Raw genomic sequence first — 288,358 nt, 5'->3', positions numbered from 1 at the left:
CAGTGAATAATGAGACTTTATAGATTATAAAACCAAAATTGTTTATATGCCATCTGTTCATTGGTATATGAGGAATTCACAGAAGGCACTCCCCACCACTGCTTACTGCTTGCTTTATCCTAAGTCACATAGGATACAGTCCCATTAGTTACGCAGCAATGAATCACAAACTTAAAATAGATACTGAAACAAAAATATAGCCCGTTGATTCTCCTAGATTTGCTTTTCAACAAAGTGTAGCTTTGAAAAAAACACGCCTCCTCAATAAATGGAACTCAATTACGGAAAGGATTCATAAGATTTAAGTGTTGAGAAAGCACTGCCTGGAAATTTGCAGTCTATTTATATACAAGATCAAGTTAAATAATCAAAAAAGTGTCTTTTCGCTTTAGAATCCTTTTAAGAATTCTTTTTAAATATTGTTGAAGATCTATAATACAACCTTGAAACTTTCCTCTCTTGTGCATTTTAGAAACATGTAGAAAAGTTCTTTTTGATGGTTTCCTATGTATTTTGCTGAGAATCCTTGGAAGAAAAGACAGAATTTCATTTCCATTACTCAAAAGAGCACCATAATTTATTGATTGGAGCAAATTGAGCAATATTTTCAATGGATCCCCAAAAGATAATCTCACTCATCTTTCCACATACATTTTAAATTACTCTGCCTAGTGCAATACTGGCTTCAGTAGGGTCCTTCTTGATTTAGAATACCAACAGTAAGCTCAGAGTCAGACCCTTTATTTCACATATGGCCCAGTAAATGCCTGGTAGGATGATTGCTAAGTGTAAGACTGAGAGCAAAAGAAAACAACAGTTTCTAGTCACTTGTTTAGAAAGCTCAAAAGCCAGGGGAATTTGAAAATTCTCCTTTATAGTGTTGCCATGATACCTGTCAGTATTTCCATTTGCAAAATGACAACTCGGCTTTCCCTTTTTGAACTGGCATATTAAAGGAGTGAATCTGTTCCCCTGTTAGTACTTTTCCTCCTTTGCTATGGGAATCTGCATCCCTAAAGGCAATGAGGGGAAAGGTCTCTGCATAAGGATATGAGAATTGCTGCTTGGCTGACATATAACTGCCTATTGTCCTTCAATGGCTCTGGATTTTTAAAAGCAACCCACCCCAACACCAGTGGACCTTGAGAGAAATTTGCTGATGTTATGTTTCCTTTTGGCACTCTTTGACACTGCTTTCCCAGTTTTCCATGAGTGATATCCTGTCTCACTAAGGCATGCTGTTCTGGTTTTTTTAGTGAGGGGGGGCCTAAGGTGGTAGCTTCTGTAGGAAACTGCTAGAAGTCGCTCCCCTTTGTTTAGTGGACTCGGCCGGGCCTAGGGCGGACCCACTGCTGGCCAAGGCCGAGCCAATTGGTAGCAGAATGTTCTGCGATAACGTATTTAAGAAGGGGAAAACAGAAAAAAAAAAAAAGAGAAGATGTGAAGCAGCTGAGTGGGGGGCAGAGAGGGGGAAGCGTGAGCCTCGTGGGCCTTGCAGGCCTCACCCTCTGGCCACCCGCCGGGCAGCCAACTGGGCCCAACTCGGCCCAGCCCGGCTGCAAGAAGTGGAGAGGAGATGAGAAGTGAACAAGATGTAAAAAGGATCCTGAGAAGGGTCTGCCAGCCTGTTGTGACGAACAGCTGCAGACGCCAAGGTCAGTGAAGAAGGAGGGGGAGGAGTAACGCGGCTCCTGGCCAAGATTCCTCTGCAACTCGTGGTGAAGACCATGGTGGAGCAGGTTGTCCTCCTGCAGCCCATGGAGGTCCACGGAGGAGCAGAGATCCACCTGCAGCCCATGGAGGACCCCACGCCAGAGCAGGTGGAGGCCTGAAGGAGGCTGTGGCCCGTGGAGGGCCCGCTGGGACAGCTGTTCTAGAGGGACTACACCCTGTGGAAGAGATGACCCATGCCGGAGCAGTTTCATGAAGGACTGTGGCCCGTGGGAGGGACCCCATGCTGGAGCAGAGGAGGAATGTGAGGAGTTCTTCCCCCGATGATGATACAGCGGCGTAAAACAACGCGTGATGAACTGACCGCGACCCCCATTCCCTTTCCCCACCCCGTGCCGCTCGGGAGGGGAAGGTAGTAGAGATAATGTTAAGCCCGGGAAGAGGGAGGGGTGGGGGGAGGTTATCTTGTTTTCTGTCTCATTCTCCTGCTAATTTTAGAAATAAATGAATAGTTTTCCTCAAGTCGAGTCTGTTTTGCCTGTGACGGTAACTTTAAGGATTTCTCCCCGTCCTTATCTCAAACCTTGAGCCGTTTTTCTTATATCATCTCCCCCTATTCTCTCGGAGGGTGGGGGGAGCGAGAGAGAGACTGCGTAGTCTGGTCCCGATCGGGGCTGAACTACGACACATGCATTAACAATAAAATGTTTCCTCTTTCTGCTGTTTCATGTCAAAAGAAATAACATCTTAGTGGACATCCAATCTCTGATCCATTGTTTTCCCCTTCTTTTTGCATTTTTGTTTCTAAACTGTAGGGTGTGCGTCTTCTATGTTGCTACTACATTTTTTTTTCTTTTGTTGGCTTCTTACACATAATGCTTTTTAAAAATTTTGGTCCAATTCCATCTATGGGGTTTCATTCTACAGTTTGGTAGTCACCATTCAGAAAAATCTCAGAATCTCAGCTTAATGAGTGGGAGCTTTTATATTAAATATTCACTCGGTAAGTCATATACCGGACATTTTAGATGTTGAGAGACGCTTTTATTGGTTTTGAGGTTGGGGGGTGGGTTTTTGTTTGGTTTTTTTTTTTTTAACAAACCTACAACAACAACAACAAAACTCTTTAAAATCAGGACATAGGTAGGATTCAAACAAATTTGCCTAAAAACCAAATAGAATTTCCCTGATCTCAAAGTTTTTTCTGTGTGGTGCAATGCAGCACTAAGCGAAGATGCCTGAAGACACTTCTATCTACATCCAGCAGTAAATTCACATTAGCACAGTGTTCTCCTGGGGTCAGCATATCCCTCTCTCAGAAATCCTTGCTCAGGAAGGGAGTTCCTCTCATTTAGCTGTACCAAAGATAACTCACCCATGCATACAGCAGTCATCTTGGTACAACCCACTGCTGTACCCAAAACACATCCCTGTATTGTCAGGCACTGACAAATAGTGTTGCTGTGCATGGCTGGAACTGACCCCAACCTGACATGTATCCAGAATGTGTGCACCCCATGCAGGGCTTACTTTCTTGTACCACACCTAAAGGATTTATTCCCTGCCCCCAGAGACAGCTGTGAACAAAACTCTATCCCTTCATGCGCCTGCAGGTGGAAAAGCTGATATCCTTCATGCTTTTTTTCCATTACAGCCTACTATTTGGAGCGCTCTTTGAGGAACTGAGAGACCAGGCTGAACTTCTGCAAAGTCTACAGTGCCTACAGCCATCAGACACAGGCACAGCTTATCCCAGGACCAGCTCTCTCAGACCTAAAAAACCAGTAAAGTTCTTGCATGAGAAGAGTATCTGTGATCTGAGTCTTAATTGTACAGGCAGGCATAAGCTTACTTGACCGCCAGTAGCCAGGTGGGACACCACTCTGAAGCTGTTATCCATCAATTTTTAGAGTGGTGTACTGGCAAAATAACACTGATTTGAAATTTAATGGAGCCACACTGCTGATCTTACTTACTAAAAGTAAGTGAAGTTATTTAGAAATGCCAAATAAGTTTTTAAACAAACCGGTATTAGTAGAAGGTTGTAATTGTTTTACTTGAGCCACAGAATTTGGCCTCTCACAAGTGTTTGAGTCATGAACAGAGTAGCTACCTAATAATTTTCAAAGTACTTGAATGTGTCCAGAGGAGGGCAAATCTGGCAACAGGGCTAGAAGGCATGTCCTCTGAGGAGCGGCTGAGGTCTCTGGGTTTGTCTAGTTTGGAGAAAAGGAGGCTGAGGGGCGACCTCATTGCTCTCTACAGCTTCCTGAGGAGGGGAAGCGGTGAGGGAGGTGCTGATGTCTTCTCTCCGGTATCCAGCGATAGGAAGCACAGGAATGGTTCAAGGCTGCGCCATGGGATGTTTAGACTGGACATTAGGAAGCATTTATTTGCTGAGAAGGTGGTCAAACACTGGAACAGGCTTCCTAGAGAGGTCGTCGATGCCCCCAGCCTGTCAGTGTTTAAGAGGCATTTGGACAATGACCTTAAATAACATGCTTCAACTTTTGTTCAGCCATGAAGTGGTTGATTGGACTACACAATCATCATAGGATCCTTCCAACTGAAGTATTCTGTTCTAGTATTCTGTAAAAGAAAAGAAGACAGTATACTTTGGGATCTACTGTCTATTGGTTTGGTTTGGGTTTTTTTTTTTCCATCTTTTAATTTATGTAAACACTACCATAAGAATTTCAAGAAGTCTGAGAATAAATATGTTGGACATAAAAAAAAAAAAGAAATAATAATAATTTCAGACTCGGTAGAAGACTGCAATTTCCACCCTCAGTGAGAAACTTGAGACTTTCTGTATATTGCCAAGTGTGACAAAAGTGGAATGGGAGGCAAGCTTCTTCAGAAAAATGTTGACTGTAAGGAGCACGACTAAGTAGAAACATCTTGGTAAATTATCATGAAACAGGCAAAACAGCATAAGGGCAACAAAGCCACATGCTACAGTTCAGAATTAACTAAAAATAAATCATATCCCCAGCACAACAAATTATCAGCAAGACAGATGGCCAAGAAGAGGAAAACCATAATTGTTTCCTCTGGGGCTGCATTTCTGAAAGTAAACACTCAATCTACTCCCGAATTTGTAATGGAAAATAGAATTCAATAGCATGGAAGAAACCCTGGAGGATCATACAATAGCAGTGTAGTATTTAAAGCCCAGCTATATGAGGGAAGGAACTGATGATGACAATTGTTGTTCTTTAAGTCAGTGCTTAGACCAGACTTGAGAGGAAGTTTGGTCTGCCAGAGAGGCAACAGTCTGGGTGCTGGGAGACCTTGGCCTCCACTGGCTTTCGCGCTTACTTGTGATCTCTGAACCAGACATCAAATCCCCTTGTTTATACAGTACATCCCAAGTGATATCTCTGTCTGGGAGGGAGAGACAATCAAGGTTTTCATCACACTCTAAACCAGAAGAGAGCTGGCAAACATTTTTTTCAAATACCATTACAAGAAGTCAACATAATGGTGTAATAAATAGCTCCAAGAGATCACTCTATGGTGATGGTACAGATTGTGGCTATCAAAGAACATAGGACACCTGCCAGTTTCATTTTAAATGCACCAATAACACTTAATGAATTCTATACTTTCATTAAAAGGCTGTCATTTGTTTTTTTCACCAAATTTCCCGGAAAGTCTCTGCTTAAGTTCCCCATGCTTGTACAGTCGACCTTTGACCAAGTTAAGTAAGGGTCTGTTCAAATTAAGAGAATATTTTGATGGTATAGATGAGATTATTGTTCTGGGAAAGTCTCCAGCCCAAGCTATTTTGAGCATGCCTAATTATACGGATGGAACTGCCCAAATGATTAGTTAAGTTCCTGCCTAATTTGGAGAAGTTTCTAGGCCTTCCCATGTAGAAACAAGTTGATCTATGAAACCAGAGATGCAAACACATTTTCTTAGGAACAGAGTTTGGATACATATGGATCCCTAATACTCTGATCCCAAAACCGAAAAGCTTGCTACAAAATTCAGATGCATGCTGGTACTTCTCCATTGTTTCCAGTGCAACTTCTGATGCTAATAAAATCCGTTTGGCTTTGCTGAACAATCATTTAGCTCATTAATAAACTGCTAGCCAAAAGAAGGGATTTGGCTAGACTACCAGCTGATTAAATTGGCCAAGTACTGCGTCACATCTGCTGACAAATTCTGCCGGCTGTAAATAGCTCAAAAGCAAGAGGTCTTATCCTCCGTGCTAAACCTGGGCAAGGAAGAAGGAAAGGAGCTGGATACTGCAACTACATACCATCAAAATGGTCTCCTCTATCACGAAAATTCTCAACAGAGCAAATCCAACTATTCTCCAGCATCATCCTCCTCTTCCCAGATAACACAGGGAAGGGAAAATACACAGCAGTATGACCCTATGCCACAGCCACATTCACAATCACATTATTTCAGCAATAAGAGAAGAGAGTTTTGTCTCATCAGCACTACCAGTTGCACCAGCATGGTACAGACACAACACGTGCATCACAGCCAACTTTATCCCCGAGATCCATTGCTGACAAGATGGAACAACAGCCTGGATCAGAGAAGGAGTAAGAGGAGCAGGACTGCCCAGGCACATGGCCACCACCATATCACACAACCAGGAGAAGACGTCCTCAGCTACACACAGAAAATGCGTGGGTCAGCCCTTCTGGTGTGCAAACCAAAATCCTCGTAAGCATGGCCACTGACAGTACCCATTGTGCCTGTTTTGTGCAAGTTTTAGACACCTCTGACTCTCAATAGCATAAATACAGGTATCATTTCTTTTAAAATAATAAAAAAAAATTATTACTATCTCTTTGGGTTTTTTTTTAATTAGAAATCACAATTAAAGAAATTTATGAAAAAGAATGTCATTTGCAGTGCTATTCACAGCTAAATGTAACTTACTCCAAATACTATACGCAGGAAGTTATTAGGTTAGTGCTGCCTTTTTCTCACATGTAAAGGATGACCTACAACTCCCTGGTATTTCGTTGCTTTGTCGAAACAGCTACTGCATAGCATCACTGGGAGATGGTGACACTACTGCGTCTGCCTCATCGCACCAACCAGCACATCACCACACCTGCTCTAGGTCTCATCCCTGTGCCTGCCAGAGAGAGTGACAAACACTCCTCTCCTGCTACAACACCTCTTTTTCCAGAGGAAGTGCCCTGGGGCCATATCAGGATTTGGAAAGACGGGAGGTGGGTCAGTTGTTTCCTCCTCTCCGTGTATGGTACCACTTGTAACCAAGTTCCAATATTTCCTGTCAGCAAGGAGAGATCTGGACTGCATCACGCTTAATGAAACCTTGAGTGTTCACTTCAGTGATAAATAACATTCAGAGTACTTGAAAATAGGAGCTGGTGAAATACCAAAACTCATTAAAATACAAGGCCACTTTGGGGGAAATAGGTTTTGTACACTTCTTTACATTTCCATAAATACCTCAAGGCTCCTGAGGTCCTGGACAAGAGGAGGGGAAGCGTTTACCTTTCTCACAATCGTACATTCCTTGGTTCACCATGCGATGAAACATCCTTCCCGCCGAGCTGTTTGCAGCAGTAGTTGGAATTTATCCCATGCTTTTAATCTAACCATAAACAACGGCATTGCATTTGTCTCTCCCATCTCTGAATGCTGTTTATACTCAGTTGGCTGTAGAGAAGACTCACTAGTCCAACTGGATTTCTTCCCCTGCTGCTTTCCAGGCTAATTAATAGCCTCTGTCCTGTTTACTGGTAACACTATGCACCCCCAGAAACAGGGAGTTCTGGTAGTTCACATTGGTTGGTTTTAATTTAGGGAGGGGAAAAAAAAAATTACCTGCATACCAGTACTTTCTAAAGAGGTATAAAATGGCAGTGGCTACCAAAAGGAGTCAGCACCATTTCTCTGTGAATGCAGCAAGGCCAATACAGCAGGGAAATGCACCCATAGCAATTAACAATATGTAGGAAACTGAAGACAGCTCAGATCACATCTGGGCGTTTGCAGATCTCAGCAATTCCAATAGAAACATTTTCATCTAAATATTTGAAAGCTCTTCATGTCCAGCAAGCTGTCATTGCAAAAACCTGGCCAAATGTCTCTGAGCACGTGGCAAAAGCACACAAGGGCCTTTTCTAATAGGAAGCCTGTATGAGCACCTGTGTATACACAAATGCACGTGCCAGGAACTGCTGCAAACACACAAATTATGATACTTCTGAGGTTTATTGTAAGCTTTGTAAATAGAAACAGAATTCAGAGTGCAAAACACTGCATTAGGCTAAAATCTTGGTCCTGGATGCCAGTGGTTGCTGCAAGGCATAGAATCATAGAACAGCTTGGATTGGAAGGGACCTTCAAAGGTCTTCTAGTCCAAGCCCCCTGCAAGAAGCAGGGACGTCTTCAACCAGATCAGGTTGCTCAGAGCCCTGTCCCACCTGGCCTTGAATGTTTCCAGGGATGGGGCATCAACCACCTCTCTGGGCAACCTGCTCCAGTGTTCCACCACCCTTATTGTAAAAAATTTTTTCCTGATGTCTAATCTGAATCTACCTCCCTTTATTTTAAAACCATTACCCCTAGTCCTTTCACAACAGGCCCTGCTAAAGAGTTTTTCCCTGTGTTTCCTGTAGGCCCTGTTTAGGTACTGGAAAGCCGCTATAAGGTCTCCCCGGAGCCTCCTCTTCTCCAGGCTGAACAGCCCCAACTCTCTCAGCCTGTCAGGCACGCCTGCCTCAACTTACTTTTATAGTAAAACTGTCCTGTGAAATAGTGTTCTTGACTAGAGGCTATGAAGAAATAACTGTAGTTTTCTAAGCTAGAGGAAGTAGAAGAGTGGGCTGGTTACTCTCCTAATTTCCTAGGAGAAATTCCTAGGCAGAGAGCTCTCTGTCCACTGTTACTGGGAATGGCCAGTTTTCTGGGTAATTTTATATGTCAGAAACTCACCCTAGCCCAGTTTATACATACTCAAGAACGGTCACAAAGAGTACTGCAGGCTAATTCATCCCAACAGTCTCTCCAAAAGAGGCTGCTATGGACCTCCAGACCATCCAGTCACATCTGTGCTGCACGTTACAGGGGTGCCGTCAGGAACAAGCCACTGCTAATTCCAAAAACACCCTTTGAAAACTTATCTGTAATATACCTTAATCTAGCACAACAGCACGGCATTTATTAACTGTGATTATTGTTGTCACAGGAACCTGCAAGATCATACATTGCATGGATCTATGTGCTTTCCTGCCCAGTGTCCATTAGAGAGACCGAATGGAAACCATACTGCTTCCAGGCCTAGGCTCTACCAGACCATCAACATCCAGTGGGAGCACACTGACCCATGTCATGCCAGAGTAATCTCCAGTTACACAGATTTATGGTCTTTGTTCTATAGCATGAAGGCAAAAGAGGAAGCTTTCAGATGGGGATTAGGTGGCCTGATGGGACACGATCTGGTTAGCAGTCTGCTCTGGGGTCAACAATACGTGACATCATCACAAGTCTCTTCGTTCTCTAGCGCCAATTATGTGTTAACTCCTCAGCAAACAGCAAGGGAGAAAAAAAAAGCCTTGGACCCAGATACACGCAGCACACAACTTCTTGTTCTCATTTGAAATGGAAAATTTAAGCACGGATGTTTAGAGATACACTCCTCTAGAAGCTTCTTGCCTGCTGCTCACTTTCACAAGAGCCTTTTATAACTTAAAACATACTTGAGGCTACTGATTACTCAGGAATGCTTTCCATTACAGCTGTCCTCAAGCTCCGTCCCTCTGAACGTCCTCAGTAACCCTACGTGGGCTGTGGTTCTCATCCGTACTGTTCTTCTTCTCTAGCAGAGGCTTTTCTTCCCAATCTGACTACACACATTGCAGAATAAAATGTTTAGCAAAATAAAAAATGTTTCTGCTGTAAACATTGTTTGCAGGAATTGTAATTAAAAGGAAAAAACAACCCCAAACCCCTCTAAACACTCCTTAGAAATAAATTTAAGTCACAAACATTTGTATGGCTTGTGTATGATTATTCTCCCCCAGTGTGTACACTAGAAATATTTATGAAGACAGATTTATTTGAAACTGCTTGGTAAGATTATACAGCTACAGAGTAAGGTTTAGAAAATCCTAAAACTGCTGAAGTTGGAAAGAATTTTCCTCATATTTACTGTTCGTATTTTTTTTCTCTAAGTTAACACCATCAGCCACTGCTGTGAACAGAATAAATATCTAGACAGACTTCTGATCTGAAGCTGCACAAACTTCTTGTGCCCCTGAGTGCATCCCCTGCTCTCGCTGCTCCTCAGCCCTCCCAAACTATGCCGGTTCTGCGGGCACGTAGCACCAGCCCTCACTTCTCAGGAGACATCAGCAGTACCGTCAGGTACACACACTGCTTCTGGGTGTTGGCAAGATTAATTTCACAGTGGTGTGGAAAAACCGAGCTGTACGTGCATACAGTTCAACAGCTCGATCAGATGGCTTTATTAGACTGTCTCTCAAGGTAGAGCCCTGTTTATTTTTTTCTAAGAGGCAACTATTGTTAAACTCCATACCATAGGTTCTTCTTACCCAGAGTAAGCTCAGCTTTCCACTAATTTATACTGAGCTGATCACCAATTGCCTCACTAGAACCTTCTGGTAGCCGCAGACAGTCAGTCAGGAGGTGCCCTGCCTCAAATTTTCTTTACTGCACATAAGTTCCTGGGTGCAGCCTGAAAGGGCACACCATACCAAGCAGATCCCATAGGTTTTCTGGGGATTTTTCCCAAATCCACCAGGGTAGATAAAGTACCTGTCCCTTTCTTACAGACACAGAGTAACATGCAAGGGTGGATATCAAAAGTATTTTAAAAAAACTCAAGTGGCCAAGAACCATCTCCAGTTTTCAACAGTGTGAGGGAGGAGTGAGCAACATTCAGTCGCAAAATGTGAAATCTGCCCTCATGACCAGCCATATCTGAAGTAAAACAAGATTAAGCTGCAAGTAAATAATTATTTCATTCCAATAGTCCTGGGGAAAAAATATTCTGCTTGGATGGAAACACAAAGGGTGGAAGTATGGATCAGTAAAATGAACTAGGGGAATAAGGGGGCAGAGAAAAGACAACTCCTGGAAAAGGGAACAGAAAGAAATTACAGATATTTTAGCACTTTAGATACTTTATCTTCTCTCCCTGGAGGGGCAACCCCTAGCTCCAGGTGCTGAAGTTGGGAGCATGGTTGCCCTGGGTTTCTCATTTTGTCAGGGTGGGAGATAGATAAGGTTGATGCGTAATGTCTCTCAGCTAACAGCAACACTGAGGTGATGCTCTGAAATTACACATTAAGAGGCCTGCAGTCAAGGGCCATCATCTTTTCAATCTAGATCTCCAAATCTTCAAAGGAACATAGGCTTTGTCATATGAATATTTGTGCACTTAGCATAGAATAAATGTACACCTCCGCTTACTGGGCAAACAAACACAAAATAACATTTTTTAAAAGTACAAAAATTCAAATCAGAAATCCTAATTTTGGAGGAAGGCCTAGTGGAAGGAAAGACGTATTTATTTTCTGATTGTTCTTACTAAGACAAGAACAGTGCTAGGGAAAGGTTATTTCCATGATCAGCAAAGGCACAAGTGGAGATGCAGCTATAGTGGTAAAAATGCTTTTGCTACAAGAATTTAATTTATTCAGACAAAATGGTATCATGAAAAAGAAACAATCTAACATGCTCTTTTACTTCTATGAAAAAAATTCAGGAAATTAAGAGGGAATGTTGGCACAGACCTACCAACCAGTCTTTTTTTATCAGGCATTCAGTTGTAGATGTAACACAGATTTCCCTTTAGCTGCAAAGCATTTACAATCTACTTGTAATCAGATTTTCCTTCAAAGAAAGAAATGAGTAAGTAACAAACAAAAGTTCATGAACTCAAAGCAGTGGTGCAAATTTAAAATCAAAACCATTTTAACTTTGCTGAACTTCCAAATCTGAAGTTTAATGTGTGATTACAGGCTAAGAGAGTTGGGGCTGTTCAGCCTGGAGAAGAAAAGGCTCCAGGGAGACCTTATAGCAGCCTTCCAGTACCTCAAGGGGGCCTACAGGTAAGACAGGGAGAAACTTTTCAGCAGGGCCTGTTGTGACAGGACTAGGGGTAATAGTTTCAAAACAGAGGGAGGTAGATTCAGATTAGACATCAGGAAAAAAAATTTACAATGAGGATGGTGGAACACTGGAGCAGGTTGCCCAGAGAGGTGGTTGATGCCCCATCCCTGGAAACATTCAAGACCAGGTGGATGAGGCTCTGAGCAACCTGATCTGGTTGGAGATGTCCCTGCTCCTTGTGGGGGGGGTTTTGACTAGATGAGCTTTGAAGGTCCCTTCCAACCCAATCAATTCTATGATTCTATGATTCTATGATTTATAGTGCTGCTGAGCACAGACATGACACTGACACGAACCAGAGCCAGACACAGCTTAAGGATTAGCACTGATGGTTACCAATGCATCCAGCCTATGGCTGCACACAAAGCACTGTTTGGGAGAGCAGAAATAGTTCTCTAGCAACTGTGATAAATAAAGCTTTACTTTATTTTTTTTTTTTTTTTTACTTTTGAGATCATTTACTGTCTATTCACCAGGGCATTTTCTCATTGTGAAGGTTAGATGCATATTGGTCAAATCCCAAAGGTGAGAGAAGCATTGCGTTGGCTAGTCCTATGGAGTCTGACTCAGTGTTGCAGGCTTTACAAGCAGGCTCCCAAGGGTATCTGAAGTTTGCACATCAAAGAAGTCCTTCATTTTGCATTCCATAGTGACAAAAATCCTACATGTGTCCAGCCCAAATGCAGCAGATTTAAATACAAATAGTAGATAGGAAAACAACTTTCAATGAGTTGTAACAGGCTCAGGTGCATCACATTTATCCAATACTGAAGTTTCTGAAAAACACTATTTTGAGCTGAAGGATAGATTGAAAATGGGAGGTCAACAACTAGCTAGACTATAAGAGAATTTCCTTGTCCTTAGGCTCAGCTCTAGTATATCAACAACTATTATCAACTTTCAGGCTCTTACATGTTTCTGACGGGAACAGCCAAAGATTAATGATTTCATAGCTATCATTCTAATGTAGCATGATAAATTGTTTCAACAGGATTTTGTGTCAGTGTTTTGCTTAGGTAAATACAAATTAATTTTATCTGAAGGCAAATGATATCCTGGAAACCAATTCTTATCATTTCTTATGAGAGTGGAAATGAAGAGAAAATTTGTTTAAATTATCTCTAGAACAAGCGTCAGTCTTCACCCTTCTTAGGTAGGACAAGCATTACATGGGAGTGGTATGGCTTATTATCTCTAGCACCACTTTTAAGCAAACTGCTGCACAATTTAAGGGGCAGAACATGCTGGTGATCCACCTTGTAATAAAGCAGAGAAGCATTTGCGTGCCCACCCCAGAGAGATTCACAGCAAGACACCTCTCTGTCCCTGTAGGCTCTGCAGTTGCTATTAAAAATATTTACTGGGACCCTTCATGAGCAAAATGGATACATTTCTACACCAAAAAGGACAGCTCAGGTGCCGCATGCTATCACTCGCCCTTCAGTAACACAGCCCAAGCAAAAGCAATCTCAGAAGGAGAAATTACTTTTAATAGAAAAGCAACTCAAAGGAGTAATAGTCACAGATACGACTATATACTCAGGGTATAATAAAATACCATACCCATTGCAAAGTTCCCCACTGATAATCTACAACAACAACAACAACAAAAAACCCCTAACACTATACAGCAAGCAAAAATGATCAAATCAACTTATTAAACTTTAATCTCTGGGGTTTTTTTGTACTGGGAAGTAGTTTTTTTTCCAGGATAATCTTTCATTTTTGCTGCTCACTTTGGCACACCTAACTTCTTCCTTGCTACCTGCACGACCTGGTTTTGCTTGCACACTTGGACTGCATGAAATCACCCAGCTTTTAGGCCCTGACCTTGCTGACAGGTAAATGCAAATTCAGCTGGAGCTGTAAACCTGCCCCAGCGTGTCCGTGGGACTGTTCATGTGACGGATGCTGAGCACGTGCTGTGGAAGGGGCAACGGGAACTTGTATCTGCCCATTGCACGCTGGTCACTCCCATTACAGTATAAAGATTTCCAACCCAAACTATTCTATGATTCTGTAAATATTATCAACTAAACCGTTATTGCTGAGCACTATCAACAATGCATGACATGGCACTGTTTCAATTACAGAGATTTTTTTCAAGCACCACATGACTTAATGTTTTACCATATGGAAGCTGCATAAGGAATGTACAGAGCACCAAGGAAAGCCGAACACACAATTTGCTACCAATTACAGATAATGTAAATTTTCAGGATCTAACTTTTCCCTATAGCTATACTATATGCACTTGAAAATAATCCCCCAATTAATTCTTATAGAAGTCACAAGTAAGACTGAAATAATCTCACCAGAATCTGAGGGTGTCTTTAAACAAGACAGTATGACCAATTCTCCAGGGCTGGTGCCAAGATTTGGCCTTCATTAGCACAGATTAAACCAAGCATCACAAATCCAGTTCTTGGAGTATGGAAATTTTGTTATTGTAGTGCTGAATTTACGTAAAGCGCAATGAAGCAACATATACAACAAGTTATTTTAGAAGCTAATGAAACTGCAAGCACTGGAAATACACGTAATGGGTAAAAAATGTTTCTGTTTTAACTCTTGCTGATAGGAGTAACCGTGCCCTGCAGAAGAACTCCTTGGTGCAAGGCACAAAGGAATCTTCAGCACTAAATCTGACAAAAAATAATTTCATAAACATTTTTCTTGTTCACATGGGAGATTGTTGCTTGAAAAACCTCTGTCATAAAGACTGCATGTTTGCAAGTTAATACTGAACCTGCAGAAATAATGAGTCACTGGGTAGCTATTCTATGGGTTTCATTTTAACAGAAAGCACTAGAAGAGAACCACAGTTGGTTTTGCAGTTGGCGTAAGTCACAAGGGCAGCACCAGTCTGGATGAGTCTGTTCTTATCTACACGTCGTCTTGTCTTCATCACCTGTTTATTCTACACAAAATCCTGACACTAAGTGTAAAAAAGAAAAAAAAAAATCAATAGCATACTCATTAAAATTTATGGATTGAGATAATTTTTTCTCATCAGCAGCACTAGGACTGAGCAAAATTCTTTGGCAACATCAAAAAAACAAAGCAAATAAAAAACCTAGCCAAAGTGAGGTTGAAGACAGGATCCATTTTAGTTTTATCTGGCAAGGAAACAAAATATTCGGAGAAAAAGGGAAAAAAGAATTTTGCCCCTAGGAGTAGTGGGCAGGGCTAATGAGACAAGTTTTAACTGTTTATAACTTTAACTTCTCAGCTGTAACTTTCAACTGTTTTCTGAGATGATAAATTCCGCGCAAGTAAGCATAAATGCTTTGACATTGAAGTGACTGATCCAGATCAAATAGAACATGTAGACAGCAAGTTTAAATTTATATGTTGGGGTTATCATTTACTCAGGTTGTTAAAGGCCACCTTAAATAACAGGTTTTCTAAAAGAAAAATAAATAAATAAGAAAAATCTCAAATTCCAGCTATCCTGAGGGAATATAATTTTAGATAAATATTTTTTTAAAAATTTTGTTTGAAATTTTAAAAATTCAAAACATTTTTAATCTAAGTAGTAGTTTGAAACAGGATGTTTTAGCATTTTTGAAAATTTCCCCTTTTATATTTTTTTCTCTTTTTTCAAAGCAATAAATTCCTCAAAGATCAGGTTCTGATTTGTTTTTATTTCTTGTAACTTTTTTTTTGCCTTTAAAAATTAAATGCATAGCACAACAGCTGGAGTGTAATGATCTAATCCTTCTTGGGGAAAAAAAAAAACAGGAGTCCACCAGATAACAGCAAATGATCATTTTAGTTTTAAATAATAAAATTAATTAAATGCACATTGACACTATGTGTGCTAAGAAAGTAGTTCGTGTTTAATAGCTTTAAACAAATTAAGTTTAAAGTATCAATATCCTCTTTTAAAGAGTCCTTGTTCTTTCCTCATAAATGGCTCAAAACTGAGGAAGCTGACATGAACTGATCATTGCTCAGGCTCTTTCTTGAAAGGTACGCCAACTTGCTGATCCTCCTAAGACTTCTCCCTTAGAGATTACTTTCTAGAAGTATATTACAAAACCTCATCCCAGATAAAACCTGATAATTTGCTGAATGCAAAAAATGGAAATTAATAGTTTATTATTGCATGTGGATGCACCTCCACTCAGCTGGAGATGCTGTCTGGTGCCCTGGGGTGGGGCACCTCAATCCTACATAAGTTTGATGTTCAGAGCTCAGAACACTTCCATAACAGCATCCCCGACATTAAAGAGAGTTTTGCTCTATATGTGGATCAAGTTTGGTCCTCACCCTTCGTAGCTACAAAATCTTTTGTTACTTTTATGATACACTATTGAAAAATTTCAGGTTCACAGCTCCATGCAGCTGTGCTGGACATGCAGATATATGCATGGAAACTTAAAAGTTTAATCAAGGTCACCGTTCCCCTCCTAAAACAACAGCAAAAAGCCTCAGCAATGAAACTAACCTGTGGCCAATGGGGATTTTGAGATGTGCATCATAAAAAGGACTATTACTGATTTCAATCTCTTGAGGAAAAGCAGAGGACAGCTTCATAGGAAAATTCAGAATTTCAATTACATTTTCTGAATTTATTTCCCCATTAAGACAGAGAGCATTTTTTATGCACTGCTTTTAAAATGTACTTGCAAATATGGAAGAGATACTAGATAATATTAAGCTTTTATTTCCAGAGCATTCTAGATGTGCTTTCAGTGATGATTTGCTCTGGTCATCTGTTATTAAAATAATCACTTGTGCTGCTTAACCTTTAAATGTCATCAGTAAGGAACAGTTTGTAACTGGCATATGCCATTACAGACCTTCCTCACTATACATCATGTTTCTTCCTTTCCTTATCAGGTGATTAGCTTCAACTGTTTGTAGTGCATTTTCCAAGCAAGACGAAACACTGCAGTCAAATCTCTTACAACAAATCACCAGCTTGGTGGAATCATCAATGAATCCTCCATGTGGCTTCACACACTGTCCCATCTCTTCTGCTAGAAGTGGTTGACAAACTGTTATGCAAGAGTATTGCTGCAGTGGGACTTTCCAACAACATTTTTCCACAATTTTTGAGTGACAAAATGTTTTGAAGAAAATAAGTGAGCAACTGTTCCATTCCACATACACATGCTCCCTATTTATTACTCCCATTTGAAGCCTTTCCCATCTTTCTATAAATTACTATATGGCAAGCTGCAGATATTTTTTCTAAATCCATTCCCATTTTTTCCAAAGATGAAGAAACACTGGAGAATTAGGAGATTAGGGTAAATAGGTGGTATGCAACACATTTGTTTTCACTCAGCTGTAGCCCTACAGGGTTAATGTGCTCCACTGACCTCTGGGAAACCACAGCACTGCGGTGTACAGTGGCAAATGAGAAGTCAGGCATGAGTTTTGTATGCCAGCATAGTTGCCAAAGACCTCTTAATGTGAAACCACAATTTGAAACAAAGAAAAATAAAGGAATTAAAAGAACGGGAAACCAGACAAAAGGATTGCCAGTCTTTGCCAACAGTCTTACAACAGTAAGCTGGAAAAGTCTCATTAGTTCCACACAATAGAAACAGGCAAAATCAGAGAAACAAGTGGGATGTATTCTTCATGGTATACAGTGAACCAAAGCCAAATTATCTGTAATGTGGTCTGCTGCTTTATCTCATAGAACTATGATGTGCCAAGACACACAGCCTTTGGGAATAATAATTAAAACCCAACATTTTAAAGACTGATCAATTTGCTCCTTATCAGCTGTTCTTCAATGCCATAGAGAATCTCCACCCAGTAAAGGACTGCAGAATCTGACATACTGTGGAAATTGAGTTTACAAGTTGCTTCACATTTTTTTTCCGGTGCTGCTGATGGTTGTGATGTCTCTTCTAAGAGCAGAGTCATACAATTTGTATCACCACGTCAACCCGCTGTACTGCTAGGTCAGCCCTCAGGTCCTTTTTAGTGTCACTTCTGCTACGAAAAACTCAAGCTCAACATACAGGAGGAAAGCGACACATTTCAAAGCAAGTGGAAGGTTTGTCTGTCCCTCACAGGGACACAGGCAGCCCTCATCAGTACTCATAAAATACAACTGGACTCCAACTTGAAGTTTGTGGCCTTATTTCTGTTGCTGAGAAGAAAAACCCTAACAGCACATGCTATTGAAGGAGAAACTGGTCTGCAGAATCCCTTCTTATTCACCACTGATCAGATCAAGACCAGCTCTAGACACAGGCAAAGTAGGCAGTTGCCTAAGGCAGCAGAGCAGCAATGCCTCTGATGTTCATTTGCCTCCACAGCTGATTTGCGAGGCTAGACTTTGCTTTTAGCAACTGAAAGTTCCAGGATTGTAAGAAGGATACTACTAGCAGATCCAGCTCCTTCTGTAAAAATCACCAGCTGCCACCCTCTCCTGCCCCAACCACAGTCTTTAGTACGGTGAAACTCAGTTCTGTGTATGCTGCTGAGACAGTTCTGGGGTTTGACGCTCTGATTCAGATACTAACCTGCGGATAATAATGCCCAAGCATCCGATGGCAGGATCTGATCAGCAATGCCTGCTATAAACACCGGTGTTTGCTATGGAGCTGAAGAATGATGTTACTAAAAGAGAAGTGTAACAAAAGCCCTGAAAATTCCACCAGAGTGGCATGATTTCTAGTCTAGCTGTAAAAACAACCCAGTAACAAGAGAGGGAATTCAGCTTTAGTACTGAAAATGTCTCTTTTAAGAAAACAAAACAAAACAATAAAACCTAGGGGTGAGGGGGAAACCAGCAGTAAAGTTGCTGCTGGATCTCTTTCAACTTGCCTCAGTTACCACCTTTGTTCTGGCTTCTCTGCAATTCAAAGCAGCACTCCCTGCCCAGCCTTAGAGCAGCAGCCAGCTGGGCTGTTAGCATCCGGGGTGATGGAGATTGCAGAGAAACAGGACCCAGAAGGTTTGCAAAGGCTGCTTTCTTCAAATCTGGCCCTGCATTATAATTTCTTCATGTGTGAGATAGAGACAATACTTAACCACTGCACACATAAATGAGAAGGTTAAATGAAATGTGTTTACATAGCTCCCTGGAGTGGAAGGTGAGAGACTGCATACAAGTTAAAGTATTACATAGCATTTGTTATTATTTCTACACCATATTAATTCCTTTTACGCATCTTTCATAAACACTCCCTTAAACCACACCAAGATAATAAAAGAAATGCCACCTCATCCTGTCTCACAGTTTCTAGATTCTGCTCTTTGTGGCTATGAAGCTTTTTTTTCTTCCTTCTTACTGAGAATGTTTTTGTTTGGATATTTGCATTAAGTCAAAATGAAAGATTTGGCCACAACTGCTGCTTATTCCTCACTTACTACAATCTTTTTTTTTTCCTTTGCGATACGGAAGCCAGCCACACTTTAATACAAGGACAGTGGGAGCAGTAAACAACAAGCAAAAGCAGGCAAGCTCTCTACAGGAAAGAGACCACTCATCAGGAATGACAGAGGCAGACAGGGAATAGCCAACAGGCTGAAAATGCATTGAATTAAACAATGAGCAGCAGTCCTCAGCCTCTTTTTGTTCTCACGCATCAGGCACTCAACTGTTTTCACTGCCTGCATCTAGGATCTTACCATGTAGTAACCAGCAGGGACAAACTCCCCAAACCCTGATCCTCAGCACATTTCTGAACCGTTTATCATTTTTCCATATAGAGAGAAAAGAAGAAATTGTAAAAGGGATATCACAGTCCACAGGGACTCTGATTTGCTTTGCAGCAACCGCATCACATTGCCTGGTACCCATTTCTTGGGAAGCTGAGCCCTGGGAGTCCATTGCCTTGTGCTCAACAGGTATTTGCAGAGCACACTGTTGTGGTTTTGTTTGGTGAGGGGGGACCTAAGGTGGCAGCTTCTCTAGGAAACTGCTAGAAGTTGCTCCCCTTTGTTCAGTGGACTCAGCCAGTCCTAAGGCGGACCCAGTGCTGGCCAAGGCCCAGCCGACTGGTAGCAGAATGTTCCATGATAACGCCTTTGCAATAATGTATTTAAGAAGGGGAAAACAGGAAAAAAAAAAAAAGAGAAGATGTGAAGCAGCTGAGGGGGGCAGAGGTGGAGACAGGGAGGTGCAGGCCTCATGGGCCTTGCAGGCCTCACCCTCTGCCCTCTTGCCAGGTGGCTGACTGAGTCCGACTCAGCCAAGCCCAGCCCAGCCCAGCCCAGCCCAGCTGCAAGAAGTGGGGAGGAGATGAGATGGATGATGTGAAGAGATCCTGAAAGGCATCTGCCTGCCTGCCTGTTGTGAAGAACTTTACTTGTGAGAGAAACAGCTGCAGATGCCACGGTCAGTGAAGAAGGAGGGGGAGGAGTAATGTGGCTTCTGGCCAAGAGTCCCCTGCAGCCTGTGGTGACGACCATGCTGGAGCAGGTTGTCCCCCTGCAGCCCATGGAGGTCCACGGAGGGGAAGAAATCCACCTGCAGCCCGTGGAGGACCCCACACTGGAGCAGGTGGAGGCCTGAAGGAGGCTGTGGCCCGTGGAGGTCCCGCTGGGGCAGCTGTTCTGGAGGGACTGCACCCCATGGAAGAGATGACCCACGCCAGAGCAGTTTCACGAAGGACTGTGGCCCATGGGAGGGACCCCACGAAGGAGCAGGGGAGGAATGCGAGGAGTTCTTTCCCCGACAATGAAGCAGCGGCATGAAACAACGCGTGATGAACTGACCATGACCCCCATTCCCTCTTTCCCCCTGTGCCGCTCAGGGGGGGAAGGTAGTAGAGATAATGTTAAGCCTGGGAAGAGGGAGGGGTGGAGGGAAGTTATCTTGTTTTCTGTCTCATTCTCCTGCCAGTTTTAGAAATAAATGAATAGTTTTACCCAAGTCGAGTCTGTTTTGCCTGTGACGGTAACTTTAAGGATTTCTCCCCGTCCTTATCTCAAACCTCGAGCCATTTTTTTTCCTTATATTATGTCCCCCTATTCTCTCGGAGGGTGGGGGGAGCGAGAGAGAGACTGCGTAGTCTGGTCCCGATCGGGGCTGAACTACAACACACACCCAGTGTAAGAGGTACTCCAGCACACCCTCAGCAGTTACTGAAGTGGCTTGCCTTATAACTCACAGTTCAGCCTGTTCAGGACTTCGTGGCCTGACTGGTATCCAGTTCCACACACATCAGAAGCCGATGTGCAAATTTGTCTGGTTTCAAGCTCCAGTATCACAGCAAGCTGGATGACCACCAAGGACAGAAGTTTATCATCAGTGGAAGATAAGTCTGGTTTATATTGATGAAACACTGATCCTTCCCTCAGGAGACATCTCAGGTTAGATGACTTGATGTTGACCACTGCTGTCCTGGTTATCAGCTGGGAACCTGACATGGATCAGAGCACTTGCTAATTCAAACTTTACGCAGTCACAAGCAGCAAAGGTAGCTCCTGCCCTGAGGTTGCACAAGACATCAGTGGGATCAGCACAGATCCTGGAGTGGTCCTTTTCCAGAACCAGCCACATGCAACTTAGGAGTTAAAAATTCGCAGACATTGCTATTTCAGTTCTAAGGTGCATGTAGCTAAACATTATCCTTACTGCAGCAAAAAGACTCCAGGTTAGGCAGCTGCCATTCCTAAATGTGGGCAACAAGATACAGATGATTAAGAAAAGCTTTGACAAGTGGGGACAGACTACTTTCTGTGCACTGCCTTCACTTTGTCACAGCTTCCCTTTCCTAGTCATTCAAGTATTCTAATACACCAGTGTCATCAACATTGCTCCATGTGGGAGCAGCATATCCATCAATTTAAATTGTTTTGAACAAAACTGCCTTGTCTCAACACTATACACTTAATGTAGCACGTCCCAGAATTCGACTAAGAACTGTGTGGCTGAAAAACATTTTTAATCTTCCCATTTTTCATGCCCTTGGGACACCTCTCCAAAACCAGATGTAAGCATTTCATCAAGCCCTATTAAATAGCCTGAAGAAATCTCACATCAACATTTCCCTCTGAACCACAAATTTATATTGTTTGTATAGCCATTTGGTTGAGCTTTAGGGATACTGAGACTCTCACCCCTGGTATTCAAGATGGACCATCTCCACAGGTGAATCAATTTCATGCAAGCTCTTCTCTGTGCTGTGAACACCATGAAGTTCATCTTATATATCCTGATTAAGCATATGTGTGTATACAGGTGTGCATGCACACTCTTGAAGGTCTGGCAGTCTGTGTGTGTGCACATGTATTGGGGCAGGGGCTGCTAAGCTGGAGAACGTCACAGGCTTCTGGGATCTGTGCTCGTGATGCAAGGCAGAACACCCAGACTGCCATGAACCCAGCCTGCTAAGAGGCAAGAGACAGTGATGACACAGGTCATGAGGTTCCTGGAATGCGTGGATGACAACTTCCTCCTGCAGGCAATAGAGGAGCCGACAAGGGGGGGTGCCGTGCTTGACCTTGTGCTCGCGAACAGGGAGGGGCTGGTGGGGGATGTGAAACTAAAGGACAGCCTTGGCTGCAGCGACCATGACATGGTGGTGTTCAAGATCCATGGGGCAGCAAGGAAACTACATGGCAAGCTCTCTGCCCTAGACTTCAGGAAGGCGGACATTGGCCTCTTCAGGGACCTGATGGGCCAAGTGCCATGGGAAGTGGCCCTGGAGGGAAGAAGGGCCCAGGAAAGTTGGTCTATATTCAAGGAGCACCTCCTCCAAGCTCAGCAGAGGTGCATCCCGATGAAAAACAAGTCCGGCAAAAAGGCCAGGAGGCCGGCGTGGATAAGCAAGGAGCTCCTGGACCAACTGAAAGTGAAAAAGGAAGCCTATAGAGGGTGGAAGTGGGGACAGGTAGCCTGGGAGGACTTCAAAGAGGCTGTGCGAGTGGCCAGGGATAAGGTAAGGAAGGCCAAAGCCCTGGCAGAACTGAATCTGGCCAGGGGTATAAAATGCAACAAGAAGAGCTTTTATAGGTACGTAGGGGACAAAAGAAAGTCCAGGGAAAATGTAGGCCCCCTCCAGAAGGAAACTGGTGTCCTGGTTACCCAGGACATGGAGAAGGCTGAGGTTCTCAATTACTTTTTTGCCTCAGTCTTCACCAACAAGAGTTCCTGTCCCACCACCCAAGCTGTAGAAGGTGCAAGCAGGGACTGCGAGAATGAAGAACCGCCCGTTGTACTCTAAGAGTAGGTTCGGGATCATCTGAGGAACCTAAAGGTTCACAAGTCCACGGGACCTGATGAGATCCATCCGTGGGTCCTGAGGGAACTGGCGGATGAAGTTGCCAAGCCACTGGCTATCGTATTTGAGAAGTCGTGGCGGTCTGGTAAGGTCCCCGATGACTGGAAGAGAAGGAACATAACCCCCATTTTTAAAAAGGGGAATAAGGAAGACCCGGGCAACTACAGGCCGGTCAGCCTCACCTCTGTGCCTGGCAAGGCCATGGAGCAGATTCTCCTGGAAACCATGCTAAGGCACATGGAGAGCAAGGAGGTGGTTGGTGACAGCCAACACGGCTTCACCAAGGGCAGATCATGCCTGACCAATTTGGTGGCCTTCTATGACGGGGTGACAGCATCGGTGGACAAGGGATGAGCAACTGACATCATCTACCTGGACTTGTGCAAAGCTTTTGACACTGTCCCGCACGACATCCTTCTCTCTAAACTAGAGAGACATGGGTTTGATAGACAGACCACTCGGTGGATAAGGAGTTGGCTGGATGGCCGCACTCAGAGAGTGGTGGTCAACGGCTCAGTGTCCATGTGGAGACCGGTCACGAGTGGCGTCCCTCAGGGGTCCGTGCTGGGCCCGGCCCTGTTCAACATCTTTGTCGGCGACATGGACAGTGGGATAGAGTGCACCCTCAGCAAGTTCGCCGACGACACCAAGTTGTGTGGTGCCGTCGACACGCTGGAAGGGTGGGATGCCATCCAGAGGGACCTTGACAGGCTGGAGAGGTGGGCCCGTGCTAACCTCATGAAGTTCAACCAGGCCAAGTGCAAGGTCCTGCACCTGGGTCATGGCAATCCCAGGCACAAATACAGGCTGGGCGGGGAATGGATTGAGAGCAGCCCTGAGGAGAAGGACTTGGGAGTGCTGGTGGATGAGAAGCTTAACATGAGCAGGCAATGCGCCCTTGTGGCCCAGAAGGCCAACTGCATCCTGGGCTGCATCAAGAGGAGCGTGGTCAGCAGGTCGAGGGAGGTGATTCTCCCCCTCTACTCTGCCCTGGTCAGACCCCACCTGGAGTACTGTGTCCAGTTCTGGAGCCCCCAACATAAGAAGGACGTGGACCAGTTGGAGAAGGTCCAGAGGAGGGCCACAAAGATGATAAAAGGGCTGGAGCACCTCTCTTATGAGGACAGGCTGAGAGAGTTGGGGCTGTTCAGCCTGCAGAAGAGGAGGCTCCGGGGAGACCTGATAGCGGTCTTCCAGTACCTCAAGGGGGCCTACAAGAAAGATGGGGAAAGGCTGTTTAGTAGGGCCTGTTGCAATAGGACGAGGGGTAATGGTTTTAAAATAGAGAGGGGTAGATTTAGATTGTAAATTAGGAAAAAATTTTTTACGATGCGAGTTATAGAACACTGGAACAGGTTGCCCAGAAAGGTGGTGGAGGCCCCATCCCTGGAAATGTTCAAGGCCAGGCTGGATGAGGCTCCGAGCAACCTGACCTAGTCAGGGATGTCCCTGCTCCTTGCAGGGGGGTTGGACTAGATGACCTTTGAAGGTCCCTTCCAACCCTAACCATTCTATGATTCTATGATTCTATGATTCTATGATGTCTTCACAGATTTTGACTTGTAGTTGAGATACTACTTCAGTATGACGTGAAATTTTGGAAATCCAATTGTGGTTTTTTGGTTTAGGGTCCATGTTCTGGTTTTGTTTGGTGAGGGGTGGCTACAGTGGCAGCTGCTGTAGGAAACTGCTAGAAGTTGCTCCCCTTTGTTTAGTGAACTCAGCTGGGCCTAGGGTGGACCCACTGCTGGCCAAGGCCGACCCGATTGGTAGCACAATGTTCCGTGATAACACCTCTGCGATAACGTATTTAAGAAGGGGAAAACAGAAAAAAAAAAAAAAAGCGAGAAGATGTGAAGCAGCTGAGCGGGGGCAGAGAGGGGGAGGCGTGAGCCTTGTCGGCCTTGCAGGCCTCGCCCTCTGGCTTCTCGCTGAGCAGCTGACTGGGCCCAACTAGGCCCAGTCTGTCCACAAGAAGTGGAGAGGACATGAGAAGTGAATAAGATGTAAAAAGGATCCTGAGAGGCGTCTGCCAGCCTGTTGTGAGGAACAGCTGCAGACGCCAAGGTCAGTGAAGAAGGAGGGGGAAGAGTAATGTGGCTCCTGGCCAAGAGTCCCCTGCAGCCCATGGTGCCACCCATGGTGAAGCAGGTTGTCCCCCTGCAGCCCATGGAGGTCCACGGAGGAGCAGAGATCCACCTGCAGCCCGTGGAGGACCCCACACCGCAGCAGGTGGAGGCCTGAAGGAGGCTGTGGCCCATGGAGGACCTGCTGGGGCAGCTGTTCTAGAGGGACTACACCCTGTGGAAGAGATGACCCACGCCGGAGCAGTTTCATGAAGGACTGTGGCCCATGGGAGGGACCCCATGCTGGAGCAGGGGAGGAATGTGAGGAGTTCTTTCCCCGACAATGATGCAGTGGCATGAAACAACGCGTGATGAACTGACCGTGACCTCCATTCCCTCTTCTCCCCTGTGCCGCTCGGGGCTGGTAAGGTGGTAGAGATAATGTTAAGCCCGGGAAGAGGGAGGGGTGGGGGGAGGTTATCTTGTTCCCTGTCACATTCTCCTGCTAGTTTTAGAAATAAATGAATAGTTTTCCCCAAATCAAGTCTGTTTTGCCTGTGACGGTAACTTTAAGGATCTCTCCCCATCCTTATCTCAAACCTCGAGCCATTTTTCCTTGTATCATTTCCCCCTATTCTCTCGGAGTGCGGGGGGAGTGAGAGAGAGACTGTGTGGTCTGGTCCCAATCAGGGCTGAACTACGACAGTCTGGTTTGTTTGTTTGTTTTCTAATGGGATTTGATGCCTTCCAGATAAATCTACAGGGTTTTCTGAATAAGTAAGGTCTGGTGAAAAAGAAACAAACAAAAAAAAAATCTCCCTCTGAATTTGCAGATAGCTCATGGGTGAAACATATGCTGATGCTGCCCTAAGAGCAGCCTTACTCATTAATCCTTAGACCACGTAATAAAATTGAGACATGAAGGGATTTCCAGTGTTTAGAAATATCCCAATTCTTTTGCCAAAGCAAGGACAAAAATGATGGAACAAAATGTCTAGCATGTGTAATAAGCCTTAACTTTGCCAAGATCCATGATTTAACAAGAAAATCCTGACAAGAAGATCAGTAAGGCATATATCAGGCTTTCCTTAAGAAAATTAATAAAGATCTTTGTTTACATCAGAATTCGGCAATGGAATTTGGATATGAACTGGACCATTTCCAGACTGTGAGGGAACATACTGCTTTAGTGGTTGCTTCACCTCACCAGATATGACTTGCTGTAAATCAGAAATCAGAATCCAAACTTCAGGCCACTTCCAAACAATAATTTATTGAACCAGGCTAATGGGATAGTTAGCATTCCCAGATTTATCATGTTATGCTAATTATCTTCACTGCTAGACATTACTTTCTTCATTTAGTTTTCTTGCCAGTGAAAGATGTCTGATGATAATTTAATGCAGCCTTCGGGTTCATCACAAGAATTTCTTCATGGCCTATTGTATGCAAATGCAAACCAAAACCAGGAGCAAAGTAAGAGACACACCTAGAAAAGGCATGTTCAACACTCTATAACATTAAATCATTTGCGATATAACCAGCAATTCTAGTGAGATACATATATATGATATATATACATGCATGTATATTTTACAGTTAACAGAGTCAGTAGCCAAGTGGTAGGGTAATATGTTTATATTTGGGCATCAGAAGACATAATACGATATCAAAAAAATCTAGGTTTTCAAGTAGTTTATTTGATTGTAATTCCCAAAGGCTCCTATTCTACAGACCAGGATGGTCACTCATCTCCAGCCATTGAATCCCTCTGAAACACCCCAAGAGTATGCTCTAAGTACAGCTACTCTTCTCTAAGAGCTTTTGCTTCTGTCTTTACACGGCATCAAGCCAAAGCCTCTATTTTTTACTACTGAGGACTTTTTACCTAGTCTCTCCCAGTTTCCTTAAAACCATTAAAACCTTAAACCTATTTCTTCTTCCTCATCATTTACTGTAAACATTTTGGACAACAAATAGAGTCTGCTAGGAGCGATCTTGTTTATCTGGATTACATAAATCATAGAATTATATAATAAATCAGCTTCAAAGTCACCTCTAGAGATAATCTAACTCTATTACATTGCTCAGGGCTTTGTCCTGCTTAGTTTTTTAATTTCTTGTCATCACCGTGTGCTCCAGGCCCCTAACCAACTTATTGGCCCTCCATTGAGCTCTCTTAAGTTTGTCAGTGTCTGACAGTGTCTGTGGGGCCCAAAACTGTACAAAGCACTCCAGATGCAGCTTTGCAAGTGCTAGGATAAAGAGGATACTCAGGTTCCTGGTGACTGTGTTGCACACACCCTGATCCTGCTTTGTCACATCCTCTCCTTTCTGGTCTCTCTCAATTGTTTGGTACAATCACTTGAGACTTGATTTTTTACAGGAAAGGCTTATTAAATAAAAACTTCTTTAAAAATTGTACAATAAAAAGTGTATAAATAAGAATGCTGTCTGATCTGGGCCCCAAATGCAGGAAAAGAAGGATGCTAAAAATAAAAATACGATAGATTAGAAAAAATAAGCAGACTTACCCAGAAGTTAATGAAAGCAGACAAGATTAATGCAGAAGTGCAGATATATTTCCATTTAGACTGTGGACTAGAGATCACCCTGCTATTAGCATGGTAGAGATTGCTATTATTTATTACATTTATTACATTATTACATTTATTACATTTATTTATTACATTTATTACATTATTTATTATTTATTACATTCTACTTGAAGAAAAGAAAATTGGCAACAAAAAAAATCCCCATAAAGCAGAGGAGAATAAGACTTTAAATCCATTCAGTATACTTTCAGGTCTCTCAAGAGGGATTCTGTGCCTGAAGAAATTAAATTTGCCTTCACAACAGCAAAGTACCTCCAGACCTTCCATGGCACTCCAAGTGTCATGCAGATTCAATTGTTCCATAAATAAACATGGGAAGGGAAGAAGAAGAAAAACAAAGTGAATACAGAAACTTAAATTCCTCATGAGACCTTTTGCTCAGTCACTAGTAGATCCATGATATAATACTTTTCCTAAAACAAGTTCATCAGATACAACAGCTAGACAGATATGGTCCCCCCGTAAGAAAGTTAATATAAGAAGAAGTTAGTATAGCCTGAGCATCAATAACATTTATTATGTTACTGGTGCTTCCAGTAACATTTATTATGAGCTAAAGCCCAGTTCTGTTTGGCTCCTTTGTTTTCACAGGGCTCTGAATAATTTTTTCTTGTTGATCTGTGCTTTGAAGGCTTCAGCCTTTGCTGAACCATCATCCTGTAGTGGTTGGTACTGGAGACAAAAATTCCTTCACTCTTCATAGGATCATAGAATGGTTAGGGTTGGAAGGGACCTTTAAAGATCATCTAGTCCAACCCCCCTGCAAGGAGCAGGGACATCTCCAGCCAGATCAGGTTGCTCAGAGACCTGTCCAAAACTCTTGTGCATGTCAGTTCTCTTTCTATTATGGGACTTTAGATCACCTAGCTCATCCTAAGACAAGCAAGAGAGAGGGATAAGGAAAAACAGAAACAAAGCTGTCAGAGAAAGCTCATTTCCACCTTGCAACATATAGCTACTGTATAAACTCTAGAAAATTGTATTCTTTACCCATAATTTAATGTAATGTAAGTAATGTTCTCATTACTACATATTTACATGTAGTAATGGGAACAGAGATCCAGTGATGGCGTCAGACTACCTCAGACTTGCACAGCAGAGGAAAAGGAGATATGTGCACTGGTTTGGAAATGACTGTTTCACTGATTTAGCTGCACAAGTAACCCTCTTGACACTGATGTAACTGTTTGTGTGAGAAAAGCAAGGAAGACAGGGCTCAGGAACAAAGAGTAGGTGACTCTCCAGATGCTTCCTGATACGAGTTTTGTTTTCACTACTGCTATTGATTTCCTAAGTTGTATTAATTGTCACTTTGAAAAATATCTCAGACAATTTTAATATGTTAAAATAAAGTATATTCAGCTGCTATTTATGCACCTTCTTTAGACAGTACTGAAATAGCTGAGAAATTACAACACTGATTTATCACTTGTTCTCATTTGTTATAGTCAGGGCATTTATTTATCTTGGTCACTAAGAATCAAGTTTTTCTAGGTCTTGTTGTTGTCCAAATTGAAGTAAGAAGCTTCTAGGAACTTGCAGAACTGTGAGGCAGAGCTGCCTGTTAACCTGCTCTCACTAAAATAAGATCAGCCTTCCAAAAGCAGTGATTAATAGGCTGCTAAAAATTAGCATAACCCACAAGTTGTTTTACAGCAAAAAGGATGTACCCTCGTACACTCAGAGACAGCACATGGACCCAGGAACCCTTGCCCAACCTTCCTGTCTGAGTGACTATAGGACCATGCTTATGACCAAGTTTAAAGCTTTTCTTTTAAGTTTTCACAGTGAGTGGAGAAATTGACTGGGATTAACATCCCAAGTGCTAATCCAGGAGATGATAGGCTAAGTGTAATTGCATGATTGTTCCCAAACATGGGAACAATTCTTTTCTTCTCTTCTCATTTTGTGAAGGTCTTCAAAAGGGAAGACAATTCCTTAGCCAAATGCTTTCCATGGGTAAGTTTACAGTATACAAATATTTGCCCAAGAAATTTTTATTTGCAAGATCCAGGCTTTTATGAAGTTATAGCCATTGCTGCAGAGTGCACCTTTCTAAACAGAAATTCCAACAAGGTCAAACTTTTTCATAAGCACTGTGTTCCCTGTTTAGGGTTCAAATGTGAATGGAAGATTCCACCTTGTTCACTTCCTCTCTGCACATTAAAAATGATATTCCACCACCACCACCACCTCCCCAAGGGCAGTATCCTTACTTGTTGTTCTATGTAAGAAGTCAAGAAAAAAGGCTACATCCTATAAACCTACACTTCTCCCCATAAACAAAGGCCGGAGCTGATGTGCCTTCTACCAGCCTAGGAACTTTTGCATTATACCTTAGGGATCCATTTGCCATTACTTCTATGATACATCTTGGATCCAATGCTCTCTGCCAATATACTAACATTTCCATTACGGTGGTTTGTAAACATAAGACAAGTAATTAACTGTAAAAAAATCCAAGGAGATCCATTAATACTAATCTCTTGTTTTCTGTTCTCTAGAGCATTTTCAAAACAATTTGTCTTTTTACCGTATTTCCCTCTTGGCCAAGGTCCATGTGAAAAAGCATTGGGACAATGTGTTCTCTTTCATGCTGGCAAAGAGAAAAGCTTGTAATGTTGGGTTTTTTTTTATTTATATGGTAAATGGATTTCCATTTTGCCTTCAGCAAACAAGTTGCTTCCCTAATAGAAATAAGCAAACATTTGTTGAGATTTTGAATACATTTGAAAAGAGTTCATTGCATATGTGTTTTTAGAGGAAAGTTAATGGACATAAATACATTTCTGATTTCAATCTCTAGCAAGTTTCATGTTTTAGAGCTTAAGGTAGATGGTCTGAAATCCTTTCTAGTTCACCTCAATGAGCTAAATATTCATATTGCTCAGTCTTGTGCTCAGTGACAAAAGTGAAGTTTTACAGTAGCTCTTCATATCTGATAATGCTTAGATACACACAAGTCTACAGGACCAGATGGCATCCACCCAAGGGTATTGAGGAAGCTTGTGGAAATGCTCACCGAGCTGCTTTCCATCATTCACCAGCAGTCCTGAGTAACTGGGGAGGTCCCAGTTCACTGGAATTTAGCAAATGTGATGCCCATCTACAAGAAGTGCCAGAAGGAGGATCCGAGGAACTACAGATTTGTCAGTCTCACATCGGTGCCGGGGAAGGCTATGGAGCCAATCATCTGGAGTGCCATCACATGGCATGTACAGGACAACCAGGTGATCAGGCCCAGTCAGAATACGTTTATAAAAGACAAGTCCTTTTTGTCTAACCTGATGTCCTTCTGGACAAGGTGACCTGTTTAGTGGATGAGGGAAAGGCTGTGGATGTTCTCTACCTAGACTTTAGTAAAGCCTTTGACAGTGTCTCCCACAGAATTCTCCTAGAGAAACTGTCTGCTCGTGACTTCAATGGATGTACTCATTGCTGGGTAAAAAATGTCTGGATGGCCAGGACCAAAGACTTGTGGTGAATGGAGTTAAATCCAGTTGGCATTGGGTCACAAGTGGGGTGTTGACTAACTACTAAAAATAAGGTTATGTTCTGTGTTCCTATAGTGTTGTTTTCTGCACAGCATCGAACATTACCACTTCCACCATTTCACTCAATGGCAGAACCAAACACAGTGATGGCAATTATCTAACCTTCAGCTTTAAACAACTGAGGTACCTTTGAGTTCTGGTTATGATCTAGCACATGCTGTTGTCACATTTTTGCTTCCACAGCTCTACAGACAGCATCTTATCTGAAGATTTTATTGCAGCCCTAATGAAACTTTAATTTACAGGCTTTTCTGCTGTAGATCATTCCGTCTCTATTACTTATCATCCAGTTACTTACTCTACTAAATTCATTGGTTGAAATATGGAGTATAAACTTAAGCAGTCATAAATTCACTGCTTAATTTCCAGATCAGGGCTTTAGCTTACAAATACACTGTAGTATAACAGTATTTTACTGAGTATCATGTACCACCAAAGCACTGCTAAAAGCCAGTTTTTTAAAGCCTTTTTAATAATTTGCCTCATTATTACACGCAAATTGGTGAGGTCAAATCACATCTTCAAACACAAGTATCAAACTAAAGATCATATTTTGAGAGGAGGAGGCTAAAAGACTCACACAGTCTAGTGGCCAACCTGGTACACAAGTTACTTTAAGCAGAGTGTCATATGGATTTTTATTTTACATATGAGAATAAGTCAGGGCCAAACTGTGTCCCCTCAGGTTACAACAGCTTCAAAGAGCCTATAGGCTGAGGGAATGCAAGTGTTGCATAAGGGAGGAAATTAATAAAAGAATCAAGACTTCCAAATGCATCCATTTATCAATATTTACAATGTTAGCAATGCCAGACAAGTACCTTTTTTTTCCCAGGTAAAGTACAGTCTTAACTCATTTCCCCACCTTCCCAATGAATTCAGCATCAATAAATTAAGACAGTTACATCTTTCTAGAAGGAAATGTTCTAATATGTTTTGTGTATGAACAAAGAATTCACACTGGACTTGCGCTTTCTAACAAAGAACTTTAGAACATGCTTTATTCAAAGTCTGAAAACAGTTTCCCTGATGTGTTTCTCCATCCTTCCACTCTTCACAAGAGAGAGCAGAGAGATAGCCTTGTAGTAAGTTTTAACACACACAGAGTCTAGCTCTGGATGTAAACAAATGTGTTTTTCTAACATGACTATGTGATTTCAACTGTTATTTACTGAAACTTTAAACACAAGTCCAGAAAAGAAAGAGACATAGAAGAGGAGTTTTAAAATTACTCACTGCAAGAGAAGCCTGAATGAGGAAAGCATATGTCTTCTTCAGAACTCCCACATGTAGACCCTTAAACTATAGTTACAAATACTAACAAGCATCTTTGAGCAATCCTGGGTAGGAGGAAGTTTTGCATTCATTTGATAAGTTTGTTATGAACTGTTTCCACCTCATGCTTCAAACAAGTAATCTGGTATGACAGAGTCAAAAAAAAAAGAACAAAAAAATCCAGAACAAAAAAATAAAACCAACCAAACAAGAAAAAAATCCACCCACCCCCCACCACACACTGACACTCTTCCCAGTCTCATAGTCTTTCCTCTCATGGCCTGCCTTCTAAAACCAGTTTCAAGAAAGACAGCCCTCTTACCTTAGAATAGTTTGGGCTGGAGGGGAACTTTAAAGGTCATCTAGCCAAATCCCCCTGCAAGGAGTACGGACATCTTCAACTAGCTCAACCTTCCTGCCTACCTTGCACTCACAACCTCCCAAATTAGTTAAGTGGGGTATAGTCTAGTTCCACTCCTCATCTCAAGAGTATGTAGAACAAAACTAGAACTTACTGCTATTTCGGTCTGCAGGTTCTACCTCTTCTTGTACAATACTTCACTCATCTCTAGTCCTTGAGCTCTGTGGGGTGGGTATTGTGTTAGTCCCTGCTCATATTGGATCAATCACCCAGGTGCCCTGCTCGTGACCCTGTCTTTGGCAGTCTTGTGATTAATGAGGTTTTTTTCCCACAAAGTAGGGTGATACGCATACATGCAGTCCTTTTAGATTTAAGAAGGACAAGGGCTCCTCAGAGCTGCCTGTATATAAAATCTGCTCAGTACTGAAGGGATGGTATCTGAAGAAATAAAATGTGGACGTCAACATAATTTAAACAGCTGTCTAATCTGACACTTGACAAAAAAATACTTGCTTTATTCAATCTAAGTCATTTGTGTGGATGCTTGCCTTCTGCAGCACCATTCACAAGTTGACCCTATCAGTTATTTGGAACCAACACCATCACTGTAACTCGTCATTTCCCAAAGGAAACTCCTCACCAACTCTAACAGAGCACTTCATTTCCTACTCACATACACCTTCGCCATTTGTACTAAGCATCTCTGATACTTGCAGCAGTTTTTTTTTCAAACTCTAAGTGTTCTAAGAATTTTATCCATTTTAACCTACCATCTCAGATAATCTCCTGATCAAGGTTATCAGTGGTTTTTTGACAATCTAGCTACTGTTCCTGTAATTTCAATGTTTCCCAAGCTGAGCAAAGTAACATGTCTGTTGTTCTCAATAGCTGGATTTTTAGCAGCCGAAGCCCCAGGGGAACCCTGACACAAGTATCACTCTACTTGTTTCTTTCTTTGACCAGAAATGTGCCTCAAAACAACAGCCATTTCTTCAACCACTTACCTTTCTGTGGGCCAATATTTTTTCCAATATTACTTCCGCTTAAATATAACACAACATATTAGGTGATGGCTACTAACTACTGCAAACGGTAACAGTTTTCCTGTGGGTGAGAGATCATGACCATTTCCCTTGACAGAAAAAAAATATGTTAAGTAGTGCTGGCAAAGGCTCCAAGATCCACTTCTTTTATCCATTTTCAAGTTGACCCTGTCAGATTGTGGCATGACCACAAAAAGCAGTTTCATGCTGTGGATATAGAGTATAGCTTCCTCCATTTATTTATTTATTTGAAGCTGCTCATGTTTGTGAGCACTGGATAAAACAGTATGTTTCTCAGCAAACCCTAAGTAAAGCTTTAGCTTGGAACCAGTGGCAATTTGGATGAAGTTCAAGAACACAGAGGCATCTGATGAGAAACTTATTCAGTGAGCACCTGGGACTTTCCCTATTCATCTTTCAGTTCACTCTAGTTAGCTAATTGCAACTAATTGTCCATCCTGATCCTCCATGCCATTACACTGACTATGGATGCAACTCCACAGAATTTAGCAGTTTTAACACATCCTGTTTGAAAACACTAAAGAAAGACATATATCTTTAGACAGTCCGCACATTCATTTGCAATCAGGAAAACCAGTAGGAAGCTCAGCTATCCTAGCACAGTAGCACTCACTCCAGCATTCAGAACTGCTTCTTCTAGTAGCCCACAAGGGACTCATACAAGTCAAGGCTTGGGAGGCCTTAAAGTTGTTGTTATGATTCCATCAAGACATTAGATGCAGGGCTCGGAAAGCTTTTCTGACCTTTCAATCATCACACTGGGTTTGCAGTGGACACCCAGTTCATAGGTGTGAATAAATTCTTCTTTTGTATCCCGCTATACCAGTGAAGCAAATGCAACAAAAGTATTCACTGTATAAGTGACTTTCAAATCACTGCAAGTCCAAAGATAAATATTAACTTATTTTACTGCCATGATACTACTTCCTGCACTCCTTGCTCTATAATTTAAAACAGCCACCCTCCACTCCTTAATCAGACATCAGAACATTACCCCGTTACAAAACCGCGTTTAGTCTGTAAGGGTCTATTCACCTGCCTTCCACCCACCAGTTGTTCTCAATGACTGCCAACTTTATGGTTGTGCCTTCATTCTATTTTCAGAGGCATTCAGCTGTCCTCTCCCTCTTCCCTTTAGCAAAAAGACAACAACAAATTCCAAGACACCATGTAAAATTTTAGTCACCAATTTCCAATACTAGGTCTTATGTTCAAATGAATGCCAAGGAAAATTAGACTGGCTAACTACTCAATTAAACTCACTTTGGTCTGATTAACTGCAATTATATTTCACATTTACTTTGTGCTCTCTGTTAACCTCCATTTTCAGTCCTGTGTCTCTGCTCAGCGTGATGAGAATTTCACTCCACTGACTCCATTAAGAGCAGCTCTCTTTTACCCTCGAGGCCTAATATTATTCAGTGCCCTTTCAAATTTGACTAGTTCAACCACAATCATATTTCTTGCTTATCCCTAAGTAACACTAACTTCTCATCTTGTCAAGTTTGCCCATCGCAGCATTTTCAACTCCAGCACTTATAATGTGATAGGACATCTGAAGCTTCCCTTATTTAATAACTAGTTTCCACACAAGAAGGAAAAGAGGCAAACAATGGGAGACAGGAATTTACCCTCACAGTTCAGCTGGCTCTCCCTGAGCACAGAAGCTGCTCAATGACTTCTCTTTTCAGAAGAAGTTGAGCACAAGAATCAGCAGAGTACAGCAAACAGTCATGCTTTCAGTCTTTCTGGTTAAAATAACCTTACAACATCACCATTTGTGACTGCTAAGGGTCCATCCAGGAGCTCCGTTAAAGACTTTGTGATTTTGGCAGCTGGTATTAAGAACAATTATGTAGCTACAGTATCTTAATGCAGCAACGCAGTTATGTATTAATGAGTGTTTAATAGCCACAGTTCCAAGATCTTAAAAGGTTAATACTGAGTATTTGGCTTGACCTTTATTTTTAATCTCAGTCACTCTAGTCTTGATAAAATTAATAAAGTCATGCAAAGCCACTGTTCTCAGTTGACACAAAACCAGATTTTCATTTTTACCATCATAGAGACACTATCTACTTAAATGATCCCTTTGTTCACTGGAAAACCAGCAAACCCATCTGAAAGTAATTCAATTATGGTCTGCAAGAGGAACTCTAGATTGGCTGTGTATGGTCAGCACAAGTCCCATGGGCTACAGCTGGCACGAAAGGCAGCTCAGCTAGCCTCCAGGAGCACAAAACAGAAGGCTTGCTGCTTAGTCTGCTCTGCATAAATGGAAGAGGGGAGAAGTCAGGCCAACTGCAGAAAATCAGCTGTATGAAGTCTCCTGACCGTATTATGGCTTCAGCTCTTGACTACCAGGGAAATGGACCTGCAGCATAGAGAATTTTGCCAGCTCTTTAATTTAGATTAATATGATCCCAAAGAAATTGCTAGTGAGTCTCAGACATCTTCCAGATCCAGCATTATATCAGATGAGAGGTTTGTGATTAGTTTCTTTGTTTGGGTGAGCACATCTAGTTAATTTATGTTGCGTCCCCTGTTTATAGCCATTGCATTCTTTAAAGCTCCAAGATTTATGGAGAAGTCTGAAATATCTGTGGCAGAAAGAAGATGTAACACAAATTCTTCATTCCATACGTATTTGCATTCTTCTTCATTTTTTAACTTCTCACTCACCTTTTCATCTGGCAAATAAGAAAGATGGTAATACTAACTCCCCAAATATTCTCCTCTTTTTTTTTTTCTACAGGAAATAACAGATATGTAAGACTACAGAAAGATGAAATATTATCACGGCAAGATAAAGCAGTTTATTTTTATACATAAATTTATTGCCTTAGCTACCTCAGGGTTATTATCTTCTCATCAGATGTTCAAAGGAAAAATGATGCATTTAAACTATTTTCCTGGTGGCACCATAAGAGCTCTGAGGTAAGAGAGGCATTTGAGGTGTGAAGGATATTTACACAGTTGTCTGTTTTCAACATGCACGCACATGTGAGCCATGGTACTTGATCTGAGCAGAACTTTGGAAGCCAGAGTATTACACTTAAGTTTCACACTAATCTGGACGTCAGTTTTCACAACTAACCTGTGAACACCAAAATGGTCACACTCTGCCCACTGATGCTGAGGGTGCAGCTGGAGTTCCAGGAAGGCACCATCCGTTCCTCACCTGCCAGCAGCCAGAGCTCAGAGAAAGCACCAGTGTTTGTGAGAAAGAATTAAGCTCAGCTCAGGTCATCTTAATTATTTCCTTTTTACTGTGCCAGGGTGAAGATTTCTTGCTTGCAGCACTGGAAAATTTTCTATATTTTACATTGAAGCTATGATTAAGTTAAAAATAATAGTAGTGATTCTGGAAACATTTTCCTTTTATCAAAGTGAGTGCTGTAGATGCCAACTATAATGCATGGTCATGTTCTCTTTTCTTGGTTTCATAAACATTTTATTTAGGAAAACTTCTTTCACAGGAAGCACGACAAGTGCATCCAAATACTGATGTCTGGGAATCTCATAGGAAGAGGCAGTCATAGCTTTTAATTTCTGAGTGGGAGAACTACACTTTGGAAGCCTGCTCATTTCCTAGAGCAGTACTTCAGAAGCAAGTCCTTCTTAAAAAGTCCCTCGTGTCCTGGTAGTATCACTCTAAGAGTAAAAGTTCCTCAGTTGTATTTTGTCAGGAGTCTCTACGCTAGGAGGATGTGAAAACACCCAGTTGAAGTCTACCATGACAATGACCCCCCAAGATCATAGAACCTCCTTTCATTCATTGCCTTCCACAAGTTTCCAGGAGCTGGGATCCTACTTTTACAATGTGTAATCAGATATGGTTTGACTTGGAAACCAGCAAATTTATTTGAAATGGTGTTTAGAGGGGAAGGGAATAATCTAAATTATCTAATCAGAATTGAAAAGGAAGTTAAACATTCTACTTTTCAGCTCTGATTTCAGAAGGCAGAGAGTGTATTCAGCTCCCATGTCTAATGGCTCCTGCACAGCATCATCGAGCTCAGAGTTTTTTTAGCAAAATCTTGTACCCCTGGAAGAGAATGAGGTCTCTCCTTCTGGTCTTCAGGACTTAGAATTTCATCCACTTCTTTTGTTGAGTTACAGTGGATTAGTCCTGTGGGGAAAGTTCCTTGCTTGAAAAAAAACAAAACACAAACCACATTTCTACAAAGCCTGAAACTATGGCACCAACAGTAGAAAAGAGAAAGAGGAGATTCTCCTCCCCACTTTTGCTAGTAAACTATGTCTTTGAAATTCTCGTCGAAACTTAGGGTACTCCTTTCCCAACCTGCTGCGTCCAGCCTGAAGCATGTGCAGCCACTGAAGTGAGAAATAATGGGCTATTCTATTAAAAAACTTTAGGCTGATGGGAGTGATTTTGACCTCTCGGAAAGCAATTCACTCATTCCCTAAGTTTACTTCTCTCAGATGCACCTAAACAATATTAAGATGGCATCAGGGATCTGGCTTACATAACTGTCTCTCAGCCATTTCATCACTACAATTGCACTGTTCATGAAGCAACATACAGATTCAAGAAATTCCAGCCTGGCTCTGACTCATTTTAACTAGCTTTTTTTTTGTCATTGTTGTTTTGCTTTTGGACTTTTTTTTTGGGGGGAGAGGGGAAGCAAGAGGGGAGATAGTGGGGTTCAAGGTTCAAGTTTTTTTAATTTGCACAGATTGTCTTCTTAACTACAAACATCTTAGGCTCCAGGCAGCTTTAAGAATAGAGAGCAAACTAATGAAGAAAAGAAGCCTAAATAAGGAAACATGTGTGGTTCACCAATATGACCACAAGCGAATCAACATGAGAGGGAAAAAAATAATAAAAATCAGCCGGCCTGTTTATGCACCATAAATTAAGTAGGAGATTCCACTTGGCCCCTCCCTAAGGGCTTTAAGTGAGTCATGTTGAGCAACTTACCATGAAGTAGGCTGACATTTTATGTCATTCTAGGTTTGTTTGTTTTTGTTTTGTTTTTTTTCCAGTTCAAAGATTTCTTTATTGGTTTGCATGAATATAAGGCTAACTTTGTACTTCCTTGGCATATTGAGCTCTGTCTGCCTTGGTATCCTGATCCTCAAAGCAGTTGTGGTGCTTACTCACTTTACCAAGACTTATTTGAAAGAGCTACTGCACTAAATCCATGATATTGATTAATTAATTCATTTAACTTAGAATTTACCAGCTTACAGTCGCATGTTCTGACTGCTGCTTAAGGCAGTGAGAAGAGATAAGATATCCAAAGTAGAGGCAGAGACAATCCCAACGTAAAATGGTCATGCTGATGATCTGTCCTCCTCCCTATGGCACAGAGGCATGGGTCTGTGATGGCATAACCTCACACAAAAATGGTGCTACCAAATCCAAGTGTCACACACCTGGCTTAAAATAAATAGCTATATCTTTTCTGTTTGTCTCCAGATTTTTGAACTCTCAAGGTTAAAAATCATAAAATATGGCCTAGATATAATGTCTCTCCATAGGAGCTCATGAAATTTAATGTTTGTGTATATTTTCCCCTTATCTCCAGGACAACACTAGTAATCATGAACCTAGGGAAAGAGTTGGCAACACTAAAACAATTAAAAACTATTCCATGTTTCTCTCTCTCTCCCAGCTTAATTCCATCCATATGCCACCTTGGACAACTGCTCTACATCCTTCCAGTCTTGACAATTGCAGGAAAGTAGAAAATGTTAATTCACCTTACGCTAAACTATTTTGTTATTTGCTGTTCTTTGCGTTCAAATCTGCTTTTATATACATGTGTTCATACTAAGTGCACAAGCAATAGGTCTTTCATGAAAGTGAAATAATGAAGAAGAGCCTTCAGTTCTTTGAGCTGGAGACACCAGCTGTGACACCTATCTGGCCCTCAAGAGCTAGACTTTGCCGCGGATACATTAGAAAGATAACTGCGAGGTTACTGAAGTTTGTTGGTCTCCATCCCAAGAGGGCAGTGGAAAGAATTTGCTACTAAGCAGACAGCACTACCAGCTGCTAAACAGGACACAAAGTCAGCTCTCAGTTGGAAAGAGACCTCAGGGCACGTATCTTCTTTGTAAAGCGATGATAAAATCTGATGACTGGGATGACAGAGCAACCCAAGACTGAAAATAACAAAGCCTAGGTTATACACCAACTTTAGAGAAACCTTAGAGAAAGGTTTTATTTTGAAATCTACTGTAAGGTGTTGATACATTTTTAGCTTCTATAAAACTCTTTCCTTCAAACGCAATTGGGAAATAAATATAACTGATCTGGAAGTGTCATCAAAAATGTCACTTCATTGTTTGTGGGAAGTTTAAAGCAGGTGTATTTTCTTTTTCTCTGTTGGAAGCAGAATTTGTGGAAGGCAGTGCATGTCTACCACAAAAACAGATTATAAAATACAAATACACATCTATCCAAAGTAATTATTTTCCCATGTTCCACTATTACTTTTTTATACAGATCCCTCTCAGCTATTTTCCCCTCCCTCCCTTTAGCAACTAAACCAGACAGGAGAAGGACCTCAGCACCTGGCTCTTATTTGCCAGCCATGCAATTCCACCTCCCCTACTGACAGCACCCACAGTAAAGATATATACACTTACAGTGGGAGCAGTGCTCAAGACAAGTATGGCAAGGAGAGCCCTATGGGGAAAAGCAAAACAAAAAAAAATAGCAGATATATTAGTTTAAAAGGAGGTGATACCGAGTCTCCTGGTCTTTTCTGTGCAATCACATAAGAGAGAGTTAAAAATTGCCTGCTATTGTAAGTACTGTCAACAGGAAGAAAACTGAAGCAGCTAAAACTGTGTCAACAGAGCACTCATTAATTTAAATGCAGTTTCCACCTTTCCCCTTCTCCTTGCCTTACCAAGCAATTTCCTCGAGGCCCTGCCTTAGGAGAGGCATTCACCAGTTGGAGGACAAAGCCATAAAGGCAAGGTGGCCATTCACAGCCCCTACATCACCTTGAGCTGGCATTGGCATTGCCTTTGCACTGCCTCAGCCAGCACAACTGCCCCAAGAAGGCAATCCCATTTAACTGCTGCTATTTTGATTTACTGCATGAGAAGGTAGCCACTGCTGCATCACTTTAGCTTTAAATTGTCACATACTTTTTATTCAAGTTAACTAATTTCTACTGTTACCTGTATAATTTATCTGACACATCATATATCCACATTCAACTCTAAGCCGTGATACAGACATGTTATATAGTCTTGGTCGGATTTCCTAATTGGAGTTTTATTTCCCTTACCTGCAAAGTCCAAACAGTAAGATTTTTCTAGCAACTTTTGGCTACCCTGTTTATATAGATTATAAATCCTCTGAACACGGATAATAAAAAATGCACATACTTTATAATAAATGTCCCTTGAAGTCTACTGTCCCTAAATGCTACCAGTGTGAAAGGAATATTACCACAAGTCTCATTTCATTAGCATAAGTGCTAATGAAAGGCTAGTATGTTTCATTACTGTACATTGCCAATATGTCTCTGAAGATAGGAATTTATATATTAGTATTTTAAATTATATTCAAATGTATGACCAAATGTACACTTCCATCTGTGCCGTAGAGTTAAGCAGGCAAACATTGTTTCAGTCATGAAGGAGATAATTACGATCCCTCATAAAATCTACCTTCTGTTTATCCTGTAATATACAAGTAATAGTTTCCGAGATAAATATTTTCGTACAACTGGGTGCCTCAGAGTTTTAGCCTGAGAAACAACAGCTGTGATACAGAATTTATTGCTTTGATTTATGACAGTTTGTAACTACTCGCATGGAGGTCAGATAGAAAAGGCCAAATTACGAAAGCCAAGTCCCCAGTATGTTTGAAGAGCACAGAACACAAGCTGCCTTACTGCTGCTACACTGGTGGGCAGCAACCAACATGGGCACTATTGCAGATTTCATTTGGGATTAGATTTCAATAAGAACATGCCACTAGATTACACTCTGTGTAAGGAATGTAATTGTGTTACATATACCTATGTTGGACATATCTCATTCTACAGGGAGATGACTACCCTTTGGCTTCTCTTAATCCTTTGTATTTTCTTCAGTACAATATCTCCATACTCACCCTGGTTTGTTCCCACATGTGAAGTTTCCAAGTACAAATTTTAAATGAGACCAAAGGGTTAAACATGCATATCTAAAAAAATTTATTCTCAAAAAAAAAGGAGATGAAATAATTCAATGGACTTCCGATAATCATGTTTTATTCTTTGATATCCTAAGCTGCCTTTTGTGATGGGAGAGATGCAAGAGAACCAATTAAATGCCCTTTTCCTATTGGCATTGTTCAGACCTTTGGCGGACATAAAAATTACTTTAGCAGAGCTCTCTCAACAGAGCCATCACTGGCCAGAATATCAAAAGATTGTTACATTAGCATTTTGTTGTCCTCAATTCAAAGGATCACTTATTCTGAAGCAGAACACGCCATTATTTTGCCACAGAAAAACATATTCAAAATACTAAATTAAAATTTAACTTAATAATAAGAGTAGAGGTGAAATATTCTACTCAATAATTTCCACAGCAATTTTGATCCAAAACAAATCAGAGCCATCTCAAGAGTTTGTTTAAAATACAAATTCAAGTAACTTCAAATATGCCCACTCTGACAGTTCTCTGATATTAGTGCTTTGACAAGTCATACCCACTGTTATCTTCTCCCTCAAATATTTCACATTAGCAATTCACATCACTGAACTTTTCCTTAGGTAGAATATGTGCACAACTGCTTTGTGTGCTTCAGGATATAACCAAAAGAGAAGATAAGGATTTGGGAAAATTAACAAGTTTACCACATCAGCTCTCTGCCCCTGCTGCACAGACATACGTGCTTCTCGGCCTTTACAGCCCCATGTTGCCAGACAAAGCCACCACTGATTTTGTTTTGCTTCACCTCCGGAGCTGTGAGCTGCAGCAGTTCCAGCTGTGACTGACAAGCAGCTGGGATATCCCTGCAGGATAGGCAGGTCAGAGCCGGCACACAACATCATCTTCCCATCTCTCTCTTCTTTTCCTTAACCCCATCTCTTGATAGAGAAGAGGTAAGGTTTTTTATTCATTGTTGAATTTGTTCTCTTTGCCCTTTGTATAATTTTCAAATAGAAGCCAGAAAGGAAAATTATCTAGTTGTCTATGCAAAAAAAAATTAAAATATATTCCCAGGAGAAGATCCCATTAATTTAAAAAAAATATATATAGTGATAACATTTTAGTTAATGCTTGCTTTCATTTTGAAACTCGCAGACTCACTCTGAGGAAAGTTTGAGTAACTGCCTCTGCCAAGGGACAAGAAGAAGCTCTTACTGCAATTCACTGTCTATGAGAGACAAAAATGGTTGTGGTACTTTGTTCATGCAAAAGCTGGTTAGAAAGCCACCCCCTCACATTCAGGAGTTAAACTAGAACCTTTAGTGACCAACTAGCGCTCTTCAGAGTGAGGATACCAGCTCCTATTTTCTGCAAACCTCGTATTCCCATTACACTAGAGCATCTGTACTGGATTAAAGTTTAGAGATAGCTGAAAACCTTTATACACATACACAAGTCACTTTAATGCTTTCTTTGGTTTTCTAGAGAAAGTTATGTCATCTGTATAAACATGAGCACTACAAATACAAACAAAATAAATCTCTTTCAGTCCTTCCCACTCAAACATTAACCTTCACCCACCTCTGACCCCCTTCTCAAGAAAATTACAAGGAAGCCGACGGGTGTCACTACTCTCAGAGAAAGCTTAGGCAAACGCTCCTCACCTCGTAGCCTTGACCTAACAAAACCACACAGCTTGATAAAGACACAGGCAGACAATTCAGTAGTGCAGATGTGGTTGCTTTGTTAGCATTTGGAGGTAGTACTTGAACCAGTTTAAACATTTTTGCTGGGCTGAGAGTTGGGTTAGCAAGTACAGATTCAGCTTAGGTCTCTGCAGCTGTTCTTTAGACTTACCACCAGACCAAAGGGGGTTTCCAAATCAAGAGCAAAAATATTATTTTCCCTGCAAACTCGGAGTTTAAAGTCTGATTTGGTTCTTAAAGATGTTTAAGATAATTTTCTAGATTTTGTGCTTCAAGTCCAAGTTGGGGAGGACAGGAATAGGATCAGACTAATGGTCATAGCATCACAGTGTTAGGAGGAAAAAAATCAGGGCATGCATACGTTTCTGGTAAAACCAGAAAGACCCAACTCCGTATTTAATCTACAGAGAAGACTGCAGAGATATTTCTGCCTATAAATATACATAGATACAGATATATATGTATGTACTTGCACACAGATGTCTGCATATGTAAACACACATGCTTTTCTTTAAAGTACATTAAAAAGTACCATTGCCACTAAATCACAAATTGCTTATTTTAACAACAGTTCATACACAATAGCAACACAGAGATTCAGACTATCAAATTTTCAGAGTAATACTTGCTATGTTAAAAAGTACTTCTTGTAGTTTGAGAGCAAGTACTTTCATGAGGTGAATAAATTCAACCCAGATTTGCTTAAAAGTAGCATTTACAGATTGTCATTGTGTCATTGTTTAATACTGTTGGCTCAACCAACAGAAAAGCATTCAGCTAATTAGTTACCAGTAAGTCAATTAGTTTGTTTTGAGGTCTTCTAGGAAGCATTTTTACTGCTTTTACAGGCCTGATGTACACTTGCAATCATGACTTAGAATTAGTTAAGCAGTCCTTGCTGACTGGAGCAGAGGGCAGTGTCTTCATGGTTCAACAGTCCCAGGAAAATCTTTTCTTTCCTAAGCTTGTCAGAGTCCCTCAGAAACTGTCTGCAGGGCTCTAGTCACAGATCTTCTATTCAGGTTGGTCTGACTTGAAACTACACCAGTTTCTTCACTTCACAAAGAAAACATTTGTTTTCCACCCAGCTGATGCAACCTCAGATGCAAAGTAAAACTCAAGTCTTGCAGTGTTTGCTGAGAGCGTGGTGGCACTACCACCTCAAAATCCAGCTTCCTTTCCCATTCCTGTTGCCCTACACCACAGCACCGAGGCAGCCAAGGGGATGGCAAATACTGTTTGGATGGTTCACGCTGTGATGGAGAGAGGGAATTCAAATAATGTATCTATGTATGTTTTGTGGGGCCGTTCAACCAGACCAGTTCTAAAAAAAAAAAAAAAAAAAAAAAAATTCAGCCAGACTTGCTGCAAAAAGTTGCGCCTGAGCAACTGAAGGCAGCACTATCTGTTGTAGGGACAGCAACAAGCAGGAGGAGGTTTGGAGGAGCTGATAGGCAATGTCTTTAAGTGGTGGGATGTCAAACCTCAGCCTCAGGGCAGACCTGTCCCAGCCAGCCAGATCCAGGGTCTGATCATCACAAGGCTTGGATTAGGATTCAGTTTCTGCACTTCCCTCCTTGGTAAGGGATTTTGCTTTAAAATGGGAGCCATGAACATATTGTGCTTTTTGTTCCCACAACATGCAGGGCCTCAGGCATAAAATGGTAACCTGAAAGATCCAAAATTTAATTACCTCCATTAACACATGGCTAAAATTATGATAATACAGAACAGGGCACTTTAGGTCTCTCATATTCCTTAATAAGCCAACAAAAACAGTAGCAGTTAAAGGAAGTTATTATACACAGGATAATTAAATCCATTTCCAAACGCCATTCACTTTTCCTGCCACTGTTATTTCTCTGTCCTTATTCTACCTAATAGCCTCTACCTGAGCACTTTTCAATGAAGTGAGGTGGACAGATTTGCACACTCATCTGCAAGAAAAATAAAGTAAGTTGATCTTGGTTTACTTTAATATCTTACTTTGTACTATTTTTTAAAAATCTTTGGTTTATTAGAGGAAGACATCTCAGCATAGGTTCTACCTTCAGCTTAGATTGCGATTGCTATATTTCTGTATCTCTGCTTTCAGCACTAGATTGTGAACACTATAAATCACTCAGCAATTGGAAGTGTGAGCCAGTTTAAGATGCTGACACCAAAAGAAGCCAAGAGAAAGTCTTTTTCTTCTTTTCAGGAAGGGCTTGGTAGGTTTCAGGTATCCCACACATACTCTGCAATTTTTGTAAGAGTGGTTCGGTGGCCCAGATCCAAGAAATACAACTGCTCTTATTTGTAACAAGAACTGGCTGCCTATCACTTTCAAATTAACCATTGTCTTACCAAAAGGCGAGTCTACAAATTGACCTAGAAGAACAAATGATTTAGTGCAAACTATCTAGGTGAGAGAGTAAGCCAAGAAGATTAAGTTGGTAAAATCATTCAATCTCACCTTTCTCTTGCTAAGAAAAAGGGCACAGCCAACTCAGACACACAGACAGAGTCACTGAAGTGCATCCCCCAGGCAGACTGAAGTACCACTGACAGAAACTTTTAATGTTGATCTGCCAAATATGCCTCAGTAGCTCAAAAAGCCTGTTTGATGGCCAGCCTCTCTGAATATTTCTATTCATGGAGTTCAAATGAAGATCAGCTAAGCTGCTCTCTAATTCTCCAGACCTGCTTCTCTTCAAACACCTTTTCAGAACATATGATGAAATGATTTCACACATACACACACACATATATACATATGCACCAGCCATTACAGCGTTGTGCTGCTGAACTGCCTGCCATGTCCGTCCCAAAATGTCTTTGCCCTCCCACCAAGATTCAAAAACATCTGACCTGCACTTTGTCATTAAACAGACATTATTTTTTCAGGCATTATTTGTCTCCCACTAATTAGCATCCGAAAGTAGGAGGGTAAGTTCACCATGCCAGAACTGAAGTTATTGCTACGAATATTTTTGTTTGAAATGTAGCCACCTTCTGAACATCTCAATCATAGCAGATGTCTATCTGAAATGTGTTTCAGATCAGTTGGCTGTAGCCTTCAGCCAATACATACTTGTAAACTAGATTTCGGTCCCTTATTAATCATTCCCCCAAAAATAACTGGGCAGGCAACTTTGTGGTCTAGTGGAAGGTGTCCCTGCCCAGGGCAGGGGGCTTGGAACTAGATCATCTTTAAGGTCCTTTCGAAACATTCTCCGATTCTGATTCAGTAGATTTTTCTTTGCCATTGCCAAAAGCTGTTCATTTTGCCAGCAAATCCAGGCCTGCAGGTTCTCTGTCACAATTCTTTACATATTTAGGAGCATCTCTAAACTAATTCACAACTTTTCACCAGTATTAAATCCACAATCTTTTTATAAACTCCAGCAACATTCAGAGTGTTACAACAGGGATAAAAACAAGATGAAATACTGTAGAGTAAGGGATTTAATGAATGTCTCATAGGACCTACAGTAGATTCAGATAAGGGCTCAGGTCATCACTGCAGTGCTTTAGCCACACAAAAAGAAAAGAGGCCTCCTTCTGTGGGGTATTGTCACTTTTTCTTGAATAAGACTGCTGGTGCTGTGGTCACAGAAAATAAAGGAGGAGTGAGACCATTTCCCCCAGATTTGTGAGGGATCCAAGCACTTGAGAATCTGCTGAGACATGGATAACCTCTGTTGGGCATCCTCAGCATAGTCTCGATGACAGATCATGAACGACGCAGCTCTTTTACACCTGGCAGGAAGAGACACAGTCCCAGAGCAGATTTTTGTAGTTTCTCATGGTTGCTGAAGCAACCTGGGTATCCTAGAGTTTGAGTGAATGCAGAGGTAGGATCATAATGGTGTTCAGACAAATATCTTCATCTAGGAAGCAAACAACTGCTTTTCAGAGCAATTATTTCTCCTGCTGTTTCACCTGTCTTGCATGGCAGAAGCTACAGAAGCTGTCAGCAACATATCATGAAATCCTGTATTAAAAATGTATGACAATTAAAATGTATGACAATGACTGTTGCGGGGGAAGATCACAGATACCACAGTGGTGGATGCAACCTAAGAGAATTCTACTATCCCCAATGATAAAACTAGTTGCCTTTAATAGTGCAGGATCAGGCCTAAAGCACTGCTCTTCCATCACCAAGTCTATCTCTCAAAGCTGATTTTTACTTGATTTGGTAGTTTATTTCAATGCAGGGATTCCTACATCCTCAGAGAACACAAATGGTTGCCGGAGGAAAAAAAAAGTCAGATCTCAAATTTTAGTAAAAAGGATTCCTTATTTCTTAAATAAGTGACAAAAACACATCCAGACAAGTGACATCAGTGTTCCAGCAAAGAATGGCAGTGCTTTAAAACATTCCTTCTAAAGGCTTCCCTTACTCCTACTAAAATGTTGCCAGTCATCTACCACTCATATTCAGATCCTTTTCATAGCTAACAGAAAGGCTTCCAGATGCCCATCATGTACGCTTTTATCTAAATGCCTGTGTTTCCCTCAACAGCTGGTACAACAGGCTATATTTTATTTTTGCCTTACAGAGAAGCCATTGTGCAACATGACAAAATTTGTATAGTTAGAGGAGATGCTCATATTTTAATGATACTGAAAGATGCTTGAAAAAGAGTGTATTGCAGCCCTAGCAATTGTCAGACCACATCTCTCAGTCATAGCTCCAACTCTACTAGAACAGACAGCAGCTAAAGTGGGAAATGCAGTATCTTAGGATAAAATTATTTTCTACTTGAAAGAAGATGCTGAAGAATTCACTTACAATGTCTTTTAGACTGTATAACAGAAATACTAATTTTTTTTTGCTTTAAGCAAAGATTGAAATTCAGCTACCGAATTCTCCCCATGTTCCTCTTGGTTTCTCAAACAAGGAAACACATACTCTTTGTTACCACTATCCTTAATTCCAGCATTATAAGTTAATGGAGGCATAGCACTTGAGAATCAGCTCAAAGTGTTCAGAGGATGGTTCTGATTTTAGATCAAGTAGCCTACATCCTCTTCGTTGTTATAAAGCTGAAAACAAACCAAATGTCTTTGAAAAGTCATGTCTGACAGACCGGACAGAGCCTCTAGAGACCATCTAGACAACCCTCTTTCCTCACGACCAGTCAGACGTAGTTGTTCCTAAAATGGCAGAGGCTACCTATGAAAAACACGTCACTCTCTTTAGTGTTAGACAGATATTTCTAACTTTCAGCCTTGAAGTTCCTTGCTGCAACTTACATCTGTGATTTACTGATAGCCTAAAACCCAGAGAACCTCCCACGTCTTTTTGTAATACTCTTTACTTGCTTCAGAGCTCAGGCTTCTCTTCCTAAAACTGAAGAAATCAAATTCCTTCTGTTTTCGTGAATAGGCCATATTTTTTAGATCTCTATTTTCACTGCTTTCCGCTTGCTGGTTATCATTTAATTCACATTTTTCTTTAAATGAAGCACCCAAAATTTGACACTACTCCACTTCAAGCTTTACCACAGCCTGAATGATGAAAAAATTCTTTTGTACATGTCTTGCTAGATATATTTTCCTTCATATACCTCAGGATATTCACATATTTTCATACAATGTTGTTGTCTTATGTTTCTCTTGTAAACCACTATACTCTTTGCCCTCTGTTTTTTCACATGGAGTTGCTGGCGAGGTAGGAATATTTGGCTGACCAGCTGTAGCTCCCTATTCTTGTCCTTGCTGAAGTTAAAAGGTGGGCTGCAATTCAGTTTTAATAAGGTGCCTTTCTTCCAACATACTGAGGGGTCCTTCTCTGTTCTGTCTTTTTTTTTTCCTCCTCTTTTTTTTTTTTTTTCCTGCATGAGTGCATCCACATATGGTCCCTTCCAACACCGATGTTATTACAAAGCACTGATCAGACCTGAGTGTAGAGCAGAGCCCTGGAGAACCCTATTCGGCTCATCCTACTGTTTTGCATGTGTTCTGTTGATAACTCTTCAAAGCACATTATAGAAGTTTTATCCAACCAATCGTGTTTCTCTTGCTTGCTTATGAACAAAAAAGATGCCTGGTTCCTATAAGTCAAAATATAGGACTACATTGCTGCTTCTATCTGCAAGTTGTGCCACCTTGTTATAGAGGAAAATGAAATTAGTTCAAGACAATTTGCTCTTGATAAATCCACATAGACTATTCTCTTCAGTCAATTATTAAAAAGATGGTCTTATTAAGCAAACCACACACCAATTCATAGGCAAAGGAGAGCTCTCTATCTTCCAAAGGATCTTTACGTCCTGAGCGCATCATCCTTGCCCCTAAATGTCACAATGTCACCTCTCAACCAGGAATAAATCTAACCTTTAAACTTTAGACTTAAAAAAAAATGCAAGCTGAAAAACAGAGTGCCACCTAGTAAAATGGTATTTCAATGTGGACTGTGCTCAGCTGACACTACTCTTACGAATTCAGTGGAAATAGATGGTGGAATTATCCTGATTTAGGCTTATGGAGAAAAAGATGTGACCCAGGCAATTCTTCCCTTATCCACTATGAGAGGGTTTTTTTTTTTTCTTTTTCCTCCCCATTAGTCAAATACATCCACACACAACTCACCCACAACAGAAACAAAACAATCTCAGTGTCCCACAGTTATCAGCAGATCCAGTACTCCCACTGTTCCCAGTAAAAGTTGTTTTACTAGGCCAGAGAAGGCTACTGTGGAAATAGTTATGAAACATTTAGGTTCTACTTTTATGCAAATGCTGAAACAGATGGAAGCAGGAGATATTCAAGAAATGCATGGAAATCACCAGGGAAACTGAGTACTTAGAGCAAAGGCTGAGCTGCAGATGCCATTATGCAAGGCTGAAGAGAAATCAAACTTCAGAGAGGAACTTGGAGAAGAACTGCAACCCTGGTAAAGTCAGAAGTAACTGCCAGAGAAATAAGTATGGAAACTGCAGTATTTAAAGTCATTAAAAGTAGAGGGAGATGCTGTATGCCAGCATCTTATAACATCTTTACATTTGTGAAGAATCAGCTAAAGTTTCTTCAGACATGCACAGATAGATGCACACTAGGTATTCTAGGATTCTTCATGAGACAACTAAGTTACTTGTAAAAAGCAAAGCATACAGGCTAAATATCATAGAGACTCCCCTATAGATTAAAGATTTTTAAAGTCTCTACCCTTGGACAGAGAACATCTGAGATATTTCCCTTGAGCTTTTATAGGTTTGTTAAGCAAGTCATTAAAACTCTCAGTTACCGTAGAATTAGAGTGATACTGCTGCCTTTATCTATGAAAGCCATGAAATCCAAAGGGCAGAAATGTGTTTGTTTGTTTGTTTTTTTTAAGAAAAATCACATCCTCCCATATAGCAGTGTCCTTGTTGCTGTAAAAGCAGTTACATGCTGTATTCCTGTATCCGCTTCCCAACACATTCCTTCAGAGCTGAAGTCCCCTTACTATCAGAGGAATGAAAAAGGAATAGTCCCCTGTCCTGCCCCCATACAGACACAAGGCAAAGCAGGAAAGGTGTATACATATTAGCGTGCAACAGGACCAGAGACCGCAGCCAGCACACTTATTCCTTCTAAGGGTACATCTCATACCATAGTCAAAAGACCTCAACTTTTAAACTCCATAAAACTCCAAGAACAAGTGACATTATAACAACTCAAGCAGCTTTTGTTCCAATGAGACTTATAAAGGGAAAATATAAAGAGACAAACTCACCTTCCCATCCTTATCCCTCAAACTACTAAAAAAATTAGTTTTGCAGTTATCTGGTCTTCCTACAGTTTAGTTGTAGTTTTCTTTCACACATTCAAGTTTGCAACATTTTTCTCATTGCAACAGATTATCAAGGTAATAAATATTTCTTATTTCATTAAATAAGGGAAGAGTGATCAGAAAGAAATATGGAAATGCTAGAAAGTTGATAATCAATTTCTAAAAAGTGAAAAAAAACCAGGGAGCTTGATTTTTAGAAGTGTCAGTTTTTCACTTAGCTACTCATACAGATTAAACAATTATTTTTAAAACATCTTCCAAAGATGGTATTGTATTTCTTCTTCAAATGCATTTCCACTTAAAAATCTAATTTGTCAGAAAGTATGCATCATTTCAGTTCATACTCAATTAATGCTGCTGAATAATGAATTTACTGCTGAGTACTGCATTTCCTGCAAATACTAGAAGTGTTGCCACAGCCCTCCAAAAATTGCTCCTTGATTGTAAAGGGTGCCCTAAAGCTAAGCTGTGAAAGAAGGGAACACCTTAGGATAGGACAGAAAGAAAAAAGAAAGAAAAAAAAAGACGGCTACTTATTCCACTCAACTTTAGAAACCTTTCCCTGTTCTGACTTGTGCCAATATCCTCAAAGAAGCGTAGAGTGCTCTGTTCCTCTGAATTTTGTCTCTGAAGGAAAATGACAGCTTTTACCAACAGGATCATCAGCTCATCAGCTTGGAAGAGCCTGGCTAGAAATATTTACTTATGATATTTATCAGTACAGGTTTATGGAAAACTGATCTGAAAATGAAGAGGCTCAGTGGTAGGGGGAGGACATTAGTTTAATTTCTGGGAGGAATCCAAAAGCAACGTTCTAGGAAATGTTTAAGCTAACCTTGTGCAACATCATCATTAACTGACTCAAACCAAAAAGTAACAGTATGTCACATCTACAGTTGTTTAAAAGCTGTCTGGCAGATCTCCAGGATTACTGTAAATGAGAAATCTCCACTAGGCATTTATACTTCTACTGAGGTTTTATACATACTTTCAGACCCCTGACAGAGAAAAGAAAAAAAAACTCTTGCTGATAACTTTTGATCCCTTTTCATTAATCCATCTAGATATTTTTCCACCTTTTTTTTTATAAGCCAGGCAAAAAGAAATTATGAACTTATATTGGCCACATGTAAAATACAGAAATGAGAAAAAAGTTCTACCCACATAATGGCTCCTTTCCCAAACAGCCATAACGATGAAAAAGATTTGTGAGGAACTGTAGAAGAGACCTTTGACAGATTAATTCAGCTAAGCACTCCCTTCACAACATGATGATCCAACTGTTTAATGCAATCCTTGAAAGTACAATTAAGGGGTGGCTAAGAAGAAAGGAAATGTTATGGCTTCTCTTTGGTAATGGTAAGAAAGTGGTCCAGCTCTGTTTCAAAGGTGTGTTTTTGTCCAGTTCTGACACCAGCTGGGGCAAACAATAATATACCAGAGAAGGTTTAGAAAACAGCATGAGTTGCTCAAATATTGGGAAACCTGCTTCGTAGCCCTGTGTTTATGACTTCTTCATGGAAAGGTCTGGAAATTACTGTATCACAGAATACAACTACCTATATGGAGAACAAAACTTCATTGAAGCTCTTGCCAGTATGGCAGACAAAGGTGTAAGAACTTCCAGAGTTTGGAAGATACACACATACACACCAAGTCTGAAAAAGAAGCAGTCATGTGAAAAACTTTTTGGATTTTTGTAGCATTCTCATCTCTGGAACTGCCAGAATTCCACAGAATGACAGAATTTTGTGAAAAAATAGTCTGAAAGTCAGCTAGCCCAACCTTCTGCTCAAGGCAGGATAACTTCAAAGTTAGATCAGATTGCTCAGGGCCCTGTCTAGCTGAATTTTTAATATCTTTGAAGATGGAAATTTCATAACCTCTCTGTGTGACACATTCCACTGTTCAACAACCCTTAATGAGAATTTCTTTTCACAATAACAGATAGAAACTTTCCTTGATGCATTTCTTATCCTTTGCTGCTTGTCCTTTACTATTCATCCCTTAGAAGAGTCTGGCTTTGTATTTTCTAATAACCATTTGTATTTTCTAATAAATGTTGCTTAAGATAGCAAGTATTCCCCCTCAACCTTCTCTTCTTCAGGATTAGGAAACTCACTTCCCTCAGCCTCCTCTAGAATGTGATGTTTCAGCTCCTTGATCATGTTAGTGGTCCTCTTTCAGACTCCCTCTAGTGTCAATCTCTCTTGGCTGGGAGGGTAGGCATGGGAGGAAACAGAGACACGACTCTAGAGGCAGCCTCAAAAAAGCAGGGTAAAGACAAACTACATCAACCTGCTGATTGTGTTCTTACTAACTGATCAGTATGCTGTAAGACTTCATTGTTGAAAGGACACGCTACTGACTCCTGTTCAACCTCCTATTTACTAGGACCCTCCAGATCTCTTCCTGCAGGGCTTTTACCTGCTCAGCCCATCTACAGCCTGTACTGAAGCGTGGGGTTGTTACATCCCAGATGCAGCAGTTGTGTTTGTTGAATTTCACAAGTTTGCCATCAGTCAACTCATCCAGACTTTTGAGGTCTCTGTCAATGGCAGCTCTGTCCTTTAGCTCTCCCTCCCCTCAGCTCTTGCCCCTAGCTTGGTGTCATTCTCAAACTTGGGAGGCACTCTTCATTCAGGTTGCTGATGATGACATTAAACAGTGGTGGAATACCACTTGTAACTGGTTGCCAGCTAGATGTTGAACTACTGCCCGCTACCTTTTGAGCCCAACAGCCCATCCAGTTTTTCATGCACTCTGTAGCCCACTCATCTAGTCTGTGTCTCCACAGTTCAGTTATAAAAATTAGGAGATTGTATTAAATGCTCTGCTAAAGCCAAGATAAACAACACCCACTACTCTCCCTTGTTCACCCAGCCAGTTGCCATTTCATCAGAGAAAGCAATCCAGATCATCAGGCATTATTTGCCTTTTGTGTATCTGTGTTGAGTATTCCAAACCACCTTCTTATTCTTCATGTACTTGGAAACGGCTGGACTTGCTTCATGGTATTCCTAGGACTAAAGTGAGGCTAAGTTGCTAAGCATGCAGTTTCTCAGTGGCTGACATTCCTCCTCAGTTCTTCTGCTATAGTAAACATAGCTTGTCTATCCAATAAGGATTTAGCTAGAAGCATTAAAAAATAATGCTGAAATAATAAACAATTTCAATCTGTTCTTGTAGCCTGACATAAAATCTAGGTGGATAAGGACAAATGCTATCCTTAATTTTCCTGGTTCTAGTCACATTAGGTACTAGTCAAAAAGGAAATAGACAATACATGATGTTCTGCTTGACTTCGGGTAAATTTGATCTTGGTGGCTGTGAAATTCAGACCATGATTAGACTGGGGAAGAAAAGCAAAATGGGATGAAAATGCATTTGTTTATTTTCTCTTGTTCCTACAATCCCTTTAATCTCACTACTCCACTGTTTCTTCCAGACTTCTTGCTGTCCCCTCTGCTGTTAGTACCTACCACTTGGTAAGGAAAAAGACACAAAAGCAACTATTTGGTTTGTGTTTCCAATTAATTCCCCCAAATAAATAAATAAATAAATCCCACAGTATTGTAGTAAGGAATAGGTACACATTTTGTCTACAACAGTTTACAAAGAATATTTCATAAATTACTTTTCTGTGAGCAGTTAAGGGTACGGACCTTCAGGATAGAGGACTATACTATCTTGCTTTACTCAAATGTGAATGATGTGACCTCAACATCCTACTCTATTTGTTCAGTCTTACTTTTAAGTGTTCCACCCCAGATGTCTAATTCTTAAGAGTAAGACTCCAGCCCAGCCCTGGAGAGATTTGTAACAGCAATATTAAGGCTGGAATGAATGCAGTATAAATGCAAAGACATGTTTGTAAAAGGAACAGAAGAAACAACAGAGCAAGGGTTAAGAGTGACATGCAACAATAGAGAGGGCAAAATTAACAGTCATGAAGCTAGTAAACACTGAACAATGCACTGCTCATACCAAGGCTGTGGCAGGGATGACTCACTAGCTGAAGGTCTGGGCTCTAGTGCCATTTCTCTTCCTGTTATTCAAACAAGAATACAGTATGTAGTCAGAAGACACCAAAAATAAATAAATAAATAAATAAACAGACGAAGACCTTGCCTAGGTTTTCTGAAGGGTAAAATAAACAGACCTCATGCATGAAAGATCATTCCACAATAACTGTTGAGTATCATGGGTATAAAAACCATGTTCAAAAACCAGGTTATCATTGTCAGGCAGAAGGAATCTGGATGATGCAGCAGAGGCTGAGTAGCCAGCATTTGTCATCCTCCATGGCACACAAAAGTAATCCCGATCGGGCTGCTTGGACACAGGTGTCTCAGATCTCGCAAATATAAAAGGTAAGCATCACCTCACCCAGAAATAAAAAGTAACCTTCCTCTTCTCCAGTCTCACACAGAGTTTTGTTACAATACAATGGGCTTGTGTCCCTTTCCTCACCCGGAAGAAAATAAATGCTTAAAATGAAGTCAAGCATGCTATTGCAGGGACTATTACCACACACCAAGAAATCATTGGTATTCAGAAAAAGCAGAAAAGGATTCACACATATCTCCAGTTGTTGCAGGAATTAGTCACTTCCAGTCATTTGTTACTACAAAAAGGTTACAAAAATTACAGGGTTTTCATGTTCAAACTTCAGAACTAGTCAGAGTTACTACTTTCGGATTTACTTATTATGAACATCAAATCTTTGCCTTCAATATCTTCAGAACAAGATACTTTGGATTTTGCTAAATGATGGTGGCCACATCTGTTTAATTTTCATTGCACCACTAACACATTGACCCAGAAAAGGTCTGAACCATTTGTTCTCATGTTCCCTGCAAACAGCACCCAGGTCAGCTTGCGGTTCAAGCCCTTGAGACACTTGTCACCTGCTGCTGACAACAAACTCCCCTTTCACTTTCCTCACTGAAGAAAGTGCCCAGTCGAAGCTTCCATTCTCCACACTTGACTTTAGAATCATAGAATAACTCGAGTTGGAAGGGACCTTTAAAGGTCATCTAGTCCAACCTCCCAGCAAGAAGCAAGGACATCTCCAACTAGATCAGCACAAATCAGTAAGATATTTGCAGGAAATTTAGATCCATTTTGAAATCCTCTGCTAAGCAAACTGCATTGAAAGTGATATGAAAGTCAAACCCATCCCTTTCTCTATAATTCTTGATTTCTGTTAACACTTGATAGATGTGCAGATAGACCAAACACAAACAGCACACAACACTTTGTGGGAAAAAGCATAGGGGAGAACCCCAAGAGCACATTTGGTTCTGTAATTTCTCTCAGTACAAAAAAGAAAAGAGTCTCTCCTTTCCAGAGGAAGTTAACAAGGTCATATGTTATCCTTTTTCCAATAAGAGGTACCATTCTTTTTAAAGGAAAACAAAAATAAAAATATGAGTAATTCATATGCATATAAGTCCAAAGAAACACATTCAGAGGCTAATGCTAACAACTCCTGTGTGTAGGCAGATGTCTGGAATTGTATCATATCTTAAAATTACAGCTTTTGTCATATAGATGCAGCTCATAAGAAAGAGACAGTAAGGGGAGCTATGTCTTTTTGTCAGCTGAAGGACCAGTGTATGGCACCGCAGAGGAGTTCAGTAGCTTGCATTGATCAGGAGTCAAATAGCATTTTATCCACCTGTGAGCTTTCAGCATGACTTTAGGCCTTTAGGAAAGGAGAAATACTTTCCTGCCAAGCAGTGTTTCCTCTGCCTCCCAGCAAGCATCAACTATTGAATTTGTAGCTGTTCCAGTGCTATTTAATTCCATGTCGTTGCAACAATTTGTGTTCGTGGTAAATTTGCTACCAAGAATATGGCAAAACAATGCTAGAAGAAGACAAAAGTATATGCATACTGACGAGAGTAAAACAAAAACATCAGAATAAAGGCACATGTGGAAAGTTTTACAAAAAGTGAAGAAAAACTTGTGTTATAATATTTGTACCTAAACCTTATTTTCCCTTAAGTTCAGCATGTATGGACCTGAATGTCTATAAAGGCTGACTTGGGCATTTGTATTATCTTATAAGGCTGTAGTTCACCAAATCTGGGAATTCAGTAAAGGTTTCATATAAAAGATGCAAGACTCAAACATAACATAAACAGAATATATTGTTCCTTGAGGTATATGGCTGTTTTTGACTGAAAATGCATTAGCTTTTAAAAATAAAAATAGCAGATAAAATATAAACAGTCCAATCAGCACAGAATCCTAACTGGAATCACAGCATTCTTTGTTTTGACAGATTTGCACAGAAAATACAGGGAGTTTGAGTTTGTGCAGGACTTGCTCCACACTGCCAGTTAAGTATATGAGAACGGGAAGGCAGGCTACAAAGAATCACAGGGGACAAAACCCTCTTCTCATCCTTCCCCTACTAAATTGCCAAATTCTGTGATACTTCCTCATGTGTCATGCTTCACTGTTACCCCTTCTCCTAGCAAAGGGCAGATCACACAGCTCCCCTCATATTTGGGACACTAATAACCAGTACCATTATCACAGCCATTCTCACAGATACAATTCTCATCAGCTGTCTTAAATGGCTGTTGTTGCACTCTATATACATGCACCAAACAGAACTTAATTCTTGTGTTTGCAGTACATCTCGATTAGTAGAACATAATGGACTAGCACAAAGGAGCCAAAAAAATTAACTGAGTGGCAAAATTTCGCCTGAGGATCTCAGGAAGAGCACAGCGTGCACTGGCAATTTTCAACAAAGCCCAGTGCAACTGAGGAGGCGCATGGAGATTAAGTCTCCTTTTTCTCTCCTTGAAAGTAAGGTAGTGTTGAACTACAACCGCTAATTTGAGACTATTCAATACAAAGAATATTATTAAAAGGATATTTGTTTAGCTTGTATGCTTGCACAGTTGGGTACAGACAGCAGCATGCATCCTTTGTGAAGTTCTCTCGGGACACAAAGGAACTCATAAACCTTAGCACCTCCAACAAGAGTGAAAAAGAAACTGATTTTAATGAGGAAAAGCAGCAAGTTTCCTTCCTGAATGGGAGCTTAATTTGAGGCATATCTGTAACATTGTTTACGGGAAAACTTCAATAGCTGTGAGCGTAAGCACACAATATAGTATTTCAGTTTTTAGGTTTTTTTGTTGTGGTTTTGTTGGCAGATCTTTTTCCTGGTGCTAATTGGTTACAATCAATCCCACCTAACATCTACAAAGGAAAGGGGGAAAAACATTTCATGCAAAACAGCAGAAAGGCCATAAGCTAAACCATAATATCCTGTGGCGCTGTACATCAGAGCTAATTCTGTGCACTAGCATGCAGTGGCTCCCTCATGAGAAGCTTGGTCAGATAGAGCTGTTTGGGAAGCAGAAACAATGTGCAATCTTAATGCTGTTTGTTTCTAAATGCGATGAAAAGCTATAGAGTCACTACTCAGTAGCAGAGAGATGCCAGGCTTTAACATGTGGATAAATCTACACAACATTAGATTGCCAGCTCCCTGTTAAGATAATAACCTCTCCCCTGGATGTGTTAATTGTGATTAACGCTAGAGAAGAAGCAGAGCCAAGAGTTGCAACCACGATGATATTCCCTCCAATACTTCTGGACACAGAGATAAAAATCACTGCTTACACATTTTACGGATGGACGTTCTCATCCCAATAGCATAGCCCATTTACAGCGTGAGCAGACCTATCAACGGCATGGAAAGCAGGGTCCCTTGCCTGCTCTATTCATTCTAGTGTCATTTCCTTGGTGTCATCCAGTGCAGTTTCAACTTCTGGCTACTCAGCTGAAGATAATTTTACTGCTAAAGAAGCACCACAGCATTCATTGTTCTCTGTGGTTTTCTGTATATGCTTGCAAAGAGATAGCTTGAGATCCACTCCACTACTTCCAAAGATGAATGCTGCCCCTTTCACAGAGCTGAAAAGTCCAATTCTGACTGTATACCTATAAAATACCACATATAGAGGATCCCATTTTCAAACAAGAGGGGTTTTCCTCTATTAAATGAGCTGCAAATATTTCCGTCAGCGTTGTCTTTGCTTCTCTGTTGATATTCTGTGCATCTGTAGTCAAACTTTATCTCCTTAAAAGGCTAAACCCATTATACAGTAGCTCACACACTTTCTAAAGCCTGATTAATCCAACCTCTTTTACAATAAGAAAAAGAAATTACTAAAATTCTTTAACTATAGGAAGGAAAGAGCGTGACTTTTTGAATTAGAGAAATAAGGTTTTAAAGTATATGCTGCACATTTTGTTTTGAATGGCCAGAAATATGTAGAAGACAAAAAAAACCAACCTGTTCTCATTCCAGAAAAATGTAACTGACCAAAACGGATGGTTGCTTAAACCAGAACGCATGCCAAGAAGCTAAGGGTCAGTGATGATACAAAAACCTCACAGCTGACAGAAAACTACCCAGATACAGTTTATTTAGGAGGATCAGACTCAGTCCAGGGAGAGGAAGAGGAAGTTAATCAGCATACTACATGAAGAAAGTACCCAAATCTCCAGTTGTTGATTTTAATCACCAAGTCTTGGGAAAACACTGAGTTTGTAGGGGAAATAGATACACAGATTTAACTGCAAGAAAAGCTTCTTCTAGGAGCCTGACCAGCATGTACACGCACACAGACCTTAAGAGCTGCTCTTCACCTGAGCACAGCTTCTCTCACTTGCGTGGTCAGTAGTGCAAGTCACTTGTTCACATGGGGACTCCTGCTCAAACACTGACACTCAAAGCTGTACGTCCCCATCAAAAAGCCAAGGACTACTGCCCTCTTCCAGGCCCAGGAATGCAAAGACAGTCATAGCTTTGCCAGTAGGGTGGGAAAGAGCAAAACATGCCTAGAAAATGCCAGCAATTAACCAGTAAAATCACAAGGTAAGATTTTTCTCACCCAGAAAGTTCTGGCAACAGTCCTGAACAACTACCAAGGCAACCAGTTCTCCCATTATATTTACTTTTTGCTCACTGTTTGTCGTCTTAACAGAGTCTCATATTCAGATACATTCTCCCTCAGTTTCCTAGAGGAATGTTAACTGAATAGAAAAGCTCCCATGTAATCCAGTTCACAGTGATTAAAGCTTTCACAATTAGAAGTTATGACTCTCAGCTATGGCATCATGTAGCCATCCAGATAATTTCTTCTCCAAAACCAGAAAATGATGGGGGGAGGAAAGGGGAAATTTCTTATTCACTTGAGTTTGAGCTACATCAGCTTTATGTGAAGATATTGAGGATTCTACATTTTATTTCGCCAATACTTGAATTTGAAGAGAATGTTGACTGAAGTACTACAAATGGCCAGGTAACTGAGCTGCACATGAAGCCTGGCTCATATGTTTGTCACCTCCCCCCACATCCCTGAACCACTAATTGTTCCTCCTTAGCAGAGCTTTGTCTCTCTAAAGCTTTTGAGATGATTGCATATATTTTTTTCCCCTTTCAACAAGTCTTCATTGCAGACTAGCTGCTGCCAACACCTGTCTCAGCCTCCTGAAAAGGCTGTAGAGCACCCTCACCTGCTCTTCCAGAAGCCGTCTGCGTTCCTCAGGTGTAACTGAGTAGATCTGGCTGTAGCTGGGTTTTATTACATTACTGCAAATGAGCCAAAAGATGTCTTAAAATCAAAGCAGAATTTTGCTGCAGTGTATTTGCAAAATTTTATTAATGTTTATACTAAAACCATGTCCAACCAAAAAACAAAATCTAGAGCTCGTCCTAAAATGTTGATTTGGGTACAGAAGGACTTAAAGAAAGAACTAAAAGAAAAATACAGAATGAAGATCTTTGATATTTGAGTCCTGAGATTACACAACCAACCTAGAACTGGTGCAGGGAAAACAGGGACAGACCACGGGGAAGATATTGCTGGAGATATAGGAGAGCATGATTCAACCAGTGGCAATAAAGAAAGAAAATGTACTCAGAAGATATTATGACAGATTCAGAGAAAGAAAAGGAAAATGACTGGAAAGCAAAGCAGCTATTCCTGTTGGCAAAAGCACAAGTAAAAGTTTTGCCCTAGTACTATAAATGAGGATCCAATGGAGAGCAGGGGCCAAGCACTTTCCCTGGTAGATACCCTTGATCTCAATATAGACCACATATAATACTAATACCTCCAAGTGTGTTCTTGAATCTTTTATTTTCAGAATTAGTGTTTTGTGGGAAACTAAGAGAGTGGACTGTTTCTTTCTCTGCTCATTTCTTCTTTAAATGAAGAGGCATCCTCTGTGTGGAATTTTGCAATCATGGTTGCTATTTCAGATTTCAGTTTAATTGCATAAATATTAAAGGAAAAACAGCTATGCCTCTTACAAACTGTAAAACTAGTTCTGTGTGAATTATCTCAAATGCAGAATGAAAGTCCATGTATTAGAAAAAAGGCTCTGCTCTGCTCCAAGGGTATCATTCTGTTTCATATAGACATCTCATCCATAAGCTCGAAGAAGCTTGGTCCAATTAAAATCTTTAAGCAGTATTTGTATTCTGTATTAGTTCTCAGCAGATTGCATGGCCAGAAACTTCTACTGAGGAAGAGCAGAAACATAAACAGTGAATTTATTCCCATGGAAGAGAAGTATGTAAGAATGCAAATGAGATGTTTGATCTTTTCTGTTTCAAAGATCCAAGTCCTCCATAAAGCTCACTTCTTTAACTCTTGATTGTGTCTAACACCAGTAAAAAAAAATAATGCACTTCTCATCCCTCAAAATCTAGATCAGGTTTGTGTGTGTGTGCATGTGCTTATGCACAATTCTGGAAGCTATTACGCAAACACGTAACTATTTTATACACATACTGTGGCAGATCAATATTTTAGCTGGATTTGTGTTGTTTACCACCCATGTTCAAATATCAGTGGTCTCATACTGGATACAGTACACAAACGTTACTTTTAAAATATAGTATGGGAAAAAATCCAGGAATATGATGTCATCAACAGAGGGATGAGTCTGTTCTGTTCAGGGAGGGGCAAAAAACCAGAAGTTAGACTCATTTGTACAACAGAAGGAGCTTGGCTGTTCTCAGAGACGTGTTGCACTTCACTCATTTGTCCTTGCTCAGTGGTGAATTCACAGTTAAGGTATGTGTTTCTGCTTCTCTTTAATGTGAAAAGTTCTCATTATTTAAATCCAGTATGGTCTGTTGCCTCTTGGAAACCACTTCTTGAATTCTTAATACATTTCTGGATCAGTTACAAAAGAACTGATGTTATTAGTGTTCCAGGAACACAGAGAAGAGAAATAATTATTGCTAATGTGATTTTGTAACTTGTCAGGTTTTGCAGAGCTGTAGCATTTACAGAAAAAAAAAGCTTTATTTCAAAGTACCCAGCATGCCAAAGACACAGGGCTTTTCACCTGCCACAGATACTATCCTGCATATGGGCTACTGGAGGGTAAGGATTTCTTCTGTCCGGAAGACATTTCATATCTCTAATCACACCACAGGCACGCGTTTTTTCATCTCACAGTAAAAACAAAAAGTGCAAGCAGCTAACTTTTTTTTTTTTCAACTGAGAAATTACCTACAAAATAGTAGGGAGAAACTAAAGGCAATTCTTTTCTGTGCATACTGATTATTTTCTCTCTGTTTATTATTTTGATGGTAAATTTTGTGGGGCGGGAAGTGTGTATGTGTGTATACCTTACACTGATAGCCTGTCTTGTCTGCACTGATTGAATGGAAAAGACTAAACATTTAAAGCTTTTTCTTATGATATAAAGAAGAAAAGTTTTGGATGACCTTTAAGCAACATTATCAGCTTCTTTCCAACATCTGTATCCAAATAAAAAAAATGCAGTAGGAGCATGATTTATAAGATGCTGATAAAAAAACAAAGGAAAGCTTAGAACTAGGATTGTAATTTGGATCATATAACAAAAAGACCAAATGTTGAAATATATGCTATACTTTTAGTTATTCATTTTCCATTAGTCAGTATCCTAAGCAGCCCTCTTAGTGTAATAATAAGAAAAGAGCCATAAAACCAAAAGAGTTCAAATAGTTTGTCATTTGAATCCTTGTTTTAATACACTGCATGTAATCTTACAGATACCATCTCCTAAGATAAGAGTATATTTTTATCTTGAACAGCTGTACGTCTTTTCTTGAACAAGCTAGAAGACAGTTAGTTAGAAAAAAAAAATCTATTTTCATAGCAGAGTCTCTAAGATTTAAGTATCAGGATATTGAGTAATGTCAGTCTTATTGTTTTTATCTTGCCTGCTGTTTTCTGACAATGTACAATCATTAAGAAAAAAATGACAAGAAACATCTTTGTACTTCAAGATCATTCATAGACTTCCAGATATATTTGTCTTGTTTTCAGTGTGAATAATAAAAACACAAAGAGAAGGGATAAATCTACCCAAGTTAATTAAGACTTTGGAAAAGCCAGAACAGAAACACCTCCAGAAAATCATTGTCAGGTTTTCCACTGGGCCCCGTACATGCTAGAACAAGATTAACTGAGTTACTCAGAGTTACCTGAACATTTTGTACTGACAATCCAACAAAAATCTGCCTTTCTTACTGAGTTAGAACTTTCTCAAATAAGGATCTCATCACTGCACTGAAACACAGCTTGAAAAAAAATTTCATAGCTATGTAATATTTGAAATCTTGACAGAAAAAAAAAAAAAGAGGGATAATTCCAGCATATTTACTGTGAAGACCCTAAAATTCACTGTGTAAGAACAGTCACTGTTTGACAGTCTGTTTTTCATGGAAAGAAGGTTTTAAAAAGCTCTTAGAAACCCAAATCCCACTGTTTTCAAGGTCACAGCAGGAAAAAAAAAATCTTATTGCAAGTCCAGGAAAACGCAAGAGATTAAAGCTTTGTTTTCAAAACAAATTCCCTCCCAGTAACCAAGTCAACAGCAAAAGTACACCTGAACTAATTAGCAATGCTAATCAATATAAAGTTTAAAAAAAAACGAGAATAAATGCCATTTAGCTAAAACCTCTGCTTTTCTTTAAAAGTTACACATAAATCAGCCTTATTCTGTTGTCACTCATGGTTTTTTAAAACTCTCTCAGTACTCCATACATTTGAGTTTCCCATATCTTATCTGAACCTTTATCTTCCTTCCTTCTTGTATTTAGCATACTTCAAATTTTCCACACATCAAGCTGAAAAGTTATGCCTCTGCCTGGGTGATACACAGCTGTGAAATAAGCACAGTGCTTTAAAGAAGATACAACAGCTTTCTTTAGCCAGTCCTCTGTAACCAGAGTAACTGGGTGAACGGGCAGCTACTGAAGCATCACACCCTACAGTACAGTCTTTGGGTGCTGGCTCACAAACCCAGTTGTTGGCAGGCAGATGGCTGAACCAGCTTCTCCCCTCAGCTGGGTGCCCCCCTCAGCAAGAACACATGACCAGGGATGGAGGGAGGAAAGGGCATTTCTGTATCGTGAGACAGCCCTGGGGTAGGTAGGTACAACTCAATGAGAAAGCACAGAGGACAAGAGCATCACTGTAACACTTTAAACTTGGACTCTGCAGGCGGCTGTCTTCACACAGACAAACCTGCACCTGGCAGTGATCTCCACAGTTGTGACACATCACTTGCTTAGAAATAATGTTGATATACTGGGACTGAGGAACCCTGATCATGGTCCAATAGCCCACTAAGGAGTTAAAAATTGGAGAACAGGCACAAATGGGAGACAGAGCAGAAAAAAACCACAAGGAGCAAAGTTGCTTGCTGAAAGTATACAATCTTCAGCCTGATGAGAAGCAAGTCCAAAGCATTTAGACACTGTGGCAAAGCTGTTACATCAAACTTCAGCAACATGCTTCAGGACTCCCTGGAATGGTGGATTTGACTTACTTTTGCTGCTGTGCTGTATCATGCTAACTCCTCAACTCAATTCAGCAACGTTGGGCTGGTTTTTGTGATCCCTGCAAACGAATCTGATCATTGAGGTTTGCAGACCCACTAAGGTATGCCATCACGGTGGCAGTGCTGCAGACAAAGGCAGACTTCAGACTATAGCTAATTTGCAGAGAATGGAGCTGTCAAAATGCAGAAATTAACTTCTTCCACCCACATTATCTGAGATTACGGATAAACACACACACAAAAAAAGAGAGTGAACTACGGTTAGAACTCCAGGTGTTTTGATATTAGCAGGATTTATACATGCGTGTCCAGAGGCAGAACTGGCCACAGCTGGTTTTCCTCCTGCAGTGTTCCTGCTTTGGCAGAGGGGAGTATGCTGCAGGCATGGTCTTTGGGACCTGCATCCCTGTGTCTCTGGAGGTGCTTTGTCCCTTTGCCATGGCTATATGGTTTCCCATATATATGACTGAAAGGCTGCTGCTCTGAAGTGTCATGGGGCACAAAAGGGCAGCAGGTTCCCCTCCAGAAGGGTGGTGTCAGCCCTCTGCCCACACACATGGAGCAAAGCAATAGCCCAAGCTACTTTCCTGATGTGAAGGGTAAACTGCCTGCAGATAGCAGACAGGCCAGTTAACTGGAAGTGTTTAATCGGGTCCCTTGAGCATTTTCACAAAAAGCAACTGTGAAGCCTCCATAATTCAAAGGTTGGACCTGATCCTTAAACAATTAGGTAGGAAGACAGAAATACTGCAGTATATGTCACTAGCTTTTAGCTCAGGTCTGAATGAACCTTTCATCTTCTCCAGCAGTCTTTCCATATAACAAGCTGTACAATCTGGGTTATATTTGTCTTTTGCTTAGATTATGAGCACCTTGAGGCACAGCCTATCTCTATGCTTGCATGGCTTTTGCACACTGATTATCACCAAAGCCTCTGGTCATCAGTATAACACGGACAATATGGCAATACCTGCAGAGCTGTTCTCCAGGTCCTACCTGCTAGATTGGGTCAAAGAGCACACCAAGGAAACAACCAGATGAAGGGACATAAAAAGAGATGTAATCAACCACATATTCAGTCCAGTTGGATTTAATGCTCACAGGGCCATCCACATCAGCAGAGTAATAATACTTTATAGCAAATAAAGTATTACAGATCTATTAGCAGAGACGAGTGATTTGTTCACCAGTAACCTGCTTAGCAATCATGATAGCATAGCCACATCCTTTTTTTTTTTTTTTTCCCAGAGGGAAAGATCTGTGAAAGGCTTGTTTCCCCAGTTGTAAAATCGGGAGACAAAAAAGAAATCTGTGCAGTAGGTGTTCCCTTAACTAGCACAAAAGGCAAATTTTGCTGTGGGACACAAAATATGCTCCAAGTTAAATTTTAGCCCTTGTAACAGTACAGCCTGAGCTCAATGCTGAACTTCAGACAATGAATCTTGCAACCAGTCTAGAATCATCAGGTTATTTATTATAATGGTCTCACCTCAATCTGTGATATCTGAGCTCAAGGATGGATTTCTTATTTCTTTAGACTGAGTAATCTAAATCAAAACCTCCAGACGCTGTGTTTGTACTCTGGAGAGCCTCCCATGTGCTCCTCGTGCAGGATCCCTCTTTACCTGCTTCTGACCAGCTTACAGATAGCTGTTCTGCCTGGCATCACCTGGAAAGTTTTGCTGTTCCTGGTCCTTCCAGTGCTGGTAACTGGGAACACGCAAACCACTTTCTCCAAGAGTAAAGCAGGCAAATGGCTTGTGGCACCAAAAGTGATCAGGAAATGTTTGCTTTGTGGAAATTCTCTCTCCTCTCTTTATAAACACATATACACATATATATAGACAAACAGAGATAGATACTTATTAGCATCTTGTCAGGGAAGTAAAATACATGTTCCTCTGCACAGTCGTGTTATCTATGCAGCCCTGTCCTACCCATTGCTAGGGGACAATTCTACAAGGGGCCTCCACCACTTCCTTCCTCATTCCCACATTAGATCTACAAAAAGATCAAAAAATACTTTACTGAGACATTTCTGATGTCTCCATCTATTAGGATCAAGACTGTTGTGTTTGTTTATTTCTTCTCCTTTGCTTCAGCAAGAATATGGTTTTTTCTTCTAGTTAATGCCAAAATTTCGAGGTCATGAGGATCTGGGACTATCCCTCATGGGCAAACAAGTGAAAGCAGTTACCTTATCACAAGTCCTCATTTTGTGTTGAGACTTACAGTAAGTAGGTCCAGTAGTGAAGGAGATGGGCTAACCATTTACAAGAACAAGGGCACCAATTTAAAACTTAAGAGCTTTCTAAATGGCTCCTATCTTTTTATTCTTGTGAGTTGCAAGTTCATTTTCAAAGCAATGCTACTCCAACCTTGTTAAAGTAGTCATGATGAGTCAGACATGAATGACTGGGATATTGTTCACAGAAATATTGATTTATAACATACATATTTTTTAAACACCATGTACAGACATGTTGCATAAGACAGCTGTGTGCTTTTACCTTCTGCTTACATCATGCCTCTCAGAAACATTTTTTTTTTCCATTAAGAGTCCCTTACAGCCAAGAAATTCCAAACAGCTGGCTCAGCAAAAGTGACATTTCCCAGAAACAGAAGAAAGAAAAGTAACAGAGTGGAGTCAGTTTTGTGTAGGTGTTTCCTGCAATGCTTTAGAAACTGTCGTAGTTTAGCCCTGCTTGGGACCAAGCTACGCAGTCTGTCACTCACTCCCCCCACCCTCCGAGGGAATGGGAGAAAGATAATATAACAAAAAGGCTCAAGGTCTGAGATAAGGACAGGGAGAGATTATTAAAGTTACTGTTATGGGCAAAACAAACTCACGGTGGGGAAAACTATTTATTTATTATTATTAATTGTCCTGGTTCTGGCCAGGATAGAGTTAATATTTACCTGAGCTGGGTGGAGAACTGAAGCTGGTAGCCCCTATGGCTGGGATAGTTAACTAATTAGCTAACAGCTGGGGTTAATTTACCCAAATTAGCCAAAGGGATATTCCATCCCATCTGACATCATGCTCAGTATATAAGTGAGAAGGGTGCTGAAGGGAGGCTTCCTGCTATTTGGAAGAGACTGGATGTGGAGATCTGTTGTGAGCTATTGTACTGTATTTGTGTTCCATCACTGTTTTGTTTTCTTCTGACATTACTGTTAAATTTACTTTTTGTTCAATCTCAACCCACGTGTTTGTTTTTTTTTTTTCTTCTGGTTTTCTTTTGTTTGCCAAATCTCCTCCTATTCTCTCGGAGAGTTGGGGGAGTGAGAGAGAGACTGTAGTCTGGTCCCCGTCGGGGCTGGACTACGACATTAATAAAACCAAAGCAGGATAATAAGAGAACAAAATAACAAGAAAACAAAAACAACTTCCTCCCAGCCCTCCTTGTTCCCAGGCTTAAATTCATTTCAATTATCTCTACCTCCTTCCCCCTCCAAGCAGCACAGGGAGAATAGAGAATGGGGGTTATGGTCAGTTCATCACATGTCATTTTCCACTGCTCCTTCCTAGTTGGGGGAAGAACTCCTCACATTCCTCCCCTGCTCCAACTGTGGAGTTCCTCCCATGGGCTACAGTCCTTTGTGAAACTGCTCCAACGTGGTCATTTCTTCCACAGGGTGCAGTCCCTCCAGAACAGCTGCCCCAGCGGGCCCTCCACAGGCCACAGCCTCCTTCAGGCATCCCCCTGCTCCGGTGTGGGGTCCTCCATGGGCTGCAGGTGAATCTCTGCTCCTCTGTGGGCCTCCATGGGCTGCAGGGGGACAACCTGCTCCACCATGGTCTTCACCACAGGCTGCAGGGGAACCTTGGCCAGGAGCAGCATTACTCCTCCCTCTCCTTCTTCACTGACCTTGGTGTCTGCAGCCCTGCCTCTCACAAGAAATTCTTCACAACTGGCAGGCAGACACCTCTCGGGTTCTCTTCACATCTCTCCTCTTCTTGCTGCCAGGCTGGGCTGAGTTGGGCCCAGACAGCCGCCCGGAGGGAGGCCAGAGGGTGAGGGCCACAAGGCCCACAAGGCTCACACCTGCCCCTCTCAGCCCCCTGCTTCTGCTTCTTCGTTTCTTCTTTGTTTCTTCTTCTTTTTTTAATTTTTTTTTTTTCTCTTCTTAAATACGTTATCACAGAGGCTTTATCAGGGAACATTCTGCCACCAATTGGCTCGGCCCTGGCCAGCAGCGGGTCTGCCCTAGGCCCGGCCGAGTCCACTGGACAAAGGGGAAACTTCCAGCAGCTTCTTACAGAAGCTAAATGAAACTGACCCAGAAACATTAGTGGGGTGTTTCTTTTTAAATGTAAAAAGACAGCAGTTTATTTCCTTCCACAACATACTTAGAATACCAGTTGGCATTTGAGTAATGATTACAGCTGATAACTATACAGTATGAGACATCTGGAATGTCATTCTGCTCCACTTCATGTCATGTATCACTATGAACAGGTTTACTGTACAAGTAGTTTCTATTGCACAGTTGTGTCTGCTTTTAAAAAATCATTAAATGGAACCTATTAATAAGGTTTGACTTAGGATAAATGGATTCTGGTAAAATAACTTTAAAAATCAAGAAAAGTTTGACTTTAAATACAAGAATCAAAAAATGTCATTTTTGGACTATTTTGAACCTAAGTAAAATAAGGATCCAAACTATGTAAACTATCTATGTTTTAGAACGCTTTACATCAAAATCCCAGATAAAACTCTCACAACTTTGGTATATATCTGACTCAGGCAGGAATCTTTATTCATTATTTGTTTTGGAACCCTTTTCACTCTTAGGAATTTAAACTCCTTTTTTACCCTTCTTTCCTTCCTTCCATCCTTCACAGCAGCAGCATTTCTCCTCTTTCCATCCTTCCTTCCTTCCCAGCAGCAGCATGTCTCCTCTGTTTTCTTTAGCAGTGTTATGTTCTCTTCCAGAACTCGCATCCAGTCATTTCCTCTTCACTTGTTCCTGCCCTGACATCCTGCCATGAGCCCTTTCTGCCTAATGCAGAAAACTGTCGCATAGAATACAACCCAGTGCTTTATGTTCTACAGCGGCCACAAAAGTGATGGTACATAAGTTCAAAGGTGACACGATTAACTTCAATCAGAACATTTTTCAAAATTAACAAAGCTAGTCAGAAGATAAAATTTCTGTTTCACAGAAAAAAAAAATGGGAAGGGCAGAATGAAGGAGTGAAATTCCCATCTAGAATTAAAGAACCCTGACATTTTTAATAAAAGCAAGAAACCAAAACATGCACACACACAGAAGAAATCTGCCTGGGAATGGGTAGCAGAGACTAGGGATATTGAACAAGGTGTCCTCCTTCTGAAGAAAGTACCTGGGGTATAGGCTGTAGTGAGTTGGGCTCTTTTCACTCTCTTTTTTGCTGATCCACTCTGTAAATATAATAAACTGTTTAGTTGGCCAGACAGAGCAAGAGGCAATCTAGGTCTCCTTCTAAGCTGTTAGCAGTCAGTATGTCTCCTCCTCTGTTCAGGATCAAAAATTACATCTTTAAACTGGAACAGGCTGCCCAGGGAAGTGGTTGAGTCACCATCCCTGGAGGTACTTAAAAGACGTGGTGCACAGGGACATGGTTTAGTAGTGGACTAGGCAGTGTTAGGTTAAGGGGTGTATTTGATGACCTTGAAGGTCCTTTTCCCAACCTAAATGATTGTAAAGTATTTTCTGTTAAATTCCCCAAATATTTTGTGAAAAATCTTTCTTTTAAAATCAGTTTCTCCAGAAACTTTCTGTTTTGATAGTCATTTTAATAGGAAAAGAAAATTCCCCTCAAAATATCTCTTACATATCTGTAGTAATAATACATGAATGTGAGGTACCAGAAGATGTGACCCATTAACGGTAACCATGATGCACACAGGAAAAGGTCTCTGATCTCTCAGGATGCAGAGCCACCCCACGACAACCCAACACCATGTGACTGCTCAGTCATTGAAGGATTTTTGGGTATTGTTAGCTTTGGGTACAATAATTCTTTGAAGGAGCTGTGGCATATACTAACAGAATCTGTCTCTCTAACTTAATTCTCATAATGCTTTTTGTCAGCTCTGGCATTCTGGAAAGAGCAGATAGGCATATCTTCTTGTGAACACCAGTGCTCAAAACCGATGTATACAGAGTGAAAAACATTGTCTGCACCAGATTCCAGCAAGGCTCTGACATCTTCTGTTGCTAACAAAGGGATGACAACAAATTAACATACATTTTAATTTCAGAACATTGGCAAAGCATGAAAAGGCAAAAATAAAATCGTAATCTAAACACTGACTGTTGTAAATTGGCGCTGCAAATCATTCTCAGCTGGAGAAGTGTCCTGAACCTTCCAGACCTCTCAGTGTTGAAAGCCACATGAATGTTTGTACAACTTAGTTAATCACCAAATCCCTGTCAGCGTGTGTTTGAATACTTAGTTCTTCCAATAGAAATATGGTGTATTCCCACTTAAGAATTGTTATCATTACAATTCCCCTGGGTTTTCAGCAGAAAAAAAAACAGACTACATTTGGATGTACACCCAGTTTTATCTGCTGTGACTGTTGAGGTAATTGCAATGCAGTCTGAAGTTCACTGTAGTTACTCATACACACACACGCACCATTTCCAATATGTGCATCTGGTTTTGAGCATTCCTCTGCAATATACAAACTGTGGGGATTTTTAATCATGATATCTGAAAACTGACCTCCTTCCAATTGTAAATGCGTTATGCACTGGTTAAGTCAGGAGCAGATACATGAAGATAATATGAAATGACTGTCCCAGCTGCTCAAGCAACAGCATAGCAGGACATGTTTGACCCAGGAAGGGCAGCACAAAATGGCTTTCTGAAGTTTATCATTTAAGAAGTGAAGCACGTTCCAGACCTCCTGCAGAAGGCAACTCACCAGTGTTCCCACTGCTGCACTCTGCTTTAAGGAGCTCTTTAAATAGGACAAAATTTAAAAAAAAAATGAAACAAAACAAAACAAACCTCCACCAATTCTTTTAGTAAAGACAACCTGCTATTTAGACAATGAGATCATTTCATGCTTGTACGCCTTCCATGGCACAAATCAGTGATACTGGGGATCATTCACTAGGGTAGCCCATGAGAAAAGCCAGGCTTTTGGGAGGTTGAAATTTGAGCTTCTCGTTTGATATAGCTTTTGAGATAGGTCTACAGCTGTTGACAGAGGTTCTAAATTAAACTGAGACCATCTTAAGGACCCCATGTGGTAGAGGTGTTAACTTGAACAACCTAGATAGATATTATCTCCTCTGAGTTCTACCTGCTTGAAATTAAAGCTGTAATTTCAATTCAACATTATACAGTTAACCATACTTTCTAGCCTATTCTGTTGTCAGAACCCAACGAACGTACTGTTTGAAAACACCACCATTACTCAGGGAAGCTGTCCGTATATTTCTTTGGAGGACAGCATTAAGAGAACAGAAGGCATTATTACTAATTTATAGGGAGGACAGATTTTGCCTGTGATGCCCTCTGCATTAAGGACTCCTCTGCTTGCACAGAGCCATCAGCATGTGGCTCAGCAATAGCAAAAGCAGTAGTGACTGAACATTTCTAGCCAGTGGTGGGGATGACTATTTGTAGTTGCCAATATATTTTGGAGGCATAATATGACAGCTTAGAACATGTTTTGTGTTTCTGCAAAATGCAACAGAGCTTTTGTCAACTCCAGAGTAAAATAATCCATTACCTGTATGATAAGGAATTATGAAAACAGGAGTTGTCAAAGAAACTGCTGTTAGACTTTGGGACGACAACCAGTTAGTCACACATATTACAAGCTTCCAACCTTTGCTGTTGGAGATAGTCAGGCTTTTCTCAAGAGCCATTCTTGTGAAAGCTGGTGGTGAAAATGTGCAGGAAATTGCTGCATTATTGCAAATATCCTTGACAACGGTGTAGACATGACAGCGATTGGAGGCACTGGAGATGGCACATCTCTGCCTTTTTTCTGAAAGTCTGCTACAATGTTCTCAAGGTGCTAGAAGCAAAGCGCTTTCAGGGCACTGAGCCAGTTCATCTGAAAGGCAAATCTCTCCATTAAGTATTTAATACTATTTTGCCATTAGACCTTCACATTTTGCCTAGTCATGAGAACTTAAAGCTGCTACCCAGGGAAAAGCATAGTTATTTCAATTGCTAAGAGAAAGAAGTGGCTAAACTGAGCTGAAGAGGTCTGGTAGGAGTAATGCACCAAACAGCAAAGCTTTAGAGGACATCCATGTGTATATCAGTGAGGGAGTGTAAAGTGGAGTTTTGTGCCTCAGCTCTTCTGTGCCTCCACTCCTGCAAGGAGAATAAAGGAGCATTAGTTACTACATTTTCTTGGGGAACAGAAATGCTTCAGGACTCACAGGTTTTTCCTCTTATTATCCCACCTCTGTTGCTCTATTGATATTGTCCAATGCTTTCTGCAGGATATTCCTATTGTCCTCTGTAAAGACGATATCAAGCAATTTATGTCATTGGCATGCTTCATCAGTGCTCTCCTATCATCATTCCTGAGATAAGCCCTGTAACTATTTAATTAGTTAAATCCAAAGACCAGTTCTGAGAACGTACTCTAGGAACAGTTCTTCCAGCCCACCTCTCAAAACCTGTTGTCCGGCAATTGAAAAATCACGTATTGCTTTTCCAGCTTAGTTGCTTTCAGCGTGGTACTTGCAGTAGTTCTGATCTATCTGGGTTTCAGGAAAGGTTGTTTTCTAAAGCAGGAAATTCTTAGTTTAACAAAGAAATATAATCTAACTGTACGTGCTACTTTTGATAAAATCACTAGCATTTTATTTATTTAGCACTGGACACAGGTTACCTTAGCTATTCACTGGGCTCAGGGTATTGTCTGCCACTTGATAGACACATTGTGCTGTTTGATACCATCAGGCCAGCCATTTCACATGACATCAGACTCCTGCAATGGATATTAAATGGATCTCACAATATTAGTACATTAAGTTCTTTGAATTTTGCAGTGGTGATGGAGTACAACAGAGAATTCCCATGGTGCCTGCAGTGCTCAGGGGAGGGGGTACAACCTCCTTTGACCCTACTCCAGCCTGGTAAATCTACATGTCGCGTCATAAAACTCAGGAAGCTTATAGCCTCTCATTTGCCCTCATATTTCACTTAAACTGTGCGAGTTTTGATCATTCATCTCTGTAGACAGACACCATGAGTGCTGTGGGAGGGTTAAGAGACATGCCAGATTTCAGCCCTGGGACAAGGCTTAGGCTTTCCCAGCAGTCATTGCCACACCCCAGGGAGGCCTCTGTGATGCCTGATACCAAAGCATGTTGCTCTCACTCCAAGCAGCACTTCTGCAGATTCTCTCCCTGTACAAATATTTGTGCAGTTAGGCTCACTCCCATCCATCACTATTTGCAAGACAGTGCAACGGGGGAGATATTACCAAGCTAGGCAGTGAGCCAGCTAGGCACAGGAATAAATTATGTTAACAGATTATCATTTTCTTAGCAACAGATCATAGAATCATAGAATCACATGGTTGGATGGGACCTATAAGATCATCTAGTCCAACCGTCTTCCCACTACCATTGCTGCCACAGCTACTAAACCATATCCTGTAGCTTCTCATCAAGCCGCCTCTTGAACACTGCCAGGGACGGAGACTCCACCACCTCCCTGGGCAGGCCGTTCCAGTGCCTTACCACTCTTTGAGAGAAAAAGTTTTTCCTCAAGTCCAATCTAAACCTCCTCTGGTACAACTTGTGGCCATTTCCTCGGGTCCTGCTTGTTGCCTGGAAGAAGAGGCCAAACCCCTGTTCATCTAATGCTGAGTGCAAATTCTGCAAAGATTGAAAATGTGAGCAAAACATTATCTGATCATTGCCCCAGTTGGCAGAAGGACTTTCAGCTAACGATAGAAACTAGTGTGCTTTGTGAGTCTAAGCAAATGAGACCAAACTCTAGGTTTATTTCAGCCTTGCTAGAAACTAAGTGTATTATCCTTCTTTACTTATTTGTACGTAGGAATAATCAGGGCCTTAGACAGCCCTATCTCCATCAGGCACATTTTCCTTCTCCTCCCACTGTGTGACTTGCAAATTTGCAAGGGTTCCTGAGCTACATCTGCTGTCTTCATCTCTCCATTTTCCTCAGCATCTCCTCTGTCTATGCCTTTGAGAAAGGGAGCCACTTAGCCTGAAAGCTGGACTGAGTGGGAATCTTAAACCAGTACGTTCCTTAAAATGCCTGCCTAGTGAAGTAGTAGCACGCAGACCACTCTGAACACTGAGTTCCTGCTTGTGTTATTGCTGTAAGCTAGTGCTTGCCCTCAAAGGCAGCAAAAAAACTTGAGAAAAGGAAGGAAATAACTTGATGCCATTTGCAAAGTTTGACCCTCTACCCCTTACCTTACCAAGAATGAAATACAAAATATCATTTGGGACCAAATATGAAGATAAGTAAACAAAACCTGAAAGAACAGGTGTCAGATATGACAGTAGAAGGACCCTAAGCTCAACAATATGGTCAGAGCTTTCTGAAAGCAAATGCTATCAGCGAAGCCCAAGATAACAGCATGCAAAACTAGGCTGACCCAATATCATATACATGGAAAAATGCAGAGCACTGACAAGACACAGTATCAGAAGTGTTATAAACACATGTATAGGCGTGATAGGGCTCACCCTGACTCTGAAAGAGCAGACAGGTTCTTTTGAGTCTCCTAGCCAAACCTGAACCCTAGGCATGGACTGGGTCTTGGACCATGACAACCAGCCATGGTTCTCATGAAAAAGTTCTCAAGGAAGAACTTATTTGCATGACTGTTCTTCACTTCTGCAGTGCTTTTGCAGTCCCACTTCTACAGTAACTCCAAGATTTCTCTCTCTCCTGATCCTAACCCCAACCTAAGTGCTAGTTATTGGCTGAGCTTTCAACAATGAGGACTCATGGTTAACCTGACCTGTTCTCATATGAGGAATGCCAAAAAAAACAGAACAAAATACCCTGTCAGCCTTGCAAAGTGAGTTTGTGGTCAGTTTTATCCTGTTTGAATATTTTTCTTCTCAGCAGCAAGTAATTCAGTACTCACAAGGAGAGAGAGAGGAAGTTGTGAGATTGACATAAACCTTGCAATTGATTATATTTTCCAAAGATGGAAGAATCACATTCATGTTCCTGCTTCAACAATTATTTAAGTATTTATACTCATTGAAATAGCTTCATAAAGAGAAATAGTTTCAATCAACATTATTCAATAAGCTTGTGGCCTCTTTGTATACAGGCATGTGGATCACTTAAGTGATTTTTTGAGAGATTTTTTTTTCCAAGTTAAGTAGAATGCAGACTTAGAAATACGTCTCTCATCTGTCCAATGGCTGCAAAGAGAGCAACGAATTCTCTTATGCTTGATTAACACTTAGATTTAAAGGCATCATATGCTTCATACCTTTGTAGAGATATAATGTGTTGAGAAAGCTGGAGAAGGAGAAAAAAATGACTCAGTGAATCAGAGCAGCTGAACAGTTTCAACAGAAATTGAAGTGTGTGCTGGGAGAGAGGGAGAAAGAAAGTGTTCATCTCTGTTTTCAAAGTAGTTTGATAGTTTTTGAATTTACCTTTCTCTACTCATGAACTACAGTGGTAAAAGTTGCTGAACAAGTACAGAAAGTTCTACTGTGTTTACCAGTCCCTCATGTACAAAAGGGAAGGGAAAAGCTGCACAGCATTAACGTAACAGAAATCTCCAGGAAAACAAAACGTTAAACCAGTTATTCAGGTTTAAATTTAACTTAAAGAATTGTTGTGAGCACATCACTATGTACAGGTCTCATATGTATCAAATTTTCAATTCTTGATGGCCCCACAGTTACAGACCTCATTTATTTTTATTGCCAAACACTTTCAAATATTAGCAGAAGATTTCTTGTGAAAAAAAAAAAAAAAAAACAGCTAAGGGATTTACCCTTGTATTTCATTCCTTTGTTCAAATTGTGCCTTGCTATGATATGTCTCAAAACAAGCCTAGAACAGCATTCAAGGGATTTCACATTTTCTACTATGTATTTGCTTATGCCTTTCCCTTTTAATGAAGCTTTGACACAGCCTTTCTCTGCAGGAGGAATGTTCTTGCTCAGTGTCGCACTACCAACAGTAGTGTTTTTCTGGGATCCTTTCTGAAATCCAGGATCTATGAAAGTTTTCCATACAAGAGGAATTACACAGCTCCAAAGAACAGCTAAGCGAGCTAACAAATGCAACAAAACCACAATGAAATCTTTATGGCACTTTGATTCAAGAAGTGCCCAATAAGCATGCCCAAACTCACCATCTAGCCCTTGTGCTCACCACTAACTCGGAGTAAGTCATGTAGCCTCCTAACATCTCATCTGATAAATTTTTACAGGAAAAAAAGATTTCTGAGAGACTGAATCTCCTCACATTTGTAAATTATCCTCAGTAAAATTACTGCTAATGAACCTTACAATAATATAGGGCATTTATAAATATTACAATAGGAATGATAGATGCTCAGAGCTGGACGGCATTACATTTCTGACTAAATGTGTATTTTCCCTCCTCCATACTTCAGAGAAGGAAGAGGAAATAATTCTACAAGGGAAGTGGTTAATTTAAAAAGTTAGTTCTTGCTGAACATTTCTAGCTTATGTTGCCTTTGAGATATTTATGAAAGACTAATATATGGGTGGATTTTAAGTCAACTTTGAAGAATACAGAGTTCTCAGGAATTATGAAGGTTTGATGAACATGCAGTTTTTTTAAAAGTCAGAAAGTCAGCAAAAATCAGTATAGAGAAGCAGGTTTTGGGTGTGCGTGTGTGTGTCCTGTCCACCTCCCCCCTTGCCCCACCTTATTTTACTGATAGGTAATTCCTTTTGTCAGAAGAAACACTGTAAAAACAAAAACTTTTTCCTCTAGCTCATCTACTTTAGCTGTTGCCAAGGTAGCACAGAGCTTTACACAGCATTGCTATTCTCCCAAAAGACAAGAAGCAGGAATTTTCCTTAAAAAGAGCACTAAGCCAAGGTCCAATACATTTAGCAGTCTATCAGACTCTTATGCATTTCCAATATGGACCCAAGTCTCCTTTATCCTATTTTTCAAATACTTAAAAATCAGAAAAGTGTATTTTAACCATTTCTTCTGGAAGAAATCAGCAGCATCTCTTTGTGAGCTCTTAAAACCTGGTCTGTTTTGACAGGCTAATTCCCTTATCTTCCTTTGCTATAATTCTGTATTTAATTTTACAGCTATACTGCTCTATTTTATAGTCTCTATAATGGTCTATTAAGCCTAAAGGCTTGCTAATTTCACACTGGAGTTATGCCCCCCACCCTCCAATCTTAGCACTAACATCAAGGGGCAAAGTTGCTCCTGCAGTATCTGGAGATTCTTCTGAAACTCCAGGGTATCTTGCATGGCTCCAGAAGACCACACTTCTCAGAGGTTCTGTATTGTATACCAACCCCATGCAGACATCTGAGACACCCTGCACTTTCCAAAAAAAAAAACATATTCAAGGACCTGTATTGCCTCCCAAGCAACTGGCTGCTTCTCTCTCTCCAACCCATGGAATTTCATTATCTATACACACTGAATAGAGTCCCTCAGGATTTCTGTTGAAAGAGAGGCAAAACTCCCTAGTGCTATGCTAGACCAACTTTTCAATGAATGTAGATTTCTACTTTAATTTTCTTTGCATCTCTGCTGTTCCATTGACTTAATGTCTCAGCTTAAGTCTTCCACATGTCTCTCTTCTTTCTCTCTCTGGGCTATTCTTTCTTTTCTAGCCACCTAAAGAGATAACTGAAACAACATAAAGATTAGAAAGGTAAACAGAGCAGTATATACATGTTGAAACATGGCTCCAACAGCCCAGTGTGTCACATTGCAGGCTAGATGTAGAAGACTAACTTGTCACGTTTCAGTCACCAGCATTGGCCTCTCATCTCCTCTCTGTGCAGGCTTTGCTCTCCTGGCACTCAGGCTACCTTCTGCTTCCTGCTGGAAACTCCAAATAAGACAAAACAACTCTTCTCACTTCCTTCTGTGATTTGGAAGAGCCAATTTTGTGTCCCAATATTTGAAAAAAAAAAAACATATACTTTAGCAAAAGCCAGTTCTCACATTGCTTTCAACAAAATGTCCACAGCTTCCTAAGGAAACTCAGTGAGTGAGGGCACCTCTGTCAGCTAGGAAAGTCCAGTGAGCTGGGCATAATGAGATTGGCTCTTTTCCATATACAAATATCCTGTGGTCAGTACTTCTCTCCAAACCTGTTCATATTTTCCTCCTCCTACCAGATCTTACAGCAGGCCAGCTGTTCTGTTCTTCTCCATCTCAGTTATAATTATTTTACACATAGATAATGCCTTTTGTCAGAATCATTGCAGTTCTTGAATGGGATGTATAAACAGCGTTGACAGATTACATCCCAAGTTATCTGAGGATAAAATGTATGGGTTTTTTAAGGAAACGTATAACAGCACCGAAGAATCTAAAATGAGTACTTTCAATATTTCCATTTAGAAAAAAAAAATGTTATGCAAGTGTTTCATTGCACTCAATTGGGCTTGTGCTCTTTCCATACCTTTCTTTAGTTGATTGTAACAGACACTAATGGAATTGACTGGCTTCACCTCTCACCTTAGACTCATTGTTATGAAAATAACTACTTGAACAGAACAACTTTTTTTTCCATTTTTCCTAACACCGTTGATGTAAATGCCCTTAATGATAACTGCGGAGTAATGGCTGTTCTTCCATGGTCTGCTTCAAGTTTACACACCAAAGAGTCTCTAAAAACTCCACTGTTGAGAGGTAGCTCCTCTGTATCTTTTCCTTATTGCCTTAATTTTCTGACAAATTAGGAAGTTGATTTGCATTAAAAATAACTTTTTCTTTTGCAAGGTTATTTTTGTCCCAGTCAAGTTCCTCAATCTGATTCAACATGAAGCCTCATGAACTGCAAGGGCAGTCTCAGGGTGGAAAGGGACAGTGAAGGGTGAATGAAGAACAGGAAATGTTTAAGTTAACATTGCCACAAAAAGTGTCCGCTGATCTACAACCTCAAATGTGCTAAAGCCCGTTAGAAATTCATTACAGACTGGAAATTAAAAATTAAAGTCATGGGGTCAGTAAAAGCAGAACATTCAGCGATGTTTCTGATGCTTCCTCTATCTCTCCAAAATAACAAATGTCTCCTCAGTAAAACAGAATTAAAAGGACATTCCAAATAACTTTCAGAGATGCCACAAGAGCCACATAATGTTACCTTTCGATATTCGGTCAGATAAAGATACAAATCAAACCCCTTCTAAGGCCAAAGAGAGGAGTACAAGCAGTCCCACTGGGCTTGGCTTGGATGAGAATGAGAGACTCAGTGCACTGGAGACAGAAGAAAAAGATGCTTTTTTGCAGTAGTAAAGGTTGAAAGAAGAGCAGGTTGAAATAGAAGCTTTAAAAATAAGCCTTACAGAGAAGGTGTAGAATTTATTAGGAGGATGTCTTGCCTGTATTTTTGTTGACACTAAGTTTGAAAATAAGAGTTCATCACAGAAGATGACCTCAATCTTCCAGCACCCTTTTGGTTTCTAGCTGAGCAATGTCTCTGCTTATGCCATCCCATCACATGTGCTGCAGGCCTTCTAGACCTGTAGGTGTGGAGCTAAAAGAGAAAATATGCATTGAAATTGTTTTGCTATAACCTCTTACTAAATAAAAAAAAAACCTCCTTTTCGTTGCAAACAGACGTCATCCTGGAACCGCATCCTCCAAAGCTGTTAAAATGAAACCTACCTCTCCTTGACCAGCACATACCTGTCAGATGGTCACAAATGAGGCAGTTTAGAGGAAGTTCTGCAGCATATTAACAACTTCTTGAGTCAATCAGCCTTACACTGCAAGCTCCTGTTAAAGCAGAAGCTGTGCTTACATGGAGTCAGCGGGACACAGGCTTCCTTGTGTGTACTGCTCTGCAGAAGACTGCCCTTACCTTTGACAGCTTTTAAACTCCTGGTATTTCTCATTTAAGTCACAGCAGATCTGTCAGGCAGATATCTTTTTTCTTCTTACAGCTCTGACAGTTCCTCTGTTGCATTTGCTGTAGCTTTTACACTAGCATGAGGAAACAAGACTGCCAGACTAATAGGCAACACCAGGGGACACTTGGCTGCCCAAGCTGGTCTCAGAGGTGTTCAGGAAGATAAACACACACAAAAATACACAGGGGAGGTCCCAGATGACTGGAGGCATACCAGTGTGACGCCCATCTATAAAAAGGGCTACAAGGAGGATCTGGGGAACTACAGGCCTATCAGCCTGACCTCAGTGCCAGGGAAGATTATGGAGCGGTTCATCCTGACTGCGTTCACCTGGCATGTGCAGGACAACCTGGGGATCAAGCCCAGCCAGCATGGGTTCATGAAATGTAGGTCCTGCTTGACCAACCTGATCTCCTCCTATGACCAGGTGAGCTGCCTAGTGAATGAAGGAAAGGCTGTGGATGTGATCTACCTGGACTTTAGCAAAGTCTTTGACACTGTCTCCCACAGCATTCTAGAGAAGCTGGTGGCTCATGGCTTGGACAGGTGTATTCTTTGCTGGGTCAAAAACTGGCTGGATGACCACGGCCAGAGAGTTGTGGTGAATGGAGTTAAATCCAGTTGGTGTTTGGTCACAAGCAGTGCTTCCAGGGCTCAGCTTTGGGGCCAGTCTTGTTAAATATCTTTATCAATGATCCATATGAGGGGATTGAGTGCTCCCTCAGTAAGTGTGCAGATGACACCAAACTGGGTGGGAATTTCGATCTGCTCGAGGGTAGGAAGGCTCTGCAGAGGGATCTGGGCAGGCTGGATCAATGGGCTGAGGTGAACTGTATGAGGTTCAAGAAGGCCATGTGCCAGGTCCTGCACTTGGATCACAACAACCCCATGCAATGCTACAGGCTTGGGGAAGAGTGTCTGGAAAGCTACCTGGCAGAAAAGGACCTGGGAGTACTGGTTGACAGCCGGATAAACATGAGCCAGCAGTGTGCCCAGGTGGCCAACAAGGCCAACAACATTCTGGCTTGTATCAGAAACAGTGTGGCCAGCAGGACTATTGTCCCCGTGTACTCTGCACTGGTGAGGCTGCACCTTGAATACTGTGTGCAGTTTTGGGCCCCTCAGTACAAGAAGGACATGGAGGTGCTGGAGCGTGTCCAGAGAAGGGCAACAAAGCTGGTGAAGAGTCTGGAGAACAAATCTTATGAGGACCAGCTGAGGGAACTGGGTTTATTTATTCAGGAGAAGAGGAGGCTGAGAGGAGACCACGCTCTCTACAACTACCTGAAAGCAGGCTGTAGGGAGGCAGGTGTTGGTCTCTTCTCCCAAATAACTAGTGATAGGATGAGAGGAAATGGCCTCAAGTTGCACCAGGGGAGGTTTAAACTGGATATTAGGAAAAATTTCTTTACTGAAAGAGTGGTCAAGTGTTGGAACAGGCTGCCTAAGGAAGTGGTAGGGTCACCATCTGTGGAGATGTTAAAAAAATGTGTAGACATGGCACTTCAAAACATGGTTTAGTAGGCATGGTGGTGTTAGGTTGACAGTTGGACTTGATAATCTTGGAGATCTCTTCCAACTGTAATGATTCTATGCTTCGTCACATCCTAACTAGCCCCTGAATACTGTTTCTAAACCACAGCAATGTGATACAAGCAATTTATTTTGAAGTATTCTAGGGCTTTCCCTTCTGCAAAACAATAATCTAAAAGAGATTGCAGGAAAAATAAAATGAATCAGTAGGCAGTTTTTGAGCTGCTGTTTATTGTAAATTAATTCCTGTTAATTGTTTTTCTATTTGTCATATGATGAGGGAAAGGCATAGAAATTGCCAAAATAGCCTTTATGATTAGTCCCTGAATTACTAATTATCATCTTACTAAATATATGTATACATCCAACCTCAAAGCATGAAATAATGCACTTACAAATCTTTCTGCTAGTTCACAGCCTGCTGCTAGCAGAAGAAACAGCTTCTGCTAATTGCGTCGCCCAACAGAACTTCTCTGTTCTCAGACCTTTTTTTGATCATTCATTAATATTTCACTTCCTATGTGTTTTCACAGCATAAAGTGCCAGCATACACAGAAACAGAGACTTGAAACTGCTGTTTGCAATTTGTTAGTGGCATGTCTTGCAGCCACAAAAGTTGAGCTTTGAGAAATTTAAGTGTTTATGAATACCAGCACCTTGATGCCAGGCTTTGCTATAGGGGGATTAATTATAGAAATGTATGGCTATCTGAGGTATTATTTAAGAACTCAGAACATCAAAGATATCAAAAACATCGGAATAAAAATGAGTTGCAGTTAATAGGGGACATGGGAGGTAACGTAAAATGTTTCTATAAATACGTCAAAAGTAAGAGGATAATGGAGGAAAGTCTAGGCCTGTTACCAAAAGGAAAAGGGAGCAAGTAACTCAGAGAATGATGGAAATTTCAATGATGATTCTGCATTAGTCCTCTCAGAAATGAAGACTGTGTTCTGATATTTAAGATTATTGATTTGAACAATTGCATTTATGTGAATTGGGAAAGAACAAATTAAAGAATATATGGAGGTATGCAAAGTGGCGGGGTTGTATATAACCCACCCTAGTGTGGTTCAGGAATTAGGAGAGGAAATCTCTGCTATCAGTTTTTACGTTTGTGAGACCAAGGAGAATGAGGGCATTTCAGAAGCCCAGAGAGGGCAAAACACAATACCTGTCTTTAAAAGTCACAGATAGCAGGACCTAAGGATTTACAAACTTACCAATCTCATGTAAATATTTGGAAAACATGACAGCAAAATATTAAATAATCAGTATATCCACATATGGAAGGTAGTAAAGAATAATAAAGTGATAAGGAACTGTCATATAGAGTTGTTAAGAAAAAAGTTGTGTCAGACTAATCCAATCTGGCTAATGGATAAAGCAGAAGGAATAGATCAGGCATATCTGGGTTTCAGTGAGGCTTTTGATATTGTCCTGTATTCCATTGTGCTGAAATATGAACAAATAAAGTTGCAGAAAAAGACACTACAGATGCACGTGCTCTGCTATGCCTGGAAGGGCTCAAAGAAAAGTAAGATTTCTAACCAAAGCATTTATAGCCTACGGTAGCTGCTTACACCTGGAAGATGAAAAGAGGACACGAATCAGAATACTGGCAATGCTGCAGAGCATGCACTGGGGATGGCATTTGCTTTCAGTGTAGAACAACTAAATCTGCATCCACTAGACCTAAAAGCTCCAGGTAACCAGTGTCACCAAAAGCACACATCACTGGCCAGGTGTCTACCGCATGTAATGCTGCGTAATAAAGAGGCTCCACAAACTCATTCCCCATATACTAGTTGCAAACATTCAGAAATCAAAAGGATACAGGTATCTCAAGATTGAGGTGGTTCTAACAGTGAGAAGGTTAATCAAGACGCAGGATAGAGGGTGAAGATATGTTCCTGCAGTTAGATATGGGCTTGAAAAGTTGAAGTTTTGAGAGGATGAAGTTGGAGAATAAGAATATTTATGTTATTACCCATTTTATGCAAATACGCTTCATAGTGAAGGATAGGAAATGTGTGTTGCTGACATTTTGGTTTGTGCTTATTAGTCCATTTTTAAGTTGCCTTATCTTTCAAGGTTCTCAGTCCTACTTGCCTGTTTTATCCAGTTGCCCTGTCCTGCCTGACACATCTGTTATAAATTTTACAGTATAGAGAGAATCAGCTTTGTTACTGGCTTTATTGTACTTTCGTAAAATGTGTTTTGGTTCTCAAGCACCAGAGTGCTTAATTAAAACTGAGTATACAAAAAATGACCACCATTTTTCAGTAATTCCACATCCAACAGCCAAATGTCTGGATGCATATTGAGACGGACACTTCTCAACCAACAGATCCCATAACTAGAGTTCATATGAGAACCCCATCCTTTCAGGAATTACAAATGTGTCCCCTTTTTACTGCCAAGTTAACAGCTGAGTCAGACAAATATCTTAATTGAAAATACATCTGAAAATCTTCCAATTAAACCGTAATATAAACAGTGGTATTTTAAAGACCTGGAAAAAGACAAACAGTATTTCTGTCACCCAGTCCAGAGAATTATATATACAGATGTGGGAAGCCAGTCCTGTATTTTAATAAAATCTCAGCATTCATTAGCTCAGAGCACAACAATAAAAAACACAGTTAACATTTTAACCTTACTGAGTGGATTCTGGACACTCAACTTTTGTTTGGTCTTAGTAACATTTAAGCACATATCTAACATTTATGCCTGTAAAGAGCTCCCTGTAAGACCCCAGGCTGTTCTGACCCGTAGAATACTTACAGTACAGCACCTGGTTTTCAGACTCTGCTCTTGCACCCGAATTGGCTCACTGCAGCCTGACTGCATGTTTCCATCTTTGCTTACATGATGGCCATCATCTCTGCCAAACTGCCAACCCACACACTGTGGACCTATTAAATCCAAGTTGCCTTACAAAAGTTCAACCATTTATCTCTTCTGTGACTTGCTTGCAGAAAGAGATTGTGACACGGAGACAGAAACACACAGGTGATTCCCATGAAAAGTCGAGAAAGCCTCAGTATTTGCAAACACTAATCCTTGCTCCTGCAGCTTTCTCAGTGCAAGCTAGAGCTGCAAACTAGATGTCTGCTGTGACAGCCATAACATTTGGGAAACAGTATGGTGTTGTGTGGGGAGGAAGGACCTCTGGATTCCACCCAATTCTTGCTTTGCAGGAGAGGGTGTGAAATGTTGAGAGACATGCCAGAGGCCTAGCAGCTTAACAGTGAGCAACACGAGACTCAGGAGGTACGTCTGTCCTTTAGAGACTATGGTTATCGATACACAAAGATAAGAAAAGGAAGTAATGATCAACCTCCTCAAAGAATTAAAAAAGATTTGCTGCATCTTGGTTCTAGTAAATAAAAGCTGGTAAAGGTTTTCTTCAGTTAGCCTGTTGGTTACAATGTCTGCTGTTGCTTCACCCCCTCTGTTTCGTCCATTTAAAATCGGTCCATGTAGTCTGTAGCAGCTTAGTTTGTGAAACTCTCTTCAAGCATGCAGGCTGTCTATGAGAAAGTAACCCAAAGAACTGTAAGCCTGTTCAAAGCCATGCTTTTTAGGACAGTAGGAAAAGCAGAGTGTTTGTCTCTGTGTCTTTTGCAGCAGTGAGCTAGATCTAACAATCTCATGTCATCTTTTTCTTTGCACAGAAATGGTTTCCATCGCCACTGAAAATGTTACACAATTTTACAACATCATGGCCACCCAGGAGCTCACAGTCAGTCCAGCAAATTTCCACAATAATTCAGGAGCGCATCAGCTGAATCAATATAAATGTTTTAATTCAGAGGTATGGAAATGGCTACAGGATTTTCAGCCTGGATTCCTCTGGTTTATATTTATTCTGGGAGCAATAGAAAATTCCTTTGTCCTCATCGTCCTGTGTTTCCACAAGAGTCGCTGCACAGTGGCCGAAATTTACCTAGCAAACATGGCACTTGCTGACCTAATGTTAGTCTGTGCATTGCCTTTCTGGGCCATTAATATCTCTAATAACTTTGAATGGCCTTTTGGCCTGTTCCTCTGTAAAGCTGTCAACATAATGAGTAACATGAACTTTTATTCTAGCATTTATTTCCTGACACTAGTGAGCATTGACCGCTATCTGGCCTTGGTGAAAACCATGTCTCTTGGACGGATGCGACGAACTGTCTGTGCCAAATGGAATAGCTTTATAATCTGGACGTGTGCGTTGCTCATATGTTCACCTGCAGTAGTGTTCCGAAATTTACACTATTACGAAGAATACAACATCACAGCCTGCGGTCTTGTTTACCCAGCCAGCTACTGGGAGCCTGTAAACAACTGCTTGCTAAATATTGTGGGCTTTGTGATCCCACTCTGTGTCATTACCTATTGCACTATGCAAATCATCAAAGCCTTACAAAGCAGAGAGCTACAAAACTTGAAGTTAGTCCAGACAGAGAGGAAAGCCACCGTGCTGGTCCTTGCTGTGCTCTTATTGTTCATCATTTGCTGGCTTCCATTCCAGATCAGCACGTTCATTGACACAATCCGTTACTTTACACCCACTTTCAAATGTCTGGAAGAAATCAATGACATAGTGACCCAGGTAGCCACATACTGTGCATTTAGCAACAGCTGCCTGAACCCAGTCCTGTATGTAATTGTTGGGAAGCACTTCCAGAAGAAGGCTGTGGAATTCTACAAGGACTTGTTCCCAAAGAGGTGCAGAAAATCACAGTCTGTGCAGATGGAAAACTCCCTGGACACTTTAAGAACTTCCATTTCAAGTGAATGCCCAAGGAAAAAGTCTGTTTTCCCATTACCATGATAGCATAATTTGTTCATCACAGGAAAAAAAGTGTTCTAACATATCAGTCTCCACTAATATCCATCTGCTACTGGTCCACAGAATAAATGTGTGGTGGTATTCATCATTTGTGGGAAACCAACAGCTTGATCTTAATTAAAACTCCATGCAGAGACCTGCTTCTAATGCTAGTGGACATTTTTCATGACTGAATCTTACTTTGTGGCATACTTGCATTTTCATGGCTGAATAATATTTGACACATGTATCATTTCAAATGTTTGCATTTCTAAGGTGTATATACATGTACATACAGTTCTCTGAATAGAGCCCCAGTATAGAAGCTGTTTTCAAGATGGTGCAACTACTTATGGTACCCTTTCAGTTTGCTAAACTAGATTTTTGAGAGCAGGGGCTTGTATTTGAGTAAATTCTGGTAAATGAATCCTGTAGGACTATTATTCAAATTGATTTTTAGGTGTGGCCGTCTTCTGAGCCACTTTCTCCGTTCGGTCATTTAAAACTATTTTGATTGTTTGATTGACAAGATGTGCCTTTTTGCAACTGCTCTGCCCCTGCTAGTTATAGGATTATGTCAGCTTGTATGTATGGAAAGTAGCTCCAAAAAGGTAAAGCAGTAGCAGAAGGAAGGCTGCAGCCAGCTGCGGGAAGTTAGCTGAGTTTTCCTTGTAGCAGGAGGTTCTTTACTCCTTATGCATGGGAGTAAAAGCATTCACCTACTCCTTTTGAGTGAGTGAATGTTATGTAGATTCATGCCTACACTTCAGCTCAGAGATTTGGCTTTTAATATTCACAAAGCATAATAAATATTTTTAATGTTATTTGATGGAAACATAAAAGCTGAGCACAACTGGTATAATCTCACAAGTAGAAGACACTGAGAATTTGAAGGAGAGCATTACCTAATTGCCTTAGAAATCTAACTGAAGCTAATAGGACTCTTGAAAGCTCAGAGTACTCAAGAATGGCCTTTTCAGACTCTGATAATACCTACATTTTATTTGTAGAGTTAATTTGAGTGATTTTAATACAAGATAGCTTTTCCAGATTGAAGTGGATTTATGATCTAAGTTGAGTTTACAAAGAATATAAACTCACAGTGTACTGAATTATCAGTATGCATTTTTACCCCTAGGAACCTTGACTGAAAACTGAGTTGGAGATGATATAAAATCTGAAACTAACAGAGCCTTGTTCTTTTCAAAGCACTTAAGATTACAGCCTTAAAACCACCAAGGGAAATGGAGTTTGGTGACATAAGTAAACTCAGACTGCTACTGCACGGTCTTTATTCGTCAGAGCTTGAATGGAGCAATAAAGTTCCATTTATAAGAAATTTGTATTCAACCTTCAAATAACTAAACCCCAAAATGCTCTAGAAGTGTGCAGATGTGCTGTAAAAACTATGGGATTTAGATCACTATAGATGATTTCTAGACAATTTCCATAGGTTTTCTTTAATAATCCAGTACAATCCTATGTCATAAATACTTCTATTGTTCATTTTTTATATGACACCTATGATGAAACACTGCAAGGCTTTCTGTTATCTCCAGTGTTATCAATACTGTCTCATTCACAAGCATGCTGTTGACACAACCGTTAAATAAAAGGAACTCCATACAGATGTTATTGAGGCAATGGAAGAGATTTTTGAGTATTTGGTACTGAGAAGTAAAATATTAAAATGTTATTATGTTAATATGACATTAATTTAAATAATGTAAATAGACACATTATTTTGCTATGCAGTAAGCATGTACAACAGAAAATAAACTACTTTAAGAAATGAGATTTTCTGGCATTTTCTTCTCTAGTCTGTATCCTGTTACTTAAGAGTGACTTGTCAGAAGTGCAACTGTTGCAGGTATTTTCTTTCATTTCCTATTCTACCAAAGGAGAGTAAACTGAAACTGCAGAATTTTAACCACTTTCAAAGTTTTGGGCCACCTTTCTTTTCAGGGCCCATTTCTCAGCAGTGCTGACCATCCTCAGTCCCTTTGGAAGTTAAAATCTCAATTAAGGCAGCTAGGGATACTGAAATCTTTTCAATAGCTTTTCTCTGCCTGCTGATAGCTGGCAGCTCAAGGTCTCATGAAATAGCAGATATTACTTTTCTTTGTGAGGACTGTGGGGTAACATTAGCAGGGCTGCATGTATGCAGGAGGGGCAGTCTGCAGTGATTCGCGCGCTAGGCGTGGATAGGTCCATGGGCGCAGGGGGCAGGTGCGTCCACGTACGTGGTGGGCACGGATAAGTCCATGGGTGCAGGGGCAGGTGCGCGGCGGGCACGGATAGATTCATGGGCACAGGGGGTGGGTGCGTTCGCGTGCGTAGCGGGTGTACGGGTATTTAACCCTATGTTGCGCAGAATTAAATTGAAGGCTTGGCTTGACGGTATCCATGTGATGCCCTGCTTTCCCCGGAGCAGGGCTCCGGTGCGTGCGGGGTAGGTTAGCTGGCAAGAGAGCTGGCAAGGACCTTGGGTACACAAGAACCTGCTATTTGCAGGATGGATCCTCTGCCTAAAGCTTTGACTCTTCTCTCAAAGCCTGCAGACACCAGCAGCAATGAAAAGCCCCCTCACCAGCCTCTGCAGACCACAGAATGCACAATGTCAGCTCATAGACTGTTTAATTCACATTCTTGCCCAGTTTCCAGCTTGATAACACATTGTGCAGTATTGGCATGTACTGCTTATGTGGGCAATAAAAAAAAACCCCAAGAAATAAAGTGCAATGTTCAAGCCACTTACTGGTTCATCTACTTACTGGCAGTTTGCAGTCCTACTCAGACACTTCACTCTGTCCTGTTTTCACAGGAACTAGGCAAAGTGTAAGAAGGGTTCTTGATAAAATAAGCTGGCTCTGTCCTGAAGACCTCAGAGCTGGAGATGTCAAACTGTGATCACATCACCTTTTTATTCCTCTTTATCCCATCCCTCTCCCTCAGCTGCTCCCATCTTCCCTCTTATCTGAAGCTGCCACCTCTTTTATTTAGACTTTGGCCACGCAAACACCTGGCTCCGCATTCAGTCTGATGAAGGTGGCTGGGGACCATGGCCAGAAGAACAGTAAGAATATCAGTAGGCTGTTGATATTTCTGGACTGCAGCAGGTACGAGCAGGAATAATTATCATCTTTTCATTGTCTAGTTTTTCAGGTTGATTATTGTCTTCACTTGAAATGCAAAATTAACAATCCTAAAAGCTGTTAGCACAAACAGCTGGTGCTTGTTTGGACAGGATAAGGCAGACCTTTTAGGCAAGCCTTCTGTAGAGAAGTCAAGATGTCAGTTCAGGTCTCCCAGATCCCCAAGTAGTACTTTAGTCATTGAATCATCCTTTCACTCTGTTCTTCCATCAGCATGTTCTGGATTTCCAGCCTGTACTGCCTATATTCCATATTTTGCTATGTCAGCCTCTGTAAACTGTAGTTAGTAAGGCTTGATTATTACTGCACTGTGATGCTACTAGGATAATTTATTAGGAATTGTAAATCACTGCACCAGAGTTTAAGCTCTCCTTAGCAACCACTGTCTATAATATACATAAAGAAATCCAACCAAGCAGAACAAAGAATTTTACATCACAAGGTCACATCAACAAACTTTTCTCCTTTTCCGGAATAGATGAACAGTTACAGCAGATAACTATGTTGATTTGCAAACCACTTAATAAAGAAAACCAATCTGTTAAATCATACGGTTCCAAAAAGATATTTTTGTCAGATCACTAAAGGCTCCAGCTATGTTAAGAGGAAGATTTTTAATGGCTGAGATGTTGGACCCAGAACTCTGGGATTTCTGCCATTTGCCTACCACATAACATGTGCAATAACTGAGCAGACAGACTTACCTCTGCCTTCATCAACATATTTGTTTGATTGTTCTGATCAGAGAGGCTCAGTTAGCATTTGTAAATTCCTATGCAGCTCTATAGAATGCGTACTTTTTGCAGGAAAGTCAACATAGACAGCATGGCTGAAGATCATACAAGCTTAAAACATAAATTAATCTGCTGTGAGTATTCCAAGTTGAAGGCACCAATAGACAGATATGTTTAATTATGTGTATACAGCAAAAACTTTTTAGCTGTGGCCTCTTATATAGATGTTTTTAAATAAAATCCTTCACAATCCTTGAATTTGTGGTCCATTATATCTGTGCACACTGTAAAATGTTACCAAATCTTTATATGCTTTCTAGAGGTTGAAATGAAGATCCAAGTTGCAAAAAAAATAACAAATTAAATCCTCTTTTTCTATAAAGTTACTGCTTCTTATTTGACCTTGTTCTAAGTTGTTTAAGAGCTGGAGTTACAGCAGTGCCTATTTATTTCACTATTTCCACCAAATATATAGACTCCCAATTTTGAATCTCCCTGCACTACCAAAAAAAAAGGTCTAAAGATGGCAATTAAAAACAACAGAAAATAAGAAACTAGATTTACAAAGAGGAGCTGAATTTGCAAAGCAATATTTTGATCCCATTTTGAAGTGATGAGTTTTGTAAGACTTTGTTAGTTATCATATAAATTTTAGGCGCAGCTGCAGTTTTCTGTTCAGAGTCTGTGAGTAAATGTGGATGTTGGCGGCTCTTAGAGATTCATGTCCAAGCAAGGATGAATTCCAGACTTTTTGTTATTTCTCAAATGTTCTTTTTTATGGAAAAAATAACTTAAACACAGAAATGCATTAGCGTAAGCAAAGAGGAAGTTTTGGACAGTCTATGACGACGATCTCCTGTTGTATTGCGCTTACCTTAATGAGTCAGCGTGGGATGTGTTGTTTAGAGATTGATCTCCTGTAGGTTATTAGAATTCCTTAGGTAACATGTAATTCAACAAACATCTAGTTTCAAATATTCATCAAAATAAAACTTTTGACCAAGATATTAAAATGAGTCATTTTGACAAAAATGGAGCCTATAGCTTCGTTTGAGATGTGTTTTTATACTCTTTCATTTATTTAACACAATCAGAAAATGTTTAAATAGGATGCTGTTTAAATAAAAGAAGTATTTATACATTTTAAATTTTCAAATTAAATGTTGGGTTCTTTCGAGTTTTCTCCAGTGTGATGATGTTAAATGGAAAATTTTTTTTTAATTTGTCAATTTCATCAGTGTCTGCAAATGTCTGAGTATCTTTTTAATGAATAAAAAGTTAGAACGAAAGTATTTATCATGATGATAGGGAGGTTCACTATAAGACATCACCATGCAGCCTCACATGGCTTTTCATTTTAACTTACTTATCAAACAAGAATGGACACGGTTTAATAAGAACTTGGAGACATGGTGCATGTGTTGGGTAGGTAGCCAATGGGAAGAATGTTTTCATATAAGGAAATAACATTCCAGTACCTTGGTAATTTCTCCCAGGTTTTTAAAAAGAAGTTGAAAAACCTTCTTGTTGATGCAGATATACTGAAGAGAGATTTGTATTTAAAATCTGATGCATCAGATATGAATTTTTTTTTAAATATTGGTCTAATCAGAGGACAATGTGAATGAAAAATATAACAATAATTTAAAAACAACCATGCTCAGGCTACAAGGTCCCAGCAGGTAATCAGACAAAAAGAAGATTATTTATGGGTGCAAGCCTGAGAATATACAGTGGATATCATGCACTAGTGAGAAATAATGTTCACAGGGACTCATGTCCTAGACACCTATAGTGGGGTGCAAAAGATGTTGCTTTTCAAAAGTGGTGGAAAGGCTGGCACAGGGTTTGGTGGGTCCAAGTTTCAGCAGCCCTTCCCATATGCCTATTCTGCTTAACACCAGCTCCTTGGCATGGTACTTCCCCAGGCTGGCAGGGGAAGGAACTCCCACCACAGCAAAAACATAGTTCAAAGTTTGGCTTTGTGTACATTGGCACTGAGAGGGCAGTTCAGAGGTGTTGATAAAATTGTTGTTGTTACGGACATAGTTAATCATACAAAGGAACTTTTTATTGCCAAGGGCCTGTACTTGAGAGCTTTATTTAGTGCTCAGTGGAGAACAAGAGTCACAGCACATGGCTTATATGATTTCACAATGACAATGAAATATTTCACATGCCTTGAAAATTACTACAGCAGACATTTGGAGAAGCAAAAAAAAAAAAAGAAAAAGAAAAAATCCTGGGGCTTTCTTCCAAAATGTAGCAGCATCACACACGTCGTATATGGCCAACAAAGCACTCAGCACTCAGTCACTCAGTCGTGCCTCAGGATGCATCTCTGAATTCTCTCAGTAACCTCTGTACTGCTACTTACCAACTGTTTCTGGATTTGAAACTTTGTCTAAATTACCAGGAAGGACGAGAAGTAGGTATGTCTATCTGGTTTTAATGTCTTATCTTTATTAAAATTATTTCACATACTTTTGGTATTAAAAAAAAGTCTTGTGCTCTCAGTTCTGATCTATGCATTCTAGCAAGAGCTTGCGTTTCTTTTTCACACGAAACTAAATCTGAAGGTCATGATTAGTTGTCTTTATGTGTAAAAATATGATTCATTTTATGAGGTTTTCTATAGTTGAAATGCATGTCTGTTTGTGGAATTCTCTCTTTCAAAGTAATTTTTACTTTCAAGATTGTTCCCAAAGCTCAAGTTGTATTCATTTAGTGTTTCCAGAACACATGACACTAACTGGGTAATATGTAATAGTAATAACGGTGATAGATTCACTGTACATGAAAATTAGTCAGAAATTAGTTTAAAGTAGGAAAAATATTGCATTATTTGCATAAAAGATGACTGGGATGTGTTAAGTACATAAATTGAAAACCATTCATGTGGCTAATTGTCCATTAGCACTAAATACTTAAAAATACAGAAGAAAATTGTCTTTGAAGAAGAAATGACATTAAGTAACTGAAAATGAATTGCATTTTCTATCAAGAAGACATCTGGAGCTCTAAGTTTATAAAAGGCTTGTGGCTTGTGGTAGTGCTTGGACACTGGCTAGTAGACGCTGAAGAACTTTTTCCAATGACAGACTCTACAGAAACTTCATGTACAATTGCTGGCTGAACAAGAAGCCAGATTTAACTGTGGCTAAAATCTAAAATGCAATCAAAGTAAATGTTCCTGAAGTTTTTATTTTAACCCATCATGAATAAATTCGTGGCTCCATCCCAGAGGTCATATCCAAAGTGTGCAACCTGACTGGCATAAACTGAAAGACAAAATAGGCAAGCAAGGAAAATAAGTACTTATTTTTCCTCTATATTTAGTTAAAGTAACAATTCTCTTTACAAAAGGAAATGTTTAACTGTAATCTTTCTTCTACATTATTTTTGACATACAATGTTACAGACTTTCTTCCATCACTCTCACACCTTAGGCAGCCTCCTGCTATAAAAATGTTCCTGTTTCACAAATAGCCTCTTGCTCTCTCACAAAGAGCCTCTGATGCTAACCAGCCATTTATTCACTCTATGTATCTTCTCTGCAGTTTTAGATCCTCTCAAGTTTTCTTTGCATGAGACTGTCAGTGAATGGTATAACGTTCAGATTGTTGTGAGGGAAGGTGTTCAAAGCCAGAGAGCTGTGTCAACTTGAGTTGTAGCCCAGTTCCCTGGCAAGGTTGCCACCTTGAGTGAGTTTATGAACTCAGATGAAACTTTGCTGCTCACTTAATTCTGCAAGGATGAAAAATATTTTTCTGTGCATTAAGTACCAAATTGTGTGATGTGCAATATTAGTACTTAAGTAATTCCTAGAGGCATCACAGAGATACGTATTGCAAGCTGCTCAGCTACAGACATCACTAAGGCTGTACATACATGGAAAAGAGATGAATGATGGTCCTAAATGGCCTCTTCAGAAACTCCATCCTTAGCTATCTCCTTGGGGCAAAAATACAGAAACAGAAAGAGCAGAGTTAAATACTTGTAGCAGAATGTTAGCATTCAAGATGACTGAACAGAAAATATTGATTTAAAAAAAAAATACATTCTTTTTTTTTATGATTTACCTGCTCCACTTGGATATGAAATACTGAAATGTTAGATGTCACCACAGGCTCACTGATGTCTTGCCTACCACAATGATTCTGAGACTGTGCCTGTAAAAAACAAGATCCAGGCACTATGGTCAAGCATAACAACACCAGCAGAATAAAGTCACCACAGGAGGCAGATCTGGCAACCCTGTGGCTTTTCACAGGAGGATAACATTTCACCCGTGCTCTCATTCCTGCATAATCTCGCATGGAGTTACCAGAGGGACATAAAGGTATTGCCGATGCTATAAAAGCCCAAGTGCTTTGGAGGCCAGGGCTGCCACTCTCCAGCTGAACTCAAGTGAAATTTTTGAACTGGAGAAGAGTGCTGCAAATTTGGAGCTGCCGAGGCCTTCCCTCCAGGCAAGATTTTAAGCATAAGATTTTGGGTGAGTCAATACGTTATTATTACAACTGCTGACATTTGAGGGCAATAAGCTGTGTAATCTAATGGTAATTTTGAACCCAAAGTTCAGGATTGGAGGAGCTGAGAGGGAACAAAAGAATACAAAGTTAAGCAAAATAGTGATGCACATGGAGAGTGAGCAGCTTTCCCAGCTCTGGGGAAATGGGCATCACCGTGCTAAAGTTATACATAGCATGGAAAACAAGAGTAAAAGAAAGGGCAGGGAAGGCTGCAAAGCTAGCTTTGTGTCACCAGCATGACTCCCACTGCTCTCAGGGAGCTGGAATTCAACTGTGTCTGTTTCTGTCATCAGTCTGGAGGAGACATACAGAACTACTTAAACTAAATTGGCATTTTCCTTCCTCTGTGCCACTTTAAACAATGGCAGCAAGGAGAGGAAATTCCATAGGATGTAAAGGAAGTTCCATCCCTGCCAGTAACGGGAATATTTCTCACCATTGCACATATAAAGCATGGATCAATCTAGGCTATAATAATCAGTGAGCACTAGTAAAGAATTTCCAGCAGTTAAATGTTTGTTACATCACTGATGGGAGACAACTTTTGGAATTTTATGCTTCTTTTTTTGCAGTTCCATTCTCTCATCTCAAAGACGTCTCCTGTTCACTTCAGAATATTTTTAAAATGACTGAAACTCCTCTACTGAATATTTCGTCCTCAAACCAGAATGAAAATAAGACCAACTCAGCTCTTTGTCCAGACTTGAATGACTGGTGGGAAATTGTGTACTATATAGTGCCCAAGTATATTGACACCATCTGCGTTATTGGAATACTTGGAAATGTATTTGTTGTCTTTACTTATTCCCTGCACAAGGGCTCCCTGAAGATAGCTGAAATCTACCTTATGAACCTAGCTGTTGCTGATCTGATCTTCCTCACGTGCCTCCCTTTCTGGGCAGTGAACATCAGGAATAAATTTAACTGGCCCTTTGGCAATTTCCTTTGTCGCAGCACCAGTGCGTCCATCAGCCTAAACACGTACACCAGCATCTACTTGCTAGTGGCAGTCAGCGTGGATCGCTATTTGTCTTTCGTTCATACCTTGAACCATAGAGGGATACGAAGCAAAACTACGGCCAAAGGGATCTGCTTGCTCACCTGGTTCTTTGGCATCCTCCTCAGCGTCCCAGCCTTTATGTTTCGGACTGTGAAACACTTTCCTCTGTGGAATATTTCTGCATGCACTTTAGACTTCCCCACCCCATCATGGGTAACGGCTGAAAGACTGATACTTAACACAGTGGGGTTTGCATTGCCATCTGCAGCAATCATCTTCCTTAATTTCTCTACCATTCGCTCTCTACAAAAAAAGGCAAGAGAACTAAGAGGCCTCAGAACAAAGAGTTGCAAGGAGCACAAAGACACAAAGGCTACCAGGTTGATCTTCATAGTGGTACTGATGTTTCTTTTGTGCTGGACACCATACCATTTTTTTGTATTCCTTGATGTATTATACCGGACAGAAGTGATCAAAGGCTGCCTCTGGGGGGAAGTGCTCAACTTTGGTGAGCAGTTTGGTTATACTCTGGCTACCACCAACAGCTGCATTAACCCTGTGATTTATGTCTTTGTTGGGAAATACTTCAGGCAAAAGGCTTCAGAAGTTTTTTCACAGTTTATTTCCTGTGGATTTCCTTTGAGCTGGGTATCTTCAAAGAAAAGTCTTCATATTTGAACATATTGCCAGTCAGGAGCAGTTTACCGTAATAGTTCTCAGTTCCATCTTCATTTTGATATTACAACTTATTTCAAGTGACCTTAAAAATGAATATGAATTGCACTGGCATTCAGAGACTAAGCTAATTATTTATTAAAGTAAATCACTTGACTGCTTATTTATCCTCAGATTTGCTTTTCCTTTTCTGTGTTATCCATCTAAATGCATATCATGTGATACCAGAATTTTATATCAAATTATATAACCTGTCTTATCAATTACCAGTGGCTTGAAAGAAAAACTCTTTGACATGATATCAGAAGTCTGGTTTCTTTACAGAAAGCCATAAGCTGGCTAAACACTTTACTGAATTGTATCTGTGATGACGACTACTATACCACCAGTAACACTGTACATAAATTATAACATGTATTACAGAGCAAATATGAGCTTAGTCTTCAGCTGATAGCTGCTTTTGAGCAATTATAGAATAGCTCCAGTTATTTTTAACATTATTTTAAATCATTTGCACTTTCACGGATAGCATATGGAAGATTTGAACAATTGTTTGTGCATTTCAAATATATTCAGTGCATAAATATTGTACAAGAAAATGTACTACAAGAAAAAGTGTACATAAGCTGTAAAAACAGCAAAGCAAATCTAACTTTTTTTTTGATCTAGTAAAATGTTACACAATTACTCGTCAAATACATACAGATTATTTTTAGTTTTTATCTAGGAAAATATGAGTGATGGTCATTGATACTATATTATTTTGGAATATATTTCCTCTGACGCAAATCCTTAGACACATATTTATATTTTTATTAATCAAAAATAATAAACTGCATAACATCTCATTTTACACCATAGTCTTGTTCTTTCTTATATTTATTTTATATTTTGTCTCTTTCCCTGTTCCTTTGGGGAAGAGGAAATATATAGTTCTGAGATTAAAAAACCTTGCTGCTACCAGAATACAAACTTTGGTGGTAGTAGTAGTAGAAGTAGTAATAATAATAATAACAACATAACAATAATACATTAGACAGGAGATAAGAAGAAGAAAACTTCTTTTCGATCAGAGCTACAATTGCAGAATAGACTTAAGACAACTGAGATATCTGTTCCCATGACTATAAAAGTGTGTATTCATACACACAACAGAAGGCAGGAGATACAGTGCAGCTTGTTCAGCCAGAACGATACTGCGTGAAGAAAGGGGCGTAAAAGCGCATCATTTGTATGGCAGTTTATTTAATTAGTTATTATAAAGCCTTTTCAGTCTTCTACTCACTGTAACAGTGCCGCATTTTCAGTACTTCTTTTTGGTATTGCCACTTTGAATATGAAATTAATGTCATTTAATTATAGAAATCTATTAGTTCAACTTCATTGGAATAAGATTAGTGTTCATTTTTAAAGATTCTCCAAATTATTTTAATCTGAACAGTGGAAGCCCTTTGAAGAGTTAAAAATCTGTCTTCCTTCGGTGATGTTTTAAGAATTAAGAGTAGATTAAGGGATCAGGGAGAAAGAATCACTCATAGATTTATTAGTTTCACTCCTTCCGTAACAAGCTTTTTTTAAATAAATGTCAGGCTTAGGCATTAGCAGTCACAACAGCATATGAAGTCCGTTGAGTCATCTGAGATGAAAAATTTAATTCCAGTCTATTGTAAACTGTTGTATACTGCATTTATTTAATATATCCCCAGTTTAATCCTTAATTTAAAAAACTTCCAAGCAGAGATATTTTCAGGGGGAAAAAAAAAAAAGCTGAAATAATGAAAAATAACTGTATAAGCAGGAGCACTATTTTCCCACTATGCATGGGGACCTTAAAAGGGAAAAATATCTTGTCTTGTGTGACTAACGCTTGTCAATGTTATGCAATGTACACAAATAAAGGGAAAAACACTTCTTGAGCACTGTGGCATATTTCGGGTATGAGCTAATAGATTGAAAATCAATCTGAAGTCAAGGGAAAGCCTCCTGTTTACTTCAATGGGCAAGTGACAAAGGGCTTTCATGAAAGTGCCACTTCTATTTTACATGTGCACAACTGTCAGGAAAAGCATCTGTAGTTAAAATACTGCTTTAAACCATTTAACAAGGTCTTGCAAATCAGTGGATTTACTCTCCAATAAGAATGTATGTAAATGAAAGTATTTTTTATCCATGAAGTAAAAATTGAACAGCTTCTCTCATGACTGATTTTGTGAGCTGTATTAATATAGAAAAATATGAAGAATAAATGCAATTTACTCTACAGCAAATGCAAAATTGTATATTCAGTTAGAAATAGTCCACTGGACAGATACAGGTGTATATGACAGTAGGTAATGAACTTAAAGTGTAGCAAGGGAGGCTCAGGATAAGCACAAACCTTATCCTGATAAAGCTAGTGACAGGCTGCCTTCGAAAAATCCAGCACCGCCACAATGGAAGCCTCCAAGACCACTTTAGACAGCCGTTGTCAGGGATGATACAAGTGCAGTCAGTTCCACCCCAGCACAGGGAGGCATTTTTAATGATGTGCATCCCTCTACTGACTCTTTCTCTTGTGGTCAATAAATAAAGTTTCCTTGCCTGCACTTTCAGGGCTCTTCCCCTAACACCTATCACCTTTCCATCAATACTGACATGTCAGTTCTGATAGCCAGTCAGCCAGTACTGCCAGACACTGCTGCCCGTGGGTTGTTCTTCTGAATAAGCGCCCTTTTAAACTTCTCTCATGTTACTTCTCACACTCCCAATAAACACTGTCAAGTGTTAATAATTAAAAAACATCTCTGCTGCAATACCAATCTCTTACATGTAAGATCCCAGCACCCTGGGATTTGTTCTCCTCTTTCATTCTACATTGAATTAGTATATTTTATATTTTAATAATAATTTCCCTAGGGCAAGGACTATCTTTTTTTTACCTGTTCTGGCCGTGCTTAGTGTTCAACTTAGTCTTAGTTTACAATATGGCCCTGGTAATGCTAATGCAAAAAAGTGACATTTAGGATTCACTGAAACCCACATCAAGGAATGATACAGCTTGGACTTGCATTTGCAGTATCAAAACATTTTGACAAGCTATTCCAATTTTAGAAACGTTAAGTGTAAATATAGACAGTTCTCACATCAGATTCTGCCTTTGACAACAACAAAAAAAACCCCACCTCCAAAAAAAGCCAAGCCAAACCGAGCTGATCCATTTCTAAAACTGAAGCTAAAAGAAAAGACATTGATCATTAAAAATAAAGACAGAAGCATTTTCAGAGATCTATAGCCACATGGGCTTCTAGCCTGCCAGGAGTTACCTTCCTGGGAAGAGAGCTGTTTGTCATCCCTGTGAAAATCATAACAAATCAAGTTAAATTGTTGGCTTTTAGAAGGAAGAAAGCGGACTGCACACGGTACAGATGTGCTGGAGCTTTCAGCAGCCAGATCCCATTCTCACAATGCTGCTCAAACCCTCTGGAGTTGTCTGCAACAGGGTTTCATGAGAGACCTGGTCACAGAGCAATGGGACATGACTTCACTGCCTGTGCGTGGCTGCGGGCCAAGGGTGGTGGATGTCAAGGAAGCTGCTCGCTTACGGTCTTACTGAGCTTGTTCATTCCCAGCAGCAGGAAAAGAACAAGCAACAAAAGCTGTGGCAGACTGCAGGACCAGAACCAGACTGGGGAAATGGGCCTGCAGCTGGAGGTCAATGGTGAACATAGAAATATCTGACTGGAGAAATAGAGGAAAAGGCTGAGGAGAGAGAAGAAAGCAACTACTGGTGTCTCTGTCAGACACTTCCCAATGCAGGAGAGTGTGGAGGAATAGGGAGGTCACATCATTTACCAAAAGAGAGAGTTGAGGGAGGAGAAGAGACAGGGACTGGCTGTACCAGCAAACAGCAGGAACAGGTGTGCATGTGAAGGAGAAACAGCTTTGTGAAGGAGCCGGGAAAGAGCTGGGACCTGCTGGGCAAGAAGGCCAGAGCAAAGTGTAAAAGAGGGACAAAGAGGCAGATGCTTTGGGATGGGATTTGGGATACTCTATTCTCCTTAAAAAAAAAAAAAAAGCCTGGTAAAATCAAAAACGTTAAAAGAGATTGGAGTTTCTTTTCAAATCAAGCATTCAAGGGCCAGGAAATGTTTGACCTAAGACTGTCCCTGGAATTTCAGTGTGGCCTCCTTCAGTGTATGAGTTATAATACAGTCTTATATGACTAAGCTTTGAATTTCCAACATTACCACTTAACCACTTCTGATTTAGCTTTGTCACTCTGCCTTATGTGGAAGAGAAACACACTTACATGAACCAAGCAGTATTCTCAAGAAACTAAATCATCCATCCTGCATATTAAATAAAAACCACAATATTGATAATATACATCCTGCCTTGAATTTTACAGAAAGAAATCCTTGAAACAACATATAATTAAACTGAAAAATTTGCTGCAGTGGGATTATATAAAGACAAATGAGTCAAATAATCACATATAATCATAACTGAAAATAGTAGAAAAAAATCTAAAATAAGAGCAACGAGGAAGAATATTGTCGTCAGCACAAATGTAGGAAGGAAGATCTCCTTTTCCTTGTAGCACAGTAGGATGCCTGACAAACAGTAGACAACACCCTTGGTCACTGGAATGGAGGGGTCAAAACAATTTCATCATAGAAGAGCAAGGCAGGACTTTGGGTCCCCCAGGAGGGCAGGAGGAGGGCAGAACTGAGGATTCAGAGAAATCCTACTCTGTCAGCTCAGGGCACATAGAGAATAGCTGGAAATACAGATACCCCAGGCTGGACCATACAAGAATATCTCTTTTTTTTTTTCAGATGGCACACCCATCTGAAGAGTGTGCCAGCTTATCCTAGTTACTCTGGTGTTTTAGCTGGATTTTAATTGGAGTATTCAGTAGTTGCTGTTCATTGCCAAGCCTATTATTTCACACTTGACTGGGAGTGAAATCGTGAGCATCTTTCACAGCCTAGCTGAGGGACCTGCCCCCTCTTTCCCTAGCCCCTAACAGCAGAGAGCCCTTGCAACTTGTATGTTTCTGCCAGGTGGAGAACAGCCATGGACCCATTTAGTCACAGGTGTCATGCCCTACTTCAGTTCTCCAGAACACATTGCATTGCAAATACCCATGACACTAAGCAAGAGAAAATCTTAGCAAAGCTCTGCTCCAAAGGAGGAGTGAACACCTTCTCCTTTCTTTCGTTTTTTTTTTGTTGCTGCTGTTGCAAAAAAAAAATATATATACAATCTTGCTGGATGAGTTCACTTTGCAGGTGCTTGCAAAGAACCAGGATTTGACCCGTTCTTGAATTTCATTTTGGTTGAACAGATCCAACTGCCTCTCAGGGTCAGTCCATGGGCAGCAGTGCATTGTACTACCTCATGTGAACGGCAAGAAGGGAAAAGCCTGCTTTAGCACTCTGCTTCTCAGTTTCTGGCAGGAGAACTTCATCCACACAACGTACTTTGGCCATGCTGTTGCCACAAACACAGTAACTCTCTTGTGCCACCAAACAGTGGTCATGTGGGGCTATTAAATGGCATGACACAGTAAAAAGGGATCAGTGAATTCAAAACTTCCTACTTTTAAAGCATAGGTATGGCCAGTTGCAGTTCATTCTACAGGAAAAAAAAACTTAGGAAGCAATTGCTCAAGAAATCTCTCTTCTGCCATCTTGATCTTGTGCACTCCAGATTTTCTTCCAGCAAAATCTTCACTGTCTGCTAGTGATATTTTCTTTCAGGAGCTGAGGAGTACTTTCCATCATAACTCTAATCTACAGCTACAGCTGGGAGAGATGTTCTCCTCTGGGAAGTAATTCACACTCAGAAAAGTTCACATTTGGTTTCATACATTGCTATTTATCTATTTCAACTCCTGCACAGCAGATCCCCAGCCATACATTAGGAATGAAAGCAGCCACCACCATTTCCCACAGGAAGAAACAGAATAAGTCTCATACCCATCACACAAGATTAACTCAACAGACAAACTGCAGGGTCCAAAATCTGAAAAAACTTTTCAAATTGTCCCAGTATTTTTTTGATGTATGCACAAATGTACACGTCAGGTAGCTATGGAGTGAGAAATGCTCATCATTCAGTGCTGGGAGGAGGAGAAGTAGAAATATTTAATCTGCGGTTTCAAGCACTCCTTATCTGAGTGACAGAACTGTTCTGTGAATAACAGGTTAGAGGCCAAAACCTCACCTCATGTGCATCATAGAAAATTGAAATTAGTGGAGCTATACCTATTTGTACCAGCCAAAGGGCAAGTCCTGAATATAGATAATAGGCACTTTGAGTGCCTATCATTACACCATTTTAAAGTTACTATAATTTTTTTTCAAAAAAAGTCAGGAGAGTTACATCAGTGTCAAGCTAGCATAATAAGCAAGAGTCTCCATCTCTATTTTTTTTCTGCTATGCTCTTTAGCTATAAAGTTTCTGATAAAAATCTCTTTCATGTGAAGAAACTGCTGGTGCGCACTGTAGAAGTTACTGGAGGTGATGGGGCTTTGTCCTTTTGTAGGAAAAGTCATGAAGAGACAGAACCTGTGATCAGCCTCTAATGATCAACACGCATTAAGCTCAGTTTTGAAATAGATCAGTAAATTGAAAAGAAAGCCAAGACTTGATATTAAATGTAATAAATGGAAAACCAGCTAATACATTTTCAAAAAGGAGAAAACCAAGAAAATTTAAAGATCAGGCTGCCTATTCCACAAAACTTTAGTCAGTCTGTCAAGAACCACAAGAAGCACTGAGCCTCCGAGTTGAGGCCTCGTGCCAACATTGCTCAACCCTTATCTCCTGGTTGCATGCCAGCTTCCTGGCGTGGATGCCAGTAATTCATAATGCAAATCACACACAGCAAGAACATAAAATCTCTCTGACGTGGCAAGAGGTAGTCAGACTATGGGTGACGATACATCTGATGGGAATTAATGCCCTACAAATATCCCTATATTTCAGTTCTCACATCTGCTACAGCCTTTTTTTTTTTTTTATCTTGATAAATCCTTTGTTTCCATCATTATTTCTAAAATAGCGTTACTAAACTGGACATCTGATTGCTCTGGTTTTCAAAGGCCTCTCAGGAACCAGCACCTCTTGGGTGCCAAAAATTCACCTTATCTGCTGAAGGCGTGCTGCATTCATGTTGCTTAGAAACCCTGTTTGCCCTGAGGCTCAATGGTGTCAGAAGGTCTCCAAGGTGCCTGCAAGAAACAGCATCAGGCAGACAAGGGAGCCAGGCCCTTACTATGGGGGCAAGAGGGGTAGCTTGGTAGCTGGGGATCTAACTGCAGCCTTGTAGGCTGCTGTAAGCGATATGTGCAGCCTGGGTTTGCTCCTAAAGGTACCAATAGTCACCTCAGAGTCGACCCCTAGACCAAGCAGTATAGCCAAAAAGGTATGTTTATTTTGAGGCTACTGTGACCAACCCTATACGTAGTGGGGTCACTGCCACCAGTATGTTTCAGGTCACCACCAACAGAATGAGGCTTACAAATTCTGCAGGTGTCTTGTGACACCTAAAAATAAAAACTTGTATGATTTTCAGATATAATAACAGTAGTTATCAAGTACTTCATCTAGACTATAAGAGCCCAAACTCTGCCTATCGTCTATGGGCATATAGCACTTTAAGTGTGGAGCTCTTGCAAAATCTTCCCCACAATGCGTGTCTTGCTGGTTGTTGCAGTCTCAGAGGTGGTTGCATCACTGTTGTTTTCCTTCCCATGTGGTGCATGCAGAGTATTTACAGGTTTGTATTTACTACTAAAATATTAGCCAAACAAAAGAATCATTCGTATGTTTTACTGTGAAAACAGTAATTTACTTGGAATAGTAGGACAAAAAAATAGGTCTGTTAAAATTAATCATATCTCATATTTCACGCCATGGTGAAAACTGAGTACCCTTCAAGCATGTGGCGCATTATCCAAATAATAATATGACCTCTAAAGAGCACATAATGTCCCTGAGAAACCACACAAAAGTACCGCTGATTGATCACTTTAAAAGGAGTATTCCACAGAGAAAGCATGTAAACCAAAGGCACGGTTTCAGTAGAATAAAATTAGATATGTGATGTTAGACAAGCATTGTTCTTCCTGCCCTGCTCTACTTCACTTCCAGGCATTCTGCACAACCCATCCTGTTTATTCAGATGAGCTGTGAAGGGCCTGAAGAGTTATTTTGGGATACTGTCCCAGACTTTTGGGATACTGATGTGAAACACAACTCCTTTCATGCATTGGATTCCTTGTTTACTCTTTTTTAAAATGCTAACTACTCAGACTAACCCAAGTGGAGTTATCTTGTGCACTAATTTTAGTGAAACAATTCCTTTTCCAGTTCAATATATCATTTTCTGACAATACTGTATCCAGTCGAGTTGTGGGAGATGTGTCTGAAGTGCCTGGTCACTGGTGGGGATAGCTTGCAGCAGCAGATAATGGCAGATGATGCCCTTCAGCAGGGCTCCTCAGTCCAGCCCCACAGCCTGTTTCTTAGCCCATGGCCAGCAGCATCACGCAGAGCCAGCTGTGTCTAGCACGTGCTGGCCCGGAGTAGAGGAACCCTGCAGCTCCACAGCAAGGTGCTAGTCTAGTGGCAGAGAACTGGGAGACAGGAGCCAACAGGACAAGACAAACATGATGGGCTATTCAAACCAACATCCTTTTAGGAAACACCAGCAGTATCTTCCTAGGTGTCCAAAATGTCTTCTTTTTGTCACCTAAGCCAATTGAGAAATACCTTTGTTTGCCCAAGGTTATTGCTATGTGAAGTGACGTGTTCTGTGCATCTTTCAGGAGCAAAGAAAACAGCAAGATGCACTCCATTCTCTGAACTGAGATGCACTCATTTCCTTGAAGGTTCTCCTATGGTAAGAGAAGAAAGACTGAACTGCTCTGATGCCATTAGTCCAACTTAGAGTAAGGTTAATTACACTTACTGTGCATTAGCGATAAACTCTTTCCACAATGCTATGTTACAGGAAAAATAACATCTATTTTGAGAAATATGAGTGTATGTTATCAGAAGCTGCCAGCAAAAAAAAAACCTCAGTTCCTCTTAGAAAAAGAGCAACAGTAATGTGAGAATGTCTTAGTCACTCTAACTGAAGACAGTGTTGTACCCATGAAAAAATTCTGGTGTGACAATTTTAAAATATAGACATATGGTTTCACAGAATCATCATTTCTTACTGTCTTCTGCTGTAAGTTATTACTGAGTTACATGCTGTATCTGAATAATGCACCCTATAAACAGTCAAATAATTGCTTTCCTTTCCATAGATATTGTCTTATTTGTACAGTTTTAAGTACTAATATGAAGGTTATTTCTAAGAGACACCTTTTAGTATTCAAGTTCACTTCTACTCTTCCTTAGGTGACAGAAAAAACTATGGCATGAGAAAAACCTCTTTGGCACAGCAAAGAATTTAGACAACCAGCTACATCCAAGAACAAAGCAGCAGTAAAGATACAGAAATTCTCTACCATATGCTGCTACCACACATGTGATCCAGAAGCTGTGTATCTTATAAGCAGAGCACTTAGAAAGGTCACGTTAGGTAAAGGCAACAAAGGTGAAGGACAGCAGAACAGTTCAGTGTTTGGGAATAGATGTGTGGGTCACAGAAGGGAAAGTTAAAAGAGTCATAGCTTGGCTGCGAGACCAGAGGCTGCTGGTGGTGGGCAAATCACTGCTGTCAACACGGACTACTCCATCTGACAACAGGTCAACGACTGTGTCTCCTTGGTGAGAGAAGCTAGGGAAGTAAGGAGTCAGAAAACGAGAGGATTTGGCCCCTCTTGTCAGTCTAGGCACTGAGAGAGACAGCAGGATAAGTCTGTGTGGCAGTAATTATAGTCATGATATCAGAAATTAGCCTCACATCACAAACCCATTAAAGGGGATAAATGAAGGTAGGGCAGACAATGGAGGTTGTTGCATTTGGTTGCTTCCTGCCATCTGACTTTTCAGTGTTATTTGCATTATTTTGCTTTAAATAGTTTCTGAATGTATGGATGTATACATACGGAACTAAGACTACAATACCTTTTAGTGTTTAATAATCCTTTTTTTTTCTAAAGGAAAATGTGGAGTAGCTACAGTGCTCTGCAGGGCAAATATTTTCTAATTCATGAGGTCTGAAAAACATCAAATTACCATTTGCAATATTCTAGGGCATTAACTCTTCCTCCCTCCACATATACATTACAATAAATACACTAAATTTCTCTTCCAGCAAATTTGTTTTTAGTAACTTCTAACGTAACTGACAGCAATTACTGTCTGATACTGAGTTATAGCAAGACTGATGGGTTTGATTAAAGTTGGTGAACTGTTTCTAGACAGTCATTTTATTTGAAAAATACAGCCACTTTTTTTTTCCCTCATCAAAAAGCTACAGAATGAAAGTGCTTTATGTGTTTTAAATGCTCATTGTTTGAAATTATGCAGCAGATGGTATATATTGCAGCATACTAAAGAATGATTAACCATTTAATCTTGCTGTGGCAGTTTCAGCTGCTGATTTTCTGTATGGACAGCCACCCAAGGCGCCTACTTTCATTTATCCTTCGTCAACCAGGATACTTTCAGACCCACCAGGAAGAGCCTCCCTATCTCCACTGGGTCTACAGACATGAAAATGAATTCAGAATTTCAGTCTGGTTATGCAGTAGCACTTACCACTTCCCAACAGAGCAGTAAAAAAAGTGGCAAGCTGCACAGTACTGTGTTGTATCTCAAAGCACCTGCAGCGTAGTTTTACCAGCAGCTGCTATCCTGAGCTATGAAAACACTGAGTTGATTAGGCGCTCCTGTTCAAATGCATCTCTCCTCAGTCTCGAGGAAAGGTTGTGTCTCATGTTCTGTTTGCTGCTATGTGCAGCTTACAGTGCTGTTTGCCAAGTGTGTCTCAGAAAGACTAATGATGTTTAGAGTGTTTCGTACACAATATTTTCATGATAATCACATCTAGAATTCAGACCACCCTGTGAGATGGCCTTCTCTGAGCAGAAAAAGAAAAATCTACTAGTGAAAATGATTGGTAAAGTAATATAGAGCTTCACAGATGACTAATTTCTCTACACCTTTGAAAATTACAGTTGTAACATATAATTAAAATTATACAGGTGCAATTTATAACATATATAGAAGATTTTCAAAATATATCACAGCAGGTCTCTTGTGATGAAGCCTAGCCCATTGCTGCAGAACTCTGTGCAAGGAGCGTGGATTCATATCAGTTTTGACCTATGTGAAGTGACAAGCTGAAGACCTATGTGTGCACCGCCCCTGTGTGCATGCTCTTGCTGGGAAGTCTATGGGAGCTGTGTCATGCCTCCCCCTCCTGCCCAGCTCCTAAACATTAGCACTGGCCAGAGTAGCATGTGTTCACTGAATTAAAGGGTGCAGCAATGCTGACATAGCCTCCTTGTCCAATGTCAGTTCTTTTGCACACCTTCATATAAATCACAATACATACAGGCTGTCACCGCAGCAACTCTGACAGCTTAGATTAGATGCTATTAGTACAACACATGATGATGCCACAGGGCAAGCCAGGTCGCTGGCTATGTATGCACTAATGAAACCATCAGCAGAACTGCCTACCTCAGCAGTGAAACCACCAACAGGTTGTATATGGAGCATACCATTAGAGTTAGTGCATCTGAAAGAAAAATGGAGGGAAATTGCACTTAAACAGCAAAGTGGAGGGACCAGAAATGGATTCAGCAATGGCCAGATGAAGCTGAAACTCCCTGATCTATTCCAATCATTAAACTGCTTCGGTCTCCTTGATTACCTGTATTAGGGAAAAACACTGACGTGTTAGACAGCTCCCAACACGACGTGCTTTGTTAGATGGTCCTTGTCTGAGAGATAAACCGACCCTCTTGCTCACCCATCTCTCATTTGGACTGAAGGAGGATTGAAGGGCAAAACAAAGAAGCTTTTCTGAAAAGTAAGAGTTAAAGTACAGAGGTAGTTGTTGGGGGTCCGTGTAAGCATACTGGGGAAGTACAACATTTGTATTTTTCTTTAAGATTAGATTAAAACTCTTGCTCCTCCTTTTCTCAGCTATTGCAATCCCTTTCCAGGGGATTTTGATTTTGATTGCTTTAATTGTTCTGGAGGACTTGACCTAGTGGCCAGGCAGTAAAGACCTGCACTCCATCTCTGCCTTCTGAAAAACATCTGTATTGCCCCTTTCACTCTCTGTCTGCTTCCTGAGAAACTTCTGGCATCGTTGCTTAGGCTCACAAATGGAGGGCAGAGCTCAGTTAAAACACAGAAATTAAAATTCAAAGCAGAAGCTTGTGATTCAGAGCAAGGTGTGCTGTCTCACAGATACTCACTTACTAGCCCCAGCCCTTTCAAAGGGGTAATTGTGCTCTTACCTATCACACACTGCCCAGCAAACACTCATCTGAGACTGGGGGATCGTCAATATGCCTATTTCTTTCCATGGATGCAGCAGTCCATGTGATACTGTGCCACACTGTGCTGAAATTCAAACACCTGGTGCAAGATGGCTTGAATGAACTCCAAGTAACTGAGAATATTTTTGTCTTCCCAAGGGTGAAGCAACAATGTTGTCAGCTCCTCAGAAAAGCAGGAATACTTATCATTCATCAGTAACATTTGAGCAGCTTCAGGAACAACATCAGTGCACCACAAAGGAACTGCAGTGGAAAGCCTGTCTTTTACACAAGACGTGCCTCCAAGGCCTCAAGAGATGGGACAAAGGGAAGCAGAAAGACCGAGTGCAGGAGCGTCCATGGGGACTACTAGAACTTAGTGCTAGAACTACTAAGGATACGCGCTAGTTCACATAGTAGCAGGAAAGGACTAATGTCCTTCCTGCAGAAACATGTTCAGGAATGCTGATGCCAAAAGAGAGAGGTAGGAAGGTTTGTCAACAGCTGAAGAAGCTCTTAAGGATACTTAGGCAGAATTTTGTGGCAACCTAAACTGTTTTGCGTGACTTTTGCAAAGTGCCTATTTTGTATGAAGCAAATACTTCAAATTGTTTAGTTTAAATATTTTGAATTATTTTCTCCCTGTACACAGACAAAAGATGAAGAAAGCACACTGCCAAATGTAATGTCAGTAATCTTCTGAGATCTCAGCATCCTGCTTTATAAATATTCTGTAACCGTCGGCAGATTGCTTCCAAGCAGCGTGCACCTGCTTGTGCTAAAGTTCACATTACAGAATCACAGAATCATTTATATCAGAAAACACTTCTTGAGATCACCTAGTCCAGCTCCCCAGCTTAAACAAAGTCAGCTGTAGCAATTTGCCCAGGACTGTGTCCACTCAGTTTTTTAGTATCTCCAGAGCTGGAGACTCCACAGCCTCTCTGGGCAACCTGTACCAGTGCTTGACCACCCTCATGGTAAAAAAAAAAAAGGTTGTCTTACATTCAGATGGGATTTCACGTGTTTTAATGTATGTTCATTGCCTCTTGTCCTGTCACTGGGAACCACTGAGAAGAGTCTGGTGCTCTTTTCTTCATTACCTCCTGCTAGGTTTTTATACATGTTGATAAGATCCTCCTTAAGCGTGCTCTTCTCCAAGCTGAACAGTTTCAGCTCTCTCAGCGTTTCCTCACAGGAGAGGTGCTTAGCACACCTGCACTGGACTTGCTCCAGTAAGTCCATGTTTTCTTATACTAGGGAGCCCAGAAGTGGCTGCTGCACTCCAGATGTGACCTTGCCAGTGCTGCAAAGAAAGGAAGGATTGCTTCCCTAGACCTAAGAATTTAAACATCCCTATACATGCACTGGGCCACAAATAAAGAAGAAAAAGTAAAAAATTAACTATAAATGGACAGATATGGCATTGTAACAGGGGAGCAGAAAGCCAACAGTCCTTAGATAATTTAGTTATCATACCAGAAACAACAGCTTCAAGGCTGAGAAATGCACACTGCCCAACTAGCGTGCAGTTTTTTTGTTAGGGTGCTCTCCTGGAACCTAGAGAGCTCTGTTTAGGTCTCTGCTCTGTCTGAGGTGAAGAAGACGACATGTGAACAAGTGCCACATCTGACCTGAGAGCTGCTTTCTCTGTCTCCTTCTGGTGTGATCTTTGTGACCTGAACACATGCTACCCTGGGCAGTTTAGGTGGGAGACTCCCGGCCCATGGCTCCCAGCAGAATTTAGGATCAAGATACCCCTCCAAAAGTTTGGCTTTGCCAAGGGTTGTGGGATTCTGCCAGTTCACTAACAGAGTTGCAGATATCCATGGGATTTTTAATAGCAGAAATTTAAGGACCCATACAACTAGATAGCAAAGCAGTGCTGCATATACATTGATGTTATGAACCTAAATGCCAAACTATCCCTGTTGTTAGTCTGTTCTTTAGCCAATACAGTTGCTTTAATCTAGTTTGCATTTTTCCTCTCAGCAGTAAATAATGCATAGCCTGTTTAAGAAAACTGGATCAGACCTTAGATGGCAAACAGCTTTGCTTAAGTCACTTACCTGGAATGTGGTTTGCAGCCTTGCAGGTGTTTTTGCTCAGTTATAGGAAGAACCTGGGACTGAATGCCATGCCATTTTTAAAGTTCTCTTGGAAGAAGCAGAGATTCCCCGAACAGCAGTGCAATATCACAAAAACACTTCTTACAAAGCGCTGTTGTCCATTAACAGCTTTCTCCAAGGGACAATCTCCTACAGACTCGTCTCTAACTACAGGCACTGCATGGAGGACTACAAGGCTACAGAGGCAGCCTCCAAGCCACGGATCCTTTATCCGCAACAAGGCTAGTCTGGATTTACAATTCTGTGAAGGTGCAGAGAATGAATCATATCTCTTGGATATTAGTGGAAGAATTCTTGCTGCCTTGTTCTTTTGTATACTACATTTTTAATACATATTAGCTTTGTTGCTTGGTTACTCTCAAACCTTCCAATGCAGTTTTAAAAAATACATTTATTGCCTTGCCTATGCAGTCTCTACTGAAAAAGAAGCAATCAAGGAAGCAGTGCTTGGCAACACAGAGCTGGATGCTGGCTGTTTCAAATACCATGCAGAACTCACTGACCTGCTCATTGCTCCCCAAACCCTTAGCTGCCCTCTCTCCTATGTAAAAACAACACTCTTATGGCAGAGATTACTCTGTCCTGCCTAAAACTGCCCTAGAATTATTTCAAAATGTGTCTGATGAGGAAAAGACCAGTTACGCCTTCAGAATTTACAGTGTTTACATGAATAGATACATAAACCATAGAGAAGGAGCTCTGAAACTAAACACCATGAAACAGTGACAGAGCAATACTAACGACTGGCTTTCCTTTCCATTTCCTCCATATGTTGCTGGCAAGTTCTCAAAAAAGAAATGGATATGCAAATACATGTAAATTATTCAAAAATAATAATAGTGCAAAACAGAACTACAAGATGGATGCAAAACATGAATTTACTTGCTGTGAAATGGCTCTCATCAAGCATTTTCACTCTGTTTGCAAGATGGAGGATGGTGGTAGCTATTTGACTGACTTCCATGTGAATCCAGTGTGCTCAGGGGATGCTTCTGGACCAGCATCCTGACTAATATTCACATCCACATGATGTTGTATGGATTACAAGCCCTGACCTGAATGCTCACCCCATTTTCTTGGATGGCCAGAAGTTGAGTACTAGATTAGCATTTTAAGAAAGTTGGAAGCTTTTGCATGTGACTTAGAGATCAAGGCACCGTTTGGAACTAGGGAAGAAAGCTGTTGTGTAGATGCAGCTTTCGCCTCATCTCTGCAGCTGCAGGGAAGAGAGGTCTCTTGGGCTGGTGAAGATGTTCATCTGTAACATACTCACAAAGTGCGAGCTCGTAAACAAAAGCATTGATTTTCTGTGAGAAACACTTGAGAGTAAAAAATTGAAGCTTAGGCCTCTGTATTTTGTGCTTAATCTTGACTCAAGCAGGAGTGATCACAAAGAGCAACAAACAGGAGTTTTACAGACAAAAAGAGCAATTCAGTCTGGAAAGAAAAGGTCTGTGAGGTAAAAAAAGGAAAAAGAAATCATAACAGGGGCTGTAGCTAGAAAAGGGAATATGAGAGGATGAAAGCGACATAATTTTTCTATTATGTCAGAAAGTGATGCACGTTTTATGCTCAGGAGTTTTGAAACTAGCCAGGCCCATATCCCTGGTGGCAGAAATAGCGTTTTTTTTCACTAGTGTGTTCTTCTAGTTTGCGTTCAGTAAAGACAGGGAATGAACAGAACTGTCTCATTTATAACTCATGGCATGTGGACACCCAGGGCTCCTCTACCTTATATGCTTTGTCAGTGCAAATCAAAATCATCTCCTCTCAAGAGCATGTTCATAAGTTTAATACCTCGGGCAGTCAAACTCCTTCCTGCTGTGGGTGGATGAATGGCAACCACTAAACCTGCACATACTCAGAGCTCGGGGTTGTTCCTACTATTTTTTCTGATGTTTTATCACCTCTGACTCCAGCAAGCAGGATCCAATTGCCTGCTCAGTCACAAATCTTGTCCGTAGCCTTGGCAAGACAGTCATCCCCAAAAATGCTGTCATCATCCCTGCTGGACCAGTCTGCTTGCAGCAGGGTGCCTCCTCTCCTGCACTCCAGAGCCTGGGCACAGACACTCCCTGGGCTCCCATCACTGCTACTGGATGAAGAGCCTCCCTCGCTGGGAGCCTATGGCCCCAGCACAGATCCACAGACCTGAGAGTCATCCAAGGATGCAGCAGAGGTAAGTGGGACTGAGAAGTGATTTGTGTTGGGTACAGCTGCAGCAGGGTAGGACAAACTGGAGAGCTACAGCCCTGCTCTGAGCCACAAGTGAAGACACAAGTTACCAAGTGACACAGGCTTTGTTCAGCAGGTGCCAAAAATCACTAGTGATATCCATCCCCTCCTCCCCACCTCTCCCACACAAGCCCACCATCTCTCTGTTCCATTTGCCCAGTCCTTAAGTAGAGACCAGACCCCCATGGCCTGCTCAGGGACCAGCTTTCCCAGTCTCCATTAGCCCTCCAGAAGCTATGTGTCCTACTCCAGTTGACCAGACACATCAAAGGGAGCCACAGATGGCTGCCTGGGACTGTAAACCAAAGAGTACCTAGAAGACACCATCCAAGACAATTGTGCAAAATTACTCAGCCTTGAAAAGCACAGCTAGGAACTCTTACCAAAGAAGTTCCTGGATAAAGATGATGCTTAACTCCACCCATGTGTTAGGGAATCTGCTTCTCGGTGGCTGAGGAAATGAACTTGGCTTGCTAGGAGCTGGCTGCAGTCGTGTTCAACAGCGTTGAAAGACAAGTGTCCATGCAGTGAGTTTGGCTGGTCCAGGCTCTAGTGGGACTGGCTGTCAAGGAGGCCCACGTTGTTTTGGAGCTTAACCAAAAATGTCAGAGAGGAGGCTATGAGCAAACTTAAGAAAGCCAAGAAGTCTGACAATATTTCAAAGACCACTGCTATGGTTCTTCAAGGCAGCTTTACCTGTATTGTTTCAAGAGCGAGGCAAGCTCTGGTGCTGGGGTAGGGCCGTGTAGGGAGAAAAAGGCACAGGATTGCAATACTTTGAATTCTCCTATTTTCTTATCTGCCAAAACTGTAAGTCATTCATTAGAATAACAAGGAGAGCCATAATGGTATGCAAAGTTTTTTATTACTGTCATATTATTATTTTATTTATAATAATAATATGGCAAAATATTACTTTATTATTATTTAGCTTAGGGGAAGCTGAGGAACAGAGACATGAAGAACTAAATCCTTCAAGCTCCTCAGGACCATTGCCACTATTGAGTGAAAGATTCTGCCCTAGGACTGATGTTTCAGAGCATCATAAAAGGCTTGCTGAGAGTGTGCGCACACACACATGCACAAGGGGAAAAACCTTTCCAACAAGCTGTCTGAAAACAGGGGGGCACACGCAAACATTTGACATAGGCAGAGCTGTAGCCCAGCCAGGTTTTCTTTCGTGGCTTGGCTGTATGGCCAAGAAACAGTTGCTGAGCAGCCTCTCCTGGTAGAAATGAATTACTGCTTTTCCAGAAGAATTAGGGGTCAAAGTGTTTCACTCCAGCTACAGTCACTGCAACGAGGTTTTTCCTCTATTGCTTTACCATGCTGCCAGTGAAAAGCTGAATGGATTTACAAATGCACTCTAGCAAATAATCTGTTAAGTTGAACGACGGTTAAGATCCAAGAGCATCTTTTCATAAACCCAGGTATCTGAAAAGATGAATCATTCTGTTGCTTTAAACAGTTCATGACCTACAATGTGTCACGCTTATGTGATTTTTAGCTCTTTGTACAGAATTTGAAATCCCTTTTCAAGCAAACACTTAAGGACACTCTCACTTGTCACAAAACACACTTAAGCATGTGTATTGCTAACTTTGATTGACTTCTGCTGAGTCTAATCGTTATGCAAGATTACTCATGTTTCCACAAGGCTTGACTGTAAAAGGTTGATTTTTTTTTTTAACCATGTAAAAAAAAAATACAGCATGTAAAATGCACTTTCTAAGTTACATGTTGTGTAGGTTAAGCAAGTTAATGCCAGCTCTGTACATATTTTAATGTTATTGAGTCTTTCCCAGTCTCCACACTATCCTCTGAGCTACTGGCAGAATCTGACATTTGTACCAATTAAAGGATTATTACAATTGGCATAAAAAAACCACGCACCAGTATCCTCTCACCTAGATAGTACTGTATTATTTATCCCAGCACAAATGGAGATCCTGGCAGAACAGAAAGGTCTGTTTAAGATGCTATCAAGGTTTTTTCTACTAAATTAATGTTGCAAAAAAAAAAAAAAAAAAAAAAAACCAACATAGAAAAGAGATCAAATTTTGCAACATTTTTAGCAATGCCAATTCAAGGACTCTGCTCACTTGTCCTGCCACAGCTGGACCTCTCCTCCCCTCATTTGTTCTGTTTCCTTTAGCTGAGTTGGGAGTCGGGACAGTTGGGCCTGTAGGTGCCTGATGCACCGCATCAGGAAAGTGATCCAGATGAAAAACCAGCAAACCATTAATTATCCAGTTCCTGTTCTAACTCACTGAGCATGCACAAAGCCAGGTATCCTGGCACAGCTTAGGAGGCAGAGCAGGACACAGACGGAGCGCGTGCTGGAAAGAGGGGTAAAGGACAGCCTGAGCAACTCTGTGACCAAAATGTAAATGCATACCAAAAAAAGGACAGTATAATTTCATAGGAAATACATAGGCACAAGGAGTTCTTTATCCCAGGTAAAACTGTTTATCAGAGATTATATTTTTCTGGAAATAACCGTTTTGTCATCAATTCCAAGTATTTCAATACCTCTTCAAGATTATTAACAGGTTTTTGCAGGTTATAGACATGGAGACAACATTTGATTCTAGCAGAACAGCATCCCAACAAAAGCATCATATTTGTCAAAAAAAAAAAACAAAACCAAAACAAACCACTATCATTTTCAATTGCTGGGTAAAAGTGAACTACAACAGTTCTCGGCAGGGAACTGGCCTTACTAAGGGAAACCAGGTCCTGAACCATCCAAACAGCACAGGAGCTTTTTAGCAGCACCACACCGCATGAGCGGGAGTCATGCAGCTAACGTGCATCATGTTGATGTGTTCCGTAAATGGACGGAACAATGTCTCCTAAAGTTAACATGGCACTACAATGTCATGATTCAAGTTATTTGACTGTAAGATAATTTTCAGTTTTCAAATATTCCTACTACAGCTTTCAGAGTCTCTTCATTGTAAACAATGCACGTAACTATTTTTAACATTGCAATACAAAACCGTTATCACTGCTACAGGTAGATACACAAGTATTTTCTCTATTGAAAGAGGAGCTGATGTACCATCGGTGATTAACGTGGCCTTGGTTATATTAAAATGCATCACTTCACGTGTGGATGGCACTACTTAATTTGCTGTGGCTTTCTGCGGTCTCTGTGAATGACTATGGCTAATACTGAGACACAATTTTCTTCTGTAGCAGCCACCTTCTTGTTAGTATTTCCTGCCAATATGATCGGTTTCTTCTGAAGGCTTAACCCCAGCATTTCATTATGAACAACTAGAATCTTCTCCTCTGAAAATGAGAAAAAATGGGAAATTATTGCTGAGTCTTATAAAGCATTTCCCTTAATTATTCCAGAAACTGCAATACCTATTGCTCTTTCACATATATTTTGACTTTCTGGAATATTACTATCGCAGTCACAATTACAATCCAAGTAAGGGTATAAATTTGCCCAGCTAGAAGCACCAATTATAACACCTAAAATTGCCTTTAGCATCAACCACAGATCCCAATGGTGATAATCCAGCACATTCTGTGTCCTGTGCTTATGTGCTGTCCACTACACAGACAGTTTCTTTCCCACAATTGATACATGGGATGAAGTTTGATTTATAGAAGACAATATTAGTTGCCAGTTTTTGTGTAAACAAGAGCTATTCTGAAAGCACATTTGAAACCTTTTTGCATTATAGCGACAGCTGGTATTTCTGGAAACACTTTGAAGAGAAATTCAAGATTTTGAAATGTCTGAGGAATGTAAATTCTTGCTGCTTGGAACCTAACACAGTGGACTTGATCTTATACAGAAAAGTGATCTGAAGAAGTAAACAGCTTTCAGCAAAGCAAACAGACTCAGTCATGTGGAAGTTCCCCTGGAGACCAACAAAACTCTGTCAAAACGCTCCCAGTTCTTTGTTTTACTCTAAGCAGGTCCTTCAATTTTCATACAGTAAAGAATTTGAAGGAGTCTTCTCTTTCAGTTCTCCTCAAACTCTCACTCGACCCTTGTTATAAATGGACAGGGAAGCAATTCCATTTTTTTCTCATTTCTGCTCTACACTCCTTGAGGTTTTTTTCAGCAGCTGAGAACATGGTAGAAGGTAGGGGCAGGAAAATGCGTGGGGGCCAACCTGCCTCCTGTGACAGCTGTGCTGAATCAGAGTCCCAGCATACAAAACCCAGGAGGAGAACAGATTTTATCTATTTTTTCAAACAAGAATAGGACTAAACCAGGAAAAAAAATGTTTCTTTAACTGGGATTTTACAGTAAATACAAGGTGTACTGAGCTGCTGTTTTGCTTAGCCTTCTCTGACAGTTTAGACCTTCCCTGACTCATCTCAGAAATTGGCTGAAACAATATCTCCGTAGAGAAGGAACGGGAGTGACAGCAGTATGCTACAGACAGGAAGGCAGCTGTGTGCCCATCAGTCCCAGCATCTGATGGCCCAGGACTCGCTGCAAGGAGCAGTCAGGGCCAGTTCCCAAAACACAAGGAAAGCTCAGAAATGCCCCATTTTCCTACCAACAGAGAAAGGCACTGTCTGTGTTTTGGAAACAAACATCTCCATCCTCCCTCACAAGGGCTGGATGCTTACACCCATGGCTTCCTCCTCAGCTCTGCAGTCTGTTTTGGGCAGATGAACTCGCTTTACTCTCCTTTCCCTGTATCACCTTCGCGGCAGAGACGAGTGTTGCAAAAGCAACAAGTGTTAACAGCTACTACTCAGCAACACAAAGAGGGCTCCAGTGGAGCTGTTTGGAGAGCTACTCCTAAAATGTGTAATGGGGGCGGGGAAAAAAAAAAAAAAAAAAAAAAAATCATGAAACGTTTTTCAGGTCTTCAATGCTTCAATGTTAATCTGAAAAATCTACTTTTTCCTTTTTCTGTTTGCATCACAAGCTTAAATTGAAGTGATTGCTCCTGGGGTAGCAGTATTCATCAAGTAATTCAGACAAAAGAGCACTTACCGGTACAGCTCATGGAGTGGCAAAAATAAAAACACTGCTCATCTTTATTTATTATCCTTACTGGCCTTTTCTGCATCTTCACAAAAACCTGTTAAAAGCTATTCTTGGGGCTTTACACTTAATAGGAAGCAGCATCAGTAAAAATTCAGGCCGAAGAAAACAAAGAAAGATGGTTATGATTAAAATTGCATTTGAAAACCTTCTCTCTTAACGTCACTGCAGATCTTTGCGTTAAATGATATGAGCTGCTTAGGGCAATGATGTAGAGGCATTAATGGCTAATGTAGTGGGACATGCTCCTTTGTAATTGCCTCCTGTCATTTCTGCAGCGTCCATGGGATACTGCAAGGAGACAGGGCCCAGTTTACAATCCCATGTCAACAGATTTTCTCAAACTCGGAGGTGATTTTTCTTTTTGAATGAATTGTCAAACTCCATTTTATTAACCAATTTACCTGGAGGGGCACCCTCTCTTGTTGGGAAAAGGAAAAAGGGCTACATGGTATTGTTACAGGTCTTAGGAAAGAAGAACAGTAAAAATAGAAAGCCATGCCCTAGGACAATAACTTTTGGCTGGTGTGAACAAAATTCAGCTGTCAAGTAAGAGCGTCTGCCTCGCTCCCCCTTTGTTTACACCTGCTGAGTTTGGCCTGTTGACTGTTCTGAGGAAAGTAAGCACTCAGCCGCAGATGTGACACAGAAAAGAACAAAAAGAGCAAACACCGTTACAACAAGGTACTGAACAGCTCTGAAAGGTCAAGAGAAAACGGAACTCAAGAGCATCACTGAAAGACTCGTTCTTAAAATAAATCTCTTTAGTGCTCTAAAGGACACTTCAGTGATGTCAAATAACAACAGTGAAGAATTTTATTTTATTGAATAATTCCAGGAAACATTTCAGATCTGTTAAACGTTACTAAAGACATAAATGATTCCAGGAATTGTATTTCCTAAAAAATTCTATCTGTATAAAGAACCTGTTTATACAATTGAGCACTGCTATTCCCATTCTCTCATGTCATACTTTGCTTTTCTACTACCTCTCCATCGGTAGTAAAAGTGTTTGCACTCCTGTCTGTCACAAACACATACCCACATGTATCTACCTGTCTACCGCTGCCAGGTGCACGTGCTATCTGGCTTTCCATCAGCTGCAATGGATCCAGATCTGTACAATACTGGTCATAGCAAGACACAGACTTAGCAACACCCATGCCATGGTCTTATAAACCCTCTCACAGCACACCCTGCAGTGTTTCTCCGTTTATGGTTCAACACACCATGCCTGCACCTTTTCCAGTCTCTTGATCTGCCATTTGGCCAAGAACTGCCAGTGTTACAGTGAAGAGCACAGTACCGTCAAACCCCCTCAAACACACAACTCCTTTCACTTACAAATAGCCATAAGCCTCCCTCAGACAGTGGCGCGCACACAGTAGGAAGCATTTTCAAACTGGACAGAAGAGGTGAAAAGAAGAAAGGAAAGAAGTGCTGTGAGATTCAGGGCGTTGTTGGAGCCACCGGTAAACTTCCAGTACCAAGCAACTGTCAAGTGTTACAGGTAAAAGTTAAAGCTTTCTTACCGAGAAGGCTGAGAGCTGCTGAGTACTGTTACTCATTTTACCTTTGTTACCCATGAGCTAACATGGATCAAGTCCTCACTTTATTAAAGTTCTGTGCTGAGGCACAGGTAGTTCATAACCCCAAAACTGAAGTACCTTTCCACATGCTTACACAGGTACACGTCTCCTCTCCTCCCTGGAGGCTTCCACACTTGGCCTGCTAGAGCCAAATTTGATGCTCCCGCTCCCAGTACAGAATTAAATCAACAACACAGCAAATAATTAGATACACAAAGGAGAGCCTGGGAACAGAATTAAGCTACATATAACCATCTCACAAATCCTCATGACAAACATCTAAGGAGCTTGAACTATTTCCTTGCCTGTGGGGCCCTAAATACTTCATTGTTGCCCTTCAGTAAATTCTGATTTCATCTAATCACTCTGCTTCAGAACAAAATAGCTTTGCAATCTGTTTATCCGCCACAAAAAAAAAAAAGCAGTTTTATGCAGTCTTTTATCATCTATGATAATATCAGATGGCTTAAACCACTATTTGCTAGAAATATGAATTGGCAGAGAAAAATCACTTAATATCATATTTGAAAGGTTATTAACAAAAATCCCTAACAGGAAAGGAGGGGAAAGAAAAAAAAAAAAAAAAGAAAAAGAAAAAGAAAAAAAGAGGGAAAGAAAGAAAAAGGAACACTTCCACCTGGGTCATCCTCAATTTGGAATGCAGTTCAAGGACACCAGCTAACGTTGTTCCAATTCAGTATGTCATACTTGTGGCTTCCCATAAATTCTCAGTTCACTGGATTTCATAGGCTGTGGAGTCTCACTCTCAGCTTTTGGGACTAACCTGGAGACATCAGGAGTATCCTTGGTATGCCTCAGTATAACAAAAAGAAATTGCAAATCTAGCTTGTGCCATCCTGTATCATCTCCCTAAGGCTCATCTGAGCAAAATGAAGCCTGGTACTCTGGCCATGCAGATACAAGCTTGAATTAAGGCAAGACTTAAATCCAGAGAACCACTAACACTTAGTGGTAGCTTTTATGTAATTGTTTTCTTACACGTGACAGATTTGTCTCAGAAATCCAGGGAAGCACAGACTGCAAATCAGAGGAGTTCACAGCTTTATCACTTTTGATCTATGAAAGAAAGCACTGAGTACATGTGAAACAAATTCCTCTAATATTTCATTCATTCTTGGAATGATCAATGCCTAATTTCAAGCTATTCCCTAATTATCCTCTGTGGTCCGCATTTCCCCTCAGCACAGCATTTGTTAAAATATCTTTGGTCACTTTTATGAGCAATATTTGGAAAAGAAACTTGTCTACCTTGCTTGCAAAGGGGAAAAAAAACAAAAACAAAAACAAACACAACTGTGTCTCATTCTGCTTACACAAAACTTCCTTAGCGCAAGAAAAAAAAAAAAAAAAAAAAAAAAAAGAAGAGCTTTTAAATCAAAATAATGAAATTGTAAGTTAATTCACATGAGGTCTTTCTTGAAAAAGGGAGAGAAGTAGCTGCACAGAGTGGGAGTCGGCTTCCTTCTTAACTGAAAGATTACTGTTTGACAGAATAGTTACCCAGGAATTATTCAGTGACTTTTTTTCACTAAGCTTTAAGAACATTACAAAACACAGCAGAAAGTTATTTTCACCTGTCACGTGTCTCATCATTCGGGGATCTGACACTGCCACCAGTATTTCACAATACCCAGTACTCAGCCTTCTCAGATCTTTTCTCAGACGCTTGTAACTACATGCCTGCAAAGTGGGCATCATACAAGCATCCTGAAAGGAATTATTTCACGTTCTCCACAGCGTTTGGAAGCTAACAAAGCTTTAAGATCTCCACTGAATATGGAGGTAGGAAATACATACTCAGTAACTAAATGTGGCAATGGCCCTATGCGAGACACAGCCTGTGATCACAGTTAAGGAGCGCTTTGTGACGCACAGAGGTGGGTTAAAGTTGCATTAGCAAGGTTAATTTATTTCCTAGCTTTTAACCTCCGTGCAATTTTAAAGTTGTTTTTTTTTTCTCCCCAGTATAAAACTTTGTTTAAGATTTTAACTGTAATGCCAAAAATTAACAGTTAACTTGCTACTTTGGGAGACTCTTTTCTGTATTAGTTATATTCATAGGCAGAGAAAACCAACTCAAGGAACAAATTAAGATATTTATTTGTGTATTGTTACAAATTTGTGGATTTTTCCATTAAACATATTTAACAGGACAACCTATTTGCACTCAGGCCTTTCAGCATTTTAATAAGCTAAAATATACATTTTTGGTGCCATATAAATTATGGTCAAAAATAATTCTCAAAGCCATACTGAGGGGACGAGAACTTTAAGCAAAATAACTCAAGTTGAAATAGTCAGTTCCCTTCAACAGTGGTTTCTATTTCATGAGATTATATTCTTTACACTAGCAAACTATATACAAACAATACCACAAAACTACTATAAATGCAAAAATGTAAAAAATATACACAAACATATACACAAATTGCTGTGTTTCTGTCTGAGCTACCTTACTATTAAGAAATCCAGTACAAATGCATGATTTGTATTTATGTACTTAATTTGCAGTATCTAATTTTTTAATTGTAAACAAGATTCAGCATGTAGAGCAACTTAAAACAGTTGTCAGAAGCTTAAACCATGAGGCCTGGAGACTGAGAGAACTACGCACACTAGGGATCCAAACTGACATAAACACCCACACCTTTTCTGACAATGCTTATATTGCTGTGAGATTTAGGATATTTAAAAGATTTAGAAGTATTTAACTACTCTAAACAAATTACTGGATTTCACTGTTTTACAAAATGCATACATTTCAATATTTTAAGTAAAATCAGTATCACATTTGCAGGTATATGGATCATGTTCAGTAAGAATGTCTTGTTCACAACTATTTAACAGCTTTTTGGTTTATTAAGCAACCTTTCTTGGCAACTCAATTAAGCAACTGTAAATGAAAGCAAGCAATGGATGTTCACCAGCAACCACTTAATGAGAAAATAAAAACAGACACATCCCTTCAGCACATATGAACTCACTTGCGACTGACCTAATGCTTACTATTAGGCAAGCACGCATAGGGTACTCGCATCGCCAAAGAGCTGCGGTATTCAGGAACTGTCAACTGATCTTGGAAAAAAAAAAATGGAAGCTGCCTCTGCTTGGATGTGATGTTGCTCTCAGTCACTGCTAAGGTTCTTATGAAGCATGGGTTTTGTTTTTTTTTTTTTTCCAAAGATGGCTCTCTCTTTTCAGGTACTTCCCAGACGTTCATCATTCTAATATCCGAAGTGCCAGGATGCTTAAGAAAACCCAAGATGACAGTTTTGTCTATCAGGACAGTATCGGACCAAGTAATAGTAGGAGCAGTAGTAGTGTCGGTCAGTTCATTGTTAGAGAATTTGCACATTAAACATGGACAGTGCCAGGTTACACTCGCTACAAACACGAGAAGTGCTAGTTTCTATAGCAACTGATTTCAATGGAAAATTCAAGTACAACAATATTTTTGCAGATCTCCTTATGCTAACAAAAAATACAGCAATGCATCCATAGGCTTCCATTTCCAGTAAATATGTCCAGAGTCAAATCTCATTTTGTATATTTTTTTAAGTGCCTAAACACTCTTACGGTATTGAGCAGAGCATCTGATGAATCCCTTCTCATACACAATATATACTTTTTGATTTAAAACAGAAGACGCTCCATACAAGATGCATTTGAAAACAAGGTCCTAATTTAAAGATTAGTTTTGTGAGTTCTGTGGTTTTGGGGGTTTTTTTTAAAGATTTAAAACACTGAAAGATCATGTTACAACTGAAAAACAATGCAGAATAAACATCCAAAAATTAAGAAACTGCTTGTAAAAATAAAATGTTGGGAAAAAAAACTAAATCAATTTCACTGAGGAGACTCAATAAAGTGCAAGCAGTAAATGCAAGGGTTTACATAGTGAAAAGTGAAGTTTAATAAATTTGTACAATCTATATTGCTGACAATGAAAGACACTTTATAAAAATGTTTTACCTTGATAGCATGCCCTCATATAAAAATATATTCTAACTGCAGTGCAGTACCATCAGATCATGACAGAATTGAAAATGAAATGAACAGTGAAATGCCACTGCTCCTTTTCAGCAATCTCAAAAAAGAAGAAAATAGGTAGATTTATACCATTACAGTATACTCAAACTAACTGGAAGAACTGGACCAGCTGAAGTTACATAGTATTGTAAATGCAAATTAAAATGATGCACTGCTACTTACTTGCACTGACTCATCGCCACTTGAGAAGGCATTCAGGAGGTGCCAAATTACAAACATGGAACTCATTCCTGTGCAAAATGCTCAAGCTTTGAGCACTCACTGAAGCAGAGCTCTCTTAGTTACTGGACAGAAGTATGCACTGCATCAAGTATTTCTACATCAGAAAATATTTCATGTCATTAAATCCGCAGGTATTTGTTGTCTCACAAGCATCTCCTTCTGCTTACAGCAAGTTGTTTGACTGAAATAACCAAGTCTTCAAAGCATACCACAACCTAGATGATTCCAGTGAAAGAAAACTAGACTTTGTAGTATCACCTGTCACCCAATGCAAGAATTTGTTTGTAACTGGAGTTTCATTTTATGAAAAATAATAAAGTAGACTGTAGTTGTCCCAGCAGAGGGGACATTTTCAAATCATTTACCCTCCAGCCAGATTCTTTGGTATTCAGGAACAGCTAGTATAGTATCAGGATGAACAAGCAGTAACTATTTTCCTTCATAGACTCCTATTTGTCCTATAAGGCTCATCAACAAAGTTTTTGCTAGTGGCAGGTATTAAAAATTACTTCCTCATCACTCTTAGAGGCTGAAGTCTGATGTGTGTCTTTCTGTGGAGAATTTCCACATAGCATATTTGTAGGATTCCCACTTATGACAAGCTCAGGACTATGACAGTCTTATGTTCTGGCTAGTCACCCGAAGTGTTAAGTTGTTGAAATTTTCTATTGAGAATAGACTATTTCTATTCAGAATAGTCTTTACTTTCTATCCTCTAGTTTTTGTTAATACAAGGGAAAAAAAATATTCCTGCAGAGCTAGTGCTGAGCCTTTTAACTGCCAAGAAATGGCATAATGTCAATTGCTTAAGAAAGCTCTGCGGAGACTCTGGTCACATATTAAACTGTAAATAATGTCAGTACCAACTTCGGTTTTGAGTTTTGTTGTCTTTTTTTTTTTTTTTAAATCCTCTCACCACCCATCCCGTGTTCAAATTAAATTACCCCAAATACTCACTGTCAAACAACTGACAACACACAATTTAAATCATCTTGTGAGAGCAGCAACTTTGCAACAATATGAACTTTAAATAAAAGAGATCACTAAAATAAAGTCTGTGTAGAATGTTAACTATGAAATTATGAAACAATTTGTTTTTACTTTACTTGGGATTTCTCATTCTTACAAAGAACTGTTGGCCACAATAATATTTAACTGCTGTTTTCCTGAAGAATAGTTATTTTTAGCATTGCAATTAGTGTAACAGAAGACAAAAGTGTTTTCGCATATGTCACATGATTAGTTTAAACAAATTTAAGACACTTTTCTGTAGGATCATCATCAAATGATGCTCTTTTGAATAATTTGTGTAAGCTTCTAAACCACATAAAGGATAATGCACATTACATTTTATTCACACTATAAAAAAAGCACAATATACAGGCCATATCCTTTAAAGTGCAACACAACAGAATATTTCTGCAACATTCAGGTTCTTCAAAGACCCACAAAAGTAGGCATTTAGTATTTAGGAACAAATCCTGTTCATAGGTGTATCAACACTGAATCTAAATTCTGAATGGTTATCAAGCTTGCCCTTGCTGTAAATGCCACGCTGAAAGCAATGCTTATGACCACTGAATGATATTATCTTATCTGCTTTCGTATTACATAGCCTTCATGTCCCTTGTCCACAATGAACACTTTTATCCTTTAGTCTGTGAAGAGCATCTGCCGAGTCCTTTGAAGACAGTTCTTTGACTATGCTCAGAAAACATCTTTAAAGTATGCTTAGTTTCACCATACAGGCTACTGCTTCGGATGTTAAATCTACCAAGAAAAATATGGTAAACAGAATAGAGCAAGCATGTCTCTGAGTTGGCAGCGCATGCTTTGCTATGTTTGGCACTATCTACCAAATGTATGGTAGCACACAGCATAAGCAAGTACCAATTTGCTTTTCACTTTATAAATATTTTTGGTTGGATGTTTTGCTAACAGCTGAAAACCTCATTTGTTCCTGAGATGAGCACGACAAAACAAAGTGAGCTCCATCTAAAGCTGCCAACACGACAACCTTCTGCATTTCCAGCCTTGCTACCTGCCTGCTGAGCCAGATATATAATCTCAGTCCTCCCCAAGGCGCCACTTCTGAGACTCTTCTTGACGAACATCTGGCCTGATCTGGTTTCTCATTCCACCTAGAACATTTGAGGTTGCCTCTGTTGCAACAATGAAAGGTTTCACCACAGTTGGTGGAATTTGGCGGAGGACTCCTCCTACTGCTCCAGTTACTCCTCTGTTCTCATGCTCACGAGCAGCAGTCTCATAGATGGTTTGGGCTGTGTCCGTAATCCCCTACGAGAAATTAACATCAATTAGTTACACTGGGGGGGGGGGGGGGGGGGGGAGAGCAACCTCTCCTAATTTTAAGAGAAACAAACTGCTCAGCATTTATCATCTTTGTGACTTGTATGATAACTGTAGTACAACTATATTGACACAAAAATTATTTAGTTCTTCTAATGAGGCTTAAAATAACACTACAATAAACTTACAGATGAAAATATTTCATGTAACTTGCGGTGGCACTTCTTGTGTGTAAGGGAAGAAGATGTGAGATAATGTGAGCTACTAAAAAATGACAGAATCGAGTGAAAACTCCCCAGCTGAGACCTAACTTCCTAGACATGATATCAGGCAACTAACTGAAAAGACAATACAAAAAGTACAATAAAAATAGGTCAGCACTCTAATTGTTAATATATTGTCATGGTAAACAGAGCTTTCACATGTTTTAAATCCAGCATTATGCTTACACTGTAACAACTCCAGAATTAATAATAGTAACTGGGTGGGGGTTACAGACAGACAATACAGGGCAGGAAATCATGTTTACATGTCTCAGAATAACTGTAAGCCTTCACAACTGTAGAACACTGAAGTCTTATTCATGTTTACCTGCATAACATCTTATTTTATTTCTGCTTCTCTGATTTTTCCATGCAAGGTTTCTGTTGGTTTAAGATTACTGATGGAGGCAGTCTTGTTCAAAACGTAAATCCGTTTCTTCGTTTGGTCAGCTTTAACTAACACCTGATATTTTATTTGCTTAGGAAATAATTTTTAAGTTTTGTTAAGGACAATTTTGCACTCACCTCTTTTACTACACTGTATGCTTTGGCTACACCTTCACGTAGGTCTACTGGCTGATGAGCTAAACGATGGCGAGGGAATCGTTTGATCTTTTTTGCTTCAATAAAAGTAGGCCCTGGTGATACCATGTCATACGCAGTTTCTGCAGCTGCCTGAAGATCAGGAGCAAATGCAAAATATATATGAAGTCTCATAGCAAATTTAAACTACTAACAGGGTGGCATAACTGAAATAAAAGAATTTTAATTCCACAAACAGAAGAGACTTTTTCAGTTGGAAGGGACCTACAACAATCATCTAGTCCAACTGCCTGACCAATTCAGAGCTGACCAAGTTAAGATATGTTGTTAAGGGGATTGTCCAAATGCCTGTCACACACTGACAGGCTTGGGGCATCGATCACCTCTCTGGGAAGCCTGTTCCAGTGTTTGACCATCCTCTGAGTATACAAATGCTTCCTAGGGCATAATATTAATTTACACCAGATTAAAGTATCAGATTAAGGTTCCAGAACTTCTGGAATGTGTGCAGCTGTAATTATGCATTAAGTTTCATAAAGAAAGAACAAATGTTGTAGGTTTTCGTAGGGTTTTTTTTCCACCCTAATTGCCATTCCTTCAAAGGCATCCTCTATCTGTACAAAACACTCAAGATAGAAATTGAAACATTTGATCAACAGTATGTTTTTCTTACAAACGCACAGGCATACACATAATTCCACTCATGTGGATAATGCCACTGTTTTTTTACTATATATGTTCAAGTTTAGGCACACCTACAATTTTTGCAAAATTAGGTGGTAAAAGTGTGTTTTCATTATCTATTTTACATTAAGGAACATAAATTTATTAACACTTTAATCCTTTATAGACTTTGTGTACATCCAAAGAACTACTATTGGTTTTGAGGCATTTTTTTGTTTGGTTTGTTTTTTTTGGTTTTGTGCTTGGTTATGTTTTTTAAAATAAGCACAGATAAACTAACATTTTTTAAAAGTTTCTATTACTGGAAAATCCACATGTGCAAAGAACTCATCTTTCTCAGTATCAGTGATATTTTTAGGGCAGCTGAGTATTTTAGTAAAACTGTATTTAAACTGTACATTGTAATACATTAAAGACATCAAGAAACATGTAACAGCACTAGTTTAACACAATTTTCTAACCATTGCATTTGATGCGATAGTTCTCACCTCACAGACTGCTGCAAGCTTTGCCCAGTCTCTGCTTTCCTATTCATACAGCTGTTTTTTTTTTTTTAAGACATGGTCACAACCTTAAATATATAGCATTAAGATATTAGCTTAATATAGAGCACTTAGCTAGCAACACTTCTCATTTTATGTCTAACTCCAGAAGTAATAATACACTATACCTGTATAGTCTGAACCATTCTGTTTGTTAGCTCCAGAGCTGCCATTGCAGTGGAAGTACCAAAGGAAGCTGCTCCTCTTTGAAAGCCTCTGACAATACGGCCATCCTTTCGGTATTGCTCTATTGGTAACCATACCAAGTCTTTCAGACCTTGGACTGAAAATGAAGACAGAACACCATAGCTAGAAAGTTCTCTTAGATAAGCAGAATGCCTTGAGAAGAAGTGAAAAGAAGCATCAACATTGTTGGGGGAGGCGGGGCGGGAGGGTGGTTTGTTTGGTTTTGTTTATTTTTTTTTTTTTAAAAACAACTGCCATACGCGTCTGAATAGAAATAGGAATTAACTTACCCAACTGCACTAGCGAATGCATAGGCCCTACTCCTCCCAAAATTCCTGGTAGCTGATTTTTCTTTATATCATTAAGCCATTCACTGATGGCATAGGAGAACAATTTATCCACACCTAATAAACTGAAGTAAATAAAATTATTAATATTTTTTAAGGAACATACAGTTTCTGGTAAGATAAATGCATTATTCATTAAAGTAAACAAAGATGTCATTTAAACAGAAGGAAACCTGTTTTCAAGTGTCATGTTTTGTTACCTGTTGGCTAACACAAGCTTTTCATGTGTATGTGCTTCCTAAAACAGAAGTTCAAAACTGCACAATCACATCCAGTTCAATAAGAAATAAACATATAACTAAAATTAAGAGTTTAGCACCAAGACTAGCACATATATTAAATACTGTCCTGAAAATATATAGTTTTCAAACACTATATATTTGACAAAAACTAGTATCAAGAAATATTTACAGTCAAAAAGCGTCTTCAATTTTAGAAGCACAGAATTATCACAGAATTTGCTTTTTGCTTGTTATGTTCAGTTATTCACCATAAACTTGTTCAATTTGCAATACCAATGTTAATCTACAATTTGATAAACTTACCCATGTCTGTAACAAAGTCTCTTCAGCTTTAGTTCTGAGCAGTTTAACTGAGCAAGCCCAATAAGAATCCCAGCTAGTGTCCCCTGTAAGGGAAATATTTTGTTATTACATGAGTTTACTCATCCTGTACAACCTGTAAGTGAGAAATCATTTCATCATCATCTCAACTCTTATTGCGGATATTTCTGTCTAAACTGATCTCCATCTCCAAAATGCTACTCATTACAGTGCTATGAATTACGTTACATGAAAACTTGCAAAAGATTGAATCTGGCTTAATCGGCTACTCTAAGAAAAACATCTGGATACAAGAGGGCTTCTTCAGAAATATTAACATATAACAAATTATATAAATATAGCTCTGGCATTAGTGTGTTCCAGGCATTCTAAAGCTGCTATTTCACCTTTTGATTTCTTTGGCAGCAGTGCAAATTCAGGAAGTTGCTGCTTTTACTTGTCCCTATTTTCTTAATGATTTGCCATGATAGAGTACAAATCTTTTTGTGCAAACAGGATGTTTTGAGATCTGCTCTGTAAACTCAGTATAGTAACCAATACACATTTTTAAAAGAACTGTTAGATTCTGCCATTGCCCCTGAAGCCCATACATTTCTAGACTGTAAGGGAAGGAAACAAGGAGAGAAAAAAAAATAAAACAATACTTTATTCTGGCATTAATGAGGAAGAAAATAAAATGCACAATTCTGTCATCAGTAGTTTGTGGGATCATCCTTTGAGGAGCACCACAGCTGTGTTGAAAGATTTCCTGCCAGTCACTGAGTTGATAAATGTGACTTTCAAATCTCATTCTCAGTTAATCATACCTGAAGCATCAATCTCCTAGTTTCTAAGTAAAGGCTGAAAAAGAGTTAAGCTGTACTGAAGCTTAAAATATTTCTCAGTATCACATCAATAGTGAGTGGGGAGCATAAAAATATCCTCAAACTCATGGGGAAAGGGGGGCAGGGAAATCAAAACAAACATCAATTTTTTGTTCTACAACATCAGCATTATACACAAACCTGATCCATTGATACATGTTTGCCATGGTAATCGAGCCGTATTGGAACTTCTGATGTAAAACGAAATTCTCTGGGATATACAAAAGAAATTTTACAGTAAGAAACATGAAAAGGAAATAAAATTAACCATCCAAAAAGAAACCCATAGTTTCCTACCCTTCTGGAATAGAATGCCATACCCCTTTCTGCGAACCATAAATTCTCTAATTAACGTGTTAGCACTTCAGAATAAATGTACGAAATACAATGGCAAATTCAGGTTTTCTTGGTTTATTAACATCTAGTTGAGGTTAGCATTTATAATAAATTTCATAGTCCTGCAAATGTGCTACTGATCCTGCAGGTCTGTAATTTGTATAATCACTTCCCAGTCAGTACTACATTAGAGTTTCCCTTAAGATATTTCAATCTCGTACCTCTCCCATTATAAGCTTTTCCTTTATATACTCTCATCTCTGGTTGTGTCTGATCTAATTTACATTGTTAGACATGACAATGTAAGACTACTCTTTTTATTTATTTGTAAAACATTTGTTCTGTATGTGGCAGAGCTTTAATTAATTTTCTTGTGTACAGTATTGTGGAAAAGTTAGTAAAAAAATCATTAGTTACCTTCTGCTGAGAGATATAAATACATTTGATTTCCACAATCAGTCAATACACAAACAAACAAAAAAGCACCTTGTCATAAAGTCTGAATAGTTTATCATCATACTTCCTTAAAACATTCAGCAGAACAGCTGTGTGTCACTGGAAATTTTGCAGTTAAAGTTTACCTGAAAAATACTGGCTGGTCACTGTATGACGTCACTTCTTGTAAGAAATTATGATCATCTCCGTTAACCACATCCATGGAATCAATGCTACCATTTTCACTTGCTTGCTTTTGTGATGAGAAAGAAATGACTGGACTTGGGTCCTTAAGGCTGCTGACATGCCTGGGCAAACTACATGTAACTTCAGCACCAGGAGACTTTTTAACTAGGATAAGAAGTTTTCACAATGATTACAAAAAGATTATGGTTATACAATTACTGTGTCCTTAGTGAGCTCTACTACTTATTAATAAGGAATTACTAGCAGGATAATATTCAGATTCTCTTAGTAAGACAATATCTTATCAATATAAATCATTACAACAAGCATAAATAATCCATCTAGTTCTAATGGCAGTACGGCAGACTACTTCATTACCTATCTATTTCAGTATGACATCTCAACAGAAATAAGTAAAGTGTAGCCACTAACAAACTCACAAATACAGTTAATACAGGAAATATGCTTTTCAATATATACTGGTTTTTGCATTAGAGGGTGTAGTTCATCAGAAGTACTGCTTCAACTGTATACATACATTGTACTGCTTATTTATAATCTTGAACTCTCTTCCTTTCTCTAGGGGTTACACAACTTCAAGCTATTAGAGAGACACACTCTTTTATGCAAGAGGTATTAAGTAATGTATCTTTTTATCTAATAATAATTCCTAATACTATATACATAGTCCTAAATTTGTTAGTAAGTTCTTATTAAACATGCTCCAATTTTGGTGCAATCTTCTATACAATGGAGATTCCAAGTGTTGAAGATCTTTGTTGATATTTATAAAATACAAAACTAAAACACTAAAAGTTTCTGTTCTCTAGCAAATTAGTTACTGATGTTGGGTTTTGGTCACTAACATGAGTTGGGGCGTTGGACTAGATGACCTTTGAAGGTCCCTTCCAACTCTAACCGTTCTATGATTCTATGAATTCTTTAACACACAAGATTCACAGGTGAATTTATAGACATACATACACATTAAAAGAAGATTTTTGAGAAGTATACCTTCAGGATCTGGAGTAACTAAGAGTTCTACTTCTGTAGAGAGGCTAGTGAAAAAATCCTTCAGGAAAAACAAGGCATCCTAATGTCAAAAATAAAATACAACCAGGTTAAAAAAGCAAACAAACAAACAAACAAACAAACCAAAAAAAAAACCCCACTCAATTCTTTAAAAATATTATCTACTATTCTAGTTCTGTATTTCCACATGGATATGAATCAAAACACATTTCTTCCTTTTGATCCTTTATCAAGTGCAGAAGCCACATAGAAATCTAGGACAGAAGCCTCTTGGTCATTGTCCCCTGCTACATATAATAAGATTTCGTAATCTACCTAGCTCTGCCTTAAAACTCCAGGGTTGTTTTCATCATCTCTATCTCTACTCTCATTTTGGAGACTGTTCTAGAACCCAAGTGTTTTAATGGCTACAAACTCTTCTCTGATTTCCAATAAAAGGGTATTCAAGTAGAGTTTATATTCATCCTTAACACTGCCAATGTCAGACAAATTATTCCAGATCAAATCTCACCACTGCTTCATTAAAAGTCATTAATATCTCTGCTGTTAATTTCTTGTTAATGTATCAAAAAGTTATTATATCTCATTTTCTTTTTTTGACAGATGCATCACACTGGTGCCTCGTTCATCCTACCATTAATAACATCTGGACTTTCTTCTCCTTTACTTCCAGTTGATAAGCAGACAGCTTAATTAACAATAACATGAATTTCTAACAAGACTACTTGCAGCCCTGTGCTTCCAAGTAAGTTATGGTTAATTTTGCAGAAGTTCTAAAGGTGAATTTTGTTCATAGTACAAAAGATAAAAGACTTAGAAAAGTAATCAAGAGGGGAGATACTTCCTCACTAGATGGCAGTATTGCCATGCTTTTTTTTTCTATATGACATTATTACAACCTATACAGTCAATTTTTCTAATAGTAAGATGAAAACCTGGTCTCTAATGTGTGTTGAGGGAAACAGAAAAGGCTTGCTAAAGAAAGTAAAACAATTTCTCCCATTTCTGTTCCTCAAGCCACTGCAGCTGACAGTGAGATCAAAGCCTTAAGAGTATAGAAGCAGTCCTCAAGTGTTGAGTGCTCTTGACTAATATCTTGTGAACAGCTTCTGGATTAATGATTAACATTGTTCACTTAAAAACACCAAAGCCACTTCACGAACAAACAAAGCAAGATCATTCAAGAATAAGTATATGCTTTTTAAAGGCCATGATTTCAAAACATTTGAGATTATCAGAAGTCTCAGGAGGTAAACTGGTATTATTGAGTAAACAGCAAGGTCTATAGATATTCTTAGTGTTTTAACTAAAAATAAAAAAGGCTATTCTCTGTAATAGCCGAAGCAGAAGGCAAGTTCTAATGTGGATATAAACAGAGTGACAGAGATCCAAAGATATATGTGATTGATCATAAATATAAAAGGTACCAAATCAAGAAAACAATCCCATAAAACGTGTATGATGGTTACAAGTATCTCCTAAAAAAAAACCCCCATATCCTTAAATAAATAAAAATTGATTTTAATTTTTTGTATTGGCACAACCAACCTGGTCAATATTGAGGCGAAGTGGCATCAGTGAAACACGTAAACAACATTCCTGCGGGGATCTGCCAGACTCTGGACGGACATGTAATGCTTTAACTGTTAACTGAAAAAAAAGCAACAAGATAAATAAAATCAGTAACATTCACAATTACTAGATCTCAGAACACTAGCTAGGGAAAACATTTACTGCAAAACCGCTGTACTAATCTAATTCCACTTACCAATTATAAAGTTAGCACTGACGAATAAATAACTTAATGACGGATGTTTTAAAAAAGAAAATAAAAATGAGAAAACCCCAAAAATCAAATTCACAAATAATTTATAGAACCAGTAAGACTAGAGTATATCATAAAACTACAACTCTGCATGTGTAAAGTCTAGTCATAGTCATACAAGCAGATGTTTGTTCAAAACCAAAATGTGAAAGTTACTAAAGTACTCCTGCACATCTACTATTTTTTTAACTGATAAAACTTCAAGAATATTAATACCTGACATACTAATATTCAAACTAACTTTTAATTAGTTTTAATATCCACAAAGAGTCAGGCAGATAACTATCAACAAGTTATGTTATTTTAATGTTCCATGACCTCATGTTCCTTCTTCTGCAAGACTAAGAAATGTACACGATTCCCACAATGACAGTCCAGCCACTACAATTACAATGGATTAACATATTCCATAACTGTACCATGTTTGAATGTGCTTTTCTGGGCATCTCCTTACTGCAGTAGAGATAGAGAAATTTATTCATCTGTGATGTAGCTAAGCGATCTCTAATCTCCAGGTCTTGAACAATAAAAACCTGCCGTGACACTGGCTGCTCCAACAGACTGGATTCAACTTCTGCACCACCTGGAGGGTATACCTCATGCTGGAATTTCACCTTTTAAGAAGGAAAGAAAACAAGCATAATCAGCTTCATTGAAAAACAATCCTTAAAAAAATAGAATACTACTTTTTTTTTAAAACATTTTAAAAAAAAAAAAAAAAGAAAGAAAGCACCACACCACACATAAGAACTTCAAAAGCTGTTTACTAATTTACATTTACAGGAATAATACTAGCATTTCTGAAAACTATTCAGGTTTTTGCGTGTCTAACAATAGAAATCTTCCAATTTCTAGTTGAGTACGTGTTCATATTTTAGGATGCAAATTCGAGCCACAACAAAGAGTCAGTGTAAGACAAAGAACAAGTTTTGCCTTTTGTTTTAGTATCAACTCTGCTTTTTTTTTTCTCCGTCCTGACATCTTTCTTACGTTATGTTGAAGCTTGTATTGGGCAATCTTGCAATTCTTGAATCCTGCACCTTCTACACTTAGGAACCCTACCAGCAGACTTCTCACGTAACTTCTTCCAGTCTCAGTTTCCTTTTTCTTTACTCACTTGAGTCCATGCAAATTCTAACCCATCACCTCTCTTAAATTCCAAAGAATCCTGAATTTTCTCATTTTCTTCACTTCTTGATGTAGTTCTGATTTTCAAAGACCTGTGGTTACCTTACAAATCATTCCCTGTCTCAATAACCCCCACAGTGTCCTTGCCTGCAATGTAATGAAGCACAGCACACCTAGCAAGCAGAACAGTGGCCTCTACTGGCCACATACTGAGAAGTCAGGAAACACTGTATTGAAGTGCCCTGTACTCAAGATACATGTGACAGAGAACATTTTGAGTGTTGAAAAGAGAAACAGACGTTTATCATAAACATTGCTCGGAAACTTCACATTTTTGACACTCTTCTCCTTCACTTCTTGTTTCAACAGTACTATTATTATTATTATGAAACCTTGTACCAAGTTACAGGTACAAGTAGGGGGGGGGAAACCAGACTTTATGCCTCAGTACTAACACCAACTCATTAAATACCTGCAGATTAAGAGAGATTGCTATACTTAGGAATTGCTACACACGGGAAGTTTTTATATGGATTTTTTCCTCTTTTTTTACAGCAATATTATGGCTTTTCTAGAAAAGGCAAAAATAAGTATCAAACATTTCTGGCAAGTTTGAAGTTCTAATGGGATGAATGTGAAGCTCTAGAAACACACATAAACTACAAAAAGCATTTAGTATTATGTAGTACCTTTCATGTTTATGGAAATGTTTTAGAAAACCTTATTTTAAGAAAGTTTTGTTACTGAGCCATTTAACATGACATTTTGTTCAGTCATTGCCAATATTCTTCACGGCGCCAGAATCAAGCATCTGGTTTCTCTGCTAGAGCTAAGCACAGGCTTAAAAACAACAGTAACATACTTATGCCTGAAGGGTGCTAGATACGTTAGGGAAAATATAGGAACGATACAGTGATATAACTGGATGCTTTTTAACATCCAGTTATCATCAACTGAAACACTGAGTGTCTCAATACATCTACATCTCTACATCCTCTTTATTTTGCTAGAACATTTAATTCAATAATAGGTGTATCAATTCAGAGTAGAACTGAAGACAGAAAAACAGAACAGCAGTTGTAAAATGTGGTTATAATAAACAGAGACTTTAAGAATATTATAATAAATATCCTTTACCTTTCAAAACATGTTTATTTAGCAAGTAAACAATACTGTGCTAGAAGAACAAATAGATTTTTTGTTTAACAAATTCTAAGCTCATCACCTTCAAAGTAATTGCTTAATATAGATACTAATTGAAGAAATCCTACCGGAAAGCTGTTACCAAACGGAAATAACATCTAAAGATATCACAGTCAGGGCTGAAGCAGCTTCTGTTATTCACCTTGCTTAACTGTATTTCCATCAAGAAGTCTGGGTTTCTTCCTCTCCCCCCACATGCGGTACTCCGTCCATGCTTTGTTGGTGTATGCGAAGGAGAACTATGGGGACTTCTGGGGAAATAAAAAAGAAAAATACACTTTCGCAGACTAAACTTAAAGCTATCTCATTGCTACCCTAACACTAAAAGTGTGTACGTTTCACTGGATATAACCTACTAGTATTTTAATGGTTACAAGAGAAAAATACTATAAAATAAAAAAACCTGGAAGTTGTGTTACTGTTAACCACTTTCTTTTTATTGTTCAAATAACGCATACTTAACCAGAATGCCAGGTGTATGCTTCCCACCAAATTCACATTGATAAAACATTTCCTTAATTTTGGCCGTGACAGTATTTATTAATCTTTAGCTTACACGACATCCTGAAAACCAGATTCCAGCTACCATAGCGATAATCTCTGATGCTCCTTAAGCCCAAATCCCTTCAGGAAAATTCAGCTTCTACTATAACCCTTCCAAGCAAATGCATTCTTCCATCCCCAGAAAAACCAGCAAAACCAAACTCGGCTTCTCCAGGTTAAGACCCAGGAAAAATACACATCAAACACTTACATGAAACTTTTAGCTGGAGATGTTGGTGGCGCAGTCCCAAAATCCCTTCCACCATAGAGATGCCAAATAAGAGAGATTTCCTTTACAACATAGCGTACCAGAGGAACAGGAAAATGAAGGGGAGCTTTGCTTGTGTCTGTTTTTTTAATAGGCTGGCTGAAGTGATTTTCCTTTATGATAATTGCATCATCAACCATGATTTTTATTATTGGCTCTTCCTCTTTTTCCTAATTTAAAAAAAATAAAATTATATAGCATTGAGAAGGTGAAATCTGCTTGCTTTATTGAAATGTCTAGTTCTTTTCTACAAAAAGAAAATAAACTATTCTGTGCTGTCTTCTAAAGCTTATATGACACAGGCTTGGTTTAGGAATGATTCTTATAAAGTAACTTAAAGATTAAAGCACCAAAAAATAAACTAGAAGCTGAGTAGTAGTTAAAATAAAAAAAAAAAAAAAATCCCTCATCCAAACCATAAACAAAACAAAACAAATTGAAAACAAACAAAAAGCCATAGAAGAGCCCCAGCCACCAAATTAGCACTTTTGGAAACAAACAAGCTCTAAGATAACTGGACAAATATAGCTTCTAATCAGGCATGCAGAACTACTTCTGTCTATTAACAAGAATACAGCCAGAGATACAATGAAAAACATGAACACAACCTGCTTTCAAAGAGTTTGAGTACAGTTTCCTAAATCTTTTAATGCAGTGGACAGGCAGTAGTGTAAAGTGATACACAAGCTTTTCTCTGAGGTTTGACAAAGATTTTAGGCCCATAAAAGCACTGAAAGCTTAGACTATGAGAGAAATTAATAAAAGATTAGAAGATGTGCAAAGCTGCTATTTTGATAAATACTGTACTTTGCTTAAAACATTTTTTTTTCTAACTATGCCATTATTGTAAGTAAAATGGCAATCATAAAACATGACTAAAACATAGGAAAACTGCCAGTATATTTTAATGTAACATTTAAATTAAAAAATAATTACATACTGCTTAGATATAGAAAAATCATATGTATTTTAAAATACTTGCATTCTTTCCTAGCAGTAACAATGCATTAAGTCCTCTCAAACAGAAAGATTATTTTTCTGCTGCTCTGCCCACTGACAAAAATACCATTTAGCAATCAGAAAAAGCTATGCAATCTAATTTGTCCAGGTATTACATAGGCTTTTCTCTAATTCAGTTTATATATGGATAATTTAGTAATTTTCAAAGCTTCTTACAGCAACAGCAACTTTGGGTGCAAAAAGAATGCAGAAATCATCACTTTCTGCAGGAACATCTCCCATGGCCTCATTTATCAGGTGATGAGTGAATGAAGCATAAGTGGGACTTGAATCTTGTGAGACATTTCCACTTTCATCTGGAAACAGGAAGAGATCTGAGCAAGATGGCTCCTGAGTTTGAGATCTGTCATCCAAAACTCCTGGGAGTTGAAGGGGGGTGGAGAAAAAACAATTTTCAGTGGAAAAATCTTTACAAAATATGAAGAAAATAACTGCGGTTAACCAAAATTTGTTACTTTAATTACATCAAGGGAATTTGCTTATTATATCTTGAATCAATTCCTACTATAAATGAAATGCAATTTTCAAAAATTAATCTACACCGTACAACTGAAAGTGATTACAATATAATCATAACTAGTTAGTAGTAGAGATGAATTGACAAATACAGAAAAACTATTTGTAAAAAAACCCATGGGTACAAAAAAAAAAAATTGTGTTGAAGTTTCCCATTCTGGTAGTAAGAATACAGCATCAATAACTTTCAGTACTACACGGACTGCTTACCTTCCACCATCAAAAAGAGGACCTGACATAATGAAAATAGTGAAATTCTCTATTTGCAGTACAAAATCCTTAGCCATGATACAGAAGCCACAATCCCGTGATAAAATCCATTATCTTGTTCTATCTGCTAATTGAAAGATTTCCTCATAGCTAAAAGTTTTCTGTGACTCTTTCTGTACCATCCTCCTGGACTGCCTTAGTACAGAGTACAGGTCTTTGATTCCTCCACACTGCAGTATGTCGCACGAACTTATACCCATACTAACTTATACTCCTAGAGTATTTGGGGTCTGGACAGAATCCCACAAAGTCAGATTCTTTCCTTGCTGTTTTCAGCATCTCAGTAATGTGTATCTGTCTAGAATCTTAAATTACTTTTGCATTACTGTAATTAAAAGCAAGAATCTGTTGGATAGTTTGAAGACTTCAGACATCAGAAGTACGCTCCTATTCTTGTTGCAGCATCTCAACCCACAAAAAACTTTCAATCCCATTTCCCTTCCAGAAAAACTGTACTTTATGTGTACTTATGCCTCCAGATAATTTTTACCATTAGACTCTGGCTTCATAGTGGAAGCAGTCTGTTGAGTTTCAATTTCCTCCATTGCATCACTCATCAAATCCCGTAAAATCTGTTGCTCTGATTCAGCAAGGACTGGTCCATGGGAAGATGGCTGGCTAAAGGTCTCTACCTGTAGGAGACAAACTATACATAGTTACATCTTAAAGACAACTGCAATATCATGCTGAATAAAATTTTGCTAGAATGGCTTGATACACCGCTCAAACTGTAAGAAGTAACATCATAACTTTATAAATAATCAAGTGACCTGAAACGTTGAGCTATATGATTCATAAAGTAGGTTAGAACATTATGGTTCAGGGTATTTAGATCATCAGAGTACTCGGACAGCTCACGTATCTGAAGGAGGAAATTCCAGGACACAAAAATAAAACAACAGGTAAACAGCACAAAATATTTTAAAATATTAAGTAGTGAAGGCAGGGAAAAAAAGGCATTTTACTCTCAAATATATTTTAACTTTGATGCATTCTGTCAATTTCTTTGCAGGAAATCTCACATTCTTTGGAAATAGAATGGGATTATCAAAATTAAAACATATGACCAGGAAGCATAAAGTTAAGTTGATATTATTTTGCCATTTTATACCTTCATTTTTGGCTTGCTAACTCCACGTTTAATCTCTGTCTTAGTAGGCGGGTGTAAATCACCGTAACTTGCAATATATTGTATAAGATTCATTAGTGCAGCACATGAATCGGAGCAGGTACGAATATGGATTACATCACTGGAACAGTGCAGCTCAAAACGTGGTTTAGTCTAGATAGCAACAACAAAAAGAATACACTTCAAATCAACATAAGGTTCCACAAAAATAGCATCTATACACAGTTGTTTTTAAATTAAATTTACTTAACTAGTCAAAAGGGATTTAAAATAGTACTGGTATATTGAAAAACCTTCCTTAATTCTAAGTATAATAAAGTAATTTCCAAATCACAGCCTGTCATGGAGATTTTACATTTTATTTTACTTGTAATTAAATACTTACTCTTTCCTCATCAGAATCAGATTTTACTGCTGTAATCGTTAGTTCCAGCAGTCCCATATCCATAACACGTACATAATCTAAAAGACAACGAGTAATACAAAAAAAAAAATTAAGACTTAATAACAGACATCATCCCTACTACGTATTTTCGTTATTAAATCATTAGAAATAGCATGAGCATAAAAAGGGACCTTTTTATCAAACTCTTTATATCTCTGCATTTCCTTATTAGATTACTCTCAGATTTCAAGTTTCAGCTATTCAAATCAAGAACTCAAATCTTCTCAATCCAATATATCACTCCCACTGCCACCATCTGTGTGCAGTGTAATCTTTTAAGACAGTTATCTTCATCCCATCTGTGTGAGTTAGAGAAACAGAGGCAGAAGTTGGATGACTAAGAATCCTAGCAGTTTTTTAGTTGAAGTGAGAGAGAGGACACTTACACGTTGTATTAATCTTTCAGTACCATGAATAACTTATTCCTCTTCTTTCTTGTTTAAAGAAAACAGGCATATCTTTACTCTGTCCTCCACTAGAGATCTCTCACCTAAGCTAAATACACACACTAGTGGGCACAGAGTTTCATTATTTCTCCAATTCATTTGTTAAATATCGATTCAAGTTCCTCAATCCTTAAAGGCTGTTACTATATGAATGAGAGCAAACTAGTCGGTATCATTCTTTTCAGAACCCAGAATGCTGTGCCACATAACACGTTTCAAGTTCAACTATTTAGAATATATATCTCATAAAATGAGATCTCTCTTCTATGAAGATTTATTTCTGTGCTAACTCCAGATTTTTTTCAAACACCCATTATGGAATTGTAACAAGAAAACAAAGGACTTGCAAGTTGCTGTTCTTTGACATACCTCTGCATCCACAAATCCAAACTAGAACACTCAGGTTTTCATCAACACTCCATTATTCATTCATATTCAACTTGCTGCTCCTTATCTCCTCAGACCTCTTTTCCAATTACCTTTATATATGCTGATTATGCCTGTAATTTTGTTTCTTTAGGTTCTTAGGCTCTTTCATTAGTTACATCTAAAACACCCTTACCTCTATGGAGGTTCACTGTAACAGTGTTGCACTTGTCAGAGAGATGCAAAGCAGCTTCATCTAAAATTATCCTAGTAGACAAAAAAAAAAAAAAAAGGTGAAATAAACTTACTATAGAAATGCCATGCAATTCATCAGACAAAAGAAACTAGTATAGAAAAAATATTTCAAAACACAAATCTACCTAGCATATCCTAAATCCAAACTCTTCACTTTAACCTTTCAAAACTTCCAAATCCATTGGTAATTAACCACTGCAAGATATTTTCACCATCTCTAATTGTATTTTATTTGCATTTCAGTTTACATATTTTATCCTTCCTAGAATAAAAAGTAATGCTTTTGGCATACAGAAGCAACACTTTTAATTTCTCTTTAAATTTTCAATGAAGTAACAGACATACTTGTTTCAAAGGTCATTTTTAAGGTTTTGTCAATAGAAACAAGGAACTTGTCAGATGTTTCACATCAGAACAGGCATAATAAAATGAATATTCAATTAAAGTTGCAAGAAAAATTATTAAGAAGTTACAGAGATGTTCAGTAATCACTACATATTTACTTAATTAATATACTGTCTCCAAATAACAAACCTTTAAATAATCTTAAGATGCTACTAATTAACACAATAGACACAATAGACATGATTTCATTTCAGGACATCTTTCAATAGTACTAAAAATTGCAGAATTGTTAGTTGTTTAAAAAAAAAAAAAAAAAAACCAAAACAAACAATCCAACCACAACAAAAAATATTATTTAACTTAATAAGAAGGATTACACATGAGCAAAGTATATTTCAGAAGATGCAAACCAGTGTGATCATTTACACAACACTAATGCTTCTTATGTCAAAAAAGCAGACAGGCATTACAAGTTTTACAGGAGCTTCCACGTTTCATAATCATTTAAACTATACCTGAGAGTAGAAGAGGATTTATCTACTGCAACGCTGCTGGAAATGCTGAAAGTTTCAACAGTAAGTAGAGATCTGACTGGCAAAAACAAGGGCCTAACAACAAATACAGAAAAAAAAAATTAATACTCTGCACTTATTTAGAAGCGCAAGCAAAGTCTTATAGATTACTTAAATAGATCTTCCCAGGCTTAGGCAAGAGCTTATCCTACTTTAAATTGCTTACAGTTTAAGGGATTTCGGTTAAGTACATTTTCCAAACAAGCCTAAATAAATATTCTTCACCATATGTAAACTCTTAACATTCCTAAAGAATAAATACATAGCTGCAGTGCCACCAAGTGACATACACTTGCATTTTATTTACCTGTAATCGAGAGCACAACTCCACAGATGTACATGAAAAGTTGTAATTGTAGCTGGAGGATTATATCCCAGAACGGGCTCATCAGAAATATTCAAAAAATACAAAATCTAAAAATCACAAACATATTATTATAATACTTTGATATCTGTCAAATTAATAAACAATTATGCATGAGAAAACAGAAAATCTGTAACAGCCATGACAATAAAACATTTGATTAGTAGAAGGGAAAGGGAGTGAACAATCTCAGATATTTAAAGTTGCTTACTCAGTATCTGAATATAGAAAAGCATGGAATGTAAACAGAGGTAAAAAAAACACTACCCAAACTGCAGCCTCAGAAGTGTGGAAAAGACCAATCCACAGATGCCTGCATGGCTCCTTGTACAACACCTCACAATTCATTTTAAAGCATTTCCCAAATACAGACTCATTAATCTTTCTTTGCAGTTGTTATTACTGTGTTAGCATTTTCTTTGTTCTTTTTACCTGAAAAGTCAACTTTTCCCATAATCTTGTATATTGTTAAAGTTATCTTCAAGTCATCTTTCTTATTCTAGGTGGGGGGGTAACACACTCAGAATCAGAAATGTGCGCATGCATTGTATATACCGCTTTTTTCATGTATTACTGCATAAAACAAACTCCTATCCTCCTCTTTAAGATCTGTCATAGTTCTCAAATCCATTACACTATAAAAGTTCTTAAATAATTCCAAGCCTGCTGCGCACCAACACTACTAACCTTTTAATAATTTCCTCTACTTACCTCTTTGGTCAATTTTTTATTTCCTCCCTTCCCCTCCAAAAAAGATTCCCAAGTACCTTACAGGCTATGTTAATTAAGCAAAAATTCACAGAGCAAATAGGCAACACAGTGTAAAGTGGGCCACAGGAACACATAGCAGTATCATGCTGAGAAAAAAGTAATGACACAGAAAAGTCCAAAGCGCTAAGTTCAGCTTCATGCAGTTATACAATAAAAATGCATGTAAAAATAAGCATACCATACATGCTGGAGGATAAGCAGGATAAGTTTGAACATCAGGGTTTACTATCTGTAATCCAGTATGGTGTAAGCACATTCAAGTACATCCAACTACGCTGCTACTGTGCTAATGGCATGTCCTAGCTCATGCATGTTTACACATAGCTTCCAGCTCAAGAGTCTCTAGCCCTGTCTACTGTGCTGTACCTCTGCATCCACGCATACCAGTATGACCCTTCTAATTCAGAAGTTTGCATTACAAGTGTCTATGTAAACTGTCGCTTACTACTTCCCCAAAATCTTCTCCATTACTGCTAGTCAAATGATGTAAAACAGGAAACAGACAAAGGAGAAATAGGACTCGAGGAACAAAGTGAGCAGAAGGAAAAAAAATATAGAAATGTTTTCAATGCTGCAAACAGCACATTTGTTTGTTTTGAGGGTGATTTTTACAGCAAGGATTATCTAAGTACTTGTATAGCATTGGACTACTGAGCTTTTCCACCTGAACTTTAAAAAAAAAAAAAAATAAAAAAAAAAAAAAGAAAGAAAGAAAAAGACTCCCAAAAATCCCAGAACCTCCCTGACATGTTGTGGGCAGAGATTTAGGATGATGAGAGGAACTGTAGCAAATGAATACACAAGTAAGAATTTAAAAGCAAGACTACAGTCTGTCAATGGTCTCAAAGAGAGTCAAGAAAGAACAAACAACATTTTCAGAGCAGAGTAAGATAATAACACATAGCCTAACACAAGGATTTTCCATCAAGGTTTAGTTTAATACTTTAAAGCAACGAGAATGAAACTGAAAGTGTAGTCGAGAAACCTGACCTGTTCATGCCAGCTTAAACCTGAAGGCAGTACTCTGTGCTGAAGGGTGGCTCCTCTTAGTCCAACAGCAACCAGAAATTCCTGCACAAGAAAGTTGCATGAGTTAGTTTACATGAAATACATGTAACTATTTGACATCTACATTACGAAACACAGTCATCCTTCTGCTCACAGAATCTCCAAGTATCTAGAAATTAAGAAAGAACTGGGCCAAGATTAAACATTCAAAAAACCTTGCTTGCTAATACAGAAGCCCCGGCTAATACAGTCTAATACTTTTTGCGACAGGATAGTTCAGAAATGATAATTTTGTGGTGGTGATAGGAAGAAAGGCTACCTGTTTGTTCATTCTAGAATTCAGTAGGAATTATGAGGAGTACCAGCTCAACATAGTTCTCTCTTATACTGTTCAAATCTGAGTTAATAGGGCCCCCATGACATTGTGCTGGCCTGCAGATTCCTTCTCTAGATAATTTTACCAACCTGTTTGTCACCACTATGACAGCTAAGAGGTCATCTTTTAGCTACGCTAATTAATGCTAGTGTCAAAGTCAAACATACCACTCATTTACCAGTGCCACTCCAAACAGCTAAGCAAAGGCTGCCTATTAGATGACACTGCTAGTAAGCTGAGCGGAAAGCTTTTAACTCTTTATATTTGTTCTTGCCTGGTTTAGCACAAGATCAAAATTCAACCAAAGAAAAACAAGAAAAATGTCAACTGGCCACAAAATACATTCAGTGAGGAAATACACTGTGAACAGCAAAGCAAAATATTGGAAGAATTAGTAAATTATGCTGATACTGAAATTGTACAATCCACTCAAAATATTCTAACAAAAAATCATAGTTCGAGGATTAACAGCTCAGAATTATATGGTTTCTTCATTTATAATCCTTGTAACTCCACATCTAGATGCTTCCATATCAACTTAGATAATTCAAATAATTTATAAAAGCACAAATTTAAAACCACAAACCTTTGTATTGCTCTCTATTTTGTCTGATTGGATTTTTACTGCAACAGTCAGCATACTTGGACAATCCACTCCTACACCATCTGAAGTAGTCCTACTAAGACCATCTTCTTCCGAAAAACAAATAGTAGGTTCTAACCAATGAGGACGTATTGCGCTGGGCAGTCGTACTTCAGAAGAAGGAACAACCCCATCTACCATACCTGCAAAAAGATTTTAGAATTAGTTACCTCTTGCTTCAAAGCTGTTACTGATGAAGAGTTAAAGAAAATCCTTTTTATACTTAATGCCTTGAAAATTATTTTAATTACCAAGGTTAGTCACGCACACTGACAACCAAAAATTGTGAAAAGGAGATTACAGGTGATCCAATCTTTAAAATCACGGTTCTAGCTAAAATCTTCAATGTGACTATAGGTTTGGTTTTTCATTTGCTCAAAAAAATGGCAAAGCTGAAATAAAGGACAGAAATCTCCTATGGGTTACATGGAGAGATAGAAAAACATCTCTCCTTTTCATTTCATGAGATGGTGGCAGGTTAACCTAAACACACAATCATTAAGCCTTGCACTGAAAATCACTTGACTACCAGTGACTCAGAGACATTTAAGGGGAAAATCTTAAAAGGTTTTACTACATGGGGGTTGCCAGCCAAACAAACTACACAGTCAACTTGAAATATTTCACCTGCTGACTACAATTAGCTACCCAGGAAAGATACAGAAGCCACTGGTAACCTGTACCCTTTTTAATTAAATAACCAATAATATGTAGGAAGTGTGTACTTTCATAATAAAGAACAGACTGTACAGCTAATTTGCCCGTACAGCTAATTTGCCAGATGACCACAGTATCTTTAAACATCAGCATTTGTCAAGGAAAGTTTGAGCTGAACTGTAGCTAAACACAGTTATCATGAAGCTGTATTACACTAGCATTTAGGAACATTAGTCATGAACCAAATTGATTGCGTTAAATGATACACTACTGGGGTGAGGGGGGCGGGGAGGGGAAGAAAAAGATAGCATTTCTCCTAAAAAAACTTCAAGCTTATCTCACTTCAAATTAAGTCCAAAAGCCACCTCAATCCCTCCCCTACCTTGATGATATAAATTGAGGCTACTAGAATGGAGACAAACATAGTGTCTGTCCTCAAAGCCTTCATATTTAGTCACACTGAAAAGTGAACCACCATTGAACTCCAACCAGAATTCGCCATATTTTCCTTCCAGTGTATTTCCATCATCCTGCTGAAGGAAGAATAGAAACGATAAAATGATTGCTTGCTGAGTTTGCTGCAGTCAGACAGTCTAAACTAACATAACACTTGCTACCAATACATATTTTCCTGCTTGCATTTAGTTATTCTCATGTAAAGCAAAGAGAACTGGTAAAATACCGTGTTGCATTATTGTCTAGTTACAATACAACAGTACGACGATTTTAGAATTACTGTCATAAACACTTGTTCCTTCCAAAAACAGTACACACAGCATAAAGGGGATCCCATGGCCAAAACAACAAAACAACTTTTTCCAGCCCCAGTGTCTCACCTTTACATCTGTGAATATTGACACTAATCCATGCGTCACATTCAGCAGAATAGACAGAAAGCTTTGTGAGTTCTTATTCTGAGGGTCAAGCTTTTTCCTTCTGCGTGAACGATAGTTTGGATCAACGGTGGAATAATACTGTAGTGTTTCTTCCTCAGATCCACTCTCATCATCTAATAGATAAAATGAAAAACAACTAACTCTCTAGCTAGTACACATACTATGCCAATAACGCATTGTTTTTCCATCAGCAATGCAACTCAATTTTACACTTCTCTTACTTAATTAAGCAGTAATTTATGGTTTTCCTCCTTGGTTTAAGTAAATCCTTTCTTATAATTTTACAAATCCTTTCTACTATCAGCTTAATACTTCAGCTAATTATTATTTTTAATTACTATATTTCTAGATGATTTATTAAGTATATTACCATAATGAACTGCAGACTTAAACTGACTAAAGCTGTCTTTACTGAAAGTGTTGATGAGCTGGCTGGCCACAGATAGTCCAACACCATAAGAAAGGTTTTCAAATGTTTCTACAGGAGATGGAGCTGTGGGTTCCCACAACAACAAATCATTGCTGATCCTAGAAAGAAATATATTATCGTTATACAAAATATATTACTACATTTCCACTTAATATAAGGTCAGTCAAGCAATATTTCCTTTGCAGTCTTCATATAACAGATTTCAGATTTCATAAACAAGGAAGAGCAAAAAGTTCAAGAGCAGAAGAAAGAATAATGCATTCTGAGTAAAAGTAATAAATAATGACAGTAACTTTTTTCTGTAATTATGGCATACACTTTATCAAAGTCTAACATTTGACAGTGACAGAAAATCCTCTGTAGGTGTAGCTCAGTGGGGAAATGACAAAACTCTATTTTGATCACATAAATTTTCAAGCAAAGATGCAGGAAACATTAGTTATTTTGACTTCAAGTGAGCCTGTACCTGTTGGAATAAAGATCTATGTGACATTCAGTACAGAAGTACACCAAAAGAACATTCAATGAATGGTTCAGCTTTGCCACTTCGGGAGTGAAAAAATGGTTTGGAAGTAATGTAATGTCTATCAGTGGCGAAAACAGATCAGCTTCTCTCTTTATGTAGCTCTGAGAGAAAAAATTAACTCCGTCCCTGCCAAAACCAGGACAGTAGCTAATGCGTACCATAATATCTACTTTTTTAGGTGATTTAATTTCATTGCACTTCTTTGTTTTTCAGACAGTAAACTAAGAGAAATAAATGCTGAACGCTTATCTGTAAGCCTTTATACGGCTTACAAAACTGGGTGGTTAGAGTTTTTTCCCCTGTGTACCTTGCGGACTCTTAATTTTTAGATAGAATATCTCTGAATAAAAGGGAAAGAATAAAACTGAATGCAACAGTTTTTGAAGTACAATGATCTATTTATAAAGGAGAATTCAGAAAGATTAGAGCAAAATGAAACAAAGAGAACAGAGATCTGAACCAAGTATTCACTGAAAGTAAAAGACTATTTAACTTTACCCTTTGTTCACAAAATCTGCCAAACCCTGTTTAGCAGCTGGCTGCTATGGCACCAGTCAGGTATACGACACAGTGGCATCTCTGATGTTAACTTGAAAGAATATTTATGTAGCATTTTGTGTTCTTAGAAAACTATACAAATGAATTCTTGCTATAGCTCCTCATTTTCAATTGCTTTTATCAACAATGAATATAGAACTAAAAGTACAGGTCACGATAACCAAGCAAAACAATTATCATACTTGCCTGTTGTAAAGTTTTTCATAAAAGCTTTTGTTTGGTAATGTTAAGTGAATGTTTGGTAATGTGAGTTCCAATACATAATGAGAATTGCTAATTGTTTTATCCTGAAACTCAGTCATTTCAACTACATCTCCTGGCATCACCATCTGAAAGAAAAAAAAAAAAAGGGCAACTCAAGTAAAGAGTACAAAACTGGAAGACAGAAAATGCATATAAAGTACTGAGAATAGATTAATTTTCTCTACCATAAGCACTAAGCAATAACAAAATTTTATAGTACCTCTTCATTTTCAAACATGACCCTACGAGAAGAAAAAGGAGAAGGCTCTGGTCTTCTAATGTCACAGACATCCTTCAAAGAATGAGACCCTCCTTCTTCTTCCTCTTGAAAGTTATTATCACCTTCTTCCTCCTCAGCTGCTATCCTTTCCAGAATAGAGTGCACAGCCAGAGGGTTTATTTTCAATACAATCCTGACATTGAAGAAGTTATGCAGAATAAGCCATTAGAGACACTTACAATTCTTATATCGATGCACAGTCACATGTCCCCTAGCTCTACTAGCTAGCCATAAAATACACATAGACTAGATAGCTCAAAGACCAAGGACCTTTTTTATCAGACAATAACGTATTTTATTAGACAAAGTGACACCATTAAGAACAACACCAAACTTACAGGCACAAAGGGACATGGAAAAAGAACTATCAGGCGAAAGAGTGTCTGCTTTTTTCAACTCCTTTAGGTGACCTAAGGAAAACCTAGTGCTGTCCCACTGATTTTTTTAAATTCAGTCACAATATAATTACCCTTATTGTTGTTATGGCTTTATACCAGCTTTTATTAGTATTTTGAGGCAAAAATTGACTGAGATTTTTTGTTTGTTTGTTTCATATTCAGTCTTGAATGGAAAAGTAGGAGGAAAGGTAAAGAGACAAAAAAACTCCAAAAATGGTAAAGTTTCAAGTCTCTAATCATTCACCTAACTTTCACTGAAATTTACTCAAGTCTACTCAGAAACTATTATACATTAAAACCATCTTGCATTATTATAAATGTAGAAGTTTGGGGTTTTTTTATTAAGTTTTTCAATAGCTACATGTTCTTTCTTTGCAAATTATTTTAAAACATTTACCGCATAGGCAGTCTGCATGAAAATTAGAAAAAGAACAGTGCTTCATAAAAATTCAAACAATTCACATTAAAAAAATAAGACACTATTTTACCGAGGCCAGTCAAAATTGTCCGATGACGATGTTATATCTCCATCTATGCCACCAGACACTTGAAAAAATTTTACTGGTGCTTCTGCACTATCTTCTTCAAAGGAACCTGAACAGAAAAAGATATTTAAAAAATTAACGCAAGAATAACAACTGCTAACTTTGAGTTGCCCAATCCCCCGCTCCTCAGGTTGGAGTCTAACAGGCTAACTTGTCAGTGCTGTTACTAAGGTACTAACGCAAATTTTGTCATCTTTTCCTCCAAAAATTAAATATAATTTTTAGAAACAAAAATTCTTTCACATTATCTTCTAGCTAGCAGCACTTAGAAAAACATATGCTTCTAATACATAAATATCTGCATTTATATTTATAGCATCACTATATTATGTCACAGCCTTCAAAAGCACACGGAATGACAAACAAGCAGAGAAGGCTGCAAATATAAACCAGGCTCACATATTTATTACTTTAAAAGGTATTAGAGGCATTAAAGTATTAAAGTTTTCTCAATGACAGTTATTTAGGATATCATTCACTTCATTTGTATCACAAACAGTGTGGCCAGCAGAAGAGGGAAGTGGTTGTGCCCCTGTACTCAGCACCAGTGAGGCTGCACCTTGAATACTGCCTTCAGTTTTGGGCCTCTCCGTACAAGAAGGATGCTGAGTTGCTGGAGCGTGTCCAGAGAAAAGCAACGAAGCAGATGAAGGGCCGGGAGAAAAGGAGGCTGAAGGGAGACCTTATTGCTCTCTACAGCTGCCTGAAAGGAGGTTGTAGCGACGTGGGTGTTGGTCTCTTTTCCCAAGTAACAAGCAATAAGACAGGAAGAAATGGACTCAAGTTGTGCGAGGGGAGGTTTAGATTGGATATTAGGAAGAGTTTCTTCACCGAAAGGGTTGTCAAGCATTGAAATGGGCTGCCCTGGGAAGTGCTTGAGTCACCATGCCTGGAGGTATTTAAAAGATGTGTAGATGTGGTGCTTAGCAATATGGTTTCGTGGTGGACTTGGCAGTGTCAGGTTTACAGTTGGACTCAATGACCTTAAAGGTCTTTTCCAACTTACAACAATTTTATGATTCTGTGATTCATTTCTAGACTAGACGTGAGGTTCCTAATTTCCATAGCTGTAGTGTCTCCCTACAAATCTTCAAAACTTACCCTAACACCACGATAGAGATCCCAGAGAAGTCCTACATTGAAATAAACTGGTATAACAATATAACAGAAAGTAACAGGAATACTAGCTCAGATCTCAAAAACAAGAATGCAAGCACTACACCTAAATACATTAGCCTCTCCTCCTAGTAGTATTATTTTGACTTATGCTGATATTTAGTACAGAGCACTAAACTGTGGCAGGGATATCTGCTCCAAAATTCAGCTGGAGAGACACTCCTTGTGTGAATCCAGAGGAGAGAACTTTTGACTCAACTATATAGTATCTGGGAAAACAAAAAAGAATATTTGAATATAATGTTAACATTCTTACCAGTTAGCTCTTTAAAGGTAAGTTCTAATTTAACTTGTTCTGGAGTTGATCCTCCTATAAACTCAGTTTTAAATTCCACATCTGTAAATTCAAGATGAAGAATCTCCTTCTGAAGTGATTTCTTAAACCATGGTCCTCTTTCCTGATCTGACCGTAGATCAGGTATTGGGAAGCGAACAGAGAGATTTAATGCTGGGGCAGTGACTTGAACGGAAACTCTACAGTTTGCAGGAGTATGTGAATCATCCAGGAAAACTTCAGTAAATGCTTTATGCTAAAAAGCAAAGTAAAGGAAGAAAAAAAAAAAAAAAAAAAAACTAAGTTAGAGAAAACAGCACTAAAAATTACTATGGGAAAAGCTTTTGACGATGTAATATCTAAAAATGTAAAAGACTAATTTTTCATATATCACAAAATACAAGTATTAGGACCAATTACTACTACTCTTAGGATATTCTGTTATTGGTGGTGTTAAGATTCTACTTAGAAGTCAAGCATTTGCAGAGGTTAGCAATCCTTCAAAAAATGGCTATTTTTTTCTTTTAAATTAGAGAGTGATAGTAGCAAACAATACTCAGCTACAGCTAAGAAATATCACATCCCACAGATTTTTTTTTGTCTGTTTTAATGCTATTGCTGAGAAGCCAGGAACTACCACCATACATATGTGCCCCTTTCAGTAAGTCATGGCTTCCAGCTCCTGTCACTAACATGCCATTCAAAACCTCCTTGGGCAGTTTACTGCAGATCATCACTGAAAAGAATCAAAATTTCAGGACATAACCATATTGATAGAAACTATACATGTCTTACAACTTTCTAAAATGAGGATTCTCTTAACTAAGTTTTGAAGACTAATTTTTGTGTAACCAATCAATGCAGCAATAAAATTACATTAAGATATTTGTTGTTGTGTAGAAAAACAGTTAATTGCACTAATCCTTCCTCATATATTTCAAGAAAATCCTTCAAGTTCAACACTGTTGTGCTAAATATACTAACATTTAAATCTTACTGACAACCTGAAGACAAACAAGCTCCAACTTCTTCTGTTGGTCCCTGACCACCAGAATGCAATGCATATGTTCCATATCCTACCTATTACCTACCCTAAAAGTGGATAACACACAGCAGAGGGAACTGGGCTGACTGTGACACCTAAAGATTTCAATACAGAAGTGGAATTGTCAGCAACAGTTTATACCAGCTCCTGGAGAGCATGATGGGACAGATTAGGGATTCTCTTTTTTGCTCAGTTCTGCTTGCTTCAAGAAGCTCAGAAATTATGCAGTTTGTGAAGCAGCTACCATTGTCTTCAGGTCTCTTATCAAGCATGCAATCACTGAACCTAAAATGAGTATCTACATCAGATGGTTACTACTCTGTATCAGTAGGAGAAAAAAAAAAAAAACAAAACAAACAAAAAAACAACAAAATACCACACCATACCAGAGAACAAAACCAAACAAAAAACCCAACCACCACAAATTAATCAGAATTAGCAATCTCAGGCTTAGTGCCATCCTCCCTTCCTCCTGCAAAAAATCAGCAAGTTCATCAATCAATTTAACTTCTAACTTACCAGACTTATGTGCTTGTTGTAAGAAGCATACATGTGAGATGCCATCATCTCCACTGTAGTTAGTTTCTGTGGTTGAAGTAACGAATTTAATCTGTCTACAATACTAATATCCAGCTCACAAAACACAGGACTTAACTTTATTTGTAACTCTGCTTTCTGTGGAACAGAACTGAGTCTCCCTTGACTACCCTGAAAAGAAAGAGAAAAAGCACTAAAACCCTTAAAAACAATATAGTGAAACCAATTGTAATAACCAAGAGTTCAAGACTCTGTTTTACAAGAAAGATACCTTTCTGTTAAAAAGAACAAAATTAAAAAACAGGTATTATACAGAAACCTGGAGTTTTTAAGCTCCCACCTTACCTGAGGTCCTCTATTATCTGAATGCTTGTAATGAAGCTGAAGGCATGGCATAGCATGAGAATCATTTCCTTCTTCAGAATGAAATGTCAGCAGCTTTAGAACGAAATTTAAAAATACTTAATAGACAAGGAGGAAAGAATTGCCACAGGAAAAGATACTTATGACGTTTTACCTAGAACAGACAGTAGGTAACCCTACATTCAAGTCAGCAAAACAAAACCCTAGCCCAACCATCTATTCAATCCACTTATTCAGCCACTGTATTGGATGTCTCTGACTATTAAAAGAGCTGAAAGAATATCATCACCCAGAGAAACCTTTGTATTGCTCAACTCCATCCATTAGTTTTTGGAATACATTTATTCTAATTCCCAAACTTTGTTAAGTATATTTAAGAGAAGTAAACTAGCGGTTTGGCTACTTAACACTATTCCTGTCAGGTATGACAGCAGTCTGGTTCACTATTTGAGCTTGCAATTAAAATGTCATTTGCATCTTAAAACCATAAAATATTAAAAAAAAAACAAAACAAAACAAAACAAAAAAACCACTAAAAAACCCCTATTTAATATTACAACCATTTTTAAATCTAGCATTCTCAGTTATACAATTAACATTTCTTCTTTATGGAACTCCCTGTATTTTTCACATACCTCGGTATAGTGAGGCTGAAGGGAATGAGAGTCAGTAGAAAAAAGGCATTCCAGGAGCTCCATATCCCCAATGGATAAATCAGTACTAAAACTTCGAGAGGCAGTCCTCTGTCTTTGTTCATAAGACACTTTGATGCCAGTACCTATAAATCTGAATTATGAAAATTACGAATTGTGAAAAGTAGCATAAAACAATAGAAATCATGAAAAGTCAAGATTTACATATGTAAAAAAGGATCACTTCAATCTTTTAAAAAATCATTACAATCACCATAATTTCTTCAAAAGCAAGAAAAAAAATAATTATAATAGATTATAGCTTTAGCAACAAAGACAATGGAGCTCACTTATGTTCGACGTTCAACAATGGTCAGCGTAGAGAAATTTGTAAAGAACACTTTAGACGTTTAACCTAAGGCGCAGTTCACATAACACCCTGGGAATCTAACATCCTTATATTAAAATGCCTCAGGAAGTCTAAATTACATGCATAAGGTAAGAAAAGATATATACACCCTTAAATATTGTACTTCATACACTGCACTGGGATAGTAAAAACTTCTGGAAAAAAGACTTTTGACTAACTTCATGATTTTGCTCACACTTACTTTTTATCCCTACTAATACACTATTTCAAACTAAGTAAAACCCTAAGCTCCTTGAAGCAGAAAGCCCTAAATTGAAATAAAGATGGTCCTGTAAAATACAACTGTTTCTAAAGAAATAATTTACTTAATCAGTCTTGATGCTCTAGATTTCTGTGGTAGAAACTGTACCTCATTTAATTCATCTATCATTGAAAAGAGCTAGGTAGATTCTAGTGCTTATGCACTTTTCCTCTTACTTTGTTTAAAAAAAAGCCCAAACAAAAAAAAAAAAAAAAACCCCAACCAAACAATCAAAAAAAAAAAAACACCAAAAAAAAAAAAACCCCACCCAAACCAGTCTTGGACAACAGATGTCAAAATTCAAGGCTATTTTGAAATTAACAGAGAAGTCTAATGCAACTCAACTATTCAGTGACACGATTCCTATGGAAATAAATTTACTTTATTAAAATTTACTTAAAAGGTATTTTTGTTATTTATATTTCTTAATAACCAAAGTTATACCTAAGGTGATCATGAGAACAAGCTTCTGCAAACACTTCTCGGAAGGACAGAAAATCTTCTGTTGAAAACTTAACTGGCTCAATCTTTTCTATCCGGGTAAAGAAATCCCGAGCCATTGGTGTCAATGGGTTAAGGTTCAGCGAACTTTCCGGTGGGGGTAAAGGGTCAATATGAAGTACAGACACTGAGAAAGTTCCAACTGTCAGTCTAAAAAGAAGCTCAGGTCTGGATTCATCCACAGAAACAGATCTGGATGGAATAGCTGAAATACAAAATTAAGTTAACATAATTTTTCAGCAGGAACACATTTATAAAGTCATCTTACTTTTGATTTTCATTTCTTTTTACCAAGTTGCTGCATAACAACTCATTTCCAGAATTATCTAAGGAGTAGAATGCAAAACAAGATTTTTACTTACATGTCCTTCTTAAGGAAGTCTGGTGAACTATGTTGGCTGTAAGCGAAGAACCTCTTGGAGGTTGTAGTTCCTGTTTGTTACGATCAAGAAAATCACCCCAAGTTGGCTGAAGCTAAAACAAAAATATATATGACCTTAAATTTGACAAATAGATGTTAGACATTAGATCCAATATAAGTAATAAGGTAAAGGAACAAAAAGAAAATCCATGCATAAACAATCAATAGCACATCATTTCATGGCATATTAGTTCTAACTAAACAATGTAGATACGCTTTACTTTGGGCTATGATTTCTAATTCAATGATGGTCTACATCCACATATTTTTAAATTGAAAGTTTCCCTCTCCATGAGTGTATATTCTCCTGTTCCTCTGTTAAACGCCTGAACTGTTCTCCACATCTTTTCTTAAGCAAAACATTAGGTACAGAACAGATTCGGGAAAGGCGGTGATAGCAGCAACGTAGTTTTTATGTTGTTTGAAGAACAATCTAATACAATGATTTTGTACTTTTTATTGTAATTGCCTGGTAGTCCACATTAAAAGAAAAATCGTGAAAGCAAACATGTAGTTATCAAAATGAATACAAATCATAAAGCATCCTATATAAGCTTCAAGGTATTTGAAAATAAATACATTCCATTTCACATCTTGGCAGCCAAACAGATGAGAAAGTTTCCAACATGATTTCCATAGCAGAAAAGGAATACTATCAGTTCTAAACATTTTCAATTGTCCTAGAATTTTGCAATAGCTCTTGATATTGTAAATAGTATTTATGCAACAGTTTCAGACAAAAGTGTTAATTTCAAAAAGACTTTAAAGGTAGTTAATACTATACCACTGTAGTGCTCAGTGGCGATCCTGCTGGTGTAGTTGTGTATGTACTGGTTAAAGACAAGTCTAGATCCATGGTTGGAGGGTCTCCAAGAGGTGGAAGGGAGGAAAGGCTGTGAGACATGTCCATTTCAGCCATGGAGAAGAAAACCTCTTCTTCTAATAAGAGCCATAGATAGTAAAGAATTATTTTCTAATGAAAAATTACTTTAACAGAAATGTACTCGTAAGTTCTGAAATCTAACCGCTAGACAGAATAATTAGCTAAATATATTATTTTCAGAAGTTCTAAGTTATCTTGACACTGAAACTAGTAGTATCTATGGACAGAGATTATTAAAAAAAGACAAAAAGGCACAAAACTTAATACTAAAACAGTTAAATGTTCCATTTTCATATTCAAGTTGGCATAATTCCTACAAATTCATACACTTACCTTTTAACAAAGTTAGTATCTTCACATTAAAAACAAATCAGCAAAATATTATTCAAATAAATATACAAATATCAGTGCAATGCAACTACTATTCCACATTTAGTTTCCTCAGCCATGCATGTGAAAAGATGTCACACTGCATGTGTATTTACCATGTTGCACAGTAACATACAGATTACTGAATGGTTTTTATGAAATACTGAACCAAGTCTAGCCTGATACCTAAACTAGGTGCTAATTTTTTAATCAACAGTACAATTAATACTATACAATTATTCTATGTCAAAGTTCTTTTGATACTTAAATTAGTAAGATTAAAAGATGAACTTCAATTTATTTAATCTTAACAACAGGTTACTTGTTATGCTGCATCATCTTTTATACTTGCCACGACTAGAAGGCGTTCTGGCACTCTCTGTCTCATAGAAGCTTTGTTCAGATGATGCTCCTGCAGATAAAGACTCTTTTCTTAAATAACGTTTCAACTCCATCTGAATCCGATACTCATCCTCCTGTTGCATTGGCCGGTTCTTCCTATCTTTACTTGACAATTCTATCCTGCTTAGGCTCTCTGAATGAGAAAAAAAAACAAAAAACAAACAAACAAAAAAAACACAACAGAAAGCCCACTGTAATTTCTTTAACAGTAACCCAAAGAAAATTCAAAAATTAATCTGAAAATTAATAAACTGCTGTTGATGTATATATATGCATCTGTATATATATATACACACACGTGTATATACATGAATCTTGTTGTTTTGAAGATTTTACTTGTCCAAAACAGTTTACTGGCTCCCTAGCATTCATTAATTTCAAGTGTGAAGAAAATATTTTAAGATCATATATGCAAATATGTTCACGTATAATATCAGCATGTACTTCTCTTCCCAGTCAGCTTTAGGAACTACGGACATAATCTCTTAAAGGTTTTACTACTAAGGAATTATTAAAATTTCACATTTGAAGATGACACATATGGAAAACTATATGAAATGCTTTTCCGGTTATCAAAAAACAATTAACAAGTCCAGTACAACAAATACATCAGGATCCTTAGAAGAACAGTAAGCATCTACCCAGGACATGACAAATCTTTTGAAAAAAAGATTAACTATCTATCCTAATAGTAAGTGTTGTTACATTAGGTAGATGGGGCAGGGGGAGGAACCAAACAAAACACCCTCACATCCTGCTAGTGCAGTAGTCAAAACACTGCTCTTAATTACTCAGAAAAAATGGACAAACGAACTCAATTACTTTCTGTTCTACTTTTTCTGTGCCTGTCACTAAAGCATAGGACAGAGACTGAACCACTAAGCCCCTCTTGTAAAAGAGAAGCTACAAGAACCAAAATTGTTCTGGCCTCCTGATTTTCTCCACTTTTTCCCCATCTCTTGTCCTACTACATAGTCACTTGTCAAGCCTTATTTTTTACCTAGATTTTCATTACCAGCATGTACAATTTGCAATTAAGTCAATAAATTTATCATAGGCCTACTCAAGAGCAGCTACAAAACATTTTGCTAATATCAGAGAGAAATTAACAATAATCTGGCACCACCAATATTTTTTTTTCCACTGAGGAAGCTTGTTTATCTCACAAAGTTTATTTTTTCTCCACTGTAATACATATCTAACATTTACAGAACATTCACTTGCCTGGTCCAGCAATAGCTGCTACCATGTCCAACAGAAGATGCACCTGCCTTGGTGACAGAAATAGATGTACAGAGTCTATTTGTCCATCTACATCCAACTGAAAAAAAGAAAGAACACTTAAGGAATTTTTCTCTGAAAGTCTTGAATCAACTACTTTGATAATAGATTTTGATGCTGTAAAGGATACAGCCATTCCAGCAGTATCTACATCTTCTAAATAACAATAGCTAGAAATTGCGTGTTGCTTCCAATCTGTAGCTTGGCAGGATAAACACAGGCGTGCCACTGACAATTTATAATAATAATAATAACAACAACACACAATTTAAAATACACAATTGCCTAATAGGAAAATGCAAGAACACCATTAATCTGCTAATTGTTTTGCTTCTTTAATCAGAAGTAATCAAGTTAGTATTATGTACTAACTATAAACTACTGTTGCAGTTTATCCCCACTCAGGACCAAGCTACGCAGTCTCTCACTCACTCCACTCACTCTCCGAGGGAATAGGGGAGAGAGAATATAACAAAAAGGCTCAAAGTTTGAGATAAGGACAGGAGAGATCATTGAAGTTGCCATTATAGGCAAAACAGACTCGACTTGGGGAAAACTATTTACAGAATCACAGAATGTTTAGGGTTGGAAGGGACCTTCAAAGGTCATCTATTTATTATTATTAATAAAACTAAAGCAGGACAATGAGAAAGAGAAGAAAAACAACTTCCTCCCAGCCCTCCCTCTTCCCAGGCTTAACTTCATTTCAACTGTCTCTTCCTCCCCACTCTGAGCAACATGGGGGGAACAGGGAATGGGGGTTATAGTGTGTTCATCACATGTTGCTTTATGCTGCTCCTTCCTGGTAGGGGGAAGAACTCCTCACATTCCTCCTCTGCTCCATCATTGGGTCTGTTCCACAGGCTACAGTCCCTGAAGAACTGCTCCAGCACAGGTCGTTTTTCCACGAGATGCAGTCCCTCCGGAACAGCTGCCCCAGTGTGGGCCCTCCACAGGCCACAGCCTCCTTCAGGCATCCGCCTGCCCAGCGTGGGGTCCTCCATGGGCTGCAGGTGGATCTCTGCTCCTCTGTGGGCCTCCATGGGCTGCAGGGGGACAGCCGGCCTCACCATGGGCTGCATGGGAATCTTGTCAGGAGCAGCATTACTCCTCCCCCTCCTTCGTTACTGACTTTGGCATCTGCAGTCACTCCTCTCACAAGAAATTCTTCGCAATCAGGCTCAGGCAGATGCCTCTAATGTTCCCTTCACATCTCCTCTCTTTACTTCTCTCAGCCAGGCTGGGCCAAACCCGGCCCAGATGGCTGGCCAGTGGGAGGCCAGAGGGTGAGGGCCACAAGGCCCACAAGGCTCGCACCTCCCCCTCTATGCCCCTTGCTTCTGCTTCTTTTTTTTTTTTTAATTTTTATTTTCCCCTTCTTAAATATGTTATCACAGAGGTTTTATCACTGAACATTCCATCACCAATCGGCTCAGCAGGCTCTCCTATCAGGAACTGCAGTTCATGGAGGACCTATGCAGGAGCAAGTTTATCCTGCTGGACTGTAGCTCATGGAGAGGACCCACACTGAAGCAGTTTGTGAGGAAATGACACCTGAGGAACCCACACTGAAGCAGGGGAAAAGTGTGAGGAGGAAGAAGCAGCTGAGAGAAACTGTCATGAACTGGCTCTAGTGCCTCAATTTGCCACCCCCCTTGCACTGCTCAAGGTGGTGAGGAGGTAGAGGAGTTGGGAAAGACGAAGTGCAGTTGAGTCCGGGAAGAAAAATGGGTGAGGGGAAGGTGTTTTAATTTGTTATCATCCAGCCCCATTCTAACTGGCAATAAATTCAACTAATTTTCCCTCAGTGGAGTCTGTTGTGCTCTAATTTTCCTAAGTTGTCTCATTTTGTCATGTAATATTACATCCATTTACTAGTTCAGATGTTGCTGTTATTTGACATACCAACAGTGTTTTGCCTGTACTCAAGCCCAATTTGCAGAGACCATTGCTCTGCATTCTATTACACTGAACATCTCCTACAAAACAAAAATTACTCTCAACTCTGCCCTTGACATTTTTCTTCCGCCTACCTTAAAATGCATCTAATGGTATAAAATTGGAAAAATTTTGATCTTTAGAAACATCTGGACATCAGTTAATTTAAAGGTGTTCACTGTATTAACTATTCCTACTTTTGAAATACATAGTATTTTTGTATTTCACACCAAACATGTTATTTCACTTTTCAAGGACTCTTCTTAACTGAATAAGTTATAAAGATTGACTAGAAATTGCTGGACATAAGAAACTTTTCCACTGTAGCAGAAACGTTATGCCTTCTGCAGAATATAGCGCACTACAGAAGAGAGGTCAATCGACAATTTTAAATTTGGAGACAAGGGGAATATATTCACATGATTTTACTTATATACTCATGATTTAAAAAAAAAAAATAGAGCTTTATTTTCAACTACTTTGCTTGCTGTATCTTTATGTAAAAGTCAAAATATTATTTTAACTAGTAGCATTTATATATGGCATTCTTATTTGATTTACTATAAATTTTAATATAGAAATTCAGAAGTAGAAATATTCATGTTAGTTTTATAATGCTGCAATCTAACTAAACATTTATGGCTTACTTGTAGTTGTTGAAGTAAATTATACCTTTTTAAAACCAAAGTGATTTTAATCAACCAGTTAAATATTGTACATATATGTAGGCAAAGTCAGTCATAGTGCTAGAAGAAAAAAGGATAAATGAGTAGCAGGAGGAGTTTCATGAAAATAAGACAACTTTCTCAGGACTTACTCCAATATAAATTCTGTCTCTAACATAAAGGAATTCTCCTTTAACACATTTCAGTATTCCATTGACTTGTCTGGCCACTGTAAAGATGCTTTATCAGACAAATACATTGGTTTTGAATGCAGAGACTCTACAATAAAAGTAAGGGGATTCTGTCCCCATAAGAATCTCACCATTTTTCGTATGTAGTAAGGAAAAAAAAAATCCTACATAACTATTAATTCATTTAAAGACCAGGAAAGCATGACTAACCTTAGCTCCAGGAAGTACTTCATTTTGCTTTAATGTTAGGCTCAACTCCATTCTACCAATCAGCTTACTGATCTGTACAGGGTCAGAAGGTGTAATTTCTGGCAAGTTTCTTGTTAATTGCGGATGCGGCTCATAAATGATTTTTGGATTCCAGCTAGGTGAAAGCTTTGGTTCAGTTGCCTTGAAACATTACAAAGAAGGGAGTAAGAACATATCCTGTTTCTTACAAAATAAAAATAAACAAGGATATCCAATAAGCATATCACACAAATGATCATTTTACACAAATATAAATTTGACAATGTCGCAAAAAAAAACATGTATTGATAGCTGGGAAGGAAACAAGGCATGTAAAATGTACAACAGTAGGTCTTTGCAAAAAAAAGTAGAGCGAGTTTCCATAGAATAGTGATTTGCAGAGAACTTACACACATTAAAGTTGAAAACAGATTCCAGTACAATACATCCTAAATTTTACTCAGTCCTAATGTGTCTGTTTCCATCCCTCTCCTCAAAATCAACAGGAAGTTATTATGAAGCTTATTGAACACAGATTCAAGTAAAAGTTCAACTCCTATACACTTCAGAATGAATCTAATATATTAGTGTAACAATATATTTTATCCTTCATCAATTTACGTTCTTATATAATGTATTTAATTTTACCAGCTGTGTAGCTGAACACACTGGGGAGGACTTTGCTGATGCAGGAAACTCATCCCAAAAGAAAGAGACACCTGAGAGTTGCAGTAATTTGTGAGCAAAAGCTGTGGGCTGATGTACATTAATTCCAGAGCACTCATCTGCAGTTTCATCACAGTACATAGTTCTAGGAGACAAAAGAAAAGAAATAAAGATGGCAGGTGCATGTAAGTTATCTTTATTGTGCCATTTAGCCTCTAAGTTCCTACATGGTCTCTCTCTTTATACTATTACCAATGCCATTGACTGTCGTGAAAGGAGAAACCACCACTCCCTGGGAATGGGTGGAAATCTTAAATCTTCTGCAGGAAATCTCAAGACAATCATGACATGCTTCCAGTGTGTGCTGGTTCTGCCTATGGTACTTAATTTTCTTCATAGTAGCTAGTATGGGGCTATGTTTTGGATTTGTGCTGGAAACAGTGTTGATCATACAGGGATGCTGTAGTTATTGCTGAGCAGTGCTTACACAGAGTCAAGGCCTTTTCTGCTCCTTACACTGTCCGGCCAGTGAGTAGGTGGGGGGGTGGGGACAAAAAGTTGGGAGGAGACACAGCCAGGACAGCTGATGCCAGCAGGGATATTCCATACTATATGGCACCATGCTCAGCATATGAACTAGGGGGAAAGATGGCTGTGGGGCTGCTGCTTGGGGACTGGCTGGGCATCATTGAGTTGGTGGAGAGCCATTGTTTTTCATTCGCATCACTTGTCTTTCTTGGGTTTTATTCTCTCTCTCTTTTTGCTATTCATTACAATTTATTATTTTTATCCTATTTCATTTCAATTACTAAACTGTTCTTATCGCAATCCACAAGTTTCCACACTCGTACCCTTCCAATTCTCTTCCCCTCAAGCCTGCTGGGGGGTGGAATGGGTGAGCGAGCAGCTGCGTGGTGCTTAGTTGCCACTTACAGAGAACCTAAAATTTTCCCAGGGTTTTTTTCTTCAGGACTCTATCTTTCTTTCTGAAAATACTTAAAATGTCTTTCTCAAAAGGGTTAGTTCCTTTTGTACATTGAAGAGGTGGCCTGATTTGCCAACAATATCCATTGACTGATGAACATCTGAGAAGTGGTATTCATTAATTGTGGAAGCGGTCATTAACTTATCTTTGGAAAATCCAGAACTCTTCTAATTTGATGGTCAAATATCTTTAGCTAAAACATGTTAAATGGAAGTTGAATGGAGAAAGTGTTCACTGGAATTATAAAAGAAGTGCTCAAGTGCTCTAGTATCTAACTGCATACTATGAATGTGTGTGCATGGGTAAAGTACACTGTACAGGAAATAGCAAAAAGTGCCTTAAGAAAAAAAACCTGCAGATTAAAAAAAAAAAAAAAATTTTACCTTTCAATTCTGATTTCAAGTGCAGTTCCACTTTTAGAGTTTTCCGGCACATGTTCTATTCGCAAAACAGTATCTAAAAATGTAACTTTCACTCTTCTTAGAACTTAAATGAGAAAACAAAAAGATATCACGCAAGCATTTAAGTCAAGTTACTCAACGACTACTTTTACAACCAATTCAAAACAGTCTTTCATTTTGTTTAAGTTCTCAATATTTATTTCAGTGGAAATAATCAGCTGAGTTTAATAATGTAACCAAACATCAAGTGACAATGTAAACTCCTACTAAATGTCCAATATGTATGTCTATACGACACAATGGACCTTTAATGCAAGGATATTTGAGGAAGTGACAACTCAAACCAAGTTGTTCTGTGGCTCAGTGCGGATGATCCTCAAAGTACCTGCTTCATTGTGTATCATGTCTGAACTCCTAAACATTGCTATAGCACTACACTACTTTGGCGAATACTTATATTTCTAGATCTGATTTTCAGCATTTCCCTTATCTCAGACATTTCAGCACTAGGTTCTCCATCACACAATGTGATCATAAGCCCTTAGTCTCTTCCACTTAGAAAAACCAACAAAAACAAAAAATAGTTTCCAAAGTACTTCTAACAATATGGTGTGATTATTGAGATACATGTCATAACTGGTCATCTCTCTGTAAAAATAGCTGAAAAAACATTCTCTGTTTCTCTCTCAACAGCATCACTACTAACAATCTAAGTGTGTGTGATGAACTAAACTGACACCTCCAAAATTAAGGCATCTCTGCAATCACTCAAGCACAGATTTAGCTGGATTTGTTCTGGTGTAAAGAAACATCAATTTGCCCTGAAGTCGGGTTCATTATATCCACTGAGGGAAGCATACACATATTTTCAGTAAGTAAATGGGGTTTTTTTTTCCCTGCTTTGAAAACAAGACCAACTGTCCGTCCTTCCTGTTTAAATTTTACAAGTAATGCTAACAACTAAGAATTTATTAGACAAGTTATAGCTCAGATGTTCATTCAGATCTCTACAATTAATTCATACCTGTTTCAATAGTTTCTGCAAATTTCTCAAGTCCTTCAAAAGGCTGCGATCCTTCTCCTTGTTCATCGGTCAATTTTTGGCTAAGACACTCTTTTGCAAGCTGCATACTACTGGTCATAAAACTTGACCAATACATAGGCTCGGACCCAGATGCTGTGGAGTAAGAGAAGTCTTAATAAATTTGACTGTGAACATTTCAAAACAATAAAGAAAAAAACCAAAATAATACATTTGGCACATCCAGAAAAAAGTTTCAACAGCTTAGTAGAAGTCATACTTAAAAACAAATTTAGTTAGAATCTCTCTTTCTACACTTTACTGCTTTTAAATGGCTTTAATCTATTTAGATTGCATTGGTAAGATTCTGGTATTTGAAAACTCAACATAAACAAGAATAAACCAGGATTTAGTGTCACCAATCTTCAGCATTGGTTTAAGTGAGTAATTTCTTAAGTACTTTCATTATATAGGTATGATTTTGCAGGTGTAATCAGCAAAATGAAATCAAGGAAATATCTCTATTTTAAGAATTATTTCAAGGTTTCTTACTCCATTTGAAACATATTGTAGATGGGAAAAGATGAAACAAGGTTTAAGATGTTATCTTAGCACAATAGAAAACGTTTTAAATGTCTAACACAGACTTGACATAATATGTAGAGCATAATAAGATCTGAGAGCACAGTATGTATTAAGCTGAACAAGTTTTTCAGTAGCCAGACTAACTTAATTGTCAGTGCACTCCTATCAGCTAATGTGAAGCCCATCGTGAGCAAATACTATAAAATCAGATTAGAATAGTTTATCAAATTCAACTATAACACTCTAGCATAGGCAAACAAAAGTAAAAGTAGCACAAATACAAACACGTTAAACAGGCAAAACATTCCCCTTTAGCATTCAGGTCTGGAAACATCCATGCAGCTATACAAGTGTGATAAAAACAGCATTGTGGGTTTTTTTCCTACTGTATCATGAAGCACTGTGAATCAAAGAGAACTAAATGGATGCTAGTGCATAAATAAAGCTTCCTCCTAATACTACCATTCTTTCAAAGCAATTACCTTACATCAGAAAGTAAGACAGCTGAAAACTTAGTTCCAGTTAAACAAGTAAGAATGAAATGCAGAGTATATATAAGCAAGTTACTTAAGGTAACTTGCAAAAGATGCAAAAGAAGGTTTATGCATTTTTTTCTCTTCTTTATGTTGCATTAAATTAAGTATTTTCTTCCATCTTCTCTACATTATAAAAACGATTTAAAATCCTTCAGACATTCAATCAAAGTTTTCCACACACGCTATAACAACACATGTTAACAGAATTTATGGAGGTTTGACAGTTTGAAAAGTTATCACGGTGACAGTCTGAACTAGATCAGCTAGATTCATATGGATACAGACAAGCTTCAAGAGCTCAGACAATCCTCTCAGCATTATAATCAAAGGTAGCAAGTATTTAGAGCACTTAAAAGTCACTATTTCAGACTGCAACAGCAATTCAAATATATTACTTGTTCTTCAAATAAATAAGAAGATGCATCTTTTACCCTAAAGTTGCTGAAGAAAGCCAGAACCTCATTGTAACCCTCCCTCATAGTCTTACGCTATTGTGTTATCCTACTGCCACCTAATAGCCAGCTACTAATGCTGACTAACAGCACTTGGCATATAACACTCAAAAAACCTAGCTAGCAAAACCTCCTTTCCACACAGTATTATCTTCATTTCAATATGTCTGAAACAGTTTTGAAGAAAAGATGCAACAGCAGGAACATCATAAACATTTTACATTCTTTAACAGAACAACAACCAATTGAGAAACACTTGACAACCAACTGATGAACATCTGACAGTTTCCTTTTCATTACGACCTCCATCATTAATGTATGTAAATTAAATGGCACTTTAAATAAGGCTGAGAACTGACTAAAGCAAGCACAGCCTTTTGCCTCTGAAAAATTTTGAAGAATCTCCTTTTCTAAAATTAAAAAATAAGCCTACCAAGCCTTGGTCTTGGCCTGAAGACCATCTCTAATCCTTTTACTTCTAATGCACAGTTATCCTGTAGCAATGACCCCCACGGAACAGATAAAGAAATTGATTGGATAAATCCATCTATGACTTCCAGAGGTGCGTCTGCAGACTCCAGGATCTCATTAAGACACTAGAAGAAGAGAATGAAATAAAAATAATGGTAATTAAAAAAAAAAAAATCAAATCCATAATTTTGCATGCATAAAATAAAATATATTGAGCCTACCAGAAAACGAATTACACTCAAAACGACAATAAACTGGCCACTTTCAAGTATTTTGATACCACAATAATGTATTTCACATTAATTACTTACCTTTTGGCATAACACAGATCTCTTTGTGGTAGCTGTATAACCTGTATTTTTACACTATATATTAAAAAAAAAAATCTGCTATCTTACTGTTATAAATACTACAGTACTGACACAAGTTAATCTATTATTTCTCCAGCAATACTTGAAGTTCAACGCTGAAAACAAGCTGGCCGCAAAACCACGAAAAGTACCTGATTTCTGTAGCAAGAGTACTTCACTAGCATTTAATCTCAATGTAATGTTCATTTTACCTTTCTCTGTGACATAATAATCTCTTGCTGTATAACATACTTGTCATTTCTAAATCGTATTTTAATGTGTTCAATGTTCAGTACAAATTTAAAAATCGAAGCTCGGTGGACAGACCAATCTCCTACAGAAACTGCTCCATTAATCTAGTCCTTTATAGTGACATTATAAACAAAACTACAATCAAGTTGCCCTCAGTATTATACAGAGTAAGTGAAATTGATGAGAAAAATGGGACACCAGCTCTGAAAAAGTAACTTAGGATTTTAAGTTTTCCACAGTCCTCAAAAAAGACTCATTTGTTGCACTACACAGCTTTAATTACATCCATACAGAGTCCAAAGAGCCCGTTTTCAAAGGAAACATTCTTTGCATTTATGTTTTAAAAAATGCAAATCTCTACTTGTGCCCTGATTCAAAAATATAGTTAAAACTGAAGTTATTGAACAAGAACTATCTAGGCTGCTTTAATAAAATAAAAAAAAAAAAACCAATCTAAATCACACACCAAATTCAGTGACTGCAACTTTCTAATATATACAAGACTCTACTAAAGACTGTGGTTGTAATAATTAGCACATAATCTTCAACTGCCAAAACAAGTGTGTTTTTCAACCTTCCTGTGTTGAACAGGGCCACTGATTTTACCTGACAAAATGCATAAATTCAACATCAAAAGTTTTTTTTTAAAAAAAAAAAAAAAGTATTTAAAAGCTGCTTTCCATTTAAATTACATTAAAAATGTTGTTATAATTATATAGAAAAATTTGAAAATAAAAACAAACAAAAAAAGTCTTTACACAATCACATTTTTCATTCTTATGCGTCCAAGAGCAATTATCCTATCATGTTAACTTGTTGGTCTGCTTATGTTCTCTTTGCTCTTAGAATTTTGCTTGCTTGCATGTTCGGCTCTTCTAGTTTCTGTTCCAAAGTCCACGCAAGCAGCAGAAAAATAAATTAACTTTAAAGAAACAGAACCTGAAACAGTTCTATTGGGAAATTATTTAAGAAACAAATAATCAACTAAGATTCAGTGACATCAAAACTTTATTTTGAACTATCATGAACTATGTGATGAAAACTATATTTGAAAATATTACAGATTCATTTAAATTACTTGAACCTTTACTGTCTGCTATAGCAAATTATCTTGTAAGCTAGCCACCACATTTTGAATAAATCTGAACTCAGATATCTTTTTGCTATCAACGTACATGTCAATAAAAATGAGTGCATTTTAGTACACTCCTTATCACTTGGAAATAGAATTTACTATCTAAAAGCAAAAAAGAATCAAGTATTCTTATAGCCAAATTACTTCATAAACAAGCTGGTTGTTCCTAGAAAGCAGCAATTAGAGCACCCCAACTGAAATTTTAAAACTGAAACACCGTCTTCACATCAGGACTTGTTCCCACGTTATTGACCAAAAGTCTCCAGCTGGAAATCACATTAATATTGGTAGCAAAAGTACTATTTGATGTATATTAAAATTCAATCACAAAGATGATGGGTTACATTTTAATTTTTCTAAATAGCCCAGGTTCCAAGAGGTAAAGGGGTTACACTAATAGCCCCACGTATTTCTACGTATCTCTATAATCTATAAATACGTACAATGTTAGCTAAAATATCTACAACGTTAAGCAAAGTATCCACAAAAATGTATAAGATAATATGTAAAAATATAGTCATCCTGGTGATTCATAGAGAACAAGCTTACAATGACTAGGGGGGGGAAAAAAAAAAAAGAGCTGTTAGTACTTCCGTGACATCTGTTTTCGCAATCTGTCATACATGAAACAGTCACGTGCAGAGAACCTCAAACATGCCATTGTTTAAAAGCCAAAAAGAAAAATGCTGATCTACAAATGGGGAAGATAACGTAAGCATTGCTGTATATACATTTAATCACTGTGTACACATAATTAATTGTTTATTTAGTACTGGTCCATAACTGCTTTTACTTCAAAGTATTTACATTTTAAATAACGTCACTTTGACTAGTGAACACTGCCGTCACACCCACTAGAGGGCACAGTAATTCAATTAAAGCGAGACAGCCTTATTGCCTGCCGCAGAAAACAAGCTGCGGACACAGCCAGGAAAGAAGAAAACAAACAAGCAAACAACAAGAAAGCCCACACGAAAACACTGGTAACCTTGCGCATTTCTGCAAACATCAGTCTCCTGCCACTTCCAAACATATTTTCACACAAAAAAACTCAAAAAAGTATTATTTGAGAACATCACCTATTCATAAGTATTTTAAAATATACCCAACGTGGCCTAATGCCAGAACACAGTACAGTCAAAATGTGTTTTGGAAGTACTTTGTAAAGCAATAAGCCTGCGTACCTAGTTCATCTTCTGTGCCACGCAGAAAGTCAATGACTGACGCACAGCAGTCAAGGCTCCTCATGACAGTCACTTGACTGGCAGGTAGAATTCAGTAACATAGGTAATGAACCCAAGAAACTTTATGAAATAGTACAAACACGGACACAGACCTCTGGTTTACTACAGTAGACTGGAAGCATGCATACATGTGTGTGTATAGACACATAAACACACATACATATAAATAAATAAACACACATGCCAGGACTGAAAAAAAAGCCTCAGTTGGTTCAAAGTGTGACAGCCCACCTGCCAAGCAAACTCCAGCTTTCCATTTGCCAACAAATACTTCCACCATTGCAAGACTAGGGGACAATTTTTAGATATCTACATGGACTAAGCTCAGCATAACACTGTCAGTAAGAACTAAGATGCCTCCAAGATGAAGACAAAGCACAGACAGGGATTACTTTATGTTTTTACCATCTCAAGTGGTAGTAGTCAGTAAACATGCTCCTCAGTAACTACAGCAGCAGTTTCTAATAGTTTCTGCTACACCAGCTTCTCCTCAAAATATCAACAGCTATTGCCTTATTTTAGTTTTGTTTCCCTTCTCATAATTAAAAATAATGAAACCAAAGCATGGCTAGAAAAATATATCCTTAACAAATGCCCAGATTTGGTTTTTTTTTTTTTTTTTGGACCTCACATATCTCCCTGGACTAAATGCTAATCATGGCTGTAACTTTTTACATAAAGGAGGCTGGGTACTGAAAAGAAAGTGGGTGGCAGCCGGGGGCAGGGAATCAGTTGGTCCCTCGGAGGCAGCAGGAGCCGAGCGGGTGAAGCGTCGGCATCTCTTACCCATTTATCCAGAGGGACCTGCGTCAAGGAGCCGGTGCCCTGGTAGAGATCCAGGCTGAGCTGCTCCAGGCTGAGCTTCTCCTGCAAGAAGTGGCCCAGGTACCTCTGCAGCAGGTACCTGCAGGCCCTCTTCTTGATGGACTCCGAGAAAGGCCACGGCATGGCGGCTGCGCGTCGGGGGCCGCGGGTCCAGGCGGCGGGACGGGGCCGGGGCCGGGCCGGGGCTGGCCCCTCCGGCGGGCGATGAGAAGGAGGTGAGCGGGAGCCGTCGGGCCCAGCCTCGCCCCTCGGCGCGGGGTACCGCAGGGGCTTCCCGCCGCCCCTCACACCGCCGACGGGGCGGCACCGCCTCCCCTCAGGGCAAAGAGCCGCTGACAGGTAGCTCCATCCTCACTCGGACACCGCCGCCGCCGCCATCTTCTCGGCGGCCCGCGAGAGCGGAGGGGGCCGCCGCAGCCGCGCTGAGCAGCAGAACGGTGCGCGGAGCCGGGGAAGGGGCCGGCGGCCAGCGCAGCCCCCCGCGTCAGCTTTCCGGCGAGGGCAGCCAGGCCGATCCGCGCTGTTTGTCTCCTTCCCCCCCCCCCGCCCCGCCGAGGGCCGTCACCGGCAACCGTGACGTCCGCGCGGAAGTGGCGTCGCCGCCGGGAGGAGGCGGGGGCGGAAGCGGCGGCAGGAGGTGCGTGAGAGGGCGGCAGCGGCGGGGGAGGCCGCCTCTCTGGCGAGCGGCCCTGGGGGAAGCGGCGGGCTGGGCCTGGCCGCTCTCCGCCGGCAGGGCGGAGCGGTGGGCGTCGTTGTGTCCAGAGCCGCGTGGGGTCGGGCGGCGGGGCATCGCCCGGCGCCGGGACTGGTAGGTGGGCTGCCGGGAGAGGCGGGGCAGTGGCGCAGGTGCGAGCCGGGGCTGTTCTGCTGCCGTTCACTCGGAGTCATTCACCGCGGGTGGGCGGCTGCCCCGCGCCTGTTGTCTTCGGCTTCTGTGGCATTTGTTTGTAGGGGCAAGAGGGGGTTTGTCAGGAAGGGATGAATCTCGCCCTGCGAATGTCTCGTGTGGTGCCGGTCGGTGATTGCCAGCCCCCGCGTTCCCTCCTGCCAGCGGTGGTCGGCTGCCGGAGCACTCGGGGCAGCGTCCCACAGGGCCTTCGCTGCCGGCCCGGGGCAGGTTTCCCCGTGGGTGCGGGTCAGCTGGGGCCTCTCGGCGGCGCCGGTGGCCCAGAGGCAAACGTTGGAGCCGCGGTGGTGGCCCCCGCGGCGCCCGGGCCTTTTCGGTAACGGTTGCCTACAAAGGCCAGCTGTGTGTGCCTCTGAATTGTACTGTCAGTTGCGCAGAAACGCTGAACAAGAGAATTGTTCTTTAGTGACTGTAAACAAAAAGCTAACCTTAATATGCGTCTGATAACCCATTTAGTTCACAGGCTTTTCAGTCTTTCTTAAATTCACCAACAATAGGTTTTTCTTTTCTGCAGCTATTGATTTCAGTTTTTCGGCATTACTTGTCTTCCTACTGCATTCTGGGTCAGCAAAGTGCAGAATTAATTACTGCTGAATCATAACAGTGTCTTACACAACAGAATGTTACTTGCACAAGAAGCAGCAACTTCAGTGATACTGATACTGCTTCTGTGTGATAGTGTAGCCTTCCTAAGCAGTTGTTCTCAGAACCTTGGTTTTGATTTCTCTGGACTGTCATTTCATGCGTTACGGAAGTCACTGGGTCTCATATTTTCCTTTTTTTGGACAACATTCAACATGTTTGCTTACGATACATCGCTGATTTTACAGTGTTAGTATATATTGAGTGTAGTGGTATGATAAATCTTTAAAAAAGTATTTCCATGTGCAGAATGGAGACTGATTGCAATCCTATGGAGTTGCCCAATAATACGGGGTTTGAAGAGGATTCTGATTATAGAGACTTTGAAGGAACAGATGTGAAAGATATGAGACTAGAAGCCGAAGCTGTTGTGAATGATGTTCTGTTTGCTGTCAGCAACATGTTTGTCTCAAAAACCCTTCCCTGTGCAGAGGATGTGGCATATATCAATGTGGAAACCAGGGAAAGAAACAGATACTGCCTGGAGCTCACCGAAGCAGGACTGAGGGTAAACCAATTTGTTTTTAATTTCTTAAGCCTCTTTGTTTTGAACAATGATCGTGTTCAAAAGGTGCCTATAAAAGTACTTCAGTGACACCAAAACAGCATACATACCTCTCTTGTAATTTCATGAAATCATGTTTTACATGTTTTCTCCTAGAAAGTGGAACATTAACTAGTTAGTACCAACCAAGCAAAAAGGAACGTTGATGAAATAACAGGAATTTATTTGAGACACAAAACGATGATACCTGAAGCAGCAATTTGTTATAGGCATGTCAGTCTCTGTGCTTCTCGAGTACCCAGATAAGTCAGTAATACAGCATGTATACAACTCATTTTTGCACATTTTGTGCAAACACATAGATGTAAGACTTCTTTTCAAAGGTCATAATGATAGATTTTACTAATATTCTGAGTTTTGGACAAAAAGTATTCGAAACCGTGTAAATACTGTATTACCACTAAGCCCCATATTAAAAAAAAATCACAGTTTGTGACTTAAATCCAGTATCTTTTGTTCTTACAGCATTACTGTACTACCCTGACTGGCAAAGTTAAACGTTGTGATATCTGTTTCCTGTTGCAAGGTGATCCTAACCACAGAAATTTAACCAATGACTTCTTTGTTGCAGGTGGTAGCTTATGCTTTTGATCAGACTGATGACAGATTGCAAACTCCATACCATGAAACAGTCTACTCCTTATTGGACTCTCTCAGCCCTGCATATCGAGAGGTGTTTGGAAATGCATTACTACAAAGACTGGAAGCTTTGAAGAAAGAAAGTCAGTCATGATTTACCCAGAAGTGAGGATGGTTTAATGCTAGAAGGAATTCTTAGTAGGAGGCTCTGAGATCTTTCTTACAAACATAATGTCAAACATTTCTTGCATTAATATCTAATTCATGCTAGTACTACTCTATAACATTTTGCTACAGTGGATTTGCATACGTCACAATGCTATTAAAAAACACTTTGATAAATTGTAACATTATTAAACTTTTTTGTTTTCTTTTTGGTTGTAGGTGAGCAAGTAAGTTACTTCTTACAACATTCAAAAAATTTGGTCTCTTTTTCAAACTATTATTATCCAAAACTCAAAAAAATACAGAGAAATATATATATAACTATATTGGATGTTATATATACAAGTAGTAATTCTTTTTTGTGTGTATTTACTGATAATTTTCATATCTGCTTTTTAAAATAGAAGCTAACTACTTGCTCTGCTCAATTAATGAAAAATAACTGGGAAAGCTACTGTTCTGCAAAGAACAGAATCTCAGCTTGGTTTGCTATACATCAATCTGAAAATTCTCAGCTTCAGTAATAAAAAGATGGTTCTTGAACTGTTGAGTGTTGCTTATATACTGACAGTATCTGAGTTAAAAGCAAGGTTCAGTATTAATTGATCTGTCTTTGTCTATGGCGACCAGCAAACTCCAAATAATAAATGAGATGTACTGCAAATATTTGAATGTATTGTCTGAATCACAAATGAGTTAAGCACAGAATTAGGATGTAACAGGCTACATTTCCTAAAGATAATGTTATATATGCTATATATATATGTGTATCCTATACTGTAACTGTTTCAGAGGCTTGGAAGACATTTTAGCCTGTTTATTATTCTGAATGTGTGTTTACATGATGTACAGGATATACCCAAGAGTATTTTTGCTTCAGCCTTTTCTTTCTAGAATACAGTACTTTGGTACTCCCGTTTTTCACGGTTTCTCCCTCAATTGTACAGCATCCTCTCCTAATGAATACAAAGTAAGCACTGTAATGTTAATTGCATTGTATTGGTTTGAAACCAAAGGCTGTATGAAATTTGTTAAGACTAATACAAACTGGAAGATATAACTTGTATTTTCTACTTCAAAACTGGTACAAATCTCTTTCTAAATCTATTGTTCTGCTGTAACTTTTCAAGTATGTACTGAACGGTAGACTTTTTTAAAATTACAGTTGGTTAGAAATACCAGTACTGTTGAACTAACATTCTGTGACGTTCATACTTTTTGTATTCTTATATTATTCAATATTTGTGGATCTTTATTTAAATAATCCTACCATTATTCTGCCATGCTTTTGTGACAAGTACATGCAGTAGCTTTTTTAGGGATACATTGGTTCTCATGAAGTCACAGATTCCACTGACTTCAGTAGAGCTATATTGACTTCTACCTGCTAAGGATTAGTCACATAAATTGGAAAAACCCATTGAAATAGCTTCGAGGTAGTGATGTACAACTATGACTGACAAAACAACTGTAGTTAGCGCTTCTGTTTTCCAGAGCTTAATTTGGTGTTTATTATCTTTTTAGGTTGAAATTTCTGATATTAATAGTCTACCCTAGGGTATGCTTCCATGCTCTAAAAATTGTTCATAGGCTCTCTTTTGCACACAGGTCTGTGGCTCGTGGTTAGTCCTCTGTGAGGAGAATGTACTTTACCAAATTTGTATTTGAATATTTCCCCTTGCAATTAATTTACTTGTTCAATTTCAATGACTAAAGCATTAAATAAATGCACCAGTGTGTTGTTGTTTTCTTGAGTGGGGAGCTACAGGAAAAGAGTAAATGAACAACCAAAGTCATCATGTCCATAAAAAGAAATCTTTAATATAAAATAGTTAACAAGTATTTGAAAACCTTTGGCTGCAAAGTTGTATCTGCTGAAACTTTGTCATGAAAAAAACAAGGTAGGGACTTAGAAAGGAAGTGTTAGAAATACAAGTGGTGAAATGCCAAGGTAAATGTTATATGTCTAGGATTTTTTTTTTCTTAGACATCTTTAAAATTCTTTGTGTGGTGGATGACAAGTGCTCACCAAAGCTGCTCTGTCACTCCCCCTCCTCAACTGGGCAGGCAAGAGAAAAGAGAAGGAAAGGCTCATGGGTCGAGAAAAGGACAGGGGGAGATCCCTCAGCAATTACTGTCATGGGCAAAATAGACTCGACTTTGGGAAATGTTTAATTTATCCCCAATGAAATGAGAGTAGGATAATGAGAAATAAAAACTAAATTCTAAAACACATTCCCCTCGTCCTTTGTGGGCTTAACTTCACTTGTGATTTTTTCTGTACTTCCTCCCCAAAAGTGGCACAGTGGATTGTGAATGGGGGTTGTGGTCAGTTCATCACACGTTGTCTACTGCTCCTACTTTCTCGGAGGGAGGACTCCTCACACTCTTCCTCTGCTCCAGCATGGGGTCCCCTGCTTCTTCACTGACCTTGGTATCTGCAGAGTTGTTGCTCTCATGTATTGTCACTCCTCTCTCCTGGCTGTAGTTAATCTTGCACAGCAACTTTTTCCCCTTCTTAACCATGATATCCCAGAGGTGCTACTACCATCCCTGATTAGCTCAGCCTTGGCCAGCGGCAGGTCCCTCTTGGAGCCGGCTGGCATTGGCTCTGTCGGACACAGGAGAAGCTTCTAGCACCTTCTCACAGAAGCCATCCCTGGAGCTGCCCCGCTACCGAAACCTTGCCACACAAACCCAACACACTTTGTCGTTTTGCATGCTTATAAAGCTAAGCTGAAAAACAGGTGTTTTGTAGGTGTTACCAAAAGAAATGTTGTTTCTTGCAGCATACTGCAGTGTTAACTCAAAAATGAGAAAGCTATGTCGTTCCACAATGTCTGGGTTTACGAGTATGAAGAAAACACTTTCCAGTCTCTGTACCTTGGCATCGTTGCCTGCATGGAGGGAGCTTCTCTGAAGCACTGACAATGGAGAATTTCAGTAGGTCTCCTTTGGCTGTCATTTGTTTTAATTATCTGGACCCCTGAATGAGTGCTGCTTGGCCTAATGTAGCTGAATTACCTAAAAAGCCTCAAAGCCTGCCCTCTACCTGAAAGGATGGCTAATAACCTAATTAAAGCTATTTTTGTCTCAGTAGTACTACATACAGTTTGTCCTCTTTGGCGCCTAGAAGTGAGGAATAAAGTCCCTAACTTACTGGCTGCCGCTAGCCCTGTTTGTCCTAAGCTAGACGGAATTAGGTATAAAAAGAGCACACTGGTGCAGATTAAATAAATGCCTGTTTCTACTGACGCTGCCCCAACTCGAGGAGCTGCCTCTGACCCCCGCCCTGAGCAGCCAGGCCGCCGCGTCCCCCGCCGCCTGCCAGGGGAGGGCCGCCCCGCCCAGCTCGCTGCGCCCACTGCGCAGCCGCCGGTGCCGCCGTCGCGTAGCAACGGGCCGCGTCGCCGGCGCAGGCTGTGGCAATGGCGGCGGGGCCGGTGCAGAACCGGCGGGTCTTCCTCAATCACCTCGACTCCTACTGCGGCCGCAGCATCGGCGAGGTGACCGCGTGGGCCGGCCCGCAGCTGCTTGCCGCCGCAGCCGCCCCCCTCCCGCCCACCCCAGCCGGTCGCGGGGAGCGGTAGCCGAGCCCTGGGCCCGTACCGTGGCAGGGAGCCGTCGCTGGCCTCCAGGCAGCTCGGCCGGGCGGGAAACCAGCCGGGTGGCTGGGGTCACCTAAAATAGCTGCTGAGGAGAGGGACGGGGCGGGGGAGGGGGAGGGGGAGGGGGGGAGTGCAATAAGGCATTAAGCCAGGAAGGAGGAAAAAATGAGAGTTAGGAGCAGGAGGTGTGGATAAACCAGGTCGGGGGACCTCAGGCAATAGCTGATCACTGTGCAGAAAGAGGACATCTCTGTGAGGTAATGCCTGCCCGAGAGGAGCCGGGTGGCAGAGAAAAGGCACCTAGGGACTCACTAACACCTTCGCTTTGAGGTGCAGGGCACAAGTCAAGACAAAACATTACAGCTGAGGCTGAGGAGTCCCTAAAGTTTTCCTGTTCTGTTCTGAGCTACATTACCTACAACAGGATAAGGGCTAGTCAAGACTGTTAGTGTCTTCCCAAGATCATGAGAAGCTGTGCAGGATTCAATATATATTTGCATGCAGATGTGTGTCTTCTATATTGTAGTATTTATCCAGAGCTGTTGTTGGAGCATCGCTTGAAAGCATAGAAGAAGAGGAGGAGGAAGATGAAAATAGTTCAGCAGCTGAAGCTTCTAGTAGGCCAAATGAGGGAGTCTACCAAATAGTGGGTACCCTTTCTAACCCAAAAAGTACAAAGCCATATTTTGCAGAGGAAACATATGCAGTAAGTAAGAGTCTTATTTCAGGTTACCAGTAGACAGCATTAGAAATATTTCAAGTCATGTAAAATGACCTGCATTAATAAAATGGTCTTTTGTTGCTGAAGGAAGCTGTATGTGTATATTTTATTCCTTCTGCTTCCTGCACACTGCTGTCTCCTCCATGCTAGGTCTGATAACAGCAAATAGTAAAAGGAAGGAACTCAGACTCAAAATAGATTTTTTTAAAAAAGATAGTTACAGACAGGAAATAATTTCTCCTGATGATCCATAAGTCTGCTTTCTTTCTCCCTCAAAACACACTCCTCAAGTAGCTCTTTTGTCTCTGTCTTTTATCACCACTTTAAAGGTAGTGGTGCTGGAATCAAAGTTAGTGTCCTCCTTAACTGTTCACTGAAATCACAGTTTTTATTAGCAGCTAATTGTTCTGAATACCTACATATTTGCATAAAGATATGTCTAGAGTTTACTTAACTAAAAGAAGCCTGCTTTTAAGAATGTGATTGCTTATTGCTTGATTTCGTTTCTGAAACTAAAATTGCCTCTGTCTCAAATCTATTGCCCAGAATCTATTCAAACATATGAAAAAGTTTATTTAAACATCTGTACAGCTGAGCTGTTCAATCAGAAAATTATGGCTGGTAGCATTTAATCTTAATTACTATTCTTGCCCAAAGTGTTTGTTGGACTTGCTCAAGTGATGCAGGCAATCTGCATTAAATTAAATGACAGGATGTTATTTTGCAAGAAAACAGACACTTTTAAATGTCTTCTCCATTCTGCCAGTTGATCCTTGTTTAAAATACCTATGAAAGTCATAGATACTTTTTGATACTCACATTTGCACTGAAAACAGGAATCCTAAAATACCAATTAAAAATATAAATCTTTTTGAACTATAATAATGTGTACTGTAAACTAGAAGTTTCAACATTTAATTTACGTTTCATCACCTTACTTGTATGTGACATAAAGTTCTGTATCAGTCTTATGAATTATTCTAACATCCTAGTGTTAGAAAACTACATTCTATCAATAAGCTAGACTTGGAAAGAAAAGGAATTTTGGAGATATTTTTATTCTTTAAAAAAAAAATAGATTCTAACTGTTTTTTTTTTCCCCCAGGTCTCTTCTCAAAAAGAGCTCTTAAGTCACTTGCTTGAGTGTGAGATTATTTTATATAATATCACGGAGGATGTAAATCAAATTGAGGAAGCAACATGGGCTGCTTCTGGTTAGTAGACATATCAACTTAACAGAAAATTGGTTGCTATACAGCCATCAAAATTTATCATATGTATAATGAAATTATCTGGGATTTATACTTTACTGTAATATAAAACTGCGTTCCTTGATGAAGAAATGCTGTGTGAATTGTTCAATTAATTAGCAAAGGACCATGGAACCCACTCCAGTATTCATAAGCTAGAGAAGCTGTCATGGAATGGTCCAACACTTGAAATGACATATCTGTGTAGGCAGTTATTTCCCTAAATAACTATCAACCATCGTCTTATCTATTTGCATTGAGAGGTGGGTAGAAAATTTGCTCCTGTGATATTCAAATAATGTTTCACTATTTTATACAATATTTAAAATATATTTTTACTTCAAAGTCCAATTAAAAATACTGTTAACAGTCTTTCTGAAACTTTCTCCAGGTTGTTATATCCAAATTCTAATGAGCACCTGGAATCTTTTTATGGTGACAGTGCAACGTTGTTCTTTATATGATAAACTAAGTTATGCTTTCCTGTTTATAGCATAAATACCTGGATAACATCATAAGTTTTAGAGGACTTAACAAAACATAACCCACAATTAATTATTTTGCTCTAAATTGAAATAAGGAAGCTTTACTTGAATTCTGTAGATTTTCTGTTTCAATCACAAAAAAGCCACACTTCTATTTTCTTTCAGTATCTGAGCAGTCAATAAAGATGTATCATTTCCTAATATAGATTGTTTCTTTTTTCCCTATGTTACATAGCTCTATAGATATTATGTTGATTCCCAATTATTTGATTCTTTATTATTATTATTTATCTATTGGTTTTCTTTCCTGATTTTTATCTTTATTTTATACCAACCCAAATAAAGAGTATTTGCTTAAAAATACATATCACATAAAATATTATAGTTTAAATGTCTATACAGGACCTTTATATAAAAGCAAAAATACATTTTGAGTAATAGAGTTTATGATAAATTAAATAATTTGTTTTCATTTGACAGCCTTACATACAGAAATAGAGCATTTTGCAGCACCAAAGTTATTCATCCTCATTTCAACAATAATGAGTTGGGCAAAAAGCAAACCCCCTGACCCTGTAAGTAACATGAAAACACTTTTTGTTTTTAAAACTTAATACTTTCATTTAATGGAAAATATTTATTACGTTTAATTAAACAAAGTATTTCAGTATGTACTTCAACAATAGCTAATAAAGTTGGTGTCAGCAAGTGTGTTTTTACTCATGATCATTTCACCATGAACCACTACTTACTGCCAAAATTGTTAAATTTATTGCACTCGACTGAGAAGTTTAGGCATTGGGCTGCAATGATACAGGCAGGCATAAGGGACTACGTGGACAAGAAATAAGACCTATGCTAACCACAATAAGCGCTGTCCTTCAGTCATAAAAAATCCCATATTTACTATATTTTTCATTAAATACATATTTAAATTAATGTATAGACAGATAAATAGATACATCTTTATATCTATATATGTTAAATATTGTCAGAAACCATGTGGGATGCTTTGTAGCATGTTATTGCAGTTCTCAAATTTAATCTTAGAGAAACAGTGCACATTAATGTTATCTGTAGCAGTTCTCAGAGTTTTTTGAGCTTATGTAATGCTATATATAATAAAAATTCATGTTTTTTAAATGTAAAAAGTAATTTAAAATATTTTGCTGTGAAAATTGAAATTGAAGTATTGACATTTTCAAAATGTTGAATCTAAAGTATCAGAATCAGAAGTTTCAAGAATTTCAAATGAAAACAAAGTCAAAAAAGATTTTAAAAATATTTTTAAGAACTTAATTTATTTATCTGGGCCTTTAAAAATTGTTCTGTTTTAAGACGTGTATAACAGTCATATTTTTTTCTTTGTAGGAAGATCCTGAGATTCCTTTTACTGATGAAGATTATCGCACAAGAAAATCTCATCCTAGCTTTACAGATCACCTAGATGCTGAAAAACTCATTATCAAACTTGGAAAAACTGTATGTAAAGAACTTTTTTTTATAAAAATAGGTTGTTTGGTCTTCTTACTTAGAGCATTATCTTAGTAATGGAAATTACCAACAATTTGAATAAATTTTCGGAGTATATTATCCTCTTGATAAATATGAATAACATAAATTGGTAATAAAATATGAAGTATAGAGAAGACTTTTGAAACACAAGTGTCTGCATAATACTAATCCCAAATTCTGTCTTTTTTCCTTAGGTAGTGAGTAAATTGTGCTTATCTCATTTAACAAATACGTTGTTTCATTGGTTGTATTAGAGAGAATTGAAGCTGAGGCCTCTGTGGGGAAAGAATGTGGAGGAAAGGGATCTTAGTGTAGCTTTAAAGCAAAGCAGCATCTTTAAATACTAGCAAGCTATGTTAATATTATGTTTCATTTAAATACTTAGAAGATGTTCTGGCCACACCTGGCATATTCCTGGATAGTTCGTGCTCTCGGAGCAGGCTTTTTGACTTATAACCATGGCCATAGAGCTAACTCAGAACAACTAGAATACATGTTATCACTTTATATGTGTTTGAAAATAGCTTCCTTCAGCTTTGTTTGTTTTGACCTGATTGGACTATTGCTCTTACTACAGAACAGACCATGCCTCTCTCTGTATTTAAGAGCTGTTATTAAATAAATGCTAACACTGGCTTAGATTGTTCTTCGCAACTCAGGAAAATTGACGCTGTCGTCATTAGAGATGGAGTGCTGTGGAGGTTAGGAAAGAGAACTGGAAGACAATGAAATACACTGTATGATGAAGGTGTCATTTGGTCATTCTCTTTGTGCATTAGCAGTCTCCCATAATAAATATAATTTAGTGTCCCTTCCAGAAATTTATCTGGATAATTATAGAGGGTGGAAAAAACCTTTACTCCAACTTGAGTATACACTTGTCACCTTATGCCCTCCTGAGAAAATAGCACTAGAAATTATATTGTATTCAAACATGGGTTTAATAGTACAGAATGCCAGTAAAATTTGGTTTATTGCTTGAAAAATCAGTGGTAAATTGTTCTTACATTTACTGTGCTAACATGGAGTTATAAGACTATGGAATAACTTTCATACTTGTGATGTTAGAAACATGAAGATTGTAAACACTGTCCACTAAAGCTCTCAATAACTTCTGCCACCAGTAACACCCAGATGAACTATTGACTCAATTTTTTTAACTAGTCCAAAGCACTGAGTCACTACGTAACAAAGGTATTAATATAATTAGCTTCTAAATGTTTGCCAGGATGAATGTCTGTTGAGAAGACAGTGGAACAATATGTAGCAGTATACAATAAAGCAACTTGAATATACACCTCTTGTAGGCCTTTCAAAAGGAGCCCTTCGCCTCCAGAACTCCAGGGGCAGCATCAATGAATATCATTGCCCCTGTTTAGCTTCTGTCAGCGCTTTGGAATAGGAAGGCTGCAAAGCATCTGCTGTTCCCAGCAGATCAACATTAGATTCCTGTGATGGCTAGAGACTTCTGGATTACAGTTCTTACTCATTTCTAAATTCAGTGGCATCTGGGGAACATGCCATCTGTGAAAGAGATTAGTGTTACCACTCGCCTGCAAAAAGCTCAGCAGGAGATACCAGGATTCAGCAACTGTGTCAGTCACATACAGAAGATCTTGCACCTGAAAACAGAAGGATTTCTTAGCCTTGATATCTGTTCAGAGTGCAATTTAATGGCTATTGTTGCTCAAAGCAAGTTTTCACCCCTCTGAGCTACTGTATCTCCCACCTATATTTTGCTTAAAATTCAGCAAGAGTTGTGAGCTAGAAGATTTTTTCTTTTTTTTTTAACCTTTGCTTTTGTGGCAGAGCATTTGAGCTGTGGAGCTTTTCTCAGAGAGAAGTCGCAGACTCTGGGGTCCTGCCAAATTCCGAATCCTTGGAGAAACATCTGCCTACCACAGACAGAAGAGCTCTTCATCTCCCAGCTCTGTTCTGAGTGGCATCACAGTTTCTGAATCCATTAATTTAGACCTGTTTCCCACTTCAAGCAATTTATTAGAACAGAACAAACAAATGTAAAAGAATCAAAGCCTTGAACTGAGGCTAGAATGTGACATCTAGTGGATTTAATGAATATTACACAGGAACTTGGAGGTTTTTACTAGTGAGTAAACACAGTGTGTAACTGGAGGTTGCTTAATAATTGCCTTATTTTTCAAATTAAGTCTGTCCAGGTCACTCCAAGTAGTACCTTCTCACATGTGTGACTTGTGACGCTAAACAGATATTTTTAGAGGACTTGAAATTCTTTCAGAGGTTTGTATTTCAGTGAAGTATAGCACTCAGTGACAAACTCTGGTTTGTCTCCACAAGTGGCTACTGCAGAAGCTACTGCAAGGTAAATGGAAGAAAATCCTATGTATTACATTCTTCTTAAGGGAGATGAGAAGCAGCACCTTCTATGCTTTCACAAAAGGCAGATTTCTCCTGCTGGGAGACAGAAATTACAGCATGTCTTCTCCTGGGGCATGTTTGCAGTATGTCCAGAGCAATCCTGGAAGCTACTGCTCTTAGGTACAAACATTTTCTATCATGCTACTACCCTGCCTGGGGGTAGCGAGGCCCTACAGAGGGATCTGGACAGGCTGGAGAGCTGGGCTGAAGCCAATGGGATGAGGTTCAACAAGACCAAATGCCGAGTCCTGCACTTCGGCCACAACAACCCCAGGCAGCACTATAGGCTTGGGGCGGAGTGGCTGGAGGACTGTGTGGAGGAAACGGACCTGGGGGTACTGATTGATGCTCGGCTGAGCATGAGCCGACAGTGTGCCCGGGTGGCCAAGAAGGCCAACGGCATCCTGGCTTGCATCAAAAACAGTGTTACTAGCAGGAACAGGGAGGTAATTGTCCCCCTGTACTCGGCACTGGTGAGGCCGCACCTCGAGTACTGTGTTCAGTTTTGGGCCTCTCACTGCAAGAAAGACATTGAGGCCCTGGAACGCGTTCAGAGGAGGGCTACGAAGCTGGTGAGGGGTCTGGAGCACAGGCCTTATGAGGAGCGGCTGAGGGAGCTGGGATTGTTCAGTCTGGAGAAGAGGAGGCTCAGGGGAGACCTTATAGCTCTCTATAACTTCCTGAAGGGCGGTTGTAGTGAGCTAGGGGTCGGCCTTTTCTCTCGTGTAGACAGTGATAGAACTAGAGGCAATGGTTTCAAGCTGCGCCAGGGGAGATTCAGGCTGGACATTAGGAAATATTACTTCTCGGAAAGGGTAGTCAGGCACTGGAATGCACTGCCCAGGGAGGTGGTGGAGTCACCGACCATGGGGGTGTTCAAGAAACGTTTGGATGTTGTGTTGAGGGATATGATTTAGCTGAGAAGTATTGGTGATGGTTGGACTGGATGATCTTTTAGGTCTTTTCCAATCTTGATAATTCTGTGATTCTGTGAAGCAAACTAAGTGTGGAAGATCTTATGCTATCTATCATGTCTTCTAACTGTAATGTTTCTTGTGATTACTAACAAGCTGTTGCATTCAACTGTTTCTTATGTAATCAAGGACTGGCTAATGGTGTTCTTAGTTTTATGTTTCAGAAATATTATAAAGACGATAACAAAAGATGCATTTTTTCACCAAAAAAAAAAAGTAGATCCCAAATCTGGGCATTTATTCCCTCTGCTGGTAAATGCAGATTCTTTTATATAGTGTTATGTAGATATATAATAACTAGGATCTTTACAACATGAAAATTATTTAACAATTTTCTGTCACTTTCAAAATTTCAAAGTGACTGGTCCTAATTTAAAAGATTTTCTTTGAAGTTTTTCTCCTTAAGAGGATTTAGAAATCTTTTTTTTTTTCTCTGTATAAGTCCTCAACACTGATGCAAGCAGTAACATTTTACATAAACAGACAGGCCGGACAGGCAAATTTATGATATTATGCAATAATATGATAAAAAAAATGTGGGTTGATCGTGATGCGTGATTAGGAAAACACTTAGATAGTTCATGGATTTAAAATATTTTAAAAATTATATATCAAAAGGAAAGTAAAGCAATTGTAAAATCATTGATACAGCCTTTCCCAATTCTTTAGGCAGTCAAATGCAAATATAATGCAATTTAAAAATAGCTTCAATGAATATCAGGGTTATTTTTTGTGGAAATAACTCTTGTTTCAACTTTCTATCCTGTTCACTTCATTGATCTACATGACTTACTTCCATTTGTTTAACTCTTACAATTTTTTTTAGAGTTTCAGTTCAAAGGCAACAGGTCAATTCTGATTCAGCAACACTTTTTTTTTTAAGGAAATATTAGCAATATGACTTGTGAAACTACAGGATATAAACTTCAAGTGATATAATTTACACACTTTTTACATTTAGTACACAAGTACTCAAGTTTCAGGGTAAGCCAGTATCCCATTTACAGTACAATATTTTTATTAAAACTTTCTTATTGATTTTACTTCACAGAACAAACATAAATTTTCAACTTATGTTGTTGCCTCAGGACATCAATATGGAGCTGGGGAAGGCATCTTGCACTACTTTTTTAAGGTATTTTTGAAGGTTAATTTAATATCTAGGAGCAAACCACACTGGAATTGAATGCATTTTTAGTAGCTTTGGTATCATATGCTTAATAGTTTTGTGAACAAAACTGATTATTTGATCCCTTTGAAATGTTTTAGCTGCAGTGGAAGTATTTTCCACTTTTTTGGCTCTGTATGTTTTTTAGTTTTTTTCCATAGTTTTTGAACAGTATCTCCATATCTACTTTACAGTAAGAACATGTCTGTCATATCAATGGAATCAGGAACAATGTCTTTCTTATCAACATTATAATATATCTTTTTTCCAAGCATTTCTTTTATTTGCTATACAAAATAACATTTGTCAAGATCAAAGAATATTCTTAATGAAAAAAAAAAGTTTCTTGGTTTTTGTAGGCTCCTAGTCAGTATTTCTTAAGAACTGTTTCCTTTACTGCAGCTCCATTAATCATTCAATAAACTGACATTAAAATCCCGAGTATATAGATTTACCTAGTAAACAAATGCTCCTTTTTTAGCTCTAGTTAAAAGTAACCTTTTTCTCCTTGCTTCATTCTCCGTTTGTACTTTCAGACAGGTTGGCTTAGTGAGACTCCTGCAATGCCTGTTTTTGGAGATGGAAACAATTTTATTCCAACCATTCATGTTCTTGATTTAGCAGCGTAAGTAAAAAAAAAAAAATTCCCCTGAACAATAATTGATACCTAGCTAGGTAACAAATCCAAATCTACTAGTGAGTACTGAGGCTTTTAAATTAGGGTGAGTAGGTTTAAGAACACTGTCCCTTCTTACTAAGCCAACTGTTTAGTACTAGATATGCCTTCTGGTAACCTTATCTGACTGTTGCACTGGTGCTACGCTTTTAAGAAGTTACTAGCAATGCTCTAGAGTGTGATACCCATTAACTGGCACAGAACTGGAAATGGATCGTGCACTCCACAGCAGGCTAAATTTATATCTCCTACAGATTTTGCTTTTTATCCTTTGAATTTCTTTCCAAATAAAATCTCTAGCTGTGCTTCTTTATTAAGGAAAATATATATGAAAATGTCATGCTCTGGAAAGTTCTGCGAGATCTTACAAACTCTTTGTCCTGTTTCTGAAATGCATTTAACAATGAAAGCCCAGTATGCTTCTCTAACTACTGGCCCTGACTGTACTTGCTATGTTTCAGAGTGTTACAAAACATAGCAGAACGCAGGCCAAAGTCTTACTATATACTTGCAGTAGATGCATCTATGCACACTCTTCAAGAATTAATAAAGGTAAGAGATTTGATTATTTTTTTTTCAGATATCTTTAAGGTTTTAAAAACTATACATTATACTGAAGTAGAAGTTCCTACATCTTCCTGAATTATCTTGTGTAGTAAAATTTACAGTTATGTCCAGATGAAGAAAATAGAATAGAAATTATCATGAAATCTGGCAGGGTAAGTGAAAAGAACACTTGAAGACCAAGTATCAGGAAAGACTCAAAATGAATACCCTTTTTCCCAACACTTAAAGAACAAAAAGCCTTCCAGAAAATCTATAAGGCAAATTGATGATTATGATGTCAAAGGAGCACTTAGAGAAGACAACGCCATAGCAGAGATGCTTTGCATTAGTGGGCATGGGTAGGAATTTGGAAGTATCTTATTGCTTCAGGTTGTCTTTGTGGATAACTTGTTAGAGAATCTGTATAAAAGTAAAGTAACTCCAGAAAAAGGTTATAGAATGAACTGACAAAATGAACACTAAGAAACCACCAGAGTTGTTATATATTCACTGAAGAGGTCTAAAATAGCTCAAGGATGAAATAACGTTGAATTGCTAATTCACACATACAACCTGCTGTTTAGCACTGTCCTGGCACTTGAAGGCTGGAGGTTGATAAATGTGAAGCCAATGTAATTCTTGAAATGTTTTAGGAATGACAGGCCATCATGCCTAATACTGCTGGCTAATAATCAGGTACATTACTAGAAGTTATAATAAATTCATTAAAGGACACCCAGATACATCTATTTGGGAAGAGTTAATGTGACTTTTGTTAAATACTTTCAAAGAAATACTTTCCAAAAAAGTACTTTCAAATACTTCGGAAAGATCCTGACGTTCTTCAATATGACCAGCAAATGTGGGTAAGGGTGAGCAAGATGACATAATCTACTTGAAGTTCCCAAAGGCTCTCAAAGAAGTCCTTCACCAAAAGCTGTTGAGAAGCAGCTAGGCGCCCTAAGAAAAGTGGTTGAGTCCCTTCATGGGTATGTGATTGTTTAGAAATGGGAAAAAGAGGGCAGGAATAAGTGGACAGTTCTTGTAGAGACCAGCAGTTGCCAGCGGAGGGAATGTTGGAGAGCGCGCTGTGGAGAGCTATCTTGGCAGGCAGCTGTTCCAGCCCAGGGGGAGACTGGAAAGGTACATGAGAGAGAAATACCTTGAGAATTATGTAAATATGCATCAGCTATTTCTAGTTCACAAAGCCTCTGAGCTGAAAATAGTTGAAAATTAGAATATCTGGAAGGAGTATCATATATGCTTTTCCTATTCTTACTTTCATTTAGGTGTCCGCTAATTACATAGTTGGAGGCAGAATGCTGGGATTTATGTAGATTTGATCTGATGCTCTATCTAAATTTTTATGATTTTATGGAATCTGCTGGGGGTTTAAATCTATTTTAAAGGGCTGTAGGAGTAATTAGCAACTTCTGTCTAACAGTGAAATGGAAATAGTAATATGGAGAGTTATTGGTGGGATTGATCTGAAAACCCTTCCTGATTGGTAACAGAATTAAATACTTCAAGAACCTGAAGTGAAAGTGCTGAGAAATAAAATAGATCTCCAAATAGATCTTAAGCAGTAGGAAGTTGTACATAGATTTAAGAGCTTCAGAACAGTTTTCTGTGGTTTTGGGTCAGTTGGTTGTTGTCTGATTTATTTTTTTTTTTTTTTGCAAGTACTAAAGAGGAAGTGACACATAGCACAACAAAAATGCTTAATACTCACATTAAAGTTAGTATACTTGTTCTTTGATCTGTCTATTTCAAATCAGTATACTGATTTTTCAGGTATAGTGTAAGATAAAATTTAAAGCATATATTTTACCTGCAGAAATCTTGTTCAATTTTTTTCTAAGAATCTGATTTGATAAGTGTATTTATTTATTTTTTTTCTTGATAGTGTATCAGTAAAAATGTTGGACCAGGAAAAATTGAGAAGATTCCAAAAGAAAATGCATTCCTGAGCAATGAGTTAACAGTTAGTACTTTTTTTCCCTTTTTTTACTTAAGGAAAGGATGTAAATTCAAAAGTATAATATCATTGAATATAGAATTTCTTTTTTTTTTATTTCACTGAAAAAAAAAAATCCCTAAAACATGCATGAAAATATGTACTGTGAGTTTAAATTTAGAAAATAAACAAACTAAAATTTAGCCATAGTAGAACAGACTATTTTGAGGAGTTCAGCCTGATTTGCAAAAGCAGTGAAGTACTGATGTCACTGCTGCACTGAGCATACTGGAGTGCTCTAACAAAACCTACACAAAATTGTAAAAATAACCAAAAAAAAAGTTAATAATGAGGTGCTACTAAGGCTAATGAACACAGCATACATAAATTATGTTGTATTCATCTATTTATCTGGAATAAACTGTTCATAGGAGAAATAAACAAATGACAACCCTGGTAGTTGATAAATTTATGAAAAAAGTTATTCCCTGCAATAATATGAAACCTTTTTATTGTACAGAATAATTGTTTAACTGTTCATGTTCTAAAAGTTCATGGGAATACTCAAATACAAATAGATCTTATTTAAAATGTTTATTTTTAAAAAAGCTTAAAATGTCTGTTTTGCTTTGTGTGCAAACCTTCTTTCCCTATGCTTTAATTCTTTATGTTCTCACCCCTCCATTCTAGTCTCTAGTTTAAGCTAACAGTGTTCTTTTAATATGCATAGCTTAAGTCTGTAAAATAAATATAGCTTTGCTCCCTCAGCAAATGCATTTGGAAATGTTGCTTGTGAACCTGCGAATGGAATCTGCATTTCTGAAAGAGACTTTCGACATTAAATGGGTTGCTCAGGCAGGACTGGTGGAGAACATTGAACAAATCGTCAAAGAATACAAGCAAAGTCGAGGATTACTGGTAATGGTTTGGTATACACTATTTTAAAGGGCTTCTTTCTTTTTTTTCTCAATACAAGTGGTTATATAAATTTATTTAAGTAAAAATACATGGAAGGCTGATACAGATGCAAAATAAGTGAACATAAAATTTGAAAATTTAATTGAAGAAGTTAAAAAGAGAATATTAATTAAAAATAATCATTAAGTTCTATTTCTTTTATGCTTAAAAGTGAAACCCTTTAAATGCAAATAAGCTTTCTGATAGAGAAGCTGCTGTTCTGAAACTAGTTTCTGTATGCAATATATGGCATTCTTGATATATTTTGCTTCAAGAACACAATAAATGTATCTTTTATTTAAGCTTTTTTGTAATAGTCAGTAGTTAAGGTGAGTATTTTGTGTCCTTTGTTATATTTAGTGAGCCAGGATATTCAATTGCAACATAGCTTTAATTTTACCCTGCTCTATTGTGTAATGTACTGAGCAACTTTGCTGTTTCCTATGTTAGCTTAAGATTTGGAACTTCTGTATTCTGATGTTTAGGGAAGTAGTTATTGAAAGGTATAGAAAAATGCTTGCATACATTCAAGTATTGATTGGTATGATAAAGCTGTTCAGCATTTCTAAATCTTCTTCAAACTTTGAACAAGAGTTCAGGAGATATAAAACAAAATACAACTACTATCACTCGAGGTTGTTTGTTAAAAGTCCCTGCGTACCTCTGAAAGATTATCAGATCTGCGTTTGGGTTAAACTACTGTATCTGAGTACGTATGCATGTAATTAAAAAAATTCAGTACAAAATATAGACATAACTGGCCACCGGGAGAGAGAAGGATAGCTAGACCTCTGTCCCTGTCATTACTCTGTTAAATTTGCAGAGTTTGCACTGTCAGATTTACTGAATTAGGATAGGAAGTTAATGATGTATGATTCTGAGTTTGTTGTGTAATATATTTAATAAATGTATATTGCAATCTTAATTACACTTATTCACCCATGCGCTAGGTAGGCTGAAATAAGAAATCAATAATATCTTAAGATTGTGATAGATATGAAATTTTTGAGGTCAAAATAACCATTGCAATGACAGCAATTCTACCTCAGTTGGGAAATAGAGCTATTGCATGTGTGTGGCGGAATATCTGGTACCTCATTCAAAAATTCACTGCATCCTATTTATGGGGTTGTGTTCTGTCTCTTGATCATTCAGACACTAATAGTACCACCATAAGTTGGTCTGTGAGTCCACTAAATAGAAGCATGCTTTTTCTCCAGTAGTGAAGTTGTACATTTAAAGTAAGTAACTGTGTTAGTCAAAACCTGTGGATGATATAGGAGATATTCAGTGAGAAAATATATACTTGGTGTGAATGAAACTAAAATATATTTTCATTTTTAATTATAATAATTGTTATTTCCTATTAGTTATAGTAAAAAGATTGTTCCTTTTGCATAAAAACATCCATATTGTTTGAATGATGTTACACTTTTATCTTTTTTTTCCAGCCTCTCAAAGTTTACATTCATGGTCCTCCTGGGGTTGGCAAATCTACCATTGCTGAAGAGCTCTGCAAACACTACAAGCTACATCACATTAAGACAAATGATGTGATTTCTGAAACAATAGCAAATCTGGTGTGTTGCTATTTTCTAATATTGCTATTATTTTAATTTATGTGATTTTAAAATGTATGGCATAGTTTAAACATTAGTTATAATTCCTTTATTTTAGAATGAACATATCTTTTGACATGCTGATAATCTCTGGGGGTTGCACTGAGCTCTTTTTAGAGATTGAGGGTTGCTCAGTATCTCACTGTCCAGGAGCATATGTGAAATGAATATTGGGTGGGGTTTTTTTCCCTTTTTATTATATCTATGTATAAAATAACTTTGGCTATGGAATTTCTGAGCCTATTCATATTGCTGATCTTTTCTTCAGGAGAAAGTTGTGGCTCCTAAAGAACTGGACCCTGACAAAGTGGAAGAAGAGGGAGAAGAGGGAGAAGAGGATGATGAGGAGGACAGTAAAAATATAGAAGCAGCACATGAGTTATTAGCTGGAATAAAAGAAAGCATGGAGCAGAATGCAGGTAGGAAATACAAAGTACTCAGATAGAATTTAGGTAATGAGTGCAACCCTATGCAAATTGAAAATCAGGAAATAAATATGTGCTTTAGAATTTTTACATCCTACTAAAAGCAAGAATCATGTCCTGTCCATTTGCATGTACCTTATTTAAAAATCAAATAGTGTTTTACATTATATACCTTGCGTATTAAAAGAGATGTATTTTTAAAATACCGTGGTGCTTTTTCAATTTTAGAAGTTCCTTCTTTCTACTTTTTTATATATTTTATATAATTCTTTTTACCTTGTAAGTTGATATATAAGTAACAACAGTATATTCAGAAGCATTAGATTCTTGGCCAGATTTTTTTTTATAACATCAAGTTTTCTTCTCAGAATAGTGATCATAATTTATCTAATATAAGGTGTTAGTGAAGTGTACCCTTATCAAATTTGCAAAGAAGAAAAGTATTCTAGTAAAAAGAAAAAAAAAATAGTGCACTGTCATATGAGATTGTGGATTTTTTTAAGTACCTTATACCTCATTTTGGCCACCTCTAAAACGTAAATAGTATTTACTGAAGCCTATAAAGAATTTTCAAGTCTGCAGATTGAAAAAGATCCATAAAAATTGACATTAGTAAAAAGTACTAATTATCATCTGTATATGAATAAAGTCATGTGTTTTTTGACTTTGTGCTTAATGTTTTCTAGGGGTATGAAGTGATCCACCTTAAAAATGCATTCTATTACTAAAGGTTTATTTGATTTAGATCTTGTGTGTCTGCAAAGCAATGAACTTGTAATGCACTCAAAAGCTTCGGTAATGAGATCCATGGCAGCATTTCTTCTGCATGCCTTGCTTTGTTGTTTAAAATAATAATGCCTTTTAAAATAGTAACATACTTTTATGATTACAATGGTTTATAAATATTTAAGACTTTTAAAAACTGAAGTAAAATAAAATAGGAAACTGGAGGTTGCAAAAGGACAAAAAATCAGGTCAAAACAAACTTTTTACCCCCAGACATCTGTTCAACAATGTAGGCCAAGTTAATAAACCACTTCATATCTCAATCTATTAATCTGAAAATGAAGCTTATAAAACCTATCTCACGTTTGTTTTGCAAGACTATCTTTAAATCTTATTGTTAATTGTAAACAGAAAATGATTACTTTGTCTCATGTTTTTTCCTAAAAACACTTCTTTGCTGCTTCTATTAAAATCTGATTTCATTATTCTGAAAAAAAACCCCTAATTTCATGTTTAGTATCCTTAATCTAATAGTTATATCCTTGTAAACAAAAATGTAATTTTATTTTATAGCTACTTATTTATATTCCATAGATCACTGACAACATGTAATATATAAATAGTAACTCGAAATACATAACTTTTTAGGGTCTAAATAGAAGGTTATCTGATAAATGAATTAAAATGTTAGTAAAATGATTTCAGATATCTGCTTTCCATAAGCTACGTACCTATTAACCTTCTTTATGCCTTAGGTCGTCTAGATAATCGGTATGTTATTAAACTTGTGAGGGATAAGCTCAAATCTATGCCTTGTAGGAATCAAGGATATGTTTTGGATGGGTTCCCAGAGACCTATGAGCAGGCAAAAGATCTTTTTCGTTGTAAGTCCTGCTGCTTTTGTTTATATTGCTGCTTTTGTTTTTATTATTGCTAATATTGTCATTATTATTGTTGTTCTCAGTGCCATGTTAGTTGAAGTGTATCAGCACTGTAATGACTGCAGTGCAGGACAGAAAACAAAATTGTTTTCACATGATACTTAAAATGTAAGAAGGATTGTAATGCACCTTATTTAATTTAAGTACAAGATAGTTTTCAGACTCTTTGCTGGCAAAGTACTAAGTAAATGCACTTTCTCGTTCTGTGTTGGTCTACTCCACTCAAGCAAGCTCTAAGGCAGAATTTCTTCTAAGGGCTGCTTAGTGAGTGGATCCAGCCAGTGCACCAATACATGTTTTGTGAGCCAAATTAGAGTGGATATATGAGATCAGCTACATTAGATAGGAGTTCAGAGGAGCTCTGCGACATTTCAAGTTGTGAACAAGCACTGTCCATGCATTAAGACCAAGAATCATCTCCATATGTAAAGTACATCATGAGGCTTAAAGGAGAAGAAAACCCAGTCTTGTTGAACTTGATATGCTGGCCTGTAAATGATCACCCTCAGCTGATGCCCTTCTGGCCATTTTAGTGACTATTCAGAACAGCAGACACTTAGTGGCAGAAACTTTTAACCAAACTACTGTGAAACATTTGTACTCACTGTTCTGAACTCTGTCTCTGGTTTGGGAGCATAATGTACTCGGCAGGAGGAGGGGCCAGGGTCAGGACAGTGGCATGCACACATTTTAAAATTGTGTATGCATGTGCATACTCCGACTGCGTAGGCAAACAACTCTTAGTGTCCCAAGCTAGAATTCTGCAGTGGCTGGCAGCATGAATTACTTACTGAATTCTCTAAAGTAGTGTCCAGGTTAGATTAATTTCCAGCGATTGGTATAATTTGAATATAGACAAACCTGTGTTTGTACTGGGCACATTTTTAGCAAATACAATTATATTATTGCTTCAAGTGAAAATGTCAATCATTTCTTACTTTTGTTTTAGTGGAAAGTGAAGATGAAAGAGAAAATAGAAGAAAAATACCTAAATGTGATAAATTAATCATACCTGGTAAGTTTGATAGATTTCTTTTAAATAAACACGAGTTTTCAAATACTGCCACCACCACCGAGAAGTCTAAAATATCACTCCATCTGTTCATATTTTATCTAACATAAAATAAATATCTAATTCGTGTAATGCTGCTGCCCTCTTTTATGAAAGTGAACAATTAATCAAAAGGAAGGTTTTGGTTCAGTTTGTAGGTGTCGTCTTCTTTTTTTTTTCTTTTTATGAAAATGCCATCAACTGTTGGCTGATAACAATAGTAGTGGCTGCCTTTGTTGTGATTACAGCACCTACTAATGGAATAAACATGAGCTCCTGAACTTGGTATATTAAAAAAAACATAAGTTTATCTTTAGTGTGATATCTCGAAAGATGTTACCAAATTCATTTGAATGCATCAGTTAAATTGGATAAAACAGAGTGGTTTTCATCTATGCAGAAATCCTGGTGGTTTTGCTATTCTTTATTTCTTTGCAAGTTTTGATTACATTCAAACAATACATTTGGCATATTTTGCATTACAAGATGTATACGGTTAGATAGTATAAAGGTTGAATATCTCAAATGCTTAGTGTTTCAGTAAATGACGGTTTACTGGCCTCAGTGGAAGTGAAGAAAATTTAGAACTTTCTGAAAAATTCCTTAGTTCTTGCATATACATGAAGGGGACAGAGGTTTGATTTCAAAAGCAGGCTTCTACCAAGTCTTTAACCACTTATGAATTCCTGATTTCTGAAGTCAATATTTTCTGTTATTCATAAAGAAAACCACTTTTAGTCACCATTTCAAAAGAGGAAATGTGAACGAATTATTATGATGGGCTGGAGAAGTACCACTTTCTCTCCCGTAACAAGGACTTCAGGCGTGGGATCTATTTGAAGAAGCTACCTTCTCAACCTTGGAGAAAATTTATTTTAGAAAACACAATGGTCTAGAAAGGATTTGTTTGTTTGTTTGTTTGTTTTGTTTGGGGAAGTTTTCTTGGGTTTGTTTTTGGATTTCTGGAGGTTTGTTTGTTGGAGGGAAGCCGGGGTCGGGGGTGCTGTGTATGTGCTTGAATCTGCAAATTTCTCTGTTGTCAGAAAAATTAGGTCCTGGTTTTGTTATATTAACAGGTTTCAGTAGTATTGAGTAATTATATTAATAGAAATATCAGAATACATTGTGATAAATTCTATGAAGTCATACTTAATAAATACAAATTGATTGTTGAACTAATAAAATACTGCAAGATTCAACCTAATGAAACTACAACTGTGAGACTTCTGAGTTGATGAAAGGAGACAGGTTTTTTTATGGATCCTTGAAAGATTTCTGGTGGTTTTGTCTACCAATAGTACTAAAATAACATCGACACTATATTTTATGGGATGTGGTGGCACAGTATCTTTAATCTACTATTTGGTTTATTTGTACATGTACTTTAATTCAGCAGATACACCTTTATTTGTGAGATTAAAAGTCACAATATAGGGTGATTATTTTCATGACATGACAAACATGTGAGTTGTTAAATTTTCCAGCATAACTTGCTGCTTTGGCTACACCATTCATAAGATTTTTTTTTCCCCTCCTGTACTTATTACATGTATGGTTTTATCATAGCTTTCTCAGAAAATTTTGACTACACTGCATTGCTGTTCTTATGATTTTTGTGCCACTTATTGCAAGAATAGTCTTGTTGATAGTGCTAAGAAAGAATTTGGTTAAATTGGAATATGTAATTTCTTTACAGTCATATCTCAATATTATTGGATTTATCTAACTGGAGAAGTTGAATATAAGCATTTGATAATTAAATTCTCTAAAATATATATATATGCAGTTCACTTCTATTTATGTTCAGTTATGGTTTAAAATTTATTAACACAAAATAGGTAAGAAAGAGGAAAACCAATAATATATAGGTGCTGATAATGTGTTCTTCTTCACAGAATTTGTTATTTCTCTGACTGCATCTGATGAATTCCTTATAAACAGAATAATAAATCTGCCAGAGAGAATTGTCGCTGGAACTCATTATACCCAGGACCAGTTCCTCCAGTCTCTGAAGCTCTTCAGACATTTAAACACAGACGATATGACTGTTCTCAACTATTTTGATGAACTTGAAATACATCCTCAGTATATTGGTATGAAATAATAAAATTAGTAGTCAAAATATGAATAAAAAACTTTTCTTTTTATATATTTAACACTTGTGAAGATCACATAGTAAGTGTAGATATATAAATAATATGTTTAATTAACACTGCAGAATACATATACAACAAACATTTAATTACATACCTGCAAAAATAACTGTTTACTCATAAGGATTCTGAATTGTTCTCATACAGTTAAATTGTTTTAAAAAATTGGGGTTTTAATTGTTCATTTTTGTATGCTAAATGATCAAAATAATTTTCTGACGTAGCTTACGGACCTCCAGACTGGTGTAACAGTATATTTTCATGGACTTCCAATATTATAGTTGCTTCCATTTTTTCTTTAGACTTATCCTCAGATGCCATGACAATATATGGGTAATCTGTAAATGAAGCATCAAATAAAATTATTAGAAATTAAAGGTGGAAGGCTAGGACTGAATCTGTTTTGCGCTACAACTATATGTGAGAAAATTTGTCTTCCCTACACACTATCTAGAAAATTGTGATCATTGGGAAATCTTGAGAAGTTTACTATAATCTGATTATTCAAAGACAGTGAGATTAAGGTGACACATTCTTAAGAAAAATGGGTTGAGGGTTTTTTTTCAGGGAACAGAAAAGAAAGAATAAGGGCAAAACACTGCAACTAAATGCTGATATTTGGAACATCCATTTGAGATGAGTTATGAGAAGTTAATTGTTGAACAGCCTCAGTCATAATTGATTTCCTAAATTGTTTTATTTAATGTAAATCCTGGAGATTATCTTGAGAATAATACCATATATGTGTTGTTAGGAAGTGTAGCAGTGGCAAAAAAAATAGTGTGATAGTATAATAATTTTAGAATTGAGGTAATTCTGCTGTAGAAAGTAAACGTAAGAAATGGCAACTATTAAGATGCCATCAATTGGTCATATTCTTAACTGATACAGTTCTGGATATGCAAGTAGTAGCACTGTCCAAGACTGTTTTCTGTAAAGTGTAAATTCTATGGTAGAATATTGCAATGCTTTCTGCTAAGAATTATGCCCAAAGATTACTCATAAACTCTAGTCCATTCCAAATAAGGAAACTCACTGGCCTACTAATTTTAATTATTGAAATATCACAGCTGTGATGTTCAGTGACTTCTAGATTATTTTCACATTCAGGTTATAGTGTTGATTCTCATCTTCAAAGGAGCATCATCTTTAGGTCCTGTTTATCTCAGGAATTGCCTCTTTACCCATATTCACATCACTGATTGTTACTCACTGAAGTATACAAGCATATAGCTTTCTGTTGTAAAATGGTAAGGACAGATTACAAAGATAACGTCAGTGAGGAACCTTCAGCTCTGCAAATACCCCTCCATTCTAGCTTATGTTCCAGTTTGTGTATCAGATCTATAGAATTAAGTAGCATCAGATTTAAGCAGAGAGCCAACTGCTTTCTCAGTCATATTCTGAAGGAATTTAGTGGGGAATGGTTAAAAAATTGTGCTTGATTTGTTAAATATTGACTCAAATTAATAAAATCTTTAATCCACCTTAATTTTAGAAAATCATAATGTATAGCTTTATGAATTGCATTTATGATTATCATTTTTCCCAAGTCTGAAATATGATTAGCACAAAGGAGTGGGCTTCAGGATCCTGGAAACTCTGCTTTGCTACAATGACTCACTGCATGAAGTCTGCAAGTCAGTTATCTTGTGTTGTCTTTTTCTTGTCTGCAAATTTGGGATGGTGACAAAGGAATGTTAGATCATCTACAAAAATGCATGTTAAGTTATAACAGCAATTTCCTTTGAAGATATTAATTTATGAACTCCTTTTCTGATGATCTTTCTTTTCAATTAGCATTAGTGCTAACCTCAGTTTTATTTAAAAGGTATTTATTTTTTAGGATTAATGCAGTTAATTCTGATTGCTGTAGTATTTGCATTGTAATCCTGCTTGGCCATCTAAAAAAAAAAAAAAAAAGCAGTCTGTGACACCTCAGATTCAATGCTTAGAGAGATCTTAGCAATACTTTAAATGATTAGAGAAGTGGTTTGTATTTTGTATATCCAGGTGCAGCTAAAATTGCAGAAACATTGGACTGCTTGACATCAAAAATTTATTATTCTTTTAATTTGTTATACTTCAGGAATTTAATTCCTGATTCTTGAAAGAAGAAGCTCTAAGAGAAATTTTATCATGTAGAATTGTTAGGTTGCTCCTCAGTTCACTAGCAGAGTTCATACTTCAAGTCCAAAGTACAAACTCTTGGACTAATGGTGTTAAGATTGGTGTTAAGATTGTCTTCTGTCTGTATTAGTGATTAGAAAGAAAAGGGAAGCATGCTTTGCCAATGGCTTTCCAAATAACTTCATAAAGCAGAGAACTGTGGAGTAGGGACTACTGGATTTCCATCTAAAATCTGTATTCTAGTTGTTCTGGTTTTTCCCCTTCCTCTGCTTGCTCTCCTTACCCATTTCTGTGCCTTTACATCTCCAGTCCCTTACCACTGAGCAAGCCCTTTATCTCTGTATTCTATGGATACCTGAAATGCCCACTTTTCCTCTTTTCCATGTACATTTCTACACCCCCTTTCTGCCAGATGCCTCTCCACACTGAATACATACAGAGCCCAAAAAGCCCTAGAGACAGTCCCCATTTTTGTGTGATTTTTTCTGTTTTTTCTTTTCCTTCTTTTTTTTTTTTTTTTTTTTTTTTTTTTTTTTTTTTTTTTTTTAAGTTTAATATGCAAGTAGCCTCCAGCAATTAAAAGGGAGAAGGAAAGAAATGAAAGGTCTTGCTCAGTCTCTATGCTCCTACATGAAGCTACAGATTTGTTTTGTAGATATAAGACAGCAAGAGTCCAATAAGAGAGAGGTCTCTGTGTTTGTCAACCTGTATGAGTGAAAACTTTGGAGTCTGTTGCCGAACCCTAACAACCTCTTGTGTTACCTGCTGGGGAGACAGGATCAAAAGCTGATGGTTTTATGCATCTGGATAAGGTGACATAAGACTGGTGACAGGAACATCTCTGATAGTTGAATAACCTCATTTTCAAGTTTCAAAACTTAGGTGTGCTGTAACTGATAAACAGAATAGTTGTAAAAATTATTTTAACACATTCTCCCTTACATAATTTTAAAAAGACCAACTATTTTAGCTGAAACTAGTAAAGAAAATCAGATGTAGAAAACTTCATTCTGTGTAGCAAAAATTTGACATTTATAAGCAACTGAAATCAACATCTTGTACTTGAAAATTCAAACAACGTGAACACAATATATTTTTAGATCTTGCAGTTATTTACTAATTGTCCATTGACAAAAGCCTTGAAAAGTTCTCTCTTGTTTTCTTTAAAAGATGTACCTAAATTTGAAGATCCTGAGAACAGATTTATCATAAAAGAGATCATCAAAGAAATTGGGGAACCTCGGAATTATGGTTTGACAGATGAAGAAAAGGAGAATTTGGAACGCAAAGCAGCTGAGGAATGCCTTATCAGAGAAGCTCAAGAAAAAGCTGAACGAGAGCGTAAAGAAGCTGAGGAAAGGGCTGAAAGAATGGCAAATTGGGAAGAGTGGGTAAGTTGATAGATATATTTTGAGGAAACCATTATTATTTATGTGTTTTAGATAGCTTCCAGCAACTTCTAATGTAAATACACTTGGAAAGTGTGGCATCAATTCTCTACTTCCTTATATCATATTTTAGATCTGGGTTAGACTGTCTCATAGTGCATTTTGAGGCCCAACCTAAAGAATATATTTCTTTTTGATCACAGACATAGCATTTATCTTGCATGTTGGTATCAGCACATCTTTAAAATGCTTGTATAATACTCTTCTTGTTGCTGTGCTGTAGATCTTTTATTTTACCATTTATAAGTACCTACTATAATCATTGGTGATTTTCCATAACCAGTCTTCTAGGACTTTTGCATTTTGCTCACTGTACTTCTAAGCAGCTGACCAAGTCTTAATTATCATGCCTTTCAAACAAGATTTTTAACTCAAAACTGATCAATATTCCAGTCTGCACTGGAGAAAGGTTTCTGAGCCTGCAAGAGAAACACCTTTGAGAGGTGAGTCCTCAGTTCAGTGAGGACTATGTGATGCAGCCTGAATGCTTTTTATTTGCTAATACTTTAATAAGTACTTAGAATTTAGGCTACCTGACCTCACACGCTTGAAAACAATGGATATTGGGGGCCAAGGAAGGTGAGAGAACACCGTTCCCCAAAGTTCAGCTCACATCTTGACATAGGAGACAGTGGCCTTAGGCTAAGACGCAGTTGCTGCTCCTGGAAACGGAATGCAATTGCCATGAACAAGGCCGACTCTGGCCTAATGGAATGTACAACATCCTTGAAATGGGCAACAGAGTGGTATGGAGGTAGCACAGCTCATCCCTGCTATCAAGACCGACAAAGGTAACTGCATAGCTGTTGTCAAGGAAAATGAATTGCAACTGCTGTCTCAGCAATGATGGTGAAATTGTGTCCTGTAGCTGAACTTTGCTCATTATAATGTCATTATAATACCAAAACACACCTCCATCCCAAAAGCTACCTGCCTCGAAGGTGTGATCCCCCTCACTGAGCATGCATTCTGAATTTTAGTCTATACCTTTAAAAGCAAAGTGAGAAACATTTACAGCAATCCTGACAAAGGTATGTATGACTAGAGTCACTCAAGCTCCACCTAAAGGTAGATAACAGTATAAAATGGCTTAAGAAAAGGAAGCTATTAGGGAAGAAGACTACCATTGAAACTTTGGGATTGGTCAACAGGCTGAGCCTATCTTCCTCCCCTCCTGCAGGGACGCCTGTTGGGTAAGAGCTCTGTGTTATGTGCACTTAAATACTAACATCAAGCTAGCTATTAGTAATCACTAGTGTTTAGGTTTGTTTATATGTTTAAGTTCATCTATTACTTTAAATCCACCTTTGCAGTCAGTATCAATCACTGGTATCACTCGAATCTGCATTTTGTCACGAACTAATATAACAAATTGTTGTTGTTGATTTAATTAATATAAGTTTCTGGAAACTTTAATAAATTAGCATGCATGCTCCTTAGAGTGTGGGGGGGCAAGTGGTCTTGGTCCTGAGTCGAGTTGGTGGTCACGATCTCCCCTGCCGCCTTTACCTTTACCCCGGTTACTGTTGCATCCTGCTGACTTCGTGCCTTGTTGGCAGTCTGTTTATCTTGTGACCTTATTGGGGCAAGATGTTTCTTTTGTTATCCTTTTAAGTTCCTCTTCAAGGGAGACGTGATTAGCAAAGCATGCAGGTTGCTATGATTTCTAACATTTTTTTTCCTAGGCCATCAGTATTATTTAGTCAAGTGCTATTTGGTAGATGTTATAAACTTTGTTCTTTATTATTTTGTTCATTGTTTGTAGAATAAACATCTGGAAGAAGTGAAAAGACAAGAACAAGAGTTACTGGAGGCCCAGTCCATTCCATTACGAAACTATCTGATGAAGAATGTCATGCCAACACTTATGCAAGGGATAAATGAATGCTGTAGGATCAGGCCAGATGATCCAGTCGATTTTCTGGTAAGGTGATTACAGTTTTTTTCTTAAATATGTTTGAATATTCACGTAGACCCAAGAATCTCTGTTAACATAAGGTCTTAAATTCTTTATCCCCACTGTCATGATAACAGTTAATTAACATTTAGTATCTGCAGTACTGGTGAGCAGTAATTATTGTGAAAACTAAAAACTCAGCAGCTACTCTATGGGATCAGTTGATACTATGTACCAAGTAAGGGTATAATCCAGCTTTGCTAAGCAGTAACAGGACAAGAATCACTACCAGAATCTGTTTCTCTTTGGTGTGTGCACTCTGCAGGTCTTATGTACCCTGCCAATTGTGTTGTGACATAGAGACTTGCTGAAAGGGGGACATCAGTCTCCACCCTGCTTACAGCCCTCTAGGAACAGCACAGTATGTTAGTGTAATGATGAATGAAAGCTCTTCACAAAATAGAATCATAGAATGGTTTGGATTGGAAGGGACCTTTAAAGGTCATCTAGTCCAACCCCCCTACAAGGAGCAGGGACATGTCCAACTAGATAATTTGGTAATTCCCTTCATAATACACAGATATATTCATGAGTAAATCCTATAAGACATTAATAGAATAACTCCAGTTGCAAAAGACCTCAAGAAGTTCAACTTTTGGCTGAAAGCAAGGTCAGCATTGGATTTTGACAAGAATTCAAATGCTGTAAAGTTATTAATGTACTGCTGTTCTTCCTGCACATTCTAAGAAAGTTAACAAGATATCGCTGTTTTAATTAAAAGAAAGATTTTATTAACCAAGCAAAGGCTTAAAATGAAAGCATTGATGTTGCTTGCCACTTCAGGCACTATGGAATGTTTAATTGTTTTAACCTTTTTGGGTACTGCTGAGTGACAACTACCTGTAGCTGTAGGAGCATGAGATCTTCCCTACTAACTGAATCACTTTTAAACATCTGTATGCTACTCTTCCGGGTCCAGAAATCAGGCTCTAGGGTATTCCCTAGGATTTTCCATGGAGTGACAAATACTGTCATACATAGCTTGCTCCCTTCGCCCACTACGGAGATGGGGTGACTGCCACCAAGGAGAATGAGGTGGATGGTATTCTGGATGGTATTTGTGGGGAAGAAGTTTCTCTGACTGATCTGCCAGAAATTACATTTTAGAGCCATTTAATACTTTCTGTGATTTTGTTTAAAGCCATATTATCCACTGTATTTATGCTATTTTGTGTAACTTTTAAAATTCAAGACTGGAAAATAAGTGTAACTTTTGAAACTTTTCTGTTTATAGGCAGAATATCTCTTCAAGAACAACCCTGATACCAAATGAGATAAATGTTAAATCCTAACAGCTGTAGAAACTGAATAGAAAAGGAGAACATTCCTAATGCATTTTAAATAAAAATGCTTAGTTTACGAAATTATTTTTGTTTAGGCTTATTATGTAATCTCCATTTTAATTTCTTCTACATTATTACTATGTTATGTTAGGGTTTTAATATTCCTTCTACAAAAGTACCATTTACTGCACATATTGATTAATACATTTACGTATCTGTATTTTATAAGTCTATTTGAAACTGTGAACCATAAGAATCTGTTCTCTCTCCAAAATTTTCTTCCTGGATTTTTTTTCAGTTACATTTTTTTCAGTTCACATTCTATTTAAGCCATATCTTCTTATCCTGATCCATAACAGATGTAGACAGCTAGCCTGAGAAAAACTTTTATTTGAAAAAAAAAAAAAAAGTGTTTGCACTGAAAATGGAAATAAATAGAAGCAGGAAGCTCTCTTATTTCCCCTCCCAGCTATCAAGAGCTAAAAAGTCATACAACGTAGTCTTCTTGTGCTGCATTGAAGACTGACTGGACTGACTGGATAAACTGTTTCCCAGCATAGGTTTGTCTTAAAACCTGGGATTTTATTTAGTATCAAACAAATGGGTGTATTTCTCATTTAATTCTCTTCATAATTCAATATTTGATGTTTTTTATAGATTCTTGAAGAATCTAGACTTTCCAGCATGTGGCAGTCATTTCTTTTCATTGACCTCATATATCTCTCTCAGAAACTGTCCGTGTCTGTGCTGACTGAGCTGAAACAGAGTGTATTTGGTGTAAGACAAATAACAGATTTTTGTCAAAACAGAAAGCAAAGATTGTTTGGGAGGAGGGGGGAGAAAAAGAGGAAGAATTGAAAAAAATGGTGGTACAGAAACATTTTAGTTATTTTATCTATTAGTTCCTGTCTTAGCGTTTAGATGTATTAATGCTTGACATTCTTGTTCAGATATATTAATATTTTTATAGAGAAGCAGTTCTATTTCCTCTGTTTTCACAGTCACACAGCCAAGTCAGTAGCAATAGCCAGGAACTGAGTTCAGAACCATAATCTACTCCAAAGAAAGAGATTTCTTGGGGATCTAAATTTCCTGTATGCTGGCAGTCCAAGTTTCCATTTATCATGTGAGGCAGTTGAAGATGAAACAACGCTAATTTTAGAGAAATTTTTAGTTTGAGAGTCCTATTTTTCAGAGTAAAGATCAAAATAGGAAACTAAAAAGGCAGATAAAACAGGGGTGGATTTTTTTTGTGTGTGTGTAAAGTTACTGTAATACTTTTCTAAGAATAAAGTTTTGAGCTGATCTCTAAACACTGTGACTTTTTTTTCTTTAAAATTTTCTGAAATGTATGCAGTCTATTACAGGCAGAGCGTTCAAAAACAGCTATTAGAAGAGGATCTCTTTGCTTTGTTCGGGGCTTAAAAAGCAAAACCAGCCCAATGCAGGTAACAAGAGTCAGGCGCCTAGCTAGCTTTGCCCTGAAACCTTTCATTTTTCAGAAGCGGGGGACCCCAGCGGGCTGCGCTTGGCCCCCGTGAGCCGATCAGAGACCCCGCCGCGCCTCCCCGGGGGCTGCCGCTGGGACAAGGCCGCCCCGCTCCCCAGCGGCTCCCCGCGAGCAGCCAGCCCGCCGGGGCCACCAGCCGGTTTCCAGACCCTTTAGGGGCGGCTTGCCGGGGCCTCACCGCCTTGCTTTCTATAGCAATTAAAATCCTAGCTTTCCCTCCCTCGGAACGCCCCGGTGCCCGGGCACACCGTCCCTCCCGCCAACCTCGCCCCCGCTGCCCCAGCAGCCTCCGGCCTCACCCGGCAACGCCGGAGCCAGGCCCCGCCTCTCCTGCCCGCACGCACGCGCCGCCTCGCAGCCGTTAGCGCTTTGTTTTCAAACTCCGGCTGAGCCCCCCACTCCGAACTACAGCCCCCAGGGTGCACTTCGGCCACGCACCCGCCTGAGCATGCGCGGGCGAGCTTGCGTGCGCTGCGTGCGGGGGTGGCCGAGCTGCTGCGTAAGGGCCCCCCCCGGTCCAGGACGTTGCTGTGGTAGCGTCTGGGCGCCATGTTAGAAGGCCGGAGGGGAAGAGGAAAGTGAAGCGGCGGCGGCCGGGCCTAGCGAAGAGCTTTCTCCTCCCTCTAAGGCCTGACCCCGGCCCGTACCATGGTCATGATTCCCGCTTCCTGGCGGGACGAGTGACCGGTCCGGAGGCGGCAGTGGTGGGGGAGGACGAAGAAGAGGAGGACAGAGAAAGGGACGACGCGGTGGTGGTGGCGGCGGCGGAGGAGGAGGAGGAGGAGGGGCCGGAGAGACGATGCCGTTGTAAGTTGGAAAGCTCGCGGAGTGTCTTAAAGGCCTGTGTTCTGCTGGCCCTCGCTCAGCGCTCTCCTCGCAGCGCCCCGCGCTCCCAGCCCGCTCGGGCCCTTTCTGCTGGCGCTCGCCCTTCCCCCTCTCGCCTGTCCCCGCTCCGGCCCCGGGCTCTTCCGGTGCCGCAGTGTGAGGGGCTGGGGGTCCGCCGCTCTCTGCCGGGCCCGCCAGGGGCTGCGTGCTTGCTTTCTTGTTCTCCCCTTCCGTCGCTATGAGTCCCGAAGGAGACGCTGATGTGGCTTTTACGTTGTGGTCGTTGCCATCTTTTCCTTCGCGATCTCATAGCGGCAAGCGTGAGAGGCCGGGCGGCCGCGGGGCGGATGGCTGCGGTGGTCCTCTTCGACTCGCTGTTGAGTCAGGCCGTGTGAAGTGGCCAAGTGCCGCGTGTTTATTCCTTTCTCGGCCCGGCCGCGAGCGGTGGAGCTCGTTTTCTCCGGAGAGTCCCGACAAAGCCTTTCCCCGCCCCATGGCTGCGCGAACGGTTTCTCCTCGTTCCGGGGGCAGGAGAGGCGCAGGCGACCCGAGCTGAGGCCGCTGTCCTTGCGAAATTCACCCGGTGCTTGGTGGCCCCGAGGTGCCCGGCGGCGGAGGGGGCCTCGCGGCGGGCCCGGGCGGGCAGCGCCCCCTGGCCGGCGGGAGCAGGCGGCGGCCCCTCGCAGCTCTCCCCGCCCGCCGCCCTCCCCGCTCCCCCCCTCCCGCCCCCGCCACGCCGTTCCGCCGGCGGGAGGCCGGGGGGCTTCCCTCGTGCTTTGGAGCTGCCGATCATGAATTACGAAGTGGGACGTAATTTCTTCCCAGTTTCTTCGCTGATTTCCTTCACTCCACGCCCTGCTTTTTTTTCCCTCTTTTTTTTTTCCTTCCCTGGCGTTTTCACGGCTCTGGGTTGAGACGACAAAACTTTCTGCTGCTCAGTTCCGTAGCCCATAATGTTAGTATTTTATTTTCCTGTATAAGTCGAGGGAACCAGCTATGGGTAGGTGGTCAAGTGTATTTTAAGGCATGCTTATATGTTGTGGGTTTTTTTTTTTCTGTTGAAGGAGAAAGATAAAGAACTTGAGATTATTCGCTATTGCTTCACTACTATTATTTGGGATTACTTACTATTGTTTTAAATGTGTAAGCTTTATGTGAAGAATAACTGTGCTTGCCTGTTGTACTTGTTTTATTCAGTCTAAAATACTGCTAAGTTAGTCGTGGGGTAGATAACATGAGACAAACTTAACTGAAGGAATTTATGGCAGGAAAAACACAGTGGCTGAATGCAGAAGGGTAAATAGTTATGCCAAGTAGTTTCTAATGCTTGTAAAATGAGGCTGCAAGGTCTTTATAGATAAATTTTGCACGTGTTCATTATGACAATGAAAAATTACTAGAAACCAGCTTTGAAGCTGGCTAGGCTTTTTGGCCTCAGGAAAATGGGATGGTGTTTATTCTGCCTGCTTTCATTCTTAGTTTATTTTGTTGTGACTACATAAATTCCAAATGCTTAATAATGACATTTTAAAGTTTGGGCTACTTCTGTGAATTGTAATAATAGCAGTCTTGAACTTTCACAACTTTGGAGTGATTTGGTAATTTTTTTTTAATGTAGGTGTTTATGATACTTTAACTAGAAACTTTTAAATAACATGACATAGTTATATCTGCACTAATATATTGCTGTTTTCAGCAGAAACATTACTTGGCAACTTCACTTATACAGGAAGTTTATTTTAGTTAGGAAAAGTAAAGCTTTCTTAGATTCTGCACTTATTCTGTCATTTATATGTTTGAAATGATTGACTTTGTGTTCAGTCAAGACTTCAAAGTGAGCATTGCAATGCTAGGAAGTTGCAATGCTGGTAATGTTAATTCTTGAGTTTATGAAGCAATACCTCAACCTTAAGCTTGGGGTGGAGGGGGAAGGAAAGCTTAGGAAGTTCCTTTTCTGTATAATTCTTTCCAATTAATGCTTTCATACTTTTAGATGGTAATCTTTTTGAGTGAGAGTAGAACAAACCTATGTCACTGCCAAACTTTCAAGATGACAAACAATACATCCTTTAAACTTCATTTTTTAGGGTGCTGTTTACAATTGACAGGCCTTATTCAGTGCTGATCTCCCATAAACCAGAGGTTATCATTGCTCTTTACTTGAAAAACATTGGTTCAGAGTTCTTGAGAGGTGTACAGCGTTGTTGATACTGCACTATGTGTGTATGTGTTCGTATTTCTCTTAGAAGTATGGTACAAAACTCTAAGAACAAACCTTATTTGTGTACAAGGTACATCGGTAATAGGGCAAACTTGGGTTCTGGGGATGCTGGCATTTGCGAAAGCTTTTTAATGTTTTAAAAAATACTAAGTTTATTCTGGGAACTTATGTGACTTTTTGTTATGATTCTCATTCATCTCTTCTCTGAAGTGATAGCAGCTGCATAAGGGAAAACCCTTAAACTTTCAGTTGCTCAAGAAAGCTAATTGAAAGGAAAGGCGAATATTTCCCCTGTTATGAAGATACATTTTGTTGAACTGTTAGGTTCAGAATGCTCTGTATGTTACCTGAAATGTGAGATACTAGGGAGAAATGAAGCTTACTGAGCTGTTCATGTGTTTTGGTTAGGGCTAGGTTTTGCTCAGAAAGGCTACTGACTCAGTGAAGCAGCAGCTATGTTTATGTTAATTGATGAAGTAGTCTTTATGTAACCTGGGCCTTTCTGACCCTCCAAATAGAGGAATAGCATCATGAATGTGTTTCTTGTTAAGCTACTGATATTATTGCACTTACAACTTCTTTCCTGAAGTTCTGTCCCTACTGAAATAATTGTAAAAGCCTTTTTTTTTAAAAAAAAAAAAAACAACCAAATAACAACAAAAACCCACCAAAAACCCCTAAACAAACAAAAAAACAGAAGTGGAAAAGAGCATTGAGTCATATTTCTGAACACTTAAAAGTGTGCCATAAGTGGTATAAATTTTATCTGTTGCTGGTATTGGTAACTTCTGTGTTAGAGTCTTGAAATGTCATTAATTTTTTTTTTTCTTCAGTCTTTATTATAGACAGTCAAGTTTATTCTCACTTCTGAAGAAAGACTTTTTATATGTTGGGGTTTTTTTCACTGAACTTTGCTTTACACATACGCAAAGTAATTATTTTCTTGACTTTTAATTAGTGACTGTCAACTTGTATGCCAGAAGTAGTACAACACTGTATTTAAAATGGCTTGTACTGGTTGGGAGTGGATAAATAGTATGTTTCTAAACAGAGGGAGCTCAGGTTTTTATAGACTGTCATGGAAAGAATTGAAGTATTCCTAACTTTGCAAAGCACAGGACCTACTTTAAGTCAATTGTTCTTCTAATTTAAAGTGATAGCTTTATTAATCAAGAAGAAATTAATATAAAAAACTGTACTGAGGATTAATTTGTTAGATGGAGTACAGAGGAACTGGATGGCAACTGTATGTGGTTTTGCAATAGCTTTCAGTCTCTTAATATCACTCCAAAAAAGACTGAGTTTATACCTGTTAATATGGAGATACGGCACGGAACTTGGAAACCTAGTTATTTTGGGCTGAGCAGATTTCAGCATGGAGACAAATTCATCTCTTATGGGGAAACACTTCATGAGAGTCCTAGTTCTTGTTTTAATGCTTCCTAATAAATTTTGATTCAGCCTTACCGAATTTCTTAAATTGCTACCTCTGGATTTTATTTTTTTTTTTTGTCTACAGTATAAAAATAAACCTCATTTTTGGTTCAAGTGCTGCCTGCAGAGTTCAGTAGAAATTTCTGTTGTTTAGAGTTGAGAAGCTGCTTCTGAAACTGTTAGTAAGAATGTTGTGGATCTGTGTGTGTCTGGACAGACTGTCTTCACTATTCTTCTGTATAAACTCAGGATTGAGTCAAAGGTTAACAGAATATGTATGAATATTCTTTCTTTTGCCGTAGGTGAATCTCTTCTTCCATTGCCTGTCATTGCTCCAATACCTGTGTTCAGATCTGTTTTGGACGTCTTGAACATCTCGTACTGACAGTTAAATACTTAATTAATGATCTAAATGATCCAGCATTTGTCTGCTTGTTAAAGTAAAACTTTTGTTCAGGAGGGACAGTTGAATTGTCTTAATCATTTAAAACATGTTTCCTGGTAACTGTTTTGCACAGACTTCATTAAGATTTCCTGCCTACATTTCTGAAATTTTGTGTGGACTGATGGCGTTAGCATTAAGCCAGAAACTTTAATCTGGAATTGCCGAAGTCAGTCCTTGTGGGAGGAGACTTTAAAACAAGCAAACAAAAGCCCTCAAAACACTTCCTCTGGAATCTGACACAGTGGAGCTTGAGCTTTGTGAATTTAGCTTCAATTGACCAAGTGGTACTTGAGTAATCTGACTTGGGTGTCTTACATAGTAAATAAGAAGGAATGAATTTTACTGAGGTAATCAGTAGAGGCAAATAGAGAAGAGGGGATAATAATTGAGATTTCTGAAGTTGTGTATTTTGTATTGGTATCTGGAGGCAAGACTGAGTGAGCCAGAGGTCCTGACTGAAGTTAAAAGTTTAAAATTAACATTCTGTGGGTCGTTGGCACTATTTTAAGACACTTAACAGCCCACAGTTTCTCTTGCTTCACCAGTGCTGGCCTTACTGTGCATGTCTGTCTTTACAAACTTAATCCTCAGCTGGGGTTTTGTCATATGTGAAAGGAGTTATATCACTTTTGGCTAAAGCAAGGCTTGATGGCCAAAAGGTGGAAGGGATTTTTGCATGCACTTGGCACACATTTAGATCAGGTAGCTCTTGGGTGGTTAAGATCTGTTTCAAGGTGGATTAGAGATGAGTTTTAAACTTAGATGAGATTCAAACTGTTGTAGTTAAATACTGCATCTGTTCTTAAGATTTCAGTTGTTTGTGCGGTCTTTCATTTCAGTGAGGCATCCCAAATTTCAGGAGTATGATGTTTAGATAATGTGGTGCTGATTGCAACTGTATTTTGTTTGTGATAAGAAGCATAAAATCTTAACTCAGATAACACAATAAAAATATTACCAGTAGAACTGAGGTGGAATACAGGGAGTGAAGAGGAAAAGTGCTTAGAATAACAGGGGTCTTCAAGTGGGGGTAGGAGGAGGGTTAAATATAAAGCGTGCTTGAAAAAGAAGTTCGTGACAGGGTTCTCTGTCTGAGGGTGGAGAAAGGTTCCAGTGTTATAAAAGAAAACAATAGTACAGCATTTCAGATTTGTATCCAACGCTTATGTATGGGGCAGTGTTACATAGATGCACCTGTATTTGTTCTAAGTCTGTTTTCAGTTTATGTGGATGTGTGTATAACCTGATGTTTAAAAGATGCATTGGAAAGCTTGGTTGGTTGGTTGGTTTTTTGTTTGTTTTTTTTTTGTTTTTTTTTTTTGTTTTTTTTCCTTTCTTCTGCCCCCCCTTATTTCAGAATCTTCCCCTCTTTAGAACAAAGCGTAGTCATTTCCATTTAAAAAAGTTCAAAGGTATACAGCTGTGGAAAATGTAAAGCCACTTACAAGCTTTATTTGTGTTTGGTTGTGGTTTGTTTGTTTGTTTTTTTTCTCTTCCACTTCTGCACTGACCATGTTACCAAGGTTTTCTAATTCAGTATTGAGAGCAATATAAGAAGATACTGCCTACCAAAACTTTGGATTCTGGAGAAAAAGTCATTTAGCTGTACTACTGTCAGCTTAGTACAGACTTGATGTGTGTTTGTGTTTTTATATGAGGAAAAAGTTCACATGCATTTGAGAGATGAGATTAACTTGTATTTGAATATGAAATATTGGATCATAACACTTTAGAATTAAACCACTGTAGCTGTTGCCCAGTTTGCAGGTGACTTAAACTGTCAGCATATGCTTTTCAAAAATTTAGGTCAAAGCAGAGCAACAACAGAAGCATGTTAAATTTAACTCTCCATCATTTTCTGCAACTTTATAAGTGAGCTATGAATATGAGCTACCTCTCAAAAGCAAAGTGAGAGCAATATCTTCATGTATGTTTGTGGTTGACAAAAAAAAGAAACAACAAAACCAAACCAAAAAAAGCACCGAACTATATCGGTGTTTTGTTTGTAATGTTAAAAAGAAAAGCTTTGTTGCGGCGAACCCTAAACTTGCTTTGAGTTGAATGTCGGACCTTGACAAGGTCTGCCAAATCTGCCTCTGCTGTTGTCAAGAATTAGTAGCTGGAATAGGACTTTCTGTTGGTGTTTAATACTCTTTGATTTTTGTTAATGCTTAACTTAAATGACTAGCAGATTTGACATACCAGGACCCCCAACGCTCCCCAAGGCCTTAACTTTCCTAATCCTCTTGAGTAGAAGGTTAGTGTTGAAGGTTACCTGTCCTTTCTTTTTGAATAAATTTGGTAGTTTAAACTAAGGGATTCAAAAAGTGATATATCATGACATGTCACAGGTAAAAAGTAGAATGTTCTTTTCAGGAGGGAAGTTAACTGGAGTAGAGCATGATCTTCATGGTTTTAGGAAAAAGTAGAAGATAAGTCTAGGAGTGTTGATCACTAGTATTTTCTGGCTAGAATGTGACATGTATAATACATTGAAGTTGTAAAAATGAGCACTTAATGTTAGAGTTTATTTTGGTGATAATTTACTTTTAAAAAGCAGCTAGCAGATGCTTTATTTGAGGTTTCTTGGTTTTGTGGGAGGTAGAGGGCAGGGAGAGGATATAGCTTTACTCATTTGCCTTATAGTAACTTGCATGACTTGCTGTCATTTAAATGAATGAACATGAGCTACCTAGCACTAGTTAGTTTATTGCATCATTGAGTGGGTTTAACAAACTTTCTTGCCAAATACAATTTTTTTTTCCTGTTATTATACAAAGACACTTTTCCAATATTTTTTGATGTGGTACAGAAACCTTAGAATAGCCTTAACTTCAGCAGGTGTGAACAGTTAAGCTTCAATTTAAATGTTTTTAGCTGGAAATAACCTATTATTCTCTGCAGTACTAATAGTGTTAAAAAGTAAGCTTCATTATATCTTCTGGAGTTGTGCAATCTTCTAGAAGGCTACTGTGCTGAGAATTGTTACATACCATCTCAGTGAAAGTATTCTTGTTAGCTCCTCAACCTTCAAACACAGGCATAACGTTTGTGTAGGAAGGTCCTGTGCTGTTGACAGCATCCTTATTCCATTCTTATAAAATACATGAATATGAAAGCAATAACTTGAAAATTTGTAACTGTTTTTGTGTAACAGTTTCCAAAGATGTGTATCAGGTGATTGATTTAATAGGTTGTTTAAAGCTGTCCTTTCAGTGAACATTTTCAGAACTTAGTTTGTATCCTATGACCATGCTCTGGTCCTGTGGGTGTTGGAGATAATATTGTTTTAGAGTCATGTCAGCATGGTGTTTTGCAAAGACAGACCTGCACATTGCACTACCAGGTGCATTGCTATAAACCAGATCAGGGAAGTTGTCTGATATTTGGCTGGTATTTATGCATTTTAATTTTGGGTGTAAGGTGAAGGATTATTTTTAAGTTGAATTGGTGAAGCATGGCCCTCACAAGCAGGTAGAGGGCAGAGGGCTCCATCAGCATTACTGACTTCAGAAGTATGTTCCACAGAATCTGGGTCTGAGTGACTGCATGAGCTGACAAGCAGGGCACAGGAACAACCAAAAAACCAGGGATGAAATGTGAAATTTATTTTTGTTACCTTGTGAACTGGAGGATCTCTGTCTGAAGCAGTCCCTGGGCAGAGGCACAGAAGTGGGAATGCAGGTGTCGAGGAGCTTGGTCCTTGTTAGAGAGTTACTGAGCTTGCTGTTTTTACCTGTGTATCAGGGATTCCTGCAGTTGTAATTTACCTCTTTGCTTTGGTCTTTCCCACAGCGGGGGGGGATGTTTGATGGGATGCCTCTTAAGTCTGTTGCAGGCCTGTGTTATCGAAACACAAATGTTCTACTTGTCCAACACACAAGGCTAAACAAGAAATAATGATATATGTGTTTTTCTACGCTTTGGCTGCAAGTCACTTGATCATGTATACAATCTTTTTTGCAATCTAGTAACAGCCTATGTTGGGCTGTGTTTTGTCACAGCTTTTTCAGTGAAGTCTAGTGTCTGTTGACTTGGGTGCAGTTTCTAGTTATGAGTGGGTGAAAATTACAGTCAGACCATCAGGAAATTGTCAGACAAAAATAAAATACTGATTGCATTGGATTACTGATTTAAAAAACTGTAAGAATAAATGCAAAATTTTAAATTGAAAAGCAAATTTATTTTTTCAAATTAACAATTGGCAAAAGGGGAGTTCAGATTTAACTACTTGCTTTGTGGTTTAAGTAATAGTATTAATAATATCTAGAGAATGCTTAGGTATTGGGACCTTTTGTTCAGCTGCAACCAAATTATTCAGTAAATTGTTAAAACCTCTTAGGATGAAGGAAGTAATGTCAGATAGTGTTCCTAGACATGATTATACTTGGGGGTTGATTTTTTTTTTTTAATATACAGGATTTTTTAGTATTTTTTTTCTGCTTTGCTCTTTTTTCCTTTTGCTAACAAGCAAAGAAACAAATGTACTAGAACTTGCTTTGTGAGAAACTTGTGTTGCAGCCAAATTCTTGATTTCAAACAAATTATAATACTTAGAATAGATTTAAAATGGGTTTAACTTGTGGAAAATTATATTAAGTTTTGTTGATTTCCATCAATTTTAAGTTAAGATGTTCTTTTCTAGTACTTAGTCTTCAAGAAAATGAGGGATGAAATCCTGAGGAGATGATAACAGGTTACAGAAGTAAAAGTGAAGTTGTACTGTAGTTTTTCCACACAGAATATGTAGTTAGGCTGAAAAATTGTTTCTCATTTTATATGATAGAAATAGTATAACATGAAGGACTGATAATACAGCAATATACAGGGGAGTGTTACACATGCTGAGAGTAGGACTTTCACATAAGCTGCTAGCTTGAATTTGTGACATGGAGGATTCCCTTTTCTTCAGAGTTTATCTATATGAAAGTTGAAGGAGACCAAACTGATGATAAAGCTTTTGCTCTATTAGAGTGAATATTTTGAATTAAGGGAAAAAGATATTAATGAATAATCTGAATTTAAAATATTAATTATACATTTGGTATTAAAGAAAATATTACTTTATGCCTTTGAAAGGGGTTAATCTTATGTAGTAAGAATATAAGTTAAGTAATCCAGATTTAACACTTCTACACAACATTGCCTTAACTTTCAGGTAATACTTGTTGGTAAGGCTATTTGAATAGCTGTTGGTATAATAGCCATATTTTCTGAAATGTGTATTTTAATAAGAGATGATAATGTTTTTGTTGGTCTCTGAAAGGTTGATTAATTTAAGAAACAGGTTTGATTTCAGAAAAGATACTTTTCAGTATGCTTAAAAACAATGATTTGTCATTTTCAAAAATCAAAGGTAGGGGAATAATATTTATAATTTACAGGAAACTTGTCTATATATCAATATAAAACTAGTATTTAGTGCTGCAAGTAACCTTTAGAGCTTTAAATACAGATTTAAGTAGTGTATTTCTTTAAACTTGTTAAGTACATAATGAGCAAGACTCAGTGTTCTTAAAGTTTAGTTCTCTTAAATGTTAAAATATATAACTTACTTTACAATACTGAATATGTTTAAGAATGTTTTGTGGGTGTGGTTTGGTTTTTTTAATGGCTACCTGTTGTTGCTAGTATCAATTCAAGAAAGCTTTAACTATGTGCGTATAGCATGCAGTAATCGCTAAATCCAGACACTTGTATGTTACTTAGGACCAAATTCAGTTTTGAAACACTTAAAATTACTAACTTTAAAGCTTAAACTGTTCTGAAAATAAGGCTGTATTTAAATGTGAATACCATAAACAAATATATGCCCATTATGAAAAAATGCATGACTGTTTTTCATCCAGGATGTTCATCTAGGAAAGCTGTTATTAGTTTTCACAGTATGATGATAACTTTACCTCTGTGTTCCTGCTGAAGTTCTTTTGCATGCTGTCCTCTTCTTGCTAGATTGAAATACGAGGGATTGACTTGAGAGTATCATCCTTGTGCTTGAGGTTTGGCTCCGTATCTATTTGTGTAGCCTGACAAGTACAAGCAAGGATGCTATAGGGGCTTGTAGAATCATAGAAGTTTGGCTTGAAAGGGACCTTTAAAGGTCATCTAGTCCATACCCTCTGCTAGGAGCAGGGACGTCTCCAACTCCAACCAGATCAGGTTGCTCAGAGCCCCGTTCAGCCTGGCCCAATGCTTCCAGGGGTGGGGCGTCTTGCATCTCTCTGAGCAGCCTGTTCTAGTGTTCTACCACCCTCATTGTAAAAAAACTTTTTCCTAATGTCTGATCTGAATCTACCTCCTTCTGTTTTGAAACCATTGCCACTTTCCCTATCACAACAGATCCAGCTAAAGAGTTTATCCCCATCTTTCTTGTAGGCCCCCTTGAGGTACTGGAAGGCCGCTATCAGGTCTCCCCAGAGCCTTCTCTTCTCCAGGCTGAACAGTCCCAACTCTCTCAGCCTGTCCTCATAGGAAAGGTGCTCCAGCCCTCTTACCATCTTCGTGGCGCTCCTCTGGACCCACTCCAACTGGTCCATGTCCTTCTTATGTTGAGGGCTCCAGAACTGGACACAGTACTGCGGGTGGGGTTTCACGAGAGCAGAGGAGAGGGGAAGAATCACCTCCCTCGACCTGCTGGCCACACTTCTTTTGATGCAGCCCAAGATGTAGTTGTCTTTCTGGGCTGCAAGCGCGCGTTGCTGGCTCATATAGAGCCTCTTGTCCACCAACATGCCCAAGTCCTTCTCCTCAGGGCTGCTGTCAATCCATTCTTCACCCAGCCTGTATTTGTGCTTGGGATTGCGCTGACCCATGTGCAAGACCTTGCATTTGGCCTGGTTGAACTTCATGAGGTTTGTATTGGCCCACCTCTCCAGCCTGTCAAGGTCAACTTGTAGTTGTACTGTTTGCTAGTGGACTAGGTCTTTGCAGATTTAACCTGTTGTGGTGGGTTAGGTTTACTTTAGGCTTACTTTCTGTCGTAGTTCAGCCCTGATCAGGACCAGACTACGCAGTCTGTCTCTCGCTCCCCCCACCCTCCAAGAGAATAGGGGGAGATGATATAAGGAAAAACGGCTCAAGGTTTGAGATAAGGACAGGGAGAAATCCTTAAAGTTACCGTCACGGGCAAAACAGACTCGACTTGGGGAAAACTATTCATTTATTTCTAAAATTAGCAGGAGAATGAGACAGGGAACAAGATAACCTCCCCCCACCCCTCCCTCTTCCCAGGCTTAACATTATCTCTACTACCTTCCCCTCCCGAGCGGCACGGGGGGGGAAAGGGAATGGGGTTTGCAGTCAGTTCATCATACATTGTTTTACGCCGCTGTATCATCGTCAGGGGAAGAACTCCTCGCATTCCTCCTCTGCTCCAGCGTGGGGTCCCTCCCACGGGCCACAGTCCTTCGTGAAACTGCTCCGGCATGGGTCATCTCTTCCACGGGGTGCAGTCCCTCTAGAACAGCTGTCCCAGCGGGCCCTCCACGGGCCACAGCCTCCTTCAGGCCTCCACCTGCTCTGGCGTGGGGTCCTCCACGGGCTGCAGGTGGATCTCTGCCCCCCCGTGGACCTCCATGGGCTGCAGGGGGACAACCTGCTCCACCATGGTCTTCACCACGAGTTGCAGAGGAATCTTGGCCAGGAGCCGCATTACTCCTCCCCCTCCTTCTTCACTGACCTTGGCGTCTGCAGCCGTTCCTCACAACAGGCTGGCAGATGCCTCTTAGGATCCTTTTTACATCTTATTCACTTCTCATCTCCTCTCCACTTCTTGCAGCCGGGCCGGGCCGAGTTGGGCCCAGTCGGCTGCCCGGCGGGAGGCCAGAGGGTGAGGCCTGCAAGGCCCATGAGGCTCGCGCCTCCCCCTCTCTGCCCCCGCTCAGCTGCTTCACATCTTCTCCTCCTCTTTTTCCTGTTTTCCCCTACTTAAATACGTTATCGCAGAGGCGTTATCACGGGACATTGTGCTACCAATTGGCTCGGCCTTGGCCAGCAGCAGGTCCGCCCTAGGCCCGGCCGAGTCCACTGAACAAAGGGGAGCGACTTCTAGCAGTTTCCTACAGGAGCTACCACCTTAGGCCCCCCCTCACTAACAAAACCAGAACACTTTCCTATTTAGAAAAATAATTATATGAAGTAAAATGTGATCTTAAGGAAACATAATGGATGTAGAGAGAGCACTGTTTACATCCTTGGTACTTGTGCTAGGTAAAGTAGTATAAGCCTCTGATATTCTCCCCAGCTAATGCCCTTAATGAAGCAAGGGTATATGCAATGTTGCCAGCATGGATTGAGCTGACATTGTTCGTCTAACCATCCTCTTACGCTAGAAGAGAAGTCAGCTTAAAGCTAACTGTATGATGCTGTCGTGCTTAAAATATACTAAAGCCTCTTTACTTATGTGAATGTTTTGACTGTGTGAAGTCAGCTGATATAAAAGGTCATGCCTCGTAGAAACTTGGAACCCTGCAGTCAATATTTAGAGTTGGAGAAAGGAAATTCTGCTTTTGTTCTTAATAATGCAGATTGAACACAGATTGATCTGGGATGTAAATGCTATAAGTGGGCTTAACTTTTAATTTCCTTAGTATATATCTCTTGTCTGCTGTTCTGAGAAAAAATAATTTAAATTTGTTTTGTTTTGTTTCCTTCAGTAACTTTATCTAATTGCCTTTATTAGTCCTGTTACAACCCAGGGATCACAAACACAGCAACTACAGAAGCATTATGGCATTACCTCACCTATCAGTTTAGCTGCCCCTAAAGAGTTTGACTGCATGCTTACCCAGAAATTAATTGAAACCCTGAAACCTTATGGTGTATTTGAAGAGGAAGAAGAACTGCAACGCAGGTGAGCAAACACTCTAGCAGTGTTTTTCTCCTGTCTTGAGTTTCATGTGGTTGACTACTGAACCCCAAGCATGTTTGTGTGTTTTCAAATGCTTTCTTAAAAGCTTAGTGGAATATTAACCTTGTGTGTGTGTTGTTCTTTTTATTTATTTATTTATTTATTTTTCTTCTCTCTTCTCACCTTAAAAGGAATACCTCAGAACATGGGAAGGAATTAAAATGGCCTTTGAATTTCAGAGGCTGACTTGCATTTTTTTTCCATTCATAACTGTTTTATTGTAGTGCTTTCTTTCCTTATTAAGCTTTCTAGAGTATTTTTCTCTCAATACTGCTTCTCACTGTGCTCTTAGGTGCATATGTTTTATGAATTAAGGTTTTATTTTGAAAGTGAGTAGAATTCATATACCTGAAACGTGTGTAGGCCTTGCATGCTTGCATTTTTCTTAGCTTAAATCACTTGAACGTCTCTGAAGGGGTAAAAATAGTGGGAATGTTGTAAGAGTGACTTTGTTCCAGTTTATATTTGTACATAAGAAGATCTGTAATTAGATCTGCAATGTTAGTGTAGTTGGCTTACTGTGATGATCAAGGTCTTAAAATACTACTAGTTTTGTCTAACTTTGTGATCTCTGATTCTGCTGTTTTATCAATAGGATTCTAATTTTGGGAAAATTAAATAACCTGGTAAAGGAATGGATACGGGAAATCAGTGAAAGCAAGGTATGAATGTATTTTACCTAGAATGGCTCGTACTAAGACCACTGTAGGAAGATAATTCCGAACTATGTTTCCAGTCTAAACAGGATGAATTCTTAGATTTGGGGGTCAAATTTGATCAAATCAGAAAAACAAGTATCACTTTTGTGTAGCTTCTTTTGTTCCAAGCAGCATCACCCTTTCAAAGGAGAACCTTGTCAAAGAAAGAAACTGATAAATGTTGGAAAAAGTCATGGTAGTAGTAACAATAACTTTCAATTGTGCCTTCTTCTCCCTAGGTAGATATAGATACAGCTTGACATTTTCTGCTATGTTAGTTATATGCTTAGATTGTTTGGCTTTGTGAGCCAGAGCTAGATCTTAAAATGGACTTCTTGCAGCTTTATGATCTGTGGTGTTTCTCTTTAATGTCAGTCCTGTAATGTTACTTTTGTAGACTCTAATAATGATAGTAGTATTTTTGCCAGGTGATAGTATCCCCACCCCTACACACACCTTTATTTGAATGATTATAGACTTGCAAAAAAAACGTGAAGATGGAAGTTACTGGTTTTCGGGGTAAAAGTGTAGGATTTTTTTTTAATTTTTAATTTTTTTTTTTTTTTTTTCTTTAGAGCTATTTTGCTTTGAGTATATTTAGGATAGTATTTCTTCTGTATGCTTCTCTTAGGAAATGGGAATTTATACATGAACAAGATTATGAAGGGAGAACCCTGCTATATGTGTGTTGATCCTTGAAAACAAAATAGTGAGAGTATCTTGACTGGTGTAAGATTGTAAACTGCTTGTTAATCCAATATACATTGCAAAATAATTCACTTTTTATTTGTTTACATCTTTTGCTGTGTGACCATTAATGGTGGGCTTCTGTTTGTAACATTGCATCCTGTTACGAAAGGTTTACTCTCTTTGCCCACAGTACTGTGGATTCAAGTGTTCTTTTGAAGACAGAAATTTAGGAACTGTAGTGGATGTACCTTAACAATTTGCATAAAATAAGTACCTCTCCCAAAACCAAACTTTTTTTTTGAAGTATGTAGTATGGATGTCTTTGAAAGTGATTTGATCAACACTAATACTGTTAAGTAGTATTTTTCTGTTGCTGTAAATTGGAGTCCACCATTAATTTCTAAGTCAGTCTAAAATGCCAGAGTAATAAGCAAAATGTATTTAATGTCCATAATATTTTAAAACTGTTGCATCTGAAGTGTGGAACTGCTGGAACAATTACCAGGTTTGAGGCAGTAATGTGTAATGTAGTTGAAATGTTACATATCGTTCCTGAGTGGGAAACATACCTCTCTCTCTTTTCTGTGAGTACTAAGATTATTTTGGTAGTAATGACACCTTAACATAAATCTTGTGTAATATTTTTCCTTTTGTTCTAGAATAGATTGTGTGTATCATTATAACTTGTTAAAGTAAAATAACCAATTTTATCTGCTCCATTTAGAATCTTCCACAGTCTGTAATAGAAAATGTTGGAGGAAAAATTTTTACATTTGGATCCTACAGATTAGGGGTTCATACAAAAGGTAACATTTACTTTTATTACAGAAACTTAGGTGTTTGAGCTAATGTCATATCTGTAAATGTCACACTTAAGTAACAAAAACTTGCTATCTTTTGAGAAGGTGTTAGGGGTGGTTTTTGTTTTCCAGATTTTTTTGTCAACCATTTCAAATCTTCATTCTGAATAAAAGAAATACATTCCTATATTATGTTCTTGTCATGGGTTGGGAAACAGACAAAATGTTGGAAATTATTTAAAAATAGAGAAGGTTATATACTTGGCTTCTCCTGGTTTGTTCTTTAAAAATTGCTACAGATGTTACACAATTGAAAGAAGAATGTATATATTCAGTATGTTTAATGGCCATGAACACTGTTTTCCATTTGGCTTGACTTAGAATGACTTTTCTTTGGGAATACTATAGGAAAAGAAACTAAATTTTCCTGTTTGATTTAAAAAAAGTTTCCGGCTATTGCTGGCATTTTGTGTGTGTGAAGTGTGAGTAACTTGTGCTAATAAACAATTTCAGGTGCTGATATTGATGCCCTGTGTGTTGCACCAAGACATGTTGAAAGAAGTGATTTTTTCACATCTTTTTATGAAAAATTGAAACAACAAGAAGAAGTAAAAGATCTGAGGGTATGTGAACTGCCTGATACAGCTAGATGAAGCTTAAAAGTTAATAGTGAAAGATGATGCATTAAATAATTAAATGTAACTTTACTATTAAGACTTGAGTGGATTTTTAGTTAACCTGCTGCAAACCTATCACCATAGTTGAAAGAAATAGAGATTCTTCCAAATTTTCTCAATTCCCACTTCCTAGAGATACTAATTTAAAAATCTGCATGGCAGAATGATATACAATGATAATACATGTGTGTTAGTATCACAAAATTTCTGCTTGCTCTCTAGCAACAGGCAGATACAAATGTGTTTAGTTCTGATCCTTTTCAAGCTAACTTGTGTGTTTTCAGTGAAGGTTTTAAAGTCTACTGTTGTGCTGCTGTTATGATAATTCTTATATAAACAGTTACAGTGGTTGATATTAACTAAACTTTCTATATTGACTGTCAACTGTGCATTTGAAAAATGGAGATTACACTTTTAGTGTGTCTTATTAGAAGTTTGTGCAAGATTTTTAGCATGTAAAGATGATCTCCTTTGTAGGAATGGAAGATGCACTGGTACACAGAATTTTGTTTTTGTTATACCTAAATGACAAGCCTCCCTTGGTCAGGTGGTGGGAGCTTTAGTCTTCTAAGTGTGGGCTCAGAGCACGTTTTCTCTGCTGCAATTCTCTTTTTTTTTTCTTTTTTTTTTTTTTTTTTTAAGATGAAGGTAGTTGCTAGCAAATATTAAACTATGTTTTAGTCTTGCTCCCATAAAATAAATGGAACTGTTCTTACAGCATTCTTTTACTCTATGCATCCTGTAGTTGGTAACTAGCAGGGTAGTGCACTGGTGGTAATACTATATGCACTGAAACAACTCTTTTGAATGCTTTATTATCTGAACACAATTAGAAATCTTTAAAATCCACATGCTATAATTGAGAGGATTCTGACTTTCAGATTTCTGGTTAACTTTGCTATAAACTCTAATTTAAGCTAAAGTAGTTTATTTACCAGCAAGGTAGATCAGTGTATGCTATTCAGTGTAGCTCTACGGTGATGCAAATAACCTTTAGGTCAGGGTGTCCTAACACTTTTAAATCATTCTAATTAAGTCTTAAGAAAGTTTGTACATCTTTAGGGAGAATAGACTTTCTTAATGGTTGCTGTAGTGAGTGAGTCTGAGAGACTTGTGAACTTGATATTTTGCTTGGGATCCATCCTGCCGACTAGTAACATTAATGTAACCTTAGCTAAGGTTAAGTGCGTACAGTAGTGTGTTCTGCCCCTCTTGTTAAGAACTGGAACGCCCTTAGAACTGTGTTTAGCCTCTGACAATACCTACAACTTGTTATTTGGAAGTATGCAGTGTTCTTTGCTTTTATCAAAGCAGTCCTCTGCAGATCTGCATTTAGTTCAGATGCTCAGTTCAGGGAGGTGGTATTACTAGCTGATTGAAGAGTAAGTATCAAGTTCCATAGTTTCATCATGGATACTGTTTGTCAAAGTACCTTATTAATAATCACATTTAGAAAAGATACTTGAGCTCTGGAGACTGGTGACTTGCAGCTGGTTTAGGTGAAGTCAGACTGCATAGTTACATAGCTGTCTTCTTGTCATTTCTCATAAAATACTGACTGCAGAAACAATGGAAGTAAGAGGCCTGTTAGAGTAAGAATCCTCATAGATAGGGCCTTAGAATACCTAGAGGTGCCGTGAGGAGTATAAGATGCTTGATCTTGTTCTACATGCAGTAAGAGAGAGTTGGACCTTGAGGTAACATCAGAGCTGGTTGATATGAGTTTAGCTTGTAATTAATGTCTAGACAGCTGTAACACATAGTAGATCATCAGTGCTTACTGCATAAATCCTCAATGGTGGGGAAAGACATTGGTGACAAAAATCGACCTGAAAACAGAAAAGAATCTGTATAAATAGCATTTCATCTTGATGATTTAGACCTCCTAGCTATTGCATGTAAATGTTCTTCTCTATCCTGAAAATAAAATATAACTTTTTCCCCGCAGGCTGTTGAAGAAGCTTTTGTCCCAGTTATCAAACTTTGTTTTGATGGAATAGAGGTAAAGATCTTATTTTGTTTTGGTAGAACAAGCTTAAAACAAAGTTTTGAAGATCTCCATAACTCATGTAGTATTAATATGAATGCTATTAAAGTGACTGCCCTAAGTTCATACACAAGTCCTTGACAGCAGTCCTCAGTTGTGTAATTTAAGGTGAGGCTTTAAGACTGAAGCAAGCCTTTCTTGATGTACTTAAAGCTGCTTGTAGAATACCTACCTGTTCTTTTTTTTTATGCACTGCTACTGACTTATACTGATTAGTTTACTGACCTATAAAGTACCAGTATTATTAAGACTAACATTTAATAGAAATTATATTCATAAATAACATGGCTTCGATAATTTTCTGACTGCTAATGATTAACTGTGCAAACCCTTAAGTTCAGATTTGCTTCAGTACCTTGAACTATAGGAATTTATGTGGTCCTTAATCAGTTCTCACAAATGTACTGCTGAACTCAAACTGGGTATCCCCTTCGTCCTGATCTCTTTGGACTTCTGTAAACACATGACCAAAACCATGGTTTTGGTCTGCCAGTTTCTATCCAGTTTGCCTGTAACCTGATGGATCAGCTGTGTTGAAGTGATGAACTCTAAACTGTTTTATATTCAACCTACCATTTTTCTTGTTGACAAGGCAAAAACATATGAACTGTTCATACACACAGTTCATCAGACTTGTACCTGGATTATGTCAACCAGTAACTGGTGGGTGTAAGAAGGGTACTTCACAGTGGGGAAAGAATTCCCATGCTAATCTTCTGACAAATGACGTGATTGGAAAAGCTGGAACATTATATGTAAGCCTGGACAGTTCCTTCTCTCAGGCTGAGTTAAATATCTGCCTTGCAATTATAATGGTTATTGGTTAATGTACTGGCAGTTTTTGAGTCTCAGGAAGATGATGGACCACACCCTTTGCCCTCATCCATCCAGCTTTACCTATTTGTATTTTCACTGACACTTGTGCTAGTTGACACTTAGGCAGAGAGATGTATTTTTTCCAAATGAGAGATGTGCAGAGAAATGCAATACCATGCGGTAAGCTAGCCTGTGACTTTGCATCTTTGTCAGCCATTTTCAACTATTGAAAACTTTAAAATCAAAAGTGCACTGAATACTTTAGAAATTATATTTCTTTGGAGAAGTGCTTCATAGTTTAAAACATGTGGATGCAAAGTTTTAAGCATCTACTAAAAGTTCTTCATTTTAAGGTATCTTCAGCTTTGTTTTAGCTGAAATAATTTTAATGTAACTACAGTGGTTTTGTTCTTAGTGCAGTAGCATGACATATTTTGTTGTCTTGTAGATGAAGTGGTATCAGTTTATAATGATCAAAAACCTCATGTGGTAAAGGGGGCTTGTTGCCTAGCAGACCAGGTGCTGGCATGCGCTTTATACTCTCATCATACTGACTGATACCTAGTCTAAGACTACAAAGGCAAACTAAATTCTCTATTATGTGTCTGTCCTTGCTGTGTTATGGGACAATGTAAAACTCTAGTTCAGTGATGAATACTATTTTAGATTTTCTTGACCTAGAAAAGCTGTGATGACAAATTATTGCAGAAGTAATAGCAAAGAAATTTGTCATCTTCAAAATCTATACAAATTTATATACACTTGCTCAGTAGCTTGCTGGCTTTTCAGAACTTCCTATTTTCTGTAATCGGATATCTAGATTCTTCATAGATACTGGTCTTATATAGAGGCAAGTAGTTGCATCTGTGCTTTACAGCACAGATGGTAATGGTCTCCTACTTTTTCTGTAATTAAGTGATAATTTTGAGAATATTTAGGATAAAACTAGGTTGTGTTTTCACGACTTGCTCTGATGTAGAATTTTGTATTCTGTACCTAGAAGTGGTGCTTGTCACCAGATGATTTTTATTTGCATTAACAGTTGACATGGCTTTCATGCGTATGCTGGTTTTGTATGGATCTCAATGTGTATTTTATCCTCTTGGGAAAGGAGCTGTAAGATAGATGAAGCATTTGAAAGTGTTTCTTTTAATGTCTGTGAAGCATATTAGTATGTATTGTTTAAAGGGTTTCTTTGTGCTAGGAATACTACTGTTCTTGTTATTAGTAAACTTGGTGAAAATGAGTTACAGAATTAATTCTACAGAAGAAAAAGATTTTCTAATGTCTTATATCTTTTTTTTTTTTTAAGATTGATATTTTGTTTGCAAGATTAGCACTGCAAACTATTCCTGAGGACTTAGATCTACGAGATGATAGCCTACTTAAAAATTTAGACATTAGATGCATACGAAGTCTTAATGGTATGTATAGATAGTTTTGCATATAAACTTCTTGTCTAATCTTTTAATAAGTATCCTAGATTGTTTAATTCAGTAGTTTAGTTGTGGACTTGACTGCAAATACAGCAACTAGGTATCTAGGAATGAAGTCATAACCAGTTTTATATATCTCTTTGGAATTAGGTTTGTTTCTTTTTGGCCACATTTTTATATTTTTTTTTCTTTTATTTGGGTAGTAAATGATGTTGTCTAGAAATTAATGGGACTCACAAGACTTCTGTGAAGCCTTCTTCATTAAAGAAAGATGTGTGCATGTTTTTTAATTTGCATATGTTTTAATTTGCTTAAACATGCATGAAAATGCCTCAGTTATAAACTGAGAATTTCAAAATACTGTAATGTTTGAGGTCACATCTTTAGTAGCGTAGAAGCTTGTGTAACCCTTAACTTTTCTATAATATCATAGCTTAAAAAAAAAATTTATGTATGGGGTGGTAGACGCTTCAGCCTGTATGCAACTTGATGGGAAAGAGGGAGTGTGTGATCTATCACTGACCTCTGTTACGAGCGGAAAACTTGATAATTTGAGATTACCACTGCAACTTGCATTGTTTTGTGAAATGAACATTTATATAGTCTCTAGAATTCATGCTTGCCTCCTACTTGCTTTGAAAGGAACTCCTAGCCTTAGAAAATATTTTCTTGCAACCAACTCTATGTAACTGTTTTGTAACTATGAACAACTATTTATTCTTGATTGAAAAAAAAAAAAGGGCAGTTAATATTGTAATCTGTAATGTTATTCTTAAGCCTAATAATATCCCATCAAAGTAATGATACAACTCGTATGTCTAAAAGCTATTCTTTTTAGCCTCTTCTTGTAAATTCAAAGGTTTGACCTATGACTTTGAGGTTTTCTGTAGGTCCCTGAAGAATCATGCTTTTTTAATTTGTCTGTATGTTCTGTGATACACTGTGTGTAATAACCATAAAAACAGAACTTAAAATTTGTTTGTTCCTTAAACAGCTTGTACAATTGGTTTAATAACAGAAAATCAAATAGGAGTCCAAAACTAAAACTATGCGTGCATCAATTGTCTTCCTGAGTGCTACTGTAAAACAGTAAAAAAGGGGGGGAATATTCAAGTGAAAATACGTTAAGCTTTCTAATTCAAAACAAGAGTGATTGAAATACAAAATGAGGTTCCAGTATGCTGATTTTAAGTTTGATATCTTTGAAGGTGAGGGAGGGTAAGCCAGCAAAATACTTTGGAGGCAACAAGCATAATGGATTCTTTCTTTTGGCAGGTTGCCGGGTAACCGATGAAATTCTGCATCTAGTACCAAACATTGACAACTTCAGGTTAACACTGAGAGCTATCAAACTGTGGGCAAAACGTAAGCAATTTTATTCCAAAGTTTGTGAAATTTTCATTAACTCTTCTGGTTACTGATAACTCTCTCCTTTTGTCTCTCCTTTTCAATCCACAGGCCACAACATCTATTCCAATATACTAGGTTTCCTTGGCGGTGTTTCCTGGGCTATGCTAGTAGCAAGAACTTGCCAGCTTTATCCAAATGCAATAGCATCAACTCTTGTACATAAATTTTTCTTGGTATTTTCTAAATGGTATGTTTTTGATTTTGTTTGGGTTTTTTCTTTTAAATTTAGATTACACTAAAATAAAATTGTTTGTAGACACTGAATTTTAGTCCTGTTTTTATGGTATCATTTTCAACTGTTACCGGATTAAGATGGTAGTTACAAGCATTGTTCTTGCTCCCAGAAATTTGTTAGCTTGAGATTTTCAATAAGTCATCCAACATGTCTTGTTTGTAAAGTATACAAAACAAAACCACTCAGTTTTTAATTAAAATTTTCTTAAGTATTTGTCTTAACTCGACATCAGCCTTCACATAAAATACTTATGTAGTGCAAAATAAGAGCAGATGCCCCCAAATTAAAGTCTTTTAACATTCAGATACTGGCATAATGGGAAAAGGAGGTATGTCAGTGTCTATTCTAGGCACATAACTTAAATGCAGTTCAGGGGAACCAGTGGCAAAAAGGTAGTTTTTAATCTTGTAAGTGTGGAGCAGTAGGTGTTCTGGAATTGCATTCAGTTTCATGTTCTTGAGCTAGTTACCTCAGAAAGATGGTTTAAATGACTCAGATGGAAGCAATGGGAACATTCCCAGTAAATCTAAAATGAGTAGGACAAAAGTGTACTTAGCAGATTACAGCTGAATACTGTTTTTCTTGAAAGAGATGTCTGGATACCTGTGTTCTTCATGAGACATTGATAGATTTTAAGAATCATTGTACCAAGTTGTTGCTTTAGTTCAAGTCTAGTGTCTTTCCTTCCTAATGTGAAGAACATTTGCACAGTTTCACTGTCTGAAATCCATAGCTTTATAGCCTCTGTGAGGTACCTAGTATTTAATATCTTGCCACATAAGCAAGAGGGAAACTGATTGCAATCTGTATTTATATGTGCATAGCATAAGAGCATTAATGTACAAACACCAACACATTAACTGACTTCTGCTCTTTTTAGGGAGGTAGCTTTATTAATGGGAGTAGAGACGACTTGAAGAACAGAACTGTTAGGGTTTTTTTAGTGTTTTATTCAACGTGGTTTCTTTTTGTCTTGATTTTTTTTTTTTAAAAAAAAATGCATATGCTTTGTAATTATACTATAATGATGTATTTATGCTGGCTGTTTGTTCTGTAGTTTGTCCCTGAAACATCTAGCTTGAAGATGGACGCAGTATCAATCTTAATAGAGGAATTTCTCTTTGATAGGTGTATTTCAAGAAGAATTTAGAGGAGTTTGCTTTAGTTACCTAAGCTAGTGGTTATAAAGCTCCAAGACTACAGAAAGTTCATTGTTCTGATGCCCTGGAGGAGCTATTTACAGATCTATTGTAGTTCAGCAATACAGCTAATTTAACCCCAGTTAGACCAGCTTAGCCTTGAGGAAATGATGCTATACCTTGAGAGCAAAGTTAAGAAGGATCCCATTCAAAGTGTTGTTTGTTGAACATACATGGTTGTATCCAATAGTCTTATGCAGTCCTACAATCTTTTTGAACAGGGAATGGCCAAATCCAGTGCTATTGAAACAGCCAGAAGAATGCAATCTTAATTTGCCTGTATGGGACCCAAGGGTTAGTGTATTATTTTTTCCCCTATAAGTCACACTGTACAATAAATTCAGTTGCTTAAAGAATCCTAGGTGAATTTCATTTTGGGTTTATTAAACTTAGTATTTTGGTATGATGTCTTCTTTATGAGTAACCTCTAGTTCTCCTGAGTGTGGAACAAAGTTCACCTAGTTTTGTGAACTTACCACTTGAAGCACGCTTGCTGAACAATGTACTTCTTACTCACAACTTTTCCACTAAGCAATCTTAATAATATTCAGTGTAATTAGATCTATGCCTTAAAGCAGTGCATTTTTGAAAAACAGCTTGTCTTAAAACAGTTTGCTTCTGACTTACAACCTGTTACTTTTGCAAGTATATTGAATTCACTTCAGTGCAACAGTCACAGCTGTATAGGTTTGGTTCCATATAGTTATAGTAATATGTCTTTTTTATCTTGGACCAAAGAAGTTCATAAATTGAAGTCTTAAGTAGTTTTGTATCTTATTTAATTTGATCCTTATCTTTGTAGCACTTATATTAAGGACATTGGACATTAATGTCCTTCTGACAGTCAATAAAACAGCTTGCAGCAGATGCACATCTCTCATTCTGAGATTTCAGCAGGGCATAGCATGAATGTGTTCAGTGCTGTTTTGTCAAGTACAGAATAGTTCGTGTTCAAAGTAATCTTTTTCGGTGCATAGCATAAGCACCAGAGGTTGAGTTATATGCCCTTTTGTACTTCAAATCTATTTTTCTGGTTGACAGAAATCCATGTTTAAATAATGTGAGACAGTTGAAAAAGTGTTTTTGAGTCTTACTCTTATTCCTGAGATAGAGGTTTTGAGGTCAGTGTGTGATAGGAACTGTCTACGTTGTAGTAGCTAAACAAAGTGGGGTAAGATAATGACAGGGTTTTATCTTTAATTTACCATCTACAAGATTGCTACTCTAATGCTATTTTAAGTGTATTTTGTGTGCGTGTTTTGCCCCTTCTTTTTTGTTTCCCTGCGTGCTGTTTAATAAAAGACACGTTAACACAAGTGATGCTTCTGTCAGGTTGCCTAGAGCCTCTCATCTTAAGCTGGCTTTCTATTTTCAGTAGTGTTACAAAAAATAAAGTATAAAATGTTTTTCACAAGGTCTGAAGATGGTTATTCTTCTAAAGGTGCTCATGTGGTGATAAAGTGTCCTTGTTTTGACATGATCACAAGCTAATTTCTATTAAAGGGAGAAATTGTTCTGCTCAGTTACTGCTTCTGGACTTAGAAATGCCTGCAACTTGATCTTAATGTGCTAACAGATTGCAGCCCTCCCACATCACTGTGGTTCAGAATGATGTCCTTTGTGAAAGCATTATCCTTGTTTTCTAAACTTTCTCTGAACTATTGATAAATTTACTTGGTCTGCAAAGTAAGATCTCTTAGAACTTAAGACTCGCTTGTAGTAAAGGGAAAATCCAAATTTGTTAACTTATGTGTATGCTTGAAGAAAACTGATTGGCTGTTGTTATATATAGGTAAACCCCAGTGATAGGTACCATCTTATGCCTATAATTACACCAGCATACCCACAGCAGAACTCTACCTACAATGTGTCCGTTTCCACACGGATGGTCATGGTTGAGGAATTTAAACAAGGTAAGTATTATCTTATGCTCTCTATATAAATGTGTTTGAACAGATTTAAGTAGTTCATTGCGGGTATGCTTTGTGAGGGGGGTGGTGGGAGGATGTTAAATAGCTTCTTGACGTGAGACTCTCTTCCGAGGGAGGTAGAACTTGGTTTGTTATCCTTCTGTGACTTAAAGCTCCAAATTCGGTGGAGACTTGTGCAGAACTGCCCTTCACTCTTAGATGGTAATTAATTAGAATGACTTGTGCTCTGAAAATGAGAATTATTGGTACGCTATCTTTTTTTTTTTGTTTATTTTAGTGGCTTTAGATTGAGTCCTGCCACATGGAAGAGTAGTGTAGTGATCCCACTTCATGGCCATTTCTAGGCCTAATGCAAGACAGTATACTTGCTCAGAGATGAGTCCTCTAGATTTGTCCTAGTAATCTATCTGGATAACTATAGTAGATAAGAAAATGTTATCAAAGCAAGGAGTAGACTTGATGCAGAGAGCTCACAGGGGCAGAGCAGTAGCTTATTGTCTCACTGTCTTTGCCTTGTTGTACAATGCCTTGCACAAGAGACGATTCAGGTACTATAAGGAAAAAAAAAGCCTATCTCCTTTGGACTAAGTACATACTGTGGCATACACAAAAGATTAAATCGATCTGCAAAGTAAAAATACGTTAAATCATCAGTCTGATTCATTAACAGATATTTCTCAATGCATTTTATTGATGTTCTTTTTGATAATGTGATTTGTATAACTAATAACTGCTTACAGTATGACTGGAATATAAAGCTTGTTGATAAATTCCTTTGAATTTGAATGGGGGGGAAATAATTTGTAGTAACTGTTGCTAAGTTAATAAGCTGTTTTTACTAAGTACTAAACTGTATAAAAAAAAAGTTTAAATGTTTTTTTACAATTTAGGTCTTGCTATCACAGATGAAATTTTGCTGAGTAAGGCAGAGTGGTCCAAACTTTTTGAAGCTCCAAACTTCTTTCAAAAGTACAAGTATGTATTTTATGGCATGGCAGAATATTTTAAGTTTTATCAGTTAAAATATCTAATGATGCTCTGTAGCATAGGATCTTAAATATACATCCGTTAGACTTCCGAAGTGTTTTGTTAGGATTTTTCTATGCAGAGGGAGATTGAATGCACTATTGTCCTTTGTCTTAGAAAAAGAATAATTTCCTCAGTTTTTTTTTTTTCTTTTGTGTCTTTAGTGTGTATTTCAGAAACTTGTTAGTCCCTGACCAGATATTTAGAATGTCACCAGTTAACTATACAATTGGTATTCAACCAATAAAATTGAAGACATATCAGATGGCTTGACTAACAGAAATCTTCTTTAGTGGTGTCAGTAAGCATTCTAAAAATGGGTCTTGCCTCCCAGGAAACAAGATATTAAAAGAACTAATTCTGAAGGTCAATATTTAAGATGGATACGTACTTGAACTATGTGTTTTCTTCTGTCAATATAGTCAACAGTTCACTCTGATAATAAAAGATATTTTTGCAATTGTGTTGACTAACTACCAGATGTACTAGTTATTACTAGTTTTTTTTTTTTTTTTATTAAAGCTTAAGGCTTTTGACTCTTTATTAATACTCTTTCACACCTATCTTCTCTTATTTTGAAATGTCTGAAAGGGAAATACTGAAGTTCACACTTCACATTTTTAGGGTTTCTAGTAATATGCTTGTGGGGCAGAAGCTTGTTAAATGTATATGGACTTGCTGAAAATTGTATTTTTATAATAAATATGGATTATTAAAATACGGACTACATCTTCTTTGCCCTCAGTTGAAATTGGAGACCCATTTTTCTTGAATCGAGATCAAATATATTTTACATTTGTTTCTGTGTTGGGTGGTTGGTTGGTTATGTACTAATCTAAACAAAATTGAAATATACAGTTCCCCCATTAAAAGAGACTGATGACCTTCATAATGTGTCTGTGTTTTGTTTCTATACTTTTTGCATGGTAAAAGCTTTAAAACATTTGAATGGCTTTTATGTTGTACCTTGGAGTTTAAGTTTGAAAACCTTTAAAAAGAGCACTGTAAAGTTATGTTATTTTTTGAAGTTAGAAATGGTCTGCAGGCAAATCAGTTTCTGGTCAAGAGATTGCTAATAAGTTCCTTAGTACATTTTCTTTTTTCTTTCAAAACTAGGAAAAAATAGGAGATACTACATGTCAATTGAAATAATCTCCATTTTAAGTACTTTTTTTTTTTAATTATTATTAAATGGCTAAATCTGGTACATAAGTTTTAGCAATAAAAACTTCTCTTGCTAAGGTTAAATATCCAGGATTTGTATGTTTTGCGCAAAGTGTCTTTATTTTAATTATTAATTATTTTTTTTTAAACTGTAGAATGGTGTTATGGAGCCTGCTTTAATTTAAGTCACCCAAGATTTTACTGTTTTACTTTAGTAAGTTAATTGAAAACTTTGGTTAGTAACCTTTATGAAATAAAATCATTATATGCAGTCATCACTATGCAATAAATGTAGCTCTTGGTCAGATCTCCATCTGAAAGCTAAATGTTTCAGATTTTTTTTTCTCCTCTTCACACTTTCCTGCTGTTTAAATTATAGATTCCTTGACTTGTTCCTGCTGAAATTCAAAGCAGTGTGTAGTACTCTACCAGATAAGAGAAGATCTGATCCTTGCTCTGAGATGTACTTCTAAAAACATTTATTTCCTTCCCTGAAAGCATAGCTTTAGTAATCTGTATCACTCTCAATGGCAATCAGTTTCTAAACATCTATGTTGATTGTAAACACTTTTCACTTGTTAGCTGTATTTGAAATAAACAAACTTCAGTGATGTGTGACTAAGGAAATCTGGAGGGTACTGCATACCTGCATGACAGGAGTATGTTAGAAATTGGGAAAATGGGGAACTTTATTTTTCTTATTTTTAAAATGTCAGCAATTACTTAGAGTTAGGGAGTTACAACATGTTATCTGCCCTTCACTTAGGTTTAGATTTTTCAGATGGGGGGGAAACAACAACAAAGAGCATACACTTGCTGGATATGGTGCATACAGGGAATTGACAAGAATGGTTATAACATTCAAATGGTTATAACACAAGTATGAAGTGTTACATGAGAATGAAATTATTAGAGCTTAAAACAAAGAATTATGGTGATGAGAGAAATAGCACTCATTTAATGAGCTCTAGCATATTGTTTCTTTGTTATAAAGGCACATACCCTGCTAAATAAATAGAATATAAACATTACCTTTTTAGAAAGGTGCTTTGAACACTTGCCTTGATAGGACTTTATCTAATGCACTGGATAATTTAAAGTGTAAATCCTGGACAGCTTAATAAAGAAAAATTGAAATAAACATGTTCAGGTGTTCTCAATTTTTTCAAAAAGTAGTATGACTCTTAAAATACTTTGGTCTTTTGTAGTTACAGGTGTTAATGGTGTAAGACAATTCCATAATATCTACATTTGGTTATTTTTATGAAAACATAATGCTGATAAGGAGACAGCAGTAGAGACACAGCACCAGCTTCTAAAAAAAAAAAAACCCCAAACCAGCAAACAAAAAAAGAATCCAAACAAAAAAGACCAAACCCATATACTTTAAAATAATACTCTGCATCTAAAAATCACCATTGAGAAGTAGAAGCTTAACTTCAGATTTTTTTTTTTTTCTTTATAGTATAGTAATGGATATTTTTGAATGTCATAATTTTGAACAGCTTGTGCTATTTACTATTTGTGTTTTATTGAAAATGGCAATAGCAGATTTCCAGTGATTAATTGCCCCTCAGCACTCTTTAACAGTTGTTCGAGGAGGGGAGGGGGAGAAATTTAATCTTCCTTTTTTCTTTTTCACCTAACACTACCTGAGCAAAAATAGCTACTCATTATACTTAATTTCATAAATAAGGCTTAGGTTTCTTTTTCTAGGTGCTCACCAGCTAATTGAGGCCTAGACATAGCCAAATTAGGGTTTGTTTTTTTTTTTTCCCCAAATTGTTCTTCAGAAGTTTGTTTCAAAGAGCTCCTTTTAATAAGTAACTGGAAAATTAGTTTCTCTAAATACTTGCAGATTTGAGATTTGTCTCTTTCTGTTCATACATGATTAAAAATAACAAAGATTTTAAGTTGTCTTTCCTACTAAATGAAACATTCTACAAGGTGTGATACGTATAATATAGGAATCTTATGGATCGTAGTTGCATATTTAGTTCTCCTTAGAAGAAGTTGATGTTAGAAATTAGTGACTTCTCATACAGAATTTGATTAAAGGACCCTTACTCTCTTTTTTTTTTTTTTTTTTCTTTTTCTTTTTCTTCTCCTCTTTAAGATTCCTGCATCAATGCTAAATTCCACTTGAGTTGATAGAATGTGTGTTTCCAGAGAAAGTTAACCTGGAAAAATCTGCCTCTCCCCCTCCCCCCAAGTAATAATTCAGATACTCTAGGAATATAAATGCTTGAGTCATGGTATGCTACAAGTAACTACAATGAGGGTTTCAATAAGATAACAGGAAGAAGTCTTTAACACTTTTGTGTGAAGCAATTAATACTGACAAAATGCAAAAAATGAATAGATAAAATGCCCTGTTCAAAAGGGGGAAAAAGTTTCTCCGAATTTTTTTCCAGGCCTCTCATTTCATTGACGTTCTCTGACTGAATTCAAAGTAGCATTTAGCAGGGTGGGTTTTTTTGGTTTCTTGCCACCTAAAGATAAGTACAGAAACATGTAGTCATCTATGTCATCTGTTGATTTTACTGGTATTAATTGAAGGCCTTGTAGCATCAGAGGACTCTTTTTGCACTATAGTTTTTCATTGTTGACCTTACATTCCTGTCCTCTAGGTGTACATACTAGAGTCTAATCCCTCATGTTACTGCTGTTCTTTAAATCCTGCTCTGAAGATACCCAAATATATCGTATCAGTATAGAGTGATGCCAAGTTGCATGACTTAAGATGTTAAAATAGATTTTTCAGTTAAACTTCTGGAAAACCTGACTGTAAAGTTCCCCCACCTCTCATTATGAACTCAGAAGTAGTCATCTCTCATTCCACTGTCCTTGGGCTTCCTTGTTTAAAATACCATTCTTGCTTTGTATACTGTTTTTGAAATTTACTTACAGTGGGTATATACTGATTATCCTGGAATATAATTGAGAGCTTAAGAATTATCATCAGAGGAAACATTCATTGTGAAGTTTCAGATAAGTGTCTTCAGACAATTCTAAAATGCAAATTATTTTTTTTTAAACCACACTTGATAGTATTATTTTTTTACTTTAAACGAATGAATATATGCTAACCACTCTTCTAACTATTTCAAAGTAATGTTTTGATTAAGTCTACTGACATACATATAGCTGGTTGTGTACAGTTGTTTTTACTTGCAAGGAATCTCTAGTAGTCAGCTAAATCTCTGATCTCATTAGGTACTGAAATTTCTGTGCTGTTTTTCAACTAGTGCTACATTCCTAGCCTCTTATTAAGGTTGCTGGTATTAAAGTGTAGTTGCAAATGTCCCTAAAATCAGAAATGTTTTGAGAAGTCAGTTAGTCACACACCTGGGGGACATAGCCCATTTGTGTACTTAAAAATACTTAATTTAAAAATTATTACAGGGTCTATACTTAAGCTAATAATCTGTAGTTTGCAATGTAGAATTTACTACAAAGTTTTAATATTAAGGTTTGAATGTCTAGTTTTAGAAGTATAAATAGAATAGCATATTGTCTTTATCTCCAAAGGCATTATATTGTACTTCTAGCAAGCGCACCGACAGAAAAACAGCGACTAGAATGGTGAGTATAATGATTGCTATTTAAATGAGAAACACAAAACACCAAACAACAAAAACCTGTCAGCCTTGGACGCAAGGGAATATCTAGCATACTTTTTAACGAAACAAGGTGGAGCTTCAGTGTTTCAGAATTAAATGGATGAAGATTGTATGCTTCTGAAAAACAGTAAAAATGAAGAACGAGGGAGTGAAGGCTGTTGCTTGAATTTTGCTTCTTTACAGCACTGTCAGGTTCACTTTACAAATCTTATTTTCTTAAGCCTTATGCACTTTATTAATAAACAGTATGAGGAGGTATGTTTTCAATCTCTAGAAATACTGTTTCTCAAAAAAGTGCCTTTTCCCCTTGTTTCTGCTCTCTTATATTGGAGCAGTTTTAAGACTGTCAGGTATTGGGAATTTCTTCATCTATAAAATTTGCCATCTGAAGCCAAAATAATATTGGATAAATATGTAGGAATTTCTTGCTGATTGCCTTTTACTGATGTGTAATATCTTGCTATTTAATTTGATTTGTAAAATCAGGCCTTAAAGAGAGCTTCAGGGCATTCTTAAGCTTCCCTTGCATTGGTTTTTGTAACACACTTGCTTGGTTTATTGATCTGAATTAGTCTGTTGTGTGTAGTGCACTAGTTCATTTCTAGTCTCAAATATTAGTATAGGGAGAGTGTTGAGGATTTTATCCTGATATATGAAGTTAGAAACTTCTGTGATTTCATATTAATGAGAACTTGCTAATAAATGACATTTATGCAGGGTGGGCTTGGTGGAATCAAAAATCCGTATTCTAGTTGGAAACCTGGAGAAGAATGAATTCATTACACTGGCTCATGTGAATCCACAGTCATTCCCAGCACCCAAGGAGAATCCTGACAAGTAAGCAAAACTTTTTTTCATGTAATGGTGAGGAACTACCTTAGGTAAAATACAGATTCATTATTAAATAAACTAGCACTCTTGTAGAATCTTAAATGGAATAATTTTCAATGACAGCATCTAAAGGGAAATGGTTTTAAGCTCTTCTGAAGTAGTATTTTTGAAATTAGATATTCTTTATTCTGTATAAAAATATTTCTTAGCCAGAAAATAAGGAAAGAATATATTTTTGCTAATAACTGTATTAATGGCATAATTTGTAGTCCATAATCTATGTTAGCTACTAGTTGGTAAGACGGTTTTAATTATGAGGCAGCACTGATAATTGAGTAGAGCATCAGGCACAGTAGAACTGAAATCTTGAATAACTAAGTACATTTAATGTCATTGCCTTTAGTAGTTGAGATGCATATCTTTTAAACTTGGTAATGGCTGGTGTTAGAATTCCTTAAAATGTGGAAACAGTGGAGAGAGTTCCAAGCATTTCAAATTGTTCAGGATTATATATGTTTTTCAACTCCTTCCCCCCTCTGCCACCCCATCCTCCCCCGCTCAATACAATGATTGCAGGTGTGTGGTCTAAAACCTCTCTTTCAAAACTTTATTTTATTTCTACATAGTGTTGTAATTAACTTGTAGGAATCATATTTTTGTGTGAAGCGTGAGAACAGTGAAGAAATTTTTGTCTTCACTGGGAATATGTGAAAAGCCTTGTTTACCTTCTGCACAGCCTTTTCCAGACATCAGCTGCTTCGAGTGACAGTATGGTGCTGCTTTTTAAAAGAAGTTATCTACGTAAATTACATGCATGTTCCAAGAGAAATTGCACAAAAGCAGGCAGTACCTCTTCAGCACCATTTTAGTGGGTGAATACAGCTACAACTGCTTGCATAATCACAGGGTCCAATTAGCTCTTATTTCAGAATTTATTCTTATTTCATTTTAGGAAAGGTCACTTTCCCAGTGTAAACAATGTATATTCTTTCACCTGCCTGCCCATATTTGTTCACTGATTGGCTAGAAAACAGTGTTCTTCTGAAATAGTCTTACAGGGAACAGACGTTTGAATTAAAACATTAAATGTGGAGCTGCTATGTAAGTCTTGCACTATATTCTGTAATAGAATACAGTAGTTCATCTTCCATGTATACTATGTGAAGGTGAGCTGTAAAAGGGAGGCTCTTTTTACCTGAAAACTGCACTCTTTGGTCAGTTACAGCTAAGAAATTTGAGAGTTGAGGGCAAATTTAGATGGCAAAATGTAAGTTGTTTAGTCAGAGACTAGATTCTAACTACTTTCACGGTCGGGTGCTGAAAATCTGTCATCTCCTTTCAAATCTATTTCCTTTACAGTTGTGATGGCTAGTTGTAACTCCTAAAAATGAGAGAATCTATACAGAAGCACAGTTGAATGAAGTAATCTACCATGATCTTATGGAGATAGATCTGTCACTGTTTCCTGGCTTTTTTTGCATGGCAATGAAAAGGGAATGTCATTACATCAACTTTGCTTTTTGCCTTTCTATGAGTAGCTCCTCGTTGCTAGTGGAGCTAAAATGTACAACTGTTGTCTATTGCAGTAGATAATTTATTAGATTATTCAATAATTATATAACTGTTTCATATAAAATTTTCCAGGGAAGAATACCGTACAATGTGGGTGATTGGGTTAGTGTTCAAGAAAACTGAAAATTCTGAAAATTTAAGTGTTGATCTTACCTACGACATTCAGTCTTTTACAGACACAGGTGAGTTTTGCTTTCTGCATGTTCTGCTATTAATAAACTTGTTGAAGTTATTGTCTTTGTTCGAAATGTAGTGTGTTTCAGTAGTGGAATTCTATCTAGATGTAGAGTAGAAGGATTCAGCGAAGGAGTTAGGGTGGTGTTTAATGAAATACTATTTTAATGCGTTTTAATGTTTCTAGATACTTCAGACTAATAATTTTCAGGTTTTTTTTCATTAAAACTGATAAAAATGATGCACACAAATCTTTAAGCTCTCTCTCAAAATGGCACGTTATATTGTGATCTTTATTAAACAAACCAGTTGGTCGTCATATGCAAACTACCTAGCCTAGCTCCATTTTGACAATATGTGTATAGTTTAAATATTTTTATTACTTGGTGAAACTGAATTTGTGAGTGAATTAAAGCTGAGTATCTAGTAGACTGTAGAACAAAATGCCTTTTATTCCATGGTGTTTCATATTAGTTGGTTCAGTGACTCTTACTTTCATGTCTAACGTTCAGTGCAGTAAACATTTTTGACTTTGACTTTTTCTGATGTTTTTTTTTAATTCACAAAAATAATTTAGAACATGCATTAGAAACTTATAAGCAAAGATTTGGTAACAGCTGAAGAGCATGACTCTCCAGAGTCTGAGTAAGAAAAGAACAATACCTTTGACAGACTTACCTAATAAATTTGCAATTATTTATTTATTTATTTATTTTTAAAGAAATGGCAGTTAAGGCTTGAGTATTATGTTTTTACAGAGTTAAAGGAATAGGTTCAAGTGCTACCTACTGCACAATGAATTTTTCATTTGTACTTGGCTTTACTTGAACCCAAGGTGTTGGGGTGCAGTGTAGTTCCTTTACTTGCGCTAACAATGTTGACTAACTGGAAGTAAATATTCTGAGGTGAAGGGAAATAGCTCATTATAGCAAACATAATTAAAAAAAAAAAACAAAGAAAAAAACCAAACCAAAACAAAACAAAAAAAACAAAACCAAAACAAAAACCCAAAACAAACAGAAAAACTCCACCAAAACAACTAACCAACTGGAAGCAAACCAACTAAAAAAACCCAAAACACAGCAGGAAAAAACCTCCTGTAAATAACTTTTGCATAAAAGCAAAGTGGTATCTGAGTTGCCAGATTAATTTGTAGTGTATTAGCTGTCACACAGGCATTCAGCTCCTGAATTAGAACCCATTTGTTGTAGGAGCTGCATAAATAAAAGCTGAACCAACTGTGAAGAAAATAGTTTTATGTAAATACTGTAATTCTTATGAGGAAAACTTATTTCTATCTGTAGTCCCCCTTTCAGTCACTTCAGAGTTGTTACTGTTAAAACTTGTTAACAATATAGTTTAGAGAACTGTGTGCTTGCAAGACATTTTTCTTGGAAAACAGGTCACATATTTCCAAAGTAGTATGTTGGTGTTTGTACTATCAGTGCTGGTGTAGTAGGCAGTTCACTGTTTTCCTTCAGAGCAAGGAAATGCTATGCTTGTTCTTGAGGGTAATAAATGTTTTGAAATGCAAATCATTTCTGCCTGGGCAAGTTAAGTGGACTTTGCAAAATACTTCAATGTGTCTTAATGTTATTTGAATTTTGTAGTTTATAGGCAAGCAATAAACAGCAAGATGTTTGAGATGGACATGAAGATTGCTGCAAGGCATGTGAAACGTAAGCAACTTCACCAACTGCTACCTAATCATGTGCTTCAGAAGAAGAAAAAGGTAAACTTGACTAATAACAAGAGCAATAAAAATGCCATTGAGGAATGATTTCTGAGCTTTTTAGATCTACTAATCAAAGAACTAAAATCACATTTTGAAAGCTATCACGTGTATAAGCAATATGATCTCATTTGACTGTAGCAGTATTACTAGATGCACTAAATATAATACTGGCTTTCCCAGAACATCAACAACATGGATAGTATCTTCAGGTCTGGCTGAAGTATCATATTTTGTGACCTTCCTAAACTAAAAGGATTTAAAACAGTGCAATAATAAGGTTTTAAAGCTCTCTTGCTATTTTAACATGCAGGTGACCTAAAGGAAGTATCTGTAACAATATCATTAGAACAATCAGTTAAGCAATTCTTGTTATCTCCAGCTTTTTCCTCTTAAGTTGTTATTACTTAGATTTTCCTGTGAGTCTCTAAATGTAAAATTGCAAGTCATCAAATAGAAGCCGAGTAGAATGCTGAACTTGTTGCTGCCTTTTGTATCTAAGTAGTCTGTTGCCTTAACTGAGGTTGAATACTTTGAGAATAACTTGAAGGAAAGTATTCTTCAACTTGCAACTTGGCAGTTTTTGATATTGTATGCTCTTTTAATTAAGAGTAAAGGATTTAAATGACAGTTGTAATAAGATAAAACTGCCCATTGCTTAGCCAGTGTTATTTTCTCCCTCAATAACTCATTTACCTATGTGGCCGTACCTGAGAATGTTAGCAAAATTTTTAATTAAGCTGTTGTGTTGGATGTGATTTACTTACAATGGAGGCAGGAAGAAGGGAGTGGAATATTCAATTTAACAACTTAGTCTGTATTTCAAAATCTCTGCTATTTTTTGTGTTAGCTTAATCTGCGAGCAATACAGGTTTGCTTGTTTTTGTGAATAGCCAAAGCACCGTTATATACTCTGTTTTAGGTGTATCTGAATAACATGCTTTATTACAACAGCTGTTTTACAATAACTGCTTTTTTAAAGAACAGGAAATCTTCTATTGAAACCACGTGTAAATCTGTTTGTAATATATTTCAGAGGACAGTGTAAATATTAAGTAATGCATCTCTTTAAGTAGTACTGTGTCTTAGGAGGGCTTTTCTTCTCCACTGACTGTCTTATGTTCAAATCAGTCTCTAAATTCTTTGTATTTATTGTGGTTTTAGTGTACATCAGTATTACCTTAAAGCTAATGCAAGCAATATCTGTAAGCCTACTTATAAAGAAACTAAGAATAAAGCTGAAAATACAATCATTATATACAATAACAGTTTATCTTATGTTTTTGAACATAATTCATTCAGACAAATCTGTACCTGAATTGTGAATGTGAAAATATAAATGCTTGTAGTGACAGGATAGTGGATTATTTACATGTAAAAGGGTTTGAAAATGGTCAATTTGTTTTATGTTTTTAGGTGCTCCTCTTTTCAGGTTTTTTTTCTAAAAATGTACTTAAATTTAACTGCATTTAAGGCATGTATGTGTACTTAGTTTATAGTGTAAGCTCATCATTGTTAAATCACTTCTCATTTCTTTTTTTTCACCTAACAGGTAACATTTTGTATAACAGAAATATTACATCATTTGGATCTTTGATTTTTAAGCTCTTATAAGACTAATATAATTTTCTTTTGTACTGTTGATTGTAGCATTCAACAGAAGGGATCAGGTTGACAGCTCTGAATGACAGCAGCCTAGACTTGTCTATGGACAGTGATAACAGCACATCTGTGCCTTCGCCTACTAGTGCTATGAAGACGAGTCCATTGAACAGTTCTGGAAGTTCTCAGGGGTAATGAAGACTTTGAGTCTTGTTGCTTCCTATTCCTGAATTAATTGTGCTAAAAGCATAGCAAATAGCGCATTTGTGAGATACTACAGTTATTAAGGTGTGAATGTTCCAAATTGGAGCATTATTTTCAGTTTAAATGCTAGAGAAGGGCTGAATTTGGGTGATGGGGAGCATGGCATTCGATTTCAGATGAGGAGTTACAAGGATGAGTAAAGACGCTTGGAAGAACAAGATGATATAAAAACTTGGGAGCACTGCAGTAGGAGACTGAGAGGTAGTGTACAGGAAATTGATGTGCAATACCTGAGTATTAGATCAAAATGGGAGACAGAAGTTTAGGCTTTCTGTCTAGGAAATCAGTAGTGCTACTGCTATTACTGATGAGATCTATGCAAATTAAGCTTAGGAAAATAATCTTCCCTTGTATTTTCAAAGTGTGCATATTAACGTTTATCTTAATCCTGACTCCTGTGTTAAGTCTTTTACTGTCTAAACTTCAGTTTGCCCAAGTGAATGGGATTCTACTCTCTCCTCTTTCAAGAGTCTCATGTTTGTCTATTTGATACACAGAAAAGTTAACATCAATCTCCTGCAATTGTGCAGTATTAGATGTAAATGATAGGATGTTGTGTAGGATAACATACATTGGTGAACTTACTCCTTTTGACCAGTGCTTTTTTAGTTAGTCTTCCTTGGTAAATGATTTCCATTAGTTGGTGCCACTGACTGTGCTTTTAAAACAAATCTGTGGTATCTAGGATGTCACACTTGAAGTGAAAATTGCCCTGTGCTGGTTTTTTTTGTTTTGTTTTTGTTTTTTTTTTTTTTTTTTGGCACATACTGCTTTCCTATTTCTTGAAAATGTGAAATCCCAGACCTTTGCTTGGGAAGTCCAGACTGAGATCATAGTTGTAATAGTGTTTGTAGATTGAAAACAAACTTTATTTTCTACTCCTTCTAGACTGGTTTTGTTCCATCCTTCAGGAAAATAGTTGCTGTGTTTTCCCCTGCATCTTATTTGGGCAGACATTGCCTTAATTTTTGACTTATTTTTGTGCGGCTTCTTGCTGATCTAAAAATCTGTCTTTGAAGTGATTCAGGTTAAATATTTGAAATGGCATCCATTGCTCTTGTTTTTTAGTAGATTGCTAATGCTCACTTCTGTCTTCCTACTGTGACATAGTATTATAAGTTCTGCTCTGTAATGTAGGTAAAATCCTATCAGCTGTGGTTACTAGCCATGCATATGATGTGATGAAAGATGGATCATATAGTGCTATAGTTTTACTAATGTTCAGCATTTTGTCATTTTTCTCTTTTTTAGCAGAAGCAGTCCTGTGCCAGCTGTAACAGCAGCATCTGTGACCAACATACAGGCTTCTGAAGTCACTGTGCCACAAATAAATTCCAGTGAAAGCTCAGGGGGTAAGGAAAATGGCATAGTATATTGTTTCTATTGATTTTTGTAACGTTTATAAAGTAGTTTTTCTTCCAGTCTGAGGTCTTTACTTAACATATACTGTAACGTGTTTTCCTTGATAGACAGATTTAACTAATTTCTTAGGACTTGGGAAATTATGGTGGAGTATTTAATTCCGCAATGTTTGTTTATTCTTTTCTTCTTGGAAATTTATGTTTACCATTCACAATAGCAGTAGTTTTCTGATGACCTGATGCAGGCCTGTAGTTCAGTTGGTCAAACGGGGAAAAATTATCTAAATCTGGAAGAGCAATTTTTTTTTTGTTTTTAATCCATTTTGTAGTGAAACTTAAGAGGTGGTTCTGTACTTTCTGCAGTCTGTGCTCCCATGTTCCTGCTCCTTGTGCTTCATAAAATTGATTCTAGGAATGAAAAAGACTCAGATGTAAGCAGAATACATGCTCCTTACTGACATCTTTTCAAACATGTCCCACTGTGTGTGCTGACTTTATCCTCTGTATTTTCTACAGTAAAAAGTACACTTAAAAAAAAAAAAGACTTTTTAGTGAAAGAACAAAGGCATCTGGTGAAAATGTTCACTTTGGGTTAGCCACTTCTCTTTTTTGATAGAACTTTTTAGCTGTATACAAGCAGCAAGTCAGATATAGATAGAAAAGAGGATCAACTGGTTAGCTTTTCAAGATGAGTTCTCATTTCACTCTCAGATATGTGGGACAGTGGATTATTACTGTTTTCTGATTTTTATCATAAGTCACAGATGCATCAATGTAAGTTTGTCTATGAAAACTAAATAGAGCTTAAGCAGCATGACTATGTTTCTGATTTGGAAGCATATCAGAAGTTGTTTATTCTCGTATTTTGATTAATCAAGAGCAGTCACTTGATAGTCATTAATGAAAATTTTCCAATGTAATTTTTCTCATCCTGGAGGATCTCCCTATATGTGTTTATTAGTTTGAGGTAGGCAATTGATGAGGTAGAACTTTGTCATATGGAGCATTTGTATATATGGAACATCAGATCTGATGCTCTGTGACTTCATATCTGTCGTTATGGACTCTGAGCCTGAAAAACAATAAACTTCATGTTTGAGTGACGAAGGGAGTATCAGATTGCTCTTGGACTTGATTTAAGGCAATCTTTGGCAATGCATATATATGGCTGAGAACAGAAACAATAAAACTTCTTTGGGTGCCAAGAATAATATAGCTATACTAGCATGGAGCTCTGTCTAGGCTAGTATACCGTGCTGTTAGGCAGGTTTAGTCAGACCAAGCAGAGTGTCACTGACATGGCCACCTTGAATCTGATACAGGAATTCTCTCTCAGGATGAGGTTGAAGCTGAACTGTGCTGTGTATGCACACCTGCTCTTCCAAATGTGATCCTTATACCACTAACTGTACCACTTCCTTGATGCCTACTTGATAACAGTGGTTTTGAATAGAGAACAAAAATACCGATGATTGAAACTGAAATGGTTGTGTCGAAACTCATCTTGTTAAAGCTTTTTAAATTATTTGTCCGTAGGTACTTCAAATGAAAGCATTCCTCAAACTGCCACACAACCAGCCATTTCTCCACCACCAAAGCCTACCATCTCTAGAGTTGTTTCCTCAGCGTATCTATTAAATCCATCACCAAGAACTTCAGGAAATGTTGCAACAAAAATGCCTAGCCCGGTCACAGCAGTGAAAAGGACATCTTCTCCCCATAATGAAGAGTCTCCCAAGAAAATGAAAATTGAAGAGGTATTTGAGTTTTTGAGATCATTCATAGCAGTATCCAAAATTTTGAATATTCATTTCAGATGCAGAGTGCCGATTCTCATATTCCAGGTTTCAAATAATTTGTTAAATGGGCTGTGTATTTCCTGCTCTGATTGCATTGCTGCTTTATGTATTCAACTTGCTTAGGTGTTACTGTGTTTTTATTATGCTGATGTTCATCATGTGACACGTGTACTGCGTTAGCACAAATGCTTAGGTTCTAAATTCCTGTCTTAAAAGCAATTTTTTTTGTTAGAATATAACTTGTTAAGCCTTACAGCTAATTCTCTCTTCAAAAACACTTTATGACCTTATTTTCTTGTTGATTTTTTTTTTTTGAAATATGTTTTTGTTTTCTAAGTTTCTGTATTTGTTTGCATTTCAGCAGGATGAAATAAGTGAAGATACTAGCTGTATAGATTTGAATGAGCATGAAAAAATGGAAATTAAGGTATCTATACCTAAAGCATACAACTTTTTGTATATTGATTGGGAGTCTTTTCCTGTGAAAATTACTGTGTTTCCCTCTAGGAACGACTAAGAGTGTTTGTAGATACAGTATAGACACACCAGTAAAGTGATATGCTATTTTTCAATGTGTATGCCAATATTAATGAATTGCAGTACGTTACCTGCCAGACTAACCTGAGCTGAAGTCCATCGTCACATAGGACAGTGATTTCTTTGCTGCTTATTCACACAGTATTATGCATAGCAAAAAAAAAAGTTAATGATTATATTTATATTTAAATTTGTTAGACCAGAGATGTGTTTATATGCCTTGCTTTGCCTGCATTTCAAACTCAATGCACGTAACTTAGTTAAAGAACAGTTGTCCTATGTATTCTATTGGGATTTTTGCATGTTGGGCTGAGAGTCTCAAAGCCAGCTGCTACCTTGTTCACTTTTTAGATTAAAAAAAAAAATCAAATGATGTAAATAAAATATTTCTGATAGTGAAATTATTGTGTAAAATTGTGTAAAATTAAAGCATACCTTTTGGGGACTTTCAGAGATTCAGGCACGCTTCTCCGGTATCTTGTAGTTTACCAGACCATTTTTCTGCTTATTGGTGAACAGAAAGGGTGACAGTCTGTCTCTAGCCTCATGATAGCAGCTCTCCACTTCAGTGTATACATGGAATACTGTGGAAAATACACTGAGAAATTAAAATACCTATTAAAATGTTTAAGTGCTTTAGCTTATAGTTTCCACACCCTTAAGTGAGGAATTGTATCTTGTTATGTAGTCACCTTGAAATCTCTTTGAACTTGACATGTGAAGGCAGAAATGCACATAAGCATTTAATCTTAACATTGAAAATAGATCCTTGGTAATGATAAGACATAGGTAATCCTGTTGGTTTTTATTGTCAGTCTCCTCTAAATCTTATGTCCTTAATCTGCATAGAAGGAAATGGAGGAATAGCGTTCTTTACCAAAGATATAGATTTTTCTCCATTGAAATGCATTCCTTTTTGTTAGGGTATGGTTTACAAAATGGTACAACTTTAAGTAACACTCTGTTCTCATTAAAATGAGAATGTGCCACTGTCCTGCTTTAGCCATGCAGTGCTACTGTTGTACCCCCAAAACTGGCTCTGATATTCATGTGTTCATCCAGAAAGCTGGTTCAGCCCATTAAAGTAGCAGGAAAATTTTTCTAGCAGAGTAATGAAAGGAGTGGAAAAGCACTTGAATTTGCAACAAATTCAGTAGCTTTTTACATGGTCTTTCTTGATACTACACTTTTTGTCTTTAATGAGTCGAATGACAAGGACTGTTTTCCTATAGGATTCTGTATAAAAGGTATTGCGTGGCAACTGGAAGTGTTGTAGCTTGTGTTGATGTCAAATATCTAATCAGCAAAACATTCTCTAGTGTAGTGATTTCTGTTTTATAAAAGAGTGGGTATCAAAGTGGCAAGTACCAATATTTGCCTTTTTTCTCTTGCTGTATATGCACAACTTAAGGCATTCTGGTTAATGGAGTTATGTATAAATAGCTTTTATAATTGGAAGTGGTATAACTATGTTGATGCTTTTGCTTTTTTTTTTTTTTTAGGAGCAAATTGAGACAGAAGTGAATGTTAATTCTCAAACAGAAACTCTTCAGACAACTTCTCTGCAAGCTCCTCAGGTACTGTTTATAAAAACACCACCTCTCTGTGTGTGTGTGTGCTGATCTGTGGGGAAAATCTTTATATTAAAATGAGTCCAGATGTTAAAAATAAATGTATAATTTTTAATATAAATCCATTGTATGGAAAGCTGCTTGTTGTTACTGTCACAATTTTTGTGTTTTAGATGATCATTGATCTTATTGAATGTGCATTGTAGCTAAACATGTATGGCTTGCCATACAAACTGACCGAAGCTGGATTCGCTCTTCTGAATTGTGCCTTCAAAGTAAGGGCCTCAGTTTATTCCTTTGTGCTTTGCACATCACAGAATAATCCTTTCTAACAAGGAAACAAATGCTTTAAATAGCTGCTACTCAAAGATGTCCTGGTAGAGGTTGAGAATGTCTGAAACGTAACTTCAGATTCTGATACTTGGTATGAGAGGGAGAGAAGTTGTAATCTTATCATTCGTTAGCCAGCTGTGTTGGTTTACTGCAGGTATTATAAGTGTAAGGAGCATTGGAAAAATAGATACTGAATTAAGAATTCTGTGGCATTCACTTGAAATTTTGTTCCTAATATTGTAACAACTTTTAGAAAACATCTTTGTCTTTACTAGTGTTTTTGAGCTTCACTTAGTGCTCTACTGATTAAAGTTTCACTATCACAAAGCATTTTATGCACACTCAACTCATGAAATGATGTGTATTGATTAAAAATGGAGATACATTACAATAATATTAATGGTATTTGTTGGCAGACTTTTTGAACTGCATGAGCATTAGTGAATAAAGGTACTAAAATTGTTTGCAAAAACTCTAGATGTTACATGGGCACTATAAACTGCTTCAGGGAAATTTTTAGATCATTTAGTACACCGAGTTTATTTTACCTGTTGAGGGATGATTACATAAAGCTTTATAGCTTTTACAAATTAAGTAGTTGTTACTTTAGCAAAAGTAATCTAGAAACTGCAAAAGTACAGTATAGTATGCCTCTTCTGTTACTTTTTAGTATTCTCATTGGCTTTGTTTAAAACACTGCTAATGTTGCAGAAAATAGAAGCATGTTAAACTGCAGGTCAGCACCAACCAGAGTGGGCTGCTAGGGGCAGGAGGGAGGCAGGAGGTCAAAGCTATTTTGCTCTAAGTCCTTGTTGCATTGTGCTTTCCTACCGTATCAGTCAGAGTTAACTTGATTTATGTCTTTTTTAATAAAAGAACAATTAAGAGCAGCCATTTTAATGCAATTTTTCCCATGTATCAAATATACCTTATATTAATTTTGATTGTTTATAACATAAGAAAATATTTTCTAATAAATCACAAAGTAATGCATATCTGGATTACTGTGATGTCAAATAATCTGCTAAAGTGGAGGAGAAATACTTCAAAGTAAAAAAAAAAAAACCAACACCAAAACCAACCAACAATAGAGGCTTCATTAATTATATGAGAAATTAATGAATCACACAGAATCTAGAGTGTTCCTTTTCTGTGTTTTCCTTTATTTACCTTTAGATGTAATTTTGCTGAATGGAATTTAAATCTTAAGAGAGGGGAAAAAAAAGTGCTCAGATTATATTCAAGGTGAAATTCTTAGCCTGGTCATATAGTGCTGTTTTAGAGTTCAACGTACCTTTTCTATGTATATCTAAACCAATATGAAAAGTTGGAAATTTGACTGTAAAGAGCTTTTAAACAGTCTGAAATGTGAATGTATGAAGATGCATACTTTGCATTGGGGCCATTTTTTAATCATTCATCTGTAAGGGGCTAAGGCTTAACACTAAATGGTTCAAAGGAGTTTTTAAATACTAAGCATGTAGATCAGATAGTAGATGTCACTGATGAAGCACCCTTATGTTATGTTTTATTATAACACAGATTATTAGTAGGCTCAGCTTTATCTGCAGCACTTCCTAGTTTCTTGCAGTTGTCAAAAAAGGAAATGCACACTATGAAAGAAATTCTTGTACAATTTTTCCTAAAAAACTGTGTAAGCAAAGGAAAAATCTTTGTTTATAATTTGTAATTGTCCTTATCTTGGTATATTCCAAAAACACTTCTAAAGATCTTGTTTTTTGAAAGTTAGTGCCAATTACTACAATATTTTTCTTTTGATATTTACAAAATTAAAATACAACCAAACTTCTTCTTTTCTTTCCAGAAAACACCCAGTACAGACCTTTCAGATATCCCTGCTCTCCCTGCAAATCCTATTCCTGTTATCAAGAATTCAATAAAATTGAGATTGAACCGGTAAAAGCAACCTCAGGGGTCCATAAACAGTATCTGCCAACTCAACCTGTTGTCTTCTAATGCTAGAAAAAAAGGAGAATGGAGGGTGCAAGACTAGAACATGATTGCAAATGGATTTAGGTATATTTTGTGCACTTCCCTTTCTGGGCTAAAATCACCACTTGATTGGAAGTCCAGGTTAGTATGTGAAGCCAGGAGTACAATTAATGTGTTAGCAACAGTTGCATTAAATATTTCGAAGGATTACTGCCTTTAAAAACATGAACACTATTTGTAGCCATATTTGACATTCTGATTGAATTTGTTTGATGCATTGTTTCAAAATTGAGATAAAACTGGCATAAGAATCCCTTAAATGCACTTTTATGTACTTTTTTATTGGAGTATGACTAATTTTAGATCTTCAGCTGATACATTTTTGCTTTATTGAAGAATCTCTTCAATAGTAGGAATTTGCAAATTGGATGATGTTCTGTGATATACTATACCTTGGAAAGAAAGTGTGTAGTATATCTAGTTCAACTGCCATCAAGCAGCAGTAAGCCTTTAAAATAAAATGTCAAATCTTGAGGTTAAAGACTTATGTTGAGGAAGTAATTGGGAAGTTTTGGTATTGGTGGGACATGATTAAGATGTGGTCTACTTTTATTTATAGGATTGTTTTAAGGTGCATACAGATCAGCAAATAAACTTTCCTTTGAGCTAATCAAACTCCTTATTCCCTTTTTGTTCCCTTTATTTCTTGGGAAAAGCTTTTGCGTTTAATGTTGTTGGTGGTTTTTTTTTTTCCTTTTTTTTTCTTTTTTTTTTTTCTTTTTTTTTTTTTTTTAGCTTGTATGCACCATATAGGACAATAGTTATTTATACAAAACAAAAAAACAAGCTAGACCCTCATTGGGGTTCCCCTCTGCCCCTTACCTAATCATAATATCTTGTGGCCTGTAGGCACAAATTCAAAGTTTTGTCCCTTGACTAAAATGTTTAAGTAAATACTGTGTGCCTGTGAAATGTAACACCTGTTTTGATGGCCTTTGAATCACTAAATATAAGATGATTTTTGTACACTCCATAAAAGTCCTGTATGCATTAAAAAGCTTCAAATTTTAAATAAAGGCAAAAAGATTTTTCCCTAAGAATTTTAACCTTTTTATTTTTAGATGGCTCATCAGAAGTAGTTTTACATACTGAACAACATTGAATTTTTAAAAATCATATTTCTAGTAAGCACTTGACATCTAGTACGCTCTCTTACTCCTCTTTTGTTCTTGTAGTCCTGTCAAAACAGATAAGTAACAACTTTTTCTTTTGAAAGAACTGAATCTCTCATGGCAAAGAACAGCAGTATTTGAGGAGCATGAGGGATACCAACAGTAATACCAGATGTAGATAACAAACTTCATGTTACTATTACTTCAGTCTGAAATATGTGGGATGTCAAATCATACTTCCCATACTTTGATTAGCATGTTTTATGAACTCCCATCTCCCGTTGTGCTCCATCCTATTACACATGCATCTTTCATGTTAAAATTAAATTACTTACACTCTTACCCTTATCCTTCTAAATTAATTCTCCAAAGTCAGAGTGTAGCTTATCTTTTACTTAGGCTGTGCAGTAACTGAAGGGTTGTTTTTTTTTTTTTGTTTTTTTTTTTTGCCATTTGTCTAATATGTCTAGTATACAATATTTCTCTTTTCCTTGCCCTGTGCAGCCTGCTGTTGTCCACCCCCCAAAGAAGGTTATATTAACAGTTGAAGTGTACAAGGTGTCTGTGTATTTTGTGTAGCTATGGAGTTTAGATCGAAATTGCCAGGCACAAATTTAGTCTTGTCATTTTGTTTACACATCAGAAAATCTTTTTCATTTTATTAAACGTTTCATGTAACTACACCCAAGTTTTGCCAAGCTGGAAACTTGGAACCTTTCTGTATAGTGATTTTTTTAATTCTAGTTTTCATAACCTGGAGATCAGACTGTTGCTTTCGCATGATGTACGTAGTGTCTCATGACTGGAGTTTGCTTTGTTTTATAGTATCTGTACTCCTTGTATTTTTCAAGAGCTATTTTGTAAACAGATGATGTATTTCTCCATTGAAAACACAATAAAAAACAGCACAATCCCATAGTTGTCTGATTTTTCTGAATATATAAAATTGATTTTTACTCTCAATTCAGACTTAGCTCTTAAATTTTCTTCTAAGACAAAATAAGGTGTGGCCTAAAAGAAACAGTACATAAATGAATGCTCTCTAAATAAACATGATGTTAGATAAAGTAAGTGGAAGTAACACTCAGCAGGATGTTGAGTTCTAGTCTGTTAAAGGGAAAGGTTATGGATTGTGCGGTGGCTTGGCGGGGCAGCCTTCTGTTACCAAAAACCCCACATTTTAAGAGCATCCATTCCTTGTCTCCTGATTGGGAGTCCATCTCAAAATCTGAAATTCTAAAAACTGACAGAACTAGAAGGAATGTGTGCATAAACAATTTGGGGCTATACTTTTTTTCTTTAAAAGCTTGAACTCCTTTTTTCAAAAATGATTAGCTGTAATAGTTTTGTCATCTTACACTTGCTTTTCTTGTGACTATTTCTTTTGTCAGCAGATGGCACTATTTCTCTTCTTGTCAAATAGTTTAAGCTTGCCCTGAAATAAAAGTAAAAATTACAAGTAGCTATGCATCGCTTGATTGATCTTTGTATCAGCATGAGCCCAATCCTCCAAATGCTTGATGTGAGTAACTTTAATAAGTAGCCTTCTTTTGACTAAAATTTCTTTAACTGCTAAAACCACTGATGATTATGGTCTTCATATTATAATTACCCTGCCTAAAACAATAAACCTTTGTGTTGTATATATTTTTCACAGCATGCAATTGCTTGTCTTGTTTAGAACAGATTCATCATCTTTATATCTTGCCCACCCTGTCTCCTTTTCATCACAACTGATGTTATTTATGGCTTTAATTCCTTTTATTTTCTCCGAACAATAAAAATCTGCTAGTAGATATACAAATTTCTGATCGGTGTTTCTCAATCTACTGGCAATAGGTTTCAGTAGGCTTGTTTTTCTGAGTTACCCGTCATGAGCCTCCAGAAGTAAGTTCACAGACTCAAAAGGATCTGCAAATAAGAAGCTGAAAATCACTGTTGTAGCCAAAATAATTAACATTAATAAGCCATGGTTCTAACAGATGGCTTTAGACATCTTGATTTGAATCAGACATTTGAGTTGATGAGTTCTAGCTCAAGTTCTGCTTCCTTACTGTAGGTAGTATGTATGCATGCCATTTCTTAGTGCACTTTTTTTAAAAAAAAAAAAAAAAAACAATCATAGAATCATGCAAAATCTTTAAACTAGTAACTAAGTAGTAATGAGTATTGATTGATAGTAAATGTACCTTAATGAGAGAAGCAATTCTAATCAACAATAGAAGTTAAAACTGAGTTCTTCAACTTCTAGAATAACCAAAAATCGGTATAGCAAAACCACGTGATATTACTGAGACAGAATCTGTACTTCAATGCAAGAAAAACTACTGTGGTAGTTACTGAGGAAGCAGAGTATGTTTATTTTCTCATAATGCATTTTATGTTTTGGAAGTTGTGTGCATTTGTACAAAAGGCATTTCACATGTTGAAGTGATCCTGGCATCCTTTATGTAACTTTATAATAAACACACTAGTTGAGTAGCTTTGCTATGCTTAATCTGTCTTTGGCATTATTGTGGCCGAACGATACTTATAAAAAATTTCATCACTTTAGTGTGCAAGTCTTGATATTACATTCATGAATGTTTATATACACGTATGTTAGTGGAGTACTTGGTAGGCTCACTTTTTTTAGCGATCCAATGTTCGTATTGGAAAAATGTGATTAATAAACCAATTTTAGTTTACTTTAATAATATTAGAAGAACTAAGGATCTGTTCAATAGTAACAAAGCACCTTGGATTTGTTGATAGAAGGCAGATGCAGTTTGATAAATCTACGAAGTTCAAACTAATAACTTGAAATACATACAAACATCAAACACCACCAAATAATCCAAATTCTGATATAAAACTTAAGAGGGCATGTTTTATTATGAAAAATATAATACAGTGAACCACTGCTGGATGTTCCAACTGCTTTTGGATATTTAAACTCTAATGTTTGTTTTTTTGGTTTTTTTTTTTTCTTTAATAAAGTTTAGGCATATTTGTATTGTTCTGACTAAATTCTGGAATGCTATATTGAGGTAACTGTTTCTTCCTCCCACACTTAATGAATTAACCAGACTGCAGTTCCTACTCAGCATGTCTAGTTTTTGGTTTTTTGGTTGGGTTTTTTTTTTTCCTAAATCACTTCAGTATTTTTATGACCTCTGTACTCTTGTGAAATGCTTAAAATAAACTAAGAATGACAATGTCCTCCACACTTTATTAAATTTTTACCTTGTAAAATACAAAGATACTGAATTTAGAAAAAGTCAAATTTAACAGCATACTGATGGTTGGAAAAAACCAGCTGAATTGTATATGCAGATATTATCAAGCTTGGGTTTTGCAGTAAATTACTGTATTTAAATAACAGTCAGAATACAGGCAAGTAATAGGAAAGGATAAAGAGGAAAATTACTATTGATGTAAGGTGATAAAAACCCCAACTTGTTGGGTAAGGAAAGCTGAATTTATTTATTTAACTTAAGAAAATAGCCAATGCATTTAAACTGCCCCATAATAACTATGGCCCAGACAGATGCCGGACAGCTTGCAAGTGCAAATGTCTTTTTGTCTGTCTATTTTGCAAGCTAGCACATCTACTTCATGAATGCATTTTATGTTTGTACTTTTAGAAGTAAATTTCCTCAGTAAGGCTACTTAAGTAAATGTTTTATATGCTTAAAATCTACACATCAATTTGAACTTTTCAGTTCATCTAAGATTATTTCCATGATGTTTCCTTCAGTTAGGGTAATAGGCTAACCGAAAGCAGATAAAATTAATAAAGTTGAATGGAATGTTCGGTCACGTACCCTCCATTGATGAGGCATTTCAAATGGCATTAAAATAAAACTGGAGGTGGGGAGCAGGGGGGTGAATCCTTGACATTTGAGGAATAACTTCCCCCTGCCTCTCCCCAGTTAGAGGTTTGGTTCTAAGTAAATATAATAAATGTGATACTTGTTAAAACAGCACGTAAGAGTTTTGCACTACAGCTTCTGCTTCAGCTTTTCTGAAGCCTTGCCCTATATGGTGCCTGATGCTGAGTGCCTTCCAGAAATCTGGCATGCGCACTGTCCTTGTTTGCATTCTCAGTCTGCAGTGGAGCTGTTAATAAAGAGATTGATGATAAAGTTGTCGAAAAGAGACAGTTGGACAGGTCTGCTCGCCATGAGTGACAGAGGGCATGCTCTGTCTTCACAGCCAAGAACGTTGCCCCCAGCAGAGAGCTGGCCATGCCTGGACGCTGTGCCAAGCCTGTTCAGTGCGTGGGGAGAGGAGTGTGCAGCTTACATGAAGGATTTCTATTAGATTTTTAGCTTGCATTCTTAAAGTGAGATTTCCTTTATTTAGGATCTTCGCAATTTTTAAAAAAATTCGTGGCTTCTTGAGAACAAATGCAGTTTCAGTGGCGATATAAAGGCTAGTGTTAAATAAATTGTGAAATTTTTGTGAATGATCTGCTAGGACTTTAAAAATATTTCATTGTGATCTGGTTCAATTAAGTGAAATAGAGATCTCTTGTTCTTAAAATTAACATTTTTTGCTTTTATGGGGAATAAATGCATTATTAATGTACTCAATCTAGATACTAGCTTCTGTAGGAATCTCCCTGCCAGGATGTAATAAAGTTGTTTCAACTCAGTCACATGGGTGGACTAAGGGAAGCCCAGAATGATGGACGGAAGCATTCATTGTCTCGACCACAGTTTATCACATTTATTTTTTGTCCATCAAAATGTAAGAAACAGCAAGACTGATAAAACATTTGATCATTTAGGCCATGTGTTCATGCAGTATATTAGGATTATTAGTGATTATTCCTACTGTTTCTTTTCATCGAGAACAGTGCATGGATTTTCTATACACTAATGATCACTTTGACCATGAAATGCAATATCTTACCTAGAAATACTTTTTTTTTTTTTCTTGTAGCATCTTGCCCTTGTAGGTAGTGAGAAAAAAAGATCCTCACAAACCTAATCAAGAACAATGACTTAAAAAGCAGTTTCAAGAGCCCACACTTAAGTGTTTTGCTTTTGAATGTATTTATAGGAGGAAGATCAATCCTTTTGGTCTGATTGCATTTTAAGTGGTGGTATATAATTTTCTGTGGACAAATTGTACAACTACTGATACAGACTTTTTCTAGGGTTATTTCCCTCAGAAAATTGTTTCCTAATTTTTTTTAACTGGATTGAAATATGTGTAGCTTACCAATGAATTAATGAATTAATTTATTAATTCATTATATATGTTTTCTTTCTCATTCTTAAAAAAAATCAACAGAACAATAAGAAAAGGGCTTCTATTCCATGGTCGTTGACCTATATAGGGATGAAAATTTGCTTTGTAGTATTTGCTGTGAATAAGAAAATGTTGAATTGATACAATAACATTTTTCTAGTAGTTTATATAGGCACAAGGAAATTCTCAATTTTTAAATTTGGGATCTTGACTGAGGCTACCTTAAAGGAAAAAAAGTTCAAAGTTTGTTTTATGAAAATGTACCTTTTTAATTCTGGAGAATCTCAAGTCTGTCCATTAACTGATTATGAATAGAGAAACCGAAGAAGCTCAGTTTTGTTTTATTTTTTTTAATGTAGGGATACAAGCTAACTCACTTTTGCATTTATGTTTGTTTTGAAGGTGTAGGAATTGTTTCATAGTCTCAGCAGTGTTGCTCTGAATAGGACCTGTCTAGCCAGAAGCACACCAGATGTTCTGTCTTTGCAGATAAAGTCAAAATGGCAAGTTTGATCTAGTACCATTAGGACTTTTTTTTTTTTTTTAGCTTAAAGAATACTTTTACATTTGATTTATTGTACACTGTGTTTAAAAAAAAATGCAGAGAAGTCACACTTTGAGTTGTTGCAGTCTTTGCAGAGAGTTGATTTTTCCTTTCTGGCCCATTAGTTTTTCAAGGATAATCTGAACGTTCATTATGAAATAGACTTCTAGTTTTGTTTAAAATAGAGCTATCTTTACCTTTTATTACTATTTAATGTTCTAATATGTTTAAGTTTTACATACCTCAAATTACTCATTTTTATTTTCAGCACCCACTGTTATATGTCAAACTGAATGCAGCATGCCTTACCTGCTAACAGACAAAAACTTTCAAAGAATTGTGGGAATGAATTGTCCATTCCTGTGCATTCCACCAATGCTGCGTGTGATCAGTGCCTTTTTCAGTTGTAACAGCTCATGTTGGTGCTATAGCATGTTTCCTGTTATAAAATAGTCCTAGTGTCTTAGTTCCTTTGAAATGAAAGGGGTCATAGTCATATGATTTCAAAGATGCTTTAATGTGGCTGTATGAGGAGAAATAATATATAACGTGTAAGCAAACGGACAAACCCCAACTGTAATTCCTCACTACGATATGAAGCAGTTTGTTAGAAAGACTGGCTCACAGCAAAGCCAAACCTGAGTTCTAATCCTGACTCGTGTATACGTGACCTTGACAGGGCTCTTGACTCTTTGCTTCAACTTTCTTATATATGAAATGAGATTAGTGATTATCAGCCATTTCACAAATACTGGCTTATTAACATTTGAGAATGTCTTGGAATTTTCATACAGAAGATGCTTTAAAATTATTCCATTGGATTTTACTGTAAGCATGAATCGCACACCACTTGAAACTCAAACGCTAGTTTTCCAATCTCTGTTTTGTATCTTTATATCCTGCTGTAAATTAGTTCTAAGGACATCATAGGAGAGAGGAAAGGTTCCTGTATGTGCTATTAGAGCAGTCTTCCAGTAGAGGAAAACAGCAAAATTGGGCAACTTGATGCTGTTTTTATTTGGAGACTAGTGCATCCTATTTTGCCTTTTGAAAAAAAAAAAAAAGATTTTTATATAAACACACAGACCTGGAAAAATACAGATTTAAATCCTGAAAACTGTATACATGTTTGCTATTCTGATTATCAGCTATTTAATCCTGTCTTCCTCTTTCCACTTGCTTATGTATGGTCGGCAAGCTTTGTAGCTCACTGATATGTTGGTACAATGCATATTAAGTATAGCATATCTGAAAATAAATTTTGGCTACACCGCTTTTCAGCTTCTGATGGTACAAATTAATGATGTAGATCTGTGGTCTGTCTCACTCTGTAAACAAAACCTGTGAAGATGGTGAGGACATCGTTGGAAGACTGACTTCTCTTTTGTTTACAGCTTATGAATTTTTCTAGTTGTGCAAGCTCCAGTTGCTTTCATATGGAAGCTTGTCTGAAACTGGGGAAGACATTACTGTGTGAGTCTGTTCATAGTTTGCATTTAGGTTCTTCACAATGGTACAAAATGCAAAAATGACCTACCACTTCTATTTTTCTATTGATCTTTTTTCTTTTTTTCTTTTTTCTTTTTTTTTTTTTTAAAAAAAAAAAAGTCCTTTTTAAGGTAGTGTTGTGTGGTTTAACCCCAGTCAGCAACCAAGTACCACACAGCCACTTGCTCCTCAGGGGAAATGGGGGAGAGAATCAGAAAGAAAGGAAAACTTGTGGGTTGTGATAAAGACAATTTACTAGAACAGAAAAGGAAAATAAAATATATTATTAATAATAATAAAATATAATGATAATAAGGTATACAAATGTACAATTTCTCACCACGTGATGACCTGATGACTGATACAGCCTGTCCTGCGCAGCGATCACCAGGCAGAACTGAGAACAATACCAAAATGATCCTGAGAGAGAAAGAGAGCAAGAGAAACCCCACCAGCAAAGCCCCCCTTATCTACTATGGCCTATGGTATGGAACCAGATCTTCTCAACATCTCCTAATTTTTTGTAGTTTACCTCCAGCACTTAAGTCCTGCTACTTTAAAACTCCTCCTACTTTCTTCTACCTGGAGGACTGAACTAAGGCAGCAAAAACTAAACCTAATTGGGGGTTATACTCATGTCTGCTACACTGAACACTTGCCAATAATGTTTTGATTGCTGTCTGCGTCTTTTCTTTCTTGTTTTCCAAGGCAATCTCTGTCAAAGGCCTCTCAGAGGATCTGAAGTTTGACCTCACATCTTCTGCTTTAGTTGTATTCTTTTTGGACAGGATGAACATGTTCAGTGCTTCCCTTCCCACAGAAGCACACTTAAACCTTCTGTTTCTGCAAGACAGACTATTAAAACCATGCTAGGCTTTGGGGTGAGTGGGGATGATATGCAATGGTATCAAGCAAATCCATCTTCAGCTGGCCTGGTCCTGCCTGAAGTACAACAGCACCTGCAAAGTGGAGCTGTGTGGCAGTATCTTGGGTTGCTTCTGTGAGCAATTGTACGGAAAGACTTACTTCTTGTCAGGCTGGGAGGAAAATAATGAGAACAGTGTCTTCTGATGGGGATCCAGTCAGCCCAGGAATAGAGTTTACCTGGGATCCTGGAGTTATTTCCAGTTCCTTAGTGAAGAGGTTAATAGCAGTGACCTAGATGCTTAGGATCCTTGGGGAGAAGGGAGTTTCTTATTTATTTAGGCACTGGTTATGTGCTTGCAGATATTAAATTCAAGCTCTTCCTCATAAAACAGTCAAGGTAAGATGCTTCTCAGTGTCCATTGATCAAAAAATTACAGTATATAAAAATGTTAAATCAAGCTCTATGTATGTGCTGCTGAGTGCCACTGGGAATTTTTCTGTAGAGTATAGAACCACTCTGGAGGAAAGACTTCTTTTGTCTTGGAGTCGAAGTGTAATATACATCTTCCCAAGAGTTCCTGAACAGCTTTCTAACTGTTTTCAGATCTACAAACTGTGGTGACTGGTTCTGTACACAGTGGAACATGCATGAGACTTTATTTAAACAGCCGTGTCTATTTCCACTGATAAACTGAAATATGGACAATGCTGATAGGAGAAGCCGTTTGTCCAACTGACTCTCTTGGCACTGATCCATTTTTTTCTCATTGACTTTATAGTACTTTGGACTTATATAAGCACCTTGCATCTGATGATCTCAAAGCTTTTTGCAAACATTAATTAAGCCTCTTGATGCCCCTGGGAGCTAAATAAATACAACAGGTGTGGTTTAGATGAGTAAACGGTGATACAGAGTAGCTGTCTTGCGCAAGGTCGCCTAGTAATTTCGTAGTGGAGCAAAGAGGTAGGAAACGGGCTGTTGGACTCCCCTTTCTAATCGCTAGGTTTAAATCAGATTCTGCCAGATAACTGCAAATGACAAGAGTCTTTCACGCTGGGAAAGATGGATAGAGGAAATAATCAGTTTGCATTCTGACAATGACCAGAGCTTTTCTACAGTTCTGAATTGTTTTTAGTCTTCACAAAAATAGTGATCTGCTGCGTGCAACCAGTCCAGTGAAGAATTAATTTAAAAAAAAAAAAGTCACAATTCAAAACTGTAGTTCTGTTTGTTTAACATTTCCTGGTTTTACCTAATGTCTCTTAAGTTCTGTAAGACATGTCTCTTCATGGTTTACTTATCTCCATCCAAGAAGAGGCTATGCAATACCTTAAAAATATTCCATATCAGCAATGAGATTAGCAGGAATGTGGAGTAGGGACGAGGAAATAAAGAAAAATGGAGATAGATCTCGGAGGACCTTAAGCTTAGTATTTCTGATATGAGTTTGTTTCTCATCAGAACTTCACTGGATCTACCTTGTCACCTGAATACAGAAGGCACATACCTACTTTTGCTGCTATGTTGAAAAATAGAGAAGTCTGACTTGCTGTTTACAGTATGTGAAGAGTGTGTATGTATAAAATGGTACTTGTGAGAGCATTGCCTTCACAGAGGACATTGGTCTTGCCTTAAGACAAGGAAGATTGACTTTATTTCTCATAGTTCTTTTACTGTATAAAATGTTTTGGAGTCCTTTTGGGGATGTGACAGTGTCAAACTCATTGCCTCCAATGTTGATTCCGCTCACTACTAGTAAAATAGTTGATGCTGCTAGTGAGTTCAATGATAACTTAATTGATCAATAAATTTTTGCTTTCTGCATCAAATATCTTTATTAGACTAAGAACTAGTCGATCTCCTCCTATCCTGCTGCGATTCTGAGCAGAATGCTGCAGATGCTGTGTTGCTAAACTCGCATCTTGCCATGCAAACTGCATCTTTCAGAGGGAGATCTCCAAGAAGTTACAAATTAACTTCTGCAGGAAGGTCTCTCAGTTTAAATGCAGTATACTGGTCCAGGAACAAATTCTTCTAATGTTCTGATACTTGATGGATGTTGCAAAGAATTTTGTGGCAAGCATTTTAGAGGCTGCTGCAGGGAGATGGGAGACAAGGGTAAATGTGTGAACACATCTCAATTTAACTGTTTTGTTTCACAGTTGATGATTCTCCTGCTTTTTGGTTCTGCTTATTTCTGATGCAGGAATAAGGACCTTGCTTAAGTCTGGACTTGGGAAATGGAAGAAAGATTATTACTTTTTTTAAGAACTGATCACAAATACAGTTCTATCTTCATATATTTTAATTTTCTTGAAGATTTGATTAGGGGATTTGATATAATATTGTACATGTGTTTGTTCTATTATATCTATATAATGCCCATTACTTTTCAGATTCTTTTTATGTTTAGCAGAATATGTAGGCTGATGCCCAGGGAAACACAGCCATTTCTAGTCTAGCAATCAAATGGTACATGGAACACAGCACAGTAGTGATGGAAATCTATCAGCTCAATAACATCCTGATCAAATTCAGGCTGATTTGACTTACAGTATGTTGCTTACCTCAGAAGTGCACACTGAGATGATTGTGATGCCCTTGTTTAGTCAGGAAAATTAATCCAAATCAGAGCCAGAAAGCACATTGCAGGAACAATCTTCCAGAGTGTAGAAAAGTTGAGTAAATTTAATGTATGAAGATTGTAATACATTTTTTTTTATCAACTCCAGTTCATAAGCTAGATCTCAATTTCTAACTTTTTTTAATATGCCTACATAATGAGTATACATTGGTCTAATTTTAGAAATTCCTATTCAAAGTTCTAAGTATCTACAGAAATGTCTATGTAATTCATCTAATGTTTGTTGCCCATGTCTCATTTAGAAACATTTTTTTTTTAAGTACATGTTTAATCAACTCTACATTAAAGAAAAATCTTCCTCTATCAAGCTGTCTCATGTATGTTATTCTGATTTTTTTGGGGAAAATCCTGAAAGAGATGAGTTTTGCGTCATGATCTGAAGCTCAGTGCACACAAATTCTGTCAGATTTGGATGGTAGACAACGTAGTGTCTTAAGATGAGGAATCGTTTCAATAGCCTACCTTCTAAACCACTGAGAAATTATGCGGTTTTTTTTTTGTTTTGTTTTGTTTTTTTTCCTTCAAGAAATCCCACCATTTACAACTGGCTGAGGTACCTCTAATTAGTTTGCCTAATGCGTGGCAGCCACTGAACCTGAATCCTGAGAACTACCAGGGATGGGAATAAGTTTTGCTAGTATGTCTACAGCAATGCTGCGAGGACTGGATGATGAGTGTAATATACTGGATGACGTGTGTAATATCCTGGACTTACACACTGGATAGGAGTAGGATGCGTGCACCGCCTCCGAGTGCATGTCCTTTGTTGTGGCAGCTCCATACACAGTTGGTGTTGACGCGCGCTCCCTCCTTCAGGACGTTGCATCTCATTAGCAGTCTTTTTCCGTGGAGTGTAAGAAACTCCTTTTGACCGGGGCATGTTGTTTACTTCCAAACCTGTGTACAGCTGGCAGAAACCCCTCCAGGCTGTGGTCAGAGCTGGAAGCTGGCCATTAACACAGGCTTCTTCTTTGTCATGATATAGACTTAAAGAAAAGAAAGCAGGTGCCCTCCTGGCATTTTATAAAGAGTCATTCATGAATACAAGATACTGCATTTTGCATATTAGCGTGAGTGCCAATATAAACCCAGCTGTGTGCAAAATAAAGTGAAATATGTATTTCAAAAACTAGGCCACAGCTTTTCTATGGTGCAATCTGAAAGCATTTTGAATCAACTTTGCATATGCATAGCCTTTTCTTTTAAAATTATATTTTTCCTTGGGTTTTTTCTTTTTCTTTTTTTTTTTAAACATGGTGATTTTGTAAAACTTCTCCCAAGGTAATAAGACAATAACATGAGAACAAGCTGAGGAAAACATAGCCAGATTTCACAAAATGCATCTTAAAAAGGCACCTCTGCGGCAACTTTCCATCCTCTTCTCTCGTCCCAAACTGGAGCCCTCCTCTTGTATTGAGCTGTGATTCTCTTCTTCCACATGCAACTGTCTCTGAGCAGGCTGTGAAAAATTTTGTTTGGGATTCTGTTAGACTTTAGACCAAACTCTGCAAAGCTAAAAGTTCTTTAATGCTACTTTTCAGTTCTAGAGGTTGAATAAAGTGGATTTTTAGGGTCCATGGTATACAGCTGGTACTGGGTGATCTTCATGCTGAGAGAAAATAAGAGGGGCAAGGGAGTACAGGAAAAGTAGAAGAGCAGTCTGGACTATGGTGGTAGCAGGTAACACCCTCCAGGAAGAGAACATCAGGAGCCATCTGTTGTGTGAGCCTGGGTGTAACTTGCTCCTTCTTGATCTCCGTATACTTACTCGCTTCTATTATCTTCGCAGATAGTCAACTATTTTAAGAAACACTTGTGTGGAAATAAAAAAGAGGTGTCCAGTTCTTTTGGTCAGGTAATTATTAAATGCAAGGTGCATTTGGTGGCTGCACTGCAGGCAATGCTTATTTTCCAGTAGTCACAGGTGATGCATGGTTGTGAGATGTTACAAGCTTTTCCTTGCACCGTTTCACTACTTTTTCCAAAGAAAAAACAAACTGGCTTCTCATTGCTGTGGTCCTGTGATAACCCTGCTCCAATGCAAATAAAAGGAGGTGAAAGGAGGAATATAGGGAAGGAAATTTTCTCTCTTGGCTTGCTAGGCAGAGGGAGTTTGCCCATAGATTAAACCCAAAGATTAAGCTGGAAGAGGTCATTTGTGTAGCAAATTTGGGTCTCGGCTGCCCAGCCCCTGCTGTGGGGAGCAGTTTCAGAACTGTAAAACCTTTCACATGGCTCTGAGGATTCACCTGAAGGGCTGCTCCAGTCCCAGGGGGTGAATGGGAAGGCAGGGGACCTACACCTAGGGATAACTGAGGGCTAAGGAGCCTTTCTTCTTGTTCATCCCTGAGCATCCCCTGCCCCCTCCTCTGCATGGTCCGGGAACAGGAGGAGTTGTTGCTGAGGAGTTGACGAGCCAGGCTTGAGAGTCTGCCTGTGAATGAAGGTGGAAATGCTCTCATTTAATAAATTAAGATATTCAAGTGCTGGATTAAGCTACGTACAGGGTCACAAAAAGAGCTGGTGATGCAGCAGGAACCTCTGCACCACAAGCTGTGCTTCCAGGTTCTGTAATCTGACCAGTAGATGACACTGCCTTCTTTTTTTTTTTTTTTGTGCACTTCTCTTAAATGCCATAATGGGTCCATCTGCATTCACATGCAGTTAAAAAGTCTGATCTGATGACAACTCATTTCTCTGCAGCGAATTGTGACTGACAGAGAGTGGTGCTGACAAAACCAGAGGAGTTTAAAACTGCATGTCTGCACTTGTGAAATGAAAATGTGGGGGTTCAAGATGCACTGATAATAGAAATTAACCTCTGTAGAACTATATCTGATTTATTTTGATCTATGGTTAGCAGCGTTTTATTTTAGCAGGATTTGTTAGTTGTTTTTTTTTTGTTAACAGGTGCTTGGCTTTAACAATATTCTTTCACTGTTTGGTTTTGGTAGATTTAATAGCATAGTTGCTAAATTGAGTTTAGATAGCTTTTCCCATATATATTTAGAGATAAGAAGTTCATTTAGGGATTAGGGAATGCTTCTTGTATATGCACCATTAAGCATAGCACATCTGCTACTGAACTAGCAATCAGCAGAATATTGACAAAAGTTATAAAGAAATCTTTTTGTTCATGTGAACACACGTTTGTACACGAGGTTCTAGATGCTTACATGACAAAAGAAGTAGCTCCAAGAGCTGTAAATTAAATCCAAATTCACACTGTGAATATGAGTACTGATCTTGGTTAGAAACTGTTGCAGTTGAAGGGGGGGTCAAAAGAATTGGGGATTTAAAAAAAAAATCATATTACAGCAAAGTAAGATATTTTAGTTGCTGTTTCTGCTCTTAAGAGAGAAAGAGGAGCTTGTTTTCTTGTATATGGGAAGAAGCTGAATGAAGAATAGGTTGTAAGAATAGTGAAAAGGGAAAATGAACTACAGACTTTTAGGTATTATTTGTTTTAACTGGAGAGTTAGGCCCCCAAAAGCAGCCTTCAGAGCAGTAACCAAAGCACATACTGTTTTTCTTAAAATAACCCACCAAAACAAAAAAGCCTAAGTGCTTTAAATAATGGGGAAACAGTGAAAATTCCTGGACTGTCTGGGAGAGAAGGGGAACAGAATGACCACGTCACTGACACTCACCAGCTGGTCACCGAAACCAAGGAATGAGCAGTGAAAATGAAGGGGATTAATCAAAATCATCGGGTTATCCAGTCCTCATTCATACCGAATGCAACGCTTTATATTGCAATTAGCAGAAAAGTGATTAAATCTTTGAGACGTGGAGATGAGGCTTTCTGACATGCAGGTGGTTCTTCTGAAATGCCTGCTTGTGGAGGAGAGAGCTGTGTGTATGTATATGCATGGGCAGCAATACTTCCACCAAGCTGCTCAAGAAAGCTTTTCTGGGCTATTTATACACTTCATGGCAGGCTGTTTGCTTTGTAAGAGGAAAAGCTGATTCATGCTGGTGTGGAAGCTGATTGTGCTGCCAATGAGAAAGGCAAATTTGAGGTACACGAGGATAATTAAGCAGGAGATATGTACGATTCAGAAATACGGATGTATTTTTCTAAATGAGATGTTTGCGTGTTACTGCGTGGGGCTCAACTGCAGGTGTCACTGTTTGATCTAAAATAATGGCTTGCTCTTGGGCTACAGCTGTCACAATAGACTCTTTTTCCTCCCGAAGTCACACTTGTGTTAGTAATGTAAAATCTACAAAATGTGTAGTAAACTGTAATCAATTCAAGCTCTGTGTGTGTGCGTGTGCTTGTGTATGCGCTGAGGGTGCACCTCTACTTCTATGGCCCGACGCGAACTACCTCAGCATCTCCACAATAAGCTCAAACAACTCTACAAATTAGACTTACAACTTTCAGCCTGAGCATTTTGAAATCCTCCCATGCTTCGGGGTGGGTATTTAACTTCTGCTGACCCTTAGCAAAGTGATGATGAAATCTTTAATACAGCTGTAAAATGTGTAAGCATTAACATGGGGATTCGATAGCCAGCATCTGAAATTGTTTACGGTGATTTGCAATAGCTCGGCAATTCCATTCTCTGCAAATGAATTTGCTTGGGTTTATTTGTGGTTTTCTGTTTGTTTGTTTTAAATAATCACTGGCTTTTTTTTTCCAGGCAAACAGGCCTGATTCTTCCACGGCTTTTATTCAGATAATAAGTAAAGTGCTGCAAGTCTTTCTTCTCTCTCTCTCTTTCACTTTTTTTTTCTCTCTTTCTTTCTTTCTTTTTTTTTTTTTTTTCTTTTCTCTTTTTTGAAGAAAAAAGAGGGAATGAGAAAGAACTGAAAAAAAGAGATTTAAAATAATCTTAGCAAAATCTTCCTAATCTGAAACTACAACCTACTGTTTAGACAGTGGACAAAAGATACAATTCTGAATGTATTTTGGAGTAGCTCCCTAACAGCTTTTTGTACAAGAAATTTTAAGAGAAATGCAATATTCTCATTAAGTACCAATCTCCACAGCCTGTTCTTCCCAACCTGGATGCCATGCTTCAAAGCTGGTAGTCTGTTACATGACGCTGATCGGCTCACAATATTAAAGTTTATGATGCTTTGGTTTTTTTTTTTTCTTGGCCATAGCTTTTCCTAAGTATTTATGCAATTTTGTAAAGTATATCCCTAATTTATATCACTTTATTTCTATTACTTTATTCCCATATTTACACACCTATGTAGATTTTTTTTAGTTTCTTCTCAAATCCTGGCAAATGCTTTTGGTAAAGCAAATGTGCTCATGAGATTGAAATATACTCTTTCCTCAAATCAGACAATGGAGTTTTTCACTTGCACAAATAAATGTATATATCCCTGAATAAGCTCACTCTACTTGAATCCTGAACGTTCTGGAGGGATTTAGCCCTCCCTTTTTAATTTTGCTCAAAACAAAACCTGGAAATGAGAAAATATTTTGAGGTGGGAAGGAAAGGGAGGGGGAATAGAAAAATAAAGCAAATAAATTTTTGAATAAGAATGACCCATGTACTGTGACCGGAGGGCAAATGCAAATGTCTGTTTTCAAACACAGACTCGTGAATTCTTATTAGGGGTTCGTGACTGTGCCTCCAAGCACATCATTACATATTCATAAGTGTGAGGAAAATAGACTCCTTCCACATTCAGGTGTGTTCAACTAAATGCTGCCCCTTTAATCTTAAAGAACAGCTCATTTGGTCTATTTTCTTCAGTTCACAAAGTGTTAAGGGAATATGAGATAAAAGATGCACACACACTAAAAGAAAAAAGAAGCAGCAATATTCCACAAAGATCTTTTTAGTGTCAACTTAAATGCACACAAATAGCAGATGATGATCTCTTTTATTGGACTAACATTTATCCAGTAATATCCACACACTTTTAAAACCATTGAGACCTCCTCTTCAGGTGTTCATTTGAATAGAAATAGCTGAATGAGTGTTTTTATAATTGATCCCCTGAGTACTGAATGTCTAGTGCTGCATAACCAACATTTTCCCATTGCTGATTTTTTTTTTTCCAAATTGCTACTCTGCAAAATTAGGATTTTGTATAGTTTTGATAAGAAAATTAACCTTCCAAATGCCAGATCCCCTTAATGTTACTTAGGAAGTGGTGTGAACGTACAACTGGAACGGCTGTTCTCAAATGAATTATTTCATGTATGTAAGGAAAAAAAAATCTTTTCTTCCATAAAATTACACAGAAACTAGAGCTCCCCCTCTAAAAAAAGGTTGAAAGTTGTTTGTTTGGGTTGAATTTCTTATCGCTGTCCCTTAGATAAGAAGCTGTCATCTTTAGAGTGAGCTTAATGAAGCTTTTAACAGCAGCTTCGACGTACCTGTTTGCTTTTGTTTGACTTTTACACTGGATGAAAAAATCTGATATATTTTCAACTCTTCTTTTTATCTTTAAAATCAACTTTAGAAGATTTTTCCTGCAACATATATTTTGTGTCATGAGAACTAATTTTTCCAAAGACACAACCAGGTACGGTGTATATTTCTTTTCTTTTCTTTCCTTTTTTCTTACTAGGAAAAAATACTTGGGTGATGCTTGCAATTTTGGACATGGAGTTTAAAAAAAATCTGATCTTGTTGTGAAGATACAGAGCAGCTGAAGTTTAACAGCATGCATTACAGGTGGCTGTTCCTTCAGTAGCCCCTTGAAGGAAATGGAATTTCTAATTGACATGAAATCATTTTGTAGCAGCAACACCTGAATAGTAGAGAGAAAGGGGAGAAGATATGATAATGACTCTGTGATAAAACCAGTTAGCATTTCTGTGCCATAGTAAACACTCGTGAGTATAAAGAAAATACTAGCTAGCCACTAGAGATATCCACTTGTGTTCATGATACAACCACTACAAACTCTAGTTCTATCAAACCAGCATCAAGCACAAGATCTATCTTTAATTAATTTAATCCTGTAGAGCTGCAACTCATTTTATTTGTGACTGTGCAGAGAGAAATTACACTTCCATACTTGCCTTGAACTTCAACCTTATCCTTCCATATCAGTCATATTGAATAACACAAAAGTACATGCTCTGAAATTCATGTCCCTTTTTTTTTTTTCCTCCTAAAGATTATTCAGATCTTCCTACGTGTGGCTCACTCAATAAAAAGCAGAGAAAATGCCTCCCCCCGCTCCTCCTCCTTTAGGGGAAAGAGTGATTTCTTTGCAGAGGGGAAACAGCTTATTAAATCAAAAGGCTTTCTCATCGTGAGTAAGAAGCATGGAAATTTTAGAATAAGGCAGAAAGGAGGGAACAAACTATGCCCAACTGAAGGCCATAACTAACGGCATAGGGTGTTTTGTCTTTTTTTCCTCCTTTAAAAGTGTACTTTGTGGAAATTATATATTCTGCATGTGCTGCCACAGTATGGCTACTTTCTGTATCAGTAACCCATTCAGATGCTATGCAGGTGCCAGGGTTCAGCAAGCAGCTGAAGAGGCAACCATGCCTGCTGCTGGGATCAGCTGGGTAGTGAGGCTGCTGAAGTGCTCCTCACCATTGGTTCCTTTCCCGAGTTCAGCTCTTACGAGGAACAGTACAAAAGTTCTTTTAAATGTCTTTTTCTTTTTTCAGAGAAATGAGGGCAGGACCATGACCCGGCCCAGGGGAAGCACCCAGTGTTGCGTGCTTCACGAACCTTTAAACCAGCATGGTTTCTCGGGCAGGAGTGCTGGTTCTTGCCCTGGATGATCAGACTCAGTGTGAAATTGTGGCATGGCCGCATAAGGCACATGTCAAAGTTTGCAGCATCTCTGATACAGCCATGAAAATACGTGGGTTGGAGAAAACACTCTGTGCATCTTGATGACATGTCTTTAAGGTGCAAAGAACTCCAGGTTTCATGCAAGCCTCTAATTGTAGGCCCTAGCTGTGGTTCTTCTCATGTACAGGGACACAGGGAAGAAAGTTCCTCACCTGCCATTTAAAAATAAAACAGTATCTCTTGCTTTTTCTTTCCAAAAATCAGGAAAAGCTAAAGGAGTACAAGAGCTAAATTTTAAGATCTAAAGGAAGAAATAGCTGGGCTTCCTTTTAGCAGCAGGCTGCTGGAAGGCTATGTGTGCTTTTGCTCTCAAACAGGCCTTTTGCTTTGGGATGTGTCTCAGGCAAAGTTTTGCTTTCTCCTAAATTCTTAGGCCAGCCATGTGTGCAGTAAGAAGGGTGGCAAGAAATAATTTTGCATGTCAATTAATATGCAGCAGATTTTCTCTGGGGGAAAAAAAAAAGTTTTTATAAGGCTTTAGCTAGGTTTAAAATGGGAAACGTATCAAAACCATAGAAAAGTCAAATGCCGATGTCTATGTGAAGGAGAACCTGCAGCCTCCCAGGTCTCTCCTCCTCTAACTATCTCCACAGTTAATTGTCCCAGTGGCCTTCCTCATCATGGCCAGCCTTGTTTCCTGCTTTGGTGGAAAACTCTCAGGAACAAAATGGTTTATTTTGATTTACAGCCTAAACACTGCCAATCTTTGTAGACAGCAGTTACTATCACTTTACATTTTCTCTTATCCTTATGGTCATCTCTCAACCTTTAAGCCCTCTGATTTATTAATCTTAACAGAGATCACAGCATGAGCAAATACTCATTTCTAAGTTTGAGAATATTTGCATTTAAAAAAAATTACTGATAATTTGCACGCATACAGTAACTTTGTAATTACACACGAAGTATTTCCTATAAGTTAAATGTCATCTTAAACTTGGAACTGTCTCCAGTTTACTGACAGGGAAGTGCAGAGAATAATATACAGAACCTCTTCAAACTGACCAAACAATTGGGTGATTCTTTTTTTTAAAGGCCAAAATTAGACAGATCTCAGGTAAAATTTCTGTGCATTGCACAGTTTTGTTATTTCCTACTGAATATGTGTGTGTTCTGACTTCTAAAATACAAGGTTCAGAACATCTCAGTGCAACACACAAAGATCAAGACAACTCTCAAATAGTTTGATCCACGGCTCTTCCTCCCAATCTTGCCCACATGAGATCCTACCTTCTTCGGAAGATTACTGTTATACCTGCTTCCTATTTTTTCTCGTCTATATTTCTATTTTCTCTCACACATAAGAGGAGAGAATAAGAGAATTAAATGTCACGAATTATCTCATTTTAATATGTGGGATTTCTGTGATCTGAGCCTGCTGCCAGCCTGCCATTCAGCACAGCCAAGTTCCTGTGTTTTATCGCTAGCTTTATCAACACGGCCTTTGCTAATTCCTCACCGTCTACAAACACAGTCTTTATTATTATTTTTCCTATTCAAAGGCAATCCAATAGTTCAGTTCACTAGTATGAAAAGACACTGCTTTGGTGTTGGGTTTCAAAGTTTCAGCATCTTTTTGCCTTTTGCCATTCTTGGCTTGTGTTTTGCTGATTTTTAACTCACTTTATTTTCCTTTTATAAATTTTACTCCACTGGTTGAGTTCTTATCTCATCTTTTGTGCCTTTTATTCTAGTATAGAAGAATGGATGGATCTCCTATATGAATATTTCCTGTGTCAGGCCGTCTTCCTCTGGTAATGGAATTGCCCCTTGCTGTGACTGAACCAGGGAGTTATTTGCCACCCTCCTCCTTATTACAAAGTCACTTCTGGCTCTTAATTCCACCTTCCTCTGCTTCTATCCTGGATTTATGTTTCTTATGGGCTAATAATAATACTACTTACCTGCCTCTCAGGAGTGTTGTGAAGATTAATTAGTTAATGAGCTCCAAAGATGAAAAGTCCTGCATCATTGCTAAATATTATTGTTGTTATCCTGTACAGATTGAACTCATCAATATCAGTATTTCAATTATAAATCTCACTCTACTATTTTTCAATTAGGCCCAGTAAATCACGTTATCCATCACTCGCTCTACCTTCTTGTGTCTCTGGCTTATTTCTACCTTTCTGCTTTTGAGAATAGACACATAATGACCATATGTTTCTGTAAATAAGGGATTCACTTTTTGTTTCAGAATGCTCCCATGTTTTTTTAATATTAAAAATTAGAGCTCATAGAGGACTCTGAGCAAGGTGATAGTTCCTGTTCCTTTATCTGGATGGACGGACCACTCGGTGGATAAGGAGTTGGCTGGATGGCCGCACTCAGAGAGTGGTGGTCAACGGCTCAATGTCCATGTGGAGACCGGTCACAAGTGGTGTCCCTCAGGGGTCTGTGCTGGGCCCGGCCCTGTTCAACATCTTTGTCGGCGACATGGACAGTGGGATAGAGTGCACCCTCAGCAAGTTCGCCGATGACACCAAGCTGTGTGGTGCTGTCGACACGCTGGAAGGGAGGGATGCCATCCAGAGGGACCTTGACAGGCTGGAGAGGTGGGCCCGTGCCAACCTCATGAAGTTCAACCAGGCCAAGTGCAAGGTCCTGCACCTGGGTCATGGCAATCCCAGGCACACATACAGGCTGGGCGGGGAATGGATTGAGAGCAGCCCTGAGGAGAAGGACTTGGGAGTGCTGGTGGATGAGAAGCTTAACATGAGCAGGCAATGTGCTCTTGTGGCCCAGAAGGCCAACCGCATCCTGGGCTGCATCAAGAGGAGCGTGGCCAGCAGGTCGAGGGAGGTGATTCTCCCCCTCTACTCTGCCCTGGTGAGACCCCATCTGGAGTACTGTGTCCAGTTCTGGAGCCCCCAACATAAGAAGGACATTGACCAGTTGGAGAAGGTCCAGAGGAGGGCCACAAAGATGATAAAAGGGCTGGAGCACCTCTCTTATGAGGACAGGCTGAGAGAGTTGGGGCTGTTCAGCCTGCAGAAGAGGAGGCTCCGGGGAGACCTGATAGCGGTCTTCCAGTACCTAAAGGGGGCCTACAAGAAAGATGGGGAAAGGCTGTTTAGTAGGGCCTGTTGCGATAGGACGAGAGGTAATGGTTTTAAAATAGAGGGGGGTAGATTTAGATTAGAAATTAGGAAAAAATTTTTTATGATGCGAGTTATAGAACACTGGAACAGGTTGCCCAGAAAGGTGGTGGAGGCCCCATCCCTGGAAACGTTCAAGGCCAGGCTGGATGAGGCTCTGAGCAACCTGACCTAGTCAGGGATGTCCCTGCTCCTTGCAGGGGGGTTGGACTAGATGACCTTTGAAGGTCCCTTCCAACCCTAACCATTCTATGATTCTATGATCTGAAGTAAAATCTCCTTTAAAATCTGTTGCATTACCCTACTGAACTGTACCCTCAACAGAATGTCTGTATGAAGTCACATTGATCTCCAGTACTTCTCTCCTGTTGGATCATCAACATGAGCTGGTTTTTGCCTTCTTTTAGCAGTTACTAGAGTTATCTTTGACTCTGAGAGATCTTCCTTTGGCCCTATGGATTGTAGTGGATCTGTTGAGTGAGACAAGATCTAGGAATTTCCCAGAACTCTTCAGGTCATCCAGAAACTCTTCTTCTGATGCTTCATGGAAGTTAGGAAGTACTATGCCTCATTATTTCCTTTAACTGAATTGGAGATGTGCCTGACTGAAAAGTTATCTTGTGGATTTACCTGGGACTCTATGATACCTAGTCCGTCTTTTCATTTGTTCCTGTCTCTATTTAATCTGCACCGTCCTGTTTGAGAAATATGATGATCATTCCGTTAAAAAAAAATGATCCTCAACATCAAATTCTACAAGTTCCCTCGGTACAGATAGCAGAATACTAAAAGCGAGGGCCGTCATGCTATAAACATGGCAGGGAGGCCAGAGATGCTCTGATTTAGGCACAGGGTTTCCCTTTGCTGTGGCATGTGGTTTCTGGCACAGTAGGCAAGGACTGCTTGGGAGCAACTCCAAGATTTCAATTTCTGAGTTGAGGCAAATCTGCACCTCTTGTGAAATTACTATAAGCTAAATCATTCCCACTACCCCATGAATGCACATGTGGGAGGTGATAAAAATTTGAAATAATTGGGGGCAAACTGCCTATTTACATCCCAGGCAAGCGCCCTCAGCCCAGGACCACAGTCAGTCTTGGCTGCCCTCTCTCACTCTTGTCGAAGCTGTTCCACTTTGTACAAATAATTAAATAGTCATTGGACCTGAGAAAGGGAGGCGGCTACAACACTGCTTGCAGTAAGGGAAGGGCACAATCAGCCCAAACTGCTTGCAAAAGAGCTTCTAAACTCAACAAACCCTGTCAGACATCTTAACTCTTCTGTCTCATGTCTAGACCTTGGGAAGCATAATCTTTCTTTGGAGAGGTGTTGTCAGATCAAGCAGAAATAATGCTGGCTGAGCTTAAACAACAACCATATTTGATATTTTCTGCTGATTGAGCTGTCCAGTTGACTGGAAAGGGCTGACAGCAGAGAGAGCCCTGGTCTGAGCAGAGCAGCTCCCAGGCCAGCTGGCGAGGGAATGGGTCTGCGCCAGGTAATTATTGCCTAGTGCAGAGGTCGAAAGCCTCAGAGAGGCTGATGTACTAATGAAACACAAATGGGACATCTGTGTTCAGGAGTTCAGCAAAGCACAGAAAACAGAGCTTTGCCAGGAATAGATGTACTACTGAAAGCAAACCCAATTCCTTGAGCTAAGGGAAACCCACTGAAGAGTAAAGGCACAAGAAAGCCATTTGCAATGGACTTCTTTATCTTTGCACGACAACTTAAAGGTTTCTAGCAATTGCACTACAGCATTACAGAGGGGAAATGGGTGCATCCAAATAGCATGATGCAAGGTCACACATGGATGCTAAGGAGGGTTGAGAGAGGTAGAAAAAAAAAATTGAGGTAAGCAAGGTGACTGGGAGTCTTTAATAACATGAAAAAAACCCAGTATGGTACTGGGTGGGTGGGTTGTTACTTCTAAATGGCTGTAGTTACAGATACAAGTGTTAGCATATGAAGTCAGGGTCTGGTTTTTTGTGCCTCACATAGCCGTGTCATTAGAGCTGAGTTTCAAAAGTTTCTCTGTTTAACACCAGGACAAAGTGGACATATTATATATATACACATATATATATTTGTAAAAGGATAAGAGAGCACTTTCTGCAGAATAACTACCAGAAGGCTCAGGGCACCGAAATAACACTGTCATAGTCACATTTAAGTGGAGACTTAAGGCATGTGTCAGGTAAAAAGATTTCAAGTTAAAGCCTGCACATCACAAACAGCCTCTCAGACTAGCCAGGACTGATTTGAGCAGTTCCTTAGGGCCTCCCTATCAACTTAACTTTGCTCATGTTAGGGAATGTTAGTTACCCATTCTGGAGGTGCAAGATAGTTGGGTAAAAGGGGAAAAACTGTGAAGCAGGGAGCTGAAATTCACCTTTTTGACTTTGAAACAAAATGTAATTGTGATATCCTTCAAGTCTCTGCAAGCTTCCCCAAAGTGGGGAGGTAAGGAGGTGTGCTGAGGTCTGTGGAGGGAAGCAAATATCAGTGCTCAGGCCGGGTGGGAAGCACCAGGGCCCAGGGCAGGTCTGTGCTGGCCACCATGAAGCTTGAGAAACAAAAGGCCCCAGATGCTGCTCGGCCTCACCAGGAGCTGGGCTTCAAGCACTGGTCCCCATGTGAGCGGCTGGTCAGCAGGGAGGGAAAGCCAGGCTTATCCTTGCCCTTTCCCAGCTTTATTCTCTCCCACTAAGTTAGCAGTGAGGAAGGAAAAAAAACTAACTTAGCTGGAGTTGCTATACCTGGATCTGTCATAGCCACAGAGAACCTTGCTGTGTCCCTCTACCCAAAGTTATGGAGGTGCCCTCAGAGCAGCGGGACTTGGAGTTAGGTGTCCTTTTCTACAGAGAAAAAGTCAATATTTCTGATGTTCGGGAGGAGGTTTAGTGTGACCTCAGGTTGTCCCTGTAAAAGTGAGTACAGCACTTCTCTAATATTTCATTGCAGTGTCGGTGCCGGCTGTGAGCTGATGTGTGATGCAAGATGAATCTAGGACCTTCTAGTGGGGAGACAAGAGTGTGAACGCTGGCACAGAGGTCCTGACGATGAAATGTCATGAATGAACTTTGCTCAAAAATAGCCTCTAAAAATAAATAACAGCAAGAGTAGCACAGGGGTTTCTTTTACACCTTCCGGGTTGCTGGATCTGAACATTTTCATTTTGCCCATAAGCTACTTGATGACTCATTTTAGAATTAATGCCTCCAAATAGGAAGAGTGTATGCATATTTTCTCCATGATATAAAGGTTATAATCAACAACAGCGTTTGTATCACAGGAATCTGAGCTGGAATTGGCTGGTGCCATGACACTGCCTCAGGCTGCGACCTGGTCACATCCCTGTAGCCAGGCAGGAGGAGGCTCCCAGGGAAAATACACACTGGTTTTGGTGCTTAACAAAGGCATTCTTCCCATACAGAAGCTGCTAATTCTCTCCCATCACAGAAGGAAGTCTGTGTCTGGCTTCTGAGTGAGGCACAGCCAGTGTCCTTAGCACTGACACCTTATGGTATTACTTGTAAGAAGAGGGGCATTTGCTGTGTCCTCCTACTAGTCACTGATTTAGGTAATTACATTCAGCATTTCTGAAACTTTTTCCTGTTTTCATAACTGCATGTAGTATTCCTTGTCTTCTGTGGTATGTTGCTCTATCATGTTCATTTGCCTTGTTTGAATGTTGCAGATCTTCAACGGCATTAATGACTTCATTTCAGTGATGGGTGGATGGTATGCATTTAAAATTAAACACCAGTTTTCTGAACATGGTTTGCGATCCTTGGCTAAAGGTGCAATTTTTATGTCATCTGTTATTTTAAAAAACCCCACCAGCCTACACTTGGACAATGTAATGGGGCAAGTAACACAATGCTGCGTTCTGCCACCACCTTTAGATCCTGCTTGGGTTCCTTCCCCATGATTCTCATACTACAAGTTGTTGTCATTCAAGACTTTGGGAGATGATCACTTATGCTTAGTGCTGTACTTTGATCAGCTGCCCTAGCCTGCTTCTTGTGCACTGTGAATGCTGACCGCTGTAGCAAGCTTTTGGTTACTACACTCGTGTTTGCTTGCAGATAGGTATGACTTGTCTGGAGAGGCAGCTTGAGAGCAATGAGCCAGTGGCTACTGGATCAACTGGGACCTTACCTAAATGAACAGTGGATTAATAGCTAAATCTGGGAAAAAAAGCATTTGGGGGAGGTGAAAGTGAACTCATTTTTATTGATAAGAAGCAATTTCTGTGTTGCTTCTGGCTCTAGAGTAAACTTGCAGGAGTAAATACATAAAATACACTTGGCTATTGCTGTGATTAAATCTTAACCCACTTGTTTGAGCTACCTGTGTAGAAAAGAGGTGGTTTCTTTTTAGACTTGTATCGTAGTTCAGCCCCAATCGGGACCAGACTACACAGTCTCTCTCTCACTCCCCCCACCCTCCGAGAGAATAGGGGGAGATGATATAAGAAAAAAGGCTCCAGGTTTGAGAGAAGGACAGGGAGAAAATTCTTAAAGTTACCGTTATGGGCAAAACAGACTCGACTTGGGGAAAACTATTCATTTATTACTAAAAACAGCAGGATAATGAGACAGAGAACAAGATAACCTCCCCCCACCCCTCCCTCTTCCCGAGCTTAACATTATCTCTACTACCTTCCCCCTGGCACAGGGGGGAAGAGGGAATGGGGGTCGCAGTCAGTTCATCACGCATTGTTTTACGCCGCTACTTTGTCGTCGGGGGAAGAACTCCTTGCATTCCTCCCCTGCTCCTTTGTGGGGTCCCTCCCATGGGCCACAGTCCTTTGTGAAACTGCTCCGGCGTGGGTCATCTCTTCCATGGGGTGCAGTCCCTCCAGAACAGCTGCCCCAGCACGGGCCCTCCATGGGCCACAGACTCCTTCAGGCCTCCACCTGCTCCGGTATGGGGTCCTCCATGGGCTCCAAGTGGATCTCTGCTCCTCCGTGGGCCTCCATGGGCTGCAGGGGGACAACCTGCTCCACCATGGTCGTCACCACAGGCTGCAGGGGAATCTTGGCCAGGAGCTGCATTACTCTTCCCCCTCCTTCTCCACTAACCTTGGCATCTGCATCTTCTCCTCACAAGAAAAATTCTTCACAACAGGCTGGCAGACACTTCTCAGAATCTTTTTACATCGCATTCACTTCTCATCTCCTCTCCACTTCTTGCAGATGGGCCGGGCCGAGTTGGGCCCAGTCGGCTGCCCAGCGGGAGGCCAGAGGGTGAGGCCTGCAAGACCCACAAAGCTCGCGCCTCCCCCTCTCTGCCCCAGCTCAGCTGCTTCACATCTTCTCCTGTTTGTTTTTTTTTTTTTTTTTCTGTTTTCCCCTTCTTAAATATGTTATCGCAGAGGTGTTATCACGGAACATTCTGCTACCAATTGGCTCGGCCTTGGCCAGCAGCGGGTCCGCCCTAGGCCCGGCCGAGTCCACTGAAAAAAGGGGAGCAACTTCTAGCAGTTTCCTACAGAAGCTGCCACCTTAGCCCCCCCCCCTCACTAAACAAAACCACAATAACTTGTCTTAGTCTTGGCAAAGGATGTCTGCCCTTTGTGGTAGTAGGAAAGAGAAATCTAGGTTGGGGAGCCCTGACCCATAAAGCCTCAGACAAAAGGTGCAGCCAAGAGTGCAGCATTATGCAGCTGAGCTCTGGAACCAGCCATCAGTGGAAAGAAAATCAAACCAAATTACTTTAAACCAAATTCCTCTAGAAAAGCATTAAATACTCAGCATAGCGGAGAAAGGACACATGGTCTTTTGTTTCACTACTTTATTAACAGAATAAAAGGTAGGACACTGAAAATAATTGGGGTTCAACTCCCTTAGCATCATCTAGAAGTGCCATCCTGTAGAACAAGGAGTGATACTAGATAATTTTGTTTGTTCAGATACTATTGCTCATGTCCTTCCTTCTCACTGATGAAGTTGGCTTCTGGTTACTCAGCTTTAAACCAAATTCCAGACACAGCTGGGGCAGTCTGTGCTGACACACGTACAAACAGCTACTCTCTAGATATTAATTCCTCCCTGTTAGTATTTGTGGGCCTCTGTGGACATAAGTGAAAGGAGAGCAAAGTGCCCTGTAGTGAGGGTCGGTGCTGGTCGTTTGGCCAAGACAGAGACCGGCTGGACACAGCCAGGTGAATTAGTAAGGTGACACTGGAAGTATGGGGTCAGCCCTAGGAAAAAGCTACAACAAACAGACGTAGGGACGTTGGATGCATACTGCAGCCCTGGAAGAGGTGGTTGCAGCTAGCATGCAGGAGACCTGCTGCTCCCAAGATTGCTTGTGCTTTTTTTCACACTGCTCCCGGCCATTAGAAATGTGGGAATTTGAAGTCTGCTGCTTACTGAGCATTGTGGTGTGTATTGTCCTCTTAGCCAAGATTTATGCTGCTAACTGTTCTCCCAGATAAGTCTGAAGCTGCTGTAGTGACCAGCAGGCAGAAGCTAAAATAGTCATTTTACCTTCCCTATCGGTTGCCCTTCCCTCTGTGTGCTACATCTAGAATCATAATTTTCTTATGTTTTCTTTCTAACACACTCTTTTTCTTATACCTGAAAAGAAAAGGAAACACCTCATCCAGCCCTCGGGAGCCCACAATTATCTTAATTCAGTTAATTCAGATCTCAGTCCAAATCCTTTTGAATTATTTTTCAGAAGAAATAGTTAGCCTGAAAAATCTGGAGGATTGCACCGTATCTCCAGCTGGGTGGCTTTGTTTAATCTACTCAATGACTCTACAACACACAAATTAGCTCATTTAATATGAGGAAATGTAGATGAAGCTGGAATCATTTGTCCTAACAGCTTTGGGGAAGATTATCAAAAGGAGCTAGAACTGGAGCCTAGAGAGAAGAAAGGGAAAATCTGTCCAAATTCTCCAGACTGTAACTGTCAGTGGAGATTACTGACAATGGTAACCAGACAGGAAGTTTCCCTCTATAAAGAAAGGGTTGAGAAGTGGTGTCCCTTCTTTAGACGATTCCTCCAAGTACAGTTCCTGCTGTGCCAGAAAAATTAAGATATGTTAAAGACAAAAATCTATTGCCTGGCAAGAAAAAGATGCCCATAATGCCACTTTAAAAAGGCAGTTTGGAGATGTGAGAGGTCATCTTGTAGGAAGGGGGTGACTTTCCAGCAGCGTTTAGACAGCAGTCGCACCCCTGAGTGAGGAGGATTCGGTATAAGCTTGTCCTATCCTCACAGCCCAGCTATTTAGAGTCCCTCTGTGTAGTACAACTGAAAATCCTGATCTGCATTCCTGAGAAAGTGATAGCAGTTGAGTTTTGGAACCAAAATCCACTGTTGCTCCTGTCCTTGGACCATTCTCAAAATGGCTTCTGGCTTGGACTCGCAGGCAGTTTGTCAAAGGCTTTTATTTGTTTTCACTGTACTATGTGGAGGGGACAACATGCAGGAGACAACCATGTTTTAAGGTCAGCTGTAAATTTTCAGAATGGCCATCCAGTGGGCCTCTTCCTCCATTACCTCCACATGTCTATCAGAGAAGTAATCACCCAGCTGTCTCCTCAACAAGGCAGATCCTCACTGCCAGGAGGTGCTTGCCCTCCTCTAGTGACCATTTAGCTCCCCAGTGTTTGCTTCTCAGAGCTGCTCTGGTCCCTCCACCACCCACTGGCTCTGCAATCTGCGTGGGGTCTGTGGAGCATGGCCTGAGCAGCACCAAATGAAGCAGCTGCATTTTCATCGTTGTTGAGGGTACGTGGGCTCTCCTACCTCCCACTCTTGCCTGCAGGAGTGTGGTCCCTGCTCTCAGGGCAGCCAGAACTAGGGCAGGGACTGGGATGTCCTCCTTGGTGGTGTGGAGCACCACAGGCGCTACACCTCTGCTGTGCTGCTGGGCAGTGGGACTGGTCAAGGTTGACAGAGAGTCTTGCTAGCTGAGAAATATCTTGATGTCCCTCTAGATGGCTACGCGTGGCTGGGCACAACTTCTATTGAAAGGGATGGGTAGGGAAGGACTGGCAGTTGTGCCTCTCATTAAAGTAATCTGCCCCAAACTCAACAGAGACCCAGCAGAGCCTTCAAAGGGAGAGGAGAGAGGGCATGTTTAGTCTGCTCAATTTTTCTGGCTTTGTTTGCTTGTTTGAGGCTTTCTTTTTGTGGTGCTGTGTGGAGCACAGAGGCCTTCTCATTCTTCAGGTAAGGACAGCCAGGAAAAAAACTGTTTGAGGAGGAAGAAGTGGATTTCAGTGGTTTGTGATCAAGGCTGGCACTCTGGTACCTGGGCTCCTGACTTTGCTGCTGGGCTGATGAAGGACTTGGAGTGAGTAACAACACATTTCTACTCTCCCTGGAGAACGGGGATAACAACAGTGTCATTTATGAAATCCCCTGGTCTATGGATGAGAAATGCTGCAGTCAAGAATTAATGGAGGGGTCCTTGTTCCTCTCATTATTTTTTTCTATTCACAAGTTTGCTGCCTGTTAGTTGTGTGGTGGAGTCTTTCCTTCTGGCTTACACTGAGTATTGACAGAGCAGAGAGGATGCTGTTGCCCTATGTTCAGACTCCTAAATACTGCCCTCAGCCTATTCAGACCCCATGTGACCTTGGGTACCTGTGGCAATAACTGACAAACTGGAGAAAGGCCATTTTGTTATCTGAAGGATCTGTCCTCTATAGGTGCCTTTTTTCCTCCCTTCACCTTTTCTCCATGGGTCTGCCCAAGTCACCAAGCATTCAGGGCATGACAGAAGAGAAAAGGGAGCAGCCCCTAGCCTCAGGGGATGCAGGGGCAGCTCCCTCCCACAGTTAGTGCAACCCAGGCAATGCCCCTGTGACTTTCCTAGCTGAGCTCTTCAGGGGTTAGGCTGCTCTCCCACTGGGCTCCCCTCAGTGCTGAGGACGGGCAGCCACACCACTGCGTTGGAATTTTTCAAGACCCAATTGGTGTAAGCCCTGAACAACCTGGTCTGGGCTCAAGGCTGACTTTGCATTGGGCGCGGGCTTGGGCTAGAGCCCTCCTGAGGTCCTTGCCAGCCTGAATTGTCCTCTGCTCCAAAGGTGTCAGACAAAACAGTGAGTAACTGTTTTTCTTGGCTGGAGATGATGCGGGTGGCATGTGGCAGGGCTTCAGTGTGTTCCCTTGCTGACACTGTGGAAGCACCTTGCTCTCCTGTCTATGCTCAGACGTTCAGGATGTGACTGAGTTTGGGGTTCCCTAAAGAACAGGACCAGTGGAGGTCCCAGAGATGTTAACAACCACAGGTCTGTGTCATAAATGCCTGCAGATTTAGGCATGATCGGATTATTCAAAGCGCTCCACTTCCCTTGAGTCATCAAGAGAAAGGTCTCATTTTGGCACTAAGATGGGAGGTGCTGAGCTCCTTTCAAATTCTGACTGCAAATATGGCTGTGGGATGAGCAGGATTCCTAGTGCTCTGAGAAACCTAAGCCTGAAGTATGTAAGTGGGACAAGAGCACTGCTGAAAGAAAGTTTGGTGTGACTCAGAGCTGTACTTCAGCCTTGGCTCAGAGCTGTGAAAATGAGTATCAAAGGACACTGTCAAGTCTGAGCTGTCTTTCACATGCTCATCACACTGGCACGAGTGATGACTGGCACTTAACATGGAGCACAAGGGAGAGGTGGGTGATACCACGTGAAGGCAACCAGGGGCCAGGGTGAGTGCTGACAGAGATGTTGAGAGCACTGAGGATAAAGGAAAGGCTGCCTAAGCTCAGTTTTGTGCTCTGAGTAGATAGTACAATACAGAAGAGGCAAAAAAATCATTCTCTAGTCTTCGAATAAATTCTATGCTTTAACTTAAAAGAAAAGCAGAAAAAAAATAAACAAACAAAAATCCTCAAATAGGCTTTTAATCTTCATAAGTGCAGATGATCTGTACATTTCACAAAAAAGAGATGTAGAGAACACACACACACCTTTTAACTAGTGAGCAATTTAAAGACTAATAGGATTCATCCATAATTACATAGTTAAGTAAAATTTATGTATGAAGGAATTAACTGATTTCCCTGAGGGCAATATAAACCATAGAGACAGTGCTCTCATTTAAAAGTACCATCTCAATGTTAAAATACTTTGTCATTCTTCTGTAGCAATGGTTAGGTGCTGTGAGAGCCACATGGAAGTTTATTTACTGATCCGCAGACAACTGATAACAGATCTCTGCTTTGTTTGGAATAGAAAACTTGAACAGCTTGTCTGCACCTCTCCACTCGGACATTAAATCAACATGGCTCTATTAGTGGCCCTAGGATGCCAGCTGAGCCATCTCTAAGCCTGTCACCGTGATGTCTTCATCTGTAACCAGAGCAGACGTGAGCTCCTGGCAGCTTCGGGAGGTGACAACAAATCCAATTAGCTCCTCTCCATGGCGCCACAATACTACTGTGAAACGGCCTGACAGGGAGGGTGGCTGCAATACCCCGCACAGTGGGCCATATCCTTCGCCTTTAAAATAAATAAATAAATAGAAAAATCTACCGACACTTAATTGCTGGAGTGACTTTCCAGGCGGCTGCTGGAACCTTGTGCACAATCTGGTCAGAAATGTGAGCTGTCCTGGAGGGCTGGATCACGCACAGCTTGGGGAGGGCTTTGCAAAAGGGTAAAATGCTCCAGGAGGATAACTCGGTGCCAGCACTGTCATCTCCCTCCCTCACAAGGAAAATTCGATCTGGAAATCATGCAAAAGCCAGCCCCTTTCAGCTCCAGTCCCATGTTGCACAGAGACAGGGACTTTTGGTGCCTGGAGGTGGTACACGCTCCATACTGTCTCTTTTGGCTACGGTGAAAGCCAAAAGATGGAAGCAAACTCCCCACTCCAGACTTTGACTGCTGGAAGGAAAGGAGGGGACTGCTCGACGGATGTAGGATTTGGAAGTAGACAATCTAGTGAAACTCTTCTAATGATGAATGGGAGGCGTAGATAACACTGCTCAGAAGTTGAGGCTGGAATGACTGAACCTGGACAACTGTGTAAAAGTCTGCTTCCTTCCTCCCAAATTAGTTACCTAGTGGGAAGAAATATTTCATGTACTGATTAAAAGTTGCTGATATCCCATGAGGCATAACGCATTAAGTCATTTAATCCTTTTAGGCTCTATCACTAATGTGATATTTTTGCATTTTCTCACCAACACTTGTGTCCAACAGTGCAAGGTGAAGTAGGTTGGGGAAAAAAAGAGACTGAATTTAGGGTCCTCTAGGGTAAGAAACTAAATCTAGTCTCTTCTATTGTGTTCTCAAGGTCATAGAGGCCACAAGCAAAACCTGAGCATTCCTGCTGCTGAAACGTAGTGTACTTGAGATGCGGAAATACTTCCCAGTGTTTGTGTTCAGGTGTTCTCCAACCTCATTCCTGTAGGTAAATTCTGACTTTTCCAATGCTGGAAGTTTTAGGAATCATTGTAACCATACACTGCTCTTAGAGAAACCACTGAAGTTAGTAACTAGCTTGGTTTCCCTGCTTTCAGTGGAGTGAACCTGGAGTTACAGGGTAACTGTGTCACCCACAGCCTAGTGACTGTGGTCACTAGACTAAATCAGACACCTCTAACACTACATATTCAGTTTTACAAATTAGAGAGGATGTGCTGTGTTGCATATGGTGAGTCTGTGTTAATGTGTAATGTTAAATAAACTGGTTTACAGGTAACTATGAACTTACAGGAAAGAAAGGTCCAGCATAGCAACAGTAAAGTGGTTGCACTGCTGCACGTCTGCAAACATGTTTGAATGGATAATCTTAATTCCTCCAAGGACAGTACGTCTTAAAAGCAGACAGAAGACAGCATTCATCTGGAGCCTGGATCTGCCTTGCCTGTGCAGTCACTGGTGATAGGGGTTCAATGCAGAGAAAATTCAGAAAACTGCAGAAATGGTGTGGGAGGAAGCACAATATTATTATTTCCAACAACTTAAATGCATATTTTTTTAGCTGGTTCCTCTGATGCTCAAAATCCATGCTTCAGAAGTGCAGTGAGATCTGGGAACATTTCAGAACTAGTAATGATTTCTGAGGATGGATCTCTCCAGGGACAGCATATTGCAGCAGCATTTGCCTCCCAGAGCCAAGCGCACACTCCAGTCAATGGGTAGCAGTTGGCAGGCCACCTCTCCCTTGTCAAGAAGCCAGTTGTACTGTTGTCTCCTGCCACATCCCTCAGGAATACCTGTGGGCACTGGCAGCCACACAGCTGATGACAGAAAGGGAAAAAGGTGTAACTGGGATAAAACAAAGGATTATTTTTTCTTTCTTTCTTTCTTTTTTTTTTTTTTTAACAGAAGCCACTTGTTGAAAATATACATTGTTAAATCAAACTCATTCCAGATTAATTGGGCACAATAGCTAGGCATGTGGCTGGTTTACAGAGCAACCAAACACTCAGCGAGCCTTGGAACTAATGGACTGGTTTTGGAAACCAATCGAGGGCTGCCAGGCCCAATTATTTTCAGCAACATCTTTCTGCTACCAAAATGTGGCACTGTGGACTTTGGCCTGCTTGGTAAGAGCTACTCTGCTAGCTCACTGATGAGCACAATCCAGACTGCAGACTTTGAAATGAACCTGCACAGCATAGAAAAAAGGATACTTTGGTCATCAGCACAAGGCTTTGTCTCAACCAGCAATTAGCAGTGGTTAGTCTGAGTTTTATTTTAAGTTAATTACACGTATGCTGTGTGTAACAGTGCAGTAGGCATTCTTCAGTGATGACAACACAGACAGGTGATGGGAGTTAAGGTCTTAGATACTCCAACTGCGGGTGCACATGGACTTGCATCCATACAGCAAAGAGAAAATTTAAGGGAGAAATAGTTCTAGAGATCTTCAGCAGGATGTGAAACCACAGAGCTGATTTGTTGGGGAAATATTCCCAGCACAGCTCACATCACAGGCTGCTCAGCTGGTCTTATTTGACCACAAACTTCACAGTCAGGCCAACTCTGCCAAGACAGTGGTGGCTAATGTAGACACTTTGCAGTGAGTCTGATTGATGCAGTCATGAGTTGGCTGAGAATTTGCATTACTGTGTAGCTTTAAGGCAAGAGTTTGTGTGGCTTTGCTGGTGGCAGCTGAGTTTTGCTTTGCCATTTTAGGTAGATGGAAGGCATAGCTATAAAACGAAACTTGAAGATTTCTGCTTCTGTACTGAGCATCACAGAAGCTGTTAATGAGCCCTTGTCCCCTACCCCTCTAAAAGTTACACACTCCTGATGTGCTTACAGACAACAGTACTCCAAGCACAATGACTTGCTGCCCTAGCATGCAAGGAGACCTTGCTGTGACACATTGGCAATGGG

The 288,358-nt window shown here is 38.7% G+C and overlaps 6 protein-coding genes across 15 annotated transcripts; 5 read left to right on the top strand and 1 right to left on the bottom strand.

The window, feature by feature from the left end:
* Positions 1 to 62,616: 62,616 nt before the first annotated feature.
* BDKRB2 (bradykinin receptor B2) lies at positions 62,617 to 89,949 on the top strand. Its single transcript, XM_086750015.1, has 2 exons — positions 62,617 to 62,686; positions 86,741 to 89,949. The coding sequence occupies exon 2, from the start codon at positions 86,743 to 86,745 to the stop codon at positions 87,883 to 87,885; it is 1,143 nt and encodes a 380-aa protein (XP_086606141.1). The 5' UTR covers positions 62,617 to 62,686; positions 86,741 to 86,742; the 3' UTR covers positions 87,886 to 89,949.
* A 4,012-nt stretch (positions 89,950 to 93,961) lies between these two features.
* On the top strand, positions 93,962 to 99,897 carry BDKRB1 (bradykinin receptor B1). Its single transcript, XM_086750016.1, has 2 exons — positions 93,962 to 94,203; positions 96,879 to 99,897. The coding sequence occupies exon 2, from the start codon at positions 96,932 to 96,934 to the stop codon at positions 97,982 to 97,984; it is 1,053 nt and encodes a 350-aa protein (XP_086606142.1). The 5' UTR covers positions 93,962 to 94,203; positions 96,879 to 96,931; the 3' UTR covers positions 97,985 to 99,897.
* A 23,606-nt stretch (positions 99,898 to 123,503) lies between these two features.
* On the bottom strand, positions 123,504 to 172,685 carry ATG2B (autophagy related 2B). The gene is made up of 42 exons (XM_010116949.2): positions 172,477 to 172,685; positions 168,672 to 168,834; positions 166,669 to 166,821; positions 165,627 to 165,729; positions 164,241 to 164,403; positions 163,575 to 163,754; positions 160,510 to 160,610; positions 159,240 to 159,418; positions 158,420 to 158,574; positions 157,577 to 157,688; positions 157,158 to 157,419; positions 156,046 to 156,196; positions 155,393 to 155,485; positions 155,030 to 155,218; positions 153,448 to 153,721; positions 151,959 to 152,064; positions 151,013 to 151,205; positions 150,736 to 150,878; positions 149,406 to 149,563; positions 148,976 to 149,148; positions 148,522 to 148,672; positions 147,426 to 147,625; positions 146,446 to 146,526; positions 144,628 to 144,734; positions 144,264 to 144,356; positions 143,345 to 143,415; positions 142,277 to 142,353; positions 141,874 to 142,044; positions 141,253 to 141,394; positions 140,133 to 140,335; positions 138,900 to 139,126; positions 138,288 to 138,396; positions 136,234 to 136,428; positions 135,538 to 135,639; positions 133,972 to 134,050; positions 132,918 to 133,122; positions 132,142 to 132,211; positions 131,120 to 131,202; positions 130,518 to 130,639; positions 130,170 to 130,324; positions 128,798 to 128,947; positions 123,504 to 127,997 (listed from the first exon to the last, which is right to left on the bottom strand). Exons 1-42 carry the CDS (start codon positions 172,636 to 172,638, stop codon positions 127,767 to 127,769), a joined length of 6,237 nt encoding a protein of 2,078 aa, XP_010115251.2. The 5' UTR covers positions 172,639 to 172,685; the 3' UTR covers positions 123,504 to 127,766.
* Positions 172,686 to 172,707: 22 nt separating this feature from the next.
* On the top strand, positions 172,708 to 177,116 carry GSKIP (GSK3B interacting protein). Of its 4 annotated transcripts, none has more exons than XM_086750083.1 (3): positions 172,708 to 173,152; positions 174,314 to 174,572; positions 175,201 to 177,116. In XM_086750083.1, exons 2-3 carry the CDS (start codon positions 174,315 to 174,317, stop codon positions 175,360 to 175,362), a joined length of 420 nt encoding a protein of 139 aa, XP_086606209.1. In that variant the 5' UTR covers positions 172,708 to 173,152; position 174,314; the 3' UTR covers positions 175,363 to 177,116. The 4 variants fall into 4 exon arrangements, with proteins under 4 accessions (XP_086606209.1, XP_086606208.1, XP_086606211.1 ...); XM_086750082.1 differs by lacking the exon at positions 172,708 to 173,152 and adding an exon at positions 173,184 to 173,323; XM_086750085.1 differs by lacking the exon at positions 172,708 to 173,152 and adding an exon at positions 173,185 to 173,323 and having other exon boundaries at positions 174,299 to 174,572.
* Positions 177,117 to 178,801: 1,685 nt separating this feature from the next.
* Positions 178,802 to 206,865, top strand: AK7 (adenylate kinase 7). Its single transcript, XM_086748893.1, has 18 exons — positions 178,802 to 178,879; positions 179,508 to 179,687; positions 180,808 to 180,916; positions 181,918 to 182,012; positions 182,809 to 182,919; positions 187,375 to 187,458; positions 188,028 to 188,116; positions 188,629 to 188,719; positions 190,620 to 190,697; positions 191,439 to 191,588; positions 193,079 to 193,207; positions 193,515 to 193,665; positions 195,153 to 195,281; positions 196,288 to 196,353; positions 198,285 to 198,482; positions 201,843 to 202,063; positions 203,886 to 204,044; positions 205,312 to 206,865. Exons 1-18 carry the CDS (start codon positions 178,802 to 178,804, stop codon positions 205,348 to 205,350), a joined length of 2,157 nt encoding a protein of 718 aa, XP_086605019.1. The 3' UTR covers positions 205,351 to 206,865.
* A 467-nt stretch (positions 206,866 to 207,332) lies between these two features.
* PAPOLA (poly(A) polymerase alpha) lies at positions 207,333 to 254,272 on the top strand. Of its 7 annotated transcripts, none has more exons than XM_086748297.1 (23): positions 207,333 to 207,677; positions 220,476 to 220,646; positions 221,299 to 221,365; positions 222,816 to 222,897; positions 223,405 to 223,514; positions 225,517 to 225,570; positions 227,744 to 227,855; positions 229,143 to 229,232; positions 229,326 to 229,464; positions 230,933 to 231,005; positions 232,504 to 232,624; positions 233,533 to 233,617; positions 238,364 to 238,417; positions 239,173 to 239,292; positions 240,931 to 241,040; positions 242,643 to 242,764; positions 244,415 to 244,557; positions 245,885 to 245,982; positions 247,528 to 247,748; positions 248,152 to 248,217; positions 249,830 to 249,904; positions 250,105 to 250,173; positions 252,057 to 254,272. In XM_086748297.1, the coding sequence occupies exons 1-23, from the start codon at positions 207,670 to 207,672 to the stop codon at positions 252,150 to 252,152; spliced, it is 2,286 nt and encodes a 761-aa protein (XP_086604423.1). In that variant the 5' UTR covers positions 207,333 to 207,669; the 3' UTR covers positions 252,153 to 254,272. The 7 variants fall into 7 exon arrangements, with proteins under 7 accessions (XP_086604423.1, XP_086604422.1, XP_086604421.1 ...); XM_086748296.1 differs by having other exon boundaries at positions 245,882 to 245,982; positions 248,155 to 248,217; XM_086748295.1 differs by having other exon boundaries at positions 207,334 to 207,677; positions 245,882 to 245,982.
* The last annotated feature ends 34,086 nt before the right edge of the window (positions 254,273 to 288,358 follow it).

Source organism: Chlamydotis macqueenii, chromosome 5 (assembly GCF_036417535.1).
Source record: "Chlamydotis macqueenii isolate bChlMac1 chromosome 5, bChlMac1.mat, whole genome shotgun sequence".
NCBI classification, from domain to species: Eukaryota; Metazoa; Chordata; class Aves; order Otidiformes; family Otididae; genus Chlamydotis; species Chlamydotis macqueenii.
The sequence above is the reverse complement of the archived record's forward strand: the minus strand, read 5'-3'. Positions and strand labels throughout refer to the sequence as shown.

Excerpts from the sequence above, each read along its gene's own strand:
- GSKIP (XM_086750081.1), top strand. The coding sequence starts at position 173,494 with ATGAATCTCGCCCTGCGAATGTCTCGTGTGGTGCCGGTCGGTGATTGC. Across the intron at positions 173,739-174,313 it reads GCGGCGCCCGGGCCTTTTCG|AATGGAGACTGATTGCAATC; the intron begins GTAACGGTTGCC and ends TTCCATGTGCAG. Across the intron at positions 174,573-175,200 it reads TCACCGAAGCAGGACTGAGG|GTGGTAGCTTATGCTTTTGA; the intron begins GTAAACCAATTT and ends TCTTTGTTGCAG.
- BDKRB1 (XM_086750016.1), top strand. The coding sequence starts at position 96,932 with ATGACTGAAACTCCTCTACTGAATATTTCGTCCTCAAACCAGAATGAA.
- BDKRB2 (XM_086750015.1), top strand. The coding sequence starts at position 86,743 with ATGGTTTCCATCGCCACTGAAAATGTTACACAATTTTACAACATCATG.
- ATG2B (XM_010116949.2), bottom strand. The coding sequence starts at position 172,638 with ATGCCGTGGCCTTTCTCGGAGTCCATCAAGAAGAGGGCCTGCAGGTAC. Across the intron at positions 158,575-159,239 it reads CAGAACGCCTTCTAGTCGTG|AAGAAGAGGTTTTCTTCTCC; the intron begins GCAAGTATAAAA and ends GGCTCTTATTAG. Across the intron at positions 150,879-151,012 it reads TCATGTTTGAAAATGAAGAG|ATGGTGATGCCAGGAGATGT; the intron begins GTACTATAAAAT and ends TTTTTCTTTCAG.
- AK7 (XM_086748893.1), top strand. The coding sequence starts at position 178,802 with ATGGCGGCGGGGCCGGTGCAGAACCGGCGGGTCTTCCTCAATCACCTC. Across the intron at positions 190,698-191,438 it reads TCCTGAGCAATGAGTTAACA|CAAATGCATTTGGAAATGTT; the intron begins GTTAGTACTTTT and ends TTGCTCCCTCAG. Across the intron at positions 198,483-201,842 it reads AATACATCCTCAGTATATTG|ATGTACCTAAATTTGAAGAT; the intron begins GTATGAAATAAT and ends TTTCTTTAAAAG.
- PAPOLA (XM_086748295.1), top strand. Across the intron at positions 229,233-229,325 it reads TATCAAACTGTGGGCAAAAC|GCCACAACATCTATTCCAAT; the intron begins GTAAGCAATTTT and ends TTCAATCCACAG. Across the intron at positions 239,293-240,930 it reads CCCAAGGAGAATCCTGACAA|GGAAGAATACCGTACAATGT; the intron begins GTAAGCAAAACT and ends AAAATTTTCCAG.